The 288,358-nt window shown below is 40.7% G+C and overlaps 1 protein-coding gene across 1 annotated transcript; it reads left to right on the forward strand.

The window, feature by feature from the left end:
- The first annotated feature begins 3,161 nt into the window (after positions 1-3,161).
- LOC136887076 (beta-1,3-galactosyltransferase 5) lies at positions 3,162-154,782 on the forward strand. Its single transcript, XM_067159757.2, has 3 exons — positions 3,162-3,410; positions 82,013-82,093; positions 151,883-154,782. Exon 3 carries the CDS (start codon positions 151,915-151,917, stop codon positions 152,986-152,988), a length of 1,074 nt encoding a protein of 357 aa, XP_067015858.1. The 5' UTR covers positions 3,162-3,410; positions 82,013-82,093; positions 151,883-151,914; the 3' UTR covers positions 152,989-154,782.
- The last annotated feature ends 133,576 nt before the right edge of the window (positions 154,783-288,358 follow it).

A 288,358-nucleotide genomic window follows, 5' to 3' on the forward strand; every position in this document is an offset into this window, starting at 1 on the left:
TACCTTTAAGTATCTATACATGACCCTCCATTACTCCCTAAATTCACATGGCTGCTAATTATGATTGCCATTATGTTATCCTTAGCTGATTTTTTCGCTTAATTCAATTTCCTAGTGAGCTCCTTCAATCTCTCCTTACTCCCGCAACCATTCCTAACTCTATTTCTTTCTAATCTGCACTTCCTTCTTACTCTCTTTACTTCCCTGTTATGATGTAAGTCAAAGCAATGAGGAGGGAAGTATTCACTATTGCGTGTTTCTGTAGTGTTCTGTGTGTGAATGCAGATTTGTATCAAGGAGAAGACAGAAACCCACATCGCCAGCTCCAAACTCAGAGGAATTATCCAGACGCTAAAATCCCTGGCCCGGCCGGGAAATAAACCCACGGCCCTCTGAACCGAAGACCACTACGCTGACCATTCAGCCAAGGAGCAGGATCACTTCATCACCCTTCTTCTTAAGAATATTGTAACGGATTTCTTTACATTATGCCATTTACAGAAATAAGATCAGCAGTTGAATATTGAGGGTAAGGGAAGGAGAGGCAGACTTAAGAAATTATGATAAGAAAGAGCACGTAAGCTTGCAGTTTTATGTGACTGTTGATATCATGATCATCCGCTCGGGACCTCTAGCGCAGGGCCTCTCAAACGCCCAAAATCTCCGGGTGCAAATTGAGGCGCAGAGTTCCTGTGCACAGTGCATCGGTCCCATTCGGCTCCGCTCGGACCAACGCTTCGTCTCTGGGCTACTCGGCTAAGCTCGGCTCAACTCGGCTCGGATTTGGAGCGCTACGGAGCAAGTGAGGAAGAGGGAGACAGGTGGAGCGAGCGAGACAGGCGTGGGGAAAGAGAGAGCCAGCGCTAATGCTCAAAATCGAGAAGTGGGGGCCTGCACTCTGGTCAACCAAGCGTAGTCGTCTTTTGCACCGTGCACTCTGAGAGGCCCTGCTCTAGCGTTTCGTGAAATCCGGATCTCAAGAACGTTTCAAATATCAGACGTGCATTGGCTTGGGCTTTGAACCGTTGCTTTCTTGGCAGTGACTACGTCACTAGGTTATCACGACCCCGCGATTGATTAGAATCTACATTTATTATTTCTATGTATTTTTTAAAAATTTCTGCATGAAAATGTTTTTTACGTCGCACCGAAACAGATAGATGGGCAAGGTTTAGGAGTGGTAAGGATGCGACCGCCACCATAATTAAAGTACAGTATGGCCTCAGCATTTGCCTGGTGTACAAATGTGTGGGGCCGATGACCTCGATGTTATGCCTCTTTAAATAACAAGCATCATCATCATCATCATCATCATCATAAAAATGTGTAACCACAGAATCATAGGTTCGAACTCACCGTCTTCTGAATGCAAGCAAATTGACTGCTCGGTTTTTCGAGGTAACAGACAGTACTTAAGGGGCTAAGTTCTAGCTTTGAATGAAGGATTATGGATGCACATATTTCTTCCGGTGAAATTAACGGTATGTAGAATTTCTGACAATTTTCGACAACAACAAAAAGGTACATTCAGACATTTTTTCGTTAGTTAAAACTTATTAATTTTGTTACTATGCCATAGTTATGGATGTCAGGAAATACTCAGTCGTTAATGAATTATTACGGTGCGTCCACACCAAGATGATGTCGTTAACTTTCTTAATAAACACTGTTAATGCACAATGTTCATGAACATTATTGTACGTTAATAAACAAAATAGCGTGTTCATTAACATTTCGAGCATGTTGATAAACAAAATTTATTTAACTTTTGTGAATAACAACAACAACAATAATAATAATAATAATAATAATAATAATAATAATAATAATAATAATTTCGTGTGGCTATTTCTAGCCGAGTGCAGCCCTTGTAAGGCAGATCCTCCAATGAGGGTGGGCGGCATCTGCCATTTGTAGGCAACTGCGTGTCCCGCCTCAGCCATCCTCGAAGTGGTTTTCCGTGGTTTCCCACTTCTCTTCCAGGCGAATGCCGGGATGGTACCTAACTTAAGGCCACGGCCGCTTCCTTCCCTCTTCCTTGTCTATCCCTTCCAATCTTCCCATCCCTCCACAAGGCCCCTGTTCAGCATAGCAGGTGAGGCCGCCTGGGCGAGGTACTGGTCATTCTCCCCAGTTGTATCCCCCGACCAAGAGTCTGAAGCTCCAGGACACTGCCCTTGAGGCGGTAGAGGTGGGATCCCTCGCTGTGTCCGAGGGACAAGCCGACCCTGGAGGGTAAACAGATGATGATGATGATGATGATGATATTCTTTTAGCTGTGTTCTAATGTTGTTTCATTTCCAGCTTCGCTCCTCACTGAATAACCTAACCTCCCATAATCGCTTGTATATCATCAAAATAATACTATCCTAACTAGGTAGGTTAAACGATGATTTTCTTTATTTAGTACCTTTATCAATTCCTTGACATTGTTGTATAAAGCTTCAAACACCTCAGACACAATAACTGAAATTGCTTAGACAAATAAGTGAAATGTCACCAGTTGCTAGGAATCTTTTAAGTTATTGCCTATCTATAAAAAATAACCTGTCATTAGTGGAGCCGGCTTTCCAATAATCTGCATCATTACTTGCAATTTCAGACCCAATTACTGTCAACAAGAACTGAAAGATATATAGGGGCATTCTCAAGAGAATTTTGAAAGCCTGCTTCATCATGAATTGACATAAGTGTTCTTTCCAAACTTAATTCTACTCGCCTTCCCAGATTTTTTTCTTTGCCACACTTCGCGTCTGCGCTTTTCTCTAATCGTACTCACTAAAATACTGAAAGCTGCAACTGTATTTTCTTCTTCTTGCCCCTATCAACTGTAACCACACAAACAGCAATTTTGGTGTGGACACAATGTTGAAGAAGTTTGTTAACACAAGTTTATTAACATGTGAAGAAATGTTTTCATTAACATTGTTTATTAATTTTGGTGTGGACTAGCCATAACACCATTTCTGAGAAGAGATCTGATGGACCAAGTAACCTGGATCTCGTAGTCATGGCAACGCCAGTGAGAATGGGTTGGTGCGCATTGTGACAGACAAGCGCAGTTTGACCTCCCTCCACAGTGCCACCACGTGACGGCTCACCGCTGTTATAGTTGTATGGTTGGCAGTACCGTGTTTCCTCGTCAGACTGCTTCAGCCATTACTGTAGGCTGGTTGGGCATTCGGCAACCAGGTCTCTTGTCTGCTATCGTGTTTGTGACCTAGTGTTGAGTCAAGTTTGTGTTTCTTCACAATCACCAGTGAGTTTTTAGCCTAGATTATTCGCGGCGAGAGGAGCACACTTTGGATCAGTGTCTTCACATCACAATCAATAAACGTGCTCGGAGAAAGCGAAGCGGTCATACAGCCCTGCTTCCCGTCTCACGAGTGCCTGCTCAGCACGCACTGCAGGTAAGCCTGTCTCGCAAACTGCAAGGCAGCTGTCATTACTCCCAATTAACATCTTGCATGAAGGCTGTATTTATTAGGAAAAAATGCGCGCATTCAAGCTTCGCCTCGTCATAGAAACAGCTGTGGAGTCAGGGGAACTATTATTTACCCGGCGTCTTAGTTTAGTATATTGCACGTATTTTATTTAAAAGCATCATCTCTTTCAAGTGCTCATGGTGAATGTTCCGCTCATGGCAAGGTAGACTATGTTTAGCAGAGTTGAAATTCGTAACCTACAAGTTTAAGGATTTGAAAATACATTGTAATGAGATAGGCTTCTCTTGTTTAAAACTGAAAATCTCCTATACATACTTCAGGAGTCTTTAAAGATTCAGGCAAATAGGTGCATTATATGCATTATACTAAATGAGATTTCTGAGGGGGAATTAGTATAGAATGGCGAAGTGTTACTGTCAGTTTAATATGATGATACCCCCAGCAATATTTGTTTGCTATCGTTATTTCTGTGGTTTGTGTGTTAAAGTTATGTTCTTTCTTTTCTGTTGTAAGACTGTTACACATGACCATATGATGGGAGGGACGAAACCTCATAATAATAATAATAATATAATAATAATAATAATAATAATTGCTACAAAATCCTGGTTCATTTGTTGGACATATTAAACTTCCCTTGTGTAGGGAACGCTCTATGGACCACGCCCCGGTCCAGCACCCACCGCGTGGCCAGGCGGTAGGAAATTCAGTGTAGGTCAACACTGGCTTTTAGTACTCGCACGATGAGATACTAGGCCATACTTGTGCGTAAAATACACTATCAATTTTATTTATTGTTCATAGTTACAATTTGAAAAATGAGGAAGACTTATTTACATTTCATTTACGCGTACTTTCTTCGGTAAGGAAATCTCTGAAATCCAGTTAGTGATTTAACCAACCATCACCGTCTGCTTCCTTGTCTCTTGCCTTAAAATGATTAGATTTAAGGTATAGAAATCATTTTGAAGTTCTCTGTCCAAGCATGTCTAAATATCGTTTTTAACCCAACTTCCTACCCTTTTATCTCAGCATCGCCAACCTCTGCCGGTTTATACAGAGTTACTTTTTTCCTCATCTCCATCGTATTTCTTGCAATGTCTGCTCTTCGGAAACCAGAAAAGTATGGACATCATATTGGTTTAAGTGGGGAGAAACTAAATAAATTCCTTAGTGGATAAGTCAGTGGTACAATTTCAGATCGAGACCTAGAGATAAAGTATCACTCAACTTTCAAATCAATCCTTTTGATTCTGTTCGTAACAACCACACTTGTTAGCTCAGCTGGGGATGTATAGATCAAATGGGGACATATGAACATTAATTTCTTCGTACACATGAAGTATTTCATGGGATTCCATCGATAAGACTGGCTGCTTTGAACGGTGTAACATCTAAAATGCAAAAGCCCAGTGCTGAATTGCAATACTCCGGTTTACAGAATTCTAAACTGACGTCTTGGCAGATAATTGTCACTACGCCGTAGAAAGTAATACCTAGGCCCGCAGTAGTGGTGATTGGTAATTAGAAGTGGGGGAGGGGGGGAAAAAGAATTTACAGCCAACAAAATGAGTTGATAACATAACAGGGCTTGTACAAATTGCCTTTTTTTCTTCATAATTCCTAGATTCAGGCGGCTAAAATGGAATAAAAATGTAATTTTTTCACAAAGTGGGGGAGGGTTAGTCGCCGCCATTGGCCCTAGGGAACAATAATGAACCAGTACCTCACACACCGAACTCCTGGACTTCATCGTCTTAATGCTTCATGCGGTATACGTGTCGTCAGCCTCAATGGTACAGTTGGTTATTTCGTTGACTTTTTCACCAAGTAAAGAGAATATCGGCTAAGGAAAGGGAAAGGCCCGTAAGGGAACAAATGTTTGCCTTGAGAGTTTGAGTTGGACGGTTGAGGGAGAGGAGACTAGCGACAAGTAGGCGAGGGCAATATTACTCGCCGTGGGTCCCAGGGTAAACACTCACACAAGTAATGGGTCTTAGTTGCTATTTGAATTCCGGACAATGCATGTGGGATTTTTAAAATTAGGAGTCTTGCGGCTATAATTACGATATCAACTACGAACTTGCATACCTGTACTGATTTTCAAAGTTATGGGTAGTGCTGGGCAAAACAGTTGCGCTCAGACAACCGTTGTATAACACGGTTGCAAAATAACGTACTTCTACCGAACAAATGAGGGAGTGCGCGCCAACGCCTCACATCTTTCCTTGTACAGGCCAGTCAGTGATGTATATCATTCTATCCAAGATAAACACAAATGATATGAATGAATTGAATTCATTTACGAATTTCACATTCATATAGCATAACCATTGGATATATATGAAGATTACAACGCGACCAAGAATGTAGTTTTCTAACCACCCTAAGCCAAGAAAAAAGTTGTCTTACAAAATTGATAACAGCTTTTTTCCTTGGGAACATCAAATTCTCCTTATTTTTTTCTTTTGCTATTTGCTTTACGTCGCACCGACACAGGTAGGTCTTATGGCGACGATGGGATAGGAAAGGTTTAGGAGTGGGAAGGAAGCGGCCGTGGCCTTAATTAAGGCACAGCCCCAGCATTTGCCTGGTTTGAAAATGGGAAACCACGGAAAACCATCTTCAGGGCTGCCGACAGTGGGGTTCGAACCCACTATCTCCCGATTACTGAATACTGGCCACACGTAAGCGACTGCGGCTATCGAGCTCGGTAAATTCTTAAATTTATAAATAAGTTAATGTATAAAACATAACATTGTATATTGTTAAAATTTGGATTCAATCTGATGACGTATTTTGAGAAATATTTTTTAACTTGACGTATTGTTGAAACACGTTTTAAAACGAGCACTTCCTGCGTTCCAGTTGCCATAAAAATACTAAAGTACAAATTTAAAATTCCAAACGTTCGTGACTACCGTGAAATAAAACGAGGAAAATTATGGTGTAATTGGATTTTATAGGCTTACTGGTCATATCATAAACATTTGAATGAGCATAATAGTTTGGTCGACAGTAGTAATGTAACTTTCTTGTTTCTAACACTCTTCTAACCTACTACTATACAATGTTACCTATTCGGACTACTGGAAATGTGGGTTAGAAGAATTTAAAATTACCGTGTGCTTGAAAATCTACTAACGTACATTGCATAAATCACAAATAAATGTATCCGAATATTAACAAAATTTACAAATCTATAACAAAATCATCTTTAATTACTGTACTTTCTGCGACCTAGAGGTGGAATAATGCTCTTAGTTCTCTTCCTTCTTTAAACTGGGGCAGTATTATGCCTTGATTAATACCTATGTTTTTAGTTGTTCGTAAAAGGTTGATTCTCAACTCACGATCGCCTTTGTGAGTGTGCCTGTCATTACAGAGTCAGACTTGAAGTCGTGTTATGTTTTCGTATTAGTTTTAAATGTTAAATGTCACGGCATCTAAAGATCCACTAGTTCTGTATTTCATGACTGAATGGAGGCTAATTAGAATAACTAACAAAATGAACTCTAAAAATACTCAACTAATTGCACCTTACAACACTCGAACCATAGAACTGGTGTAGCACTGTCTATTATGGCTCTCGGTGACGTCAGGCGCATCATTCAATAGCAGGGCAGCTCTCCAGAACAGCCTATCTCACCTGCGAGTTAGACTGGAAAACCCCAGTGTCAAAAACGCAACGATTGGGGAAGTTTTGTATACGTATCGGTTGTGAAACTTGAAACTCCACTTGATCTGTGCTGGCGAAGAACGCAACAGCAAAGTGCAACTGCAACTGTTATTTTCTCGCAACGGTTTCATTTGACAACGGTTGTATTCCGGAAACGGTTGCGATAAAACGGTTGCGTTGTATCTGTCCCAGCCCTAGTTGTGGGTCCTGGGAGCATTCTTGTATTTTATCATTGTTCTGGATAAGAGTTAGCATGGCTCCTTCCCACTTCTAGTCAGAATGACCTGGGTTCGATGTTTTGTTTCCGTGTGGAAGCTTCCTATGGTCCGAGCGTTTTAACGAAGTGTTGTCAGCATCATGAGGAAGCTGAATGGATTATCCAGTCCTACTCTTGTCCTTTCTAAAAGTAATTATCTGTAGCTCCAGGATAATTCAGGCCATGGTCACGTAGTCTGTTTATTTCTCACATATACACTTGCTAATACGGACACTATCGTAAACTACACATTATACTTCACATGCACTACTGTAAGTTCGGAGATGTCGACCACAATATTCTGAACCCCAAAAATGAAATTACTTCATTTCTGCTTGTTTTTTAGAGTTAATTGCATGAGCATTTTATGGTATTTAAGAATTTCTGTTTTCGGCATGGAAGCCCTATTCCTGCGATATAACTTTATGCTTCTTTCATCCCCCTCCTCCTCACCTGAAATTTCTAATTTCATCTTGTTATGAGAAGAATACACAGCTGATTGTTTTGGTATTGCTGTCAATATTTTCATATGTTTACACTTCTAAAGTTACTGGACAAAACGTGAAGGTTTTTATTCACTTTACATAACTACCTGTATGAATGACAATGTGTGTGACGTAACTTATATAGGGCCTACGTACAGACTGAGAAAACATGAAAGTCAAGACTTATAAACTGAGAATTAAATCTAAATCGATAATTATTTGTGGCTAGTTGTTTAATAATAATAATAATAATAATAATAATAATAATAATAATAATAATAATAATCCGCGGTACTGGGGTTTTGTGCCATATGAGTTCTTTTACATGCCGGTAAATCTACCGACGTGAGGCTGGCCTCTCCAACACATTCGAATACCATCGGACTAATCCTAGAAGTTTAACGTCACACTAACTCAGATTGTCGACGGCAATGGGACGTGGAGGACTGGGAACGAAACGACGGTGGTCTTTCTTCAAGTACGGAAGACCATGTTGAGGGCTGCCGATGGAGGGGTAATGTAAGCTTACAGCTACGCAGCCCGAATCGCGCAGCCGACCCGCTCGATGATATAATAATAATAATAATAATAATAATAATACCCAGAATCTCGGGATTTGCTAGAGGGGTGGGGTCTTATTTATAATGTAAGACAATATAGACACGAGTCTCACGTATTTGAGCGCTCTTAACATGACGAGCAGCTGTGTTAATTTCGATCTCCGAACCGTCAGCATAGAATAAGAGTGCGTAACGAACCATGCTATATATCTGGTTGAACTGAAAATGAATTTAAATCAATACTATCAACATACTTCAAATGATGATAGCTAGGCAAAAATACTACTGTATATAATATTCTTCAGATACTATCTGTACAGCAAAGGAGGTGGTTCAGTTTTAGAGTTCTTGACCCTGGCTGCCCAGACGAGGAATACTTGCTAAAACCGGTCTGTTTCTTTTTGTCTGGCTGTGTTCCATGGCCACGTTACGTACGCTCTCTTTTACCTTGAGTCATCATCAGCACAATGCGAGTGTGCTGCCTGGCCAGCTGCTGGTACGGCGTAAACAAGAACTTCACAGCTTTTGTAAACAACTGCCAGAGTTCTCGTGATAATGAGGCTTGTGAAGACTTCTTGTTCTCAGACAAATTTAGATATTCGAAGAATAGGCTCAAAGTAATCATTCTAGGATTAGAATGCGAAAGAGTAAGGCAAATTTTGAGGGATAATACATGCGGTGGCAAGAAGCCATTATTCAGTATAGTGGTATGAGCCCTTCAGTTACAGCATTACCGTAGTCAGATAATTGCGTTTTAAGGCGTCCTTAACGTCTGACCTTTTAACTCGACTCTTGTTTCTAAACTTTGTAGTCAGGAAAGGTATCACCATAGTGTTACTTTCCTACTGCAACCAGCGCATCTGCACCACCTGAACATAATTCCTTCGTGACATACAAATATTTCTATATTGCACATCGACGGCTTATTTTATGTCAGTATAATTTTCGTGTGAATAATACTGGAAACGTACATTTGTTCTGTATGTAATGTAGCTGGATATATGGCCATTAGGACAAAGGCCAATTAATAAATTTAAAACAAGTGTATTGAGGCGAATCCAAATACCCAGTTTTAGAGTTAGGGGAATTAACCACTCAGGGAATCGAACCCGGAGCCTCTGAACCGAAGACCACTGTGTTGGTCATTCAACCAAGTAGCCAGCCAGATTTCTAAGAACGAATATGTGGCAATGTTTCACGTCGCGTTCCGCTTCTGGGCTTTACCGGTATGATGTGCGGAAGTAATTGCCCTCCCTTCAAAAATCTATTTCTTCAGTGGGGATAGGACACTACGCATTCTGCCGAATCAAGCGAGGAACTTGTTACAAAATGGGTAAAAGATTCAGAAGACATGTTACGGATCAGTTAGATCACGGAAAACAATTTAAATAAAGTAGCTCTCCACTCCCAACTGTTGACATTGATATATTTTTGAAAGATTAAAGCTTCGTTCGGAATCTGTTCAGCATTCGTCATTATGTTCATAAATAAACCACGTGTAATCAAAACTGACCGTTTTAGGACTGCTTTATGATTTTGTGCTGGTTGCTAATTTTATAATTTATTTTTATACGCTCTGTTGGTTTCACGAGGCTGAGTGAACCTCATCCAGCCCTCTTGCCAGTCCAGAATTATAATGCCTGGTCTGGCCGGGTATCGAATCTATGGTGTCAGAGTAAGAGGCAGACTTACTACCCCTACATCATGATGATGATGATGATGATGATGGCAAATCTTCTGGCTTTAGATTTAATACAAAAAAGCACTCTCTTTATCACCAATCAAATTATCGCTAAAACTGGTTTTCGGAAATTGAATTCCTTTATGTTTACACTTAACATTTCTAAAATACCGAAAGTATCCCCATAAAATGTGTCGTTGATTAAAATAACTGGTGACGTTCCTTGATACAAGTAATTCTGAATTAATATTGAAATGAAATGGCGTATGGCTTTTAGTGCCGGGAGTGTCCGAGGACAAGTTCGGCTCGCCAGATGCAGGTCTTTTGATTTGACGCCCGTACGCGACCTGCGCGTCGTGACGAGGATGAAATGATGGTCATGATGATGAAGAGACATACACCCAGCCCCCGTGCCAGCGAAATTAACCAGTTATGGTTAAAATTCCCGACCCTGCCGGCAATTGAACCTGGGACCCCTGTGACCAAAGGCCAGCACGCTAACCATTTAGCCATGGAACCGAACTGAATGAATATTATTCCTTTTCAAATTGAGGAACGACATAGCTGAGAATGATAGGACTGGTCGGACATGTCAGTGGGAGTCAGCTGTTGCTCTGGTACTAGGTGGAGCGTTCAGCGTTGGGTTTAGTGTCGCGTGTCGGTAAACGGCACGTTATTCAGACGTCATGGCAGAGATTTAAATGAAATATTTTCAGCGATAGATTCATTTCAAGTATTTTCAGGGTCCTCTTTATGGACGATAAATATCTCTATCTTCTTCTACTACAGCTTTTCCCACATCTGTGGGGTCGTGGGTGCGAACTGTGTAGCACATGTTGATTTGGCCCTGTTTTACGGCCGGATGCCCTTCCTGACGCAACCCTATATGGAGGGATGTAATGACTTGCGTGTTTCTGTAGTGGTTGGTAGTGTAGTGCGTTATCTGAATATGAAGGTGAAAGTGTTGGGTCAAACACGAACACCCAGTCCCCGAGCCAGAAGAATTAATCAGACGCGATTAAAATCTCCGACCCGGTCTGGAATCGACCCTGGAGCCCTCTGAACCGAAGGCCTCAATGCTGACCATTCAGCTAATGAGTCGGATACGATACATCTCTCCATATTACTTTTAAAAATTATTTCCATGCCTTTTTGTACTCCGTTAAAATTATGGTTACTAATAGAAATGTGTTCTGCATAAATGCAGACTATTTCTTTTATTGTATGGCTTTGAAACGTTTTAAATACCGCTGAGCTGATGTCCAGTCCTTCATATATTAATTTTATTACAATCCCTGCATGTGAGTACTCCAGAAATACAATAAATGTCCTTTTTACTGAATCGATTTTCTGCGATACTTCGTTTTTTGGTTCCAAAAGCTACTTGTACATTACATTTCTTTTAAAATATTGGAAATTTTCTCAACTTTTTCCGAGGTATGTAAAGGTCACATATTGTGTATTAATTTATAACTGTGAGGTTCTTCAGTCTTTCGAAACTAATTCAAAGTAACAGCAATTTAGAAATTACCTGAAAAAGAAAAACATTTATTAACAGATTGTACCTGAAAAGGATACCATTAATTAAAAACAGAATGTTGTGTTTCATTTTAAGGAACAATTACAATCAAATCCCACTTTAAAATATATATTACTAGCAAGATACCCGTGCTTCGCTACGGTATTATACTGAAATTTATAATTGAATGCTTATTGTTTTAGATATATAATCCGCCGAAATTCGCGATCTGACTCATTCTCTGCGAGAATCCACCAAAATTCCCGATCTATTATTTTACGGCACGTTTCCTCCCATTTTTCAATCTTCCTTTCCAGCAATCGATTTCGTACTTCCCGGGTTAGGCTCAGGTATTCCTCCAAGTCAGTTGGGTCCGTAAATCTTTGCCATCTTTTCCTATAATATTTTTAATACGGATATAATCCTTCAGGAGATCCGGCGTGCTGTCATACTGGGTGCCTTGGCGGCACTGAACCCGCGACCGGACTGCATTCTTAGTCATTACCCGTCCAGGAGCCGTTTCCATCGCGGTCCGCAATTTGACGACGGTCCGGAATATTATTATTATTATTATTATTATTATTATTATTATTATTATTATTATTACTATTATGTGTTGCTGGAATGGCTGATGACAGGGAAAACCGGAGTATCCGGAGAAAAAACTGTCCCGCCTCCGTTTTGTCCAGCACGAATGCCACATGGAGTGACCGGGATTTGAACCACGGAACCCAGCTGTGAGAGGCCGGCGCGCTGCCGCCTGAGCAACGAAGGATCCTTATAAGTACATTAATAACAGTAAAATCAATTGGTCTCACCTCCTTCTACACCCCACCGCCGTTAAGTTTATTTACAGCCACCCCCCCCCCCCCGAAAAAGAATTAAAAGGATGCTTGTTTCTTTATGTTTAAGGGAGATTCCAAACACCAATGTTCACGTCTATTACCTTCAGTTTTGAGATATAAGTATCCACATAAAAATAATTTACTTTTTTTTTACTTCATTTCACAATAATCTCTCCTCCCCCTAAATGAATTTTCCCGCAAAAAATTACTTGTTTCTTTAATAGTAAAGGATCTTCTAAATACCAATTATCACGACTCTAACTTCTTCAGTTTTTGATTTATGTGTCCTCATGAAAGGAATTCAACTCCTTTACACTCCTGCCCTCCAAGATGGTTTCCCCACCAAAACGCCTTTTTCTTTGTTTTTAAAGGAGATCCAAATACGAATTTTCACGTCTGTAACAACTTTAGTATTAGATGCATGTATTCTCATACAATTAAGTCAACTAATGTTTCAATTCTTTCACCCCCCTCCCCCTTCATTGGATTTTACGAGAATACGTGTTTCTTTACTTTTAAAGCAGATTGCAAATATCAAATTTCACGTCTGTAACATCATTTTTGAGATATCAGTAGCCTAATTAAAGTAATTCATCACCATTTTCAGTCCCTTTAACCCCCCCCCCCCCCCCGCCCTCCACCCAAGTGGTATTTCCGAAAACTAAAAATACACTTTTCTTTATGTTTAATAGAGATAAAAAATACCATTTTTCACTTCTGTAACATGTTAAGTTTTTTAGATATCCGTAAAAATTCTCATTTTAAAATTTCACCTTTTTGGGTTCCCCTTAAGTAGTTTCCAAAAACAAATAACCTATATTTCTTTACATTTACAGGAGATTTACACCCACTGTTTACGTCTGTAACATTTTACGATTCCAAGATATTCTGTAGATATAGTCTTTCAAAAAATTCACCCCAATTTGTCACTCCTGTTTAACCGCCATTAATTGGCTTTTCCAAAAACTAAAAAAATACGTGTTTCTTTATTTTTAAAGGAGATCCCATATGCGAATTATCAGTTCTGTAATATCTTTCGTTCCTGAGATATGTGTATCCTCATTAAAGGCATTCAACCCATTTTTCACCCTTTTACACCCCTCCTATTAGGACTTACTGGAAACAAAAACATACGTGTTCCTTTATTTTTAGAGGAGATTCTAACCACCAATTTTTACATCTGTAAATTTTAAAGTTTTAAGATGTAGACACACTCATTTTAAAAAATTCACCCCCGTTTTCACCCCCCAATATTTGGATTTTCCAAAAACGAAAAAATACCTGTTTCTTTACTTTTAAAGTAGATCCAAAATACCAATTTTCAGGTCTGTAATATCTTCAGGTTCTGAAATATAAGTATCCTCATGAAAGGCATTCAACCCATTATTCACCCTTTTACACCCTTCCTATTGGTATTTTCCGAAAACAAAAGAATACGTGTTTCTTTATTTTTAAAGGAGATTCTAAATACCTATTTTTACACCTATAACCTTTAAAAGTTTTGAGATATAGATACACTCATTTTAAAATATTACCCCTTTTTTACCCCCCTTAATTGGGTTTTCCAGAAACAAAAAAATACGTGTTTCTTTATTTTTAAAGGAGATCCCAAACACCAATTTTCAGGTCTATAATATCTTCAGTTTCTGAGATATAAGTAGCCTCATTAAAGGCATTCAACCCCTTTTTCACCCCTTTTCACACCTCCTATTGCGATTTTCCGAAAACAAAAAAATACGTGTTTCTTTATTTTTAATGAACATTCTAAATACCAATTTTTACATCTGCAAACTTTAAAAGTTTGGAGATATAGATTCACTAATTTTAAAAATTCACCCCCTTTTCACCCTCCCATTAATTAGATTTTCCAAAAACAAAAAAATACGTGTTTCTTTATTTTTAAAAGAGATCAAAAGTACCAATTTTCAGGTCTGTAATATCTTCAGTTTTTGAGATATAAGTACCGGTATCCTGATTAAAGGCATTCAACACATTTTCCCCCATTTTCACCCTTTTTCACCCCTCCTATTGGGATTTTCTGAAAACAAAAAAATACGTGTTTCCTTATTTTCAAAGAAGATTCTAAATACCAATTTTTACATTTGTGAACTTTTAAAGTTTTGAGATATAGGTGCACTCATTTTAAAACTTCACCCCCCTTTTCACCCCCTTAGCAACGGAATATCCAAAAATCCTCTCTTAGCGAGCACCTACATCTTAATATGAATGTATTCCCAAAATTTTATTTCATTATGTCCAGTAGTTTTGGCTCGGCAATGATGAATCAGTCAGTCAGTCAGGACAAGCTATTTTATATATATATAGATTAAGCAATGTAAAAACATTTGTGATCAAATTTTGTTTACACCCTTCTAATAGTTGAATGTTTACTGCAGCACACAGCATAAATTCTACTTCCGCTCTCTTTACTAGGCCAGCAAAGAGTGCAAAGTTTTTAAAGACGAAATACGTCATTCTGATTTTAATTTATTTTTTAAGTATCCTTTTCATATATTTGTTATACTGACTTAGTTTCGACAGGCAAGAACCTCACAGTTGCACAAATTAAGTCGAAACTGGCGTTCATTATAACCAAATATTTTTTTTAAGAATTTGTTAATTTTTTTTTGTCCGTATTTTATTTTATTGTATTGTGAACCATCACTAGGGCCCGGTTTCATATGCACTAAAAACTCAAAAAATATGCATGCACATATGCACTAAAATGTTGAAAATATGCACTAAAAATAAATAAAAATGCTTACCAAACGCATTATTTAATTTTAACTCGGTGTTAAATTGATAAACAGGTTCATTCCTTGTAAAATGATGCATGGCAGTAGGTTAAGTTTTTCAATGTTTTCAGGGGTCAATAACTTTATGTTGTCGGACAGAATTAATTTACACGCTGAAGATGATGGTCCTACGTCGACTTGCATACTGGCACTGATTGCTTGGAACATTCTTCTGGCAAAGACTGCCTGATTCTACTTATGTAGTTGCTTATGGATTGAAATGTCAGAAAGAAGGAAATAGCTGTTGTAAAAAGGGTCATTATCCATCTCCGACACTGAAAGCACTATCCTTGATCAGGAAAGGTTTCTCGTATTGCCAGGTGATGTAAAACATATATATATAGTTCATTATATTTTTCATTTCGTTGAGAAATCTTAGATAATCGACCACACATATGCGAAATATCTATATATGCACTATCCTTTAAAATATGCTCTAACGTTCAAAATGTGCGTTATATGCGCATATGCATTTTTTAAAAATCCGGGCCCTAACCATCACACTGAGTTTTAAATATGGCTATCATTTTATGATGACTATGGATCCTAGATATAGTAGATGTTGTTCAGTCTCGGTTACTTGATATGAAGTTTACGGTCTCTAGGTCCTTCCAACTTTGGCACGAAAAATTCTCGTATTCATATCTCCTAAAAGAATTGACGAGCTCGAACGGGCATATCATTCATTGAAATTACACTTAATTGATAAACCATTACTTTCAGATGAATTGAACTAGCGCCCTTTTTCTAATGCGTGAAGTGAGTAGCCTACTTCAGACACTATTTGCTCTGTTGCTTTCAAAGGACTCTAGTTTGATGCATCGAGTCTTCCCTGACAGCTGTAAAAAGTGGACTTAACTAGCTACCGTACGCTGTAATTTTTTTAAAAAATTTGACCTTTATTGGTACTTTACACCATTTGGTCATTGTCCATGTACGTACAAGGAACACTACAGCACACATACAAAAATATAAATTGTCAGTGCAAAGTGCATATAAAAATGAAAACCAAATTGCCGCAGTCTTCAGTAGAGAACACTACACTGAATCTCTCTTCAGGGAGAAGGGGGAGAACAAACAAAACACACAACACTGGCAACAATGCGAAGGGCACAAAAGTCAAATTCTTATTTACGCGGTTCTCAAAAATTCCATCACAGCATTGAGAACTGAATTCTTTTCATCGTGCAACACCAATGCAGCGTTGGTCGGGAACGGCACTTGGAGATCAGATAGTGCAGATAAAAAGCGGCTTCGAAAAGCTTCATAAAGGCCACACTTAAATTAAATGTGGTTGAGTACGCTGTAATTAATCAAGTCAATTCCCATCTTCGTATGCCGGGAGCTTCACTTGGTTTGTATGTTTCAAATGCATCTCTAATTACTACTCTGATCTCATTTTATCTCTAGAGCTGATTGCTACATTTAGCTCATGAAGCGTTAAGTTGGTAAGTTTCTTCCGTTTAATTCATGGTGTTCTGTTTGATGGATGTTTTTTAAAATAAGCATCCTCGCTTCAAGCGAAGGTTGCGCGCGCTCCGATCCAGATTGGATGTTACTCTCGTTCTGCGTCACGGATTTTCGGAGCAAATTGAGTTATAAGACTTAGCTTACATTTTGATGCTCGGCTGAAATGGAGGGCAAGCTGGGTTTGACGTAGTTTACCATTCTGGAACGAACAGCGAGAATTTGCCTTTCAGCTAATCATGGACAGAGCTCTATAGTTGGATATCTTGGAAGTCAGTCGTCACAGCGATTTTCTGGCTCTTTCTTTATATAGATTGATATCTGTATTAATAGCATGACCATTGGAATTTTTCTTGCTTTGAGCTAAAATTTAACTACTTTAGTTGATCTTCTGATACTGTTAATCTGAACATTACCTTTATATTTAGAAAGAACTAGAACGACTTTCTTTTTCAAGAAAAATTAATTAAAAATCGATGAAGAGGAAGGAAATTCTTATTTTTAGTTGAAAGCATGCGTTCAGAAGATGATTGTTTAGAGCTGCACCATCGCCAACCCTGAAGATGGTTTTCTGTGGTTTCTCCCACCAGACAAATGCCGGGGATGTATAGTTGCTAAAGAAAAAGCGCGTGGTACCGTATGGTATGCTCTTCGCATTTAATATTTTATCAGACTTAATTTTAATCATTATCAAGATAGAATTCAGCTTCTGTGTAGATGTAAACTCTGTGGATGCCCACAACAAACGTATCTAAATTGCATCTATACCTACGCGTAAAATAAGGAAATAAAATCTTACGTCTTTAAAATAGACACGTAATATGAAAAGATACCTCTGCTTACGGCAATAAGGTATTGTTATGGTATGACACCATGGTACTGGTTACATTCTAAAATTTAACTCATCTCTGGGTTATCAGTATTGGAAATGTAATTAGTGTAAAAGAAAAATAGATGTATCCTTTATAAATAGCTTTGAGTTGTCTTATACGTGTGGAGTCAGTTTAGTCCCTAACTCGTATACACATGAAACTTCACAAAAAATAAAAAAAATGATACTATAAAGATGCTTGGCGCACGCTGTAGAGAATCGTCAGATGTCCTGAAAATGTGTGTGCATTTTGACAACATGAACAATCAGCAAGTCAGCCACGCCATGAACGCAAGAAAAGTTGCGCCCCTACCCCATTTTCCATAATGTTAATGATCAGCTCAAAGTGAGAAGAATGGGCTTAGTGGTTTCCGTCTTGCTTTGTCAGCAAATTTGTGTGCAGTATAATATTTCCGTATCCGACCATTTTCAGCGGCAATCACAGCAGGATTACCGAGCAAGTTAGCTCTGAGCATTGCGGCACTGCCAGTTACGTCCGCTAGCTCTGTACTCGGAAGACAGGTGCATACCTGCCAACTTTCCCGATTTAGGCGGGAGACTCCCGATTTTCGACAGTTTTTCCCGCCTCCCGATTATTGTATTATTTCTCCCGATTTTAGCTTATATTTTGGTGAACTTCAAAGATTAGTTTTCAAATTCGGCCATTTCAACATTGTACGCCAGTGGCTGAATGTCCTTCGCTCATTGGCCGCTTTCAAATGTAATATCGACGTATGTTAATATGAGAAATGCGCGCGAATGTGCGATGTTTATTGAAACCTGTATATCGCGATGCGAAATCTCTCGTTCTCGCGTGCTATGTTCGTGTTCATCCACATCAGTCTGGTCGATTCTAGAGACTAGTCACTAGATTTGGGGTCCATTTCAGTAATGTAGTGACAGAATTTCAAAGATAGTGACTAGTGACTTTTCTAGAGATTCATTTGGAGACAATTCTAGCGAATTTTAATTTATTACTTGATAAAAATAACATTGCGCTTCGCATAATCGCGCGGGCACGTGATGCAATATATTACTCTATGCATTTGCTAAGTAGTGGCATTTAATGCATGACTAATTATTCACACCTATAGAGCATGAGTTCATACTATTTTCAGAAGGCTTATCAGAGACCGATCATCTCACTAACATACTTCCTGTGAGGTAATGGAGATGTGTAATTTTTAGCCTTGTAGCGTCTTATAGCAACAGTCGGGTTTTGAGACCATAACTGTTATTTTATATACCATAGTACTCCTGTATTGCGCAAGACATGTAGAATAAGCAGGTTTGACCATTTGTATCTCCTGATTTCTCCTGATTTTTGGTTTTGTAAAGTTGGCAGGTATGCAGGTGGGTTCGAATCCCCCGTCGGCTATCTTCGAATGATTTTTTTGTTGTTTCCCTTCTCAACTCCAGGGGGACTCCGCAATTCAAGCTACAGCCACTTCCTTCCTGTTCCTAGCCCATACAATTACACCTACACCCACAGAAAACACAGCGGGAAAAGCAGCTGCCGAACTGGCGAACTGAACCTAAATACTTTGAAACAGGAGTGCAAAAATATGTAAATGAACCGAACCATGCGTTGTTTCTGTTATAAAACCCACAAGACAAGTACCAACTAATTGGCAGTTAATACCATTTATAAACAGCATGGGAAACAAATGATGCTGAATTATCCTGATCGTTTTCTCTGAAGCTGCAATGCAATTGAACTCGATTAATTCGAACCTAAAGGGTAAAAAAAAAAAAACAAAAAAACCATGGATTCGAATGAAACAATATCACACACACCATATTCCCCGAATCTCGAATTCAAATTTAGTTGCATGACGGAATATGGCGAATAACAGACCTAAAACTACACATGTAATTTTATCGTATAAACAACTTCAACAATAAAAACAAATCAATTAATCCTTCACAACTTTTTTAAATAACTGGTAATTTTGCTTTGTTTTTGCGTGAAAAGTGTGAACTCTTAAACATTATTGATGGAAACGCATAGTCACTTCAATTTTGTAGTCCTCGGTAGCAAAGCTCAGCCGTTGTCACTGAATCCACCTGCAGTCAGTAGGCAGTAGAATGTCTAATTCAATTTAATGACAGATGTAATTAACTTAACATGGAGTTCTGGGTTTAGACCTAGTAAGTGGATTTTCCCGGTTACCGAAACTCAAAAGTTCGCTTTCGGCGACGAAGAGCTTGAACCATTTCTTAGCTTCCCAATGACCACAGTACTATTTCAAACGCCAGCATGATTGTACACGACTTTTCTCTTCTACCCAGCCAGCGTTCCAACGTCCTTTAATCTCTCACACACACCCCCCCCCCCTTCATGCCTTTCAGCGTACAGGATGATAGGAATAGGATAGCGTACAGTCTGCAAGCCTTTAAAATTTACTAAGCGGCTCCACAATCCTTTATTTGTAATCAGCCCTGTGGCCTAGTTCATTCTCTACCTGTTATCTTTAAATCATTAGAAACAAGACTTAACCACCTGCCACCTCTTGGTCACCCTCTGCTTCTCTTACCCTCCATGACATAGTCCATTATTCTTCTAGGTAACCTATCTTCCTCCGTTCGCCTCACATGATCTTAACACGGAAGTCTGTTTATGGGTACCACGTCATCAGTAGAGCTCCTTCCTAACTTAGCCTTTATCTCCTCATTCAGAATACCCTCCTGTCATTATTGCCACCTTTGTACCAGCGATCATTGTCGCTTCGTTCATGTCTGTTATTTCCAACTTACGAGTAAGATAATGCGAGTCTACCCAGCTTCCAGTCCCGTACAACAAAATTGGTCTGAAAACAGACCGGTGTAAAGATAGTTTCGTCCGGGAGCTGACTTGATTCTTACAGAATACTGTTGATCGCATCTGCGAGCTCAGTGCATTAGCATTGCTGCATCTTAATTCAATCTCAACTTACTATACTACCATCCTGGAAGAATACACAACCTAAATGCTTGAAATGATCTGCCTGTTCAAATTTCGCATTGTCTACCTGACATTCAGTTCTTAGGTTTCTTCGCTAACACCTCTTTGGTCTTGAAAAAGCTAATTTTCACATCATACTCATTGCACTTATTTTCTAGTTCCCTGATACTAGGTTGCAAGCTTTCAGCAGTCTGCTATTAAGACTAAGTCGTCGGCATAGGCTAAATTGCGTACTACATTTCCATCTAACTGAATCCCTCCCTAGCACTTGATGTATTTCAGTAGATGACCCGTATAAACTATGAACAACAAAAGGGAAAGATTACAACAGTCTCGTCTAACCCCTGTAAGTACCTTGAACAAAGAACTCATTCTACCATCAATTCTCACTGCAGCCCGATTGTTAACATAAATACCTTTTGATTGCTTTTAACAATCTATCTAGTCCCATAATCTTTCAGTACGGTTAACGTTTTATGGCCCGGTAGTCTGTCATATGCCTTTTGTAGATCTTCAAAACCTACACATCTATTCCTTTCGCAGCATTTTTCAATTATCTGGCGGATACTGATCCTGACAGCCCCTGCGTGATCTGAAACTACACAGGTTTTCACCCAACTTACTCTCAATCACTGATCGCTCCCTCCCTTCCAAAATGCCGGTGAACACCTTGCCTGGTATACTGATCAATGAAATACCCCGATATTGTTGCAATCCTTCCTATTCCTTTGCTTATAGAAAGTCGCAATTACTGCTTTTGTCCAATCAGAAGGTACCGTACTAACGTTCCATGCTAATCTTAGGCCTATTATTTTATGAATCCTTTTCATCCCTGCCCTTCTACTATATTTAACCATTTCCGGTCTAATTTCATCTATTCCTGCTGGTTTATGAATATTGAGTTTATTTACCATCATTTTCACTTCCTCAGGCGTAATTTCACTAACACTTTTACGTTAAGAAGATTTTTCAACACATTCCTTCCACCTGTCCAGCGATTCACTGGGATTTACTATGAGTTCATCTGATTTACCTCAGTCACTATTCATTTCCTTTTTCCCCTCACTTTTTCTTTCTTTCTTACTTTTCTTTCTTTATTACTGACCGGAAATGTTTCCCTGCCGCTTGACCTTGTCTTCCCAGGTTATTACTGAAATATTTTCATGACTCAACCATTGTTTCGATTTGTTTCTTTCGTATACGTACAGTTCCCTCTCTGAATCATTCTTGGTTTGGAGCCATTTCTGATACGCCAACCTTTTACATTTACAAGCTTCTCTTACTTCATAATTCCTCCAAGATGTTCGCTTTTTCCTATCTTTACACACAGCTGTTCTTAGGCATTCCCTTCCGGTTTCTTCGACAGCATCCATCCTTGTACGCCACCCATTGTGTTCCTATATCGTGAACCTGCTTATTTTATATATTATTTTTCTGAAAATCGTCCAAAAGTAGTTTGTGGGACGTAAAAGCAATAACATTATTTAAATTGTTTTGGAAATTTTCACCAATCATATCCATGTATTTCTAATTTCCTCATCCTGGAGAGTTTCTACACTTACTCGTCTGCAGACAGATTTCACTTTCTCTGTCCTATGCCTAGACATTCTTAGTTCACTGAAGATCAGATAGAGGTCTGTATCATTGAAAAATTCCCAGAATGCCGTACATTCCTAACAGAGTTCATGAATTCAAAGTCGTTTATGATAGCCATTATGGATCTGGTGCCCTTAACCTTCCTGCATAGTGGTGAATATCCCTGAATATAGGCCTATTCGTTACTGCTAATCACGTACTAGCAAGAAGTTGAATAGGTGTAGTGATACCGCTGTATTGTGCTAGTTGCTTAGAAACGTTAGCCGACAGCTTTTCGTGTTTTCTATCTCGGATATTAACGAATTGAATATGACGAAAGGGGGGTCTGTAAGTGTGTCGGAAGGCGAATTTTTAGGTTAACCTTATATTAAGGAGCCACACTACGCTCCGAATTCTGGCTTATATAATGGCTTATAATTGGTGTTTGAATGTTGAAACGGTAAAATCTCGAAATAAAAGCTCATTTGAGGAATTTCCAAATACAGTAGGTATGGATTTTGTACCCATGAAGATTAACTTCGCAAAAGCTCGCAGAATAGGTATCCGCCACTCTGTGGACTCCCTTGTATACAGGGAATTGTTGACGAGGCGCTACTGTGTTTTTCAATGGTCAACTGCAATGGTCTCGTGGATCTTTCCGCCCTACTCGAATTTCAGAGCGGTGACTGTAGAGACTGTAAAAGAGTGTACTCAGCTCCAGTAGAATGTATTTTATCATCGTGGAGCTTTGAAAATCTGCTATGTGATAATATTTCAGCTTAGAACTAGGTTTCGTTATTTAAGGTTCAGTATTACATGAACTCCTTCAACGAATTTTCGTTCTATGTGATACATGAGCTGTGGGTCAGTACTTCTCTCAGCACTGTTACATAAGAGAATTTTTAGGCGCTACGGCGATATATGAAAAGGTCTTCATGTGTATTCTCGGGACCTATTAATTATTGCGTACTGAATAGGCTTTCGTGTATAATTGTTGACTGGAATTTTCTGTATGTCTTATTAGCATATTGGTATAGCTAATTCATTAATTTATATTATTATTATTATTAATTATTATTATTGTACCGGGAGGTACAACTCAACGCCGCGCATTTAAATCTAGCGCCTAAAAGAACTCCTCTACTGGTGAAACAGTGAAATTTAAACTAGGCCAACGTATACATTTACTCAGAAGATGTCGCCACTAAAATATGATATAATTTGGTTATTGTGAAGTTTCCTGAAGTGACTGTATTTCTACTTGTTTCGTTTTGCCATTCTTCAAGAAGTTTGGACATTCTTCCATAACTGACACTACGAAAAACTATGCTCGTGCACCCTGGTGAGAAGTGATAGAACTTTTGATTTAAAGAAGTTTGGTATTCATAAGTTTTTCTAATTGATGTTCATTTATTTTTGGGTTGGCAATATTTATCTTTCCAGTCCGCCAGTTTTGAATCCAGCCAATCCCTAATTTCTGTAATTAATTTTCTACCAATCACAGTATTCTTCTTCTTCTTCTTCTATTTTGAGTAACTTTGAAAGTACCCAATAAGCATGAGAGGGTGTGGCTAGTTTAATCTTGAATGGTCTCGAACTTTCCCCGAGGGTTTATATACTGCGGATTTTCATGTCTCTTGGCCAACTGATCGTCATCTTACGGTGTGTGTGTGTGTGTGTGTGTCAAGCAGGTGGCGGGAGGCCTCTTCGTCAGCTGCTAGAGCTTCTACAAGGTAATGGCCACATAACATCTTTCTTTATTTCTTGCTAGCTCCGCAGATTAACCCGAGGGAAAGGTCCGAATCATCAACTATGTAACCTACTTTTCTGAAAATGTAACTTTCCGCCGGCTAATGCAATAACTTCATAAAATCTTCAACTGTAAATCGGGGATAGAGAGTGATGTACCCTCTCGAGCTCCCCTTCATCTGGATTTGAGGTGCAACGCTTTTGTTTCTGCCATGTGTTGAAGTTATTTCCATGCGTGCTACCTCAGTAGTTTGGGAAAAATGAAATGGCGTATGGCTTTTAGTGCCGGGAGTGTCCGAGGACAAGTTCGGCTCGCCAGATGCAGGTCTTTTGATTTGACACCCGTAGGCGACCTGCGCGTCGTGATGAGGATGAAATGATGATGAAGACGACACATACACCCAGCCAACGTGTCAGCGAAATTAACCAGTTAAAGTTAAAATTCCCGACCCTGCCGGGAATCGAACCCGGGACCCCTGTGACCAAAGGCCAGCACGCTAACCATTTAACCATGGAGCCGGACAATAGTTTGGGAATAGCCCCTGTTTCGTCGGCCAAGTGCCCTATAGGTTCTTATTTCTTTTTTTTTTTTCTTTTTCTTGGAGCTAAAAGTCTTCGACTCCATATACTCGGGCCGTTTATTTAACCTGTTCCTTTTCACTAAGGCCCTGTAGGTTGGGTACTAGATACCTCTGTGTAACTAAATTTCTATTTGTAAATAGTGCCTTGTAAGGCCGGCGACTATTAGATTTTCATGCTATGTTGCCTTGAGTAGGCTTGGAAAACTGAGAGCACGTTAGCTCTTTTTCAAATGTTGTAAAAGTGCCTGAGGGAGGCTTGATATTGTAAATTACGCAGCAAGTGCTCCATGCATTAGGGAATTTCTGCCCTTGTAAAATTGTGCTATTTTGTAAATTTGAGCTAGGAGCTCAGGAAGAGTAAAGTGAGGGCTTGAAGCCCACGATCTGGTTACACCACCAATTTTGTCATTCAGAAATTTATTTAATGTTGGCTAATTGTCCCTGTAAATTGTGAAATTTTGAATCTTGAAAATATAACTTTCAGTTTAAGTTTTAACTAATTGTGACATTGTAGTTAGACCCCGGCGCCTTCTTTCACTTCTGCGATCCACAAATACCCTGGAACAATTATTATTATTATTATTATTATTATTATTATTATTATTATTTTAAATTTGCGAATTTACCACTTAGGATCACGCTACAGTTCATTTTTTCTTGGAAGTTTCCTCTTCCTCAGTACTCCTTCATATGGGCGCTATGCTGTTTTCTTCTGTTCACCCGTCCAGGCTCTTCCCGTCTTTCCAGTTCTTTCGACTTGAAACCCTTCCAAATTTTGAATCATGGTCAGAAATATTTTCCTGTCTAACATCCTGGATGTTGGAGTTCTCGAGATCTTTACGAACTTTCCTACTCCATGCCGTCGTTGTCTTCCTGTTCCACAGGTAGTCGAATCACTTCTTGGTTAGTCTGGTTTCGTCCATTGTATATAAATGTCCGGGAAATGATAACCTCTTCTTTATGGTCTCCGAAATTTTCTCCACACTTTTGTGGACTTCATTATTTCAAAGTTTCTAGCCGGTTTCAGTCTGGATTGGCCCCAAGATATTCCGTGTATTTTTCTTTACTGTATTATTATTATTTCTTATTTTTTACGTGTCACTAACGGTTTTCGGAGACGCCGTGGTGCCGGAATTTAGTCCCGCACGAGTTTTTACGTGCCAGTAAATCTACCGACACCTTCAAATACCACCGGACTGAGCCAGGATCGAACCTGCCAAGTTGGAGTCAGAAGGCCAGCGCCTCAACCGCCTGAGCCACTCAGCCCGCCATTATTATTATTATTATTATTATTATTATTATTATTATTATTATTATTATTCTTTTATTATTATTTTATTATTATTATTATCATCATCATTATGAAGAAAGAAAACCACTTATCTTCCAGATCTTAGGATCTTAAGAAAACAAGAGTTAATTGAGAGGTTACTCAGGAAGGCCGTATCGAATACCGTAGTCAGCTCAAAGAATCCTGTCATCGCCATCCATGTTTCATCACTAGTGAACGCTCCACTAGATCGTTGAATTGATTTCCCTGTATTTGGAAAGGTATCTTGGAGAACCTTCTGGTACTGACGAATGTAATAATTGCCGTTTATCCTCTTGGCCAGAGTTCTTGTTCTCCCATGGTGCGTACCTTCGTGCAGTCCTCAATGATGGTGAAAGCTTGGGCTTTTTAAACAAGATAACTTTTCGTTCATCTGCGGACTATTATTTTAATTAAATGGGAATGTAGTAACCAATACGAGGAGTTTATTTTTTATGTTCACACCAGCGTATGTCGTTTCTTGGAACTCTATTACAACGATGTTGAAACTAAAACTCCAGCAGAGACGGCGGTGCTGTTGTGCTGTCTGCTGGACGACGCAGGAACGCTAGTAATGGACAGAGCGGCGCCTGGATGGTTGTTTGTAGTGGGTGGTAGCTATTCTTGGAAGCGGAAAGGGCGTCTCTACTACTCAGTGTGATGTTACAGCCACTGGAGTCTTTCAGTGCGTTGTAGGAAAGCTTCCCTTAGTATAGAACTGGGATATTTACTGTATTAGCCTTAAATAGACTAAAACTTAACACCTGTTGCAGTTTCCAAGTTACTGATTCATCATAAGCAGCTCTGATTTACTAGTTTGAAATTCTGAAGGCTACAGCCATGATGGTGGTCTTTTATTTGTTATAGACAATTTCTGGAGACTCGGCTGTTATAAATGTAGACAAGCACGTCTTAAATGATACCGTATTTAATTCAAGTTCATGAATGTTCGCATATTGTAGCATGTTCTTATGACTGCAGCTTTCTGTCCTGTTGCACTCCGCTTTTTGGACCTGGTATTATTGTCATTTGCCGGCTTTGCGGTCTAGACGTAGCCTGCTTGCCTCTCACGCGGAGGCCCCGGGTTCGATTCCCGGCCAGGTCATTAATTTTTACCTAGATCTGAGGACTGATTCGAGGTCCAATCAGCCTGTTTACAAGGAGGGCTGCCTGACGGCAAGCTAGTGTGGCCCCTTTCAAGAAAGCCAAGAATAATGGCCAAGAGGATTCGTCACGTTGACCACACGTCACCTCGTAATATGGGCTGAACAGCGGTCGCTTGATAGGCCAAGGCTGATCAGGGCAGTTGCGCCATGGGGTTTATTTAGTATTGTCAGTTACCGTGATATCTGGTCCGGTGTCTACAGACTTAAATTTCCGATTGGCCTGATCTCTCCTGGGTTGGATCGAGATGTGTAATTTTATGAGCACACTGAGCTTTATTTTTCTTAGTATATTGCAATTGCATCTTTAGTTGTCAGCCCGCCTTTGGGATATTAAAATGACGTCCCTTTTTGTGTGTAAGTTGGATGCATTTTGTCGTCCTTATTTCACAGTAATTGCTTGAGATTTAATGAAGTCGAACAAGGCCGAACTTCAGATTTATACAACTTATGAACATCGTAATGATGAGCGGCGAAGGGGGTCTGAAACGTATATATGTTCTTATCTCAAGGACGGGAGATGAAGCAGCCCAAACAGACAAAATTATATCAGTAAAACTACAGCATGCGAGTGAATCGTAGAACCGTTTTCTTATGTCAGTTTTTATTTTTCCTTGAAGTTTGTTCATATAATATATCATAACTGCTGCTAGCCTTGAAGTGTTACCAACCACAAAAAGAAAAGGTGATGTAGACAACCTGTCCTTTTTGGTTTCACAAATCTGTCCATCCTAATAAAATTGTGTCCGAATGTGTTATTCCCCTCTTACATGATGGAAGGTTCTTCAGCTGTTGTGATTAATTTGTGTTATATGCTGATATCATAGGAATTGTAGGTAACTTTTAATGTTTCTTCTTTATTTTATCATGTCTTTGTTAGCCATTTGGCTTCGTAGTATGGATCGTGTAACTGTAGGACCATATGCTGGATTCGAACTCTACCATCGGCAGCGTTTAAGATTGTTTTCCATGATTTCCCCATTCGCAGTACACACCGGTTTGGTCGGGGATTTTAATCGCATGTGGTTAATTCCTCTTACTCGGGGACTGGGTTTTGTGTTTGTGCTAACACGCCCGTTCTTCATACACATTTACATCACACTACCAACCACCACAAAAACACCCAATAGTAAGTACATCCCTCGACATTGGGTTGGCGTCAAGAAGAGCAACCGGTCGTAAAACGGGACAAAATTCACTCGTGCTACACAGTTCGCACCCACGACCCCACCAGGGTGTGTGAAAAGCGGTAGAAATGTATTATAAGAATTTGTTTTAGGTCGCGCCGACACTGCTAGGTCTTACGGCGACGATGGAATAGGAAAGGGCTAGGAGTGGGGAGGAAGTGACCGTGGCTTTAATTAAGGTAACCCTACAGTTCCAGCGTTTGTCTGGTGTAAAAATAGGAATCCACGGAAAACTTATCTTCAGGGCTTCCGGCAATGGGGTTCAATCTCACTATCTCCCGAATGCAAGCTGATAGTACTGACCCAAACCGCGTGGCCACTTGCTCGGTGATTATATTATTATTTTTATTATTATTATTATTATTATTATTATTACAGTAGGCATGCGAAACTTATAATGGAAATAAGTCCTTTAGCCATTTTGTGGCATCGATGTTGTATTCCAGATGGATTTGATTCCTGTGCACGAATTCCGACCATGTATGACAAAGTTAGATGCAACTAGTTTAAGTACCGGGCGAGTTGGCCGTGCGGTTAGAAGCGCGCAGCTTTGTGCTTGCATCCGGGAGATAGTGGGTTTGAACCCCACTGTCGGCAGACCTGAAGATGGTTTTTCGTAGTTTCCCATTTTCACACCAGGCAAATGCTGGGGCTGTACCTTAATTAAGGCTACGGCCGCTTCCTTCCTATTCCTAGGCCTTTCCTGTCCCATCGTCGCCATAAGATCTGTGTCGGTGGGACGTAAAACAAATTAAAAAGAATAGTTTTAGAGAGTTTGTGTAGTACTTCTCTGGGGAATAGGTGATATTAAAGCCGTGCATGATAAATGGCCCATTAAATGACGCTACCTGCTGTCACAGCCTCCGATGTGCTGTGAGGTTCGTGTCTGAGCACGTGATAATTATCGGTTACGTCGCGCATTCCTATCTACGAAATGTCACTGTAAAATTTGTCACAAATGGAACATAATAATTGCTTTTACACAGTTGAAGTCTAAAATCTGCGGTAAATTAAGAAATATTTTATTTTTGGAGAATATTATGTGCACCTAGTTTACTACTTTAAAAGTACCTTTGGTGCTACCCTCACAGTAACACACGTATGTCTTTTGTTTGTCTTACACTTTCAACAATTTCGTGTGTGATGTCTGTGTTCACTGAAGTTCTTTGCTTCAGTTGTCAATGACATCATTTCCTGAATTGTATCGAGCTATGGCCAACGTACATCACAATTCTGTGGACTAGTGATTTATTGGTCCAGGGATCATGCTATTTTCGTTCGAACAATAAAAAATATTTATTGGTCCAGGGATCATGCTACTTTTCTTTCAACAAAAAATCTTTGTGGTACCTGCGATATTTCTCTGTAATGTGTAGCACCAAGTTGTTCAATGCGTCCTTAGTTGTTTTTCCGTAGAGTTCCAGCCACATCACTATAACATGGTCATTTGCCTCATTGAAGAACGAAATAACATCGTGAATGCTGTTAACCTCTATTTTGCTGTTTGAACTGGCCATTCTAGTCATATGGACAAAGATAATGAGAATCCACAGACATAGCACTCCCATTCCTCGGTGCTAGCCCTGGATCTGAAGAAATTAACAAAAGACGGCACCAGCAGCGGGAGCGGAATACGACATAAAGAGGAGTCCTGTCAACAATCCTTACGTATTTCTCTAATAACGACGGTATTTCTTAACTTACCGAAGATTGTTCACTTCATTTAAGTAAAAGCAATTATCCCATACCTCGGTGCTAGCCCTGGACCTCAAGAAATTAATAAAAGATGGCACCAGCAGCGGAATAAGACATAAAGGAGCCCTGTCTACAGGCCTTAAGTATTTATTCATATTTCTCTAATAACAACGGTATTTCTTAATTTACCGCAGATTTTTCACTTCATTTAAGTAAAAGCAATTATTATGTTCCATTTGTGAGAAAGTTTACAGTGACATTTCGTAGATAGGAATGCGCGATGTAACCACAATTATCAGACACATCGGTTTTCAGCCGGTGCGTCATGGCTCCCTGGGGCGACTCGAACGACCTCCGGGGCCGCCCTGTAGTTTTCCATATTAGCGACGAAGAAAACGGTTGTGCCCATATACGAAGAAAAAAATGGCCTCTTAAAGCTAGATTTTTCAGCAAAATGTGCGAAGATATGGGGAAGAGCATACGGCTCTTATTTTATAGCAGCACTCGGTGGCTTTTCCAGAGGAAATTTATCATCCTGCGTTTTTGAACTAGGGCGGGAAATCTATTGTTATCTAGAAGAAGAAAACCATGTCAGTGCTAAGTGTTTTCTGGACACTGATTTTCTGTTTTGTTTGCAAAATCGATCTCGTTGAATAAGTCTGCAAGGAAGCGCAACCCATATGATTCAGCTTAGTGACAAAGTTTCGGCCTTCAAAATGAAGCTGCTTCTTTGGAAGAGGAAAATCAATGAAGGAAGACTAATAGACTACTTTCCATTTTTGCAGAATTGCATATCTGAACATGAAATAGACTTTACTGCAGGTATTGTTTTTATAATTGAAGGACACTTATCTCTGATAAGTGTTTATTTTGAAACGTTATTTCCTGAAAACTGTGACAAGTGTCAGTAGGTTCCAAATTATTTCAGTAGTGATGCTCTTTCGGACTTCAGTACTGCAGAAGAGAAAGAACTGACAGAACTTTCAGCGGATCCTTCACTACAGTGAACTTACCGTGCATGGCGTCGCGAAAATGTTGGTATTCTGTAACGAGAGTTCCCAAGGTTGAGCAAGAGAGCACTGAAGATATTCCTTCCTTTTTTCAACCTCCTCTCTCTGCGACTGGGGCTTTCAGCAGTGGCTGTCATTAAAAAAAAAGTACAGATCTAGACTGTGTGTAGAGAAGGAAATGGAGAGTAGCTTATATTTTATTTGTGCCAATATTTGACAAGCTGTGTAACAATAATCAAGCTCAAGTATTACAATAACAGTTTATGATGTCAAATGTACTTGATTCGCAATATTTTGTTTTTACAATTTTCCTGTCCTTTTTATTAATTTTTCTTTTTCACAATATTAGAAAGAGGAAGAACATTATCCTTAAGTTTTTCATAACTTAGTAAAGGATTTTCATACTGCACTTCGTATGTGCGAGTTTTTTCTTGTACTACTGTGTAGAGGTGATAAGAATGAAAGAATGAGGAATGTGGCCTGCAAGCACGAACTTCCTGTTCTTCCCAGACAGATCGGCTCTTATCTTCTCGTATCTGCTACACGAAAACATTGACTCACACTTTGCAGTTTACTGGATTACAACTAACAAGAGCGAAGAGCTGCCAGTAGAAGATAATATAAAGTTGCCTGGATAGTAGCGGAGTTGCTATGGTAACCATTGCGTCACTGGCTCTGCTGCTGAAAACCCCTTCGTCCCGTGCCTCACCGGGCATGTGCATTCTTCTGATCTCCCAACAGTACGTTCCGTAGTATATTTCACACATTCTTAGAGTAAATGACAAAATATCGATAGTTTTACTAGGTATCGAACAGGGGAGTCGCGGAAGGAATGTTGTTCGTCAGAGGAGCCATGGGATCAAAAATTTTGAAAAGCACTGGTCTGAGAGAAAGTTTTCTAACCCGGCATTAGTACACAGTGAGGAACGTTACAGTGTATCTGTTCCAAGTTATGCAACCTCACTTTGTGTTCACCAACAGTTCTCTTTCGGAAAAACAGAATTAACATTTTCCCTTTGTATGGTTTTGAACTTTTCTTAACCACAAGACTTCCCTCTATCTGTTATTTCATGCTTGAAATTTGTCACGGGAAACCGAGCGGACTGATCGTGCGTGTTAACGCGTTTTGGCTTTTCGAATCCCACCGTCGGCTGTTCTGAGAATGGTGCTCTGTGCTTTCCAATATTTTAACTTCCAGGCAAATCTCGGGACAGTTCCTATTTATAGGCCACAGAAGACTCCTTCCACCTCCTTACTCAGTTTCATTCACCCTCATTCATTGATTAACTCCTTGAGTAAAGTTGGCGACAGGAAGGTCATCCGGTCGTAAAAAAGCCATATAATTTCACATTACCTCATCTCCAAACCCGTATCACAGAACGAGACTAAGGGGCAGGTATTCGTGTGTCGTAGGGATTTGCAAAGCGAAGTGTCAAATTATGCTGCTCAGCGTCTCCTAATATTGACGCCCACGAACCCCACCACTCCCTCCATATTCTGCCGCTCTTCCCTTAAGTCCAACAATTCATTATCTGTATTTGAAACTCAATAAGAATACATAATTTCTAACTGTGGAAACCAAACTTCTCATGAGGAAATGATCAAAATTCCATACCCTTCTTTATCCTCGCATACATTGCAATAAGGCAGATTTTCTCTGCTACTTCCTGCCCTTTGCCCAATTTATTGAGGTCGCCACTACATGCAAAATAAGCCCAACTTTACGGCCAGATGCCTTTGCTGACACCAACCCTGTGTTGAGGGTAACGTTCACTATTTCGTGTTTCTCTGGTGATTGGTAGTGTAGTGTGTTCTATACATAAAGAGAAGGGTAATGCTAGGTTGCAAACACAAGCAACCAGTCCTCGAGTCAAAAGGAATTAACCAAACACGGCTGTAATCCTTAGCCGGGCAGAGAATCGAACTCGGGGCCCTTTGAACGGAATGTTAATATGCTGACCAAGTCTGAGTAATAAAACAACGCTTTTTTTTTGGCTCCTTCGCTAAGTAGTGAGCGTCAAGAACTTCGGTTCCGAGGACCCTAGGTTCGATTCTCAGTCGGGTTGGGGCTTTTAATCGCGTCTAGTTAATTTCTCTGACTCCAGCACTGGATGTTTGTACCAATGCACTCCTCTTGATACACGCACGGTACAGCACAGTTACGGCACACTACACTACCAACCGCCACACAAACACGCAATAGTGAAGAACTTATATCTTTCCACACAGGACTGGCGTCGGGTAAGGCATCCAGCCGTAAACGAGGGCCAAATCCACATGCGCCACACAGCATTCGCGATCCTCCAGAGTGTGTGAGAAGCGGAAGATGGTTATTATCATCGTAAATATATTTGCAATGCATAAAAGTTATTGCTGTTTAAGGAGCAAAACACCTGACTTCTTTTCTTTGCCTCGTATAACCCTAATTGAATGAAGAACAATGTGACCTAGTACGTTAAGAATTAGAGAATTTGAATTTGGAAGGGAAAGGCCAACTTCAGCAGAAATTTCAGACTGTCGTAATCGCCAGAAACCCTGATTTAACCAGTGTAGGTTGGACAGGAAAGCTACCTGACAAAAGTAAGAGTAAGGAATTCCAGGCTCATCTGTATCCCTGTGATCACTTCACTTAACACATCAACTGTGTTCTTGGGAGTCACGCGTGGATTACTGGTAGACATCACGTTTTCCGTGAGCAAGAGGTTATTGAACTAAGACTATTTGACTTGATCGTGTACTAGACACTACTTTAGCTGTGCTATAGGCCCTACAGTATACACAAGAGCCTCCGTGGCTCAGGCGGCAGCGCGCCGGCCTCTCACCGCTGGATACCGTGGTTCAAATCCCGGTCACTCCATGTGAGATTTGTGCTGGACAAAGCGGAGGCGGGACAGGTTTTTCTCCGGGTACTCCGGTTCATCTATCAGTCATTAATCATTGCCCCAGAGGAGTGTGACAGGCCTCGGCAGCCGGCACAATTCCTATCCTCGCCGCAAGTTGGTGACTTCATTCATCCCATCCCTGACCCGGCCATTGACTGGAAAACAGGTTGTAGGTTTTCATACAGCATACATAAATAGCAGTGCGAAATCTCGCTCACTCACTCACTCACTGTACCTCAGGAACCACTAAGCCGATGATAATGAAATTGGGTTTAGAGGTTCCTCCTAGGTTATAACTTACAGCTACGAAATCTTTTTGAAACGCAGGGTAAAAATAAGCGATTGAAACACAAAAAGTGCTATGTTTCAGAGTGATATTTTCCAGAGCTGCCATGATAGTTAATTGTTACGCTGCTTGGTAGCATTTATAGGTTGCAAGATGCTATAAAAGTTAATTCTTATACCACTTGGTAGCGTTCACTTACGGAGAATCTATGTAAGTAAAAATAATTTGTCTGCACTGTGATCAGATTTCTTTTAAACTGATATTTTTGTGTAGGTCGTGCCCAGAATAACAAGGAAATGGAATTTTTTAAAATTCCCGTTATGTAGGCCTATGCATGTATTGTACCCTTTCAGTGCCTTCCTCCTCGGCAGTCCAGCCGGTGGGCTAAATACTTATGGACTCTTGTAGATCTCGGACGTTTCCGGGTTGTATTAGTATTTTCGGATAGGGACTTTTTCTTTTTACAATTTGCTTTACTTCGCACGGACACAGACAAGTCTTACGGCGACGATAGGATAGGAAAGGCCTAGAAGTGGGAAGGAAGTAACCGTGGCCTTAATTAAGGTACAGCCCCAGGGAAAATTAAATATATTCTAAGTTAAAAGAAGTTGACGGATTTACTAACACTTGAAATTTAGTAAATGAAATGAATAGCAGTCATTTAACTGAAATCGATTAGGCATTGTACCCATACGGAGAGGTACAGTATTATGGTTTAAAAAATTTAAGATTCTTTTGTACAATGGGAAATATACACTCATGCTCATAAATTAAGGATAATTGCATATTGTGGTGCCACACAACGTGAGATCACACTTTGTGGAACTCGGAGGGCCCGTGCTACGACCTGCTGTGTTTGACCAGCCTCCAGTCGCCCTATTATTCTACCCCTCATAACGTCATCAATATGTGCTCGTTGAGCCATTTTCACCACACAGTCACCATTAGCACGTCTGAAAACATCTGCACACTTACTTGCTACACTGTACTCTGACATGCACCAACACACCTCTGCGTATTTGGACTGCAGCCAGCGCCACCGTGCGACGACCGCAGGTCAAATGCACCACATGGTCATACACCGAGGTGATATAAAACCGCAAACTGCCCACCATAGCGTTGTTTCACCATGTATCAGCATTATCCTTAATTTCTGAGCATGAGTATATATATTCAACCCTCTACCCTTCCAGCCTTTTAAATGTGGCACCGGCATGAGACAATCACAGGGTCGCTGACTGGGTACTACCCACAGAGACATCTTCAAATATTACAAACTAACCTTAAATTACTAAGCAGGAAGGATAAGAGAGAAGATAAATTTTAAATAAGAAATCTGAATGAGAACCTTTTAGTAAACACAGATTTATTGAAATCAAAAACTAAACTTTGGCAAAGTAACGCCCCTACACAAATAAACAAAAATTCGGACCGTACATGAATACATCATTCATTATCTTATTCAACTCATTTGAATTTTGTTCAATTTACGTCATCATCTGTTAGGAATTCGTCAGTCTAAGTTACGAACATTAATGTTTCTAATATGTCAACTCTGACCATGAAAAACCAATCTTATCCATGAAATCAAAATTTCCTCCAAATACATCACTTAATTTGGTTCCTATTACATCTCGTTATCATTTACCAACATTACTCCTCTAATTCCATTTATCTAATTCATCTCGGTTTCCATTATGTTTGGTTGACACCACATTTCAAAAGATGATATTAAAATTAATGTAGTTGACCATCATTACATCCATCATTTCGTCAGTGACCTTTGAAATCCAAAAGAAAAAATTCAAAATACATCCATCTATTCATGAATCAATTAATCTGTATCCACTTTCCATACTTTCAAAATTATTCAATTATTAAATCCTAAACCTTCTAATTATAATTATTAAATTTATTACAATGTTTTCCATCATGAAACCGTGAAGATGTATGAAATTATTAAACCTAACATTTGTTGTATTATTCATGAACTCCTCAGTTTATTAAATTGAAATTAAAAATCACTACCTCTCAAATCGTTAACATTTATTCAATCATTCAATTTGTAAAATCAATTAATTATAAAGTCCGCAAATTTGTTAAATCATTAATTAAGTCCTCAATAATTTGTGAAATCATTCCTAATTTTATTTAAGGCCGAAATTTATCTTAACTCATTCTTTCTTATGGCATCCTCCTCTCATCTATATACAAATAACACGGAACGTGACCGAATCGACAGTTACCCCTGACACGAATTAAATTTAATCTACTATTCTGATTCATCATTAAAAAGAAAAATATTTCGCATACACATAGTCAGCTGTTTTAATAATACGTGAAATAAACACAAGCTCTGTAGCAAAGGACCTACACTAAATTTAAAATCAACCAACTTATTCTACACTGACTCTATGACAATAGGACAGAACCATATTGTCGCAATAAATAAACCATAAGTGAAATGAATTCACACATCAACAAGAAAATTTGCAACTGCAAACCAGACTTTGCATTGCCCAATACATTGTAAAAACACATCACATATGCAACAAACAAACAAACAAACATCAGTCAAATAAATAATCAGCAGGAAATCAAGATCATTGACCTGGCCGGGCGTCAGTCTCAGACCTTAAACATCGCAACATTACAGTAACCTATCATTCCCTACATCACAATGGACTGTCACGAAGTGTATCTAGCATTTTAATTTCAATGTGCTATTCCTAAAGTTCCACAAGCAGAATTATATAATAAATGATATTAATCCTTTCCTTTTTAAGACCTTAATCAACGCAGTTTGAAACTCCTTTAATATACATGTCCAGCCGGTAAAACGAACATCTTATCTTGAGCGCAGCTCATATCTGTTTATTTCACTAGCACGGCAATCTACTCGTCAACACCAAATTAATATATCTCTCCGCTTTAAGTAACTCATATGTTTCTCTTAAATCATCTTTCGTATCACTGCGTCTCTGGGCGAACAATAACCATTATTTATAAGCATTCTACACTTTCAATGCGCATTATTTACTCCATACATCACGTATTTAATTCCACATTCCTCACAGAATTCATAACATATTAAGAAACACATATATCACTTTGCCGGTACTGTTTCACATATTGCGCTCCGCAATCTCGTCGGTTCGTCTCCTGCTACTGGCATTTGTATTTTAAAGGTTCTACTTCGAAGCTAACCTCACTAAATCTCAAGTAAATCATATGAAAGAATATCTATTCCCTCACAGCACATTTTCGTCTACTGGTTAAAAACATGTTACATACTGATGAAATAAACTCTAAAATTTCACTGTAATGTGGCTGGATGGCCAAGGGTTCGTACCTTCACGGTCAATGAAATTTCTCTCGATGATCTTAACTTAATATCATGCAGCATGCCATTACTATCTTGTCCTATCCCCATGACTATGAAACTCATACTGATTGCCATCTATATCAATTAAATTATTTACACACACGCGGATTTCGTATCAGAAGATCGCACACTATCAAAATCATATTTTCACACACGTATTTTATCACTATAGACGATCATATTTCTACACATATTATCTTATTATTCAAGAAGATCATATTCAACACACGCCTACCCTTGCTACAGTAAAAGGGAAAATAAAGTGAACTATCATGCATGAAAATTATTTACAAGTTAACAGCAAACAGTGTATAAACAAAATAATGAATCAGAGGTACTTATCGAGTTCGGTGACGTCCCATATTCAGCTACACAGCATCTCGGCCTCAGGTCGGCCCCATGATAAGGTTTATTCCATCATATTGGTGGCATTAACATGTGAACCAATGCCTTTCTCAATACCCATGTTCTTAACTCTTGCAGGCTTTAACATTTCACACGGCTTCACACGCATTATCACACTAAAAATACAAAAAACATATACATGAATGACTTATAAGTACCCATTAAACACTTATTTACACCAAAGATATATACTCCGTCTCTGCTATATTCTGCGAATCTCAACACGTGGAACTGCGAAGTGTCCGTATCTTGATATCGTTCCGGTCTTTACGGCATCATCAAAGTTGATATTGTGAGACTCTCTCTCCAAATTCTATACTATTTTCACCACCAATATCTAATTGAAGATGAGATTTATCGGATACAGTTATATCTTATTGATAGTTAAAGTTATTAGGCTGAGAAATGCTCAAGATCTTAGTCTACAGCGAACACCATGCGCTTTCCGTCCAACTCGTTCCAAACCACGCAGCAGAGTGTCTCTTCCGAGCAGCGCTTGGCTGCTTCTTGCACGCTGGCTTCCGGGTACGGAGTTCAGGGACTCCCCTCATCAGTGGTGCAATATCCTGCCGTATATGGCTGTATTTATTAGTCACGATAGCTCATTAGGCGAATGTCGTCTTAAATTCTCATCTACGGGAGAGCTTGAAATTGATTCTACATTGTCCCTCGGTAGATTGTCAATATTGGAGGGCTTTCAGACGGGCATCCATATTTCTTTTCTCCCATCACCTCAGGCTTGCTGTGCTCCGATTCGCTACTCAGAAATGCTGCCAACTTAAAATCTGAGTACCTCGATCATACACCTCTCCCACTCTAGCGTGGAATATTCCATTACTTCCATATTACGCCATCAAATGACCCTGACACGTGGACTCTAGCTCCAAGCTTAGGCAAGCGGAATTGCAACACACATCTGGCCTCTCATGTAACTGTACTCCATTCTCCCCGTAACTTTCTATAATTTACCATATTCTGAGACAATGATATGAACCGTTCGGGTTCAATATAAGAGCATGTCCTGACGGACTGACTCATTATCGCCGAGCCAAAACTACTGGACATAAAGAAATGAAATTTTGAGGATACATTTATATTACAATGCAGGTGCTAGCCAAGGGAGGATTTCTTGGATATTCCGTCGCTAACGGGGTGAAAAGGGGGGCTGAATTTTAAAAATGAGTATCTATATCTCAAAACTGTAAAAGTTAAAAAAAAGTTTATAAAGTTAAAATACACGTATTTTTTGTTTTCAGAAAATCCCCGTAGGAGGGATGAAAAAGGGGTTGAATGCCTTTAATGATGATACTTATATATCAGAAACTGAAGATATTAAAGATCTGAAAATTGGTGTTTGGAATCTCCTTTAAAGATAAAGAAACACGTATTTTTGTTTTGTTTTTGGAAATTCCAATTAATGGGGGTTAAACAGGGGTGACAAATGGGGTGAAACTTTAGAAATACTGTATCTACAGTATATCTCAGAAGCGTAAAATGTTACAGACGTAAAAATTGTTATTTGGAATCCCCTGTAAAAGTGAAGAAACATAGATTTGTTTTCGGAAACTCCACTTAAGGGGAAATAAAAAGATGGTGAAATTTTAAAATGAACATGTCTGCAGTATATCTCAAAACCTTAACATGTTACTGAAGTGAAAAATGTTATTTTTTCCCTATTAAAAATAAAGAAGCATGTATATTTTTTCGGAAAACACACTTGGATTGGGGTAAAAATGACTGAAAATGGGGTTGAATTATTTTTATTAGGATAGTGATATATCAAAAACTGAAGATGTTACAGACGTGAAATTTGGTATTTGGAATCTCCTTTAAAAAAACCCCCATGGCACTACAGCCCTTGAAGGGCCTTGACCTACGAAGCGACCGCTGCTCAGCCCGAAGGCCTGCAGATTACAGGGTGCCGTGTGGTCAGCACGACGAATCTCTCGGCCGTTATTCTTTGCTTTCGAGACCGGGGTCGCTATCTCACAGTCAGATAGCTCCTCAATTCTAATCACGTAGGCTTAGTGGACCTGGACCTCAGGTCCATGTAAAAATCCCTGATCTGGCCGGGAATCGAACCCGGGGCCTCCGGGTAAGAGGCAGGCACGCTACCCCTACACCACGGGGCCGTCCCTTTAAAATAAAGAAATGCGTATTTTTTGTTTTCGGAAATCCGCTTAAAGGAGGGATTAAAATAGTTGAATTATTTGTATGAAGATACTATTATCTCAAAACCGAAAGTTGTTTCAGACGTGAAAATTGGTATTTGGATCTTTTAAAAAGAAAGAAAAACGCATTTTGAGCGGAAAATCATGTTGGGGCGGGGGTGAAAAGGAGTTGAATTTCTTTTATGAGGACACATATCTCAAAAACTGAAGATTTTACAGTCGTGATAACTGGTATTTAGAAGATCCTTTGCAAATAAAGAAACAAGTATTTTTTCCGGAAAATTCACTTTGGGGGGGGTGAAAGGAAGTGAAAAAGTGAATTCTTTTTATGGAGATACTTATAACTGAAAACTGAAGGTAACAGACGTGAACATTGGTGATTGGAATCCCCTTTAAACATAAAGAAACACGCTTTTGGGGGGGGGGGGTGCAATCAATTTAATGGCGGTGGGATGAAAGAGGAGTTGAGACCAATTGATTTTACTGTTCACAATGTACTGGATTCTAATCATAAACCGATCATTTTTAATCTTTTCAGGGTTCGTTTTCAAGAGCCATCTTTTCCTTTGGAGAACTTAGATTACAGTAGATTCTCCTGGCATATAAATAAAAATTTAACCGCATTTGAAATAAACGATAGGAATGATATTGACCGTGCAGTTGTTCACCTCTATAATAAGGTCAATAATGCACGGAAGTATATCATTCGTATCGCCAGAAATCCCGCGCACTTGCCTACGCGCGACAGTGGTGCTGGTCACATTGACAGAAATGACAATGGAAGCAGATGTAATTTACCGCCAAGTAGTAGTCTTGCATCTTGCTGCCGGGTCCATAATAATAATAATAATAATAATAATAATAATAATAATAATAATAATAATAATAATAATAATAATAATAATAATAATAATAATAATGTTCTGGACCGTCGACAAAATGTGCGGACCGCGCTGGAAACGGATCCTGGCCAGTTATTGACTACGAATGCAGTCCGGCTGCGGGTTCTGTACAGCCAAGGCACCCAAGACGACAGCACGCCGGATCTTCTCAAGATGATCTCCATATTAATAATGGTTATAAGAAAAGATGGCAAAGATTTGGGGACCCGACTGACTGGGCGGAATATCTGGAGGTAGCCCGGGAAGTACGAAATCGATTACTGGAAAGAAAGATTGGAAAATGGGAGGAACTTTGCCGTCAGATCGCGAATTTTGGCTGATGACAGTATGTATAAAATGTTAAGCATTCAGTTATAAATTCCATTATAATACCGTAGCGAAGCACAGGTATCTTTGCTAGTAATTACATATAAGCGTTGTTTACCGATTATGTTTCATCTTCATTCTATCTACATAATACTCTATTATACACATGTGCAAGAGACAAGATTTTCACATCGTGAGGTCATTGAGTACTGACACAACCTTCCTGGTAATTTAATTAACAATCCTAGCATTATATTATTTATCTATATCTTGTGCAACATTATCGTTGAACTGAATACAACACACATTGTGTTAAATACGTACTCTTCACGATCTGCAGTACAACGCTAATAAATGATTAGTTGAGTTTACAGGTGTTTATGACCACTAAGCTGAGGCTTCAAGTCAAGTCTGCAACCGTATCTTAGCTAGTTTTGCATTGAACACGTGCACAACTTTCCATCCCTCTGGTAGAACACTGCACTGTCTAAAGTAAGATGATAAACAGTATCTACTATCAATCTATTCTACGACGTTAATATAATGGAATCTCATCTCCAAGTAATAAGTAGAAGAATTCCTAACCTACTTCACTACTGGACAACGCAACTCATCTAATGTGAAAAAAAAAAAAAAAAAACTGTTAACCAGAAATCCTATCATTAAAAATTAAAACTCTTGATTTGATAAGTCTCGCATCTGCCTCCATTAGTGTCCATTGACTTTGCGTAGTAGGATCTAAGAATTTGATCAGCAGCCTCTTTTAATGTTACTATGTCAGCATTTCCACTGCCAGTAGGCAGTAATGTTCGGTCTTTGAATGTTAAAAGCTTAGCGTGAAATTGTGAAAAATCGTGTATATACCCTGTTATGGCAATCCACATCACATACGAGTGTTAAGTTATTAGCCCCAGTTAAGAATTACTGGTAAATCGAAAACACTGAACGTAATTTGAACATTGAAGCTTGAAATTTTCTTCACAAACGAAAACGAAAAATAATCATGCAGTAAAGGGTTAATGTTACTATGTCAGCATTTCCACTCACCGGATATTAGAACACCTGTACCGTAGTGTTCTTCAAGCTTTTTAATGTACCTTCGATCATACTTTTTGCAATTTTTTTTAAAGATGCTCTTCTATTTTAGAAATAAGATCACAAATAATTGTTCCTCTACATTAGTTTCAAGGTAAGCACATGCCTCCAGGAAAGCATCTTGTTGCTCTTTATTGATTAGACGCCCTTGTTTCCGTCTCTTTGAGGACTGTTCGATACGTGCATATTCTTGAGGAATGTTTTTCTCACTACGAAAGTTTGCACCACGTGTGGTGGTACAGTACATGCAATCTGCAGCAAGCAGGTTTGAAAGGAAATATTCAATGCGTCCTTTTGCCACAAAACACCAGGTATCGCAGTGTTTCTCACAGAATTTTTGACGGTCTCAGCAAATTCGGATGTACGTACCTTAGATTGTCCTGAGTTTGGCCTGTACTTTGCAGAAAATTCCACAATAGTTCCGCAAAACAAGCAGTCGGTTCGAGTGAAAAAAAAGGTCTTTCAGCTGAACGGACACTTATTTCCAATTTTACTTGTTGATTTCATTTGTTCATTCATCTTCTTATCACTGTGCGTTCTTCTGCATAACACATGAACTCTGCAGCACTTATAACATCGCTCCCACGGAGCATCAATGGCATCAGTGCCGTTCTGCATTAAAATCACTGCCTCCTGGCCATCTTCGACATTTTTTTGCGAATACGGCAGTGTTGTCCAGTGGAAGCCATTTTAGTAAACTTTACCTGAAACAAGAAAATGTTTTTAATATTATATATATTGAAATTACACATTAGAAGACATTTCATCTTATATCAACAAATACGATAATTTAGAAAAAGAGCAACCATATTGATGTGTAGGTGCTTTCCCATGGTCGGATTTTGGATGTATTAAATGGCAACATTTGTTGTGTTGAATACCACTTCAATCGCTTCTGAAGTAATTTTACCCAGGTTTATGGGTTATTTTCTTAGTTTGACTGTACTATTACTCTCACACTCGTTCGAAAGTGAATAACGTTATCGAACTGAGACCAGACACAACGGAAGTTGGCATTCCGCGCCACGACCACATAGCTACCCCACCGAGATGGTGTAAACTCCACTACCACTTACGTGAAGTCCGGCAAGTCGATTGAGTCAGGTTCGCCTGTCTATATGTCGGCATAACCCGACCTGAAGCATTTCACTTCTCAGACGGAGGACTGTCAATGGGACTTTAAACGCGCGGTTAAAAATGTTTGATTAATTTATGGATCAAGTTAATGCCGTTTGGTCAATACCTCGTTAAAAATGGTTAGGGATGTTTGATTAATTAATAGGTTAAGTTAAAACTGCTTCTCCAACACCTCATTCCACAGAGCTCGATAGCTGCAGTCGCTTAAGTGCGGCCAATATCCAGTATTCGGGAGATAGTGGGTTCCAGCCCCACTGTCGGCAGCCCTGAAGATGGTTTTCCGTGGTTTCCCCAATTTCACACCAGGCAAATGCTGGGGCTGTACCTTAATTAAGGCCACGGACGCTTCCTTCCCATTCCTAGCCCTTTCCTGCCCATCGCCGCCATAAGACGTATCTGCGTCGGTGCGACGTAAAGCAACTTGCAAAAAAAAAATACATCATTCCCTTTTTCTTTCCTAATTTTATTTTCATAGAATGCTTTTTTAACAAAGTCAATTCGGGATATTATTTTCTATATGCACATTTCACGCCAATGTGCAATACGTTCGTACTTGGCTGTGTTCCTTCTGGTAGCAACGTCAGAAGGTCAGCGCTTTAACCGTCTGAGCCACTCAGCCCGGCCCTGGTTTTGAGATGGTGAGAATCTGTCCTCGGTAATAAAAGAAAGTAGCCGTGCTGTTACGACCATATTTGATACGCATACGGACAGACATCTATAGCTTTCTCACGCGTCTAAACTAACGTTAACGACCCCAAACAAGGAAGGCTATATTCTTGAAAATGAACCAGGTGACAGACGTTATGGGCACCATCGGGACTTGGATTTATTATTCTTAAAATGTGTCATATTTTAAGAAATTTCTTCGATCCTAAGTAAGGTATTACATCATGCAGTCTCGCAGTAGAATTCCGCGCGATCGGCTAGATCTCGGTGTTCGTTTAAGTGGCGCTATTTGCACAGCTGTTGTTCGAGTGCCCACAAGCATCAAGCCAAGTCGAGCATCTAAAGTAGTTTACAGATTAAGCCTTCATTTCGTTCCATTGTCTGCTTCTCCCTCGTCATCTTGAAGTTCAGAAATAATCCAGATAAAACATTGTCATGAATATTCAAGTTCAGGAGAGTCGTATGAGCTTCATCGTCATGGTACGACATTAAGCCGACAGAAAATAACATCGTCAGAACTTACTTCAAAGGTTAGCTTACCAAGCTCCGTAGCTGCAGTCGTTTAAGTGCGACCATTATTCAGTATTCGGGAGACAGTGGGTTCAAACCCCACTGTCGGCAGCCCTGAAGATGTTTTTCCATGGTTTCCCATTTTCACACCAGGCAAAAGCTGGGGCTGTACCTTAATTAAGGCCTCGGCTGCTACCTTCCAACTCCTATTCCGTCGACGTCCTAAGACCTATCTGTGTCGGAGCGACGTAAATAAACTTGTAAAAAAAAAGTATCCTTAAAAATCCACTGCAAGGCAATGGAACAAACACTTTTCAGCTTTCAAGCAAGGTTGAAGGCTTCAAGAAAAACAGAATCTAAGGCGGCAAAAGTGTGAAAAATGAAGATTTTACCATGTTTTTGAATCAGTTTGTACAAGATAACAAATAGTTCTGAAAGATAATCTGAAAACTGTTCTTGTGAAGTGCTTGCCAACAGTACAGTTATATATCGAAAAATAAGTTTCTGAAGATGAAATCAATTGAAATAGGATGCCGCCCAAGGAGCGAGCAGAACAGGTAACTTACGTTTCCATTGAATCAGCATTGAAAGCAAGGTTCCAGGCATAGCATGTGTTAAGGTTTGGTGTATTATTAATGGTGGGTTCGAATCCCACCATCGGCAGCTCTGAAAATGGTCTTCCGTGGTTTCCCATGCTGGCGCTGTACCTTAATCAAGATCGCGGCCGCTACCTTTGCAATCTTAGCCCTCTCATCCTTGCGCCGCCGAAATTCTTCGATGTATTTGTGCGACGATAAACCACTAGTATAAGAAAAATGATGAATATACGGTGATCAGGAAGAAAGCACTCCGTATTTGATTCCGTTCGCTACCTCTTACCTCCATATTTTTTTCGACAATATCTGTAATAAAGTTGAAGTCATAATTTAGGACAGGAATTCTAACTAAGCGTTTGTCTTTTACTATCCATGATATTATTTTTTTCCATCTTGTGTATTTTTGTGTCCTACCGTGTCCATTGACTAAAATGCGCTATGGTCTTTGTAACAATGATTTCTAAATTCCTAATTTAATTCGAAAGAAGTAAATACTCTAGCGTTTGTAATGCCACTTCCTTTCCTCTCTTCCTTTTGTCTGTAATTTAAAGCAGAATCTATTTTGGTAACTGCCCCTGTCTTCTCTTGACCTTACATCCGAACATCTAGAGGTATACCCTTCTTTAGTTAAAGCATCATCATCATCAATGATTGTTACCTTAAAGCTAAGAAAATCCAGATCTAATGAAATTAAGTCCAAAGAATTTGTTTGAGGTTAGTGTTCCATCTACCATATTTCTGGCTTGTGATGACAGTCTGGTATTATAGGAAATGAAGAGGTCGATTAGGGATTATTACTGGAATGAAAGTGACAGGTACGTAAAACTCGGACGTTCAGGACATCTTCCCCACCACCGCTTTAGCCACCATGTTAATCATGTGTACAATCTCTTGGCCTAGTTGAGATTTCGCCTCTAATAATTCGAGCCGTTGATGAGGTGAGTCCCGTGTCTGGTAAATTCAAAATCAAGCAATTGTTCTCCTTGATGAAGGGATTACGTCATAAGTTTCTGATCTTTGTGTGTTTCAAACACCGAAGGGCGGTGAAACTTACTCCATTCTGACAGGTTACTAGCCAACATGCGAGGTTCGTCCTTCAGGTATGACTTCCATGCTTTCATTTATTGTAGCTGGTCATGAAATATTCCCTTAAGGGTCAAGTTGTAGGGCTCTGTGTGTTTTTCTGCGGCATTTAAGTTAATATTTATGAAGCTGTCTTCGGAATTTTTGGTACTGTGTTCAACTTCGCAATGATACTGCTTGACCTACTGACCGAAGTGGAGATCGATTCGATGTAAGCTGGCCTCGATAATGATACTGCTACGTGCAGCTGGGTGGGACGGGGCATTTAGCACAATGTTAAATAAATGAGCTTCAGTTGTGCCTGCATTGATAGAAGAAATACAGCGTCTGCGTAGTTTACTTCACACGTCTACTTTCTCGTGTTAACCTGAAATGTGACAAGTGGTTTACGTGTATTATTAGGTTCCTCCCTATGGGATGGTGCATATGGTATCCCCTGCTTATCGTAAGAGACATCTAGAAGGAGTTATTCCCCAGGGAATATCAACTTGTGAGAACGGGTCGGTGAACATGGGACCCCTAGTTGAGTCTGGAACTGCTTCCACTTTTGCCACGTCACTCGCTTTCATCTCTCCTATCCATCCTGTTTTGTTGTTGTTTTCCGATCTCGACGGTATTGACTCTGCGAATCCAGGGGTGTATTTAATTTCCATGTGTCGCAACTTTTCGCTTTCTTTTGCCGATACCTTCATTCTTCGAAGATTCGGATCTGCTTCCCTTCCGAGTTAAGAATGGATGATTATATCTAGTTGCACTTCCACTAAAAAACCCATCATCGTCTCTGCATTATTCTTATTCTTATTATTACAACTGCAACAGTATAACATCATTATACAAACTATGTATGCTATTATTAATCCACACTGACATATCAAAAGTCATGAGGTAGCAGTATTTAAAAGTAATAGTCGGTGGCGCCACCGTACCGTGTCGTCATGGAAGTGCTCAGACCTGCATCAAGTGTGATCCGACGACTCGAGAGTGAGTGCAAACACCGTGTGTGCTGGTCGTGGCAAGGCGACATGAATTATAGTCTTTCAAATGGAGTTTGATAGCGAGAGGCAGATGCAGGAAACATTCTATTGCCGAAGTTGTGTCCTCGATCGACTTTATCACGTATGTATCGGGAATACCTCATTACCACCCACAGGGAAGAGCGCAGTGGCCTAGCACGGATGCTTTATGATCGATATGAGTCTAGTTAGAATTGTCCGTGGTAACAGACAAGTCTCACTGGCCCAAATCGCATCCACATTCAATGTAGGAGGTACACTACGCATATCCAGCGTTCTTTAACGTCAGTGGGATATCGGAGCAGAAGACAACCAGAGTAGTGTTGGCTACTGAATGCATGATTCGAAGCAGTGTATCGATTCATTCAAGTGTCCGAGTGAATCGATTCACAGGAACGGCGAGCTCACGGCACACGATTCAGCTTACTCCCAGCGGACAGTGCTGAGTGGCGCACTCACTGGACGTTGACGAGGAGCTGAGCTTCCGCTGCAGCGAGACAGTGAATCATGGCACATCGAAAGAATCGCGAACGAGCGCGGCTCAGTGAGACACATGATACTCACGGCTCCTTATCGGCTCACTGGACACGCGGAGAGCCGAGCTTCCGTTGCAGCGAGACAGTGAATCATGGCACATCGAAGGAATCGTGAACGAGCGCGGCTCAGTGAGACACATGATACACACGGCTCCTTATCGGCTCACTGGACACGCGGAGAGCCGAGCTTCCGCTGCAATGAGACATACAGTGTCATGGCACACGGAAAGAATCGTGAACGAACCGGCTCAGTGAAACACAAGATACGCACGGCTCCTTATCGGCTCTGCAGCGAAACATACAGTGAGCAATGCTACACTGAAAGAATGGTATTCTATAATGGACTCTCAAGCTCAGCTCATTTGAAACTAATACCCATTTGCATTCACTGTCCTCTTCTTACAGGGAGGTTTAAATAATAGATGGATTTATTTGCAGTGTTAAAAAGGTAGTCACAACATAATTCTGAAGTAGCTAGAAAGTAGGTAGGCCATTAGGTTATACTGTTTATTAGTTTAATGAATCTTAGTATTATAACTTAGTTGACATTTGACAATTAAACTCGACTCTAGCCTGCCCTATGACTATGAGTCATGCTCATGACCACTCAAAAGTACCCGTTTTATATTGGGAAGAACGGCTCAGTATTTTCTCAGTTCATGGCACGTCGTTGCATAGACTTCAATCATATGTGGACAAACGCAATAACAGTATGTTGAATCAGAAAACCAGTGGGCTACTGTACATCTCGAGTAGCCGATACAAAATATGACGATTTAAAAAAATCCTCAGCTGATAGAAAAATACATATTTTCAAAAATGACTGAGCGAGTTGTCGTGCGGTTAATATCGCGTGGCTATGCGCTTGCATTCGGGGGATGGTAAGTTCGAATCCCACCGTCGGCAGCCGTTAAGATGGTTTTCCGTAGTTTCCCCATTTTCACACCAGGAAATGCTGGGACTGTACCTTAATTCAGGCCATGGCTGCTGCCTTCCTATTCCTAACCTTTCCCACCCTGCGTCGCCGGAAACTTTCGATGTATTAAAGTAACTAGCATTTTTTCTAAGAAAGGAGTTCATAGTATGAAGACCAGATGGCAGCTGCGAGCACTGAATGCTGTTGCTGCTGTCTTACCAGCACATAGTACACAGATGCAGTAGGAGCAGTGACCAATGAGCCGTGAATCGGATCACTGTATCGATTCAGTAACGTGAAAGGAATCAAATGAATCGATTCAGTAAAATGAATCGAATGTCCCATCACTAAACCAGAGTGTCCTTGGTGACACCACGACATCGGCTACAGCGTCGCACCTGGGCGCGTGATAATGTTGCTGATTGGACACTGGAGGACTAGCGACTGGTTCGATGAATCACTGTTCCATTTCTTCGGATATGGCGTAGGCCCCGTTAAGCCATGGACCCCAGTTGTCAACAAGGCACCATACAGGCTGGTGTTAGCTCTATTGTATATTTGGGGGGGGGGGGTGTGTTCCTGTATCGTGGGCTGGATCCGCTGGTCTGCCTGGACAGGTCGTTGATCAGTGACTGTTACGTTGAACTGCTGGTGACAACTTGCAGACGTACGATACACAATACTAAACTCATTCCGTGACTTGTGGCACGTCAGTGTATCTGTCGAGCTGAGTGGCTCCGACAATAGAGCACTGGCGTTCTGAGCCCAAGTTACCAGGTTCGATCTCGGCTCAGGTCGGTGATATTTTGAAAGAGCTTCTTATCAGTAGATTTACTGGCGCGTAAAAGAACAAAATTCCAGCTCCTTCCGAAAACCGCAGAAAGTAAAACTGATCATGATGGTAAGAAGAAGAATTCAGCCAAGTACTGAGATACTTCAGTTTGGAACTCGTATAAATCGAAAGTGATTATGGTATATAAATATCTTGTTTAAAAGAACTGAAAATTCACTGAGCGTTCTCATGTCAGATGATTCCCCGTGAAATGCTACATTACTTCTGTACAATCTTCGGTTTATTCTACAAATTTCAATCTAATGATACCGTATTATTGACCATTGCTCTATAGGGACGAGATGGACCTCGCAATCTGGAGCGATCATGTAATTTAGCACTGGACGAGTCTTAATAACCTTGACTGAATAGACTGGGTAGATTTATTAATTGTTCATGTAACTGAAGTAGTCATAGGATTGCCGACCCGCAGAAACGATTCTGCTACTTCCTATTCCTTGATTGAAAACGTGGTAAGTAACAGTTTGTTATATAATGAATTCATTTACCTTTATGCTTATTTGTTAGTCTTTAAATGTTGTAGGAGTAGAATAATCACATGCAGTGACTGAATAGTTAAAATAGTTTAAAACCCTTTCTTCCGTTCGTGCAGTCTACTCGTAGAATAGCACAACTTTTGGAATATGAAGGGATAAAGATGAATAACATAATATAGATTATAGACTATGCAGGGATAGTTTCAACTCTAAAAATAGTTCACTACCCCTTGTGCATGGGGGACGCAGACGAACAATATACCCACGGTATCCCCTGCCTGTCGTAAGAGGCAACTAAAAGGGGCGACTAAGGGATGATTCAATTAGAACCATGAAACTACTTGTAATTAGTACCACGTGGGGAACACCTTTACTTGCGAGTAGGTTAGGCCCCTTAAAACAAGCAAGCAAGCATCAAGTTGCGAGTAGTACCACTATGTTAGGTACACAATAGGTTAGTGATTAGTAGCAGGGGAGAGCGGTTCAGTGTGGCTTTCCAGCACCTATGATTACGGTTTAGTACCATTATATGCGGTACTAATATACCGGCTTACATTGCCTGTGATTTGTACCATTATGTGAGAAACACCACGGGTCTGGGCGTTGCCTATGATTAGTACCACTATATGAGCGACGCCGTTGGTCTGAGTTGCCTGTGATTTGTACCCACTATGTGAGAAACACCACGGGATAGGACGAGTCCGTGTGATTAGTACACCTATGTGAGGTGCACCATGGGTTTGCGTTGCCTACGAATGGCGCCATTATGAGAGAAACGCCATAGGTCTGCGTTACCTGTGCGACGTACGCTGCTTTTGATTAGTACCGCAACTTGAGAAACACCATGCTTCTACTTTACTGGCGATAAGTACCATTATGAAGGACCGTTGACCTGAATTTTGAACCCCTCTACACAACAAGCATCATCGATTCAGGATTGTGCTTTGGAAGCAGTCCCTTGGTTAGTAATATAGTTTCTGGGAAGGTGAGGCATTGCGGTTCAGATCGCTAATTGTTTTAAATTCATATTCATCCATTCATTCTAAATCACGTTTTGAATTCTAGTTCGTGGATAAATTTTGGACTTTAAAAATGTCATTGAATTTCTCATTTCATACCATTAGGGGCTGATGACCTAGATGTTGGGCCCCTTTAAACAAGTATAATCAATTATTCATTGACACATTCTGGAAAACAACCCTTTCCTTTCTTTTCTTTTCAAGTTGAATGGCTAATAAAAACTTATTAAATAAAAAAAACGAGGTCGATAGTTGCAGTCGCTTAAGTGCGGCCAGTATCCATTAATCGGGAGATAGTGGGTTCGAGCCCCACTGTTGGCAGCCCTGAAAATAGTTTCCCATTTTCACACCAGGCAAATGCCGGGGCTGTACCTTAAGGGCACGGCCGCTTCTTTCCAATTCCTAGGCCTTTCCTATCCCATCGCCGTAAGACCTATGTGTGTCGGTGCGACGTAAAGGAAATAGCAAAAAAAAATAAAAAAACATAAACGTACTTAGTTGGTGGGACGTAAAGCAAACATAATAATAATAATAATAATAATAATAATAATATTATTATAATATTATTATATTATATTATTATTATTATTATTATGTTTATTATTATTATTATTATAGATTAAGAGGGACCAATCCTATTCTGTATGATAGACCACAAGTTTTCATGAGTTGTCATCTGCAGAGAGTCGAGAACGACGATTGGTGTTACGAAGGAAACAGAATGAACTCCCAATGGAGTACTAACGGTACGCTTAGTTCTGATCATTGAACTAAAGGTATACTCGTAGGCAGTACCTTACTGGAATGACGGCTCTTTGGGAGCGGAGTGTAGTTTCCGGCGCGACTAGCCATATGGCGTAGAGGCATGACTGACGTAAACGTACATGTGACGAGACACAAGTAACTTCATGAATATTAAACATTTAGGCGGAAGGTCTCTTGCAAACTTCTCGCGATTTACGGTGGAATATATCAGAAGATTAATAGCAATTTGAAAATTGGTAGGGAAAATGAAAATGAAGTGTATTCTGAGCCTGATTGTTCTCAAACATTTATTCTTTAAGAGATCAAAGAGATTAAATGCCTATACCTACACTAGACAGGTAATAACATACGCCGTACAAACAAACAAACAAACAAACAAACAAACAAACAAACAAACAAACAAACAAACAAAAGTACTAGCTTTGAGATAGTTGGTGACGGTGATTGTTTTAAGAGGAAGTACAACTAGGCAACCATCTTCTATGCAACTCTAGACAAGAGTCTGGCTCCTGAGGGAGCAATAGTTTAGAGTTTCGCCGCATAGCTCTGCAAGAATATAATCGGAGCACTTCGGTAAACTTCGGTGACTTTGCCGCCGCGTAGCTCAGTAGGAAGTTGAATCAAGACATTGTAGTTGGTAGTTGGTCTTGGTTGAATGTACAGTCATTCTTCGAGCACAAGACGACAGTGGTGGTAACCATGATAAGATTAAGGTTCAATTATGCCTGTACCCCTGAACATTTATTTAGAATAAAGGTGATCGAATCGAATCTCCGTGAATGTGGTAAATTAGTTGGTACAACAAATCATGTTTCTTTTTTTCAGTGTGAGAAATTCAATCAACGGAAAAAATTTATTCAGAAATTAATGAAGTTGGGTTTTCCACTGTCATTGAATGTATCTCGTCTGCTATATAATCCCACAGTTCAAGTGGCAGAGTGAACGCTTCATTTCCTTCAGGAAAGCAAACTAACAGTGTAACTCTACTAATGCAAGTAACAACCTCCTTTATATGTGATTCGGTCTTATATGTTTGGTAGTTAAATGTCGTGATGAATCACACTGGCGAGAAGATACAGTACCCTCTATCTCTGTGTATTTTTATCCCGCTGTTTTAATATACATCCCATCAACAAGAATTAAAATAGCACAACAAGATATTCAGAATCACCCTTAATATAAGAATTGTAAATATTAAAGAGGCTCAGTGGCTGGACGGAGGCTATATAAAACGCGGAGTCCAATAACGATCAAGAAGAAGAAAGTCTTCTAGGCAGCAATGCAATTAGGGGCGCGTAGCCGTGAGCTTGCATTTGGGAGTTCGAACTCCACTGTCGGCAGCTTTGAAGATGGATTTCCGTGGTTTGCCATTTTCACACCAGGCACATGCTGGGGCTGTACTTTAATTTTTTTGCTAGTGCCCTTACGTCGCACCGACACAGATAGGTCTTATGGCGAAGATGGGATAGGAAAGACCTAGGAGTTGGAAGGAAGTGGCCGTGGCCTCCGGGATGCAAGCTCACAGCAGCGTGCCCCTAACCGCACGGCCAACTCGCCCGGTGTGTACCTTAAGGCCACGGCCGCTTCAAACTCCTAGGCCTTTCCTATCCCATCGCCGCCATAAGGCCTATCTGTGTCTGTGCGACGTAAATATGTAGGCCTATACACACACTATCGAGTATTTTCATTTCGACCAGGACGTGAACTCTCCAGTCGCGACGATTTGACTCGTATGAAGTCTTATTAAATAAATGTATCGCACAGTAATTCACCTTTATTAAACGTCATAGAAATACCACTCTCCTACATAATACGTAATTTTTAAACTTTCTAATTTGCTTTTACGGAGAGTCCGAGACCTTGGAACGAAACGGCTAGCATTCCGAGTCGCTGAAAAAGAATTAGCTTTTGTGTGAAAGTTATTCTCGTAATACCAACTAGAATCGTGCTGAGGAACGGAGGGATAGCCTGACATCTAGCAGCACTAATTGAACTGCTGCTCCGATTATTTTCTTTCAGCGCTATGTGGCAAAACACGAAACTATTGCTCCCTTAGGAGCTAGACTCTTGTCAACTCTAGAGAAAAAAATGGAAGGGACCGGACATTTCGAAAAATGAACATATCGACCAAAGAAATACAAGGGCCACGAAGAGCGTCAAAATGGACTTTCTAGCCCTCGAATGTTCTAATAGCGTCGGTGTCGGAAAATAACGAGAGTTGACCAAGGGAGGTCGGATAGGATAGATGAAAGTGAGGAGCGTGGCACAAGTGGAAGCAATTACATGACTCAGTTAAGGGCACCGTGGTCGCCAATCCACGCTCCCAAATTGTGAGCTCCTGGGGCACCTTTTAATCGCCTATTGCGACATGGGATACAGTGGGGGTTATTCTACCGCCCCCACCCACATGGGGCCATTTCGAGAACAAAAAAAAAAAATACAGTTTGCATAAAAATTGGTGGGCTAGTGATTTTAGACGGGAAATACCTAGTGTGGGTATTTATGATAAATTATCCACAAGAAAAACAATAGGTTAGTCCCGTAACTATTTGTTTTCTTTATTCTACACATAACTTAAAAGGTAAAAAGAACAATATGAATATTAATAAAAACAAATGAAAACCATATTTCTTCGTTATTCCATGACGGAGGTTGTCATTATTCTATGCATCTTGAGGTTAGAAGATTCACTTCCACTACATCCTACACCCTCCCCCACTAAATAACCACAAGAGTGTCCACGAATCTGCGGGGGAAAATGAACTGTTTGAACAGATCTAGTTCTCGAAGGATATTCCGATGCTACGGGTACAGGAGTGGTGATGAGTGATCGGTTTGTTGTATTTCGTCTGTATTTAACTGCAAGTGCTGTGTTGAAACATGTTCCTAGAGTGTGAACGCTGGTTTCAAGCGATCGATGGTGATCTTTTTAACCTTTGCATTGAACTCAACTTCAAAATACTTGCGAGTGCGCTTCTTCACTTTGTAGGGATTTGTGTGTGGTGGTTGTAGTGGTGTTGATACGGTGTTTTGGTATATAAACACATGTGAACATGTCAGATACTTGGAGACAAACAACTTTTTTGTTCCCATGTTTGGATGTTGGAACAGTTTCCAGTAAGCAAATTGTCTCCGGAAGACATCTTGGTGGCTGATGTTATGGGCATCAGACAGAAATTCGCCTGGATGTCGGATGGTTGTGCCATAGACTAACTCTGCAGGTGAACATCCAAAGTCTTCTTTGGCTGCGGTACGGAAGAGGACAAGGGGAAGTGACTCCATCCAAGAATGTGATTTAAGCAGGTGGCATTTCAGTGTCCGGGGTTGACGTTCTATTGGAACATTAGCCTGAGGATGGTAGACAGTAGTGGTTTTGCCCTGAGAACCTAGATACTTCGCAATGGTTTTGAAGAGCTCTATCTCAAATTGCCGACCTTGGTCTGTTGTGATTCGGAGTGGTAAAAACCAACACGAAATAAAGGTTCTGGTTACAGTTTCTGCTGTTCGGTCTTCCCAAGGTGCTGCTTTCAGCCAGAGGGAAAACGTGTCTACAACAGTTAACAGATATCGGAATCCCCTGCAAGGTGGTAAGGGGCCAGCGATGTCCACGTTGATGTGTGTGAATCGTTTGTTAGGTACAATGATGGTCAATTGAAATTATATTGCAGTCAGTCTTCAAACCTTATTTACTGTATTATCAGGGCAGTGACGGCGTTCGTATGTGCATGTATATGAATACACACACAATACATCAACTTCACAGTTAATTATACGCTTAATAAACTGAATATAAACACTTACAAAACACCATACATTCGACATTCTTCTATGCAGGGTAGGGTGACCCTATGTTTTTGTAAAAATATAGGACATTCCTGAAGCAAGGAAATAAAAAGAACTGAACAAAACAGGACACCAGTTACAAAAATATGCTACATAGGTTGCACTTCTTTACTGAGATAAATAAAATATTTCATACATAAAAGTACATATATTTTAATAACCTACTTGAAAACATAGTTATCATGGGATGGCTCTGCTTCATGTTATAATTGATCAAGTTGTGCAAGAATTGAACCATAACTTATAATATCAAAAAAATGTTCGAATAATTCCTAACAAGTGAACAACAGACACCAGCAATCTGCTGAACATTAACTTGTCTTCTGAATCACGAACATCACTATTAACTTTGTACTTAACAGAAGACGTGGTATCTCGCAAGAATTTTGAATTGCTTAATAGCAGGTTGTAGAATTCGTTACAGCTAAGGTCTTCAAAATGCGTCTTTAACAATCTCAATTGCTTGAATAGTTTCGGAGTAAAACGGTTTTACTTTTTTTCTTTCTTCATCAGTCCAAAGGGAGTTCACAATTGAAAAGACTCCTTCGACACCTGCATTTGTGTCTGGTACAGCTAGAGCAAAACTCACAACCACCTCTATATATTTACATGGAATGCCTACACTTTTAAGTACAGTATGTGAAAGTCATCACACAATTTATCAATTGCCACATTGACCTTTTCCCATTCCTCAAATTATCTGCTTACAATATTGCTCACATGTCCTTCAAATAATTCGTCATCTACTTGAATTGTTGAACCTTAAGAATTTTCAGACATTTTAAAATCTCATTCCAAGATACAACATTTTTAATGCTATCCAGTGGAATGATTTCAGAGGCTGACACGGAGAAACCCACTTTTTTAAATAACTTAAAATAGTGTCATAAAATAAATTTGTAATAGTTTCGTATTTCTATTGGTTAAAAAGACCTCCATTTTCTTATTTAATTAACATTGAAGAAATAACAGAGTTTGAAACTTACTACATTTCCTGCTATTGGTTTCTTCTTAAAGCAATTCTAATTCAGCTACTTCAGTGGCTGAAATCTTAGTTTTTTCAAACTTTGGGATTGAATTTGAAAACATTTTTAGTTGGCTTTGTATGAAATAAAGCCAAAGAAGTGACGGTGAATTATCGAAAAACTGTTTCAGCAATGTAGAACACCTATGTTGACTTGAGGTCCATACGTATAGGTAACTCTTGTAACTCCTGGAAACAATGACAACCATCTAGTTTAAACACTAGCCAGTACCTACTTAATATTCAGTAGCAACAAAATCACAAAATGATTTCAGTGCCTCCACACGCACGGTATAAATGTGAAAATATTGAAATATTTTATTCATTACTGTTTCATTGTTGATAAAAATGTCTGCACTTGTTTGTACATCATCGTGAACCACATGCGATGCACAATCACTGCCTTGAATGTTCATTTTAGGCACACTGTTCAATTTAGAATAAACGCTGTTTGTTCAGACCCTCTTGTACCCACCACGGTTATCTGCGCGACGATCTTGTCAACTAAATGATTTTTTAACACGTCCAGAACATTACTCGCAAATAATTCTGTTTCTACGCCAGTGTTCCTGAAAACTATTACTTTTCACCGAACACCTTTGGTAGGGATGAAATACCTAAATACCTAACTAGAATGGGCACAAATTTTAAGCTTTTGTGATTTCATAAATCAACAATCACAGATACATAATTAACATTTTTAATTTCTGACTGCACTTCATGCATTGCATACGACGATAAAACGTTCACTAAAATAGACTCTCACTTTGTTCTGGAACACGTGAATTTCTTCTCAAATTGTTATCTGATAAGAACTTTGTAGTCCATTCAACGAAAAGAATGGTTGAGTTTTGCTCTTCATCATCGATACGTTTATCTTCCTCAGCTTGTAGTCAATTCGTACTCGCATACGAAGTTTTGTTACTGGACGTCCTCGTGGAAAGTGCCCAAACCACGGATTTGAATTAAACCATATCACACATCATATTCCCCGAATCTCGAATTCAAAACTAGTTGCTATGGCAGAATATGGCGAATAACAGACCTAAAACTACACATGACATTTTATCGTAAAAACACTTCAACAATAAAAACAAATCAATTAATCCTTCACAACTTTTTTAAAAAGCTGGTAATTTTGTTTTGTTTTTGCGTGGAAAGTGCGAACTCTTAAAGTTCAATTTATTGATGGAAACGCATAGTAATTCCAGTTTTGTAATCCTCGGTAGCAAAGCTCAGCCGTTGTCACTGAATTCACCTGCAGTCAGTAGACAGTAGAATGTCTAATTAAATGACAGATATAATTAACTTCACATGGAGTTCCGGATTAAGACCTAGTAAGTGGATTTTCCCGGTTACCGAAACTGAGTTCGCTTCCGGCGACCAAGAGCTTGAACCATTTCTTAGCTTCTCTATGTCCACAGTACCATTTTCAAACGCCACCACGATTCTACACGACTTTTCTCTTCTACCCAGCCAGCGTTTCAACGTCCTTTAATATCTCTCTCTCTCTCTCTCTCTCTCTCTCTCTCTCTCTCTCTCTCTCTCTCTCTCACTCCCCCTTCATGCTGAAGCGTACAGTCTGCAAGCCTTTAAAATGTACTAAACGCCTCCACAATCCTTTATTTGTAATTAGCCCTGTGGCCTGGTTTAATTCTCTACCTCTTATCTTTAAATCATTAGCAACAAGAGTTAGCCACCTCTTCGTCTCCCTCTACTTCTCTTACCCTCCATGACAGAGTCCATTATTCTTCTAGGTAACTATCTTCGTCAGTTCGCCTCACATGATATTTGGGGTCCAGTTAAAAATTTGGCACAGAGTGGCTGGCTTCGCGGTCTGAGTCACGTAGCTGTCAGCTTTCATTCGGAAGATGGTGGTTTCGAAACTCCACTGTCGGCAGCCCTGAATATGGTTTTCCGTGGTTTACACCAGCCAACTGCTGGGGCTGTACATTAAGTAAGGCCACGGCTGCTTCTTTCCCACTCTTAGTCCTTTCCTATCCCACCCCACGGTATCCTGACTCACTCCCATCTATTGAAAGGAGAACCAACCCCCTCCGGTGTGTACTTGCGGCGATCCTCTTACCGTGGTACACATCCTTACGGAATGTGTGGACCTGGTCGACCTGCGCCGTAGTCTTAACCTCCCGAGTACAATTTCCCTTATCTTGCGAGATGACAAGCAGTCAGCAGACCTCGTCATCCGCTTTATGAGGGATAGTGGTCTGTTTTATCGTGTGTAATGATGTCCTTTGTGCTAGTGTATTTGTGTCAATTGCGCTTTTATCCTATTGACTTCATTTCAGTGTGTGTTGCGTATTTTAATGTGTTATTTTAACGTCTAACGTAAATTATGTATATATATATTTAGTACCAGGCAATGCCTTATTCCTTTGTCTCCTGTATTTTCCCTTGTTTTATTAGAAAATAAGCCATTGCGAATTAGATCCACTGATTGTTTTAATATCATATTCATTTTTCTTCATTTTTTAAAAACTCTGGTCAGTAGATACGTTTTAAAATTTTAACTTCATATCTCATGTTGTCCATCTCGTTCCATTAGGGGCCGATGACCTTCGATGTTAGGCCCCTTAAAACAAGCATCATCACCTATCCCACCATCGCCATAATCTGTGTCGGTGCGACTTCAAGTCAACTTACGGTAAGAGTGTCATAAAAAATGAGACTTTTGGCCACCATATATTAAGGTAAAGACAGGTCCTGCTACATGCAGTAAAGAAATTATGCTACTGCATTAAATGGAGATACTGGCATTGACGTTTTAGAACCTTATGCAATATAATGCATGCTGTTGACTTAACCATTGTTGTACACATGTGAACAAAAATGTGACACCCTTCATCCCTTGTTTAGACATGGCTAAAAATGGCAAGTTTGACCAGTTTTGCTTTAGAGTTGCCATGAGCTTTACACAGGGATTGCTTTTTTGTCATGACTCACTAGCTTAATGAATAGATACATTTCTGCAATTTTCCTGACAAGGGAAGTATCTGGTAAGACAGGTCGAAACCTACCTTGACATTTTTTTTAATGACACAATCGTTGTACTGTAAGAAAATAGCGTGCGGAGAATCTGCCTCCAGATTTAACTTCAAGGCTTCGAAATTGTACCTGGAATCCTGGTACGCAAGCATGACGGGTGGCGCAGCTGGACATCCCTGAACCAGTTCGGAGTTGTGGTGTGGCGGGAAGTACAGTATATTCATGCAGTCTCGTGACCCGCTCTGAAGCTGTATTGTTTCACTCACTTATCAGTCAGTCACAAAAGTATAGCAGAAATGACTGGTATAAATTGCTGTTCTTCACAAATTTCTTCTCCGAACAATATTTAACTGCAAACGATGAATATTTTATCATATCCAGAAATCCTGCAGATGAAAACTAAAAATGTATGAAGGACTGCAGTTCAAGTATGGTGTCTCTGTGATGAACCTCAACTTTATCATTACGAGTGGTTAGAATTTCTGTTAATCGGCGGTAAAGCGCTTTCACTGCCGGAAGAAGAATTCGTCTAACGGTTGAATTATGCCCGGAATACCTGGAGGAATCTGAAGCAGTTCGATTGTTCTGCGTGGAGGGGTGTCTTCAAGTTGTATCACAGTAGGGGTGTATGTGGTCCACAAATCGAAAAGCAAGGCACAGTTGTCTTCAGAGAACGGAAGAAGGGCTTCTCTAAACCATATTTTCAGTTCTGTTTTCCCCACTCGTCCTGATTTTGTGGCAATGGCAACGGTGCTACATGTTTCAAACATATATTTTAAAACCAGAGAACCGAAGGCTCTGGTCGTCTTCTGCGGTGAAATAATTTAGGGAACAAAGAACAGTCCATACTGATTGTTGGTATTATGGTGTATGAATGTATAAGTGAACTAACCGATTGGGCTATCGTGTGCGTATGTTTCTCACCTACAAAAGGTAGTCCGTTTCGATCGCATTTCCCGCTCGAACCCGCTTTGATCAGTGTTGTAAAAAGAGGACAGGGTGTAATGGAGAATCGTTCTCGAGCCGTCTCTAGAAATTCTCCTGCAGCCTTATTATTTTGCTTTTCTTCCTGAATATGCGAAACTACATATTTCGTAGTTTTCCTTCTCCCAGATGTGTTATTTCTTGAAACGCCTGATCCAGGCATGAGAGGCGGAGAAATTACTTTTTTCGATAGATAGTTCACGTGCAATTTCCAAAGCCCACAGCCATAAATCTTAATGGTTGCCGGACATTTGCGGTCGCCGGACATTTGCGGTCACTGAGATAAACTTGTGCCCACTCACAGAAATTCCTCACTTGTCACAGGACATTTGCGGTCACTGCAGAAGGGGTTGGGCCTCATTAGCTTAATCTCGGGTATCCCCGCTAACCTGACTGAGTTTCTGCTCGCTCCTTGCAGATCAACATTTTTCTTTCGCGGGCATTATTTAGAGATTGTTGCCTTCAGCCACAAACACCATTCTATACCGAAACTTCCTGGTGTGAGTACTATATATATTGTGTGCTGTAGCTCAATCTTGCAGGTAAGAGGAGGAAGACGAAATATGTGAAGATGACAGAATTGAAAGAACCCTTAAGAAATATGAAGAAACCAATGACATCAGATCCTGTTTAAAGGCGATTTCTTGCATAGAAAAACTACCGTAATCTTCAAGTAATCCTAATGTAAACAGGTAGACTATGTACAAAGGAACATTATAACGACGCTTACTATACCATTTTCTCCGAAAAATATGTTAGCGTGACGTTCGACTACCAGAAATAAATAAATAAATTCAATTAACGATGAATTAACTTTAATTTTTCTAAAAATGAAGGACTGGTGCGGAGTAAAAGTGTCTTTTACCTTGACCTACCTTTAATTATTCCGCGATAAATAAATAGGAAACGTATTTTTTGAATTAGTCTCTGATGTTTGTATATAAAAATTCACTTTGTGGTGTATTAGAGTTTAAATATCAAATATACGAACTTGTGCATCTGCGTCACTAATCGTGGTAGCCACGGGACCTTTCCGTGATGGTGATGATTACTGTTTTGTGAGAAAGTAGAACGATGCCACCATCCTCCCCTAAAACTAACCAGAAAACAATTCGAAGGTCCGACTCTCTTTTAGGGCAAAAGAAGGGAAAGGCCACGAAGGACGTGAACATGTAAGACTGCCTGGGCTTGGTAAACATCGTACCGTGGGGGTCGGAAGAGAACAAGAGTTGGCCAAGAGAGGCCGGGTAGGAAATAGAATGGAATAAATATATGTATTTATCATCTACAGAATTGTATGTTACCAACAACATGACATGACTTGTTCTTCTCCTTCAGACACATCCAGGTGACATTTTCATGTTGATTTTCCCTATACTTTCTGTGCATATAACCATTTGCCTTATCAGTAACTGTCAAATCCATTGCAGCACACAACAGTAAATACTTACACCGGGAAGTTTCGATATAGAATTGTTTGTTTCTGAAGATATCAGTCTCTAAACAATGTCTGTGAGAGAAAAATGTTGATCTGCAAGGAGCGAGCAGGAACTCAAGCAGGTTAGCGGGGATACCCGAGATTAAGCTAATGAGTCCCACCCCCTGCTGCAGTGACCGCAAATGTCCTCTGACAACTGGGGAATTTCTGTGAGTGAGCACAAGTTTGTCTCAGTGACCGCAAATGTCCGTGATTTTGTGATGACCGCAAATGTCCGGACACCATCTTAATCACTTACGTTGGCCTTCCCCTTCTTGCCTCCTGGAAACAGGAATAGAGTTCTCATACTTCTTTTAATGATCAGTCGGACTTGCCAACTTTTCAACTGCTTCTTCCACAAATAAAGATATCGCTCCGACTTCACTAAACCAAAATATCTGCGGACGTGAGTAAGTGATGATCGCTTTTTACCACCTTCGTTAAGCCAGAATTTTACAACACTCTTGTTTTATTCCATGTGCCGGAATTCTACCGGCAGGACGACCCAAAGGGGTGCGGGCCAAGGATCTGGACTAACAAAGTAAGGACCAACACATAGGCTACAATGCTCAAAACATCTAGAATAGAAAATTTATTTTACAAATTAATAACAACGAACAGGTTTGGAAGCTTTTGAGAATGAACATGTTTAAGTAGAAGGCTTTGACCCGTTTTCATTATTCACCTGTAAGTGGGGGACCACCCCCATATAAAACAGCAAAATAATTCCTCCTACAAGAGGACTAACACCAACGTAAACTATTTGGCTTGGTACTAGATAATATTCGAACAATAGCACTGGGCCGAAATCTAGTTCACAAATTTTCTCGAATAAATTATACATCTAAAAGTCAATATGAAGTTGACAACCCATTAATTAGTTCCAAGTGAAACGCATCGCTTCTCAATCTGAACGCCCAGAACATTCTGGCACTTTACATTTCATTCCCTTGAGCCAATTCTTTTGCTCCTACCGTGACTACAAGACAAAACATCAATAATTAAGGCTCAAGTGCCCACCAACAACTAATGATAGCTTTAAAACAAGACATCGAATTAAAAAAGTTACACTTAGTTTCAGAGTACGTTTTACAATGATAGCTCAAGACCAAGGATGCTGTTATTAGCACACATACCAAAGATGCCAGGTACATGGCTTTACATGACCATTTTTTAGTCCCATCATCCTCGCAACTTTTGAAAACCAGAACATCTTACCTCCCATGCCCCCTCACGGTCTTTGGTTCGACGTAAGACAAGTGATCTGCTCAAAGTGCAGCAGGCGAGTGTCGCCAGCGCCCGGCGAGACGAGGGGAATGACCCAAGGTATACGTCAGCGCGCCTCCGCTCTCGGAGAACCGGGAGAGGGGGCGCGCAAGCGCGTGGGGCATGAAAGAAAGAACCAGAGACGGAAGAAGAGGAAAAGAGCAAAAGGACGCCCTAGGACGGAAAATTTCCTTACCCTAGAGCAGGGATGGCGAACCTTTTCCAACTAATGTGCCATTTTAAGTCTGGTTTATTATTCTCAACTGTTGACTGTGCCACTTGTTATTTTCCTTAAGGAATGGCTAAAACCCCGCGACTTCTTTTCCAAATTCCCAATTATGATTCGTAATATGTTATTTATTTAATTTATTTACTGATTCATTAATTTATTAGATATATACCCCGTAAATACATTTGATTGCGTGTTCCATGGTCGTATTTTGTAAATACTGCAAACAATACATTTTTAAATGTGTAAGTTTTAAGAATACCTATTATTATTATTATTATTATTATTATTATTATTATTATTATTATTATTATTATTTGTGAATGCATAAATAATAAGCTCCCATTGTAACACACTTCGTCATTAAATATTATTAAAGGGCGAGCTGGCTGCCCGATTAGGGGCGCTCAGCTGTAAGCTTGCATCCGGGAGGTAGTGGGTTCGAGCCCCACTGTCGGCAGCCCCGAATACGGTTTTCCGTGGTATCCCATTTTCACACCAGGCAAATGCTGGGACTTTATCTCAATTAAGTCCACAGCGCTTTCCTTCCCACTCGTAAGCCCTTCCTATCCCATCGTCGGCATAAGACCTGTCTGCGTCGGTGTGACGTAAAACAAATTGTAAGAAAGATAAATATTATTAGATATAAAAGTAAAAAATACTAATATTGCCAATGGACTTCACTTTCTCCTTTAGCTTCATTATCTTTCCATGTTGTAGTAGTTCGTATGCTCAACAGTTTAACTCATTTCTACCTCATCACATTTCCGCAAGGAAATCTGGAAAAAACAGCTATCCTTGTTTGTAAGATCACATCCATGCTTTCATCAAAACATACTGCATACATCTGGCAGTTATCCAAATTAGCTTTCAATTGCTTCGAAATGTCTTCACTCATTCTTATTATTCTATCCTTGACAGCAGTTCAGCTGGCTGGCATTCCTTTCATTCTGTTAAATATTTGTTGTTTGTTAGGGAAGTTTTCAAATAATGAGTCGGACATCAATAAGGAGGTTTATTTCGAGAATTCACCGTCAGAAAGCGGTTTCCCATGCATGCTGTACTATGAAGCGAAACAGATGGAAATAGCCGCACTGATATCATTCCTTGCTCGAAAAAATTATACAAAAGAACTAGTTAGTTTTGAGTAATGTTCGATATTTTGTGACACAAACTCTGTTGTTTCTTCATTTGGCATGGAACAAACATTTGTATGATTAGTCTCCAAATGGCACTTTACATTAAATGTGAGGGATACAATTGTTTTCGAACACAGGCAACACCTCTTTCTATCAGTCTGAATTCCCTTGCCCACTGTTCTTGAAAAATCCGGTCACAACCTTTGTTAAGTTTCTGTTCTTTTTGGCACCGAACACATGTTTGCGAGGTCCGTATACAAAACCACCAGAAAACGACACTGTTATATCGCTTGACTTTCGGACATATCAGTGTAACAGTTTTGCCATATTGCACGTCCGGATGGAACTAATATTTAGATTTTCGATATTTATTTCTTGCACGTGAAACACTATAAGACATGCATTGTTTGTAGTACGCGACGTATATAGAAACATTATGTTCATGTGGCGTGCCATCGAAATCGTGTTCGCGTATCGCCTAGTGACACGCGTGGCATAGGTTCGCCTTCCCTGCCCTAGAGCCATAAGTTAGGAACAGGGAGAGAACACCTTTATTATAACACACCGACGGGTGTGATGAAAAAGAAGCAAGCATAATTAGATACCAACGAGCTAAATAGCACACCAACATACATAAAGTTTTTTAAAGTGTGTGTGTGTGTGGGGGGGGGGGGATTAAATTCACGGCTCATTCCATACTGATGTTTTCTGACATACTTTTAATGTGACTAGGAACATAATTAGAAATGGACGATTTGCATGGCAGCAGACTCGGAGCATCACTAGATTCCGGGGAGTCATATTGTAGTTTCGAACTGGGACCCGGAACTTCGCTTGCAATCGACAGGTTTTGACAAACGGAATCACTTGAATCGCTTCCACTGTCTCCACTATGGAGAAACATCCTCAATACGTTGCACTCCTGTACGATTATTTTCCATCAAATCAATCAGATATTGTCCCATTTTCTTTTCTTTGGAGCTAATTTTTCCTGAAAACAAGAACGCCTTTTCGCGGAAATAACTCATTACAAACTCCGCTTCGTTAATAGGATTTAACATGTCATCCTCCGAGGAACTCATTTTCATTCTTTTGCTTTCTATAAAACAACCATCAAAACCCTGAAGTTATTGCTGGATACAGTGCAACACTAGTGAGTGCGGAAGAAGCCTCCGTGGCTCAGGCGGCTGCGCGTCGGCCTCTCACCGCTGGGTTCCGTGGTTCAAATCCCGGTCACTCCATGTGAGATTTGTGCTGGACAAAGCGGAGGCGGGACAGGTTTTTCTCCGGGTACTTCGGGTTTCCCTGTCATCTTTCATTCCAGCAACACTCTCCATTATCATTTCATTTCATCTGTCGGTCATTAATCATTGCTGTCAGGGATTGAGACGCCCTCTATGTCCTCTATCAGTGTAGCATTCTATGACAGAGACTACAGGGAGTTGTCTATCTGTAAAATCAGAGAGTTTGTACTTACTAACAATAATAAAGGGATTTGTTTATAACTTGTAAACGGTCGTTACTCGCGAGGAACAAAATATAATACTGGTGCCGAAACCCGGGAACGAAGAATCATCAACACCGGCATTAAAGAAGACTACAATGAACGGATATCTGTAAGAGATTTTCCTTTCCTTCACGCCGCGAGTATTATCACAAGAGAATCAACATCAAGACAGACGGCAGATGAGTAGATCGCATTCTATTTATTCTGTAATAGTTAATTAAGAAAGTTGTTGTAAAGGAAATAATGTTGAAAGAAAAGGGTTGTAGTAAAGGGAAGCATGCCTATTGAGAAATGGTCAAGCTTACATCGCAATAGAAGTTTATAAGTGCATGATATCTTAGAAGCAGAGAGCAGCCATCTTGAATATTAATACATACGTAATCTGCTGTTATACCGTTGCCTACGTTATAATACAAGGCCTGGAAATAGCCCGTAAAACGCTATGGAAGTGATTACACTGAAGTTCAATGCCGGGCCGCCAGGATCACTATCTTGCCCCCTGTCGACCAGGCTCGCGCCTTTAAACGTGTTCTGTGGTGTTCATTAACTGAGTTGGTTGTGAATGTATTATGTATTTGTCTGATGTTAAGCATTCGCAGTTCCAGTCATGGTTTATTCACGAGAAATTAAAGGTAGTGGAATTTCGTTTCACAAGTTTCCAGTGAATGTTCCTAAGTTTTAATCCGAGTTACGTCATAAGAATCGGGCGATTCCAAAATTTGTCACTGGACTTTTTTTAAACTATGCTACCGTCACCGGCAATCATTTGAGAGGCATCTTCAAACTCAGAAATCTTAAATTAGGAAACCAACGAGGAAAATAATTTGCCCAACAAATTTCACGAAAATGAATGTAGCAAGAGCTAAAAATATTGTATTTTCCCCTGAAACAATCTCTGGTTTGAAAAGTGTGGAGGTGGTTCGTCCCGAGAACATTAAATACAGTTTAAAATAAACCATTTGTTTTATGAAGAATTTTATGAAATTGTTCTATGTGCATGACGTCTGCAACACCTCACATGGGACATATTCCAGGAATGAGAACAAACGAGCATCTTTTAGTACTGAAGATGAACGCCTCAGTTTGTTAATTAATGAATTCCTGTCATATATAAAGCAAATTCAAATGCATTCAGAGAAAGTAAAAAATGATTCATGAGGGAAATGTATCAGTCATAGATCTTGACTGCCCAATCCACTGTGGCCTGCGTAAAATACCTCATAAGTATACATTTGCATTATGCATTGACGAGGAACCTGACAAGCGATGACTTAGAGCTCTTCTTCAGCTACCTAAGATGCCAAGCGGAATACAATGACATTATGGTTCGTGTGGCAAAAGAACAGACTATAAAGGCTGTTTAGAATATATCTCTTCTCCACCTACTCAAAGTCCAACGTTGTGTCTTATTCATTTTCAAGATAGAGAAGCCGTCAGATACCAAAAATCATCGTCTGTGGCACTTCTGCAGTGAACGACGGAATTTGTCACGTCCGCTACGCAGTACTTGCCCCGAAGAGAGTTACTAAAAGGTGTACGGTTTTTCTTTTCGAAAGACATGTTCATCAGTGAAATAAAGTGTAGAAAGTGTGAAGACGATAAACCATCTCTTTTTCTACTCTGAAAATTTCTGAGACCTCCATGTGACAACATTGCTTCGAGCCACTCAAGTAGAAGAGAGAAAGTTTTGAAACTTGATAAGAAGCCCCTCAAAAGGAAAGTTTAAAAAAACTTCAGTGACATATCCAAGCTAATGCAGCACCGCTCTATAAATAAAGTACTTTTAATACTTGCAAAAACATTCAGTTCTTTTTATTTAGGATATAATTTACTTATTGACATATACGAGCATGCGAATACATGGGGGCAATGACGCGATCCTAGCGGCTGAATGGTGAACTAGGATGTCACCCGTTTCCATGAGTGCATTTCAAGGCCTTGTATTATAGCGTAGGCAACGTGTTATACGAAGGTCATCCACGAATCAGTAAGGTACAGGTGCTGCCATCTGTCTCCAAGCAATACAATTACAGAAGATCCAAAAAATCTGTCAGCGCACACTCACAAACGTCTCCATCACTGCCATACTAGCCCACCTCAGGTCAACTTTCCCTTGAGTTTCACGATGACGGAAAATGAACAGCTTCTTAAAAAACTTAAAAGGACACGAAAGACCCACCGGTCGACTGTTACACGTTTCTCCACGTACCTGAATGAAGTTAACGACTCGACGGAACAGGATGAAATAGCTCACGCTCTTGACCGCTTACAAGACACTCTACAAAAACTATTAATCCTAGACGAACAAGTACACGATTTGTTGAATGATGATGAGTACGAGACGGACGCACAGGATTGCGAGCAATATATTGACCGCTCGAAGCGTGCAATACGGAAGGCCACTAATCTTATTAAAGAGAAGCGTGAGGACATCACTCAAGCCACCGCTGATTCAATTACACAACCTCCAATCATTCAAGACGTTAAACTACCTACTATCAGACTTGAAACTTTCACAGGCGATATCGAGACATGGCCCAGGTTCTGGGAACAATTCCAGTCTTCTGTGGACAACAACGCGCGTCTTTCAACCATAAATAAACACGTGTTTCTCCGAGGTTACCTAGAGGGTGAACCGAAGCTCCTGGTTGACGGAATAGCAGTCACGGCAGATAACTACGACCGAACGAAGCGGATTCTTCACTCGAGATACGGCGACACGGACCGAATCATACAAAGCCACCTAGATTTCTTGGAAAATTTAGAACCTGCCACCTCGGATAGCCCGGCGATGTTAAACACTACCTACATTGAGTGCCATCGACGATTAGAAGCACCAAGAGCACTAGGGGAAAACATAGACGCGTTCGGACGGATATTAGCACCCAAACTGTTGAGAGCATTCCCAGAAGACCTTTGCCGCCGCTGGCTAATTCATGCAAAAAGAAATGGCTTACAAGAAGGCAACCTTACACGTTTAATGGAATTTTTAAATGAAGAAATTCAAGGAGCTCTAGCCGCTCAAAAGATACGTGGTGATGCTACTCAACCACTGAACTACATGCCAACGGCAGCCGCTCTTCAAGTAAATACGAAGACCAATAAGAGTAAGAAAGGGGTCAATTCCACACTACAGCCTTTCTGCGTGTATTGTGAGAATTCCGGACATTGGGGTCAAGACTGTCATCAAATGAAAGATATCCGGTCAAGAATCGAAAAACTGAGAGCTACGAATCGTTGTTTTCTATGCTTAAGGCGAGGCCACAACAAAGGTCAGTGTTTCAAACGCGGGAAGGCATTCTGCACTAAATGTAAAGAGCAACACCATGTCTCCATCTGCAATAGAAACGACAGCTTGCAGACATCAGTTGGCAAGATTTCAGTTACGACTCCAAACTTCACGTACTTACAAACAGCCCGCATATGGATCAAAGGCCCAACAGGGAGAAATAAACTAACGCGCTGCATACTGGATTCGGGAAGCCAGTCGAGCTTCATTCATAGTTCCTTAATACATTCACTGGAACTTAATGTCATCGGTAACACGAGTCTAGAAATCACTGCTTTTGAAGCGCCCTCCAGCACTGCAGAAAAAAGAGAAGTCAGCTTTGACATCATGGGGTACTCAACAAAGGCTTTGATTATCGTTAAGGCTTTCGAAAGTAATAACACATATTCAGCGCAACCAACACCGCCGCAAGACATCGGAGTTCTGGCTGCGGTCAGGAAGGTAAAACTAGCTGATTCACGAGACGAATCTAACGAAGACCTACCTATAGAAGTTCTTATAGGTGCGGATTACTATTGGAAGATCGTGACTTCAAAACAGCCAATTAGTGTCACCTTCAGTGGTCCTGATTTCCACAATTTTCGGACACATACTTAGTGGGAACAGATCAAGTACTACAGTCAAACAAACCACAGTACATCACATTTCATTGCACGAAGACGTGATATTGGACAACGTCGTTAGACAGTTCTGGGAGCTAGAGTCTATCGGGATACAAGAGAAGGCCACCAGGACACCCCTGGCGAAAGATAAGCTTATCCTTCAAGAGTTTCATGATAGTTATTGCATTAAAGATGGAAGGAGAGTAGTGTCACTTCCTAGGAAGAAGGATGTTCAGTTTTCCAGTAATCTCCCCACAGCAAGAAAACGGTTTCAAGCCCTAGAGATGAGACTGAAGAGAGATGGAGATTTTCGCGACATGTATCACAAGCATATGCTAGACTACTTTGCTAAAGACCAGATAGAGAGCGTGCCTGCAAACGATTCATCTGAAAATGTGTTCTACTTGCCACATCATGCCGTGAAGAAGAAAACTGGTAATGTTACTAAGTTCAGGATTGTATTTGATGCGTCATCACATGAAAAGGGGTCACCGTCCTTAAATGATGCTCTAGAAACTGGACCAAACTTACTGCCCGAAATTCTTGCTACCCTATTACGTTTTCGGCAGTATCGTAATGCAATCGTTTCAGATGGAAGCCAAGCATTTCTCCAACTTTATCTAAATGAGAAAGACCGCAACTTGACTAGATTTCTGTGGTATCGCATAAATTCAGATGGCTCCGGAGACTATCAGGTGACGGAAGAGATCATTGCATATCGCTTCACACGCCTTCCCTTCGGTCTCGCAAGCAGCCCATTTCTATTATCTGCCACTTTAAGGGAATTAGCTTCACTTCATAAGGAAACGTACCCATTAGCGACAGCTCTTATTGACAAATCAACCTTCATGGATGATTTCACAATCAGCCTAGAAGATAACAACGAAGTGATCACAACCTACTACGAATTGAATAGTCTTCTGAGACTAATAAAACTCCCGCTTTCAAAATGGGCTACGAACTCAATACCACTTAAGGAGATATGGAAAGCAGAGGGCAGGGAAACAAAAAACGAAACTACTGTACTTGGAGTTAGTTGGGATACAGACAAAGATTCCCTGACATTCGATTTCAAGCACATCTTAGAATATCTGGCAGAAGAGCCTGGAACCAAAGGTAGCGTTTTAAAGAGAACAGCTAAATTCTATGATCCCTTAGGTTTACTTGCACCGATACTCATCACGGCGAAGATAATCTTCCAAGACACTTGGCGTCGAGGACTCTCATGGGAAGAAATTCTCTCACCAGATCTGGCGCAAAGATGGCAATGTTGGTTGTCAGAACTAATTCACTTATCACCAATATACGTTTCCCGATGGATTGGCATTTCAAAAGGCAAAGGGAACACTGAGATACATGTATTTTGTGACGCAAGTGAGAAGGCATATGGTGCTGCACTATATTTGAGGTCAGAGTCTGATAATGTTGTGTTCCGTATGCCTTGTTTGCAGCAAGGTACGACTAGCTCCTGTGAGGAAAGTAACGATTCCCAGATTAGAATTGCTTGCTGCTCTAACTGGTACACGCCTCCTCTACTACATCTGCACGGAGACCGATCTCAGCATAAACAAGGCCACGCTATGGAGCGACAGTAAGATAACGCTTGGTTGGATTCGCAGTGACCCAAATAGGTGGAAACCTTTCGTTGTTAACAGGGTTAATGGAATTCTAAGCTACACAGCCCCTAGTCAATGGCGACATTGCCCCGGTGACACTAATCCCGCAGACTACCTCTCGCGGGGACTCTCGACAAATGACTTACGCTCAAATGATACTTGGTATCATGGTCCTTCTTGGCTCGTTGGTGAACACACATCATGGCCATTGGAAAACCCGCCAGACATAACATCTCTACCAGATGCGAAAAAACCAACTAAGCAAATTCTACTAATCACTTCGCATGAATCACTGCTAGACACATCACAATTCAGTTCGTACTGGAAACTGATACATGTTACTTGTTGGGTTCTACGTTTTATCAGAGTGATGAAAGAAAGAGTACGATACCCCAAGTATCTCACAGAAATAGATATAAATAACGCTCGACTTTACTGGATACGTCAGACTCAAGAAGAATGTTTCGGTATGGAACTCACCGCTTTGAGGCGAAACATTCCGCTTCCAAGTAAGTCCAAGATTGCAAGATTCAATCCATACATCCAAGACATCATTCGACTTGGTGGACGACTTCAATACGCAGACCTGACGCATAGAGAAAGGCATCCAATACTTTTGGATGGATCCCACACTTTCACCAGACTTCTGATAAGGCAGACACACATCAGTCTTCATCACTTTGGTGTACGGATAGTGCTGTCAGAGCTACAATCAGAATATTGGATTCTTCGCGCCAGACAAGCCATAAAGAAAGTTCTGCACACTTGTCTACCCTGTAAAATGGCGCACAACAAATTTGGTGAAGCTATTGAAGCACCCTTGCCACCTGACCGTGTAAAGCCCTTACGACCATTCGAAGTGACTGGCATTGACTTTGCAGGCCCCTTATATATCAAGGTGGGGAATGAGTCGAAGAAATGTTATATTGCTCTCTTCACGTGTGCATCAACGAGGGCCTTACACCTAGAATTATGTTCAGACATGACCACTGAAACATTCATCCTCGCATTACAAAGATTTGCAGGAAGACGAGGGTTGCCGCATGTAATCTGCACGGACAACGCTAAGACTTTCCACGCTACAAACACAGAATTGTCTTCACTCTGGCAATACCTCACCGCATCTTCCGTCCACCAGTACCTAGCACATCATTCTATCAAATGGAGGTTCATTCCTCCACGGGCGGCTTGGTGGGGAGGAGGGTGGGAGAGGATGGTTGGCACTACAAAACGATGCCTGAGGAAGGTGTTAGGCAAGGCGTTGATAACCGAGGAAAGGCTTAACACCATTCTAGTAAATATTGAAGCCGCCATCAACTCACGACCCATCTCTCAGAATGAAGATGAAACAGAAGCTCTGACTCCCGCCCATTTCTTGACCGGACAAAGATTAACGGCCATACCAACTGGACCAGAACCAGCATTAAGGACGAACCTGACAAAGGAGTTAGCAGTACGACAAAAGATCTCAGACGACTTCTGGAAGCGCTGGACTAAGGAATACCTCATGGAGCTGAGGAGCTTTCACGAAGTTCGACGTCCTCGAGGTAACAGACCACATCTGAGAGTTGGAGACGTAGCACTCCTTCAAGAAGACAACCAACCACAACATATGTGGAAGAAGGCCCGCATAGTGGAAATCCGAGCTGGAAGAGACGGAGTGATCAGAACTGTGATCCTTAAGGATTCAAAGGGGACTGTGATAACTCGTCCAGTGCAGCTGGTCATCCCCCTGGAGATAGACCAGGGTGGGGAGGATGTCAGGGATTGAGACGCCCTCTATGTCCTCTATCAGTGTAGCATTCTATGACAGATACTACAGGGAGTTGTCTATCTGTAAAACCAGAGAGTTTGTACTTACTAACAATAATAAAGGGATTTGTTTATAACTTGTAAACGGTCGTTACTCGCGAGGAACAAAATATAATAATTGCCCCAGAGGAGTACGACAGGCTTCGGCATCCGGCACAATTCCTATTCTCGCCCCAAGATGGGGGCTTCATTCCTTCCATCCCTGACCCGGTCAATGACTGGAAAACAGATTGTAGTACTCATGTCACATCCCATTGATCTATATGAGAGATTCACCACATGATTTCGGTGACTTTCAGTTAAAACTAGAGGCTGAATTTCCGCACGTTGTTCTGTTACGAGTACAGCGATTGTGTCAAAAGTGTTTCAAGGCAGGTTCCGATCTGGTACTTGTGAGGGTTAGTAAATCTTGCAGCTCGTAAATGTATCCACTATCCATTAGGTGTGAGAAATGGAAAGGCAAGTTGCCTCCAGTACGGAACTTCATTAACACCGACTGGGCAAAACATGTAGCATGTCTCAGAAAAGTGGTCACTACAGATAAAACTATATTTTGTTGGGGTCCAGTCCTTCTTTCCTTACAGATACCTTAATATTTCTGGACGTTTGCATGGGAATCTGTAATGGAAGTTATGAATTCTGTAACTAGATCATTCTGACTATAACCTATAATACGTAATGTGCGACATTTAGTATGCAAAGATATCTCCATAAACGTAGAATATTTTATGGCAAGTCCCAACTCGAAAAAAAGCAGTATCATTGTATAATACCACATTTATAGCTTTGCAGCGAGATAGTGCTTAAACTGCTTACCTGAAGAAATGAAGCTTTTGTGAGTTCACATCTGTTTTCTTCTGATGCCTGTTAGTGCAACTGTATGCTACACAAGAAATTGGTATCTTGATTTTACCACACAATCGACGTACGGTCAGATGCTTTGAAAAAAAGAAAAACACGACACATCAGCTGACTTCCAGGCTCTGTTTTGTCACTAGCGCGTTACATTACTAGGCGCGACTAGCCGGGGACCAAGAATCAGTTTTCTGCGAGAGCCACCACGAGAAAAGTTGATCCAGTAGTATGTACAGTTCAATGGTTCTGATCTACGCCTGCAAGAGTGTGAAATATCTAGTTGGTTTGTTCAACAAGTGCTAGTCCAAGTCTTGCTTGCCATCTGTTACATTGCAGACATGCAATGCCGCTCCACAAAGTGACATTTACTAGACGTTCCGCACGCGCTCTTCGTAAACAAGGTGTCTACATGTCAAGAAAGTTTGGTATTTGAATTAAGAAAAAGGGACAAGACATTTTGTTTCAGGGAGGGCTTTCTTAATTGGAAGAGGGGATAGTAAATATAGTAAAAGCGTTACAATCTTTTCTGCAAAAACGCTTATCAGTAGTTCATTAGTTCATTGTAAACAATATTATCTGAATGTAAGCTTAAGGGTAATTTATGATCATTTAAAATTGAAATATACCTACATCTGCTAACGTTATTTGTAAACACTTTCCAATTGAGTTACAAGGTATGACAGCCCTGGTGTTAAATGTTAGAAAAAAACAGAAGGAACGTTTTAATAAATAATGGAAACATGAAAAATAAACTATTGAAACACACCTAAAACGCATTCAGCACAACGGCACTAAATTTTCACGGTAAAAGAAAAATCAGCCAGGTAAGGATTGCTGAAGATGGCTGTTGGTTGCTATGACCCGAAACCATCGATTCGCACGTCTGTGCTATGGCAATGTGCACCATCATGATTTTCAGGATGAGCTTTTTTGAGTAACGCTTTCCTTACAGGAGAATAAAGCGCGACGTTGCCCAATGTGTTGATTTTCAAATTTACTAAAATGAAAATAGGCCTAAACGTTACTTTTGTAGGGAACTCCATGAAAACTTTTACGGTTAATAGTTTATTTTATTAAATAATCAAAATATAGTTGTGATCGAATCGGAATTTTTAACATATTTTTCCTTTTGAACATGAAATTATGCCGTTAAATTGAAGCAGTAGTCATGGAAGAAAGTCATGGTAATGGTGACAGTATTTTAGGAAAAAGTATGAAGCGACCGAGCTTGATAGGTGCAGTCGCTTAAGTGCGGCCAGTATCGAGTATTCGGGAGATAAGATGATTCGAACCCCACCGTCGGCAGTCCTGAAGATGCTTTTCCGGGGTTTCCCATTTTCACACCAGGTAAATGCTGGGGCTGCACCTTAAGGCCAGGGCCGCTTTCTTCCCACGCCTAGCCATTTCCTGGCCCCTCGTCACCTATCAGTGTCGGTGCGACATAGTAAAAAACAATTATGTTGTCGTTGGTCATTTTTTGTTTTAGAAACCAAAATAACGCCTCTGACATTCATTTTTATCGTCATGAAATGAGGAGTTAAAGGCTGAGTCGGGAACTAACTTGATGGATAAACCCGTATGCTTGAACGGGCTTCGGTGGTGGAGCCATGTAAGGGGATAGGCTAGCTACGAGAATAATGGACTTCTGCCAGAAGTAGAGCGAGACCAAAGTGACGATGGTTAGTCTGTTTTTAATTATTTAATTCGGGGGAAGAGCTGAACGCGGCCACAAAACTAGTTGCATATAGAGGATTGTAGAAGCCCTTCGTTAATTCAGAGGTTTGCTGGCTGAACGCTGAAAGTTTGTAATGAAGATATCTGTATAAACAAGACTCATTTGAGAAAACTAATTTCTCATTAATTATAGGTGGAATTCGTGTTGAAGAAGGCTAAAAGTAGCCAACACTGATTGCTAAAATGGCCAGAAATGGCTAAACATATGGAATAGCTTGCAAATAGTCATTACATGCATAAGTGTAAATCATACGACAGTGAGTTCTGACAGAAATCCCATTCTTCTTTCTTTCGTATAACAGATGAGGGAGGAGAAAATATATAAACGTACAATTTGTTTTAAATCATACTGAATTCACCTACTGAATGGATATTTTGGTAGCTGTAGAATAGCCGCTGATACTGATCTGCAGGTTTCGGCGATAAGTTGTGGAAGGTGGTTGGGATTTTCTGGCTTCTGCGTGTAAACAGTTTGTTTCACATGCCTAAAGGCGTTAAATATGTTTACTTGGCGGGTCAGCCGCTGCAACATGCACTATTTGAGCCCTGACAATACAAATGGATGCGACAGGTAGCCTATGAAGTACAATGGGGAGTGAATGTATGGTGTGCAATCTTGGGTAATCACTTTATAGGACCACATATCTTTGAAGGTCATTTAATAGGCACACGCTACCTACACTTTCTACGTCATAAAATCCCACTTTTGATGGAAGATGTTCTCTTCTTACCAATTTTTCCAAATGTCTCCTATGTAGTGGACTTCCACCTGTTGAAACCACATCGTTCAACTTTTAAAGATAAAAAGTGGAAGAAACTAAGCTACAAGTCCCTTTTATGAACTAAAGGGCCGGGGGGGGGGGGGCGGATTACAGGGGCTATTTTTGGTTTGTACCGAATCAAAGGTATGCTACAGCACATACAAATCCTCAGCATTGAAGTGTAAGGCAAATGGGGGCAGAAAATAGACAAATATTTTTTATGGTTTCGAGGGGAGAGGGATGCATTTAATTGCATTTAATACTACTGTGCTGTATCGCACACAAAAACAATAGTAAAAATTAAATGCGGTCGTAAAAAGTGGCAAAATTAAAATGCACGTAAGAAAGAACATCTAATAACAAAACCAAGCACAAATAAAACGCACGGCGCATTTTTTTATCAGTAAAAGTTATGCTATGACGTATCGCTGCACACAACACCAAAATCTTCAGTAACAACTTCTGTATGAGTGCGAAACTAATAGAACACATACAAATACTACGCAGTATACAATAAACTCTCACTCAAGATAATTACGCACTGATTTAAAGCCTAAAACACACACGCGACAAATAAATACTGTATATGACTCTACAAAAGATCACAGTATTAATTGTTAAAGAAAGAAAACACACACGTAAGCTTATCCGATAACTCTCACTCAACACAAGACAATTACGCACCAATTTAAAGCATAAAAACATACACGCAACAAATAAATACTGTAGATGACTTCACTACAGAAGTGAGCTACCGGCGGTTCAGAGTGAGAGACTACACAGAAGAAGGAAAATGAAGGAAGGCAACGAAGCGATGGCTGTTCCCATTGTGAAAAAGGAAATGTTACGTAGTTATTTTAATAACTCACGGGCGTAAATGCTTTGTCCTTTTAATCTGTCTTACATAATACATTACGAAGTTCAGTATATTATTCCTTAATCGTGAGAAATTATGGGTGTCTCAGAGGGGACGTGTTCACTCCTTGTAGGTCTGTAAGAGCAATACTGTTTTCTTAACGTGGAATGAGCTATAAAATATCCGCTATATCTTGCTGGAATCGCACTAGCTGAGCCTCAACGGAATATTTCCGAAACCTGAACTACCTTCTATCAAGACAATGTTTGCCGAAAGTTTACATGCAACACATGTCAAGCTGACTGGCCTGTAAGTATCATTTTTATATTTATCACTATTATAGCAAATCTCCATTCATTTCATACCTTTCATGTAGACTGTAATTAAATGTTTCAGATATGGCACTATAATCCAAACGATCACCTGTAGTATATCCCCAGAAGTATTATCAGTCCCAACTTCTTTTGTCGCTTTCAATCCTCTCTGTCTATATATAAAATAGAATTTTGTCTGTACATTTCTCAAAATGTGAAAAGAATGGTATTTCTGTATTGGTCGTGTCTACAGTAACAAAGGAAATGCACTTTTTAATTGTCTGTCTGTCTGTTCGGACATCACGAGAAAATGGTTGAAGAGATTTTAATGAAAGTCGGTATGTACGGTCGGGGAATGATGCACTACAATCTAGGCTATAAATAATGTTACTCTGAGTACATTGATAGTTTAGGGGGAAGGCCTAAAATTTAATTCTCAAATATTCATGTTATTAATGGTCTTATCGATAAATACTACATAACTAAAGTTATATAGAATTAAACTTCCTATCATTTGTCTTGTATACATTTTAACCGCTCTGGCTATGATAAGAGAGATTCGTGAATTTCGATTTTTTTTTTTTTTTTGCCAAGTTCATATCAATGCCGAATTACGAGAAAATGAGTGTACAGAATTTAATAACAATCGGTTTGTAAATTCTGGGAATTGGGTGTTAGTCTAGGATGTGAACCATTTTTATTCACGCTGGATGAAATGGTAGTCTAGGTTAATAATCATAGGTAATTATATTGGTAGGTAGTTTAGGGGAAGTTGCGTAATAATTAAATTTTTGAAACGCCTATGTTATCGGTCCTATCAAAAAGTATTACATATCGTAACGAAAAGTTATAGAGAATAAATGTTAAAGCATCTTACCATGCCGACTATGATAATAGAATAATTAATTTAGACTTTTGCTACGTAGTCCATATCAGCATCAAGCATTGTTAACATGGAAATATTGTTTAATCGTGTTAACTGGCGATGGTTTTTGTCACGATTGCCTTAAGGAAGGAGTAAAACCGCGTGGTAATCCGTCTGTATCGACAAGAAAAAATGTGAATATGATTATAAAAAATGAGAAAAAATCGTAAATGCGAGGTAAATGTAGTCACAGTTTATTGAGATGGAAGAACGGAAGAGAAAATTAACCCCTTTGACTTGGAGTGACAAAGCGAAAATTATTCGTGAAGTGAAAGGAATTAAAAAGGAAGAAAGCTTGAAGAACAAGACAAGAGGGAGTCGTGAAAGGAGGAAGGACTGCCTTTACATTAGATGCTATAATATTACAGAGTCGGAAGAAAACTAAGTGTGAAAGTCTACAATATCGAAATATCATAAAACTGATCAACAGTAACATATTGACCATTGTTGTGATGTGATTCGTCTCTTCTGCTGCCACTCATCTCCGATAGGTGGGGTTACTGCTGCGTCGCGAGTAAAACAGCATGCCTGAATACTGGCTGAAAATAGCTGGGGAGTTAGATAACTTTGCACGTTCTATATGATTGTACGGTCAACGGCAGGTACTGCAGCTAATTTTATAGAATATTTTTGTAATCTTTATGAATGATTATGATCATCTTACTTGTACAGGATGCATACTTGTTGTGATTGTTGCGACGCTATAGGACAGCGTGGCATTTTGTGTGTCTATTTTACGTAAAACAGTACTATTAATTTTGCAGTAAGAGTAAAGTTTAGTCACATTGAAGCGATTTCATTGTTTTGACATGTACACATTTCAGCGCTCTTTGTTCAGCAGAGCGGCAATTTCCGTCAACTGCAACTGTTGTCCATCGATCAGAATTTCGAGGTAAATCTAGTCAGTTCAGTGAAATGGAGAAACGAAAGAAAAAATGAACCTCGTTGACTTAGAGTGACAAAGTGAAAATTATTCGAAGTAGAGAAAGGAATTAAAAAGGAAGACAAGGCAATCGATGTACCCAAGTTGGCCGCTGCACAGAAAATGTTCAGTCATCGTGGGATTTTTCACAGCTTGAGATACAGTGGGTGCGGAAGAGGAACGTCTGGGACAAAACCATTTCTGTGTCAGAAGATATCATCCAGGACCAAGCTGAGAAGTTAGCTTAAGACAGGCCCTAGACTTATCTCATACAGGCTCCACCTGTGAGTGGGGGCGGTAGAATAACACCCATCGGGTCCCAGGGGAGCGTTGGTTGGTGACTATGGGACCATTAGCAGAGTCCTGCCATTGCTTCCACGTACTTGGTTGAGGCTCCTCACTTTCATCTACCCTATCAGACCTCCCTTGGTCAACTCTCGTTCTTTTCCGACCCCGGCGGTATTACGTATGGAGGCCTAGGAAGTCTTTCATTTTCACACCCTTCGTGACTCTTGTCTTTCTTTCGAAGTTGGAGATGGTCGAATTTATTATGTAAATATGTAATGCATTTCTTTATAGTAATGGAGGGCTTTGAAATGATAAGTCCAGATACAGCTTTCTCAAGAATAAATCATATTAGATTTTGATTATTACCCCCATCATTAATCATATTACTTAGTAGTAGTCCGGTGGAAAATGGAGCAGGTACAGGTTGAACAGTTTACCCTATACTAATATTAACTGGTATTTCAACATTATGATTGACCCCCTGTGGGTGGGGGACGTAGACGAAGAATACACCTACGGTATCCCCTTCCTGTCGCAAAAGGCGACGAAAAGGGGCGACCAAGGGATGATTGTATTAGAACCATGAAACTACTTGTGATTAGTACCACCACGCGGGGAACACCATGGGTCGCTAGTACCACTATGTTAGGTACCAAATAGGTTTGTGATTAGTAGCACGCAGGAGCACCGTGCGGTCAGGCCCACACTTAGAGTGCACTGTCGGCTTTTACAGTACCTGTGAATAGTACCACTATATGAGCGACACCATGGGTGTGCGACACCACGGTTCTGGCTTGCCTATGATTAGTACCCATTATATGAGGAACACCACGGGATAGTACGAGTCCCTGTGGTTAATACACCTACGTGATGAACACCATAGGTTTGCGTTGCCTGTAAATGGCGCCGCAATGTGTGAAACACCATAGGTCTGTATTACGTGTGCAAATTTAATTACCTGTGAGTAGTACCATACTGCGTGGAATACCGCGAGTCTACGCTACTTTTGATTAGTACCGCACCATGACAAATACCATGGTTCTACTTTCATAGCGATAAGTACAATTATGAGGGGCCGATGACTTGGATTTTGGACCCCTTTAGACTGCAAGTATCATCGATTCAGTATTGTGCTTTAGAAGCAGTCCCTTGGTCAGTAATACTATTGGTTTACGTCAGTTTCTGTGAATGTGAGGGACTGCGAGTCGGATCCATTGATTGTTTTAAATTCATGCCCATCCCTTCATTCTTCGTCCTCACGTTTTGAATTCTGGTCAGTGGAGGATTTTGAACTATTTAATTTGTCATTACATTTCGTCTCATTTCGTGCCATTAGGGGCCGATGACTTAGATGTTAGGCCCCTTTAAACAATAATCATCATCGTCATCATCACATTACGATTGCCTTTCAGTTCAGTAGTTTATTGCAATCTTTTAGGTTTTAAGTCTATCAAATTAGTAGCCTTCTAAGCTATAGACAAAGATACTAAACTAATATTTTTGTGTGTGTGTGTGTGTGTGTGTGTGTGTGTGTGTGTGTGTGTGTGTGTGTGTGTGCACTTCCTCGCCAAACACGTTCGAGTATTGTGGCTAAGCGCTGATAATAAAGTCTACCACTTAACAGCTACATCCTGTTCGAACTTCCTCTTCCCTTCCCTTCCCTTTCCTATAAAACGGTATCCGAGGAGGAAAACTCTACTTCCAACTGCGTGCTGTACACGCCTAAGATTATGGCTTTTGTTTTCAGGGCAGCTACGACCGTGGCTTCCATATCGACTCATCTCGACCTGGTCGTTGACTGGCAATGATCACTCGGGTATCACCATAGGTCAGTACTACTTTTTTAATTTCCTTGTGATTCATATGTTCCATAAGGGATATTGTCATCTTAGTTAATAATGGCTGTCTGACTCTTGATTTTCTGTGATTTTGGGAAGGATTGAATGTTTACATCTGCACGTACTTGATGTTGTGATGTGTATAGTTGGGCCCACGAGAGTTGAAGTCGGACATTTGAGCGGCGAAAGCAGTAACTACGATGTAAGCTGCGTTGTCATAGTTTTCTCATTCTGCGACATATCAGCCTTCTGGCTGAGTATTCAATAAACTATGTTGCCCTAATGCAATTCAATAAACTTTGACCCGCTCCTAAGCTCGTGCTAATAATTCCGGCATTTAAGACAGAACACGACATTGCCGATAAATATGAGATTCCATATTCACTAAAATGACAATAACCTGAACACATACACATGTTAAATAAAGAATAGAACTGTACAACTTGCCACTGATTTACTTACAAAAATAAACTAACAACGAAAATAATATTCAGGAAACAAACACTTGAATTATTACATAATCCAGCAACAACTAACACACCTAATACAGTGCTATTCCGAATAATATCACAAAAGCGACTGAGAGCAAGCCAACCCACGTGGCGATAGCATCCTTAAATGTGGCGTCGCTGTTTTCGTTGCCATAGCAACAGACCATTTTCGAGCAGCGTTAGTCAACTTTTTCTCGCCGGTGGCGCTAAACATCAGGTTTCAACTCTCGTGGGCCCAACTGTAGATGCTATTCATATGTTCAGTACAGACCTGAAATTGCACGGGTGACTTGGTACCTCTTACTATACGGTCATTCCACGTTAAGAAAACAGTATTGCTCTTCTGACAACAGGATTGCACTATCGAACGGCTCTGCTAAACAGCAGCACGGGAAAACCGTGGCATATATATTGGTGGAATAAAAGAAGGAACGAACTAAGCTGCAATCTTTTTTTGAAATCTAAGGTACTCACACGAGTTGTAAATGGGGCAGGGGATGGGGTATTTAGGTTTTTACAGCAACAAGGGTAAACTACTGCACATACAAAAACTCAATACTGAAGTTAAAGGCAAAATTGGGAGAAAATAGACAACAGATAAATTTTGTAGGCTCGGGGTGGGGGAATGCAGTTAATTGCATTTAATAAATTTGCTCAGGCAACTCCGGGTAGTACTGTGCCGTCATATCGCCCCACGGAAAGAATGGTAACAATTGAAAGCTCTTGGAAAAAGAGGTAAAAATCTGGCAAAAATAAAATTTGCTAAGAAACAAAAGCCAAATAACAAAAACAAGCACAGATAAAAATCATAGCGAATTTCTGTATCAGTAAAAGTCATGCCGTGATGTATCTCTACTCACCACAGCATCAGAATCTTCAGTAACAACTGCTGTACAGTAAAAGAATATTAGAACACACACACACACACAAATAATTAGAGGACTTTTCTTCGACAGTGATAAGCTGCCGGCGATTCACAGCGTAACGGATTACGTGGTATACAGTGCATAAGTCTTGTTTGTACACCAATTTACTGCAACGAAATAGCGGTTAAACTTTTGTATACAATTATTGTGTTGTATTTTATTGCCCATATAGATACACGAATAAACAATGTAAATAATAAAAAAGACAGATCTGTGATCTTAAAATTTAACACAAATACAATCAATGTACCAAAACCTGGTGTTTGTACACTTGTTTCTACACTTACGGGAGAAAATTAAAAGTTCACTGAAAAAACATTTGTTACCTTGGATTTAATACCCCGATGAGTATTCTCTGGTCTTGAGAACTGCCTTGCACCTTCGCTACTTGGAATGAACCAGTTTCTCGCATATTTTTGGATCGGTGTTGCCGCATTCTTCGTTGACTATACTTCTTAACTGCTCAAGTGATTGAGGTTTCCTTGCATAAACCCTTATTTTTAGATCGACCCACAAATGTTTCATGGGACTCAAGTCAGGGTATTGGGCAGGAGTTCGCAGTTGCGTTGGTACGTTCCATATCAGCCACTGCTTGCAAATATCAGCTGTGTGCTTGGGGTCATTGTCTTGCTGAAAGATGTAGCGAGTCCCCAATCCCATTTTTACTGCACTCTGTTTGACATTGTTCTTTAAAATGTTTAAATAACCTCATCTGTCCATGATGCCATTGATTATTTCCCACTCCACAAGACGACATACACCCCAAAATCTTAATTGATCTACCTCCATATTTTATGGTGGATACGTATTTGCAGGTTTATTGGCTGTCTTTACTTTTTTCCATACATAAACTGTTTCCATCCGAACCGTGTAGTGCTATTTTGTGCTCATTGGACCAAATAACTTTGTTCCAGAACGTACAATTCTTGTTTTCATACACTCTGCAAAATTTCATTCTCCCTTGTCGATTTTTCTTAGTAACAAATGGCCTTTTCCGTGGTCATCTACCGTGATAATCATATTTCCACAATACTTTACCAATTGTCTGACTTGATATTTTCTTCTTCGGACTTCCTTCCAGCATAACGCGGATCTTAGGCGCAGTTAATTGTGGATTCTGTTTTACTTGTTTCACAGTATAACGTTCATATCTCCTACTCAGTATCTTTTCTTTTGCTTTTCTTGACAAATTCTTTGTGGTTCGTCTATATCTGAATTTGTTCAACACATAATGTATTGTGGAATGCGGTATATTTATTTTGCGTCCAATTTCACGCAATCCGAGAGATAGTGACATTTTTTTAGTTCGTCACTTAACACCGTTCTTTTACCGATTATGTAACACACGGGCTGGTGCACTAACTGCGAAACTATACACAGCAGCACAGCACAGATACACACCAGCTAAGTGTTCCCGAGCGAATACTAGGCAGTGAACGTGTACAAACAAGATTGTTACAAGCAAATAGACCATTACACAACATATTTCACTCCTGTTTTTTTTAAAATGATGTACCGAGACTTTTGATCGCTAACATCAAGTTATCAACACCTTGTGTAATAAATTATCCAAGTCTCCTGCATTGGTTATGTACTATTTAGAAATTATAAAGACATTATTCAGTATGTACCTATTCTGTTCGTACGGGCTGTGTGCTTTAGTACCTCAACGCACTGCCAGAAAATAATAAACTGAAAAGGGTTTTATTCACTGAACATGTATTCAACAAAGACTTCAGAAAACATATACCTACTATATCTGTTTACAACCATGCTAACAAAACATACAGCTTATAATAACGAAAAGCGCGCCCATAATCTTGTATCTCTCCTATTCGTACAAGCGAACTGAACACTTGAAATAAACAAAAAATAAAGGGTTCCTGGAACACGCTAGTATCTAGTGGAATGTCCCCTAGCCTTTATAACTGCCTGACATCGTCGCCCCTTAGGAATACACTAATTTCTTGCACATGTCAGAGCTCATTTTCTGCCATTGCTGAAGAATAACACTTTTAAGTTCCTGCTTCGTACGCACACGTTGCCTACGGATATTCCTCTTTAACGTAGGATTTAAATCCGGAGACTGGGGAGATGTTCTAAGCTGCGAAGGAATGTTCCAGATCAACCATGTCTTATTAATATCAGCAGTGTGTGTTAGGTCATTATCATGCTGGAACATATAAACAGATGGCATCCCCGTTTTTTCGGCGCTCTGCTTCACGTTTGCCCTCAGGATTGCATTATAGCCCTCCTTTTTCATTATTCCGTCAATGAAATATGTTACCCACACCTCTGGCTAACATACAGCCCCAAAGCATTACAGACCTACCACCGTATTTTACAGTTGGGAGTGTATTCGCTAAATCATTGTCCATACCAATTTTTCTCAATATTCTGAGGATGCTATCTGACCCGAAAAGGTTTATTTTTGTCTCATCAGACCAGATAACGCCATTCCAGAATTCGTTCTCCTTATTTATATGCTCCTTAGCGAATGTCAGTGTAAGCAGTCTGTTTTTTCTACTTACGTATGGCCTTTTCCGAGGGATTCTTCCGTAGTACCCATGCCAATACAGAATCCGACGGATGGTTGAGTTGCTGATCTTCTTTCCAGGTCGTTCCTCCATGAGTTGCATCAATACTGGTGCACGTAATTTACCATCTGACTTTAGCAGCAGAACAAAAAATATTCTTTCCTTTCAGTTAAATACTTTCTCCTGGGCTTCCTTAGAGTATTCTTAAGTGTCTTTCCATTTAAATTTATCAACCACATATTGCACCGTAGAATACGTTCTATTAACCAGCTGTCCAATTTTTCGTAATGAAAATCCTTGAAGTGGCAGGTGATGTATAGTGTTCTTAAGTTCCATACTTAACTCAGCACTCCTACCCATGTACACCACAGATACACTAGGAAGGAGACTAAAGGCGGCTACACACGTTACGGTATAACTGTGCGATTTTTAACTGCAACGATGAACTGCGCAGTAAAACTGAAAGCCCTATAGCCTCCACACGGTACAGATAACTCCGTCGATCGACAGTACTCATCACCTCATCTGACATTTATCAAAGCAACATGTCATCGACGGACGATAATGACGTACTAGCGGTGTTGGGCCTATGTGTGTGTGTGTAATGAAAAAGCAAGACACGCAGCGTGTGGTGTAAAGATTGGCTACTACAGAGAAAGCAATATTCACACGTAAATTTATTAAATGAGTTACGCTTCGTACCACAGAATAACAGCACGTTAGTCCTGTTCGGTCAGGTTCCATGGCTAAATGGTTAGCGTGCTGGCCTTTGGTCAGAGGGGTGCCGGGTTCAATTCCTGGCAGGGCGTAACATTGAATGTACAACTGTCACATGGAAATTTACAGTATATTGCAGAATTTCCTTTAAGCATCTTATATTTCGGGGAAAAGACTCCAAGACAGCTGCAGATAATATATTCCAGTTATCGGTTTCGCACAGTTATACAGTAACGTGTGTAGCCGCCTTAACGTTGATTTTACGAAAATTATTCTTAGCGTTACATGTAGTATGTGTTGTTCATATAAGAATAGATGAAAGTACCACAAACGCGGAGTGTATATCTCGTCAGTGCCTGACCCCGTTATTTTAGATTGTTTAACTTTAACTCCTTTTTGTAAGAACTCTTAAGATTATTAATCTTTTTTACAACTACTTCTCTGTTGGCTTTGCAGTCAATTAATTTATATTTTTCAATCAACTTACTGTAGGCGGAGCCTTTTCTGTTCCGATTGTGATAATCTTTAGACTTCGTCTGCCAGAGACAAGATTCATTTCTATAGCATTCAGTGAAAACTTCTAAATGCTCACGATATCCGCTTTGGTCTTTCTGAGACATGTTGTGATATCTTAACGAGTGACTCACTTGAACTGAGCAATCGGCAGCCGCCACGGTCCACACGTTGCGATAAAACTGTGCAAACGCAATCGACACAGTTTTATTGGTTAGAAAAATGAACGTGCTCTGAACTGTGCAAGCCGAAATAACTGCAACGATTTACCATCCACACGTGAGATAAATCTCCGCAGTTCGGTTGGTGCAGTTAAATCGCACAGTTATACAGTAACGTGTGTAGCCGCCTTAACACACTTGACTAGTCGTATGCCGTCACTGAGACATGGCAAATAAACGGTGCGCGTCATCCTGTCCACGTGTACGAATACAACTGGTACACCCGTTTGTCGATGCCGGCACATTCCTATAAAATCTTCCTGTCTGTATGTAGACAAGTATGGTTTTGACTAACGAATTATCATTGACAAATCATGTTTTTACCCGTAATGTACGTTTTATTTCAGTTTTTCAATCGTTAATGTGGATATACGAGACTTGATTAGATATTGAAGCCTGTACGAATAAGAGAGCCACATACTGTATCTGCTAAGTGGGGTGTACAAACAAGACTGTTATGCACTGTATGCACAAGAGCAACTCAAAAGGAAAATAAGGAAGGCAACAAAGCGACGGCCGTTCTCGCCATTGTGCTTCCTCCCTGCGAATGTATCTATTAAACAGAGACAATGAAGTAGTTTATTTAACGACTCACGGGCAGAAACATGCCTCATTCATTTTCTTTCGTTCATAAAGCAATATAAAGTACATTATAATATTCCTTAATCACAACGAATTGTATCTAAGAGGGGGCGTGTTCACTCCCTGTAGGTCTACAAGACCAATACTGTTTTCTTAAATGAAATTGCTCCGACAGCCAAGCTACTCTAGCCAGCCTGCTCTTCTTATAAATTCACGACTCTCTCAGTTCGTGCCGTTTAACGCACGCGAAGGTTGAATGGAGCCTATTTTCATACTACAGTAAACTACGATACAGCTATCACTCTTACCAATTTTATTATTATTATTATTATTATTATTATTATTATTATTATTATTATTATTATTTATTATCTGAACAGAACAGGTGAGGAGCGCAATAGAGCACCGGTACTGGTACAAACAAACACCCCCTCGGGGGTGCCCAGACAGACATTTGGCAAGTTTGTGCCGTGTCATTTTAGCTCTATAGTAAATAGATGTATTACATATACGGATTATCAATGAATTAGTCCATAGCGAAACGTCCACTGCAAAAATGTCCACTAACGCTCATGTCCAGTATCAGAAATGTTCAGTCATTAAGTTATAGTTATCAGAAATGGACAGTTATTGTCATGGTCAGAAATATCGACAGTCAAGTGGTCATTATCAGAAACGTCCAGTCATTGAATGATCATTATCAGAAATGACCACAGCTATTAAATGGCTATTATGAAAAATGATCGCAGTTTTTAAATATACAGTAAACTAAAATGTCCAGAGAAATTTCTTAAATGTAAGTTAATAATTTGACAATGAAATGTAAACTAAATTGGTGATATTGTGTAATGTAAGCTTAATTTCATTTTTCTTATTTTCTTCTGCACCGGGGTCAGTACGCATCTCCGTAGGATTTGGAATTACGTGCAGATAAAGTTTATTGTCCTTATATTCTTTGTATCGGCGCACAGTTCCTTCAATTATCTAGCCGCCTGATGACCATAATCATTAAGGTCTCAAGTCCTTATGGTCTGACACCGTGGTCAGCTGGCCAGAGTCCTGTTGATGGAAAAAAAAAATACCGCCATCAGCCGGCATGGAGGGGGGGATGGGTGGAGGTGGTGGCGGTTGTGCCAACGCTCCCGATTTAAGCGGGAGACTCCCCATAGTTCATCGTTTCTCCCGATCGCCGGGACCGATCCCCCGATTTTGAGAGCAGTTTGTCATTTTCGTATTACTTTAAACTCTCGCGTGTTTCCTCGTTCTAACGATATATGGCTGAGTATGGCTGGTCCATAGTTAGCTGTAATAACCACAACCGGAGGACAGTACGGGGCAGGGTGGCCAGCCATGTGCTCCTCTTTGGTCTATAACACAGTCAAATAGCTTAAATAACAAGACGTAAAAATCGCAAGCGAGTAACCTAACCGCAGAACTGGCACGCCATGGACGTCTACCCGGGGCAGGACCTGCGTCATTGCTCCTGTTACGTCACGTAGTAGTGCTTCTTCGTTGTATATCTTAATTACTTTTTGATCAAAATGTAAAAAAAGAAATGCAGCGTTTAAAAGAACTTATAGGGAAAAGTTTACATATTTGAGTGACCCCAGAAGGGGAACAACGTTCACATTTTCTACTATATGTAGGTGTGATTTTTTTAGTTGCGTATGGCGGAAAGTGCGATATACTCAAACATGTGCAAAAAGGTCCAGTGTGTACAAAGAAACCAGAAACAGAACTTTTCATGTAAAAACCAAGATGTAAATCCTGTGACGAATGCCGAGGCTTTATTTACGGCATTTATCGTAGAATATAATCTCTCTGTAAATCGTGCCGACCACACGGGGACTTTGTTTTGCAAAATATTTCCTGATTCGGAAATCGCTGAACGATTTGTATGTGCTAGAACGAAAGCAGCGGCTGTCATTACAGAAATGTGTATGGAAGAAAAGGAGAAAATTGTATCACATTTGCAGGCGAATGCATTTTCTGTTGCTGCTGATGGCAGCAATAAAAGCGACTTTAACATAAGTCGTATCGTATAGTTGTAACGTTTTTTTAGGCGTAAACTCAATGGAGTTCACAGTTGTCTATTCTCTGTGCCTAATTTAGAACGGGATGCTACTGGAGCTAACATTGCCAATCTTTTGCTCAACTGGATTTCCGCATTCCATTAAAAATTGCCTAGCTCTTCGTGCTGATAATTCAAAAGCAATGGTAAGATTAAATAATGGTGCGGCTGGATTTTTGAAGCCGGAAATTAGTAACATGATCATCGTAGGCTGCTGTTGTCACCTAATTAATCGTGCTGCAGGTCGCGTGTTTGCCTGTAAATATAGATGAGTGTCCGGCTCCATGGCTAAATGGTCAGCGTTCTGGCCTTTGGTCACAGGGCTCCTGGGTTCGATTCCACGCAGGGTCGGTAATTTTAACCTAATTGGTTAATTTCGCTGGCACGGAGGCTGGGTGTATGTGTCGTCTTCATCATCATTTCCTCATCACGACGCGCAGGTCGCCTACGGGTGTCAATTCAAAAGACCTGGACCTGGTGAGGCGAACATGTCCTCGGACACTCCCGGCACTAAATGCCATTCGCCATGTCAGAGATGAAAGTGTAATTGTTATATTTTATTATCAGGAAAGGAGTGAAAAGAGGGAAGAAAAGGCCAGAGAATTTCAAAGTTTACACAACACAGAAATCAGGAATATTCTGAAACATGTGCCTACTCGATAGTTATCATTAAGAATGTGTTTAGATAGGATTTTCCTGCAGTGGGGCCTTTTGGTTACTTTATTCAGGAACGAAATTGTGAGTAAGGATTCTCGGATGGGAACTTTGAACACTTACAAAATTCCTAAGCACAGTTTAAGTGCAGATGTATCTTGTTTGAAAAGGTGAAGCATTGTCATAACATTTCACCACACTCCTCAGTTGAAAACCCAGTTATCAGTTTCACCATCAGAAAGTATAAACTACTAAGACACTAAAAGCCAGGCTTTGTCACTTGAAGGACTGATCATGTTACTTTCCTCAAATTTTTGCCGTTTTACCTCAAGTTTTATGGCTGTTTTTGAAAATACAAAGTAGCTCGTCAGTCAATTATGCCACATATCCGCTTATTGAGGTCGGTGTTGGAGGGACTATTGAAAAATGTGATGGCAATGTTTGTGAAACCACACTTTGTTGAAAGCTCGTCCTCTCTCCTTGATATAGATTATCATACTCCAGCGAATCAAAAGGATGATTGTGATCTGATGATAGGGAACTCTTGCGGGTGTTTTTGTGAACACTTTGAACTCTTTAAGGAAAAGTGCGTATTCTTTAATTCTGTTAGAAAGTGTTTCTCTTCATTGTTGTAACCAAGGTTGAGATTTACAAAACACAACTTTATTATTCGTTTCAAATGCAAAATACACTATTTACACAAATAAAAATGAAATTTAACTTGAAGCAAAATGAATTAGGAATCTTGAGAAAGAGTCTATCTTCTGTACACTATATACAAGTTTACAGTATTTACATCCACTACCATCTCGAAAAGATAGTCCTTGTGATATGAAAAGTCGATAGTCGAAAACTATCCGAAGTACTGACATAAATGTTTTGGAAAGTCCTTCCTTGCTGAGTTCATAAGAGCAAGTTCAATGTTGGAAGAATTCTTACTTGGCGAAACCAAGGGAGCTTGCATTAATTAAGGAAATATAACGGTATGTAATAGTATGACTGGATATGGGCAGCGGAAGAGGAGCGGTGACCAGAGGTGAGACCTCGTACTGCCAGAAATTCAGTCCACCTGGTCGAAGCACATTTTCAAGAGGAGTAGCCTCCGTGCTCGACGTAGGGTGTATTCTGGAGCTGGACACCGGGGCAAGTGGGCATCAGGACAGGCTGGGAGTTCCTCTTTATAGTACACACACGACTGTTCAGGCACGCGCACTGAGGGCTGCGCGTCGAGGCTAGAAGAATGACACTTGGCGCGCGTGTAGCTGGCTGGCGGAGCGAGAAGGGAGCGCCGGACATACAACATTCATCATGTGATTACATGGTACACAAATTTGGAGCTTTAATGAATGCAGAAGTTGCAAAATTTCTGCTTTAAGTAAGGTATAATTTTCTAGCCTTAGATATTTCATTGACAAGTTTCCGGGCATTTTGACTAGTGAAACAGAACATTTAGATACTGTAAAGGAATAAAGAAATTCTGCACTTCCAGTTCTGTAACTTTTAGCTCGGAGAAACAGATATGGCAAAAGGGAGAGATAATAATAATAATAATAATAATAATAATAATTTCGTGTGGCTATTTCTAGCAAAGTGCAGCCCTTGTAAGGCAGACCCTCCGATGGGGGTGGGCGGCATCTGCCATGTGTAGGTAACTGCGTGTTGTTGTGGTGGAGGATAATGTTATGTGTGGTGTGTGAGTTGCAGGGATGTTGGGGACAGCACAAACACCCAGCCCCCGGGCTATTGGAATTAACCAGTGATGGTTAAAATCCCCGACCCGGCCGGGAATCGAACCCGGGACCCTCTGAACGAAGGCCAGTACGCTGACCATTCAGCCAACGAGTCGGACAAGGGAGAAATGATGTTCTGTGAGCAGTGAAGTCAGCTGATGATGTACTTGAATATGGCAGACTCTCTAAGGTGGTGCTTCAATTCCACCTAGCAATGCAGAGTGTGAAAGGATTTTAGCAGAGTCACAAAGGCAAAAACACAGTTCAGATCCTTGCTGTCTGAACAAACTTTGGAGAAACTTAACTTTAAAATCAGTTCGGCAAGGAAGTGCTTTGAGCAAAAATTTAGTTCGGAGTTTCTGAAGAGGACTAAGTCAGCTACAGGTGTGTTGAACAACATTTAGTCATATGGGGTTCAGCACGTTGAAGGATGAAAAGTCACCTGTTCCTAAAATTCAGCTATGTCCAGTATTTTGTGAAAATCAACAGCCTATTACCAGTCATTCGGCCGGGTCAGGAATGGAATGAATGAAGCCCCTATCTAGCGATGAGGATGGGAAATGTGCCGGCTGCCGAAGCCTATCTCACTCCTCTGGGGCAATGATAAATGACTGACAGATGAAATGTTATTGGAGAGTGTTGCTGGAATGAAAGATGACGGGGAAAACCGGAGTACCCGGAGAAAAACCTGCCCCGCCTCCGCTTTGTCCAGCACAAATCTCACTTGGAGTGACCAGGATTTGAACCACGGGATCCAGCGGTGAGAAGCCGGCGCGTTGCCGCCTGAGCCACGGAGACTTCTCTAGTATTTAGTATCCACACACACACACACATATATTACCAGGTAAAATTGACTTCAAAGAGCATGAGGTCGTTCTGAGGGGTGTCTAGTCCTTAGGAGAGGGTACAGAGAGGAAGGATCGCAAGGCGAAATAATTATCATAACTTTCTTCCATTTATTCAATCTATGAAACGTTACCCTATATCGATGAATTGTAGTGATCATAGATATTTATTGGAAAATATCACGATTCCAACAACAAAATATCGACAAAATAATGTTGATTGTGTAAAAATCCAACTGAATAATGTTCTTTTCAACCAGTTATGTCCATCATGACTTCCTTGATGTAAAATAATAAAGCATGTTGAAAGTAAGTTAATATTACACTTCAGCGAAATTCTAAAGTCCTTTCTATTATCACTTGAGATTTCAGAGTATGTTTTCTACGTAAATTAAACAAAGTAAATTTCGTAATTCCTTCTCGTGAACATCTCAAACTATTTATATTCAAATATAAAATACTTTAAATTAAATTCGATCTTCTTGTAGAAAGTTCTAAGCATTGTCCTATTTTGCGTAACTTATTATACACTTTATATGAATATTGCTAATTAAGAGTTTATTGTTCGCGTTCACTATAAATAAAGCACTGAATTGAAATTCTAAAGTTTCAACAAGTGAGAGCACACGATATTACGAGAGCGCACTGTCTTCCCAAAAGTCTGTATTTTTAAGTATTGTAAAACGTTAATTTTTGAAGTTTATAATCTGCTAATAATTGTTCGTCAAAATATTAGGCAAGTGAGCCTCTGAATTGAATTAAAGTTCTTTGTCAGCAATTACATTGTTTATAAGAGTTCTGTTGAAAGCAGAATTATGTTTCTGAATGAAAAGACACTTGTATCACCTGAATTATGTCTTCTTGTTAAGTTCGAACTGTTTAATGCTGCTCTGCAAGCAGCAGTCTGGAACTCAGCTGACAGCAAGTACCACGATGTTCCATAGTACCACGTCTCAGGAACCGTCCGTCGTAGTACCAAGTCCACGTTCCCCGTTGATCTGCATTAAATCTCCGACGATGTTCGTCGTTCTCCGTCGTCTTGAGTTAGGATTTCTCATGTTAATAAAAGTGGCTTTAACACGAGAAAGTCCATCTGACTAGGCCACTGATAGTGTCCTATGTTGAAACCAGCACCATTTGATTTGTGGCGTGAGAACTGATTATAACTGCTTCAGAAATAATCAGCATTCACTAGATGAGAAATGTGTCGAAGCACGGTTTCTTTTCGTAAGTTGTAATAATTGGAAAATCAAAAACACATTTCTATGCATAGTTCCTCTTTACACTTGTGACGTACCCACTTTGCCCACAGATGTATGACAAATTTATAACGTGGCGGGTCACTTTAATATTAAAATAAATAAATGATATGTCATGGTTTCTCCAGAACCAGTATCCCAAGGGCGCCAGTCTTCAAGCTTATGGCTTGAAAACAAAAGTAGATAATTAATAATAATAATAATAATAATAATAATAATAATAATAAATAAAAATACGTAATGAGACTCAAAAAACTCCCAGGGGTGGGGTGAACGGAACACAAATCATTAAGTACACTAACTTGGAATTTAAGGATCATTAATAATCATTTCATAAAATACAAATTAAAACAGCTATTTATTAAGATGAAAACGTGACGTAACGGCGTATTAACGAAATCTGAACTTACGGAAGCAAAAGAAAAATTGAATGAAATTAACTTTAAGAAAATGAACTGTTGCGCGAAGACTTGCAGTAACTTATGCCATACGCTCACCAAATGTAGACTCTGTTGTCTTGAAGCTGAAGATGGGTGGATCTCTCGTACAGGCTGCCTCATCTGTTGTTGGATTCCAGTCCTACATCCACATTTCCTGTCTTTAACACTTCCTATTGTACTCCTTACATGAAGTCGTAATGAGTCCTAATTTTAAGTGCAAAACCATCATGGGTTATGTTCATGGAGAGAATACACTTGTATTCTTCCGTATTACGGAACAGTAGCGTAGCTAAATTCATAATAAAAGCTCTCCTCCCCTATACCAGTCAGAACCGGTCTCCCGTTGACTACCTCTCGTCATTGAGATAACAAGTCCCAATGAGAGTAACTTTTGAGTAGAATATACTCAGATGCGAAGTGAACTAAGTTAAAATCTTCTCCGATGTGTAGATGTAGAATCGTAGTAAGAGTATCTTCCAAGCGTGAGAATCAGAATCAGAATGTCCGAATCTGAATGTGAGTCTGAATGAGAATGTCCTCTCCAGCCCTTGTCGGTGGTATTTATCGGTTCAAAAGTCTCCTTCCATCATCCATATCACATGGTCCAGTAAGATTAGAGGTCTCATCCCTTCTCCAATGTATTGCTGTGAATCCATCACGTTGCTTCATTACGTTCATTCACATAGGCTGAACTTTCCCGCTGAAATAAAGCGTCCCCAAGCAGTTTGAAAAGTGGGTGTTAATAATGTATCAACTGTCTCTTCATGAGGTGGAGAGGGTAAGGTCTCTCGTAATCTAGATGACGTACTTTTCCTGGAACTGGGCTGAAATTAGCCTGCTGACTCTGGTCACCTCACAACGGCTATTGGAAAGTTTACTGCAAGTTATAAATATGCGTGATGTTGAAATACTTTACCCAATAATTTGTTCGTTCAGAATACGTTATATCCGCGATACAAAGAAATGAAATGATGATTGAAATGGATGATAAAAACCCTATATATATTAATTTTAAAATGACCTATCAGTGATTAAATATATACATCTTATCAATTAAATATATAGTTCAATAATTAAAAATATACAGTGATGTCCCAAACATCACACACTTACTGCCCACCGTTCGTCTTACCAGAAATAACTCTCATTCGAAGCACAGTTTATCATGATTCACTTTCACAGCAAATAAATAAATAAATAGCTCTCTCTCGTAATATATCGTAATGTTCCTTCTCACTGTCTCAGTTCCTCAAGTATTCGTGTACGAATCCTATAATTTACAATGTCACTGAATTACGAAGTATGCGTAATGTATTACGGCGTATTTACAGTTCATTAAACAGTCTATTCACACGAATTGGTTTCAAATGGTACAGTCTATTACGAAGATTAGTGAACAGTCTTTATGCACAAGTTAAATTGGTTTTAGACTTTGATTATATTCAAAATAGTTAATGCCTACACTCACGATGTTCTAAGTTGGAACCGTTCATGATCATTAAAATTTAAAGTAGTTGTGCTAGCTTCAAGTTTGTTATTCACACGGAATCGAGATATTTTATAAGTTCCTATATTGGCGAAATATTACAAGTCTTATAACTTCGACGTTATAAACACGTTAATTTACGAAGTTCAAATGTTCCTGACAAATTGTAAGTCCAACAATTTCTCAAGAAAATCCACTGGTTACTCATTGGTGTTCACATAAACTACGTGTCAACTTGCTGTGTAAAATTATACAAGTATTACGACGTTCCCGCAGAATGAACACTGAGTTAGACTTCACTTGTCGCGAGCAGCATAACAGACGAACCAGCTGTGAGCGAAGAATTTGAACTGGTTTGCTTCGGCCCGGAAAGCGGCTTATATTCCGTAAGCCCAAGGTTACTCGCCACGTCACGAGGAGAAATGTGGTTTCTATCTCGCTTGTTATCTTTTGAACGCCTTGATGGAATTTGTTGAATTTGACATATGTTTGCCTTCAGAACACTATCTACACGACGAGGTATGTCACATTTTTGTATCTTCATCGGTTAAAAAAGTTTGTAAATTTTTATTCTAGTACATTCGAGAGAAAGGCATTCAACATGTGGCACTGACGTCACCCGCAGGTTCATCGCTCGTGACGTGTCCTGCTTGCCACGAGGGACTTCGCATCGAGCTCGCATAAGATGTCGGGCACATGAACATATATTACTGCCGTCCTTTTCCAAATATTCCGGCAACTTTAAAATAATGTACCTGGCTAAAACAGTTCCTGGTATTATATATGTGTGTGTGTGTAGGCCAGATAAAGAAAAAAATATATGTAGGACAAATACATAATTGTTAATGTATTGAATCTTAATGAACTATTACATGTTCTGCCATCAGTTATGTGTCGTAATACGTCGCGATTCGCTACCAGATTTCTCCTGATTTTTTTACTTTTCAAAGTTCACATGTCTGTGGAGGTGCTTACTGTTTCAAGAGGAAGTACAACTGGACAACCATCCTCTATTAACGTTAATCGGAGAGGGAAGAAGTCTGATCCTTTGAAAAATGGAGGTATTGCCAAAAGAAAGGGAAGGACATAAAAATGAAAGACTCAAGGCTTCGGAAAAGAGCTGGAGTTGACCAACGGAGGTCTGATAGGATAGATGAAAGTGAGGAGCCTGGCACAAATAAATGGAAGCAATGCCAGGACTCAGCTAAGGGTCCCGTGGTCGTCAACCCACGCTCCCAAGTTAAGAACCCCTGGGGCCCATTCTAGTCGCCTCTTACAAGAGGCAGCGTCTACCGTGGGTGTTATACCGCTCCCACCCACAGGGTGGGGGATGTGGTAATATGACTAATGACTACAGACTGCGTGCCGAATGGCTGGGTTCGATTCCAAACCTCTTTGCATTGTTCGTATGGAGTGAGGGCATCTGATGCTGTTGACGGTCATTCGTCTGTCGGATGGAGATGTTAAGCCTTGAGCAGTCCCCTTGGTGTTATTAGACAGAAGTAGGCTATGTTCCGACTGCGCGTTTCACACTCTGCCTATCGTCGTCATCTTACACCTAAACGCGCAGCAGTTCACCGCGCTGACTGGTTCAGGTGGTTAAGGCGCTGGTCTTCTGACCCCAACTTGGCATGTTCGATCCTGGCTCAGTCCGGTGGTATTTGAAGGCATCAAATACGTCAGCCTTGTTTCAGTAGACTACTGGCACGTGAGATCTCCTGCGAGACAAAATTAAGGCACCTCGGCTTCTCCGAAAACCGTCAAAAGTAGTTAGTGGGACGTAACAACAAGAACATTATCTGAACGCGTAGGTTGCCCATGGGAGTCAAAAGACCTGCACCATGCCTCTCCCGAGGCCGCACATCATCCTAATCATCATCATCATCATCATCTGAGTCTATTCATAAATATCGAATATGGCATGTATTTTGTAATTCTTGTATGAGGGAGTTGCAACCAGGTAATTTTGGTGTTGATTGTGTAATGCGGTCGAAATCAAGAAGTTATACTAACCTCAACATTGTTGCTTTTTGAGGATTTTCATCCAGACGAAGTGAAACGAGTTACTTACCTTTGGATAACATCACTGCAGCTATGATAAGTTGTATTAAACAGTAATATAGTAATACACCTCTGTTAGCAAAATTCTACATTTAAACTCTTATTTACACGAAGCCAACGGCCGTAGCCGTGTTGAAACACCGGATCCCATGAGATCTCCGAAGTTAAGCAACATTGGGCGTGGTCAGGAGTTGGATGGGTTGCCACGCGCTGTTGGTGGGGGGTAAGGGAATGGAGGAGCGGAAAGGAACTGGCCACCCTACCGCACGTAAACTCCGGCTCAGGAACACCTCTGCGGAGGTTCGGACCTGCCTTCGGGCAGAATAACCCTTACCTTACCTATTTACACGAAACAAACATGAAAACTGATTGTTTGGAAGTGTTTATAAATTGCAAATCACTGCAGCATGGATTCTGTTGTTGGTTGGTTCATATCTCTCTAGAGGGCAGTATATTACAGATTGGTGTTAGTTCTATTCTGCGTAATAAACTACATAGCCTCTATTCAAAAACATTGTGCAACAGAAATCCAGAAATGCCTATAATGGTGGTTGGATCCATGTCGTATAAATGCATCCAATTAATGTATGGAACAAAATGAAGGACTTTCAGCTAATTATTGCATTTACAAAACAGGTGTTCAAATCTCTTAAATATATAAAATTATGCTGACTCGAGACACTGCAGGTTCTGAGTAATCTATTTATTATCGCCCTTCTGAACGCACGGGAACTAAGACATGATGTTCATTCCCCTGCAATTGTCGTTTTGTCTCAAAGACGAAGAGATATTAGGCTGAATATGAGTACTTGAGACATGTTCAAATCAGCTTAACAGATTAGAGGTACGGAGTTGACAGTGTCCATTCAGTGCTTTTATGTACAGGTGGGGAAAATAAAACGGGCCCGGAAAACGGAAAATATTTACAGTAGGGCTGATGCGGGATTGACCTTTGTGCCCTTTCCCATTCTTGCGTCATAAAAAAAACCTTCGATATGTTAGTGCGACTTTAAACCACTAGCAAAAAAAAAGTCTAATCGAGACAGACATGTTACTGTTTCTTTTAAAATAAAATGTCGATACACAAACCATTCCATACCAAAATATTAACGCCTATGCTCCTTGTGTAAGAAGCAGCGTGTAAGGTTCATTGTAGAGTGCTATGTCATTAAATGTGCAGTGAGTGATGTTATTTTATTTGAGAAGTATTTGATTTTGATATTAATGTTGGCTTATATTTTAATTGAGCAGTGTGTATGGACAGTGGTTATTTATCCCAAGCTTTCTGTAATTTGGTAGTAAATGAAAGTGATTATTGTTGCTTCAAGAATTAGGTAATTTTTAACAGCAAAAATCTGTTTAATTAACGAAAGTAGTGCAATATTATGCCAATAGGTTTTTTTTTTTTAATCAGCTACATAGTATGAATAAGCTCTATCATACTTTTGCCTTGGTATCTGTCAAACAAGCTTTCTCATTGAGGTAACACTGTGTCCCTCTTTTTCCCCATGCTTGTCCTAACATTGCCCCAAACCAAGGAGTAATTGTGGGACACAGTTTTTATGAATTTCTAAACAGTTGTAAGATTTTTAATACAGTCTCTTTCTGGAAATGAACTGTGGGCACCACATTACAATAATTTAACATCGTGCCAAATTTCCACTTTGAGGTTTAGTGCCCTAGAATGTGAAAGTTTTAATTTCCGTTAATTACCCCACCTGACCATACAGCTAAACTCTTGAGTAGTATCGTTTGATGTACCGCTTCAGAACCGGACACTGGTAGAAGCTATCGATTTACAATCGTGATACAAATTTACCCATTTAAGAATTTCACTAATGTAGTGTAGCATTTATATTCAGCCCTTTGCCAACTTCTTATTGCATGTTTTTAGAGATTTCATGCAACATAATAGTACTGAAGGTAATTGCAGACACGGGTGGTTAGCTAGTTTGATAGGCCCTATCATATTTTTAGATATTTCAACGTAGTCGAGAGTTTTCTGTAAGTGGTCAGTACTCGGGAAAGAGGTCCGTGAGAATAAACTGTTTTCCCTTCTACTAGAACATGAATGCTCTGATATTTTGCGTTATAGAACCTCTTGCTTGCTTTCACTGACAGTTTAACAGCTGCATGGCTGGCGGTTGTTAACATACGGAAACAAAGTTAATATACGTACAGTATTTCGAGAAAACTTTGAGAGTTCTGCAGGAAATTACTCCTAATTGACCTCAGATTAAAATTTGGTCATGCCCATGTGAGCTTGCCACTAAGAATTCTTCCTTCTTTGATGGAACATTCTTCCCGCTATTAGGAACTGTAGTCAGATATTCGTAACAAAGAACTTGACAGATATGGCGAGTGTGAATAAAATGGCTGCTCGCTTGGTTCCTTTTGGCTGCTAGATGAGAGTTGCGTGTTCACTTCTTAGTTACAATATTTGTTGAAATAAGTGCGGTAAACATGAAATGTATGGCTTTTAGTGCCGGGATATCCCAGGACGGGTTCGGCTCGCCAGGAACAGGTCTTTCTATTTGACTCCCGTAGGCGACCTGCGCGTCGTGATGAAGATGAAATGATGAAGACAACACATACACTCAGCCCCCGTGCCATTGGAATTAACCAATTAAAGTTAAAACCCCGACCTGGCCGGGAATCGAACCCGGGACCCTGAACCGAAGGCCAGTACGCTGACCGTTCAGCCAACGAGTCGGACAATAAGTGCGGTAGGAAATATGTAACACCTGTCTGTGCGCACAGAAGTTGTGTCGGGAGAAAGTGGGTTCGAACCCCACTGTCGGCAGCCCTGAAGATGTTTTTCATGGTTCCTCATTTTCACACCTGGTAAATGCTGGGGTTGTACCTTAAGCCACAATGGAAAATACGCACGTAAAAAAGAAACCAACTGTTATATTTAACTGTGTTGATCTGGAGGCATTATTGGACACGTAGCTTGCCTACCGTATTTATTGAATACACGGGAGAGAATCAACTTTAGTTATATTTATTGAGTTTTTCAATATATGCAAAGCTTTTTTTTTTTTTTTCATGTGTTGGAGTTGTTGGGTACAGTGTAGTAGTGTGTAAGTTCTTTGATAATCTCTCGACGCGCATAGTTTAAACAGTGAGTGATCGTTTGTTAATAATAATAATAATAATAATAATAATAATAATAATAATAATAATAATAATAATAATAACACGGACACTGTTTTCTCAGGACTTTCACTTTCCCGCACCTTAAAATACAGTCTTCACTGGGACTCGTTCACTTGGAAGGTGGGGAGGTTGCTACACATGGCTTAATAATGCTGCGAAAACACTTGGGGGAGATTGAAGATTAATACTGCTTTTAATTTAAATTTGGTTTCATTTTTTTTTTTTTTTTCAATTCCTTCCAGACAAGTTATTGCCTTGTGAAAGTCTATGACCGAAATGTGAATTTACTGTTATCTAAGTTGGTGGTTCTTCTTTGATAATGCGGACGTGTGTATGTAATAATTTGGAACGAGGAGTAAATGGGGGGAACATTTGGTGATGGCAGTCAGCGAGGCTGTTATCTCGTCTGGTTGAGATCATAGAATTAGTCCAGTGATGTGCATAGTCCAGCACAGTCGACGGAACGTGATAATCGCAAGTCCTGCCATTGTTCTACCGCCCGGATATTGTGTGTATAATTACTGCTGCAGACTTTCAAGGAGACCCGCTAATGACTTCTTCACTCATGGTCGTACTTTGACACGGCTCCCACTGGACGGATATACCTTCTGTCTCATGTTTTGCTTATCCTTATTTAGATTGCGTACCACGTAAAGAACTCGCGTAAGCACCTGCTCGCTTACGCGCTACTACTGTGTAACATGGAACTTTGCGGTTGTGACAAGTTTCTGTTATCGTGGTTAGTAGTGGATCAAATTCCTCTGATAACCTGATCTATACCAATATCTAGTGATGTGCTCGAGACCGGCTCGAGCTGCTCGAACTGATGACGTGAAAGTTCGAGCAAGTTCGAGCTTTGCTAGTGCTTTTGTGCGCGCCACATCCTAGCGGTTTGCTCTTACTAGTACCCAGAAAACTTGAAGACGCTGGACAGTACCTATTCGTCCTCTGTTTACTGTCACTTCCGTGTCTTTTGTTCATAACATCACTTCGACCCGTAGGCCTATCTGTATTTTGGAGACTGTCGAGTTTGTGTTTGTACGGGATACGTTACAAATGCCTCCTCAGAATAAACGAATTGTCTACTAAAATGTGTTGCTGGGGCCATATAAATACAGAAAAAAGGAAAATGGAGTAATTTGTCTTAACATTACAAGTGCCGAAATAGTGACATTTGAATGGTTGTCTGTCTGTTAGGTCATCAGCCCAGAGGCTGGTTGGATCCTCAAATAGCACCACCAAAGGTTATGCGGTTATAAGGAAACCGCAAAAACCAATGGCAGCATCATAATGAGGCGTACTAGGCAAGACAAGGAGTGAAGTAGTTTGCCAATTTGAATGGTTATAAGACTATAAATTTATATTTTGTCTTCGGTTGTTGATACATTTGTCATCAGTTCAAGCGGGGTACCTGGTACTAAAAATGAAATGGTGTCTGTTTTGTTTCCGATAGGCTTGAAAACTACGGGACCGATTGACCTGAAATTTGGTAAGGATTATAGCTTAAAATCCCGAGTACCGTGCGAGTTGGCCGTAGTGCTATGAGGCGCGCAGCTACAGTATGAGTGTGCATTCGGGGGATAGTAGATTCGAACCCCACTGTCGGCAGCCCTGAAGATGGTTTTCGGCGGTTTCCCATTTTCACTCCAGAAAAATACTGTGCCAGCTTCTGTCTCACTCTTAGCCCGTTCCAGTCCCATATAAGATTGTATGCACACTTAAAAGCAGGGTGGCCGCGCGTGACATAAATTCGGCTGGGGGAGCTGCCGTAGCGCAGAGTACGAACACCGCGAGTTCGGTCTTAGTTTATAAGAGAGACCCTGTATATGACAGCACGTACCTTCGTTATCAGTATTATACACACTCCTGTGTCAGCGATGCTTCACTTCATATGCTGTTTGCTTACCTGCACGTTCGCGCTGTAACTCGTCTTCAGTCACGTGACTGCTCGAGCTGCTTCGAACAGGCTCAAACATCGGCGCGTATCGTTCGGCTCGATCCCGCTCAAATACGGGTATAGTTTGCCCATCACTACCAATACCAATAGCATAGCGCGTAGAAGGGAAAGTGTGATCACTTCACCTGTTTCACTGGTTCTGCCGCAGAGCGGCGCTAGCTACGCCACACTGTATCAGAGTATTGTGTTCTGCAATGTAAGATGCTACGAAAAAAAGAAGTCAGGCTTATGTTTGTAAGCAATTTTTGTAAAAACACGTGACCTTTCTTATGTAGCACCCTAGATAATTTCCTTATTGTAATATAGACATATACACATTTCAAGATGTTAAATTCAACTCTAATACAGATAAAAATACACCGTGCATATTATTTCAGCACGATCAGGGACGGGCTGACAAGCTCAAGCAGTTATTGCACAATGGGAAACTAGTTTTCCGAAACGATAACCTATACTTCTAATGGGCTTAAAAGATTCCTTTAAGTTTAAATTATTTTTTAAGACCAAACCCAGCGAAAGTGTTCACTGCACGAACTTCTGCACCATTTCCACTTCTACTCCCACTGCGTAGATACAATTATTGTATATGCACTTTATTACTTTGGATTCATTCTTAGTACTCACCCTCACCAGAAGCTAGTCGTTGAATTTTATCCTGTTCCTCATCCTTATGGTCCGTGACAGCCATTTCATCAGCGTAAGTTTCTTCTCTTTGCCGCTAATCACAAATTTATCGTCCTTGATAATGTGCTTGTCATGAAAATTAATATCTCAGAATTTCGCAGTGAGATGTTTGTCCTTCCCTAGGAACATTTGTCCGCTTCAAAAACATTTCTTTCATTTTGGATGGTAAAAAGGAAATGTCTTACCTTATTATCAGAGATGGGCGAGTTGGCCGTGCGGTTAGGGGCGCGCAGCTGTGAACTTGCATCCGGGAGATAGTGGGCTCAAGCCCCATTGTCGGCAGCCCTTAAGATGGTTTTCCGTGGCTTCCCATTTTCTCACCTGGCAAATGCTGCAGATGCACCTTAAGGCCACGGCCGCTTCCTTCCCCTCCTCCTAAGCCTTTTCCTATCCCATCGTCGCCATAATCCGTGCGACGTAAAACAAACTGTAAAAAAAGTAACTTTTATTTGTCACTGTTTGCAGAATGTATTTTTGTGTAATTTATTTCTTGAAATAAAATTTTAATCGTTACATATTAGTGATCGTTACTTTCTAGTAGCTGATACATGTCAAAAACGGGGGGAGGGGGGCGGCAATAATAAAAATAACTTTTCAGCTCTACTACAGCAGAAGAATTAGCAACTTATCTTTCCAGTACCTCCAAATAAGTTATACTTATCCCAGGGATGTTCTTAAAATCAAACACAGGTATTCCTTCAAATACTCCTGTTGGGCGTCTTTTCAGTAAGTTGAAAGGTGTATTTCCCCAAACAGGTCGAAGCTTAGCGATGAGAATTTTAAGAACTTTTTTTTTATTTGGTAAGTAAATGGCACATTATTTAAAACGCCACTATTCATTATCATTATATAAAATAAATATGAAGGGAAAAGATGATTTCCAAAGTTCCAAGCTATCGCGTTTATTCTCGCCTAGAGCTGATAACAGTACACTTAATGTCTATATGCTAAATTGAAATAAAATCCTCCTCTTGAACACTGATTGCCATTTTCTGGAAATAAAAATGAATGTTACATGGTTTATAGTGTATCAAACTTGAATTTTACAACTTGAGATGTAAACTTATAAAGCAGCAAAGGAAGAGAATTGAGTTCGCTATTGCAAGAAATAAAAACAGAAAAAGTGGTTTTGACGACATGTGACATGGTTTTCTGAACTGCAAACATGGTGTATGCAATTGAACGGTATTATTATTATTATTATTATTATTATTATTATTATTATTATTATTATTATTATTATTATTATTATTATTATTCCATCTGTACTAAATGCCGTGTGTCAAACAACGCCTATCTGCAGTTGAAGCAAACTTGTGAGCAGTCAGTAACGTGCATTTCTGCCATCTGTGGTTTAAAATAAACTAATAGCTCGTGCTCTACGTCTTGCGTTTCACACACTAACGTTTAAAATAAAAATGCATTCTCATGAAGTCGCGCAAAAGTTTTTATATTAAAATATTCCAGAATCGTTGTGCTGTAGTTATACATTCTTCCCGTTTGAGGCTAACACCAGTAATTATTTTCTCTCACGCAGTAAGTAAAGCACAAGCGCTCACGAAAGGTCAGTCTTTTGTGCAAGAAACTCGTTAGGGAGGGCCGACTGAGTTCACTGCCTCTTCGTCTATGTACGGCGTGATTAAAAACCACTTGTTCGCTCTGTCTTCCAGTAGTTACTTTCCTCTCAGGGTACGATATAAAAGATGTCATTTGGAACTTCTAATAGTGCAGTCGACTTTTGACCTTATTACCTCTCTGATATGATCTTGCTTTCCCCTACCTCCTATTCAGTGAACAATTATACAATTATATCCATCCTCCACTGTATCTCAGGTGTCACCAAACCAATGTGATTGAAATTTTGCACAGAGATTCCTCTTAGCTCATAAGGAACAGCGAAGAAACCTTTTCAAGAAGAAGAATAATAATAAAAAGAAGAAGAAAGGGGGAAACAAACGTGAAAAATGAGCAACGTTTGGACCGATAAGACGCGGGCAGTTATGATAATACAGTTTGGTAGCGTGCATATGTCTCGCTGTGGCTTTCTCTATGTTTTGGCAGGTAGACTATAGTGTACGTCCGGAAGTCTTGACTCGCAGCCCGTACTCATCCTTCGTATGCGAGAGGTCCGTTCTTTACTGTGGAAAACGCTGGAATAATAATAATAATAATAATAATAATAATAATAATCGTATGGCCTCAGCTACCGTGTCCAGACATTTCGATTTGACGCCATCTGGCTGTCTGCTCGTCACTTTCGACGTTCCGTTTTACTCTAGGTCCGCTAGATGGCAGACAGAGTAAACCGGATCTCTCTTGGGCGTCTATGGCTGAGATTTAATGAATTTTGTCGGGTAAATACCAAATGTATCACCAGAGATCTTTTACATGCCGACATCGTACGACATGGAGTGTCGAATGGACTTTTTATTTCCGCCCTTCAAAAATACGACTACCTCTGCCGGGTTTGAACCCGCTATCTTGGGATTCGGAGGCCGACACACTACCACGGATCCTCAGAGGCTGGAATGGTTATGCAGTACGCCGGTGCTGAAACTGGAGGTCGGACGCGAGCCGCTCTCCCGATAGCCCAGTGGTCTGTTGTCAGTGGACACCGAATATGAAGAATCCAAATCCCTAAGTGAGCTGTGTGAAAAGAATTCTTAAAGATCACCAAAATGGCACTGGAAAACAAGGGACAGGTGAAAGTAAAACTAAATGGAAATCAGAGTATATATATATTACGAAACGTTTAAAGAATTGAAGTTCAGTTAGGATAGAGTTTTGGTAAGTTGTGGATTGTAATGTTCAAGGTTTGCATTGTTTTCCCACATTTACATACAAAAGTAGTTCCATCTCGTCTCTCGGAATACAAACTTGTTCCAAATCCAGATAAAGAATTTTAGCTGTTAAATACACATTATATTGAACGTAATGTATATTTTTCAGAATGCATATATTTTAGGTCTCCTCTATTTAGCAATGATTTACAGTGCTAAAATATTTTATTTATTATTTGTACGGTTTATAATGTACATTCGCATGTTTAAGATGTTTGTATTCACAGTCGCGAAGATTAATACGCAAGTTATCGTTTATGATCTTATGTCATTTATTTGAAGAAGAGAGAATAGTGTTCTGCTTTTCGAAATTACGAAAATGTCCCCCATCCAATCAGATTGTACATGTTGTGTTCCAATTCTTGCTGCTTGACATCTGTAGCCCCTTGCGTTGACTTTCAGGTGGGTGGTTCACTCACGACCAACATTTGGTAGTGCGACACTTCCGCAATGGTGGGCCTCCTAGATTGTAACGCCGTCTCTCCGGCTTGGAATGTTTGCGATTTGCGAACAAGGTATGGAGGGTGCGGACATGGCATTCGCCTTGGTGCATGAGAATGGAAAACCACGGAAAACTGTTCATAGGACAGCCGATGGTGGGGACCTACCCCTCCGCCTCCCGAATGCAGAGCTGCAAGGTTATAGTAGTCGCTGTTCAGCAAAAGTCTTCTGAGTGTGAATGTCACCATTTTTTACGTTCTCTGATTGGCAGCTCTTCTCGCATTGATCTCGTGTTTATAGTGGAGGGTTCTACGTGTTGTATGACGCAGAAATATGTTAATCCATTCCGGTATTTAAAATGTGTCTGTAGAATGCTCCTTTTTGGATCGGGAAGTGGTTCCTCGTTATGTGGCGGCTAACAGGGGAGACGGTGGTTGTCTTTCCTTTCCGCTTTCTTATTTAACATACGTCATAGACAAGGTTACAGTTCGTGTAGTAAAACACTAGTATTGCCATTCCTTATGCAGCCAGCCTCTGCTACGATCCACTATAACATGTTAGCATTAGAATGCTACGTCTGTATATCCATCCATGGTATTGTTTTTTACGTCTTCAATTTTTATGTCCTTCAGAAACTTCCCATCACAACTGAGATTGATGGGAGTTGCAGCTATTTAAGGGGACCAAGCCTTCCTATGTCTCCCGTGTTCAACTGCTCAGTTTTTGCTTAGATTCTGAACCACTGAAGCCAGATGAATGATTTCTTTGTGTGTGTATGGCGTACGGTGAACATATTTAACGTAAACAATAGTGAAAGTACAACTTTGGGGAACGTTTCTTGCAAATTATTTATTGTGTAAATTTTCAGAACATTTTTCTTATTCACAACCAAAATATGAAGCAGCAGTTAATAAATTTATACTTACCCTGAAGAACAGAGGCTCTTAGTATATGTGTGCAGAAAATTTGAAAGCGATGTCTCCTGTACTTTCTGGCTTGAGCGTGTCAAATTTCTGAAAATCACAGGTTGAGAAATGTGAACTGTAAGTTAAGAGACGCAAAAGCGCACACCATTTATGATTGAAATCTTTGTCCAGATTAGGCACTTTGATCTTTCGTTTGGGTCCTGAGAAAATTTGACAGCGCAGCGGACAGGAAGAATGAAACTTTCTCTTTCATGTATGGTATGTTCAGGAACTCGGAAATGAATTTCAAGAGTTACAACCTACAAAGCTAACACACTACAAGAAATTAAGGGAGCGTAATATTGTTCACACTAACAAACACATTTTGATGCAATTGTAATGCGTTCCGTGGAATAAAACTTCGGAGTATGATTTATACAGTAAGGCATCGAAAACAACAAAAATTACGAAAATTTTGTCCCTGACTTCCGGCTTGGTCTTCTTATATAAAACTGTGTTACTGGCTTCTGGCTCGTTTAAGAAATCCTGGGGAACAAACCTGCGGCAATCTGGTGTCTGTCTACACCAGAGGTGCTCAACTGGGCGCCCGTTGAGGCTAGCCCAGTGCGGCCGGGCTGGCGTGACGTAAATGCGGGCAGCTTACGTAACAAGCATACGTCAGAGCGAAGCGAGAGAGCGAACACCCTTTGCAGGGAAGGGAGGGAGCATTGACGCTCACTTGTGATTAAGAAACTCTCCTCCACTACTCAGCGAAATACTGATTGGGATGCAGTGTTTAAAACAAAGCGCTATCATCGCAAAAAGAAACCTGATCTTTTCAGGATATTCCGAATTTATGTATACTGCGCTCGATGTGAACAGTGTTTTATTTTCTTATGTTTATTCATTCAAAGAAAAGTGACACGTTATAATCTACAAGGGTACAGAATTTAAGCGTACAAGCTACGATTTACGATTCCTTGGATGGACGTGACGGTATTTCCACTTTTTAAATGCAAAATTCTTGTTATTTATTAAGCAAAAAGTAATATACGAGTAATTACATAATTCAACAAGTTTACTGGTTGATTTTGCACAGTGTTGTGTGACTTTCTCTGTTCACTGAATTTCTGAAAATAATATTTAAAATTTAACAGGTGTCCGATGATAATAGCTAGCCTGTAAATGGCGAGAGGGAGTTTCATCATGAGTGAGGACGTAGATATTTACTACCCAAGATTCCAGTACAACAACAATGTAAATATGTCTACCAGATAGATGCACAGTATGCCTTCAAATAAGTAACCCAACTGATGTTATTCCCGGTAAGCATGATTGGATTGTTGGCGAGTTTATCAGATAACTTAAACCCAAACAACCACAAGCCACAGCTTATCCACCCTAACTCTGTGTTATGTTAGAAATGTTTCAAAAGCACCTAATAAAACATAATGGTAAACATTGTAATTTATTACGTACATTATAAAAATATTTGAGGTTGAAGGATCCGGTCAAAATACATAAACTGCAATGAACATAACTTATTTCTTACAATGTAAATTCAAAATGACGTGGATTTCTTCCCTCTTTCCTTCATTCTCTTCTGCTTCCATTTCAAACTCGGGTATCTCCGCAGTGATAGCGACTGGGAGAACCTCGCCTAACCTTCGCGGCCCGTGACGGAGTCACGTCACCGTGGCTGAATAGCATACGCTGCGCTCATCGCCTGCCAGTCCGCCCACTTACAGTGCGGGCGCCCGCGGGACGGAATGCCCAGCGTGAGCACCTCTGGTGTACACTGTTGATAGTTACAACGGACATTAAAACATACCCTTACCGGTACATTAATCCCTTGCGCTCGTATACTAGATGTGTTCCGACATCACGCTCTCCGGTTATGTTCGTTTGCTGAAACTTTTCCGACATATGTTTATTCTAATTACCATACGTAAGTGGTAGCATTTAGAAAATTCTATTGTATATCTACCCCTTAGTCCCGTTTCCTTAATACGGGGCCAGGGGCAAGGTGAGATGAATTTATATGGCATGTTTTTACGGCCCGATGCTCTTCCTGGCGACAATCTCAGGTGAGGACCTAATGAAGATGAAATGAATGAAATAGGTAAGGAGGTGGAAGGAATCGACTGTGGCTTAGGAATAGGGATTTTCCCGGCATTTGTCTGCAAGTGAAAATGGGAACTACAGAAAACCGTTCTCAGGACAGCCAGCGGTGGGGTTCGAGTCCACTTGGCAACTCTTGCTCAATATCACATAAGTAACAGATCCTGGTGTTGGATATATTTTTTCCTGTCAAGAAAATGAACCGCTGAAAGGAAAGGCATACTTCATCTAGCGAGACCCAGAAAATTAAAAGGGACTGGGCTGAGTAGTACGACAAAACAAACGAAGGCTTAGGTTTGAGATGTACTGTCGAGTGAACGGAATACTGTTGATATAGAAACAGTGATACCCAGTTACTTGCTAGGAAATGAGTTGAAAGGGAATGTTTCAATCCCTTGTAGGCCGTGCAAATTACTGTCTGCTTTTCATTGGGATGAAATCTCTTAAATATTAGGCTATAAAATTAAACGTGTCATTTGTAAATATAAGCAAATGCTGTAAATATTCATTAAATGTAACTCTATTGCAATTAAAATTGTTTTTATAAATTATTTGTTGTCGAAGAAATAATTGAACTAATATTATAAATCATAATTATTTAAGTTACATAAGTACTGTAATAGACTAGAAACCGTCTCTGGTACGGTCAGTCTCTCTCCGCCTTGTGCCCGGTGATAGCGAGCTACTATAGGGGATATATCTTTTCATGCTTTGCGAGCGAGTCCTATTCCACAGATCTAGTCTAGACACAATTTACAAGGCAGTGCTTTTCAACCACCCGCGTTCACCTTTTCTTTACTCATCCCCTTCCACTTCACACATAGATAATAGATGAAGAATTTACTTTAGACAATAACAGGATTTCTGATAAGGGACTGGTGTGGCCAACAGTGTTAAGGAGGTTCTGCCAACATTAGGTAAGAGAAAACACTATCGTAAACGAGATGGCCCGTGCTCTTGACTGTGTACTGTACAATGAGCAGACTTGAGTAAGAGAAGCACAACTACAAATTCTGCATTTTCAGAACTTGTATAATTACGTAAAGTATTTTACTATAATTCGAAATTAGTGTAAACATATTTTAGCCTTGAAAGTAATTAGCAGTACTGGAACTCATTTCCAGAAAAATATATGAAGTAATTTATTCAACCAGAATTTTTTCGACTGCTAAGGCTATTGGATATCCTTTGTAGGGCAGAATTCTGTTATTTTGCTTGGTCTTAAAATCATTAACAGCTGAAGGGACTTAAAGCCCATGGCTTCAAATAATTGTTCGATGGCTCTACTAATTTCAGCCACTTATAAACGTCGAACACATTGGTCTTCTCAGAATATCAGACTGCTTTCGGCTAATCGATTCTCAGCTCTGCCTGAGAATAACCCCTTGACTTAGGAATCTAGAACGTGGGTGAACTCAGCGACTTGAGGACGATCGAGGGATTCGCCACACCCAGTACTGAAGGTGAATGTGCCGCTTGTTTAGTCTAGCTTCCAGTTCGATCGTCTACAACGGGTGTGCAGCGGGTGTCGGGTGAAGTCCCTGAACGACCTCGGCCTGAATTAGAGCGAGACGCCATGTTCTCACTCCTGTCAAACTCTTGTAAATATGTACACTCGCACCAAAAAGATGCTAACGGTTTTGCTTTCAGACCACGCTCAGTAGCATACGCTGCTTGATGCAGTCATGCTCAGGGAAGGTGTTAACTTCTCTAATGTTGTGCTAGAGATCCTGGCGTGTTGCGCTCTGCAGTTTCATGGAGGCATTCCCACAGAAAATGACGAGAGAGGTAACAGTGTCCTAATTCACGAAATTCGACCCAGAAGTGCACACAATCATCCTCTTACCTTGCATCAACTAATTCTCTCCATAATAATGAAAAACAGTACAAAAATCAAACTTGCACCTGTAATTCACTGAGTTGGCCACGCGGTATGAGTGTGTTCGTGTTGGCTTGTAATAGGGAGATGACGGGTGTAAACATGACCATCGGCAGCCCTGAAGATGGTTTTCATTGTCTGGACGGAGCATGATAGTTGCAGTCAATTAAATGCGGCCAGTATCCGGTATTTGTGAGGTAGTGGGTTCGAACCCCACTCTCGTCAACCCTGAAGATGTTTTGCGTGGTTTCCCATGTTCAAGTCAGGCAAATGCTGGGACTGTACCTTAATTCATGCCACGGCCGATTCCTTCCCACACCTAGCCCTTTTCTATCCTATGGTCACCATAAGACCTATCTGTAAACTTGTAAAAAAAAAATCACTGCCTGGACAGTTTTGAAGCTGTACCTGGTTAAAGGCCAGGGCCACTACTTTTCCATTCTTAGACCTCTCCCACCCCAGCGTCCAAGACAACCGATTAATAGCAGTGCGGCGATAAACTACTAGAACTTTTTTTTTTCGCGAGTAATGATACAGGAATTTTACATGTAAACGGACGTGAATTTCCATTCCAAAATCCTACTTACCCTCAATAGGATTCTAATCGCAACAACTTTGGTGAGAAGTTGACTATGTCGTTCGTCTATCTGAAAATTCATCGTATCCACATCTTGTAATGTATGAAGAGTTCATGAGTATTCCTTCCAAGTAGTACAGACTGTACCCTGCATCCAGACAGATCCAGTAGTCGGGAGATAGTGGGCTCGAACCCCACTGTCGGCAACCCTGAAGATGGTTTTCCTTGGTTTCCCATTTTCATACCAGGCAAATGCTGGGGCTGTATCTTAATTAAGGCCACGGCCGCTTCCTTCCCATTCTTAGGCCTTTCCTATCCCTTCGTCGCCATATCTGTCGGTGCGACGTAAAGCAAATAGAAAAAAAAACTATATTATTCATCGCATACGAAACTACAAGGTCATTAATATTTTAATATAACTCGGGCTCTCCCTGTGGATCAGTGGTAACTTTTCGCCCTCTGGGTTCCAAGGTTGCGGGTTTAAACCCGCCAGAGATTGTAGAATTTTTGAAGGGTGAAATACAGTCCTTTCGGCACCCGATGTTGTACGATGTCGTCATGTAAAATATCGCCGGTGGTACATTCGGTGCTTAGCCGACAAAATTAATTAAAACTGAGCCCCCTGAAGAAATCACTTGCACTGTCGTCTGGTAAATTAAAACAGAAGTCAAAACTGACACCCAGGTTTCCTGAATAGCGTTAAATCAAAATACCTGCACACGGTAGCTGAGGCCTGATGGTGGTGGTGGTGGTGGTGGTGGTGGTGGTGGTGGTGGTGGTGATTATTATTATTTCGGCTCAGTGGTTAACTGGATACCATGCTGGTCTTTAGTCCAAATGGCGCCGGGTTCGATTCCCGGCCAGCGTTCATTGGTTAATTCCTCTGGCTTGGGGACTGGGCATTTGTGCAGTCTTTAACACTGGATTTCGTCCTAGATAGGGCCTCATTCTCACTGACGCTCAGGTTACCCATAGGCACCAATTCAAAAGACCTGCACCTGACCTCTTCGGAGGGCATACGTTATTATTATGATTTTATTATATGGCTCGTTTTAAGAATTCCCCCTACATCTGATATTACACTCCAAACCCTTCCTAATAACCAGGATGCACAGTCAAAAACCATACTAACACCACCACCACTACCTCCTGTACCACATATCCATAAATCTGTCCAAGCAACAAAGCAAACAATGTCCATTTTCACCCAAACTGCATTATTATCACAAGAAGAAACTCTGCCTAAAAACCAAGAACCCACGCCCCCAACCCACAGAAGCCCCCAACCCTCCACTTCAAGAAGAACTCAACCTCCCCCTCACCCTTCCCTTACAATAATCTGCTTTAACTACCTTAAATTAAACCATCACGCCGCTAGTTGCCAGAATTCTACCCGTTGTAATAGGTGCGGCGGCCCCCACCGCCACACCGAATGCAAGGTGCCACGGGACCGGGCGAGGTGAGCCAACTGTCACGGCAGTCACGCGGCCTCGTTTCCTGGATTCCCTTATTTCAAAAAGACAGTCATCGCAAAAACCAAGGCGCAACAAAACATCCTGCACAGGACCCTCAAAACCCCCTCCATTACTTCCTACACCCACACCACCCTCAAACAGTCAAGTTCAAAACCCCCTGCTCCACTTACTCCTTACCCTCCTAAACAACCAAGTAACCCCACTTCAGGGCTCCCTCGGTGGATTGAGTAGCTGAGGCCCCTGACCCCCCCCCCAATCAAGCACCAACCCCTCACACCACCAAGCTACATACCCCCCCCCCCCCTACCCAGCAAGAGACAGAAATTTCTCACTTCCTTTAACACCAATACTGGCATTAACATCTCACGGCCTTCTTAGCACAAAGATGAAGCACTGGTTCCGGAGACGAGGCGGTGCACACATACATGCTGCATAATAATGCTGTTTTTCAAAATTACATCTGCACATTCACATTAAATGCAATCGCAACAGTTTGCAAAATGTGTAGTCCCCGCGTAATTACCAGATAAATGCCCGTTACCACATAAAGGTAAATTCCGGGCGTGGTTAGTGTCTGGATGGGTGACCATCGAACACGACCGCGTATCTGAAACATTAATTACTGCGTCAGCCATACATTAAAGGAATAATCATACTTGTCCTCTTCAACTGCCATTAAAAACCTTCAATATAAAAATTCACTAAGCCACAGTTAAGCAACATTGGGCGTGGTCACCCATTGGATGGATGACCAATGACTCTTAATTCATTCACTAAATTACTCTTCTCTAATAACTACTCTTCTCTAATAACCAAATACTCATGAAGACAATCACTCAATTATATATTTCTCTAATACTACATTTCACTAAATAGCTGGGTGTGGAGCGTTTTAACGCACCGGTACCAGTAAAAAAATTAACCAAACTCCTTCTCCCGGTGAGAGGAGGGGGCTTAAATTCAGATGATGGCTCAATGAGAAGATGATCCAGGATATACACTGAATGGTCCTTCATACCAGTAAGCGCGCCGTAAGTTTAATTCCATGAATGCACCTGCCAAGGCACTAGATTACAGTATGCTAGTCCAGAGCTTACCAGTTTTGTCATTCCTTCTAAGAACACCTGAGAAGATCGCTGCGCCCAAGGTGGCAGTTGCTCCTGTAAGCAACGCCGTAAAGAGTAAAAGCACGAATGCGGGGTCATCCCAGCCGGTGTCGTGCCAGATGTGACCCGTGCCACTACCGACCGCATAATCTGTAATCGTGCCGGATGCAACCGGTGTTGACAACCCAGTTTAAATTTAATACGCTATGTCATCATCCAAGATAAGGTAAGCTAAATCAGAACAAGAAAAGGTTAGAAAATAGGCCAAACCGGGTTGGGAATGAAATTCTTCTTTCTGTTCAAATATCGAACTACTGTGCTATAACCACGAACCGTGCAAAACATTTAATTATGTACAGTGAATTAGTCGTCGGTAAAAATAAGTGTACGGCTTTTAGTGCCGGGTGTGTCCGAGAACATGTTCGGCTCGCCAGATACAAGTCTTTTGATTTGACGACTGTAGGCGACCTGCGCGTCTTGATGAGGATAAAATGATGACAGCACATACACTCAGCCCCCGTGTCAACGGAATTAACCAAGGATGGTTAAAATTCCCGAAGCTGCCGGGAATCGAACCCGGGACTCCTGTAACTAAAGGCCAGCACGCTAACCATTTGGCCATTGAGCCCGAGTCGTCAGTAAACACAGCCGATATAAATCTTCACGGAGAACAATACCAACGACTGCGTGAATAGTTTATAAATAATATATTAATTTTTTTGTTAGGGGCTTTACGTCGCACCGACACAGATAGGTCTTATGGCGACGATGGGATAGGAAAGACCTAGGAGTTGGTAGGAAGCGGCCGTGGCCTGAATTAAGATACAGCCCCAGTATTTGCCTGGTGTGAAAATGGTAAACCACGGAAAACCATCTTCAGGGCTGCCGACAGAGGGGTTCGAACCCACTATCTCCCGGATGCAAGCTCACAGCCGCGCGCCTCTACGCGCACGGCCAACTCGCCCGGTTATAAATAATAATTGAGTTCATTTTTATGACGAAAGTTCAAATAAAACATGCTAAAGTAATATGTAAAGCCAACACAAGAACTCGTTGTTGAAAAGTAAATCATTGTAATGTATAGTTTGGAATGCCATATTAGAGAAATTCTTCCCCATGAGAAAACATAGATAGGTCATTAATAATGCAAGAACCGGGCGAGTTGGCCGTGCGGTTAGGTTCGCGCAGCTGTGAGCTTGCATCCGAGAGATAGTGGGTTCGAACCCCTCTGTCGGCAGCCCTGAAGATGGTTTTCCGTGGTTTACCATTTTCACACCAGGCAAATACTGGGGCTGTATCTTAAGGCCACGGCCGCTTCCTTCCCACTACTAGGCCTTTCCTGCCCATCGTCGCCATAAGACCTATCTATGTCGGTGCGACGTAAAGCAAGTGGCAAAAAAACAAAAAAACAAAAAAACATGAGAGATTTTAAGGTCAAAACCCTAAATGCGGGGGCTATGTATACTCGGGTAATTCTATACTAAATACTACAATAACGCAAGTTGTTATATGTTAACGATGATGGTGTTTGTAAATAATAATACGTAGGTCGAGTCATAAGTCATGCAACTATTTTTTTCTTGCGAAAAGGAGACAACACGGAAAATCTAAGATATGCATTTGGAAACATACGATATGTACTTGCGTATGATGCCACTAGATGATGTATGTAAACAACAATGTGGGTCTAAGCATGCCCCCCAAGTTCAGTGTGTGAGTGAGAGCGCCACAAAATGGAAGTCAACAAGCAGGAGCAACGATCGTATATTAAAATAGCAGTTCTCCGCCGCAGAAATGCACGCCAATGCCATGCAGAGCTGCGGGAAGCATTAGGTGTGCATGCCATGCTCTATAGAACAGTGGTGAGGTGGCTGGAGACGTTCAAACGGGGTAGAGTATAAACTGCCGATTTGCCTCGCCCAGACCGTCCAGCGTCCATGGACAAAGATTACCGCTGACAACGAAGAGTGGAAACCTTGGGTGGTTATTTCGAAGGTCTGTCCTTTGTACGTAGTCTTGTGTATTTGCTGTCTGTACCATAATAAAACAATGTCTACCAATGGCCTGTGTTCTGTCACTTTCCTACGAGAATCTCCTGAAGTCAGAATTCGTCTTCAGGCAGTTTGTGTAAGTAGATGCCCGGATATCGTGCGACCGAGTGGATTAAGCATCGTGTCGCATGCGACCAATCAGTCAGTCACTCACCGCTGATCTGTATTTAGGGAATCGCCGAAGTGACAGATTGCCTATAGCTTGTTTACCTAGTCTTTCCTTAAATTATTTCAGAGAATTTGGAAATTAATCGAACATTTCCCTTCGTAAATTGTTCCAATCCTTAACTCAATTTCTTATAAAATAATATTTTCCTGAATTCCAACTTCGTCTTCATATTGTGATCTTTGCTACTTTTAAAAGCACCACTCAAACTGATGCGTCTACCTGTGTCATTCGACGCCATGTCTCCACTGACAGCTCGGGACATACCGTTTATTAAAGTACCTCGTCTACTTTCTCCGAAGTCTCACCGTAACGGTGCAAGCAAGAGACCTGAAAATTACGACATTATGATCCTCCTCAAAGATCTGTGTTAATTTGGTCCATCGGTTACCTCCCATGCTGTATACACTGGAATGTGGATTGATTTTGTTACATGATCTCACGAAACTTCAAAGTATCGAAATAAATGCTGCCACTTCTTATGATTACCTTGAACGTTTTCAAATTTTATTTTTCAAAGCATGACTCGTAGTGCTGGGAGATCCGCGAGGACATCTTTGGCTCGCCAGATCTATAGCTCATGTTCCCGGTACATCCCGTTGGAGTGAGCTACATGTACTACCGTATGAGGGTGGTATTTGTGGGTGTAATTATAATTGTACGGGGTAGGAATGGGAAGGAAATGGTCGTGGCCATCAGAAAGGTACCATCCCGGCGTTTGGATGGAAATAAAAATGGGAAACCACGAAAAACCATGGCCGACGGGGCATTCGAACCCAGCCGTCTCCCGAATAGACGTAACAGGCAATGTCGTAACGTACTGAGATAACTTGTTTGTTATCTTCTCCCAGACATGAAAACGAAGCTCCATATATGGGCATGCTGTAGGAAAAATCTTAAACGCATCACCATTATTTCATATTGTAAAAACTACCATTTTCCCGCAGTAAATTCTTCAAAAGCAACTTAGGAAGATGCTGCTCTGTCATTTCTGTTTCCCGAAAATCCAGGGACTGAGCTTCATGATCCCCAGTAACTGTGTTTATAGACAAACAAACCAAACAAACCCCATGGCATTACAGCCCTTGAAGCGCCTTGGCCTACCAAGCGACCGCTGCTCATCCCGAAAGCCTGGAGATTACGAGGTGTCGTGCGATCAGCACGACGAATCCTCACAGCCGTTATTCTTGGCTTTCTAGACCTATCTCACCGTCAGATAGCTCCTCAATTCTAATTACGTAGGCTGAGTAGACCTCAAACCAGCCCTCAGGTTCAGGTAAAAATCCCTGACCTGACCGGAAATCGAACCCGGGGCCTCCGGGTAGGAGGCAGGCACGCTACCCCTGCACCACGGGGCTGGCGTGTTTATAGATAAGATAACTGTAAAACAAATACAATCACCGGGCTGAGTGGCTCGTGTTGGTAGATTTGCTGGCACGTAAAAGAACTCACGCGGGCCTGAATTTCTCCCTCTCGGCGTCTCCAAAAACCGTAACATTAGTTAGTGGGACGTAAAGCCACTAACATTCTTCTTGTATCGTTATGCCCTTTCATAGAGCGCGTTGGAATTTGTTCATTGGCTTGATGACTTTGCCTTCCTATTTTTCCAAAATCTCTTCATGAGCTCACTGTGTTGCCTCTTCCGTTATTCTGGCCACTTTGTACCAGTCCTGCTGCTAGTTTTGACCACAAAAGTGTGTTTATTTACTGAGGTCCTGAAGACTTGGCGGCGATTTTTCATGTCGTCTTCCCTGATGTACAATTAATTCAAGTCCCCTCTTGTTTCCTCCAGTCAATTAGTTCTCCTCTTTTGAGAATATATTACATTGAATAACCTTTTTGTGAGTCTATTATTCTCCATCCTAAAAATATGTCCGAACTTTTCAAACGTCTCCTCCGTACAGTATTGATGAAACTACGACGCCCCGAACAAATAGCATTTAAAAAATTGATGAAACTATCTGTGTAACTATAGAGGTCTGCAGTTCGCCTCTTTATTCAAATTCCATTTTCTTTTATGGGACCGAAAATTCCTAAGAATTTTACGTTCATTGTTTTTCAATGTCTGCAATTTTAGAATGGCCTCGTCATGTTAAGGTTTCTGATGCATATAGAGCTTCCGGTAGAATAACTGTGTTGTAATGTTTCATGGCATTACTCGTTTATTGTAGTGATCCGATATCAGTCTAAGTGCCCTCAGAAATTTGAGGCCCTTTCTGTATTGGCCAAACTGTCTAATCCCGAAGGAAGAATTATTTCTCCAAGGTATTTAAAATAAGATACCTTTGAAATTGTCCCATATGCCGTTTCAATTTGATCTTTCTTGCACTTTTGCTGAAAATTCTGCATATACTTGGTTTTCTTGAATGATATCTGATGGCTTGTCTGTGATGCTATTCTGCGTAATGTCTCGATAGCATACCTAGTTTCCTCTTCGTTGTTAGTGATGATAGCTAGGTATTCTGCGAAAGCCAAGCATTTCACTTTTTGTTCCCACCAGTCCCGATGGTTATGCCTGTGATATCGTGATGACTTTCTCTAAAACGAAGTTAAACAAAAGGGGAGAGAGTCCATCTCCCTGACGAGCACGTGTGTGTACTTCAAAAGGGCCAGAAACTTCCCCCACAAAATCACCTTAGATGTTGTGTTTGTGAGGGTCTGATGTGTCAGTTCTCTGGTCTTCTTATCTACTCGGAAGTTCTTCTAGCGTGTCGAATAAGGTCTGTCTGTCCAGTCATACGCCTTCTTCAGGTCCACGAAGGTGACTATCGTGTTGTTGCTTCTGCGGATCTTCAGAATCGTTTTCAGATTCCATATCTGTTCAGCACACGAACGTCCTTACCTAAAACCCGCTTGATATTCCCCAATGAAATGACCTGTTTGTTTCTCTAGTCGGTTTAGGAGGGCTTTAGATAGAACATAAACAACGGTTAGTAGGGACAGACCTCTGTAATTATTCGGATCTGTTTTGTCACCTTTTTTAATGCAAAAGATGAACCAGCGCGCACTTCCAGTCCTGCGGGATCGCTTCTGTTTTCCGGATTTCTGTTAGGATTGCGTGAATTCTTCTAGTAAGCTCTTCTCCAAGTTTCAGCATCTCTGAGGCAATGCTATCTTCTCCCGGTGCTTTGTTATTTTTAAGATATCGAATGATCGCCTTAGGGCGTCATATCGAAAGACCTACACTCCCGGCACTAAAAACCATACGCCATTTCATTTCATCTGTGCTGTTTCTTCTAGTGTCGGTGGATGTGAATCTGGCTTTGGCGTGAGCTTTTCAAAATGCAATTTCTCCTTTGGTGGGTCACAATTGAGTAAGTCTTGCAAGTAATTTGCTAGGATGTTGCAGTTTTCTTTGGTGTTTGTCTCTAGTGTGCGATCTGATAAAGGGTACATATGCTTCGAGGCTGATAACTGGATAGACTCTCACAGAATGTCTTGTAGAAATTCCTACAGTTGTTTTTGACGAAATCCTCTTCAATGTCTATGAGTTTGTTCCTGTCGTATGCGCGCTTCTCCCTGGGAATTATTTTAGCTGTCAATTTCTGAGTTTTAATGAATGCCTCCCATCGTTCAGTCGTCTGGTGTCCGTTCCATTTTTTCCAGACTTTGATTCTGTCTTCTATTGCTTTATCATAGGCTGTATTCCACCATCTGTGTTTTCGTTTCCTCGGGGGGCCGACCTAACTTCTGTACTGATGTTAGAATTCTATATCGCATTATTATTATTATTATTATTATTATTATTATTATTATTATTATTATTATTATTATTATTATTATTATCTACAAATATAATCTTCGTTAAAATATAACTGAACTTGTCATTGTAGAATTCAGTATAGAATTACCCGATAGTACATTTCCACCCGTATTTTTAGGGTTTTGAACATAAAATATATCTTGCATTATTTATGACCCATGTATATTTTCTCTTGAAGGAATATCTGTATTTATGGCGTTCCAAACTATACATTACACCGATGCAGTTTTCAACGAAGAGTTCTTGAGTTGGTTTTGCATATTACCTTTGTGTGTGATATAGGCCTAATGTATGGATGTTTTATTTGAACTTTCGTCATAGAAATCTACTCATTAATTATTAAGTTTGAACCTTTCACGCAGTCATTGGGATTGTTCTCCGTAAATATTTATATCGGCTGTATTTACCGACGACTCTGACTCCATGGCTAAATGGTTAGCGTGCTGGCCTATAGTCACAGGGTTCCCGGGTTCCATTCCCGGCAGGTTCGGGAATTTTAATCATCATTGGTTAATTCCGTTGATATGGGGACTGGGTGTATGTGTCGTCTTCATCATTTCATCCTTATCAAGACGCGCAGGTCGCCTACGGGAGTAAATCAAGACCTGCACCTGGCGAGCCAAATATGTACTCGGACACTCCCGGCGCTGAAAGCCATACGCAATTTCTTTTTTTTTTTTCTTTTTTTTTTTTTATACCGATGACCAATTCAGTGTACATAATTAAATGTTGTACACAGTTTGTGGTTATAGTAGTTTGCTGTTTGAACAGAACAAAACAATTTCATTCCCAACCCGGTAAGGAGTGCTATAAATGTTTGGCCTGTTTCCTAACCTTTTCTTGGTCTGATTTAGCTTACCTTATCTTGGATGATGACATAGCTTATTGAATTATAACTGGATTGTAACACCTGTCGCATCCGTTACGATTACAGATTATGCGGTCGCTAGTGGCACGGGTCGCATGCGGCACGGTTGCTTCTCGCACGTAACCTCCCAGCCTCCGACCACAAACATGTGTATGCCGGCTAAGAAAAACCTGCGCGCTCTCCTGGTATGAGAAAATTCCACCCCCGAATACAGTCGAAGCAGCTCAAGGCGTACAGACGAGGTGATGCACGTCGAACATTTCTCCATCTTCGCACGGGGATGAGAGTGTAGGTTACGTAACATGTCGCCGCTCAAAACCTAAGACTCATCTAAAAAGTCCACGCTATAGTACTTTTGCAGTGGAATTGTAACGGTTATGACAGGCATCTTACTCTGCTGCGCCAGTTAGAGTATAGTCTGTATTCAAGAATCCAATCACAGACAAGGTCATCATACGGTCTTGAGAAATTCTAGACTATACTCGACAGAACGGGATTATGCTAAGCGGACGTCCGGTGGCGTTGGTATTTTTACTCGTTGTGACACCTGCGGTGAGGAGGTTCCGCTAAGAACTCTACTTGGAGGGAGAAGCGGTACGTGTTTCCTTGCCCCTCATGATTACGGTTTGTAATGTTTATTTCCCACCAGGCCAGCCTCTTGATACCAATAATGTAACTGATCTTATGGAGCAGCTCCAACCTCCTTTCCTATTGTTGGGTAATTTTAACGCCCATTACCCATTATCGGGCTCTGAAATGCTTTGCTCCACGGGAAGAGAGTTGGAACAGTTAATAAGAGAGCTGGATTTATGCAGCTTGAATGCAGGGGAACCAGCACATTACAGCGTTGCGCACAGTGACTTCTCCCTCATTGACGTTAGTCTGTGCAGAAGAGTGCCCATTCCCCTCCGCCGGGCTGAGTGGCTCAGACGGTTAAGGCGCTGGCCTTCTACCCCAACTTGGCAGGTTCGATCCTGGCTCAGTCGGGTGGTATTTGAAGGTGCTCAAATACGACAGCCCCGTGTCAGTAGATTTACTGGCACGTAAAAGAACTCACGCGGGACTAAATTCCGGCACCTCGGCGTCTCCGAAGACCTTAAAAAGTAGTTAATGGGACGTAAAGCAAATAACATAATTCCCCTGCTTCGGTTGGATGCACACGATGACCACTGTAACAGTGACCACTTACCTATTATTACTTTGTTAAAACAGAAATCCAAATCCGATCGATTCTTAAACGTGCTCATTGGCCGAAGTTCACATCACTAGCTGTCTTTAACGAAGCAAATAGCTGGATATAATTTATTTCATACAAGTGATTCTTGCTGCTGCTGAGGAGTCCATTCCATCCTTTCCTCGGACTCCTCGACGAAAATTCGTTCCTTGCTTGAACGAAGAAATTGCAGCAGTTGTAAAAGAAAGACGGCGCTCTCACTGATGCGATCGTAGGCTGCCTACTGTGGCCAACAGGATAACATTTAAAAAACTTCGCGCTCAGGCGCGAGTTCTTATTTGACAGTGTAAGAAAGCTTCATGGGAAAGATGTCATCTATGACGTCGCATACACATTTCTCATTTAACTTCGACGTACACTGACTGACAGAGCAAATGCAACACCAAGAAGGAGTGGTTCGAAAGGGATGAAAGTTGGGGAAAAAACAGAGACGGCACGGACGAATAATTGATGTTTATTTCAAACCGATATGCAGGTTACACAATGCGCACGGCATCGACTCAGTAGGATGTAGGACCACCGCGAGCGGCGATGCACGCAGAAACACGTCGAGGTACAGAGTCAATAAGAGTGCGGATGGTGTCCTGAGGGATGGTTCTCCATTCTCTGTCAACTATTTGCCACAGTTGGTCGTCCGTACGAGGCTGGGGCAGAGTTTGCAAACGGCGTCCAATGAGATCCCACACGTGTTCGATTGGTGAGAGATCCGGAGAGTACGCTGGCCACGGAAACATCTGTACACCTCGTAGAGCCTGTTGGGAGATGCGAGCAGTGTGTGGGCGGGCATTATCCTGCTAACAGAGCATTGGGCAGCCCCTGAAGGTACGGGTACGGGAGTGCCACCGGCCGCAGCACATGCTGCACGTAGCGGTGGGCATTTAACGTGCCTTGAATACGCACTAGAGGTGACGTGGAATCATACGCAAAAGCGCCCCAAACCATGATGCCGCGTTGTCTAGCGGTAGGGCGCTCCACAGTTACTGCCGGATTTGACCTTTCTCCACGCCGACGCCACACTCGTCTGCTCGTCTGCGGTGACTATCACTGACAGAACAGAAGCGTGACTCATCGGAGAACACGACGTTCCGCCATTCCCTCATCCAAGTCGCTCTAGCCCGGCACCATGCCAGGCGTGCACGTCTATGCTGTAGAGTCAATGGTAGTCTTCTGAGCGGACGCCGGGAGTGCAGGCCTCCTTCAACCAATCGACGGGAAATTGTTCTGGTCGATATTGGAACAGCCAGGGTGTCTTGCACATGCTGAAGAATGGCGGTTGACGTGGCGTGCGGGGCTGCCACCGCTTGGCGGCGGATGCGCCGATCCTCGCGTGCTGACGTCACTCGGGCTGCGCCTGGACCCCTCGCACGTGCCACATGTCCCTGCGCCAACCATCTTCGCCACAGGCGCTGCACCGTGGACACATCCCTATGGGTATCGGCTGCGATTTGACGAAGCGACCAACCTGCCCTTCTCGGCCCGATCACCATACCCCTCGTAAAGTCGTCTGTCTGCTGGAAATGCCTCCGTTGACGGCGGCCTGGCATTCTTAGCTATACACGTGTCCTGTGGCACACGACAACACGTTCTACAATGACTGTCGGCTGAGAAATCACGGTACGAAGTGGGCCATTCGCCAACGCCGTGTCCCATTTATCGTTCGCTAGGTGCGCAGCACAGCGGCGCATTTCACATCATGAGCATACCTCAGTGACGTCAGTCTACCCTGCAATTGGCATAAAGTTCTGACCACTCCTTCTTGGTGTTGCATTTGCTCTGTCAGTCAGTGTATTTCCGGAGTACAAGGACTGTCCTCAGTACCGGGAATTTCCATTGCAGGCAATACTGTCACTGATCTTCCAGCGGTTGCAAACCATCTTGCAAGTCATTTCGCAGATGTCTGGTTCCGGGAATTACCATGCTGATTTCCTGGCTATGAAGCGGGAGGCAGAACGTTATCATCTTAGTTTTGCCACTCAAGTTTGAGGACTATGACGTGGTTTTTGCGGCGCGGGAATTTCACAGGGCCTTGGTACTTTACCTGGTACGGGAGTCGTCTTCTTGCAATGTCCATAACCGGATATTAGAACATCTCAGTGACGACAGACTCTTATATCTCCTTGGGGTGTTCAACGGAATCTCGATGGAGCGTGAGTTTCCGTCGAATTGGCGATAGGGAATAGTAATTAATAGCTTCAAGCCTGACAAAGATCCTAAGTATGCATGAAGTTTAAGACCTATTTGTCTCGCTAACTGTCTGTGTAAACTATTTGAGAGGATGGTGAATCGCCGACTTTTGTGGTATTTGGAGAAATGAGACTTTGTCAGAGTACCAACGTGGTTTTCGTGCCGCCCTCTCCACCAATGATTATTTGGTACGCTGGAGAGTTCTATGCTGGACGCATTTTTTTCGAAAACAGCATTTAGTGGTTGTTTTCTTTGACTTAGGAAAGGCGTTTGACACCACATGGCGATATGGCATTCTTTTAGTCCTGCATCGATTGAAATTCCGAGGTAATTTGTCGGTTTTTATTGCGAAATGTTTATCTCACTGTCCATTTCATGTCCAAGTAGGGAAGGCGTATTCGCAGTATGTTCAGGAGAATGGAGTCCCACAGTGATCGCTTCCCAGCGCCACTCCGTTTGCGATGGTCATAAACGGATTGTCGCTGCTCCTGGTTCAGCAGTAATACTGTCGCTATACGTATGTAGACGATGCATTATAGCTCGCAAAGTGGGGCAGTCGCAGAGCGACTTACAGCAAGCTTTCAGGAGAATGAACCAGTCGATCTTAGACCGTGGCTTTCGGTTTTCAAGTGCAGATACCTCTGTTCGTCTGCCGGAAGCGCTCTCTTCACCCCCAACCCGAGCTATATTTAGTGGGTGTTGCTCTTCCTTGCTTTCCGACTTTGTGGGCTCTTTTTCGATAGTAAATTATCGTGGGAGCTAAACTTGTGTCAGTTAAAAGTCAAATGCGCTAAGTAGCTGAATATTTTGAAGTTTCTTAGCGGTACTACTTGGGGGGCAGACCGCATGGTGCTTCTACTATTTTTTGGGGTACAAATTTTATAATACCATCCACCACATCAGAGTTAAGTTGGCAGTGGGAGCAATCCGTACAAGCCTCACTGCTAGCCTGCTCGCTGAATCCTGTGTGCCGCCTTTACGCCTGAGGCACCAACAAATACTCTTACCCTATGCTGCAAATTTACGACAAATGTCACTTCACCCAAGCTATCCGTGCGTATTCCACGATGGAAACCGACGGCTGTACGTTGTTTATCGACGAGCAATGCAGCCGGATGGTATACCCTTAGATAGCAAGCACAGAATTTTAGTGTATATTCAGTTCCTTGTCTTGTCAGACGACTAAGTAACGTTCCTCCGTGATTTGTACGACCTGAAATAATCCTGGATCTTTACACCGGCCCAAAAGAGAACACCGGCTCCTCCATTTATCGGAGACTCTTCCTGTCTGTTGTTGGCCGGTATCCAAATTCAGTAGTTGTTTACATGGATGGTTTGAGGGCAGAAGCGAAAGTAGGCTGTGCGTTCGGTGTCGATAATAACAGGTTTCTTTTTCCTCTACCGGAAACTTGCAGTGACTACACAGCAGAGCTCTATGCTATCCTTGAATCTCTGCTGTACGCACTGTTCGATGAATGCCGACACCTTTCTGCCGTGTACAGACTCCTTGAGCGCATTACAATCTGTTTCTTTTGGCATCCTCTGGTGCAGCGGATCCAGGACCTGCTGGCTAGGTGTTAGGAGTGCTAGCACCAGAATCACGTTCTTGTGGCTCCAAAGCCACATGGTTCAGCGGTAAACGAGTTAGCTGATAGGGCTGCCAAGGAAACGGTCACATTTCTCCCGTTGCCTTACAAGGTTCCAGCCAGTTACATTCTTTTTCAGCTTAGACATTTTATGACGTAGGCCACTCCTCTTCCAAATAAGCTGAGAACGAGAAATGAAACTGCGAAGATATGGAAGACTTCCCTTCGGGTTTCTTGGAGAGAAGCAGTGGTATTATGTTGTCTTTGGATTAGCCACGGTATAGCAATTCACTCTACTTACTGAAGGGAGAAGACCCTCGGTGTGCACTTGCGGCGGTCATCTGACTGTAGTGCGTGGACCTGGCCGATCTGCGCCGTAGTCTAAAACTTCAGAGTACCATCTCACTCATTCTAAGAGATGACGAGCAATCAGCAGACCTCGTCATCCATTTTATGAGGGACAGTGGCCTCTTTTATCGTGTATAAAAGTAGGTTTCTTGTCAGTTTTTTTATTTTATTGTTAACTACGTTTACTCTATTTTTTGTGTATTTTAATTTTTAACTTATAATTTGAATGATAGGCACGATTTCCACATCAATGCAATGTCTTATTCTATTTCAATCTATGTTTTATTAGATTAGGAAATGAAGTCTTAAAGGAAGTAGGTAAATATTGTTACTTGGGTAGTAAAATAACGAAGGCAGAAGTAAGGAGGGCATAAAATGCAGACTAGCACAAGCAAGGGAGAGCTTTCTTAAGAAAAGAAATTTGCTCACTTCAGACTTTCATATAGGAATTTGAAAAATGTTTCTGAAGGCTTTCATCTGGGGCGTGGCATTGTATGGAAGTGAAACATGGACGATAACTAGGTCAGAAAGAGAATAGAAGCTTTTGAAATGTGGTGTTACAGAAGAATGCTGAAGATGGATAGATCGAATAACGAATGAAGAGATACTGAATCGAATTGGTGAGAGGAGATCGATTTGGCTAAATTTGACGAGAAGAGATAGAATTATAGGACACATCGTAAGACACCCAGGGCTTGTTTAGTTGGTTTTTGAAGGAAGTGTAGGCGGTAAGAACGGTAAGGGTAGACCTAGTTATGAGTATGACAAGCAGATTATAGCAGATTTAGGATGCAATAGGTACGTAGAAATGAAAATGTTAGCACACGATAGGGTGGCATGGAGACTGCATCAAACCAGTCTATGGACTGATGACTCATACAACACAATCTATTTTTCTGTCATTTTATATGAAAATAACTCATTGCGAATTAGATCCACTGAATATTTTAAATTCATACTTTTTTCATCGTTATTTGTTTTAAATTTTAGTCAAGGGATCATTTTAAATTTTTAAATTTATTATTACGTTTCGTCTCGCCTCGTACCATCAGGGGCCGATGGCATAGATGTTATAACCCTTTAAATAACAAGCATAATTATCATCATCAGCTGTAATTACTACTTTTATCCATTCGTGAGGTACCTTGTTCAAATTCTGTGCTAATTATACTGCTCTTTTCATCCCTATTTTCTCACTGTGTTTCACCATTTTATCTATTACTTCTGGACCAGAAATCTAAAAATGAAACGTCTACAGCCCACTTCGGAGATTTCGATTTGAAGTTTTACATTTGTATATCGGAGGGAAATATAAACTCGGAGATCAGAGGAATTAACTAGAGACCGTATCACATAAACATACTGCTACGTTTTGCTTTGTTTTTCAAAGGCTAGTTCTGCTCTCATAATTGAATTTTCAGCGTACACTTGTCACGAAGCAGAGCCGGCTGTCAGTTGCAGATAATGTAGTAACGGCCATACGTTACAGTTGATATATTGTGTGTAATGTCCCCACAGCTGCTATCGTTTTTTAAAATAAGGCTTAAGGCCGACATTTTAAAACTTGCCAGTGGATTTGTAACAGATCTTGCGTATTTCAGCTCTCTTAAATACGGATAGACTGCTCTGGGATTCGATCTCGCAACCTTGAACATTGGAGGGGAGTGCTAACCAATACCGTTGGTCAACATTTAGTTGCTCTGATATATTTGACGTTTCTCTTCCTTTAATAGTCACTCTTTAAGTTGTTGTTCTGCACCTTTTCTCCAGATCCTAATGGGATTGTTGATGGGAGTTATATTACACATGTTCATAAGAACCAGTTTTACAGTCGGATGCCCTTCCGAACACAATTATATCTAGTGGAATGTATTTAATGTTTGTTGGTTGGTGGTGTAGTGTATTGTCTGTAAATGAAGAGATGTTTGTGTGTTCTAATGTCAGCAGCATTCCCAAATAGTTCAGTCGTATTGATCTTTTTAACGTCTTGTAACGAAACGACAGTGCTAGATCTTGACTATACCATGATTAGAGGCATGATATTTTCGCTTTAACGATAAACACGACAAGAAATATTTTGAAGCGATTTTGAGATATCTTAAAGTATCATATGATTCAGGTACGAAATCAATGATTTTGTTTTCGCGAATTACAGCGAATTAAAGCGACAAGGCCAGCTTAAAGCGAAATGCACTTATTTTGCGATAAGTGCGAAAATGCAGCGAAATTCATTGAAAATAACGATCTTGAAACTGTATTCCAGTATCACGTGTGTGAAGAGAAACAGATGACAGAATAACGATTTCTCAATTCGACAGAAGTATATCTTCGTATTAATTAAAATTGTAAAATCCCTTAATGGTATGGCCATACAGAGTGACAGCTGTAGCCATATATAGTGAAAGGGCAATTTGTTATTAATCTTGATTAGACCTACAGTATAGTCTAGTTGTAACCGTCCAGGCTTCTCCAGCCCTACTAATTTAATATATCATTTTACGCGATATCATTTGATATAAAGTTTATCCGCCATCGGCAATTATTCCTAATAACATATTTATTCAACGTCAATCATTTGTAATCAAGGCCTTTTGGAATCATATTGTATATATAACATCATTTTATTTAAATTATTATATTATGTACGATAGGAATTCATTATGTTGTAGGGCCTAAATACGGAATATGTTGAGACATAGTTGTTTTCATTTCATCTCATGTTTGTGTATACGGAAAGTTATTCTTAAAGTTGGGATTTTGCGTGACTCATGGGTTTGGCGAAGGCAGCAAACAGCGACCCGCGCGCGAGGCTTGCATACCAGCAGAGTACATAATCACCACGCCTACTGGACTCGACAAGGAAGAAGAGAAGGGGAGTTGATAATGCGATCTACGAATCAGATGTTTCGTTATATAGAGATCTGTGATTGAACTGTTACCAAGAGTGGGGGAGCCCGGTGATATTAAGTGCGGAGCGAGATACTTACGGATACTCCATCACTACTACTTCTACTGTGAACATCTACTTTGAAAGACGTGATTTGATTTTTGAAACAGTGTGTGGTCGCTCCGCGACATAGTTATTTTTGTACAATCTGTTGTCGCTTCGATACAGTACTTAGCTGCGGTAATGTTATCGGATCTGCGTGAAACGAAACAAGCTTACGGCTTGTGTTATATTCAGTAAATCTTCTGGACGAAGAACTATGTTTAGTTCAAGTCTATGGAATTTGGTACAAGTCTGTACCGTATAAACAGTATAGCTCAGTTGGATTGATATTTCTACTAATATGGAAAAATTCATATCTCTGAATTTTCTCCTCATACGATCAACGCTGATCAGTTTTTACAAGTATAGGGCCAATGTCTAATATAAAGACTAGGCAATTAGGGAGTGTTAGTCCAGATAGCCCGTACCATATCAGAGAAGGAAGGAAGGATGTCCATGGAGCAAATTCTACATCGAGAAGAAGAGAACGAGTAACCACGGAAACCAGATGACTTCAACGGAAACTGCAATTGGTGAGCTTCAATTAGATAAAGCAAGCAATATTAAATTCAGTAAAGTAAATTATAAATTCCTCCACGCTTTAAGGAACTTTTCCGATTCATCTCATTTTTTGTATAATAAATTCATTTGTATTTTATATTGCGTTAATTTTCTTTCCTAAGCGATACTTAATGGTTAATTATTTAAAATCCTACCCCTGTGATTTAAGTATAAGTCTCTATGCTAGTAAATATAAATTTTGGTTTACAGTTTTGTTGAAAACTGTAACCCTGGCGCCCAAACATCACATAGAGAAATGGGAAACCATGGAATGTTAATTGTTTCTATTTGCGTGGCAATTTGCGGGCAAGCCACAAATAGTGTATTTGATATTCATGTGTCCCAAGATAATAACTTTCATCTCCCCAAGTGTTTTGATGAGGGGTTGAACAGTTACATAGTTCTAATCAAGATTACATAAGGCATAATGAATGATAATCAATTTTGTTTCTCTTTATTTATCTATCTTTCACATAAATAATTCACAAATCTCACGAATTTGTGAATAATTTTACGAAATGATTAAAGCGAAATTAAAGCGATGTGGTCAGCCCTATTTCGCGAAATAACGCGAAAAAATGTTTCCATTTAGCGAAGCCAAACATAAATTAATGCGAAAAAATCATGCCTCTAACCATGATGCAGGTTGACTAGTATGTCCGACGCGGAGGAAGAGTATGTTGTTGACGTTAGAACACCGAAGGAAATATAGACGGGTACTCTGCACTTTACGTGGCGGTCTCTTCGGCCATAGTTTCAGGGTGGTGAATGCAACATGGCCATCTCTATGTTAAGGATATTGACATTCATTTTTCGTATTCTTTAATGATAAATAGGGGCTCATGAAACTATTTGGCCCCATTTTCCGTGTGTTTATTAATAACGGAGATATCTATACAGACTTGGCCTTATTTTAAATTGAACTGTACAAGTTTCATCCGCCAGTATCCAATCTGGTAAATTGAGTTGTGTAGGTACTTGTTATTAATGGCAAATCATGCTTTTGAGTGCAAATAAGTATTTCAAACTAGTAGTACATATAATCTCAGAAACTTGACGTGTATGTTGCTTACAAGGGAAATATTACCTCCTTCATGTCGAAGCATACGTTGAAACAAGTCTCTTTACGAGAAAACCACAGCCAAAAGATTACCTGCATGTTTCCATTGCGATCAGAAACATGCACTGCACTTTTGCTGCGTGTATCAGCTCGTATAAGCATCAACGTTTACTTCCGTTTAAATATATTTGCGTACCGAGCTCGATAGCTGCAGTCGCGTAAGTGCGGCCAGTATCCAGTATTGGGAGATAGTAGTTTCGAACCCCACTGTCGGCAGCCCTGAAGATGGTTTTCCGTGGTTTCCCATTTTCACACCAGGCAAATGCTGGGGCTGTACCTTAAGGCCACGGCCGCTTCCTTCCCACTCCCAGCCCTTCCCTGTCCCATCGTCGCCATAAGACCTATCTGTGTCGGTGCGACGTAAAGCAAGTAGCAAAAAAAAAAAATATATATATATATATATATATATATATATATATATATATATATATATAGATTTGCGTGTGATTTGTTAGAATCAGATGTTCTTTCAACAACGAATCATGTTATTTTATTTGAATTAAGCTGTTTCTTTTTCAGGTATAATTCTGTTACCATATGTTTTCTTCAAAATTCAAAATTAGTCTCGGCAGACTGAAGAAAATATGGTCACATTATAAGAGGAGATGATTATCCCTTTAAAACGACTACTGTCTAATTTTCTCTTTTGGATCTATCTCCACTATGTGCATAAAACTCGTTTATCTGCCTAGCTTTAAATGTAGGTCGTAACTCAAACGACTGATTTTCAGGTGGACTGACCTCACCCTCGTGAATCTTCATAATGTTTTTGTTTTTATGTTCCAGTGAAAAATTTTATGGTTTCGGAGACACCGAGATAGCAGAATAAATTACTTTCAGGACATTCATTGTTCGCACCATGATTGTCATTTCGGGACGACTCATTCTTTCAATCCTATCTTCGTGTACACCTCCGAAGATGGTTTTCAATGTCTTTCTGCTGGAAAGAAAACCCATTTTACTACGTTCCTCATCGAACATTATTTATTTTGTTAAGACTCCTTTATATCTAAAATTTTTGCTCTTTCTTCTCGATCATGCAACCAGCCTCAATTTTTAGTTTTGGTGTATGTTAATGAAACTTGCTTTTAACTGGTGCATTCTACTACTTCACTACAGGACGTTATGAACATACATGAAGGCGAACACATACATCCAGTTCCTAGGTGAATCAAGGAAACTTCTAAAACACCTCGACCGATCGGGAATGTAACCCGGGGCCGTATGGACCTAAGGCCGTAATGCTGACCATTGAGCCAAGGAGCCGGGCTAGTTTAAGGATATCTGGTCAATACGAGTAATTTTAGAAATGATGAGTCATGTATGTGACTCCCCACTGTCCATCCCAGAGTAGTCCTCCCACTCACCACTGGAGTCGTTACATTCAGCTTCTGCGAGTCTCTCCCACTCTTGGGGTACATTATTATTATTATTATTATTATTATTATTATTATTATTATTATTATTATTATTATTATTATTATTATTATTATTATTATTTTACAATTTTGCTGTACGTCGTACCGACACAGATAGGTCTTATAGCGACGATGGTATAAGAAATGGCTAGGAGTGAGGCGACTGTAGCCTCAATCAAGGCCTGGTGTGAAAATGGAAAACCACAGAAAAATCATCTTCCGGGCTGCGGACAGTGGAGTTCGAACCCACTATCTCCAGAATGCAAGCTCACAGCTGCTCGCCCCTAACCCACGGCCAACTCGCTCGGTAAAATGATCGTAATTGCAATACCACTATTGATCTTAGAACAGTACAAGTTACCTAACAGCTTCTAATAATAATAATAATAATAATAATAATAATAATAATAATAATAATAATAATGTTATTTGCTTTACGTCCCACTAACTACTCTTTTACGGTTTACGGAGACGCCGAGGTGCCGGAATTTAGTCCCGCAGGAGTTCTTTTACGTGCCAGTAAAGCTACCGACACGAGGCTGACGTATTTGAGCACTTTCAAATACCACCTGACTGAGCCAGGATCGAACCTGCCATGTTGGGGTCAGAAGGCCAGCGCCTCAACCGTCTGAGCCACTCAGCCCGGCTAACAGCTTCTAGATGATGAATGTGATGATGATGGTGTTTAAAGGGGACTAACAGCTAGGTCATCGGCCCCTTGTGGTACGAGGTGTAACGAAATGAAACTATAAATAAAACTGACTAGAATCTAAAACGAATGATGATGAAAAATGACCATGAATCCAAAACAATCAGCTGATCCAATTCACAATCCCTTATTTTCTGACATGATTCTTAATGTCCAAAGGGGTCCGAAAGCCAGGTCACCGGCCCCCTCATAATGGTACTAATCACTGGTCAGGTAGACACCTGGTGTTCCTCACATAGTTCTACTAATCACGGCAACGCCCAAACCCGTGGGTTTCTCACATTGTGGTACTAATCACAGATTACTTAGACCCAGGGTGTTCCTTATATGGTGGTAGTAAATGCAGGTAACGTCGACCCATGGCGTTCCTCACGTATTGGTATTAATCACTGGTAATATCATGGTTCCACATCCGTCGCCCCTTTCGGTCGCCTCTTACGGCAGGTAGGGGACACTTTGGATGTATTCTTCGTCTGCGACCCCCAGCCACAGGAGTTAACAGCTTCTACATTTTCTACAGCTTCGACTTTCAACACGGTGTGCGAATTTTCTTTGTGAATGACGCGCGTCTCTAGATATCTTACTGATAATATTGATGTCGATCTAAGACACTTCCTTTCTGCAGTTCGGATAAACAGCATAAATGCAATCTGGTAATTCTTCGTCCCATCCACATTTTTCTTTCCAGGCTTCTTGCCTCAGATATTTAGGAATTAATCATACTGGACATAGACATCCAGTCGGATCAAAAATACTATGTACATTTGATAATACCCTTCTCTTAGTTCAAAGTACGATTAGTTTCACAGTATTAATATTATAAAACATCTCCTCTGCCTCAACATCCCACATAAGACCAAGTATTGGAATAATGTTCTCTGGCTCTGATTTTTCTGGTGTGGAAACCTTTTAATTCAAATGTGCTGAACTCATCATTTCAGTAGATTACATGTTTCAATGAACTCGTTCAGCTGTTCTTTGGTTTCACAGCTAGTGACACAATAGTTTACACAAAGAAAGAATTCTGCAACGTCTCAGCTGTTCCCATATCTTCAGCCGGAACTTTACTCCGGTGATACAGTATTGTCGCTCCTAATAGCAATGGGCTATACGTAACACCAAACACTACTCTGCAATGTCGCAACGTGATGATCTCGCCTTTCATATAATCCTTCCATCAAAGAAATCTTAGAAAATCCCTGTCATTCTCATAGAGCGCTTTCTTGATATGAACTGTGACCCCTATAGCATGCCTTCGAAACTGTAACAAAAGTTTAGAAATAATTTCGATTAAATTTGGTCCCTTCTCTAAGCATTTATTCGGTGCATTGCCATGTCTGTCTTTTGCTGAGGCATCATGCACAGGCCTAATTTTAGTAGCCCAATTTGATTCCTTAATTACTGCACTGTGTGGTAAATAGTGGCCTGACGTTCCGTGATTCTCCTTTAGTCTCCACGATTCCATATTCTATCCACTGCTGAAGTAAATCATCGTAATCCTTACGCTTGCCGAAGTTTATCAATGACTGCTTCCAACTTCCTGTTATCCAATACTTCTGAATGACCATCCTTCAGGGGAAACTAACTTCATATCACCCTTCTTCGTTCACTCTTAACAGTTTCATTGAAGTGCTTTACGACATCCTCTTCCATCTCTTTCTTTGAGTGAGACTCTGCAGGGTTCTTCATGCCAGTGGCTTCCAACTTCCACAAGTCTGAACTATCCAGTGCCGTAACTACATGTGAGACTGGCTAGTGATTGATTGCCCTTAGACAACTCTCGTTGACCCAGCACTGTCCAACCTAATCTGGTTCACAATGCTTAGGCCTAGCCTATATATCTTCATGCAGCTTAACCAGAACTTCTGTAAACAGCTTCCCCAAAACATCTGCTCCAAGCAAGAAATGTACCTCTGGAAAATGTTGACTGAATGTTTCTATTTGCAAGAGCAGTTTCTAACCTTGGTATTTTATTATTATCAAGTACCAGGACTGTAAATTTGAAATTCCCATTTAGCTCTTGAAGTGTTACATCATAAACTTTATGGGTCTCTTTGCTAGTCCCTACATCCCAAAACAGACAATGAGGCGTCATTTTATCTCCCAGTTTTGGAGTCATAGCTTACTGGCCCCTTCTTTGGTTATGTAAGACATTTGTGACTCAGAATATAATAACATTCGTGCAAGCTTGGCTGGTCCTTCACCACCGGAAATATTCACTACAGGAGATTTTAAAGTCTCTGTGTTTTGATTATCCTTTTCCTATGAATTTTCTCTCTCCTCGTTCTTAGTTACTAAATCAGGACGTAAAATAGCAAAATGACCCATTTTAAAGGAAATCATACACTTCACAAATGCTTTACATTTACTTGTGTTATGCCCCTTCCTTGAACGTCCTTCGCTCTCTACTTCTTGTTTTAAACACAGTAAGAACTTGCTTAGGTGATGGTCGTGATCTTTGTTTGATGTATGAGATGATCTCCCTCCCAAGCCTTCATAACATCTTGTGGCTATGCAGACTCAACTAGAGGATGCAGCATTGCTGCATACTTATCATTTAGTAACCCCTAAAGATTCCAGAACTCTGAATTGGGTTTCTAATTTATCATAGAGGCTCCCAATAGCCTATTACCCTCAGTAGCTTGAAGTAGAACCAGATTTAGAAGTTCTCGGACATGTATTTCTATGAGTGATTCTTCCGTAGCATACGTGAATTTTAGGTGATCTATTGCCTTTTGATAGTTAGCTCTGGATGGAGAGAACTCTCATCCAGCCCCCAGACTACGCAACCTGGAACTGTAGCCTGTAAAAAGTAGTGAAATCACTATCGTCGTTCATTTTTTTACACTGTCACCAGGACACAGTCCAGTTCTACATATCCCCATCGAACTGTTCGAATTGCAGCTTGGGTAAACTGAAGTTCCTTTTCTTGGTCGTCTCGACCTCACTTGCAACGGTACCATTACCAACAGATAAATCAACTTGAAAATTATTTTCGAATTCAACCTTGGCTTGTAGCTACGTTTTCCGGGACGATTCCGCCTTGTCGAGTTCCTTAGCACTTTCTTCTGTTGTTCTTTCGACACCTCGGAGTGCTTGAACTTTTTCATCTTAAGATAACATTCGCATTGCCGTATATTCTAAAATACGAAAGGATGTGAACATTTCTTCAGCATCTACGACTGCTTTACATACTTTTGTTTGAAACTCGTCCTGTGCTCGCGTAAATAATCTGCGTGTTATACTTCTGAAGCTCATCCATGGTAAAGTATGTCCTGTCATGGTCGCCAGAAATGTTTCGTACTTGATATTAATATTACGGAGAGCTTAATCTGTAAGGAAAGACTTTATTACATAGGAATACTTCCTAACGTATTTTAATAAAATAATTTCTATTACAGAAAATTGACACTACAATTCGACTTTTTAAAAACAAAACCTGCGGAAGGGCCTTGATGATACCAATAATAATAATAATAATAATAATAATAATAATAATAATAATAATAATAATGAAAAGTCGTAGATGGTTACATTCTGGTAATACAGAGAGAGATCATTTGGTATTACCCATGCTTTTAATATTTCTTACTTCCCTGAAAAGTACATCATTTAGTTGCAATGTTTAATTAGTGAGATACATAGGTCTAAATCTTAATTCGAACAGTGCTGATGTTTCATTAACAATTACATTCCTCTTTTTCGTCAGTAGAATACTTCATTTGAAAAGCTCGCTTCTACTTAATGCCAGTGATGTTCTAAGTGTGACAGTCCCGAGTCTATGGGTTTAAAGATAAATACTTACTCAGGAAAATACCCACACGTCTCAAAAGGAACGGTTGCTACTTGCTTTACGTCGCTCCGACACAGATAGGTCTTATGGCGACGATGGGATAGGAAAAGCCTAGGAATGGGAAGGAAGCGGCCGAGGCTTTGATTAAGGTACAGCCCCAGCATTTGCCTGGTGTGAAAATGGTAAACCACGGAAAACCATCTTCAGAGCTGCCGACAGTGGGTTTCGAACCCACTGTCTGCCGATTACTGGATACTGGCCGTACTTAAGCGACTGCAGCTATCGAGCTCGGTAAAGGAACGGTTGACAGATAATGTATTACAATTATTATTATTAGTATTATTGTAATGCTCATTTCTTTACTGGTCACATTCTCATTGCTGCAAGTATATTCCTTTTACAATTCAAGGGATCACGTCATCCTATGCTGGTTTTACAGGATGACGGTGTGCACTTCTGCACACACAATTTGTAGCGAATGTTATCTGGAGAAATATAAACCAGCCTTCCCTTCAGTCGGGCTTGTACTCGGGAACTTCACCCGATCACTTTCTATGCCGGGAAGTGTACGGGTGTATTGTAGTTTAGCAGTAGAAATAGCTCGGAAATCCTTGTGGCTGGTGCCATGACCCTTGGACGAATCCTTGCTAGAGACCATGCCTATTGGTCACCAGCCAAAACCTGATCACCTCACCACGAGTGATTCACAACACTGTCAGTTTACTGGGCCTGCTGGCACCATGCTCCGTATTCGTATTAACACTCACGATCAGTTCATTAAGAGTTCTGTAATCTACACTTCGCAATTAGACTATCTATTAGCGGTTTAAACCTGTTAAATCTCCTTGATAAAATGATACGCAAGAGTCATTACCAAGACCCGGATCTTTGTGATATGTCATCTTTTAACTGGTGCATCATACACATCACTAACTTATATCTAAATCCTCATACAGAAATGCGCGTTTACGAAATCATTTTATCGTCACTTTTTGCTAATTTTTCTTTTAGTTCGTTTTATGCCATTTTATAGGTTTTTTTTTTTGCATTTTCAGCAGTTTGTTACATTAAATTTTGATGTTTTTTAAACATTTTTTCTTTTTTCTGCGTTATTATTTATGCACTGACGTAGGATAATCATCGTATCAATGGCATATGTTATGTTCTGTTATTTTGCTTGTAAGAACTGGATTTTAGAGGACTGATATATTATTCTCTCAGATGTTTCTCTATTCTTCTTCTTCTTCTTTCGAATGGTCCACCAGAGGACCACGTGCTAATTTCAATTCCTTCTTCTTTGTTCTTTCCTTTTCTTCCAGTACGCTTTCATCTGTTCACTATGTTTCTTCTTTCTGTCTTCAGACCACTTTGAACCAGTTGTAACCGTACAACAGGGTTACAGACTCCATTCTGTATTTATTACTATTATTATTATTATTATTATTATTATTATTATTATTATTATTATTATTAACCCGATTCATTAGATTTTATATATTCTGTTTCTCATCATTTAGACTGTAATAATTAGGTATCACGTATATTATTGTATTTCATCATAGGTTAAGTGAATATGTTTGTAATTATTCTGTATTGTAGTAAGTGAGATTTGTTGGTTTCATATTGTCATGCTGTGGCTTGTAACTTTGGCTAGATGAGCTGGCATAGTATTTTGCAATCGAGGCTATGTTTAACTGGGAATGTTGTGTACAAGGAGATTTCCCGGTGACGCATTCAGTACAGTCATTCTCGGACCGCTTGGGTACGCTTAGACAACGCTTGACTGATGACATCAGTGCGTGGATACGTGATTGCGACCAAGTGTCAGTATTCGCCAGCTACTGTATGTGGAAGTGGAAGGGATGAACAGTGAGTGGGGAGATGAGTCGTCATCGAGAGGTTATATAAAGTCAAGGCGACGGTGGGGAGAGGTATTCTGTTCTTACTCAGTTCATAAGCAGTTCATATCGTGCAGATCATATGTAACAGTCAGATGTATCAAATGGAAGAAGTGGTCTTAGTGTGATGGTCAGAGCTAAGAGTTGTGTTTGAAGAGGTAATCATCGAGGAAGTCTACAAGTGGTGGTTGTATCCGAGCAGAGACGGGTACTATGCTGTTAAAGAGACATTATCTTCTTGTGAGGATGGACTTCACAAGATGTTTCTATAATATTTTCCAATTATTTAAAATATATTGAGTGGACGTAATTACATTGGAGCCCTACACGCGTACATGGTATGTAGGCCAACTCCTTGTTATATAAGAAGATTACAACAGACGGCTCCCGACTTCAGCTCACGGGTTTTCCCAAGAATTTCAAGTTCAACAGCGGTGTATGCAGACAACAGGTAATTAAAGCATCAGACATGTTATGCATTCATAACATGAAGAAGAGTGTAATCAGCGGCGATATCACATCTCACTTCAAGTTCATGCCAATAGCTTTTTTTGTTTAGATTAAATTTTCCTTTTTTTTCGTACCGCAAATCTCACAATATATTTCTTTAGTTAAATTAAAAGACGTCAATGATTGTTCATTGTGACGTAAATTATAGTCATAAACTCAGTTTTATTTTAATTATAATAAGTGATTCCAGTTCCATGTACAATCCTCAATTGTGGAAATGCAACCGTAATTTAATATTGTCCTGATCCATATCCCTGTATATTGCCAGATATGTGAGTTTATCACCTCACGCCTTGAGATAATTGATATAAGAGGTATGCTCTACCGAATTTTGTTGTTTTTCTTAAAAAAGCAACTGGCGCTCAAACAAATGTTAGGTATATTGTGTGAAGGTAGATATGTAAGTATAAGAGTAGTGGTGAGAGTAGCCACAACGTGTCGCCAGCAACGTGGGACTAGAAAGGTTCAGAAAAAGTGTTTCTGAATGGCAATATACATGGATCAGTTCTTTTAATGAGTACGCACATGTTAAATTCACCGAGTAATGTTAGGAAGGTCATTTTGTTGAAGTTTGTATTTAAGGGGTAATGTCAGAGGAAGTGCAAGGGGAAATAGCTTTGAGATCGCGAAAAATTAGTAGGAAACCGAAGATGGACAAGGATAGCAATATGCAGTCAGGTGATGAGGCTGAGGTTATTGTGTCCAAGGAAATCCAAGGTGGTAACATAAATAGGAAGTTGGTGACTAAGTTGGGACCTGCTGAAAGTCAGAAAATAGTAGAAAGTGAGGAAAACGCTGTCACGCAAGATCAAAGTAAAGGGGTGATTGACCTGGGTTTATTTAATTTGCTGATGTCCAAAATGACTGAGCAGAATAATGCCATGAGTGAGAAAATTGAAACGGTTATTAGTGAGAAAATTGAATCTCAGAATAATATTATGAGTGAGAAAATTGAAGCGGTCATTAGTGAGAAAATTGAATCTCAGAATAATATTATGAGTGGGAAAATTGAAGCTCAGAGTAATGTCATAAATAGTATTAATAAGAAGATTGATGATGTTAGTAATAAGATAGATCATAAGGTGTTAGAAATAAGTAAGCAAATTAATAATTTAGAAAGTAAGGTAAGTAGGGAGTGTAGTGACATCAGAGCTGAGATGGAATTGGGTCGGAGCAATCTCCATACGGAAATAGAGCAAATTAGTGAGACATGCATCAAACAGATTGATGAATTAGGCGCCAAGATCCAGTCTAATAAAGGAGAAATCAATGAGTTAGTAGAAGAAAGGTTTGAAAAGATAACCAATACAGTGGGGCAAGAAACTAGGAAATGTATTAGTAGGGTAGAACAGGTGGAAAGAAAACTTGGAGAAGTAGGTGATCTAGGGAGTGAGCAGAAATCATTATCACAGAAGGTGAGAGAATCGGAAGAAAAATTACAGGAGAAGTTAAGAAAAATTGAAGAAAAGGCTGAGGAAACATTGGAAGAAAAATTTCTGAGTTGCCAGAGAGTACTCCAGCAAGAAGTGCGTAATAGTAAGAATGTACGTGAGATAATTGTAAATAATGGTTTAATCACTAGAGATCATGATTTACCTAAGTTTTCTGGGAAAGAATTTAACCCGATGGAATTTATGAGAGTAGTAGAGAAGAAATTTGCTGTTCAATTAAGAGACAATATTATTAGCTGGGAAACTGTATTGGAGATCTTATCTAATGCTTTCGTAGGAGAGACTAAGTCTTGGTTTCAAGTATATAAAAGCTCGATGTCTAGTCTAACTGAATTTAAGGAGAAATTCATGGCTAAATTTTGGAGTGAAGGTGTTCAGAGTAGAGAGAGAGAGAGAGTAATGTTTGGCAGGTATAATTCTAACGAGGGTGTTAGAATGACTGAATACTTTTTGGCTCATGTTTTGGTGTGGAGAAATTTAGAATGTATTGGACCTGAGGCTGATATAGTTAGACTTATGGCTAAGCACTATCCCGACAGAATAAGAGAAGCTGTTTGTATGCAAAGAGTGGAGACTATTAAGGAAATGGAGATTTTGTTGGAAAGTTTTGATGCTTTAGGTAGTAGCTTGAATAATAGGACACTAAATAGGAATGTAGAAGGAAGGGGTAACCAATCTAATAATCAGGACAGGACTATGAATAATCGTAACTACAGAAGAGAATATCAGGAGAGACCTAATAATAATTTCCACAGGGAGAGAAATTATCAGAATAGTTCGGAAAATTTCAGGACTGGGAGGCGTGATTATGGTAATCAACCAGAAGCTGGGAGGCGAGAGAATACAGGCCATAATAATAATAATAATAATAATAATAATGACGCTAGAGGAAATAGGCAACAGGGGAGGCCGACTGAGGTGTGTAACCAACAAGTCGTAACCGAACCAAGTACTTTAAACGAGCAACGGACTGTATAAACAGGTCACTGAGACAGTCCGTAAATGGTGAGTTCACGTATAAGGTAGATAAGTATGACAATGTCGACCAGCCTATAGTTGTAAGTGAACATGATTGTGACCTAAGTAGCAATAATTCAAATATTTTAAGTGACGACTTAATCGTAAACAATAAATTTTATAAGTGTAATTTAAATTTAGATATAAGGCAAGATTTGTTAAGTGATCTTATATTATGTAATGAGGATAATTTAAGTAGTGTTACTGTTACACCGACGATTGAACTGCTGATATGGGGCAGAAAAGTTAAGATTTTGTTGGACTCTGGTAGTGAGAAGTCATGTGTAAATTCCAAGCTGTATGAGGAAGTTTTGAGAGAGAAGTATGAGGTAGCGGAAATTCCAGTGAGGAATACGTTCATCGTAACAGCTGTTGGAAACAAGTCTCAAAGAGTGAATAAACAAATAGCTGTCCCCATTAGCATAAGTGGAGAATGTATTTTCCAACCATGCTTAGTTGTGCCTAATTTAGTTTATGCCGTTATTTTAGGTACCGACTGGTTAACGTGTCACAAGGCTAAATTAAATTTTGATCTGTGTAATGTCAATCTTATTTGGGGAAAGAGTAGCAGGGAAGTCAGTTTACCATATGATGTTTTGTCAGAAATTAGTGCGAATAAAGTGTGTTCTAGTACGGAAGGATCTTGTGAAATTCCTAATATGAGGAAAAATATTGATGTCTGCCATGTGTCTATACAGAGAGATTCTAGAGATGAATTGTATGAGACAGTGGAGAAATGTAATTTAGCGGAAAGTCAGAAGGACGAATTGTGTGAATTATTGATATCACATAGTGATGTTTTTAGCGATCGGCCTGGTAGAACACATCTTTACGAACACAAATTTAATGTTCTTGATAACTCAACTTTTGTAGGACCGAAATATCCCATTCCGTTAAAATACGCTAGCGCTGTTGAAGAGCAGATTGACATTATGCTAGATTATAATATAATTGAACCATCATGTAGTCCTAATTTGAATCCACTTGTTATTATACCTAAGAAGGATAACACGGTAAGATTGTGCATGATAATTTTTGTAAGACTAAATTGGATGAATTTGAGCTTGGTGACAAGGTTTTACTCAGAGTGCCACTCCCGTCATCAGCAGAAGCTGGTCAATTTTCTAAGTTTTTCTTGTTATATCAGGGATACTTCACCGTAGTGAAACGGATTGGGAAATGTGCTTATTCATTAGAAGACAAGGAAGGAAATATCGTAGGAACATACAATATAAGAAATCTTAAGAAATATATCATGTGAGTTTGTTGATTAATTTTCATTATTATGTTAATTCACCATGTTTTATGAAGCTGGCATTGCGAACAGGACTTCAGTGAAATTAGCGTGTGTTGTGATATTAAGTGAAGCATGGCAGTGCAATAAACTCCAGTGCTTGGAGACAGAGTATATAATGAAATGTCTTCGAGAATTACTTTTGAACACTCAATGAACGTTTGAAACGACAGAAGTGAGAAGAAATGTAATCTGTATGTAAATAATACTGTATAATCAAAGTGAAAATGATAATTGATAAATGTTTTATATGTGTAACAACGAACATCCAGATGGATGACACTATGTACCAAATTTGTAAAGGGCATTTTTATACATGTATCTATGGTGTACTTGATTTCAGGTGATTATGTATAGATTTCATGAATCAATCGATTCATTTAATCGATTATTTCATGAGGGAGGCGTTCTGTAACCGTACAACAGGGTTACAGACTCCATTCTGTATTTATTACTATTATTATTATTATTATTATTATTATTATTATTATTAACCCGATTCATTAGATTTTATATATTCTGTTTCTCATCATTTAGACTGTAATAATTAGGTATCACGTATATTATTGTATTTCATCATAGGTTAAGTGAATATGTTTGTAATTATTCTGTATTGTAGTAAGTGAGATTTGTTGGTTTCATATTGTCATGCTGTGGCTTGTAACTTTGGCTAGATGAGCTGGCATAGTATTTTGCAATCGAGGCTATGTTTAACTGGGAATGTTGTGTACAAGGAGATTTCCCGGTGACGCATTCAGTACAGTCATTCTCGGACCGCTTGGGTACGCTTAGACAACGCTTGACTGATGACATCAGTGCGTGGATACGTGATTGCGACCAAGTGTCAGTATTCGCCAGCTACTGTATGTGGAAGTGGAAGGGATGAACAGTGAGTGGGGAGATGAGTCGTCATCGAGAGGTTATATAAAGTCAAGGCGACGGTGGGGAGAGGTATTCTGTTCTTACTCAGTTCATAAGCAGTTCATATCGTGCAGATCATATGTAACAGTCAGATGTATCAAATGGAAGAAGTGGTCTTAGTGTGATGGTCAGAGCTAAGAGTTGTGTTTGAAGAGGTAATCATCGAGGAAGTCTACAAGTGGTGGTTGTATCCGAGCAGAGACGGGTACTATGCTGTTAAAGAGACATTATCTTCTTGTGAGGATGGACTTCACAAGATGTTTCTATAATATTTTCCAATTATTTAAAATATATTGAGTGGACGTAATTACATTGGAGCCCTACACGCGTACATGGTATGTAGGCCAACTCCTTGTTATATAAGAAGATTACAACAGACGGCTCCCGACTTCAGCTCACGGGTTTTCCCAAGAATTTCAAGTTCAACAGCGGTGTATGCAGACAACAGGTAATTAAAGCATCAGACATGTTATGCATTCATAACATGAAGAAGAGTGTAATCAGCGGCGATATCACATCTCACTTCAAGTTCATGCCAATAGCTTTTTTTGTTTAGATTAAATTTTCCTTTTTTTTCGTACCGCAAATCTCACAATATATTTCTTTAGTTAAATTAAAAGACGTCAATGATTGTTCATTGTGACGTAAATTATAGTCATAAACTCAGTTTTATTTTAATTATAATAAGTGATTCCAGTTCCATGTACAATCCTCAATTGTGGAAATGCAACCGTAATTTAATATTGTCCTGATCCATATCCCTGTATATTGCCAGATATGTGAGTTTATCACCTCACGCCTTGAGATAATTGATATAAGAGGTATGCTCTACCGAATTTTGTTGTTTTTCTTAAAAAAGCAACTGGCGCTCAAACAAATGTTAGGTATATTGTGTGAAGGTAGATATGAAGGTATAAGAGTAGTGGTCGGAGTAGCCACACAGTCTTTTTTACTTTCCTACCTTGGAATCCTATTTTCAATACTTTTTCCCGAAAGCCTTCTCTATTATTTATTTCTTCTGTTATATTGTTTTTTTCTAAATCCTTTCTTACTTCATTGACCCAGCTTGTCGTTGATTATTATTATTATTATTATTATTATTATTATTATTATTATTATTATTATTATTATTATTATTATTATTATTTGACACTTACTATATTCAAGAGCCTCCGTGGCTTAGGCGGCAGCGCGGCGGCCTCTCACCGGTGGGTTCCGTGGTTCAAATCCCGGTCACTGCATGTGAAATTTGTACTGGACGAAACGGAGGCGGGGCAGATTTATCTCCGGGTACTGCGGTTTTCCCTGTCATCCTTCATTCCAGAAACACTCCAATATCATTTCATTTCATCTGTCGGTTATTAATCATTGTCGCAGAGGAGTGTGAAAAGCTTCGGCTGCTGGCACAATTTCTGTCCTCGCCTCTGGATGGGGGCTTCATTCATCCCATTCCTGACCCCATTTTCGAGTTGATGGTAATGTAGACAATGCACATATTTACTATTGTGGGTTAATATATTTTTCCTTCAAATTCATTTTAATTTTCTCGCCCATTTTAAGTCATGTTATACACAATTTTCCGGTATTTATTTGGTCATCAAAATCCTGGCTCTGGTCATTTCTGGTCACAGCGGGTACGTTTCTATTCAATTTGTAATTATCATCATCGACGGAGGTAGCCCTAATGACTAAGAGTATTCTCCTATAATATTGTTACAATAAGCTCCCTTTGTGTATCAGTGGTCGTGTCGGTTCTGGATTCCAATATCGCCAAGGACTGAGTGAAGTCTATTCTACTCTTCATTTCGTATAATGTCGGAATGTTAAAGATCTGGGGTGATATATTTTTTAAAAATTATTACTAACGATTGGCTTTACGTCGCACCGACACAGAGGTCTTATGGCGACGATGGGAAAGGAAAGGGCTAGGAGTTGGAAGCGGCCGTTGGCATAATTAAGGTACAGCCCTAGCATTTACCTGCAGTAAAAATCGGAAACCACGGGAAACCATCTTCAGGTCTGCCGACGGTGTGGTTTGAACCCACCATCTTCCAAATGCAAGCTCTTAGCTGCGCGCCCCTGACCGCACGGCCAACTCGCTTGGTATGTTTGGTTTTTACTCTGCCATAGATCGCTCAGCAGAGATGCTTGTCTCTATCACCCGGTAGAGTTTTAAACGGACCCTCGAAATTGACACACAGGTAACTTAAATGGCGTTAAATAAAAAATACGTGCACACGGTAGTGACATTATTATTATTATTATTATTATTATTATTATTATTATTATTATTATTATTATTATTATTATTATTATTATTATTATTATTATTATTATTATTGCAGCAGTAAGTGTAGTATATATGTGGGTCAGTGACATGTTGTTTGTGCGTGGACACTCAGATGGTGAAATAAAATCTTGACATGATCTCATGAGGAAAATAGCGACTGTCATATCTGAGGCTCGTAGGTAGTCCGTAGTCGTGGCGGAACTTCACGAATAACTTCGGAATAACACCACGTATGCCGTGGAGTACGACGATTATACGTTTATTTCCCAGGCTGTTATTCTCCTTCACGTGCGACTGTTCTTTTGTGGTATTTATGTGTAGTATTTATTTATTTATTTATTTATTTATTTATTTATTTATTTATTTATTTATTTATTTATTTATTAAAAGAGCAATAGACCGAATTTCCTCAATCCACTTCACAATAGAACGATAAAATTACGCATGCAATTAAGATGCATTTTAAAATAAGACAGGAACACCAATGCACTGTATGCGGGAAATATTAATAGGGTCAGTTGTAGTAATTTAGACCGTGAACTTTTCCCGTCCATTTACTTTTTTACCCTTTACAATGTGTACGAAAAATAATTAGGCTTTTTATGGGCCATTATGAACATTTTACGTTGCAGGAATACACAGGAATATAGGCCTACAGCAATTGATACACATTGCAAGAATGAAAGGGAGGTGAATGGAGATATCTCTGGTCAGATTTACCTCACCTACAGAATGAGGAATGAGAGGAGGAATTGTGAAAATTTACGTTGCGAGAAACTGTGTTAAAAATCCGAATATGAATGAAGATCGAAAAACTGAGGGGCTGGAACACGAGATATAAGTTACGTATGTTGGTCTAAAGACACAGTTTGCAGCCTTGAATATTAGCTTCAAATCACTTCTTTTTTGAACGGAGGAGATTCAGGGGATGACTTCTGAAGTTAAGTTTAGTTACTAAATGTTGACTTAGAGCAGGTTAGCATATCTTTATTGACTAGTTCATTGGAAGGATTCTGCATCGAGTTTTATATTGTTGAAAATAGGAGTCTTGTATAAACTGCATCAGTGCTCTGTAGATTTTGCTATCGTAGTCTTGAAGAAGAATGTTGACAATTATGGGGAATGGGACATGTAGTGACCGGAGATGTGTGAACAACTGTGTTCTTTGTTGTTCATACCTGGAACAAAGAAATACAATATGGTTCAGATCAGCATCATCGTAGTAGTCATGATGGCAAACTTTTGAGTTAGTCACTCCGATTCGTTTAGGTGGTGAAGGTAGCATACAGTACATGACTAAGCCTCATCCTGATGGTGGTTCTTAGATATCTCCTTGTCATGTTGTACTTCCAAAACGAGTTTTTTTCGGTATTGTTGTTTGTAGTGTTGCGTAATGTTTGCCTCTTCGATGGCTACCTAATTCATAGCCATTCATCTTTCCATTGAGAATAGGATCTTCTTTTAACTGGCGGAATGATACGGAAGTTGTATCCCTTGAAACACGCCACTGATGGTATACAACTTCAGGGTGCCTAATACCGATGTGCCCGTTTATCCACAGGGGTGTATTTGAGTGCGTGATATTTTGGATTAATGAATGTGTGGAAGTAGATCATAAATGTATGGATACAAGGTACTGTTGCGAGTGGGATGTTGCAGTTTTTCCAAGACACTCGCGTCGGTGAGTGTGAGATGTTCTGAAAGTTACGAAGGCCATAGTTTACGTCTGCTCTCTTGTTCATCCACCATCACAAGTTTGTGAATACAAGCCTTAATAATTTCTATCGATTTATTGACTGACAAGAATGTATATAAAAGTACGTAAAGTTATTTTCTGTGCATACCTTGCTTGCGTACTGGTTTGGGATACGTTCCTGGATTATCAAAGACACTTCTGTCGAAACATTTATACTCGGTACTCAAAGTTCTCTCATTTTAAGAGCATGTAATTTCGTCATGTGAAAAAACTCATCATTTTCCTTTCAGACTACTGTCAGACCCAGTCAGGCTATTTTTATTTCCTTTGACAACTACTGGCTGCAAATTCTGGATTACCCAACTGGTGTACATCAGTTATACAAAGGGCACTAGGAAGGTTTTGCAGTGTGAGTGAATGCTTTAGACGTTTTCAAAATAATTTCCACCACACTCAATACACTTCTCCATACGTCGAAACCAGTCACTGAACTAACTCTGCCACTTTCCTTCCATTACATTTTCACACTCTTGATCCCATGCTGCCAGAAGCTTCTAGTCGGATACAAAACGCCGCACTCTCAGCTTCATCTTCACTTCTGGGAAGAGTGCGAAGTCACATGGGGCAAGATCAGGACTGTATGGAGGGTGATCAAGCACAGTCAACCCTGATCTGGCAAGAAAATCCATTGTTACATTGGCACGATGAGCTGGAACATTTTCGTGATGCAAGAGCCAAATGTTGAGCCGTGACCTTGGACGGAACTGCTTGAGAGCCTGGATGACCTAAGGCAGACAAGTCTCACTGTACCACTTCGCAGTAACTGTCCTTTGTGTTTCTAGCACAACCCGAGTCAGGACGCCCCGTTTATTGAAGAATACTGCAATCGTCCTTATCTTCACTGACCTTGACTTTCGCACAGTCACAGGAGTACCCTCATCTTGAAACAGCCACAGCTTGTTTGGGATTTTGTTGGGATATCATAATAATAAAGCCAAGTTTCGTCACCTGTAACGATGCTATTAACGTTACGCGAAGTCCCATTTTGGAACTGTTTTAGCATTTTTCGGCACCATTTCTCTCGATGTGCCCTTTGTTCCACTGAAAGTGAATGAGGCACCCAATGGAAACAAACCTTTCTAACATGGAGATGGTCGTGTAGAAATGAATGAATAGCTGGTGCACGGATGTGGAGGGTCTCTTCCACCTGCCGATATGTCAACCGCCTCTCTTGCAACATTTTCCTCACAGCTTCAATGTTTTCCTCAGTCACTGATTCAGACGGTCACCCAGAACGAGGATCGTCTTCAACCCCCAAATTTTCCCTATGGAACTCTTTGTACCAGCGGAAAATTGTTGTCCGATGTCGACAGTCTTTCCCCAGCACATGAGTCATATCCTCCAGGCACTGGTCAACAGTTAATTCACAAGCAAAATCGTAGCGGATAATGGCGCGATATTCACCTTTAGACCACACTGACATCTTAATTTGCTTTCAGTTCCACTGCTTGGTAACAACTGGTGTGAAGGTCGCGCCTTGCTGTCTTCTAGACCGGTTTTCACCCGTCTTTTCGTCCCTCACCAATATAGGGGTGTCCAGCCAACCGTTTTTGCATATTGCGAAACTTTCCTAGTGTCAATCATCGTATTTAGTCACTAATGTTCATTTTATTGAACTTTCCCACTGTGAATCCGTGATAGTGTTGGTCTCCGGATCTCAGGATCACTGATTTAAACGCGGCAGAGTTAGTCACATATTTTTTGGAAGTCCATTCGATACTCGATGTTAAAGATCTCTAGTGACTTTTAGTGTGTATCAGACATAATTAATTAATACTCTCATAGATTGGGTTTCTCTACCATCTTTTAGAATAAAACGAATCATCAGACTTCACACAAGCAGCCTAAATGCCTGCACATAGTAGCTGAGGCCATATAATAGTAAATAATCATAATACATTTCACATTTTTATCTATCATTAATTTGTTATGAGTTAAGGGCAGCAAACACACCTGCGGTTGCCTTGACTGAATAAACCGATTTCTTGGCACGTTATGTTGTGACAGAAAAAGTAAACTAAGAACAAACAGAAATAATACCTTTTATTTTACGAGGCCTTCCGCCTTGAATACATTATTTTTGTCCTAGGAGGTCCAGTCACAAATTTTGTTACAGTGTGTGTGAAGTCGCCTTACTTTCTCTTATTAATGCTCTTTGTATTTTTGTTGTTTCAGGTGGGCATGTTCTGCGGAGGCGGTTGGTAGCGATGCTGGAGAAACGTCGGCACGTGTCCGCCGTGTACTCCACATCTTCGTTGGTGGTGCTGCTATGCGCGTGTTTGCTCTTCCTGTCCGTGTACCAGCTAACCAGCTGCCCCAGCCCAGATGTTCGCTTACTGCCTCCAAGTTACTTACTCATACTGCCTGGCAACGCATCATTGCTGCCTCCGCCATACCCGTTGAACACGCTGCCTCCTGATGACCGCACCAGGCTAATCAATTTACAAAATTTCGACTTCCTCATCAACAATTTCCCTTGCAATGACTCAAACTCATCGTCACTTCTTCTCCTAGTGTTAGTGCACTCGGCTCCGGGTAATGTGGATAAACGTCGCACCATTAGAGAGACTTGGGGGCAAAACACGGGGGATATGTATCGCATCTTATTCTTGCTGGGCGACGTTCAGTCCCAGGAGAGTCGAATGCGGCTGGAGGAAGAGAACAGGGTACATCGTGATTTGGTGCAAGGTAACTTCATCGACTCGTATCGAAACATGACGTACAAGCACGTGATGGCTCTCAAATGGACGGCGTACTTTTGTCCTGGTGCACGTTATCTGCTCAAGACGGATGATGATGTATTCGTCAACTCACCGGCGCTGCTGGAATTCTTAGCCCAAGATCTGTCCCAGTGGGGTGCACGGCGTCTCATTCTGTGCCATTATTTTCTTTTCGCAGATGTAAGACGCTCGTGGCGTTCCAAGTGGCGAGTATCCCCCCGAGAATACCCTGGTCGTTTATACCCGCCGTATTGTGCCGGCTGGGCGGTTCTGTACTCCCCAGATGTTGTGTTCCTGCTATATCGTGAAGCGCAGCGTGTAGATTATTTTTGGATTGACGATGTGCATGTGACTGGCACACTAGTCGCCAGAGCTAATCTCTCGCATACTCCACTTGGTTCGCTAGCACTCGAACGATGGCAAGTGAATGCTCTTATCGACTCGGATGATCCGGCTGTAGTTTCTTCTATTGGAGTCTTCCTCTTTGGGGCACCCGATTTACCACAGGAGAGTATCTACCGCTTGTGGGAAGTTGTCCAAAGACGTAGGCGCTCATCGTGACACCCTTAAGATGGTACTGTGATATATTATGCGGTGAGCAGTAGAAGCGCAGTCGGATCCAAATAAAAGTGCCTTCTGTAGTGGTTGACATGTGTGCGGACACCAGAACAAAGAAATGTCGATATTTTTCTCGTCTATATTGAAACTCGTGTGCAGTATTGGTGGGTGCAGGAAGGCTAGTGAATTTTTGAAGTTGAAATCACTCTCTACTTTACGCTTAAACTAGATTGTACTTAAGATAGTGATAACCGAAGTGAAGCTCTTTCGGAAGGTTTGGGAACTTCAACTTGGTTTTATCTCTTCATGTAATCTTACAGCATTGTTATTTACTATTTTCTGAGCGTGCTTTGCTCGGGAATGCACAAGTACTTAGTTCATATTTAACTCCAGAGCCCTAACGGGTCTCCATTGGTTATAACTTTATTATGAAGAGTTTTTATTTTCTGCAGTGAATCTGTCTTCATCAATGGGCATTCGTACTTAACCAGCTGTGTTTTGAATGGATGCTTGTTTCTGCACAATATTGTACAGTTTCAGTTTCCTCTTTCCCCAGCTTTCTTAATGGATTCTTCTTTCTGCACAGTATTGTACAGCTTAAGTTTTCTCTTTACCTACCTCTTCTTTCATTGCTGCGTATCTCTTCCACTGCGACGTCATGTTATATTCGAATATACCCTGACGTTTCATTTTCATAGTATAAAATAACTGGAGAATTGTTACCCTAGAAATCTACCTGGATTCAAGAGCAAGGAATAAGACGATGGAAAGTAGCAACAGTTAATGGAGAACTGGTTACGTAATACGTAATACATATGATCTAGCTGTCAGTAATGTGTTTATACTTTGGAAACATAAACTAGTTCGTTCATTGCTCAATTTGAGGTTAAAACAAAAAACATGCAGTATATTTGTAATGTTGATCAGATTTCGCGTTGTCATTATGGGAGTTTTTGAGGTTGTGGGTAGAGGTAGTGTTGGCGAAACGTATGTTACCTTGTAGGTATTCTGCCTACGTCGAGTTCTAGAAGCGTAACATTCTGAAATTGGAACCTCCTGTCATCTGAATACTTGTTCTAAATGGTTCTAAAGACTTTTGTGCTTGGTTTTCCAAACAAACTAATCTACATCACATTTCCTCATGATTCTTGTGCAGTTCGGAGCAACTCTGAAGACTAGGATAGATTTGTGCAGTAAAGAAATTGATGCTAGATTTGTCAAATTATCTTCTGGTTTGTCCGAACATAAGATGTTGGTGTTACACTCGTAACACTCACGGGAATATTGAGTAGATATGCAAACGATACTAAGTACATCTCGACTGGAAATTTCACTTCGTAAGGGATAAAGATTCCGTTACAAATGGCAATCACATTTATTAATAGAAATATGTAGCTGTATGCGTTTTATAATATGTTCGTAAATCAGACACCTTCATTGTTAGAAGCATTGATACTCATTATGGAGCCGTGATACGAAATAAAATAACCTTGCGGCAAGCATAGAGTATTGGAAGGAAGTGTGAGCAAACGGCTGTAGTTGCTGTTCCGGGGTATCTGTGGAACAGCAGAGGTGAAAGAAGGTGCTGGGGTGAATGGGTCTAACTACCAAATCAATGTTAATATAAAACTTTAACTAGGTTATAATTTGTAAGTTTTAACAAACAAGAAAAACAAATATTGAATTTTCACGACCACATTGTAATCGAAAGCGACTTTCAACCTATTAGGTCGTGTTACGTACATTTAGTACGTGATGAAGAGATGTTAAGTACAGAACAAAAATGGCCAACCAGACACCAGTGGGATCCGAACCCACAACCTGGTGTCTGGTTGGCCATTTTTGTTCTGTACTTAACATCTCTTCATCACGTACTAAATGTACGTAACACGACCTAATAGGTTGAAAGTCGCTTTCGATTAAGAAAAACAAACTTTAACAACAGTAACAACGGTGTGGCAATTTAGAACCAAGACTTATAAGGATCCAAGATTTCAACCTTTAAACATTCTTGGGGTAGCAAGCCCTAATTTTACAATTCTGAGCTCCTAGTTCAACTTTAACCCAGCAACAATTTGTTCAAAAGGGCAGAAAACCCCGAATACATGGAGTGTTTGCTCACAATCGGAATATCAAGCCTCCCTGAGGCACTTTTACAACACAGGAAAAGAGCTGACACGCTCTCAGTCTTCCACACCTACTCAAGGCAATAACCGACTATCCAATTACTTACCATCAAGGCACACTTACAAAAATGAAATGGGGGTATCTTGTACCCAACCTACTGGGCCTAAGCAGAGAAAGAACAGGTTAAGTAAATGGCCCGAAATACAACAGGAATGGAGGCGTGTGCTTACCCTGCTAAATACTCATTCTAAAACCTAAAAGGCACTAGGCCGAAGACACAGGGGCTATTCCCAAACTATGGAGGTGACCCGTATAAGAAATAAATTTAAACATTAAGGAAGAAAACAAAAATCAGTTACCAAAACGTTGTCACCACAAACCAAAATGAAGGGGAGCTCGAGAGGGTAAAGCACTCTATATCCCCGATTTACAATTAAAGATATTTACATAAGCCGGCAGAAATTTACAGAAAGGTAGGTTACATGGCAAAAGTTTCTGACCTTTCCCGCGGGCTAAACTGTTGAGCTAGCAAGAAATAAGGATGTTAAATGGCCATTACCGTACTGAAGACCTGCTGTCTGATGAAAGAGGCGCCTCCCGCCCCCTGTGTTACAACCACACACTTAGTTATACGTAGATTAAGTGGCCCAGAGATGTGAAAATCAGCAGTTTATAAACCCTCGGGGAAGGTTCGAGACTTTTCAAGAATAATTAAGTCACACCCTCTCAATTTTATTGGATACCTTACAGATACACACCAAATCGAAGAAGAGCCGGTGATTGGCTGAAAATTAATTACAGAAATTCTGGATTGGCTAAATTCGAAACTGGCGGAAAGAAAGATAAATATTGCCAACCCACAAATGAATGAACGAAATTTAGTAAAGAACAAACTTATGAATACAAAATTTCTTCAAATAAAGTTCCTTCACTTCGCACCAGGGTGCATGATCATAGTTTTTCGGCGGTGACATCTGTGAGAGAATGTGCAAACTTCTAGGTAAATAGTAAACAAAAACAAGTCGGAATTCACACAGAGACATCTTCAGAGGAAGGGTTTAAGTAGATCCCGTTTAAGTTCAGTGTTTATCCAGTAGAGGAGTTCCAATTGGCGCAAGATTTAAACGTGCGGCGTAGAGGTGTACCTCCTGGTACAGTTGCTATGCAACATTTATGTCGAATAGGAAAGAAAGGAAATTCATTTTCATTCCTGCTCTGGGAACTGTATTTTTGGTGTAACAATGAAGTGCAGCCAAACTATCAGGAAGCCCTCCCCTCCCCCCCCCCCTCAGACTTAGAAGAAAATATGTAAACGCTTTATTTGCTGTTAGAACTAATTTCCTACAATTCTACGTACCCCATTAATCATGGGGAACACACGGGAACAAAACGTACCAGCATGCCACACGAAACTCTTTCTTACATGTCATGTTCGAAATGCCCTCAGTTAGCATTGATAAAGGTACCAACCCATCGTCGCATTGAATCCCGGATGCGCTGATGAATTTCGATTTATCCAAAAATTACCCATTCGCGTACACGAAATACAAAGCAGCAAATGGAACAGAATGTACTATTATAGTTCCCATGTCATAGCATCCAATTTCCGTTCATTACAAGTACACCTTCAGTACATTTTATTCCTCCATATAGGCCTATAAACTGTGTTTATATCAAATTTGAATTTTCCTTCCATGTATTGTAAGTATACCATTTTGAACAGCCTCTGTTCCTTCTTAGTAATAGTTCGGTTGCAGAAATTTGTATTACAAAATTAATTTAATGTGTAATTTAGGTAGAAGTGGAACATTTCGGTTTGCGTATTCTCGGATAAGGCGAAACACTGTCACATACACGAACGGATTCATGTTGAACCCCCGGTGTGATTGTTATGTTTTGCACTTGTATGGCTGGAGGTTCATGTTGGTGACCGTGCTATATTTTTCCAATTCGATGCGAGTTCCTGACCTGAAAAAATTTACAGTTGACGCCCTCTTAACCGGCCTATCCGGTTTCCCATGATCGCGAGCACCCATTTTCCGTACTGCTTACAATATCGGATGCCGTTTATAATCTGTTATAAGTCTGATTATTAAGTGCAATACCGTAAATTGCTGAATAGGCCCTTTATGTTAATGTTCTTGGTATGACCGGCCATTTCGTTATCCGATCTTGGGTCCGGTTCCGGACAGGCTGCTTGAAAGGTCGACCATTGTATTTGCGTTCAAAATACTGTACAGCCTTCGAGATCTGTCCAATTCCATGGCTTAATTATCGTAGTTATAGTCGAATGATTGAGATAAAATGCGAAGGTTACTTTGGTCAAGGTTAGTAATTATCAGAGCTGTAACCTCCAACAGTGTATTCACTACTCTAGAGGTTCTTACTGTAAGTCCATTACAATATCCACTTACAGTTGCTACTTTCCATTTGTTAACTCAATAGAAATTAGGTTAAGAGATTTTATGCTAATCCTGTCTTTAAAACACTTAGAAGGAACCATTTAAATGTATCTGTAATCAAAAGGGTCCAATAATTATTCCTAACCTTATGCGTTCAGACAAGAGTCAGAGGAGCATATTTGAGGTACTAAGTGCTCCATAGTAAGTTACAAAACTCCACGAAAATATTGTTGCTAGTTGTATATGTCTTATAGAAACTTTCTAAACCTAACAAGACTGTTGTTCTTCTGTTGTGTTTTTCGTAACATAACATGCCTCTGGGGGATCGGTGGGTGACATGAAGAAGGGTACTATCTCGATGTAGTTGTAACTTTTGAATAAATAAAACAATCTTATATGTCAGTCTTGGTTTTAATATTTATTTCTTTTTTTTCCCCCTCATCCTTTTATGTGCATGTGACCCGTTGCGCGGGAAGAGAGCTGAACAAAAGTGTCTGCGGTGTTAATTTTGCATTCAAATGTTTTGACTTCTTAACAAACTAAGCTACGTAGCAGTTGGAGTCTTAGCTAGTCGATGTCATGAACACTTCGTATAATTGGTACGAAAATTAGTGAATGCTGTAATTGGGCTTTTCTCAAAATGCAGTTTTCTCAATATCTTACGAAGTTTTGCACCTAGAAGCATGAACTCTTATATTTTTAAGTGCTCAGTATCTTATATCAATTTTAAAACCACAAAGATATTAAAGAAAAACACAGTGGTGACATGCGTGCTGTGTGTGATATTGTTATTTCTTCAAGGAAGCATGCAAACAGTGCATATATCTTAATTGTAGACTGTTACAGTCCGACACCTCATATAATTAAATTACTAAAAACTGAGTCTTACTACCTTCGTCTTGGGCTCCGTCTAGTTCTCTTACCCTCCATGGCCGTGTCCATAATTCTCATTGGTAACCTATCCTCCACTCAGCTCATACGACTACAAAACCGAAATCGGTTTATAGCCTACTTACAGCTTCATCATTGGAAGGGGAAGGGCCACGAAAGACATGAACATGAAAGACTGCCTAGGATTTGCAAACCTGATACCGTCGGGGTCGGAAAAGAACAACGAAGGGAGGTCGGATAGGAGAGATGAAATTGAGGAGTCCGGCACAAGTGGAAGAAATGCCAGGACTCGGATGAGGGGTCCCCTGGTTAAAAGTCCCTGGTCACGTGTCCCGCAAATGGCTACACATTGGCTACATGGATACGTAATTTTTTGGCCAGTTCACCCCGTGGGATTTGGTACTTATTGGCATGGATATGTCTGGTTTGACTATTTTTCTTTCATTTTATGGAGCTTCCTATAAACGTTTTTTCATCAATCTCAATTTCGAATCTTTTGGAGATAAGCTTCTCAAATGGGAATTGTACGTTGTATAGTAATTAAGTTCGTGGAGTGGCTGCGTAGTGTCAAGAAAGTACACTGCAGGTGATAGGTTGTACCAATGGATGCCGTAACAGTCCACCGCTCGTTGTAGCATGTGCCAGTTGTCTACATGCACTGTAACCAAAACTACCGTCCTTTTGTGAAGGATTGTTGAATGCTAGCAGCGGAACTTCATAGTGCCAGTCTGAACAAAAGGTAAATGTCAAATTCTGCTGAAAATTAGGCCAATCCTCCAGCGAAAATTCTCAGATGTTGAAATAAGCGAGCGGCAACTGCGCCTTGGGCCACAGTGCTGTGTTTGTGACACCGACGCTTTGTGCTAAGCAGACAGTTTGGAGAATGATGAGCATACTGAACGTCCATGAACAGAAGGCGCAACTTAAATAAGAACAGTTAAAAGGAGATGTTTCGCAGTCGACGTAATTCAATTCGTTGTAAGCGTCCTCAGCTACGGCGTAGAAATAATTGACTGTTGCTACAGGCAGTGGCGGTGCGTGCTATATGTTCAGTGGTTCAGTGAACCCCCTAGAAATTAATAAGTCTATGTAAAATGGTATATTACAGCCTGTTCCTTTAATAAGCTCTGTATATCCACGCGCGTAGCGGTATTTTTGACATCAACACTCTGTTGCTCTTCGGAACCAGCGGAGAGGTTCAATTTCAGGACTGTGGTAGCGGGGCAGTGAGACGTAAGGAGGTGTTCAAGGCGAGGGGCTGTGAGGAGCAGGGAAAACATAGCCCAGGAATCGCTGGCGACTGGACCAGCGATAGACACGAGTTACATCGAGCAGTTCCGAAATTAGCCGAAGCACTGTTAGAGCGCGCGGTTAAAGTTTGCCGTATGCAGTAGACAGACCTTGCCGTATGTGGTAGGTTTTTGAGGGGTTTTAATTTGACTGTTTTGCAGTTCTGATGTAATTAACCACAATGAGCCAGAATATTTAGTAACTACGTTTTGTATAGAATCAACAGGCGTTCGTAGCCTGTCTTTTTGTAATTAATGAGTCGTTTCATTTGTAAGTGGTGATGGCCATCATTGTTTTAAGAGGAAATACAACTAGGCAACCATCTATATATAAAATAAGAGTTTTGTCTGTACATAGCTGAGAATTTAAAAAGAATTGTATGTCTGTAACGGTCGTGTCCACAGTAACGAGGAAATGCACTTTTTCGTTTTCCGTAATTTCTGTCTGTCTGTATGTATGTACACGCATCATGAGAAAACGGCTCAAGAAAATTTAATAAAAATCGGTATGTAAAGGCTGAGAATAAGTCACTACAATCTAGGCCGTAAATAATTTTATTAACGCTGAGTGATATGGCAGTTTAGGGGAAGGCCTAAAATTTAATTCTCAAATATGTATGCTATTAGCGGTCCTATCGATAATTACTACATACCTAAAGTTATATAGAATTAAATTTCCGATCATTTGTCTTATACATTCTTGCCGTATCGAATATGATGACAGAGGTATTCGTTAATTTATAATTTTGTTGCTAAGTCCATATCATCACCGAGCCACAAGATAATGGATAAACAGAATTTAATGAAAATCGGTCTGTAGAGTCGGGGAATAAGAAACTACAGTTTAGGCTCTAAATAATTTTATTCACCCTGGACGAAATGGTAGTTCAGGCGAAGGCGCCTAAAATATAATTTTTTGTATGTTCTTGGTCGTATCGAAAAGTACTAACTTATATAAAAAAAGTTATAGAGAATACCATTTCCGATCATTTATGTTTTATTCAGTTTTACCGTACCGACGACGGTAATAGTAGTATTTCAGACTGGAAGGAAACTAAATCTGGGGGCCTACAATATCGAAAGCTCATGAAATCGATCAACAATAACATTACATGGACCATTGCTTGTTGTGATGTTCTTTGTCGTTTATGCTGCCACTCATCTTCGATAGATGAGGCTACTGCTGCGTACCTAGTATGACAGCCTGTCTGAGTATTGGCGGGAAGTAGCTAGGGAGTTGGATAACTTTCTTCTTTAGCATGCCATTCCTCTGGTTCATACATTTTCTGATACTGCTGGTACGTAACACACTGGTTCATCATAGTATTCCAGCTATTCGACCCCTATTCTGAGGCGCTGATTGGAATGTTCAGTGTGCAAACTTAACAGAATAACAGAGTGGAAGCGTAGTACAGTTCGTTAAAAGTGAGAAAATGTGTGGTTTTTCATTTAATCGCAACATTCCTACTGACGCCATTATAATGATATGTGTTGATTTCAGTCGGGAAAACCACTCTTTCTGATGTTGTAAAAAGGCTTATGGAGAGTGAGTGTCTGCCATTATAATGAAAATTCTACAACTTGATTGTAACTGATGGTAGGCAACAGGGCCTACCATTAACATGAAAATTCCCTAAACCAGTCTTCCATGAGAAAAGACGTATGGTGAATTCCCCGTCGCGTTTCTAGAGTAATGTTAAGAACTATGCAATTTAATACAATCTTACTCACAACGTGTACACTACCTAATCAAGAATTCCGCAGTGAAACACAGGTTAATCAGTTAGTCCTCTATATAACACTAATCATAAAAAAAATGGAAGGGATCCTGCGCTTCGAAAATGAAGGTGTCGGCCAAAGAAAGCCAAAGGCCGCGAAGGGCGTGAAAATGAAAGACTCCCTAGGCCTCGAGTGCTTTAATACTGTCGGGATCGGAAAAGAACAAGACTTGATCAAGAGAGGTCGGACAGGGTATATGAAAGTAAGGATCCTGGTGCAAGTAAGTGGAAGCAATGCCAGGACCTTGCTAAGGGCCCCGTGGTCGCCAACCCACGCTCCCAAGTTGAGAGCCCCTGGAGCCTTTCGTCAGCAATACGTGTTTTTATAAAAGTAAGCAGCAAAATACGTCAATACATAAACAACAGTAGTCTGCCTAAGACGTTCTTGAAGAAGTTATTTGTACACAAGCAACGTCTCCAAAATCAGAGGAAATTGGATCAGCTTTAAGTAATTGCACATCATATTCTCTGTCCTTCATCTTCATTATTTTGGTAACTTCTTCTAGTTGTAGCCATATCCCTTCAAAGAAAAGTCGCGTTTCTAATCAAGCAATGTCACTACTTTACATCTATGTAAACATCAAGTAACAATAAATCTCAACAAGTTATTTCCGACAGCAGTGAACCCCCAGACGCTTTATCCACGCGCCGCCACTGGCTACAGGACAACGCACATCCCTCTGTTTTTTTCCGAGAGGAACTGGCAGCAGTGATGTGCGCGAATGACGTGTGGAATCGCGAGAATCTGTTCCTACGACTCAGAGGTCGCACTCAATGTCGCATGCGAGGAATCTGTTCTTCGATGACGTCACCAGTGTGTGCTGGGCGCACTCACTAGAGTGACTCGTCCTTATATCAGTGGGGCAAAATCGAACGTGCAGTATTTACTATTTCTCTTGTGTACAGCAAGAATGATTTAACACATATTTAAATTACATGTCTTATTGGTTGTCATGATGAATTATGCCACAAAATAGTGAAATAAAAGTTTAACCCGGTCCTCTGGAAATCACATTACACATTTCGACACTGGGTGTAGCAATCGACATTGTTAATTGTGCTTATACTGTATTTTTCTAATGTGGTTTTTGAATATCGCTAGTATAAACGTATAAAGTCTGTCGAATTAAGTCAGATTTTTAATAAGTACAGAACTTGTATCGTAGCATACGTGAATTCCGTTACATTTAATTCGCAATAAACATTTAGTACTACTATCCGACTCATTAGTCAGCATTGAGGCATTGAGGCCTTTGGTTCAGGGGTCCCGGGTTCGATTCCCGGCCAGGTTGGGATTTTAATTGTCTCTGGTTCTTTTGGCCCGAGGACTGGGTGTTTGTGTTTGTGTTTGTCCTAACACTTTCCTCTTCATGTTCAGGCTACACACTACACTACCAACCACCACAGGAACACGCAATGTTGATTACATCCCTCCATGTAGGGTTGGCGTCAGGAAGGGTACCCGGGCCAAGTCCACATGTGCGATACACTTTGCACCTGCGACCGCAAAGGTGTGGGAAATGTGGTAGTAAAAGAATAATAACATGTCATACTACTGCTAAATATTATTATGAGAACTTTCTTTCATCATCTCAATATCGAATCTTTCGTAATCTTTTGGAGATAAGCTTCTCAAATGGGTATTACACGACGTAGACAGTGGACGATTTAGTAGGTGGTCTGCAGGACTTCGTCGTCGCCCCCCCCCCCCCCGCGGTTCTTCAACACAGGCAATTTACACGAAGCAACATTACATATTCAATAGGGAATTATTGCCAATCCGTTCTGCGAGTTCCTGTAACACTTGATTTTAATCTCCGGAATAGTGCAATAATTGAATGCTTCTCTTCACATGATAATGTATGATTCCACTTCCCTCTCTTGGGACTGCCAGGACATGGCTCTGTTACCTGGCCGTAAGGCTTTGCATCCGCCTCTCCCTCCGTGTTTGCTATAAGGCGCCCACCAACCCCACTCTAGCGGTCTGCATGCGTTGCAGACCACTGTATCTTATTATTTGTTGTCCACTGATCGCGATAGTAGAGCTCTAACAACATGAGTATTGTTAGTGCAGTTTTTAGAAACTATCAAACTTAACAGTTCAACCCTAAATGAAAAGTGTAATATTAGAGCTCGAGGAAGATCTAACCCAGAAATGAAAATCTCCCAGACTGGTAAAAGCCGTGACAAAGAGTACACGAGAATTTTCAGTCCAGATATGTAAACATGAATGGTTGTGTGGGTGCGAAGTTCAAAATGAACTCTTTTGTTTCCCGTGCCTTATTTTTGCAAGTGCCAGTGAAGGAGTAAACAGTGCGTGAGTTCATGCAGGAGTTCGTGATCTGAAGTGATAAAATAAAGATACGTGAAAAATCAGAAAAAAACATGTGAACAGTGTGCTAGACTTAGCTCTTCTAGGTCCCGTAGATGTGCACCAGGGTTTAAATAAGGCCTATGAGGAATCTCTACAGCGTCATAACAATGAAGAAAGCAAAAATCGGCAAGTACTATCCAGAATAATAAACTTTAGTAAGTTTTGTGGGTCAAACGATCTGGCGTTGAGAGGACATGACGAGAGGCCAGACTCCGAGAATCCTGGTATATTTCTAAATTTAATTAAATACACGAGTGAACTAGACTGTTTTAAGTCACATCTAGAGAGTGCTTCTTGTTTCAAAGGAACATCGAAAATGATCCAGGAAGAATTGGTGCGGTGTATGCTGGAGGTATGCAGAGAGGCTATTTTGGAAGAGGTATCAGAGACTGAATTTTTAGCAATCATGGTTGACAAGACGATGGATGTGTCGAATGGATTTCAGCTTGTTCTTGTGCTAAGGTACTGTGATTCGCAAGGTAATGCTGCAGAACGGTTTGGGGGATTTTTTAATTCTTCTGGTCAAAATGCAGAAGCTATTTCCGAATGTATTCTTTCCCAGCATGGCGTTATTCTGAAAGATAAAAATGAACTCATTGCCCAGACGTACGGTGGCGCGTCTGTTTTGAGTGGTGACGTCAGTGGCGTGCAGACGAGAGTTAAGGAAGTGTAACCGAACACCCATTTTATCCATTGCTTCGCACACCAACTTAATTTGATAATGGAGAGAGCTGCTAAGCAAAACACGAAAGCAAGGATATTTTTTGCAAAATTGTCTTCCATACCGGCATTATATTCCCGATCACCCCAAAGAGCGTCTTGTTTTAGATTCTTGTGTGGCTAAACGGATACCTGCTGCTGGAGCCACAAAATGTAATTTTAAATCTAGAACTGTCAATACTGTATTCGAGGACTTTAATAGATTACTTTGTACTGCTGATGGAATCTGAGTTTTCAAGTGACATCACAATCGGAGAAGCATCGGCTTTGTACAAGTACCTTCATGATGAAGAGTTCAACTTCTGGATGAAATTCTTTCATCATATCATGCCTCATGTTGATATTTTATACAATCAACTTCAAAATCGGCAGGCAGATGTAGCAAAAATTCGTTGCTATGTTTCAAACTTCGTTAAAACTCTTAATGATGTGAGAAATACAACACTGGACTCCAACGAAAATTCTGAAATCGGAAATTTAAACAAACGACGCCATGTTCACGAAACTGCGACAAGAGTGTCCGCGGCCAAGGAAGTATGTGATGTTATCATAACCCAGGCAAATAGCCGGTTTCAATTTACAAATCATCTCAAAGTGTCAACTCTGGTGATGCCATCAAATCTTTCTTCCTTCAAATCAGATTTTCCTGAGAAAGACGTAAATGACTGTCATTTCCTACTTTTGACAAAGAAAAACTAAAAACTGAACAATCTGTTTCATACTCCAGAGAAGAATTCAGATCACTGTCTGGTGCTATCCAGCTGTTTCAGTTCATCATCTCGAACAATCGTCAGTTATCACTTTCAGAAGTAGTGAAACTTCTTCGCATTGAAGCAACTCTGCCAACCACCACGAGTGAACCAGAAAGGTGTTTCTCAGCCATGAAGAGGATAAAAACGTACCTCCGCAGCACTATGAGTGCAGAAGGACTGACAGCTCTAGCAATGCTGTCAATGGAAACTACTTTGATGAGAAATATACCAAATTTCAATGAGAAGGTTATCAACATATTTTCAACCTACAAGTCTCGCCGAATGCAGCTTATCTATAAATACGGTAAAATTCAGTAATTATACATGCAGCCCCCCCCCCTCCTACTGTTAAATTCACGAGCTGCCACTGCACGTAGTAAAGTCATTAAGTTCGTGGAGTGGCTACGTAGTGTCAATACGGTACACTGCAGTAGATAGGTTGTACCAACGGATGCCATATGGTTACTCCTTTCATTTCTTGCGTAATAACTCTTTATCTGTGGTGCAGTCTAATTTACGCTGCTAAAAATTAGTTAAGGTGGTCTCTTTAGAGCAATTGTATTTTGTTGAAATAATAGTATTATGCCTCCGTGGCTAAGACGGCAGCGCGTCGGCCTCTCACGGCTGGATGCCGCGGTTCAAATCCCGACCCCACCATGTGAGATTTGTGCTGGACAAAGCGGAGGCGGGACAGGTTTTTCTCCAGGTACTCCGGTTTTCCCTGTCATCTTTCATTCCAGCAACACTCTCCATTCTCATTTCATAGCATCTATCAGTCATTAATAAATCACTTTGGGAGTGGCGACCCCATCTTAGTAACAGCCTATATCTGATTCATTCATTACATCCCTGTCCCGGTCAAAGACTGGAAAACAGGTTGTAGGTTTTCATTTTCAGTAGTATAATGTTATGTTATAATCCCTGTTCAAGTTTTGATTTGTTGACAATTCATACAATTTGATTCGTTTCAAACGGAGAATAATATATCCTGGTCAAATTACAGGAGTATATAAATCCAGGATACTACAATGAGAGCAGGCATGGCTTGTAGAGTAACTTGGTTATAAACCAAAACTAACTCACATTACAGTACACATTCGTGCTGCACGTGTTTACGTGTCTACATCATAGATGGTGCTACTAGTTCCTTGGAATCGATTCCGGAATCGGGTACCCGCAACTCATCACTAACTGGCAAACAAACAGGTCATAGTTTTACCGGTTTTACCCAATGAGCTAGAATATAATACATAGATTGACTATCACGCTGCCATCTTTGAAGAAAGTTGAACTGGTGACCACCATGTCTTAAATGTACCTCAATAGGCGGAGCGCTGTGGGAGCGAGTGCGGAACAATACGGGAAATAAGACATTTTCACACATATCTTATTCATTAGGTATAACAGTTAAGAGATTGAGTTGATGAAAATATCGCATGGAAAGCGTAACTATTTGATGCGTGTAAATTTTCCTTAAGCAGAGGCTCCCTACAGAATCGTAATGTACTGTAACTAGAAACAAAAGAAACAAAATGCGTAAGAGTTTGTTTTTTCTTGAAGAGATATATATATTAATAAAAATTATTAAATCAATGATTATTTTGTCGCAAAGATGTGGAGATATCTGCACATCTCCAATTCATCAACATGCAGAAGAGTGTAGGCCTACGGTACAATATTTCAGAAAATTACACACTTGAATGAATTATCATACATTTCAAAAGGCAACCTTTCTAGGTTACTTTTTCATAACATCGGCTGGAAATAAGATTTACAGTGAACAACTTGAATCTTGTATTGATCTATTAAGTCACATTTCTCGATTCGAAACAGGTCTCTCGTTCAAAAGAACCATACGTATTTTCTATCTCTGATTCATTGCCCCAAAAGTATTAATTTCATGCACGAGTACATCTGCCATATGGTTACTCCTTTCAGTTCTTTCGTAATAACTCTATATCTGTGGTGCAGTCTAATTTACGGTAAAATACTGCTTTAAGAGAAATTGTCATGCTGGCATAATGGGGTTTTCTCACTGAACTCGGTAGCAGTAAATAGATTATCGTTATTATAAAACAACTGCCAAGTAACTGACGAGGGAATTTCAGTCTGTAACTTGAACATACGACAGTGACTTTTTGTCTGAACACGTTTTCAGCCAAAGACAATTTCACATCGTGAGCCGGATAAAGAGACTGTATTTCTACGCAAGAAGTACGTTCTTTTCTGCGGAATACTGAGCAAACATGACTGTCGTGGCTACTTGCTATGTACTCAACAATAATTTCAGAGTACTTAGTGAATGACTCGTAATGTGTAGCGCAGCAATCAAGATCAGTAGAGTTGATGTCACCAGAAGGAACTGTAGTACAAAGATAAGAGAAGCATCGCTTCCTGTCGATGGGCCAATCTGTCCCTGTAACCACTTGATGTATGCTAACTGAATTACTGAATTGCTCCGCATTGGTATTGTTTCTGTTTCCTCCCATATTACGTACGGATGAGAAGAGCTATTCCAAATGGTCGGTTATGTCTTGGGCAACATTAGCTAAACACCCGACCCCGTAGAGAAACGGGACATAGGCTGGGCGCACAAATACAATGATCTTCAAATGTTCTGAACAGAGAGTATTTAGCAGCTTCGGATACCACTTGTCTCTCTTCGTGTTATTCACCCACTGCCTTGACATATATGCGAGATTACTCAGACAGCTGTTGTCGTTAGGTGGTACATTTACATAACGGCGGCTGTAGTATTGCTTGACTCCGACCGGAGCGCTAATCGAGCTGCTATATTCACTCTTATGTATATATATTCTAGCTCGTTGGTTTTACCAATCCCACACGATACGATTTTTTCTCTTTGCCCACTGCGTGGCGAAGACTGGGTATCGATTGGGTATCGGGTCGTTTGAGGGCATTCATTCCAAGGCTCTTCTTGCAACCTGATCGAGAAGTATCAAGACGCGTTGGCATCGGTGAGACAATTTGGAAAGCCTGATTTCTTCATTACCTTCACCTGCACTCCCAAGAGGCCAGACATTCGTAAGTAGCTTGATTACACAGGTGAGACATGCTACCGTCCGGATTTTGTGACGCGCGTGTTCAGTGAGAAGGGTCGCAATCTGAAGGTAAGTCGTTGAGACAGTGTATGTCAAAGTAAAAAACGTTATCTACACTATTGAATTTCAGAGGTGATGACTTCCTCACTCTCATGTCATGCTAACACTATATAATGAATATAGTTTATTATATATTTATCCCTATGTCTTAGTATATATTATATAAATCTATATTTAATATATAATATGTAGATATATATATATACCCCCTACAATGCTAGAAATATCTATAATAACTATAAGAGCTGCACGGACTAAACCTCTTCGTCACAGGTTGGCTACTAACATGATGCACACACATCCCACTGTGGGGTGGGGGATACAGGTGAAGAATACACCCACGGTATCTACTGCCTGTCGTAAGAGGCGACTGAAAGGGGCGCCCAAGGGATGATCGAATTAGAACCATGAGATTACTTATAATTAGTACCATCACGCGGGGAACACCATGGGTCACATTTACTTGCGCGTAATACCGCTATGTTAGCTACACAATAGGTTTCTGATTATTAGCGACAGTGTGTGACACCATGGGTCTGCCTTGCCTATGATTAGTACCCACTATGTGAGGAACACCACGGGATGGTAAGAGTCCCTTGATTAGAACACCTATGTGAGGAACACCATAGGTCTGGGTTACATGTGCGCATTACATTACCTGTGAGAAGTACCATAATGTGTGGAATACCGCGAATCTACGCTACTTCTGATTAGTACCGCAACATGATACGTACCATGGTTCTACTTTCCTAGCGATAAGTACCATTATGAGGGGCCGATGACCTACATTTGGACCAGGGGCATTGCGGGTCGGATCCACCGATTGTTTTAAATTCATATCCACCCATTCATTCTTCGTCATCACGTTTTGAATTCTGGTCAGAGGATGATTTTGGACTTTTAAATTGTCATTACATTTTGTCTCATTTCGTACCATTAGGGGCTGATGATCTAGATATTAGGCTCCTTTAAGCAACAAGCATCATCATCAGCCTTACTATCCCTAACTGCTCTATCACTCTCAAGTTCACATGGTTGCCGAAGTGAGCACATCTGTTAAGTCTGACAGGTACAACTACCCGACTCGTGAGCAATTCGACTCACCACGGAAGAGGCTGGAGAATTTCAACAGAATAGAGGTTTAGCATCACCAAAACACCCATACCTCGGTTCAGTCGAAGCTGCATGGCGGTCCTTCAGCTACTACATGAGTCACCATATGAATTATGTCACGCGTGTTGTCCTTCACCTCTCAGATTAGAAGTCAGTCCATTTTCAGCCAGGGCAGCTGATATCGAATGGGCGTAGCGTGGTACGAAACTGTCTCAGTATTTTGAACTGTACAAGAGGGGTGAATTTGCTCTGTCTCTTCTCTACATTGAAATTCCACAACACTATATGGGCACTCAAAGAAAGATTTGGAATGCGAGGTGAGACCGTGACCCGAATCCACACCAGATAGCCAAAGAATGTCGAGCTCCTTCACGTATGACTTATTCTCGCATAGGTTCGCGGAACCACAGGATGAGGAAACATGCGAACCTCGGAGGGAGTCATTTACCCTACACTTCGAGAATCGGTCGTCGCTTAGGCGTAAAAGAAAACCGTGAACAATGGCATCAGATCATCGAAGAACCAGCCTCCCATGCGAGCACACATTCCTGCCGGGAATTCTATGCGGTAATCCTTCCAACCAATAACTCTTCTTATTCCCTCGAGATGTGGAATCTACTTCAGGAGTCTCTATGTGAGGATTTCATTCGACGGCACGGAGGATAAATTGGAATCAATCAGACTGTAATTGAGATTGATGATGTACTCCACAGCCATCAAACTTACTGTCAGACTCTACGAATTTCTGAACCAAACTGCGTAATCGACATTGAACTTGAAATCAATCGCCATAAGGAGAAAAATAAATATGATGATTTCTGTCGAGATGCCAAACAGGAGCAGAAATTGATAATTGATCTGGTGGTTGCTGCCGTGGACTCACCAAAAGGCCTCAAGGTCTTCTAACTTGATGCTCCAGCCTGCTATGGAAAGATTCGGAAGCTGACTTTGATCGCTTTCCTCCGGTCAGAATGTCTGATGATTCTCTCTGCTGCATACACGGGAATCGTATCTAATCTTATACCCGGTGGATGGACCATTCACAGTCTCTCTGATCTACGTGTCCAAACGACTTCAGTTTCAAGCCACGAACCACACAAGAAATATATCTCAACAAGTTAAACTCATAAAAATAGGCGAATGTTCGACAACTCCAGATGCCGTTCTCTCAGTAATTGATCAACTCTCAGAGATTTGGCTGCTGAGTCTGGCATACTCTTCGGTGTTTAAGTTGTTATGATGAACGGAGACTTTTACCAGACCCCCCTGGTTGTGTGCTACATGCTAGAAGAGCGTGAATTGACGTGTCGTCGCTCAAGGGCAGAGATTATTTTTTTTCTAGGGGCTTTACGTCGCACCGACACAGATAGGTCTTATGGCGACGATGGGATAGGAAAGGCTTAGGAGTTGGGAGGAAGCGGCCGTGGCCTTAAATAAGGTACAGCCCCAGCATTTGCCTGGTGTGAAAATGGGAAACCAAGGAAAGCCATCTTCAGGGCTGCCGACAGTGGGATTCGAACCCCTATCTCCCGGATGCAAGCTCACAGCCGCGCGCCTCTACGCGAATGGCCAACTCGCCCGGTCAGAGATTAGGTAAAAACATGCGAGTAAATACTGGAGAGGATGATTTTGCTTTCTTTATTCTGAAGATTGGACGCGGTATTCTTTGCCACACAGGACACTAATTTCATATTCTTCCTCAGTTCGTTGGCCAGGGCGATATTGTGTAATTTGTGTCCTTTAACGACAGCGTGATCATTGACAGAGTGATCGCATCGAAGAATAAAGACCGTGCTGAAATCAACCAGCAAGTCCTTGTACTCTTGCCCGGCGAGTCTTGCAAGAATCTTTCATTTGACAAGATCATCAGTGATGAGTGTGGCGTCGAGCTTCAGTATCCGACGAAGTACCTCAACTGTATCGAGGCATCGGGTCTACCACTCCATCGTCCCCATCCAAAGTTCAATGATATCGGCATTCTGAGGTGGTATTTGAACACTGCCAAGGGACTCATTAACGGGAACCGCTTGACAGTAACCGCCCCTTTCGAAAACTGTCAAGCATGTGATATTGGCTGGCCACTCTAAAGACAAGAAGGTTCTAAACCCACGAGTCAAATTTTCACCAATAAAAGGACTATTTCCATACCAACTTGCGCATTGTAGTTCCTCCTTCTGTTGGCCTTCACGATGACCTCATTCGCTCACAGGGCCAGTCAGTCTCTCTCTGTCTGTCTGTCTGTCTGTCTGTCTGTCTGTCTCTTGGCGACCAAGGGGGCCTTAGCTGAGTCCTAGTATTGCTTCTGCTTACTTTTGCCAGGCTCCTCAGTTTCATCTATCCTCTCCGACCTCCCTTGGTCAAATTTTGTTCCCTTCCGACTCCGACGCTATTAGAGCATTTGATGGCTACTGAATTTTCCATTTTCACGCCTTTCGTGGCCCTTGTCTTACTTTAACCGATATCTTCATTTTTAAAAGTGTCGGATCCCTTCCATTTTCTCTCTGATTAGTGTTAAGGATGGTAGCCTATTTGTACTTCCTCTTAAAACAATAATCACCACCACCACCGTTCTCGGGCTGGTATTTATCTCCCAAAGCCGGTATTCACGCACGGCCAACTCTATGTTGCCTCAAATAGTTTTTAGGATGGTGTACGACTTTTCGTCGCTCAAGGAAAAGATCAAGGAGTTGCCGCAGACGGTTCCATTCGACCCGAGAATGTGATCTACTACGAAAACTTTCAACGATTTTTTCTATACTAAATACAAATAAGGGTTACATAATCTTTTTGCCATTTCATGCAACTTTAATTCAATTTCAGTGTTTATAACATTGATGCTATATGACTTTAATTTAAAGCCTTTTAACATATTTCTTGTTGAATTCGGCAACTGGTTTAATAATAATAATAATAATAATAATAATAATAATAATAATAATAATCCTTCCTTCAGCAGGAATGCTGTTCCTCATGGTGGTGGTTTCCTTCGTTATCTTCATATACGAGGGTCGAGTAGGTCATGGCAACTATTTTTTTCTCCCGAACAGGAGAGAAAACGGAAAATCTAAAATATCCATTTGGAAATATAGGGCATGTACTTACGCACATTGCCTGAAGACTTCAGGAGATTCTCGTAGGAAAGTGACGGAACACAGGCATTGGTATAGACAGCAAATACACAAGACTACGTACAAAGGACAGGTCTCCACTGGTTACAGACCTTCGAAATAATCAGCCAAGGTTTCCACTGTGCGTTGCCAGCGGTAGGGCAGGCGCTGAATACCATTCACTGCATGTGTGGGCGAGGCAAATCGGCAGTTAACACTCTACCCCGTTTGAACGTCTCCACCCACCTTGCCACTGTTCTATAAGGCATGGCATGCACACTTAATGCTTCCCGCAGCTCTGCATGGTATTAGCGTGCATTTCTGAGGCGGAGAACTGCTATTTTAATATATGATCGTTGCTCCTACTTGTTGACTTCCATTTTGTGACGCTCTCACTCACACCCTGAATTTGGGGGGCATGCTTAGACCCACATTGTTGTTTACGTACACCATCTAGTGGGATCATACGCAAGTACATACCGTACGTTTCCAAATGCACATCTTAGATTTTCCGTGTTGTCTCCTGTTCGCGAGAAAAAAAATATAGTTGGGCCCACGAGAGTTGAAGTCTGACGTTTAGCGCCACCGGCGAGAAACAGTTGACTAACTCTGCTCGAAAATGGTCCGTTGCTATGGCAACGATAAGAGATGCCACATTGAATGAAGCTATCGCCACGTGGGTTGGCATGCTCTCAGCCGCTTTTGTGATATTATTCGGAGTAATACTGTGTTAACTGTGTTAATTGTTGCTGTTTTTTAAAAAATAATTTAAGTGCTGGTTTCCTGAATATTATTTTCGTTAGTTAATTTTTTTGTAAGTAAATTAGTGGCCAGTTGTATAGTTCTATCGTCTATTTAACATGTGCATTTGTTGAGGTTATTGTCAGTTTAGTGAATGAAATCTCATACTTATCGGCAATGACGTGTTCTATCTTAAATGCCAAAATTATTAGCACGAGCTTAGGAATGGATCAAAGGTTATTGCATTGCATTAGGCCACATAGTTGATACAATATTCAGCTTGTATGAAGGTGTGATATGCTGCAGATGGAAGTAACTATGACAACACAGCGTACTTCGTAGTTACTGCTTGCGCCGCTCAAATGTCACACTTCAACTCTCGTGGGCCCAACTATAGTTGCCATGACGTATGACTCGACCTACGTACCATACAAAGAAGTACGTAAAATTGATGCTCGGGACATCCTGTTAAATTAAAAACTATTTCGTCGTCCATAGAATAACGAAACGTTCTTTCTCTTCACGTTCAGATGTATGATTGCATGGATTTACAAACGTCTGCTTGTCCTTCATGTGTTCCGTTTCTGATATAATAACCACACCAACATCACATACTCGAAATCAAAATCCATTGAAAAATGCGTGTACTAGGGCCTCGTCAATATCCCGCCACGTGCGTTGTCAAGTTCACCTCTTAGCTTCAACTCAGATCGCTCCGTGAGAACATTTCGCATCGTTTGCTTTCAGTCTTCCCATTAGGATCAGGCGCGCTACTACGGACGTACTCACGTGACCTCGCAGTCGCGTGTTGTCTCTTCCGGTTAGCGAACAGCCGTGCACTGTTAACATCTGGAGAGCACGTGTTGTGATTTGGACTTGTCCACATACGTGTTCTGTCGTAAGTGAATGCCCTGTAGATATTATAAATACTGGCAATACGTTAGCGCATGTGTAAAAGGAAAGAAAAAAAGGTAACGGGCACCTTCCGTCCGGCTCTTGGCTAAACGGCCAGCTGGGTGGCCTTCGGTTCAGACAACCCCGGGTTCGATTCCCGACTTGGCCTGGGATTTTAACTGTGTGTGGTTCATTCCCTTGACCGGGCTAGTGAATGTTTGTGTCCGTCTCAATACAAGTCACCTCATCTATATGCAACACATCACACTACCAACCACCACCACACAAACCCACAACAGTGATTACATCTCTTCACATAGAGCTGGCGTCAGGAAGAGTATACGGTCGTAAATCTGGACAAAACCCTATTCGAAGTGCTGACCCCCAAGAAATTTGGAAGAAGCTTCTCTAGACAGGAGTACGTGAGCTATCCATACAAGTAAAGTTGCTTAACGTAGGAAATCTTACGAGGGCCAATGTTTCAATATGGATAACGACGTAAACACAATCACAAGAAATAAACATAATCTGCAATAATGGAAGCAATAACACTCGTTGTTAAAGCCATTCTATTAAGAAATGTCGGTGAGCATACGGAATACGAGTCGTTCAATTTAAACATTTCGAAAATTAGTCTCAAAACGGGATTTACAGTGGAGAAAACAATCATTGTTATTGTGGTATTTAATAGTGACATAAAGGCCGAAATTAAAGATTTACATACCCCAGAACTTAAAACTGGAAAGTTTTTTCCATATTCTGCATCAGAATTGGATAACAAGAAGATTGTTCCACTGGAAAAGAGAGCTCTAGAGTAAACATAGGAGTCAGAATGAGCAAAGTAGGAAGAGGGTACAAAATAGGAAAGTGCAGAAGCCCACAGTATGCACGACGGAAGTTTTAAAAGTTTACCAGCAATTTCCTCCAGCTTTTTTTCTCAATTTTTAAAATACTGAAATGAAATTTTTATATGCATGTGCATTTTATGGACAAGAATAGTGAGGAAGTATCGATGTCTTTATATACCATATTTAATTTCAGTGTTGCAGTCTATTGCTGATGAAAAAGAAAAGGAAATGCACCCTATTTTTCAGCTGTAGAAATATCTGGTCTCCCCTCCCCTTAATTTAATTTCGAATATGCTTTACTGCAACATAGGCCTATTTTTGAACCATTTTACACTTCACGTCTTTAAAAAACTACAACTAATGAAACTGGTGGGCATTTCTCGATGCCATAGTACAACTTCAACTGTGAGGTTGACAGGTGTTGTGAACATCTGTCAGGTAATGTGCTCCTTGGAGGAAGATTAATTGTAGCAAGGAAACTGTCCTGTAAAAGATTGGATTCCCCCTGCCGAGAAGCAATCCTCTCTTTGGCAGTTCATGTCATTTATCTTGGATGTCCGAAGTTCTGTATTTATCTTTATAGTCGTTGTAATGTTTTCCAAAGAAAGGGTTTTTTCTTTGGCTCTTATTATGAAGCTGATGTATCATCACCGTGCAGTATTCTTCATTATAAAATTACATCTCTATTGTAGAAAAATCTAAAAACGAAACAGATTTATAACATAGATCAAGAACAAATGGCTTATTTAAAGCTTATGAAGTGATTCATTTTAAATCCTGAATTTTATCCAGAGAGTCATAATAGGCAAGGTTTGTGTGTGAAATTTGTGCAATGAATATTTGAAAAAAAGGAAATTCTTCCAAATGCTGCACAACGAAAAACATACTTTTCAGCTGGATGTTGGTGATTATTGTGTTAAGAGGACGTACAATCGACAAAGAAAAGAATGAGCGCTCGGTAATGGATAAGTTCCTCGCAGGTACACTTTCCTCAGAAACAATTGACTCTGTAGATACGTCTGTCATGGATATCCGCAGGGTCTCTGTATCTACATGGGAGGTAAATGATATAATTATAAAACAGCCTGATAAAATATTAAATGCGAGGAACATTCGATGCCGTGCGCTCATCCTTTTTCTGAGCTACTATGTAACTGGAAAACCATTGTCATATGCATTTCAGTGTGTGAGCCATTAGGGAAAGCAGTCTCTGTGTGGAGTTGTTCCTGCACTGTGTCCTATCCCCGCTACCATGTGAAGCGCCGATCGGTAATTGCACTCACTTGATGGCTAACAGTACTAAAAACGGAAGGGGTTGAGGATGATAATTTATAGGCGTTAGGTAAGTTGCTTGTTAAGAGTTGAAACTCATATAATTTCCTATGTATTATACCAGGAATGCCCGTACTTAGCTATCTTGGAGAGCATGGATTTACGCAAGAGGTGTACGGTCCATGCTTGGAATGCCCACAGAGAGAGAGGTTTTGAAAATAAACTTATTAAACAGAACTTTTTGTTTATTTATAAAAGAAGATAAGTTGTATATCATATTTAATGCAATTGGAGTTGGAAAAGAAGCGTGAATGTCCTTTGTGTTGTGCTGGTACTCCTTCCCCACACCATAGCCCCGCTCTCTGTGCGATGGAAGCACGCGAATTCCCACAACGACTAGAAGTTCTGGAAGTTCTAGAAGGTCGCAGACGGTCTAGGAGTCTAAGTTCCAGTGTTCAATTATTCGGTACGATTTTGTACACTCGACTGATTATTGCTGCAGTTTGAAATTAAATTTAATGGTTTGAATGTTTCCCAAGAAGGGAGTAAAGAAACGTGGGTGTGCCGTGTAGAATGCCAATAGAATCTATAACGAACATTTCTTTACTATAACTGCACAATAAAAATAAAGGCCAAAATTCATCTGGAAACGTTTTGAGAAGAAGTTTACTTGGCAGAGTTTTTAATGAAAATTTCACTGGGCACTAGTGATGGGACATTCGATTCATTTTACTGAATCGATTCTTTTGATTCCGTTCACGTTACTGAATCGATACAGTGATCCGATTCACTCCACATTAGAGTCACCACTCCTACTGCATCTGTGTACTATGTACTGGGTAAGACAGCAGCAACAGCATTCAGTGCTCGCTGCTGCCATCTGGTCTTCATACTATAAACTCCTTTCTTAGAAAAAAAAATGCTAGTCACTCTAATACATCGAAGGTTTCCGGACACAGAGAGGATGTCAGGATCAGATTTTCAGTATGCGCCAGGTAATTGAAAAATGCTACGAGAGGAATACGCAGTTGTGTTTATGTGTCGTACATCTAGAGAAAGCATATGACAGGGTACCGAGGGAAAAGATGTTCACTATACTGGGGGCTATGGAATTAAATATAGATTATTAAAATCAATCAAAGGCCTTTATGTTGACAATTGGGCTTCAGTGAGAATTAATGGTAGAATGAGTTCTTGGTTCAGGGTACTTACAGGGGTTAGACAAGGCTGTAATCTTTCACCTTTGCTGTCATAGTTTACATGGATCATCTGCTGAAAGGTATAAAATGACAGGGAGGGATTCAGTTAGGTGGAAATGTAGTAAGCAGTTTTGCCTATGCTGACGACTTGGTCTTAATGGCAGACTGTGCCGCAAGCCTGCAGTCTAATATCATGGAACTTGAAAATAGGTGCAATGAGTATGGTATGAAAATTAGACTCTCGAAGACTAAATTGATGTCAGTAGGTAAGATATTCAACAGAATGGAATGTCAGATTGGTGATGCAAAGCTAGAACAGGTCGATAATTTCAAGTATTTAGGTTCTGTGTTCTCCCAGGATGGTAATATGAGTGAGATTGAATCAAGGTGTAGTAAAGCTAATGCAGTGAGCTCGCAGTTGCGATCAGCAGTATTCTGTAAGAAGGAAGTCAGCTCCCAGACGGAACTATCTTTACATCGGTCTGTTTTCAGACCAACTTTGCTTTACGGGAGCGAAAGCTGGGTGGGCTCAGGAGATATTATTCATAAGTTAGAAGTAACAGACATGAAAGTAGCAAGAATGATTGCTGGTACAAACAGGTGGGAACAATGGCAGGAGGGTACTCGGAATGAGGAGATAAAGGCTAATTTAGGAATGAACTCGATGGATGAAGCTGTACGCATAAACCGGCTTCGGCGGTAGGATCATGTGAAGCGAATTGAGGAGAATAGGTTACCTAGGAAAATAATGGACTCTGCTATGGAGGGTAAGAGAGGTGGAGGTAGACCAAGACGACGATGGTTAGACTCGGTTTCTAATGATTTAAAGATAAGTGGTATAGAACTAAATGGGGCCACAACACTAGTTGCAAATCGAGGATTGTGGCGACGTTTAGTAAATTCAGAGGCTTGCAGACTGAATGCTGAAAGGCATTACAGTCTATAATGATAATATATGTATGTATAAATACCGTAAACCGTGTAATCATAAAAAACACAGAATGCGTTTACAGCACACTGATGAAAGTCACTAAAATCCTAAAACCCCTGTGCGACTGCAGTAGGAAGACTCAGTCCCGCACAGAAACCAGGGAAGAACTGAAATATTTAATGTGCTCACTCACAAAGGAAAACGGATCACGTCCAGTAAAAAAAAAAAAAAAAATCCCAATTACACAAAGGGTATTTACAGGCTCAGCCTAACGCAGTTGAGAAATAACAGTAGTGGTGCTTCCACCGGGAACCAGATACATTCTGTTTTCCCCACTAATTTGATTCAGTGATATTTGTCATAAATGTGTGACATTACATTTACATATAACAAAGCCACTAGAAAATCCTCTGACACATTAAAATTCCGCCAAAAATACTGCTACCCACTAAATGTATTTTTTATCGCTAGAAAGATGTAGAATCCGTCAGATTTAGCGGGAAATCCGCTAAGTTGGCAACACTGCTGCAGACTTGCCTGGAGAGTGAAAGGCCTCCTGCATTCCACGGGGGATTAAATAGATACAGTTATCTCGGGACATCCACAGGAAATGGCCAGTTTTTACCCGGAAAGTACTTGAGAGGTTCATTATGGTTTACTACTTTACTGTGAACTAGCGTTCTTACGAACTGCTGTTATTCAAATTAGTTTTAATAATTTATTTGTGAACAAAAGTGTCCCTTTCCAAACGTAGAAAAGTGGATAGTGAGTGCCGTGTTTTTAAAGAAAAAATGGACTGACGACTATTTTTGTATTGAGAATAGTGAGAAAGTAAAATGTCTGATATGCAAGGAAAATATCTCAGTTTTTACAACATCGAACGGCATTATGATTCCAAGCACAAATTTGTATATAATAAATACGATGGGGTATTACGGAAGGAAAATATTTCAAATTTAATGAAAGGCCTCACCGCTCAAAAACAGATGTTCACGACACAGATCGAGGAAAATATAGCTGCAGACCGCGCTAGTTATAAAAGTTGCACATCTATTAGCCGCGAAAGGGAAACTATTTTCTGATGGGAGTTTGTGAAGAACTGTATACTTCTCTGTAATAGAAGGAATGTGTTCTGAAAAGAAACAACTGATAAATTCGGTCAGCTTTTCGCGGAGCACAATGATCAGAACAGAAGATCTCGGGGCCAGTTTGCGCTCACAACTACGCGCAAAATCTAAATAATTCGAGAGCTTTTCGTTGCCTTTGGATATGAGTGATACAAAAATTGGGATGACTGGAAGAATAAGAAGCGAATTTACTAACAGAAATATTGATATGCCTCTTGAATTACACTGCATTATTCATCAAGTGCTATGTGGAAAAGTATTTAATTTGCAACATGTGTTGAACACAGTGACATCTACAATTAATTATATTCGATTGCATGGACTCAATTATCTGCAGTTCCAGTCATTTCTGGCTGAAATTGATTGTGATTACGGTGATGGCTTAGTCGTGGTAATACAGTATATTGAAACGCTTCTTTCATCTTCGTGAAGAAGTAAGCACATTTATGAACTTGAAACAGAAAGAAGTGACAGACTTTGGGTACGAAAACTGGTTGCGGGATTTACCAATATTCACAGGTTTAACGCAACATTTAAATATTTTGAATAAGGGATTATAAGGGAAAGGCGTGCTTTGAAATGAAGTGTATAGTTACGTGTTAGCGTTCCAAAATACATCGAAATTATTTCGACAGCAATTAGAGAAGGGCACGTTCCTACACTTGTACTGAGCTTCCAGAAGCGAACTCAAACAGTTCAGTGCCATATGATCGGTTTATTAAGTTGATCGATCTACTGAAGAATGAGTTTGAAATCAGATTTAAAGACTTTTCTATGAATGCGGAGAAAATCCATTTGCAGTTGATGTCGGTGATGCACCTATGCAACTACAGATCGAATTAATTGAACTTCAGTGTTGTTCCCAATTAAGGGACAAGTTCGCGGAAGGAAATCTTATTAATTTTACAGGGCGCTTAGTAATAAAAAAATTCTGACTTTCTTAAAGTTTGCGAGACAATTCTTGTGCGCGTTTGCGTGTATTTATATTTGTGAACAAACATTTTCAAAACTGAAGTTTATAAAGTCAAAATTACGTTCCTGGATCAGTGATGAACATTCCATTGTGAGGGTGGCTCTGTCAAATCTATCTCCAGACATTTCAACACTGTCACCGCAGGCGAAGGCCCGGACCTCTCATTAACTTGTAAGTTTATCCCAAGTTACAGGGTATTGTTTACTTACCTCAGTTTGTTTTGTTGTTCAGGTTATTGTTTATGTTGCCGAATAGCCGTGTGGGAGCTTGGTTGGTTAATTGGTTGGTGACTGAAGAAGGGGGCACCTGGATGTGTGGTTATATTTGTGTTAGGGAAGGTCTAGGGGCTGGGGGGCGGGGGGTTGGGGGAACAATGTGGCCCCCGATACATTTAAGCTAGCCATACACGTACAGGAAATCCTCAAGGAAAAAGCTTCCGGGATTTCCTTGGGGATTTCCTCAACCGAACCCTCGCCCACACACGGAGAGGAATTCCTTGAGGAAATCCTCAAGGAAAAGGCCTTGGGGATTTTCTTAAGGTTCAACTCCAGGTCAACACAACAGTTCTGTTGACTGATGGTGGTTGGTTGTTCACGTGGTGTTGGAAATAGTTTTCATCATGGTAATTTTTTGAACTCTCTTACCACAAGGAAGGTTCATTCTGGTATATTTGTATAAATTCCGTTGAAAGTTCTCTAGACATGACGATATAGGACACTCCCGACATTACTTCACTTCACAAATCCTCAAGGCCTACTACCGTCAACACATACACGCAGCAAGAGACTGGGAAAATCCGGCCTGCTTGGCCTCAAGGCGGAAAAGAATTTAATTTTGTTCGGTATTTTTGGATCTCTCGCACCCAGCGCGGCCTCTGTCAGTAGTTTTTGGATATTAACCCGATCATGGCTTTCTTTTATACGGGAAGGAAGAGGTCAAATCAAGATCAGCAATAATGCGAAATAATATGAAAATGCAAAGGGTCACAGAGAGCAAGGATGGAAGTACGTCACAACAAGCCGCTGACAGGTAGAGGTATACCCGCTAATGTGTCTCAAAGTCTGAGGAATAATATGAGAGAAGAATAAGAGATCGTCCCGTCCACGGCGGGTACTACAGCTAGTTTATTGTAAAGCTGAGATCTTAGGTTAGCCATACGTGCTGGTGCTCGTTGCAGGGTCTGCTCTATATGTTCTCTCCAGATGGGACATCCGGCCAAGGTTAGGCCGAGATATTTTACTTTGTCATTATTAATAGTAGGCCTAAGACGACGAAGTCCTTGCCTTCTTTTCGTGAAAACAATTGCCTGCGTTTTTTTGTGGCATTGATTTTACTTTTGTTCTGATTGCAATACCCCCTAGAGGTAAAACGATCTCGTATCCTCATCCCGGGGTAGCGCAGCTCTTTTCAGGCACACCCCCAACGGAGGTGACCTGTATGTACCATTCTTAACTTTTTGGCAGTACCGGGAATCGAACCCGTGCCCCCGAGGATGGCAGCTAATGACACTAACCGTTACGCTACGGAGGCGGACAACTCACAGAGGTATAAACAGCTGTGTCGTCAGTGTACTGCTGTAGTTCCACTTCCTGGCGAATTGAAAGTTCATTTTGCATATAGGGCGTACAGTGTTGTTGGGATAGCTCCACCCTGTGGGACACCGGCTTGGATTGACAAAGGGGTGGATTTTTCTTCTTCCATAGACACAAACAATTTCCTATTGGATAAATAGGAAGATATACTTTTGACTACGTAATTTGGAAATTTATACAGGTCCAAAAGTTTTGTTATTAGATTTTCGTGCAAGACGATGTCAAAAGCTTTCTCGGCGTCGAAAAATATCATTGGCTAGCTACGCCTTAGATTAAATAACCGTGTGGCATATTGAACAAGACGCAGCGTTGCAAGAGGGTCACTGCGTTTTGATCGGAACCAAACTTTTCCGGTCTCAGTATTATACCCTTCTGGACACCCCCTATATGCCCCTCTGACCAGAGCATGGGTGATGATGAGCTCCTTCCAACATCTGCCACGGCTATCTGAAAAGAAACATAATATTCACCAAGAACTTACCATCACGTTGACTCTCTTCTCAGGCGCGGCCATTCGTCGATTCCTCGGGCAGGGCTGATGAATAGGGGTGTCCCAAACTAAACTACGGGTCAAGCTAACTATTAAATAATTGTAAATCCCCAGACTGATTCAAATTGAAAGAAACAAGTTTTATTGTTCAAACAAGCAAATTAAAATAAAGCTACATTAAACAAAGATAGTGTAAAGATGGCGTTAATTAAGAATTAAATTAATTGATTAATAAAATTCCAGTAACATAAAGTGTCATAATAATTATCTGTAGTTATCAAATAATTGAGTTACATCATATATAAAAAATTAAAATAAACGACCAAATGTCTTCGCTGCATTTCAAACAGGACGTAGGTTTAGATTAACACTGTCACATATTATACCATAATGTGCTAGATGGAGTAGGAATTGGCAATAATTGAATTGTTGCTGAAATAATGTATTAATTAACACACTGTCATAACACAGTCTAACCTATGATTTACATAGATGTGTAATCTAAGTCTCGTTTAAGACCATGAACACCCACACACATCATCAATTTGACTATGTTACATTATCACGTAGACTTACACTGTTGAATATAATTATTCAATAAATGGAAATCATCAGTTAATGGCTGCTTTAAAATTTTATATAAAAATAAGTTATTGAAGGTAATTTATCAGCCATGATTACATCACATATTTTTGCACTGTGAAGTTATCGGACCAGTCTTAAATTAAATACAAAGGAGTGTACTCATAATAAGTCAGTAGTCAACTCAGCCTCCATTCTAAATGAGACTCACAAGCACCTGCTGCTGATTATGTAAACACACAGACCTGTTTACTTTTCTTTACATCACATACACATACCCATCTAATTCTTACATTGTGAAATGAATTTGCGGCGTTTACCAATTTTAACACTAGAATACATTATATGTTGACCTGACCTTGATGCGCTAAAATTAATGTGACATGTAATACTCGGGATTCTTGCGTTGTCGAGCAAAGGTATTAAGATACTGCAGTCATCTAGTCGACCAAGACCAACGTGTTGTCCATTGAACCTAATCCTACCGCTTAATAACTAGAACTATAAACAAATGAATATTTACAGAAGTTAAGATTCTACAAGCAATGTAGAAATCCACAAATTGGGGTAAGTGAGAGAAAATAAAACTAATCAGCTACACTCTACTATTTACAGAACATGAAGTTCACGACCTTCCAAATTAATTTAAAGTAGCATGAAATTTAAGATTTAAATATTAAGTTTCTACCCAAATATTCGACATTTAGCATCCTTAGGATTGTCTCTGATTATTACACGTAAGCGAGTCTGTCCAACGAAAATGCATGTTTATCGAAATTAATTAATTAAATAATTCTTCTAATTAGAGTTCCCCTGATCAATCACACGTAAGTATAAATTTTAATAGACACAACAATTATAATATTTAATATTGAAATTATTCATCACGTTTACATGTCATTATTGGCAATCACCTTGAGATTTGTGAAGCATTAACTATTTCACCATGAGTCCTCAGATATCGCAACGTCTCTTAAAATAACGTTATGTTAATCTGCATTGTCCTCTTGATAAATGAATAATTCTTACATGGGTTCTTTATATTCACTTGATCCCTCTACACCCCTGTACGTCGATTGCGCATTCAATATTTATTATTACACTCATATATCATCGTAGGATCACTCTTATCATTAGAGTCATCAATATTATTCACTCAATTCACAAATATCTGTCCTTCACTTCCATGACAGGGTTCATTTCACACATTTCGTGGATAATAATGCTCATAATATTCATATGACCGAGCTCGATAGCTGCAGTCGCTTAAGTGCGGCCAGTATCCAGTATTCGGGAGATAGTAGGTTCGAACCCCACTGTCGGCAGCCCTGAAAATGGTTTTCGGTGGCTTCCCATTTTCACACCAGGCAAATGCTGGGGCTGTACCTTAATTAAGGCCACGGCCACTTCCTTCCCACTCCTAGTCCTTTCCTGTCCCATCGTCGCCGTAAGACCTATCTGTGTCGGTGCGACGCAAAACAACTAGCAAAAAAAAAGATAAAGTGAATAATATTTTTTATATATTAATTTCACAATCTCAGTACTACTGACAGGGTCAGGAATAGAATGAATGAAGAATGAAATACCGTTAAAGGAAGAAAATACTACCGAAGGCGAGATCTGTCGTGCTTTTGCGGACAAAGATTAATGGATGGCAAATGAAATGTAGCGAATTTGTTGAATAATGAATGACCAGTGAAAAAAAAAACAAAAAAAAAACTGTCTCACCCTACGTTTCCCCGACATGCACCCCTTATGAAGCGATAGGGCTCAAGAATGAACCATAGCTACTGCCAAAGAAAGGAAATCGTGTGCCCTGGCGAGGCCTGTCGCGTCCCCCTGGGTATAAAAGATTAATAAATGACAAATTAAACGTTTTAAACGGTGATGCTGATATAAATATGAAGAAATAAACTGTCACATTCTGAAACACGAAACTTCCCTGTGGAATTCCCAAACAAGACCTCTAGTTTCTAGAATGATTAATGACCACGGTGCAAGTTTTACTGATTTTAACACGGCGCAACTTTTACTCGGCGCAACTCATACGACACCGTCCACTGACTTTGGTCAGGCGAGCTGAAATGTTTGTCTAAGTTACCTGGTTTCCGCGAATATTTCTACCTGCTACTGGATTGTAAATTCCATCCTGGCAAGTTCTGCCGTTGCATTGTCTTTACTGCAGATGACACTGAACTGCGGTCGAAAATATTATTATTATTATTCCTCTCACTTGGTAAATGGTAAGAAATCGAACTAGATATGCGTAACTACACACAGTCCATGATTGTGAAAGACGCCACAGTTCATAGGATAAGATAATTGTCTCTGGAGAAATATATTTACATCTCGCGGTCAAGTGACAGTTTCTCATGCTATTAATAAAATGTTCAATTCATAAACCGATCCAGACAACATTTCAAACAGCTGAATAGAAGGCCGAATAATGTATCTCGCCTACGGATGTGCAGGAAAGTTTATGCTGTTCATGGCAAAGTTTATACTAGTCTGTGTTACGATTGACACTCACCTCTCCTTTCAGTAAATTGCTCTTACCGAGCTCGATAGCTGTAGTCGCTTAAGTGCGGCCAGTATTCAGTATTCGGGAGATAGTAGGTTCGAACCCCATTGTCGGCAGCCCTCAAGATGGTTTTCCGTGGTTTCCCATGTTCACACAACGCAAGTGCTGGGGTGTACCTTAATTAAGGCCACGGCCGCTTCCTTCCCACTCCTAGCCCTTCCCTGTCCCATCGTCGCCGTAAGACCTATCTGTGTCGGTGCGATGTAAAGCAAGTATCAAAATATATATATATATATATATATATAATTGAATGCTTATTGTTTTACATATATAATACGCCGAAATTCGCGATCTGACTCGTTTTCTGCGATAATCAAGATGGCGGCACAACCTAGCACACGAAGTATGAAATTTGGCGAACTTATAGCTTTTCGCCTCTAACCGACGGAAAAATTCCAAGATGATTAATTTTTTCACTTTTTACCCCCAAAGATATCGGAATATGGAGGCAATTTTAATGACTGTGCAGACATTCCTTTTGAAGTATTTGTTGGCTAAACGGTAAGTCGTATCACAAAACGGATGGCACAGTCTCCGTTCAATTTGGAGTGATCTACAACTTTGAGCTTATGACTGTTTGTCGTATCTCTCTCCCTTATACGTTAGATTTGGCCGTTTTTTCTGGATTGTTCGTAAATTTGGTGATTTTTACGAGTATATTTAATCTTTTGACACACTTATAGGAAAGGCAGGATCATCAAGTTTGGTGCGCACATTGGCACGGTTAAGGGCCATATGTGGACCAAATTTCATGATTCTAGCTTATACAAAATTATGCAAAAATAATGTAAAGCCTTAAAAAGTACCCAAATATCACCCTATTCAAATTTGCGAACTAACTTTACCCTCCGTATATGGAAGATACGAGGAAATGGTTTAGGAACAAACATGTAGAGCGATAAAAGAGGCGTCTGATGGCGTAAACCGTTTGTCAATATCATGTTTAGTTTACGAGTAGTGAATCTCGAAGTGGAGGTCTGCACTTTTAAACGTGCTCATGCTTATCCGTCATATATATATATATATATATATATATAAAAGCAAGTCGGTCTGGAGCGATGTATATATAAATATTTTAAAATGAAAATAGACGTGAATTAATGAGGCACTTCCAGAAATCTCAGAAATTTGAAACTTGGTACGGGAGAAGTTGATGACCGCAGGATCCCTAGAAAAATCTAAAATTCTCAAAATTTCCTGAAAGGGGCATCCTGGGGGCCTCAAATTGTGTGCTCAGCAGAAAAACGCAGTCGTATAATATATCCAAAGCGACAACCTATAGGTTTGGTGGGCTTAGAAAATTTTCAGGAATTTCCGAATTTTTATCCCCCGTCCCCCCAAATCAAGATGGCGGCATAGCCTGCCACACGAGGTAGAAAATTGAAATTTGGCGAAATTATAGCTTTTAGCCTCTAACCGACGGAAGAATTACAATATGTTCTAATTTTTCACCTTTTACCCCCGAAAAATTTCGAAATACAGGCGCAATTTTAATGACTGTGGAGACATTCTTCTTGAGGTATTTGTTGACTAAACGGTAAGTCGTATCACAAAACGGATGGCACAACCTCCGTTCAATTAAGAGTGATCTACCACTTTGGTCCTATGACGTTTCGTTGTATCACTATTTCTTATATGTTAGATTTGTCTCATTTTCTCAATTATACCTACATTTTGCTCGTTGTATACGTATAATTCGTAGTTCGAATATCTTATAAGAAATATAGAAACATCTAATTCAGCACGAACATCGGCCCACCCAGTATCCATACGTGAGCCAAATTCTATGTTTGTAGCTGTCATATTAGTACCCGAGAGTAATCCAGTGTGAGAAAACCTTACCCAAATTTCACCCTATTCAACGTGTGTAACTCATTTTCACCCATAAATAGATGAGACAGGAGAAAATATATCAAGACCAGCCATTTAGACCGCTAAATTAGGTGTCTTACGGCGCAATCCTTTTGTCGCACCAGTGAATCTCTAAATGAAGGTTTGCAATATTGTAAACATGCATATACTTCGTATGTCGATCTATATACTGTATATTCATTGAGGTCGATTTGTAGCAATGTGGAAATGGTGTGCTTGTCATTAATATTAATATTTAAATTGATAGTGATTCTCAGCAGGAGGGCGTCTGCTATTGTAATCATTACTGTCCACATCGACTTTGACTGGCAGTAGGAATGTGATCCTTCTCCAACTCCTTTGTTACTAGCATTAGGAAGGAGGGACTAGCATTGTAATTAATAATTCCCTTCTCGATTTGACTGGCAGAAGTTAAGAGAGCATGCAATTTTGTTAAGAACTCCCCTAACCGATTGTGTTTGGGAGTAGGCATATGTGCTCGCCATTATGAACAAATTTACCCATCTAAAATGTGACTGGCATTAGGCATAGCGGCTATTGTAATGCAAACTCACCAACTCGGTGTGACTGTCATTAAGAAAAGGGGCCTGTCATTATAATGATAACAGCACAATTCATTTTTGACTGGCAGTAGGGAAGGTGCCTGCTATTATAATAAAATCTACTCAACTGTAATCTGGAAGTAGGAAAGGGCGCCTGCCATTTAATGAAAACTCCCCAAAATCGACTATGGCCTCCCATTGTAATGAAAATTTACCTACTCGATTGTGAATGGTAGTAGGCCAGTGAGCCTGCCGTTATCATCACAACTCCGCAACTCGCACTTTACATTGGAAACAACCTATGGGATCGCTAAATGACATGCAATTTAAAAGTATCTTATTCACTGCATGTAGGCCTACAGTAAATTAATTGATATCCGTATACAATGTAAAATACCGTAGCAAAGCACGGGTACTTTCGCTAGTTTTTTAGGAATAAATAAAGAATATATTCTCATGCTTTATTATATTTTATTTACCTAAAATTCTTAGCCCATATCCCTAGGATGTTTTCAACATTGAGTTGCTTTCCTGAAGGGCTAGAACTGTGATTTTTGTCAGTTGTTCATAAACAATTAATAGCACTATGTGTAAAATAATGACATTTTAGAGACAACAGTTCGCCTAATGACTATCATACTATTTTTCAAGTTGTTGTGGAGAGCTACACGTTAACTCAGACCTTGATATCTGATTCAAAGAGGTATTTTTAAACAGTGGAAATCATGGGGATGTTTATTTTAATGTTTTGAAAATAAAATTTGAAGAACCTGGCAATTTCTGTGACAAGTGCGTATGTGTGGTGTAGACTTAGTGAGTGTTGTGTCCAAGATCTTTCATATTTTGTAAAATCCTTTTTTATCCTCAAATCATTGAAAATATAATGTGCACAAACAAGCACAAACCAATGGCATTATTCTGAGGGAGACAATAATTCCCCTAGTGGTCGAGCAGTTTACAATGTGTAATATTCCTTTAGAGCGTTTATTTGTGCATTTGTATGTAATTTATATAATATAGTTTCCTCGATACGTTTTTAAAGACTTATTATTGAATTTATTTTGTCATATTATGATAAACAATATCGTATCGGTAGTATAGGTATACACGCGACGACGAAGACTTAGCACTAAGCGTGTGACATCACAACTATTGGTAGCAGGCTTCTATGTGAAGATGGCTGTGATTAGTTCCATAGTGCTATACGTTTGCGAGACCTGATGTTATATTCCCAAAACTCCACTTTCCAGGTTTAATGTATTCCAAAACAAAACATTACGGAGAATGTCCAGAGCCCCATTGTTGAAATCTAATAGAAAGATACCATCCAACGTTCGTGTTCCGACCATTAGATCAAGACCGACTCCAATCCTCAGACCTTGATGCTACTCTCGATCGTTCAAAAATGGCGAATCGAGTAGCCGAAAATGTTGGAAATATGGGTTTGTTTTGGTTTGTTGTTATCGTACGTAGTCGGTGTAATTTCATGAAAGTTGGCGGTATATATTAGTTTCTGTGTAGAATATAAAATGTTGGAAATATGGGTTTGTTTTGGTTTGTTGTTATCGTACGTAGTCGGTGTAATTTCACGAAAGTTGGCGGTATATATTAGTTTCTGTGTAGAATATAAATGTGCGAGTGTATATATTTGAATCAGTGGACACTTAATAAGTAATTATACGCAGTAATATGAGAATGTGCTTGTTTTGCTCGTGTTGTGGATCAGGTTTTAGTCTAACAATGGCAATGCCTCTCATACAACTAATCTTAAGTTTCCTACGGAATAAAACATTAAGAGAGAAATGGATTAGGAATATATATCGTGATTATTTTGAAGTCGATGACAGAACTGTACTGTGCATACATCATTTTGAGAATAAGTCTGAGGTTAGGGAAGACTTTTCTCTAATTCCAAACTATTCGTGTTCCTCGAAATATATTAATTTAGATAGAATATAATCGATATTGTGATATTCCGTCAGTGTCTATGTGCTTCATTTAGATGCAATTGATTTAGATGCAAGTGCATTTTACAATAATCTGTGCTTTGCCTGCGGAAATGTTTGGCTGGATCTTGGAGTATAACAAAACTCGTAAGTGTGACAGATGGAACAATCTGTATACTGTTACACAGAAGAAATAGTGACTTGGAGGGATTAGATGGGTTTGTAACGCAGGGTTTAAACTACCAACACCGGGCGAGTTGGCCGTGCGTGTAGAGGCGCGCGGATGTGAGCTTGCATCCGGGAGATAGTAGGTTCGAATCCCACTATCGGCAGCCCTGAAGATGGTTTTCCGTGGTTTCCCATTTTCACACCAGGCAAATGCTGGGGCTGTACCTTAATTAAGGCCACGGCCGCTTCCTTCCAACTCCTAGGCCTTTCCTATCCCATCGTCGCCATAAGACCTATCTGTGTCGGTGCGACGTAAAGCCCCTAGCAAAAAAAGAAAAAAAAACACTACCAACACCTTTTGATTCGTGCTGTAGTTATCTGTTATCAAGCAGACTACACCGAACTACTGAAGCTCGTCCATGTGGTTAAATATCAATGTTTAGAGTCAATAGAGATTTTGCACTCATGTTTTTAATGGGTATAAACCTACAATATCTTTAGTGTCTGAACTTTTCATTACTAAGGTTACCTTCATTGTGTGAAGTGCTGCTATGCCATATGTCATTATGTTAGCATTACCAGGGCTGTTCATTGGGTTAACATAATCATTTCGGGTGTACTTGGGCTGATTAGCTCAGACGGTTAAGGCGCTGGCCCTCTGACACCAAGTTGACAGGTTCGATCCTGGCTTAGTCCGGTGGTATTTGAAGGTGCTCATATACATCAGCCTCGTGTCGGTGGATTTACTGGCACGTAAAAGAACTACTGCAGGACTAAATCCCGGCACGTCGACGTCTCCGAAAACCGTAAAAACTGTAGTTAGTGGGACGTAAATCCAATAATGTTATTATTTCGGGTGTACTTCCCTTTCATTAGGTGCTGAATTTAAGAAATTGTCCATCACTCAAAACTAAGGCAACAAAATATGTTTCATAGTTCTCGTGAGAGGGAATAAATTGAGGAATTTTGCACGTTAACTTATTTTGAAATGTTGAGAATTATGTTATAAAGATCATTTTAACAGTTTTATCGTGATTTTCATCTATCTAGCGAAGTGAAATTTAAGAGAAAACGTTATTTGATTAACTGAAATGTCTAAATAATCAGCTTGTTGTTCTCTGTTCTAGTAGAATACATGTGATTCTGGTTGCTTATATGTGGTACGTACTTGTTGGCGAAGCGTTTTCATAGATGAAAAAGTGATTTTCCCTATGATGTTACATTTATCATGTTAAATTACCACCGTTTATATAATATGTACGTGATATTTCCGTGTTAACCAATACCAGCAATCCGGCTACTTCGGCCGCCATGCTTTTTTAGACTACGTTCTGAGGATTGGAGTTGGTATTTATTAGTTAAACAAAATAGCTTAGATGACTGAAACTACAATATGAAGGACGCGACGCGAGGGCGCATAAACTATGACATCGCTATTTCAACTTGGCACCACCCAGAGCGCTGTAGCAGACATGCTAGCCACTCTATAGTCTTATTTTTATCTCACTGGTTTATACAATATTTACTCTGTGACTGTAACAGATATTGTGCTTTATGTTGTGTAGTTATGGATTAATATGTTATGACTGCCATGCACTTATTAATTGGGTATTATTCGAGGACTCTGCTTAATTAATACTACACGTTAGAACTATAAGTTATAATATATTCGTGATCGCTGACCGAGAACATCATTCTAATACAGTCCACTACACAGCCATCGTACGATAAACATCACTCACATTCGACGATCTGCTAAAAATCTGATTTTCAGCCCTTGATATATGTGTGTCATCGCGTAGAGAAACTGATCGTACCACACCTTCTGTGAGTGGGGGCGGTAGAATAACAAAAAGAGTATCCCCTGCCTTTCGTAAGTGGTCCCCTGTGGGTGGGGGCAGTAGAATAACACCCACGGTATCCCCTGCCTGTTGTAAGAGGCGACTAAAAGGGGCCTCAGGGGCTCTGAACTTTGGAGCGTGGGTTGGCGACCATGGGGCCCTCAGCGGAGTCCTGGCATTGCTTCCACTTACTTGTGTCAGGCTCTTCACTTTCATCTATCCTATCCGACCTCTCTGGGTCAACTCTTGTTCTTTTCCGACCCCGACGCTATTAGGTTTGCGAGGGCTAGGGAGCCTTTCATTTTCACGCCCTTCGTGGCCCTTGTCTTCCTTTGGCCGATATCTTCATTTTTCGAAGTGTCGGACCCCTTCCATTTTTCCCTCTGATTAGTGTTAGGCCTATATAGAGGATGATTGCCTAGTTACACTTCCTCTTAAAACAATAATCACCACCACCACCTTTCGTAAGTGGTGACTAATAGGGGCCCAGGAGGTTTTGACGTGGAATCATGGGTTTGGTGACCACAGGTCACTTGGCTGAGTCCTGTCATTGCTTCCACTTACTTGTGCCAGACTCCTCACTTTCATCTATCTATCTGACCTCCCTTGGACAATTCATATTTTTTCCGACCCCGACTGTATTAGGTTTGTGAGTCCTGGGGAGTTTTTAATTTCCACGCCCTTCGTGACCCTTGTCTTTTGTTCCTTCATTTTTGAAGTATCTGGCCCCTTCCATTTCTTCCCTCTGATTAGTGTTGATAGTGGATGGTTGTCCAGTTGCACTTCATCTTAAAACGGTAATCACCACCACACGATTATTAATCATTAATCACTCCACTTCACCGAAAATGTTACAATCAATCAATCAATCAATCAATGATCCTATTTAGGGCTGTCGCCCAAGTGGCAGATTCCGTATTGTTTGCTTCCATGGTCTTGATGTGTTCTGCCCACGTTACATATTCTACAAAGGTAACCAACTTGTAACTAGAACACAAATCGTGACTTTAAATAGGCCTACATGAAAAAACCTACAACCTGTTTTCCAATCATTGACCGGGTCAGGGATGTAATGAATGAATCGTATATAGGCTATTAGTACGATGGGGTCGCCACTCCCAGAGTGATTTACTAATGACTGTCAGATGCTATGAAATGATGCTGGAATGATAGATGACAGGGAAAACCGGAGTACCCGGAGAAAAACCGCTTTGTCCAGCACAAATCTCACATGGAGTGACCGGGATTTGAACCACGGTATCCAGCGGTGAGAGGCCGACGCGCTGCCGTCTGAGCCACGGAGGCTCCCAAATAGGCCTACATAACCTACCATAAATAGGTGCTTCGCCACAGACCTATGTCATCATGTTTTGACAGGAATATGTCTTATGGCTGGGACTCATCCGAAAATTTGTGTAACACGACAAAATGTGTGACGGCTGTGACGTCACATTAGTCTTGTAGCCGCCCTTGACGTCCCCATCCGACAGACAAATCACCCACCATCAACAGCACCATATGCGCTCACTCCATATGAACACTCCGGAGAGGTGTGAAATTAAATCCCCCCTGTGGGTGGGGGCGGTAGAATAACACCCACGGTATCCCCTGCCTGTCGTAAGAGGCGACTGAAAGGGGCCTCAGGGGCTCTGACCTTTGGAGCGTGGGTTGGCGACCACGGGGCCCTCAGCTGAGTCCTGGCATTGCTTCCACTTACTTGTGCCAGGCTCCTCACTTTCATCTCTCCTATCCGACCTTTCTTGGTCAACTCTTGTTCTTTTCCGACCCCGACGCTATTAGGTTTGCGAGGGCTAGGGAGCCTTTCATTTTCACGCCCTTCGTGGCCCTTCTCTTCCTTTGGCCGATATCTTCATTTTTCGAAGTGTCGTATCCCTTCAATTTTTTCCTTTGATTAGTGTTATATAGAGGATGGTTGCCTAGTTGTACTTCCTCTTAAAACAATAATCACCACCATCACCACCACTGAAATTAAATCCAGGCTTTTGGCATGTAAACCCCGTGTGGGTGGGGGCGGTAGAATAACACACACGGTATTCCCTATCTGTCGTAAGAAGCGACTAAAAGGTGCCCCAGGGTCTCTTATCATGGGAATGTGGGTTGGCGACCACGGGGCTCTTATCTGAGTCCTGGCATTGGTTAAACCTTTTGTGCCAGGCTCCTCACTTTCATCTCTCCTATCTGACCTCCCTTGGTCAACACTTGTTCTTTTCCGACCCCGACGGTATTACGTTGTGAGGCCTGTCATATTCACGCCCTCCGTGGCCCTTGTCTTCATTTGGCCGATACCTTCATTTTTCGAAGTGCCCGAGTCTTTCAATTTTTTCCTCTCTGATTAGTGTTAATAGAGGATGTGCTTCCTCTTAAAACAATAATCACCACCACCACCACCACCACCACCACCACCACCACCACCACCACCACCACCACCACCACTTTGGCATGCAATCAAGTGATTAGAAATTATATACCACCACCCCTTCTACCCTGCCAGCCAACATTCTGATGGTGAATTTTTTCCCCCCCAACGCGACTCGAACCGGCTAACCACGGTGTCAGAGTTTACAGATCGTATAGACTCCACGGCGTTGATAGGATGTAATGCAGTTCAGGTCGTTGAAAATGAGAGAAAACTGTATGCATCCATGTCTTGGTTTAGTCACGGTGGAATTCCTCTTACTCGGTGGTCGTAGTTTTCATCACTATAGACGTTACAGAACCTTTCATTGTTCTGTATTGCAAACTGTCATGATGTCCGAGAGGACTCAGCGAAGACTGGACAAATTACTTAGGAGACCTCTGGGAATCCAGTGTCATAGTAACTGTGCACAACAGCTAGATAGAACGACGCATAGAGTCGGCCGTGGCTACAACCAACAGCACAACCGATAAACACGTCACTTAAAGAACAATATACAAAGGGCACTAGGAAAGTTTTGCAATATGCAATAAACGGTTGACTGGACACCTCTGTTATGGTGAGGGATGAAAAGAGGGGTGAAAACCGGTCTAGAAGATAGCAAGGCGCGACCTTCACACCAGTTGTTACCAAACAGTGGGATTGAAAGCAAGTTAAAATGTCAGTGTGGTCTAAAGGTGAATATCGCGCGATTATCTGCTACAATTTTGCTCGTAGATTAACTGTCAACCAGTGCCTGAAGGAAATGACTCCTGTGCTGGGGAAAGACTGTCCACATCGGACAACAATATTTTCCGCTGGTACAAAGAGTTCCAAAGAGTTCCAGAGGGGAAATTTTGGGCTTGAAGATGATCCTCGTTTTAGCGACCGTCTGAATCAGTGACTGAGGAAAACATTGAAGCTGTGAGGAAAATGTTGCAGCAAGAGAGGCGGTTGACATATCGGCAGGTAGAAGAGACCCTCCACATCCCTGGACCAGCTATTCATTCAGTTCTACACAACCATCTCCATGTTAGAAAGGGTTGTTTCCTTTGGGTGCCCCATTCATTTTCAGAGGAACAAAGGGCACATCAAGTGAAATTATGCCGAGAAATGCTAAAACAGTTTGAAAATGGGACTTCGCATAACGTCAATAGTATCGTTACAGGTGACGGAACTTGGCTTTATTATTACGATGTCCCAATAAAGTCCCAGAACAAGGTGTGGCTGTTTGAAGGTGAGGGTACTCCTGTGACTGTGTGAAAGTCAAGGTCAGTGAAGAAAAGGATGATTGCAGTAATCTTCACTAAACGGGGCATCCTGACTCGGGTTGTGCTAGAAACACAAAGGACAGTTACTGCGAAGTGGTACAGAGATACTTGTCTGCCTCAGGCCATCCAGGCTCTCAAGCAGCTTCTCCGTCCAAGGTCACGGCTCAACACTTGGCTCTTGCATCACGACAATGCTCCAGCACATCGTGCTAATGTAACAATGGATTTTCTTGCCAGATCAGGGTTGGCTGTGCTTGATCACCCTTCTGTCCTGATCTTGCTCCATGTGACTTCGCACTCTTCCCAGAAGTGAAGATGAAGCTGAAAGGGTGGCATTTTGCATCCGACGAGGAGCTTCTGGCAGCATGGGATCAAGAGTGTGAAAATGTTACCGAAGTAAAGTGGCAGTATTGGTTCAGTGACTGGTTTCGACGTATGGAGAAGTGTATTGAGTGTGGTGGAAAATATTTTGAAAATGTCTAAAGCGTTTACTCACATTGCAACACTTTCCTAGTGCCCGTTGTAATTCCAGTATGTCGACTGACTGTGTATGTAGTGTGCTAATGCACGCGTTTCACTGTAATTTAAGAATATAGTATATAATGTGATGCAGTACTAGTAAGTGTACTTATGAAATAATAATAACTATTACCAGTCACAAGTTTTAATTATTTACGGTACTTCACTACGCGTTTCAAAGTCTTTGTTCCATCGGCAGGTGGTAAAATGGCGACATATAATTGTGGCTCTACTTGACACACAATCGTTTTCAAAGAATATTATATGGGCATTGAAGAGTAGGAGCTATGTTCATTAGGAATTTATTATGTCTATGTTGGGTCAACTAAAGGTGTGTGCGATTTAATTTAAGTCTATTAAGTGCGGATTTACAATGTCAGTATTTTATCATTTCATGGTATAAGAGCTTAGTTTATTTCAAGAGGACGGAGAGAATTTAGGTTAACTGACAGTGACTGTCAATAATTTCAAGAAAATAATTCGAGGATAGTGACTTGAAACGAGGTTATATTCCTCAATGGAGAAGTTGCATACAAGAAGGTAAGTAGCCTATAAGTTAATGGCTTTAACATCAATAGTTTGCATAGATTACCTATTTTCATTCAACAGTGAAGTCCATGTCGAACCTCCGGGTGAATGCAGAATATTTACGTCTGATTGTGAATCCCAGCACAGACTAAAGCAAAATGTAACTTCCTCTTCGTTTCGTTTATGGGGTTGATAGTATAGAAACTTCTGGTGTATGGATAGTGCTTAGTAATGGCATTCAGAGCACAGCCAGAAGCAATGGATGTTGTCAAAGATTCTTCTCGTATAGGAAATTGAATCTAGCAAAGAAGTTACCTAAGGATAACACGATTATGTGCGTAATTGGCAGTCACACAAATTTTAGTAAAAAATGGAAGGGTATGTATACGTACCTACTTTCAGGCAGAAACAGATCCAAGAAATACATTCCAGGAAGCATTAATGAATAAGGGGAGTGTGTATGTGAGGATCTTCAAAGGCAGAAATATTCAGTCAGCAGTATGTAAAGATTGTTGGTTACAAGGATAGTGTCCAGATAGAAGAGTTGACTAATGCTAAAGAAGTATTAAAATTTACCTTCATATTTACAATAAGATACAAAAGTTAAAAACTAGAAAAGCGGCTGGAATTGATAAGATTTCTCTGCATATACTAAAGATAATGAGTTGGGATATAGTACCATATCTGAAGTACTTATTTCATTATTGTTTGCAGAAGGAACTATTCCAAATGACCCGCCTGTGGGTGGGGGCGGTAGAATAACACCCACGGTATCCCTTGCCTGTCATAAGAGGCTACTAAAAGGGGCCCTAGGGGCTCTGAACTTTGGAGCGTGGGTTGGCGACAACGGGGCCCTTAGATGAGTCTTGGCATTGCTTCCACTTACTTGTGCCAGGCTCCTCACTTTCATCTATCCTATCCGACCTCTTTTGGTCAACTCTTGTTCTTTTCCGACCCCGACGCTATTAGGTTTGCGAGGGCTAGGGAGTCTTTCATTTTCACGCCCTTCGTGGCCCTTGTCTTCCTTTGGCCGTTATATTCATTTTTCGAAGTGTCGGACCCCTTCCACTTTTTCTCTCTGATTAGTGTTATATAGAGGATGGGTGCCTAGTTTTACTTCCTCTTAAAACAATAATCACCACCACGACCTATAGTTGCTATAGTAGCCCCTGTGTATAAAGGAAAGGGTGACAGACATAAAGCTGGACATCACAGTACAGGCCAGTCAGTTTGAGATGCATTGCATGTAAGCTTTGTGAAAGCATTCTTTCTGATTTTATTAGACATGTTTGCGAAATTAATAACTGGCTCGATAGAAAGCCGTTCGGGTTTAGGAAGGGTTATTCCACTGAAGCTCAACTTGTAGGTTTCCAGCAAGGTATAGCAGATATCTTGGATTCAGGAGGTCAAATGGATTGTATCGCGATTGACCTGTGTAAGGCATTTGATGGGGTGGATCGTGGGAAACTACTGGCAAAAATTAGTGCAATTCGACTAGACAAAAGAGTGACCGAATGGGTTGATATAGGCTATTTCTAGGAAATAGATCTCAGAGAATTAGAGTAGGCGAAGCTTTATCTGATCCTGTAATAATTAAGAGGGGAATTCCTCAAGGCAATATTATTGGACCTATATGTTTACTTCCTCCTCTGCGAACCATGTGACCTTGCCGCGGAGGGGAGGCTTGCGTGTCCCAATGATGCAGATAGCCGAGCCGCAGGTGCAACCATATCGGATGGGTATCTGTTGAGAGACCAGACTAACGAATGGTTCATCGAAAGGGGGGTAGCAGCCTTTCGGTAGTTGCAAGGGCGGCAGTCTAGATGATTGACTGATACGGCCTTTGAAATAATACTCAACATGGCTTAGCTGTGTTGATACTGCTACACGGCTGAAAGCAACGGGAAAGTACAGCCGTAACTACCTCCTGAGGACATGCAGCTCTCTCTGTATGAATGATGTATTGATGATGGCTTCCTCCCGGGTAAAATATTCCGGAGGTAAATTAGCCCCCATTCGGATCTCCGGGTGGGGACTACACGAGATGGGGCGATCATCAGGAAGATGGATACTGACATTCTGCGAGTCGGAGTGTGGAATGTTAGAAGCTTGAATCGTTGTGGTAGGTTAGAGAATCTGAAAAGGGAGATGGATAGGCTAAAGTCAGATGTAGTTGGTATAAGTGAAGTACGTTGGCAGGAAGAACAAGATTTTTGGTCAGGCGACTATCGAATTATCAACACAAAATCAAACAGGGGAAATGCAGGAGTTGGTTTAATAATAAGAAAATAGGGCAGCGAGTAAGCTACTACGACCAGCATAGTGAAAGAATTATTGTCGTCAAGATAGACACCAAACCAATGCCCACCACAATAGTGCAGGTCTATATGCCTACTAGTTCAGCGGATGATGAAGAAATCGAAAGAATATATGAGGACATAGAAGATCTAATACAATATGTAAAAGGTGACGAGAATCTAATTGTGATGGGAGACTGGAATGCAGTGGTAGGCCAAGGAAGAGAAGGTAGAACAGTAGGAGAATTTGGATTGGGACAAAGGAACGAAAGAGGAAGTCGGCTGGTTGAATTCTGCACTGGTCATAATTTAGTCCTTGCCGATACTTGGTTCAAACACCACAAACGACGGCTGTATACGTAGACGAGACCTGGAGACACTGGAAGGTATCAAATAGACTTCGTTATGATTAGGCAGAGATTCAGAAACCAGGTGTTGGATTGCAAAACTTTCCCAGGAGCAGACGTGGACTCTGACCACAACTTGCTGGTCATGAAATGCCATCTGAAGCTGAAGAAATTGAAGAAAGGAAAGAATGCAAAAAGATGGGATCTAGACAAGTTGAAAGAAAAGAGTGTGAGGGATTGTTTCAAGGAACATGTTGCACAAGGACTAAATGAAAAGGCTGAAGGAAACACAATAGAGGAAGAGTAGAGAGTCATGAAAAATGAAGTCAGTAGGGCTGCAGAAGAAATGTCAGGAAGGAAGAACAGATCAACTAAGATTCAGTGGATAACTCAGGAGATACTAGACCTGATTGATGAACGACGAAAATACGAGAATGCTAGAAATCAAGAGGGCAGAAAGGAATACAGGCGATTAAAGAATCAAGTGGATAGAAAGTGCAAGGTAGCTAAGGAAGAATGGCTGAAGGAGAAGTGCAAGGATGTCGAAAGCTGTATGGTCCTGGGAAAGGTAGATGCTGCATACAGGAAAATCAAGGAAACCTTTGGAGAAAGGAAATCTAGGTGTATGAATATTAAGAGCTCAGATGGAAAGCCACTTCTAGGGAAAGAAGACAAAGCAGAAAGATGGCAAGAGCATATCCAACAGTTGTATCAAGGTAAAGATGTAGATAATTTGTTTCTGGAACATGAAGAGGCTGTTGATGCTGATGAAATGGGAGACCCAATTTTGAGGTCAGAGTTTGACAGAGCTGTGAGTGACCTCAATAGGAACAAGGCACCTGGAATTGATGACATTCCCTCTGAATTACTGACTGTCTTAGGAGAAACCAGCATGGCAAGGTTATTTCATTTAGTGTGCAAGATGTACGAGACAGGAGAAGTCCCATCCGATTTTCGGCAGACTGTTGTTATACCTATTCCCAAGAAAGCCGGTGCTGACAGTTGTGAAAACTACCGCACCATTAGTTTAGTATCTCATGCCTGCAAAATTTTGACACGTATTATTTACAGAAGAATGGAAATACGAGTTGAAGCTAAGTTGGGAGAAGAACAATTTGGCTTCAGAAGAAATGTAGGAACACGTGAAGCAATCCTGACTTTATGTCTGATCTTAGAGGATCGAATCAAGAAAGACAAGCCCACGTAGATGGCATTCGTAGATCTAGAAAAGGCATCCGATAATGTTGATTGGACCAAGCTATTTATGATTCTGAAGATGATAGGGATTAGATGCCGAGAACTAAGAATTATCTACAATCTGCATAAAAATCAGTCTGCTGTGATAAGATTCGAGGGCTTTGAAAAAGAAGCAGCAATCCAGAAAGGAGTGAGGCAAGGCTGCAGTTTGTCCCCTCTCCTTTTCAATGTTTACCCTAGAACAGGCAGTAAAGGAAATCAAAGAGAAATTTGAAAAGGGAATCACAGTCCAAGGAGAGGAAATCGAAACCTTGAGATTTGCCGATGATATTGTTATTTTATCTGAGACTGCAGAAGATCTCGAGAAGTTGCTGAAGGGTATGGATGAAGTCTTGGGTAAGGAGTGTAAGATGAAAATAAATAGGCCCAAAACAAAAGTAATGGAATACAGTCGAATGAAGGCAGGTGATGTAGGAAGCATTAGACTAGGAAATGAAGTCTTAAAGGAAGTAGATGAATATTGTTACTTGGGTAGTAAAATAACTAACGATGGCAGAAGTAAGCAGGACATAAAATGCAGACCAGCACAAGCACGGAAGAGCTTTCTTAAGAAAAGAAATTTGCTCACTTCAAACATTGATATCGGAATCAGAAAGTTGTTTTTGAAGACCTTTGGGTGGAGCGTAGCATTGTATGGAAGTGAAACATGGACGATAACTAGCTCAGAAAGAAAGAGAATAAAAGCTTTTGAAATGTGGTGTTACAGGAGAATGCTGAAGGTGAGATGGATAGATCGAATCACGAATGAAGAGATACTGAATCGAATTGGTGTGAGGAGATCGATTTGGCTAAATTTGACGAGAAGAAGGGATAGAATGATAGGACACATCTTAAGACACCCAGGACTTGTTCAGTTGGTTTTTGAAGGAAGTGTAGGTGGTAAGAACGGTCGGGGTAGACCAAGGTATGAATATGACAAGCAGATTAGAGCAGATGTAGGATGCAGTAGTTACGTAGAAATTAAAAGGTTAGCACAGGATAGTGTGGCATGGAGAGCTGCATCAAACCAGTCTATGGACTGATGACTCAAACACACATGCTTACTTATATATATATATATATACATGACATGTATAAAGAAGTGGAATCGGAGATAAGGCTTTTTCCGAGTGATGTTGTTCTGTAAATTACAAGATTGTGAACAACTGCAAAATGACCTCAATAATGTTGTGAGATGGACAGCAGGCAATGATATGATGATGAACGGGGTTAAACGTAAGGTTGTGAGCTGAAATATGAAAAAGTCCTCTGAGCTTTAATTACTGCGTTGATGGGGTGTAAGTTCCTTATGGGGATCACTGTAAGTACCTAGGTGTTGATATATGAAAAGATATTCATTGGGGTAACCACATAAATGGGATTGTGTTACACATGGTTATGAGGGTGTTTAGGGGTTGTAGTAAGTATGTAATGGAGAGGTCATACAATCTCTGGTAGGACCCCAAATGGCGTATGATTCCAGTGTATGGGACCCTCACCAGGATTACCTGATTCAAGGATGGAAAAAAATCCAAGAAAAGATTTTTCCTGAGTGATTTCCGACAAAAGAGTAGCGTTGCAAAAATGTTGCAAAGTTTGGGTGGGAAGATTTGGGAGAAAGTAGATGCACTGCTCGATTAAGTGCTATGTTCCGAGCTGTCAGTGGAGTGATGGCGTGGAATGGCATAAGTAGACGAATAAGCTTGAGGAGTAGTGTCTTTAAAAGTAGGAAAGATCATACTATGAAGAGAAAGTTGGAACTCAAGAAGATAAAATGGGGCAAATATTCGTTTATGGGAAGTGGAGTTTGGGTTTGGAAAACTTACCAAGAGAGACGTTCAATAAATGTCCAATTTCTTTTAAATCATTTAAGAAAAAGCTAGGAAAACAACAGATAGGGTATCTGTCACCTGGGCGACTGCCCTAAATGCAGATCAGTAGTGATTCATTGATTGAATGGATGTTGTTAAAGATTCTTCTCGTACAGCTCCTCAGTGATATCTCTTGGCATCCCCCTGGAGTTTAGCGGTGATTCACTTAAAACCACTTTACGTATGGAATGGAATTTGAACCCCAAATACCTTGTTCAGCTTTTGGTTGCTTACTCGTAACTACTGTATAACAGTCTACAGTATTACAGCAACCTGAACGTTTTCTCCTGGTATAATCATCAATACTGTTAGGCTATTAGGAAATCTCTGATCCTTTTTAGCGTTTCGTATCCAGTCGTAATCTTGGAAGATACATGATGATTTTCAAAACCAAATCGTCTATTCACCAACTGCGCAAATAGCCTACACGTCTTTGGAGCGTTTTACTCTCTATAAATAAGAGAATAACACCACATGCCGAAAATGTGATCTTTGCTTCCCTATATTCGAAATTATAAATCACCACACATCGCGACCAATTATTTTTCAGAGGTGGCAATTTTACTTCTCAAGAGATGTGGATCGCTCTGAATGACACTCGCCAGTGAACAAGGGAGGTAACATAAAATTAACGAATCGGGAGATAGCACAGATGGTGAAAAACTGTGTCATATACTGTTCATGGTCATTTAGTAAAGCTAGGTTATAAACGACTCACTGTGATTTTCGTCCTCAGCATAACCCGACAAAGAAACCTACATGGATTGCTGTTCCCTCTGGGATAAGCTACTCTATTGCAAAAAATAGAACCATCTATGAAACGAATAGTGACTTCAAATGAACATTGATTACTCACGACAATGTTGTTCTGAAACGATCCGTAGTCTTTGGCTGCCGAACCACGGAAACAAACATCGAAGCAGAATATTCGTGCAAAGAAATTTATACACTTTGTGTAATTTCACGGGAACAACCAGACAATCAATTCGAAAGTGTACTTCTGCTGGGCGGTCTTGTGTTGAGCAATTTTTTTAACTTGAAGACGATATTGAAATATAGAGCAACCCGAAGCTCTCCGATTATTTGTACTTTGTCGACTTCAAGAAAGCGTACGATTCGGTCGGTCGACAGTCTCTTTTTAACATCTTAGAAGAACAAGGGCTTGACCCAAAGACATTAAGACTCATCAAGGAAACACTCGCGGACACGAAGTCAAAAGTGAAATTCATGGGTGAAGTATCGGAGCCCTTTGCCATTAAGGCCGGCGTGCGACAGGGTGACGGATTGTCACCACTGCTTTCCAACCTTGTTCTAGACAAAGTCATTCGAGAATTGGAGAAGGAATTGAAAGTTCAGAAGCACTGGAAATCCGTTCAACTTGGCCGAAATAACGATGACATAAAGGTCAGTTGTTTAGCTTTCGCAGACGACCTAGCGATACTAACAGCGATTTCAGCGATCAAACAGATTGAAGTCCTCAAGGAATGCGCTGAGAAAACTGGACTACAAATCTCATTCGAGAAGACCAAGTTTATTTGTACTAAATTCGACATTCAGGAATTACAAACAAAATATGGGCAGATCAAACGAGTTCCATACTTTAAATATCTCGGTGACATCCTAGAACCAACAGGGTTGGAAAAGGAAGCACAGAAAGTTCGATTACAAAAACTCAAAAGAGCATATTTGAGAACCCGTGACATCTACAACAAGAAATGCATGTTCATAGTACAAAAATCAAACGTTATAATACGGTGATTAAACCTGAAGTGCTGTATGCAAGTGAAATCTTGGTACTTAATAATAAAAGTGATCTGGAAAAAGTCTTGAAGGAGGAAAGGAAGATACTGAGGAACATTCTGGGCCCAGAGAAAAAAAAAAGTGTATAGACTTAAGTCTCGCAAAGCTACGGAAAGACTAACGGAAAGGCTAATCCACAAGATTTTGACATATACTGAAAAACTGAAGAACGTACCATGGATACAAGATGTTAAAAATGATCTGGAAAAGGCCCAGATAGAACCATCAGTAATACTGGACAGAAACATTTACCGTCACAAGCTAAATAGTTGAGTAGTAAAGCCAGAGAATGAAGTCCCTAAAAGATCGGGGACTAAGTGGTCAGAAGAAAGGGAACAGGCACACAGTGAGAGAATGAAAGCAATGTGGTCTGTTAGAAAGGCGAATCATAAATGTAATGCGTGATCCAACAGGGTCCATATGCAAATAATAATAATAATAATAATAATAATAATAATAATAATAATAATAAATATTTCTCGCTTCTAAATACAGTGCGAGGGTGTGATGTATGTACTATCACACGTTCCGCGGGCGACGCCGCTGAACTAGCCAGGTCAAAAGAGGAGAAGAAATATGGTAAAATATGGCTTATTACGTCATGTCCCACTATGTTTTTAGTGATTTGTTTGCCGACCCAGAAAGGTACAGTATGCTTATTGTAGCGGTTGAACATTAGGCGTTGTAATATGGACATGTTACAAGCTAAGATGGCCAGAATTTTATGACTGGCAATAGGAACAACCAAACACGAAGATTCAAGCTGAGTTACACAATGTACAGTACATTACACGTGATCTTCCCGTTTTGATTCTCGAGTGAACAGAAACTCTATCTTAAGTTTGGAATTGAACGAGCACTTTTTGGTGTTATTAAAGAATAAACTTTCATAGATTATTAAAGGCTACTCAGTATAAACACCGAGAACGTGCGTATGCTATCAATGTCATATTCGCGCCAAATGACCCAATTGGAGATGTCTTCATGGCGTGCTTGCATTTGTTCATTTCTGATCATTCTAGTAAAAAGAACTCCAAATGAGAAGTATGAGCTGTTCAGAGAATTGTGTAGCGTTATCTGTACAGGAATAGATATTCTCTTCTTATTCTTATTCTCTTTTATTTGTTTAGCCTTCAGGGTCGGTTTTTCTCTCGGACTCAGCGAGAGATCCCACCTCTACCGCCTCAAGGGCAGTGTCCTGGAGCTTCAGAATCTGAGTCGGGATAAAACTGGGGAGGATGACCAGTACCTCTCACCTCTACCGCCTCAAGGACAGTGTCCTGGAGCTTCAGAATCTGAGTTGGGATACAACTGGGGAGGATGACCAGTACCTCGCTCAGGCGGCCTCACCTGCTATGCTGAACAGGGACCTTGGGGGGGGGGGAGATTGGAAGGGATAGACAAGGAGGAGGGAAGGAAGCTGCCGTGGCCTGAAGTTAGGTACCATTCCGGCATTTGCCTGGAGGAGAAGTGGGAAACCACGGAAAACCACTTCCAGGATGGCAGAGGTGGGAATCGAACACACCTCTACTCAGTTGACATCCCGAGGCTGAGTGGACCCCGTTCCAGCCCTCGAACCACTTTTCAAATTTCGGGTTATGTGAACGAATCCGATCTACGAAATGTCACTGTAATATTTGCCCCAAATGGAAGATAATAGTTACTACTTTTACTCAAGTAAAGTGTAAAATCTGCGGTAAATTAAGAAATACCGTCGTTACTAGGAAAATATGTAGAGAAATATGTATACGTACTTAACGGACTGTAGACAGTACTCACCATTCCGCTGCTCGTGCTGTCTTTTGTTTCTTTCTTGAGGTCCAGGGCTAGCACCGACGAATGGGAGTGCTATGTCTGTGTATCGTCAGTATCTTTGTCCATATAACTAGCGCGGGCAGTTCAAACAGCAAGATACATGATCCCTGGACCAATAAATATATTACATTTTTTGCTGAAAGGAAATTAGCATGATCTCTGGACCAATAAATATATCACTTAATGAATGAGTTAGGGCACAAAACGAATGAGCAACATGAAAACGACATCTAATTAATTCAAACATCTTCAGTGAGCATAGACATCACACATGAAAGTGTTAGACAAACAAAACACATACGGAAGCGCTCCGACGTAGCAGCAAAAATGGTTGTAAGGTAGTAAATCTCTACACGTAAAATATTACGTACTATTTCTTAATTTACCGCAGATTTTACACTTTATTTGAGTAAAAGCAATTATTATCTTCCATTTGGGGTAAATATTACAGTGACATTTTGTGGATCGCATTCGTTCACGTTACCCAGATTTCGTGGCAGAGCCGGGAATCGAACTCGGTCCTCTGGGGTCGGCAGTTAATTTAACTAACCACTACACCACATAGGTGGGCATAGATATTCTCAATAGTTCAAATATTACTTTTTATAACAAGGACATTTCTGCGTCCCAAGAAAGTTTTAAGGAACACAGGTACAAACCAGACTAGAAATGGGACTGTCTCGATAAAATAGGAGAGTCTGGTTACTCTGTGTTTAGCTAGCCTAACATAATAGCTAGTAATAGCCTTGAAGATATAAGGGAGAATTTCCCTAACCCCACGTAATTTCAAGTGAAACTCTACCACTGCACTCGAACAAGTTGTCCCGCAAGGCTTCAACCTGAGGTGATCCCGATATAATAGAAGACTTGTAAGTGAGGCTTCAGGTTGTCACCACTTGTCGGATCACCGTGAAATTGGTTGTGTTAGACTGAGGCTTAGACTGACGTTACCGGGCGAGTATGACACTTAAGAAACAACAATACCGCATATTTTAACAGAATAAAATCAATAGTAAGGGCGCAGAAATGATTTTTCCTCTTACGAATTAGTTGAATTGTTTCATCATAAGAGATCAGTTTCTAAGACTCTCTGGATAATTTTTGCAGGTTGTATATGTTCCCTTGTGTAAACTTTGTAATAGAACGTTAGAGACTATGTCTGTAGGATTTTTCCATTCTTAACTCGTTACTTCAAGATTGCCAACGGCCGTAGCGTGTTGAAACACCGGATCCCGTGAGATCTCCAAAGTTACGCAACATTGGGCGTGGTCAAGGTTTGGATGGGTTGCCACGTACTGTTGGTGGTGGGTAAGAGATTGGAGGAGCGGAAAAGAAGTGGGCACCCTACCGTACGTAAACTCCGGCTCATGCATACCTCTGCGGAGGTTCGGACCTGCCTTCGGGCAGAATACACCCTTACCTTACCTTACCTTACCTTACTTTAAGATTAATGTTACCCGGAGAGAGCTATTATTTTTCTAAATGGTGCAAATAATGCACCATGTATTCTCACTATAGAGTTAGTAAATAATACACTGGAGGCAGCACTGGCACTGCACTCGCGTGCGAAGTTGAATGAGTGCGCTGTTTGGCAAATACAGGATTGTTTGGCACTGTCACTATTGGGGTCTAAACCGGCGGTGATAATATTTTGTATACTTTACCCCAAAATTACGCCAACGTTTTTAGGCCTAAAAAATCGCTCATCCGCTTCGTACGAGAGAGGACATCTTCGGTCGTTGGGCAGAATTAAACCAAAGTCCTGGTCATTGCGAAATATGCGTGCCGTCCTTCTAAACGTATGTTGTTAGAAGACAATATGAACAGTAAATTGATTTCGTGCACGGCCGACTTGATGCGTCGCTCTAGCTAGCTCCTTACCGGCCTTGACAATCGGGTCCACGCACTGTAATCGGAGTAGTTACACAGCTCGACACGTGGCGCTGGCGGCCGACCTAATTGCGGTAGAAATGCATACTTCTTTATGGAAAATATATTGACTTGTCAGTGGGTAGTAGGCCAGCGCTGCAGCGGCATTACGGTGAAACTTTCCAATTACAGCTTTATGCTGGGCTTCACAAGCGATTGTCAAGGCCGGTATAAGGAGCGCAGCGAGGGATCCAGTCGGCCGTGTTTTGTGTTACTTAACTGCACCTGAACACCGTCCTCTTTTATTACGCATTTAGTCCTGTATTTATGCTTTTTGAGCTTTCTTTTTTACTGGATACAAGCATCGCAAGTATACTGTAGGATCTGATAATGTTTACATGTAAGAATTTTGAAACTTATCAATATCCACAGAGTTTTAAAAGCCCCCTATTTTGATGAGTACAGCGGAGTGAGTTTTTTGCCGAACAGTTGCTGTTTCAACATGCTCCGCTCGCTACAGTGATTCTCTCGAAGACGATGGCGCCAATGCTAACTCTAGTGTATCATTTACTATGTAATTCTCACCGTGTTAACAAAAACACTTTAATTAATTAATGACTATGTACAATAACAGCAACAACATTATTTTCTCACTCATAACAGGGATTTAAACAGAAAAACACCTTATCACTATCTTGTTGTTGTTGTTAGTGGTGGTGGTGGTGGTACGATTCTACTGCAAACAAAGGCGTTACCTGAAGGGACAAAGTTGATGCAAACAAACAGGACCGTACGTAAGGAGACTCAGTATTGTATACAATACTGCTTCACAGCAACTTTTGGTGGTTTGCCGATATAACCGGGCAACTTTAATTTAACATTTGGTCTTCATCCGATCTCGAAAGCCAAGAATAACGGCCGAGATGACTCGTTGTGCTGACCACACGACACCTCGTAACCTATAGGCCTTTGGGCTGAGCAGCGGTTGCTTGGTAGGCCAAGGTTTTCAAGGGCTGTAGTGCCATGGGGTTTGGTTTTTTTTTTTTTTGGTCTTCATACTTCATCGCTGGGCTCTAACGGCACCCTCTAGAAGTTGTAGTGTTATGAAAAACTATTTTAGAATTCTGACTGAAGTACGCAAGCAAACGTACGTGACTGTTGATATCGTGACCATAGCCATGGAATCTGAAGTTTTACCTCGAATCTGAACCAAAGGGGCATAGCTTCCAGGTTCAGAAATCTCATATACATTTGGATTCGAGCTACGGTGAGAAAGCAGTGCCTAAGCAACTCGGCTCTATAACTGTCTCTTTTCTATTCAATATCTCGAACGCTTGCGAGATAACTGCGGCTAAGGAGACAAGTAAGTTTGAATAAATGCATGTGATTTTGCAATCGCGGGCACTTAGATACGAGTTCATTGGCCGTGGAGATGGGTGGTTTGCGATCTACATTTGTTTGTGTGCACTAGCTGAATATAGATGCGAAGATCATTATGCCAGAACACGGTTTATGTTTCTATATCCAGTGTACGTTATGTGCTGTACAGTGTGTGATGATAATGATGACGACGGTAATGATAATAAGGAATGGAAAGAGTGAAACCCAGTTTCGGCGCATAGCCTACTCTTGTCGAATAACACTAAGGAGTCTTCTCAAGGCTTAACGTCCCCATCCAAAGGACGAATCACCTTCAACAACGTCATTAGCTCATTGCATACCAATCTCTCCTATCCTGCCAGCCAACAAAAGGAATGTGAAAACAGGTATGTACCTTTAAAGATGGTAAGGAATGATAAAGACCCGATATAATATAACAGAGAAGTAAAGAGACCAAGAAGGAGGTGCAGGTTGGAAAGAAATGGGGTTAGAAATGGTTGTAAAAGTAAGGAGAAATTAAAGGAACTTACTAGGAAATTGAATCTAGGTAAGAAGTCAGCTAAGGATAACATGATGACAAGCATAGCTGGCAGTCATACAAAATTTAGTGGGAAATGGAAGGGTAAGTATAGGTATCTTAAGGCAGAAACAGGTTCAAAGCAGGAAATTCCAGGAATTATGTATGCGAGGACCTACAGAAGGCAGAAGTTAGCAGTATGTAAAAATTGTTGGTTACAAGGATATTGTCCAGATAGAGGAGGTAACTAATACTAATGAAGTACTGAAATGTACCTACTATAACAAAGGCATTTACAATAAGATGCAAAATTTGAAAACTAGAAGAGCAGCTGGAATTGATATGATGGCTTGGGATGTGCGGAGCTGCTTCAAACGAAAATCTTCCCGTGAATGACACCGAGGAACATAAACGCGCCAAGTATATTGACGACTGCTTCCCGCCGAAAATCTGTGGTGAACTTATTCCAAAATAATGTAGTTCCTTTATCAGCAAATCTCGTTATCGTGATGGTTTTCAACGAAGTACGCGTAAAAAACTGGCCATCACAAATTCAGGCTTCAAATCTCAAAAATGATGCGTTTTAGACTTGTAAAGTCTTGAGAATTCTAAATATATGTTTTTACCTCTAACGATATCAATCCGTTTAGCTTGCCACGTTTATCGAAAAATATCCAACAGTGAGAATAGGTTGAAAAAGACCTTATGTGTCGAGATCATCTCCAACCTGAAGAAGACGACTGAATATAGAAGTTTCCAGAGTCCAACATGGCGTTCTTTCATGACTATTACATAAATATGGTAAAATAATACGTTTCTCGTCACTGGGACCTCTAAATGATGGGTTCAGTATATAAATGATATGAGTAAAGAATTGGAAGCAGGGATAAGTAATAAATAAGTTACAAGATTGTGAGCAACTGCAAAAAGACCGCGAAAATGTTGTGAGATGGATAGCAGGCAATGGTATGATGATAAAAGTGGTTAAAAGTCAGGTTGTGTGTTTCACTAATAGGAGAAGTCCTCTCAGTTTAAATTACTGCGTTGATGGGGTGAAAGTTCCTTTTGGGGATCACTGTAAGTACCTATGTTGGAAAGATCTTCATTGTGGTAATCACTTAAATATAATTATAAATAAGGGGTACAGATCTATGCACATAGTTATGAGCGTATTTAGGTGTCGTAGTAAGGATGTAAAGGAGAAGGCATATAAATCTCTGGTAAGACCCCAACTAGAGTATGGTTCCGGTGTATGGGACCCTCACCAGGATTACTTGATTCAAAAACTCTAAAAAATCCAGAAAAAAACAGCTCGATCTGTTCTCGGTGATTTTCGACAAAAGAGTAGCGTTACAAAATTGTTGCAAAGTTTGGGCTGGGAAAACTCTGGAGAAAGGAGACGTGCTGCTCGACGAAGTGGTATGTTCCGAGCTGTTAGTGGAGAGATGGCGTGGAATGAGATTAGTAGACGAACAAGTTTGAGTGGTGTATTTAAAGTAGGAAGGATCACAGTATAAAGATAAAACTGGAATTCAAGAGGACAAAATGGGACAAATATTCGTTATAGCTAGGGGAGTTAGGAGTTGGAATAATTTGCCAAGGAAGAATTTCAATTTCAATTTCGCGTTGTAATCTTTATATATCCAATGGTTATGTTATATGACTGTGAAATTCGTAAATGAATTCAATTCATTCATATCATTTGTGTTTATATTGGGTAGAAAGATATATCACTGACTGGCCGGTACAAGGAAGATGAGAGGTCTTGCCGCGCACTCCCTCATTTTTTTGGTAGAAGTACGTTATTTTGCAACCGTTGTATACAACGGTTGTCTGCGCGCAACAGTTTCGGCGACAACCGTTGTCTGAGCGCAACTGTTTTGCCCAGCACTACCAAGAATGTAGTTTTCCAACCACCCTAAGCAAAGAAAAAAGTTGTCTTACAAAATTGATAACAGCCTTTTTCCTTGGGAACATCATATTCTTAATTTTCTTTTAATGCTATTTGCTTTACGTTGCACCGACACAGGTAGGTTTTATGGCGACGATGGGATAGGAAAGGCTTAGGAATGGAAAGGAAGAGGCCGTGGTCTTAATTAAGGTTCAGCCCCAGCATTTGCCTGGTGTGAAAATGGGAAACCACGGAAAACCATCTTCAGGGCTGCCGACAGTGGGGTTCGAACCCACTATCTCCCGATTACTGATACTGGCCGCACTTAAGCGACTGCAGCTATCGAGCTCGGTAAATTCTTAAATTTATAAATAAGTTAATGTATAAAAAACATTACGTTGTATATTGTGTTAAAATTTGGATTCGATCTGATGACGTGTTTTGAGAAATATTTTTTTAACTTGACGTATTGTTGAAACACGCTTAAAACGGGCACTTCCTGCGTTCAATTTGCCATAAAAATGATAAAGTACAAATTTAAAATTCCAAATGTTCGTGACTACCGTGAAATAAAACGAGGATTTTTATAGGCTTACTGGTTATATCATAAACAACATTTGAATGAACATAATAGTTTGGCCGACAGTAGTAATATAACTTTCTTATTTCTAACACTCTTCTAACCTACTACTATACATTGTTACCTATTGAGACTACTGGAAATGTGGGTTAGAAAAATTTAAAATTACCGTGTGCTTGAAAATATACTACCGTACATTACAGAAATTACAAATAAATGTATCCGAATATCAACAAAATTTACAAATCCATAACAAAATAATCTTAAATGATTGTACTTTCTGCGACCTAGAGGTGGAATAATGCTCGTAGTTCTCTTCCTTCTTTAAACTGGGGCAGTATTATGCCTTGATTAATACCTATGTTTTTAGTTGTTCGTAAAATGTTGATTCTCAATTCACGATCGCCTTTGTGAGTGTGCCTGTCGTTAGAGTCGGATTTGAAGTCATGTTATATTTTCGTATTAGTTTTAAATGTTAAATGTCACGCCATCTAAAGATCCACTAGTTCTGTATTTCATGACTGAATGGAGGCTAATTAGAATAACTAACAAAATGAACTCTAAAAATACTCAACTAACTGCACCTTACAGCACTCGAGCTATAGAACTGGTGTAGCACTGTCATTATGGCTCTCGGTGACGTCAGGCGCATCATTCAATAGCAGGGCAGCTCTCCAGAACAGCCTATCTCACCTGTGAGCTACACTGGAAAACCTCAGTGTCAAGAAACGCGACGATTGCGGAAGGCAGTTTTGTATACGTATCGGTTGTGAAACTTGCAACTCCACTTGATCTGTGCTGGCGAAGAACGCAACAGCAAAGCGCAACTGCAACTGTTATTTTCTCGCAACGGTTTCATTCGACAACGGTTGTGTTCCGGAAACGGTTGTGATAAAACGGTTGCGTTGTATCTGTCCCAGCCCTAGCCCGGCCCATTGAGAGCAGTTGGCCGCCGAGCAGGGGAGAGCGCGGGGCTTACGAAACTGCGAAGCTCACAGTTGCGGCGAACTCTCTTGGTTATTTCCAATTCGTCGTGCGGGCTAAGTTGTTGACAAGAAGTGGGTAGAGGATACGTGAGGGTGGGACTTACGTTGTGTACATGGTTGGAGCGAGTGCCCCTACGAGTGGAACTGACTGTGGGAGCAGGGTTCTTTCCCGAAAGAAAGAAAGAAAAAAGAAGGAACATTTTTTCTTCATACTCTGTGATAAAATACTGAGGCATCCTGTGTAAAGGGGCTCCTTTTATTATTTAAGCATTCGTAATTTTTTCTTACTTTGATAATCATTACAATTATTTTCCTTGTGCTGATGACCACGCGGTTGTTCACCTTAAGACCAGTTGCGGCAATTGGGAATTAAAAGTTCGCGGGCAAAAAAACAAAAAAAATGTAGCTGAAAGTTTAGGTTTGTTTTTGAACACACAGTTAATGTTTCTTTTTCTTTCGGACTTTTCCGCAAGACAGTAGTAGTTTACTCATTACACAGACCATACCCTCTGATATTTCAGAATATTCTCTCAGGCGCTGTGTTCTTTTGAAGTACATCGTGTATCATGACAGCTCTGTACTTTTCATTACCGAGCTAGATGGCTGCAGTCACTTAAGTGCGGCCATTATGCAGTATTCTGTCGGTGCGACGCAAAGCCAATTGTAAATTAAACAATAAAAAAAAAATGCATTTCATTCAGTGCCAGACGTTAGGGTGAGGCTGGAGGATGAGATTAGAACACCTTCCAGGGAACTATCAATTTTGTTGTGAATGTTTCATACACCCTTCTCATTCTTATGTTCTTACAATGCATCTGCTGTTAACGGCCGTAGAACAGGTAGTTTCACGGAGTCCTGTGTTAAATTCGAATTGTATCGTGACAAGGGGCAGTGTGCTAGTTATTTATAAAGTCATTTTATTTACTTTTCTGTTTAACTTACAGATTTAAACTTTGTTTGTATTCAATGAAGAATTTAATTTTCACCATCTGTTTTTATGTATATTAACTGCGAAAAGTATACTCGGTTATTAGTTCGCAGTATTATTTTATGCCGTGTTTCTAATAATGATTCAACCTTTATGACTCTGCAATTTAAATAGGGAATGGGATGAGCAATACTATTCCTCAACAACTTGCTGTGCCAAGTACGATACGTGTAAAAATATTCAGTCAGTACAGCCTACATTTTCTTTATTGTTGTTGTTTTTGTTGTGAATATCAAATAACACCCGTGCTTTCATAGCCAAGAGTCAGGTGCCCCCCCAGTACATGAAAAGGTTGGACAGCCTTGCTCTAAGGTATTAGGGTGCAGTGGCCAGCCAGTTGAAATTACCACTTCTACTCAAATGAGTCATGTTATATCTTAAACCGAGACGGTCAAATTCCTGTTGTCAAGATACTTCAACTCGTTCCAGTTTCGTAGTAGTTTCAAAAGTAGCATCGGAAAAGATCGCGACTGTTAGGTGGCTTCAAAAGATCCCTTCACCCTAAACTCCAGTTTGCTTTGCTTCATGTTCATTAGGGCAGGAGGAATGGAAAATGTGCATATACCGCAATGTTGACACTCCATTAACTCTTCTCGGTAGCGCTGCCACGACTGGATGCTTCAATAACTACATCATGTTGCTTATCGCTTGGAACAGCGTACCGATCCCATTACTGCCTTAAAGACATCCACATTGATCAGTACACCTGGTTGCTTTCACGCTTCATTAACATTTTCATGGAGAAGGGCCAAGTCTGTTTCAGAATGCTGTAATGCCTACCCGTTGTATTGTTCAGTGATTTTAGGGTGAGGTCTCTCTATTTCAGTAGTCACTTTAATGGTTCTTCTGTTTCATGTACAGGGTGGTCAGAAACAACGTGAACCGAGTATACGAGCGTTGGAGCTTTGGTCATACTGATCAGCAATTTGAAAAATAAAATAAAAAAATACGTCGATATCTCGCGCCGTTTAGCCAATCTCCACGTACCTTGGTCGGGCTTGCGAGGCATGCCGAGAAATGAGCATCAAATACTAACACACCGTGGGTTTCAGCCAGTGTTACCGTAGCGTGCTTGCTATGGGCGGAGTCTATCAGCATGGAGGTCCTTGTTCGAGTCCATCCCCTGGTCATAAGCTACGTGCAGATTTAGCAACACCGCCTCGCAAAGCCCATCTGAGGCCGCGAAGCGATCTGATTGGCTAACTTCAGCAGCTGATAAAATGACACCGGCGCCAGATCTCTAATTATTTATCAGTATGACCAACCCTCTAACGCTAATATACCCGCTTCACGTTGTTTCTGACCATTCTGTATAAACATTTTGTTTTCTCTGTCTGTCTGAGAGTGTGTTAGTAGAGTGGCAATGTCACTGGCTTCTCACCATGGCGGCCGCTGTTCGAATCCTGGCCAATGCATGTGGGATATTCGAAACGAAATGACACGCACCTGTGGTTCAAATTTCACGCAAAACTGGATGTTTTGTGGACATGTTCACGATATCATCAGTCACGTAAACTTTCTTTCTTCATCTGTGGAATTTTTATTTCAAAATCTTCATTTTACTGCGGAGTGTTTAATGGTCTATGTTCTTTCCTAAAAATCGCTTTCCTGTACGATAGAGGAATCCATAGCTTGCCATTTTGCTCACGTGGACAAGTTAAAGTACCCTAATTTAAGCACTAAGTATCTACATGGAAAAATCTATATCTGGGCGTCGTAATCCGTCCACATAATTCTCGTTTTCGCTACTTAAGACATAACTATGATAGAACATAATACAGAGATAGGAATGTTTAGTGTTATATAATAGGGAGTCTAATTTCGTTCCTTGACTGAATGGTCTGTTCAGAGGGCCACTAAATCGATTGCCGGCCGCGCCGGGATGCTAACTGTGCTAGCTCATGGGCTGGTTGTTCGTGTTCGTCTTAATACACATTTCAAAATAAAATAGGGGAACATGTACTGTAACGTCTGGTATGTGAACGTTAATTTAGTAGATGGGGTTCCAATGGTCGTACTGCATGCCTTGAGATCTTAGCTACTCGGTACTCAGGAGTACAAAATAAGTTCAAAATAAAAGTAATGGAGTGCAGTCGAATGGAGTCAAGTGCTGCAGAAAATATTAGATTATGAAAGGAAGTAGCCAATTTGATCTACGATAAACTCAAAAGGAAGTTTGGAATAAATAGGACGGAGTAGGAAGGTAACCCTGTGACCTCTGAGCTTACCGTAGTTACCTTTCCTCACTAAGAATTAATGGTGCTATCATAAGTTGCCCCAGGGATGAAAGGATTTTGCTCTATGCAAATCACGTGAATATACTGCTGTGCATTTACATAATACAGCACGCTCTTTATCTGGCGTGCCGCACTAGAAACAGGTGTTGGTTTACATGTAATTCTGACTTCTCTGTCATAACTCATTATATACATGAGCATGTCACCTTAAACTGTTAAACTCTGCTTGTTAGTGATGTGATCAGAATTGTCTTATAGATCATGATTCATCTCTGTATTCTCTGAGAAAGCGCTCTTCATCTTGAAAGAGGAGGAGGGTAAGATAAACTTGTAACAAGCCAGCTTCTGAGCTGCGATGGGTCTTTGGAAACTGCACTCCGTGAAGATCCAAGATTCAAATCCCGATGCTGATGACTTTTCTGATTTGGTTTTTCACCGAATTTTTCTCATGTTTTCCGTGGGATGGTATCTTATTTAAATTTCGAATGTATTTATACTAGGTCTCAGACTTTGGATACTACTGAAGACCGTGCAAAGAGTGGATAATGTATTATGTCCGTCTTTAATAATTAATTTCAATTATTTCAATTATTGAAAGTGTGTTAAGCATATTATTTATTTATCTGACAAACATTTAACCTAATGATCGTTGCAGTTGTTATTCTTATATATGAATAATACACCTTAATTTCATTGTCGTTAAGTTTAATACTGGAACCATACCACCGCGCCGACAAATGACCCGGTATGGGACCATACGCCAAGTTGCTTGATGGTATGGGACCTTTTTGGTTAAGGGTCAAATGCCGCCTCATCTGGAAAAACCGAAAAAAAATCCAAATCGATGGGTGAACAAATGCTCTTCCGACCGCACATCCCTCCGTTCCTATAACACAGTATCCGGTCTCCTAGGGCTATGGTGCGTTCGCGACATATCAAAATAAAATTAAATTCTAAGACTAACTTATAGGCATAATAGAACGGAGTAAAACTAGGATGCATTTAACTACGTCAAACGATAACGGCTGAAAATATTTAACATTTAATTCCTCTTGTTAAAACACACTTTATCAAACAGAACCCTGAATAACCATACAAAGAAAACTATACATGTCGGATGAACTGAACAATATAATATAGGAGATATTACTCCATTCCATTTAAAAAATTTAATTCGTGAGTTGATCGTTCCTTTAATATTTCTGGGCCCTATGATAAGCACACCGATTCTTTGAACACTAATTTGAAATATACGGTACTCTAATACATGTATTTGCAAATGCGACGGTTTTTCTTTTTCTTTCTTTCTTTCTTTCTTTCTTTCTTTCTTTCTTTCTTTCTTTCTTTCTTTTTTCTTTTTCTTTTTGCTATTTGCTTTACGTCGCACCGACACAGACCGGTCTTATAGCGACAATGGGATAGGAAAGGCCTAGGAAGTGGAAGGAAGCGGCCGTGGCGTTAAGGTACAGCCCTGGCATTTGCCTGGTGTGAACATCGGAAACCACGGAAAACCATCTTCAGGGCTGCCGACAGTGGGGCTCGAATTCACTATCTCCCGATTACTGGATACTGGCCGCACTTAAGCGATTGCAGCTATCGGGCTCGGTCGACGGTTTTTCAATAATCTATTTCTTTTCTATCGGAAGAAAATACAACACTCCCGAATTTCGGAAACAGCTTTGAGTGGTCGCCTAATTAACTAAATAAAATCCTAATTGAAACCAAATTAAATTAATACTTGTAGACACGATACAACAAACACAAAAATAAACCGATGTCGGATCCGGCATCGAACCCACATCGCATTAAACAGAGAGACCAAACCACGGGACAGAACCCGCTCACGAAGTACGCAACATAAAATAACCATAAAAAAACAACGTTAAATAATATATATACACATTACAAAAACTCCACCGGAACAATATAAAATATTGTGAATGGCTGTCTTTCATGGAAAGAAATTCTTTGTGACGAAAAACCCTGGGTTTGCCTTGGGACTCGAACCGGAGGTCTGCAGCACGCCACTGAGGTTTGGGTCACTGAAAATCCCTATCTGTGATAATAAAAAAAAAAAAAATAATAAAAAAACCATTCTAAACTGGCGTTCCAGTAACTCATATACTTTACAGAAATGAACATAAAGCAATTAGGAAAATTTACTAATGCGAACTTATTGTTGTGAGCCCCGGCATTTCTCCGTTCTGTGTGTAGACTTGACACATTACTTTGCAGACCTCTCCCTAAACAACATGGCCAGGGTGCTCCCTTCGACGACCATAAATCTCTCACCGAGCTCGATAGCTGCAGTCGCTTAAGTGCGGCCAGTATCCAGTATTCGGGAGATAGTAGGTTCGAACCCCACTGTCGGCAGTCCTGAAAATGGTTTTCCGTGGTTTCCTATTTTCACACCAGGCAAATGCTGGGGCTGTACCTTAAGGCCACGGCCGCTTCCTTCCCACTCCTAGCCCTTCCCTGTTCCATCGTCACCATAAGACCTATCTGTGTCGGTGCGACGTAAAGCAACTAGCAAACCAAAAAAAAAATCTCTCACCACATGGTCCTGCCTCTCTTGTCAGGCCAGTAACCCTACTCTTTTAAATCCTCTTAACAGCGAAGCATATTCTCAGGAAAATCGTGGTAAATCTCATTTCAACCACAATTAAATACTTCATATTCCAAAGTTTTATTCATCTATGCGTACTCTGCACATTTACCTCTCTTATGTCACGTCAAACCATTCTATCACTTCTATCCTATCACTTCCACAGAATTTACTCACAAATGACCCGGGTTCACGACTCAGCGATGGGACAGAAAATAACCTACGGTTTTCTTCTACCTTAGACATTCAAAATGGATATAAACTTGGCCATTATTTGCAGTCTATAGAAAATATTGCCTTCTTAACAGAAAAGAAAAACCCTTTGTAAATTGGGAGGACAAGTAGTCGAGCCCCTGGCATGTCACACGTCACACACATTTATACAGTCGTTTATCTGTAATACGAGTGTGCAAAATTACATTAAAATCAGACCGCATTGCTATTCCAACGATCTACACGTCAGCAACGGCATGTAGATGATCCTGCCGTCATGCACTATGGATATAAAATGAATATCTCAATATAAAGAAAGAAAAATATACCGTTTGAAATCATAAAACAAAATTACACTTTATGCTTCTTATCTAAAGCACTCTAAATCTTTTGGATATCTAATCTTCAATTCATGCCCATGCGTTACTCTCAAACTCAAATTATATATTCTCGAAATTTATATCACATTCCCAAGTTCTTCCCCATCTAATTTATCTTAAATAAATACAAAGACCGACTCAAAACTGTCCCAAGTTTCTAAACAAATCCATATTTACTTTTACAACTTTATTCTATGTAATTTACATATTTACAAGAAATTAAACTCCGCATTTACAAACTACATAATATTTCAGATCAGTGTGCTTATCGTCATGTCGGGATGTCCATGGCTCGAGCCTCGAAGACGCCCCTGGTGAATATTTACGCCTGCATGACGCTGGCATGGATCATTGGTTCGAAGTCTCCTCTTGCAATCACCATCGGCACCTTCATAGTCCTGCGATCGGATCCACTGGAACTGGCCAATACAAAAGGACGTTCAGTTAACCACGTCTTCGTTCGACACCGTTTTTTAAATCAAATTATGGTGGAATCTCCTTAAATTTTTTTTACCGGTACTGTTTATCAAAGCGAGTTACGGTGGAATCTATTTAAAATGTTCACCAACACTGTTTATCAAGAAACCTTATACAGTCTCCGCGGTCCTACGGTGATACAATCTTTAGCTCGCTCGAATTTTCGCGTTATTTGCACCTCACCGGGATTTTCACATCCGTGTTCGTAATCAGCGTGCGGATTACTTATATACACTGACTGAGCAATGTCATGGGATAGCGGAGCACTGATGCGCAAGTGTGTTGTCTGTGCACCACACGCCCCCTGTGCCAGAGGCAGTTGTATAGGAGACCTTGTGAGCAATGGCTGTGCATGTGACAGGTGTAACGTGGAAGGTCGTCGTGAGCTGACACCGTTCGAACGGGGTATGGTGGTCGGTGCCCGACGGATGCGAAGTGCGATTTCGGACGTGGTGCGGGAATTCGGCTTCACACGATCAACCGTGTCCAGTGTGTATCGTGAATGGTTGAATGCGGGTGTCACCGTCCACAACAGACGAACGACCGGCCGTCCAGCCACCCTCGATGACCGTGACCGGTGACATCTGAGACGGATTGTCAGTAGTGACAGACGTGCAACCGTGCACCAAATCACGGCTCAATTCAACACAGGCCGTGCTAGACACGTCTCCCAGTGAACAGTGGACAATCCGTAGGAACATGGGTTGTATGGGGTATGGGAGGCGGCGCCGCACACGGTGCCACTGTTGACCCAACATCATCGGACACAACGACGCGCATTTGTCGCCTGTCACCAGGGATGGACACTGGAACAATGCCGTAACGTGATATGGTCGGACGAATCACGATTTCAACTGCACCATGCCGATGGGAGGCACCGTGTATGGCGCAGACCACATGAAGCGATGGGTCCCGCCTGCCTCGAAGGTGTGGTCCAGGGCGCTGGTGTCTCTGTTATGGTCTGGGGTGCATTTTCCTGGTATGGAATGGGCCCCCTACTTGTTCTGGAAGAGACTTTGAATGGGACGCGGTATGTTGAGCTGCTCGGAGGCCATCTCCACCCATTTTTGGCCCTCCAGCGCTCATACGGTTCTGCAGTGTTCCAAGATGAAAACGCGCCGCCACATCGCTCCCACGTCGCCCGGGAATGGTTCCAGGAACATGCAGCGGAGGTCCAACGACTGCCATGGCCACCCAGCAGCCCCGATATGAACCCTATCGAGCATATCTGGGATGTCCTGAAACGCAGGCTCCGTGCCATGGATCCTGCACCAACGAACAGACCAGCATTGGCGGCCGCTCTGCAAACGATTTGGTGTCAGCTGCGTCCAGAGGACTACCAGGGACTTGTCGACTCATTTTCACGGCGTCTCACTGCAGTTCGCAGGGCCAGAGGAGGCCCCACACGCTATTAGGTGACTATCCCATGGCATTTGCTAAGTCAGTGTATTTAGGTTGAAAGTGTCTCGAAGACAAACTTTTACTCCCGCACAAAGAAAATATTTTTGCTGAGCCGCGATACGACCGGACCATCTGTCTGCTCCCAACACTTCACGGCAAGCCCTCTCGTCCTCCAAAGGGTGGTCTCTTAAATAATCTCACCCCAAATCGTAGAATGGGTAGCAAACTGTCCCCACCACAATTTCCATCTCTCCTGTTCTACGGGTCCTCCGACGTCGGTGATGCGGTCAAAATGTGTAGCTCAGAATTTTATGACGTCTGATTATATGCGGAAAGCAATTCGCTCGGTAATTTATCAAATATCTTCAATCAAATGAGAAGCTCAACATACCGCGTCCCATTCAAATCTCATTTTTCTCCGATTTCCCGTCCGGAGTCTGGGTTCACAGCTGGCGTGGGTATGCTTCTAACGCTTACATCATCTTCATGCGACGCAACGCTGAAATTTTATAACCCATTATGATTTTGACAGAGGTCTAATATGCTCACATGTGACATGCCGATGTTTCCCTTAATAAGTAATGCAGTTATCTCGAAATACTCAGTCTAAAACCAAGTTAGCAAGTTAGGATTATCGTGTTTCGACCATTTTCAGTGGGCGGGGTTATTAGAATGTGTTTTGCCTCTTTGTTCTTTTCTTAGCTAGCGTTCTCTCTCCTTGGATATTTCAAGCTATGAAATACTTGTGTCGACGCCACCAAGTCGGAGCTGTTGCGCAAACCAACTCAACCTAACTTTCATACGGACAAAGACAGCCAGAAAAATGCCTCAGTCCCTCAATCAGTTGCCGATTAATTATATTTAGGGTGAAGCGAAATTCGCGCACTCGGGCGTTGTAGCGCGACTCCTCACATGCCAGTAATAAAAAAAAAATGTCTCTTACAAAAGTTCGTCCTGCGAATATATCCGGCAGAAAAAGAATGTTAGAGTGGCAATCTGACAACACTGTAATCACATGTAGGGTAACTATCTGTGTCAGCACATACTAGTCGTGCTGTACAGTTGGTGCAGTGGATAGAGTTTTCGGTTGGCATGCAGGAGTTCGAGGGTTCGATCCTGGGTTGAGGCGCACTTTTTTATTTGCTAATTTCCATCGGACATTGCATACTGTAATACAGTAAGCCACTGTTTCTTAGGTCACATGTATCCTACATTTACAAAATTTAGCAACCCTCCAGGGTTGGCTTTTCCCTCGGACTCAGCGAGGGATCCCACCTCTACCGCCTCAAGGGCAGTGTCCTGGAGCTTCAGACTTTTGGGTCGGGGGATACAACGGGGGATAATGACCAGTACCTCGCCCAGGCGGCCTCACCTGCTATGCTGAACAGGGGCCTTGTAGAGGAATGGGGAGATTGGATGGGACAGGCAAGGAAGAGGGAAGGAAGCGGCCGTGGCCTTAAGTGAGGTACCATCCCGGCATTTGCCTGGAGGAGAAGTGGGAAACGACGGAAAACTACTTCCAGGATGGCTGAGGTGGGAATCGAACCCGTCTCTACTCAGTTGACCTCCCGAGGCTGAGTGGACCCCGTTCCAGCCCTCGTACCACTTTTCAAATTTCGTGGCAGAGCCGGGAATCGAACCCGGACCTCCGGGGGTGGCAGCTAATCACGCTAACCACTACACCACAGAGGCGACACGAACCTAGTAGATGAAATAAATTCACTCCTACGACGTGGAAAGGGCGTCTTTCAAAGCTGACCAATGAAAACGAATGTTTGTGCCTTTCTAGGATCGTAGTATGTAAGTGTAAATGGTTTCTAGAGGACTCGCTGCAATCGCTGTTGACGATTAAGATACCAGATACCATACCACCTGGATTACATTTACGAAATAAAAAAACATACGCCTCAAACCAGGATCGACCCTTCGACCTCCTGGATGCTAACCCAAAACTTTATCCACTGCACCAACTGTACAGCACGACTAATATGTGCTGACAGAGGTAGTTACCCTACATGTGGCTAGTGTTGCCAGATTGCCACTTTTCAAAGTCCTTTTTCTCCCGGATATACTCGCAGGACGAACTTTTGTGAGACAATTTTTTATTGCTGGCATGTGAGGAGTCGCACTGCGACGCCCGAGTGCGCGAGTTTCGCTTCACCCTGTATATTACCGATGCGGTTACAATACGAAGTTCCTAAATTCAACTCATGCATTTCATCATCCCCGTGAATACATTTCTGATGATGATGATGATGATGATGATGATGATGATGCTTGTTTAAAGGGGCTTGACATCTAGGTCCATCGGCTTTTGTCATTATTTGTGAAGATATGAATATTAAGAAACTATTCTTCGGTCATTGCCCAGCTCTCCTTTCTCTTTCTCCTTCCTTAATAGACGTGGTTGTTCGTCAGACGTAGAAAGACCGTACAAAGTACCTAGCAAGATTTTATTCTTGATTGCTCCTCTGATCAGTACGCATTTTGTCGAGGGATTGTTAGCTTTTTAAACAATAAAGAAAAAATATTAGGACTGCATCAAAGATGTCATCAGAATTTGGGTTTATATTCTTGTGTAATTTATTGGGCAGTTTTCGCAGAGAAGCCTTAGAACTCCTGAATTTCTTCTAGCGCTTGTGGGGAGATTGTCCTTAGAGTGCTCCGATAATGAGACCATTTCTTAGGAAAATGCAGTAGAAATAAAACCGCTTGGCAGTGCTACAGGAAAGTGCATGCGATGGTCAGGAGCGAAATTCTGCAGTATTCAGAGATGTAATGTTATGCTTCGAATATCTGAGACTTGTCGCCAGTTGTGCATTCGCAGCAGCAGTAGTGATTTAATCCCTGTCACTCACTGATTGAGCATAGGGCAAGAGGTCTACTTCTGTTTGTGTTTCTGTAAAGTTTCATTCTCGATTCTACAAGTTATTAGGCCACATCACCCGAACCCCAGTGGAAGGGCTTCATCCTTTAGCTTCTAGGCATGCTGATTTTCTGTCAGGGTTTCTTCCCTTAGCCTTTAGAGAACCATCTCCATATACCACAAGGCAGCAGCTATGCCAGAGCCCCGTTAGCTGCTATTTACAGGGCTCCTGTAAGGCCGTCACAGCTATCGTAGCGATCTTGTGGCACACAAGGCCCCTCTGTACTTAATCGTTAAAGGCACCTCCTTACTTCTAAACGTTGCCCGCCCTCCGCGACGTGCACGAGGGGTTGGACCACAGCCATATAGATTTATACTGGCAATGAGCAGTAGGATTCTGAAGCCGGAAGCGTGCGGCCGCCGCCATCTTACGTCACTATACTACCCCGATGTATTAATGTAAAATAGTAGCCGAAACGGGAATATTGGACAGGAGATAATTAAAATAATTAAAAGCACATAGAAATAATAAAAATAACATTAATTAGACCTATTAAGTCCTTTATTTTACTGTTAAAAAAAGGAAGACTGGTATATCAATTTATCAATGCTTAGAAATAACCAACCTGTTGTAGACCGATGTTTGGTCAAATCTGTATCCATTCAAGTCTCTTACAGCATGGTTCACACGTATTTTCAGGTTTGTTTGTTTGTTTGTTTGTTTGTTTGTTTGTTTGTCCAATTCTTGCCCCGTTTCTCTACGGGGTCGGGTATGAGGTGAGATGAATCTGTCGTGGCGAGTTTTTATGACCGGATGTCCTTCCTGACATTAACCTCATCAGAGATGTTAATGAGATGAAATGAATCACGTGATATACTAGGAAGGGAGATAGTGAAACTCGGTGCCGACACATAGTCTACTCCTGTCGAATAGCACAAATGGGTCTGCTCAAGGGTTAACGTCCCCATGCGACGGACGAATCACCATCAACAGCGTCATATGCCCTCACTCCATATGAGTATTGTGGAGAGGTTTGGAATTTAATCCAGGCTTTTGTCACGCAATTTAGTTATTAGAAATTGTATACCACACCACCTCTCATACCCTGCCGGCCAACATTCTGATGGTGAAATACAGTCGCTCGCATAAGTATTCGTCCATGTGTCCTTTTCATATACTGAACACCAAAACTGCATTACAAGGCTTCGGATACGTTCAGAAACAAACACGCAGTGAATATGCAATATATATGCACTATAATACCGGCAGAATACACCTCTTGCACGTCAGTGCTCTTTAATAATGAAGAATGAGTGTTGTTGGGCTAGGAAATGGCAACGCAAAAGTATTCGTCCGCCTTGTGCATTATCTTGTGTAACGAACACAGCATTGAGGAAAGGGGACGCATCACCAAGCTTAGTCCATCAGTGATACGGGCAGTGTCGGTGAGACAACATCTAGTGCATGCCCCGAGTACGATGGGAAAGATAAGGAAACGAACTGTTCTTGAACGCCAACGAATTATCCAACTCCACATACTTGTTAATTCGTGAAGAGTAATTACTGAAAAACAGGAATACCGCGAACTACAGTCGCAAGTATCATTCAACGATACAAGACCAGTGAAACTTAATCAACTGGGCGGTCGAGGAAGCTGACAACACGCGAAGAGCGAAGCATAATACACACCGTCCAGAAAAATCCCCATGTGTCTGGACCTGTGCTTCGAACAGAAGTACAAACCTCCACTGGGAAGAACATCAGCACCGACACCGTACGATGTGTGTTACACAGAGCTGGTTTGCAGGGGCGTACAGGCCGGAAGAAGCCCTGGATAAGAGAGGTGAACCATAAGAAGAGGCTGGCGTTCGCCAAACAGTACGTTATGAAGCCACCAGCATTATGGAAACGCTGGTTGTTTACGGACGAGAGCAAATTCTGTTTATTCAATTGCTCTGGAAAGCGACGTGTATGGAGAAACAAGAACGCCGAGCTCCAAAGTCAAAATCTGCAACCAACCGCAAAATATAGAGGAGGTTCCATAATGGTATGCGGGTGTATGTCGGCGGCTGGGGTAGGCAACTGCCATATAATACCTGAACGGATAGATAAGATTTTATATTTGAGTATATTAAAGCAACACTTAACACCCAGCGTGGCAAAATAAGGTCTTAGTGGTGAGTACTTCTTCCAGCAAGATAATGACCCTAAACACACTGCTCGTGTTGTTAGGGAATGGCCACTCTACAATACACCTCATGTGCTGCAGACACCACCCCACTCCCCAGACTTAAACCCCATACATCATTTAGGGGCGGAATTAAAATGTACACTGTGCAAGCAGCGTATTCCAAAAAAAAAAAATCTCTGAAACAATACTTCATGGAAGAATGGCACGAAATAGGCCCGGAAGTGACAGAAAAACTGGTGACATCCATGCCGGAACGCCTTCAAGCCGTGATTGGTTCCATAGGACTACTGATATTTAGAAAACGACTGAACATTCCTTGACTTCTTATTGTGGACGAATACTTTTGCAACGTAACTATTCTGTAAGCAGTGTGATTGTTTTTATTTGTTCCAAATGCCAGTGCTTATGGTGCTATACATTATGTCCTCAGATGTTCAGATGGCAAATAAAACATACGATTACTTGTTTGCAATTAACTTCTTTATTGTATTTGTGCTACTGGCTATTGTCCTCACATGAAAAGCGAATAATTTTGCGGCTGTATTTTTTTCGACCACGGTATCAGACCGTTTATACCAGGCGGCTCTTCCGTGTATTTCTTCAAGTATAGTTTCATCCCCCGGCCAAGAGTCTGAAGCTACAGGACACTGCCCTTGAGGCGGTAGAGGTGGGATCTTTCGCTAAGTCCGAGGGAAAAACCGAACCTGGAGGGTAAACAGATGATGATGTTGTTGATGATGATGATGATGATGATAATAATAATAATAATAATAATAATAATAATAATAATAATAATAATAATACTGTATAATGTTATTTTACGTCCCACGAACTACTTTTACGGTTTTCGGAGACGCCGAGGTGCCGGCTAAGGATTTTCTCTCTGTACAACAGCTTCCTGTCCGCCTCTGTGGTGTAGTGGTTAGCGTGTTAGCTGCCACCCCCGGAGGCCCGGGTTCGATTCCCGGCTCTGCCACGAAATTTGAAAAGTGGTACGAGGGCTGGAACGGGGTCCACTCAGCCTCGGGAGGTCAACTGAATAGAGGTGGGTTCGATTCCCACCTCAGCCATCCTGGAGGTGGTTTTCCGTGGTTTCCCACTTCTCCTCCAGGCGAGTGCCGGGATGGTACCTAACTTAAGGCCACGGCCGCTTCCTTCCCTCTTCCTTGCTTATCCCTTCCAATCTTCCCATCCCTCCACAAGGCCCCTGTTCAGCATAGCAGGTGAGGCCGCCTGGGCGAGATACTGGTCATACTCCCCAGTTGTATCCGCCGACCAAGAGTCTGAAGCTCCAGGACACTGCCCTTGAGGCGGGATCCCTCGCTAAGTCCGAGGGAAAAACCGAACCTGGAGGGTAAACAGATGATGATGATGATGACAACAGCTTCCTTACAAGTATTACATTGTAGAGAACTGACTAACGTCTACAAATCCTGATATATTCAATAATATTCTGTGATAATAAACCTAACACCCTATTTCGATTGATGCAAGCTTACCAAACCTTCCACTAATTTTAAAAGTAATTTTGACATCCTTATAATATATCTGTTAAGATCAGAAGAGGCCGAGACCGATGTTATAACATTGCTTTTCGCCGGGCTGAGTGGCTCAGACGGTTGAGGCGCTGGCCTTCTGACCCCATCTTGGCAGGTTCGATCCTGGCTCAGTCCGGTAGTATTTAAAGGTACTCAAATACGTCGGCTTCGTGTCGGTAGATTTACTGGCCCGTAAATGAACTCCCGCGGGACTAAATTCCGCCACATCGGCGTCTCCGAAAACCGTAAAAACTGTATTTAGTGGGACGTAAAGCCAATAACATTATTATTATTATTATTATTATTATTATTATTATTATTATTATTATTATTATAAAATTACTAACACCAGCAAAACAAAAACTTAACATATAACCAAATGTTGTAGTAACATCATTATTATAATTACTATTATTATTGAGCCCTTTGCCGCAGCCTATCACAAGGGGGCTAATGCCAACAAATATACACTGGTATTCATCATTCTGCCACACAGTAGTTTTCCGAAAAATTAATGTGAAATGCACATAAAGGCATCATAAAACAAAACTGCACGTGACATAGCAACGTGCATGTTTAAGTAAATCGATAGTAGTAGTAGTAGTAGTAGTAGTAGTACATAGTTTTCAGTGCCTTCTGTTAATTTGTGTTGAACGTTAGACATGCCAGGACGGCGCAGGGATGTCTCCAGTGGGCTTGTGTAACGCCAGATGGTCATACCGGAGAATTGCGTAAGACTTTTCACGGGGAATTAGAATGTGAGTGTCTTTGACTAGGAGTAGGTATACACATGTCCATACACCTAGGTCCGGAGAGCGTATTCCGTTGTAATTCAGCAGGGTTCGTCAAGTGATTACACATCAGAATGGTTTACCCCAACCAAGGAGCTCCATTTTAGTTTAGGTTGAGTGAACATTTGTGAACAGCGGAGAGACTTGCTGTTCATTTGCTGAGGTTGATGCAGCAATTACACACCACTGAAAGGTGATCTTTCCATCGTTCTCCTATTAACAAAGTTTTCTCCTATTAGTGAATAAGTGCATAATATTGCACATGCAAACTAGACGTCGTGGGGACGCTCTCACCGACATCAACAACATGATGCTTTCCTGACCACACATTCACGCGGCTATTTAGCATTTTTTTTTTCAAAACCGAAGTTGCCAATATTGGTTGAGCAGTTTAAGTTTGGACTTTCTCTAATTAACTAGTGGTGTTCTGTAAGTATGTCAGGTAATAATTAAATAGGCTTCGTAAATCCTTGTTCCATGTGCTTCAGTGTAGTATTGTCTTTTCCCGAGGTTAAATGATGTTCTCGAATATTGCCACATCCTTTGGACAATAACAACGTGTGTTTATGTAATATTCTCGGTTTTCAATGCTTAAAGATATTTTGGCGAATTATATTGGTAGACATTTCGTGTTTATTTTTTATTTTTAACCATGGCCAGTAGTGCGTAACTAATGCTATGAATATAGAATGGAAAAAAATCTTTCTATTTTTGAAATTTGACAAACCTAGAGATAACTGGCCTGGGTATATTAACTTTTGATAAGAGCAGGTGGAAACAGTGGCAGGAAGGTATTCATAATCAAGAAATAAAAGCTGTTACGGCTGAAGATATTGCAAAAAGCTGTGCCATTTAATGTGAATGGATAGGAATAGCTTACATAAGAGACAAATGGAATCCTCAACGAGGGTAATAGAAATTAAGGAGCCGGGCTGAGTGGCTCAGACGGTTAAGGCGCTGGCCTTCTAACCCCAACTTGGCAGGTTCGATCCTGGCTCAGTCCGGTGGTATTTGAAGGTGCTCAAATACGACAGCCCCGTGTCGGTAGATTTACTGGCACGTAAAAGAACTCCTGCGGGACTAAATTCCGGCACCTCGGCGTCTCCGAAGACCGTAAAAGTAGTTAATGGGACGTAAAGCAAATAGCATTATTATTATTTAGAAATTAAGGAATACACAGTAGTCAGTGGTTATAATTTAATGAAACTATCGCGAGGGTGCTTAGATTTTAAGTTTCTTTTTTAAACTGGTGCTCGCTGACGGAAGCTGGAGAGTATATGTTTGAAAGAATATGTGCAGTACAATACTGCAAACATTTTAGATTGGTTCTCGACTCGTTGTGAAATCAGTAGAAGCGTTTTTCATTTTCGTTTCATAGAGTTAAACTACAGTTGTTAGCACAGGTGGCCGCCTCTGTGGTGTAGTGGTTAGCGCGATTAGCTGCCACCCCCGGAGGCCCGGGTTCGATTCCCGGCTCTGCCACGAAATTTGAAAAGTGGTACGAGGGCTGGAACGGGGTCCACTCAGCCTCGGGAGGTCAACTGAGTAGAGGTGGGTTCGATGCCCACCTCAGCCATCCTGGAAGTGGTTTTCCGTGGTTTCCCACTTCTCCTCCAGGTGAATGCCGGGATGGTACCTACCTTAAGGCCACAGCCGCTTCCTTCCCTCTTCCTTGCCTATCCCTTCCAATCTTCCCATCCCTCCACAAGGCCCCTGTTCAGCATAGCAGGTGAGGCCGCCTGGGCGAGGTACTGGTCATACTCCCCAGTTGTATCCCCGGCCAAGAGTCTGAAGCTCCAGGACACTGCCCTTGATGCGGTAGAGGTGGGATCCCTCGCTAAGTCCGAGGGAAAAACCGAACCTGGAGGGTAAACAGATGATGATGATGATGTTAGCACAGGTACAGGGACTTGAAACACTCATCATTAAACTTTAAAATTTCTCAGAACTAAGTGTTCTGTGCGTAGCTGTGAGCTTGCATTCGGGAGATAGTGGGTTGGAATCCCACCATTGGGAGACCTGAAGATGGTTTTTCATGGTATTCCATTTTCACACAGGGCAAATACTGGGGCTGTACTTTAATTAAGGCCACGGCCAACTACCTTCCCAAACCTAGCCCTTTCCTATCCTTGCGTCGCCGAAAACCTTCGATGTTAGTGCGAGGTTAAACCGCTAGCAAACAATATAAATAAATAAAATATAAATAAATATCAGAGTAAGTTCTTGAATTGAAATTTAGTGTCATGTGACGACGAAAGAAAGAAAACAAAACTATATTGCAAAAACTTAAGGTATATGGAGGTTATGTCGATATTGGAGACTAATAAGATATGCTGGAAAACTTGGTAAATTTAGTAACTGGGAAAATACAGTAAATCTGGAAAACATCTAGCCCCTGAACAATCTGAGGTCTTTGAAAACTACGGCCTTTATATTTTTTAAATAAGTCAATTAACTAGAACATAGATTACTTTTTAATGCCCTGTCCTTTTGTTAACTGAGGACTTTTTGTGCTGATGATTGCAGATCTATTTGTCTAGAAGTGGAGATATGCAAATAGCTGATATTCCAGGGACCGCCCTATGGCGGAACAGTCCATCAATCAAGTGTGCACATTTTGGCCAGCTTGGCCTCACGGATAATTACTTTCTGATGATGAATGGCGTTCTAGTCGGAACAGTAAGAACTAGCAACCTTCACATAACGTTTACTGCGGAATACTTTCAACGAGAACTATCATATGGTTTTGGATGAATATGCTAATTATGTAGGTGTTTTAAGATTAAACGGATTTTAAAGGAAGTAAACTACCGAAATATTAAGATTTAATTTTCGCATGAGTGATTTGTTTATTTGTTTGTTTAAAGGCTCACAGATTGAGCACCTAAAATATATTTCACGTTAAGTGTACGATAATGACGTATGTCATCGCGAGAATTGAGCTCGCATTCAGATTAGCAATATATTTTTCTTTTTAACTTAGAATATATGTTTATCTAAGTTGTCTTATTTGGATCAAACATTAACATTTCGGGCACTTTTTTTTTTTTTTTTTTTTTTTTTGCTATTTGCTTTACGTCGCACCGGCACAGATAGGTCTTATGGCGACGATGGAATAGGAGAGGCCTAGGAAGTGGAAGGAAGCGGCCGTGGCCTTAATTAATGTACAGCCCCGGCATTTGCCTGGTGTGAAAATGGGAAACCACGGAAAACCATCTTCAGGGCTGCCGACAGTGGATCTCGAACCCACTATCTCCCGATTACTGGATACTGGCCGCACTTAAGCGACTGCAGCTATCGAGCTCGGTAAAGGGCACATTTTAATCACCTTGCAATGAAAGCTGCCAGTCTCCTTTAAAGCATACCTCGCGCCGCCAAACCTACGTAGGGCCTAAACTCGTCCATATTGAAAACAATATAAAGTATTGGGGTGCTGTTGAACCCGTTATCACATACTATGCTACGGCTTTTCAAGATATCCTTCATAAACGGTGGGCACAAATGAAACTATGCCAGATTCAAAGAGGCTATCGTGGCTATCTGTTTCACAGCGACATAGCTCTGATAATAGCTGGAATTGAGCCTCTGTATCTGACAACTATGTTTAACGCAAAACTTACTAATTCGAAGAGCGGTTCTCTTCAAACGCCTCACTATGATGTTAAAAAAAGTCTCACTTTTGGCCTCACTTTTTGTTGTCAGGCCATCCTGGCTTGTACGATGAACGCTTGCTAGTAACCCTCCACAACAATATACATCACTGCTTCATATACACTGACGGGTCTCGGATGACAATGTTTTTAACTGTTCGTAATATTTTTGTGCGGTATTTTGTTCAACTAACCTACTTTTAGGTAAAATAGGTTTACCTTCCTGGGTTTAATAATAATAATAATAATAATAATGATAATAATAATAATAATAAAGTTGTTGACATAAATCTGTTTTATTTCCAAATAAATAGACTCACTTTTTAAGACTCAATATCCTCTATAGCACAACGCAGTATCTGATGGCTCAACTTTTGATCTCGCTTAGATGACGATCACATGAAAACTCATGGAATGACGCAACAGTAAACCATGGCAATCGGCATTGTGTCACTAAATAATGATACTAAGCGCAGCACGTTGCGACAGCCAGCTGCAGCCTAGGGATGGAAATGATATAAAAGTTTGAGAAATAACGATAATTTCGTTTCGATTTATTGATATATCGATACCGAAATTTTGATTCAATTTTTCGCACAGTATCTGTTTTTTCATACATGTATAATTTTTTCTTTAAATAATAATTGTAACAATAGGAAAACAGCTACCGGGGTTTGAATTCCCGCAGCATAAGTGAAAACATTGCAACCTATCTGTGACTGCCTTAACTAATTGTCTATACTGGTGATTCCTAGTGCCACGTAGTATACCGAAGTGTAGTGAACTTGATAGAGAATATTCATAAATTGTGCTTTGATAACCTGATAGCATTCAGTTGATTTTCTGTCATTTTGAAGTTGTCATCACTGTCTGTAACTTTGATTGACCAATCAGATTTCTGTCTATGTAATGATCCACAGACAAGTTGATTGCGTCATTGTTGTAGAACTGTCAGCCAACCTTCGCATAAATACTGTGAGTTTTGGACCTAATGCGTCAATCTACATCGGGACTCTAAAGAGTGCTACATTAAAGGAGGTCTCCTTCGGGAGTCGTTGCAGAGGCTGGGAGCTGGCATAAGGTAAAGCAGGACTATAACTTGACCATGTAATCTGTATCTGCGTGTGTTAAAGGGAAGATTCCAGCGTTCTCCTTTAATATGTAACTGTTAGGTCGATCTGCGTTTCCTAAATTTAATGTAGGGTTTTCTTTCTTTCTTTTTGTTGGGACTTTAAATGTAGGTTTTCTTGGTAGTCTTCGCACATAATGTAATCATCCTTCATTGGGACTTTGTAAGGACGCACGAGTGTGTATCCTCGTTTCCATTATTCACTTTGTTTTCTGGTGACTAAGTTTCTACCTTCTAAAATTCTCTATCCTGTTTCGAACTTAATATTTTCTTCCTGGTCACCATGTAGCATGGCTTAGCCTCTGTGTCACCGGGCCTTAAGTCCTGTCAGGTTTTTTCTTCTGTCTTTAGCTGGGATTGATGGAAGTAGATTCAGCGTCCATTTTCATATTTTGTTCTCGGCCTTTTGCTTTTCTATTTAAACTTGTTTCTCTAACCTTGGGCCGGGTAGTATGGGCTTCGGTCCCTGTTTCCTTTCTGGATCTTTCGAGACACTTTCGGATCTGGCTTCCCTACGGAATAAGGGTAGCGAGTGTGAAAGCCGTTCGAGCTTTCTAGATCAGATAGTGTATTCTGCTGAAGGTAACTAAAGGGTGACGTAATTTTGTGAATTCATTAATCTAGGTAAAATTTAGGCCTATTAGGCCATGCCAACTGTAATTTAAGTGTGACTTAGGGTTCGAGACCATTCTTAAAGATAATGCTTGGGTTGAGGGTTGCGTTCCCCTTGTGGTAACCTAGTTTTGGAAACTTCGATTTCTTCTTTCGGTTGTCAACTTATACCATTATGTATTCCCTATTCTGCTTGTGTGTAAAAGCTTGTGCCCGACTACTCCATACCAAAGATTTACACATTTTATAAGGCCTATTGGTCGCAAGAACGTAAAGAAGCCCATTCTGAAAGGATGAAGAAATACTGGGTTGATGGAAAGAAGAACCAGAAATGAATGATGCTAAAAAACAAAACAAGAAAAGTGTGCATTTATCAAATGGTGGTTCCAGGACTGTTACGGTGGACGGATTATACCATAAATATTAATGATTGCAATTATGTTCATATCTATGAAATTGAGGTTTTTACAAACAATATTAGTAATATTATTTCTAAAAATAGTTCATATACAGGTGATATTGCTTTAAGTAAAGTGTTTTAAAATAGATATTTAGGCAAGGTGTTTAGATTTATTACTTATTTATAAAATCATTTATTTAGTATTTTCATTGAGAATATTAATGTTGTATTTAGTAATTATATAATAAATATGAATTCCAGTTACTGGAAGCAAGAATGTAAAAATGTAAAAGCCGTCATGAAAATTATAGTAGATGACCTGTCTTTCAGCACTGTAGAGGAGAGGGAGTTAACGACAGCTATTGCCACTCATTATATAGTTCCTTCAAGCTATACAACTAAAAAACTAATAGGTAAAAAGTATGAAGCTTATGTATCCATTATGAAGTAACATTTTTAGATATCTTGCATTAATAACAGAAATGTGGACAAACATTCAGATGAAAAGATTTTAGGGGCGATTCTGCACTTAGCAAAGGAGGAGGAGTTAAATTCAGTAAATATCGGGGTACATGAGCTGAGTGAGTCACACAAAGCAGAATATATAGGCTCTGAATTGTTTGATGCTCTGAGTGAATTTTGAGTTCCGAAAGAAAAGTAGCTGCTGTCGTTACAGATGGTGGTGGAAATACGGCTACATTTGTAGTTAACATATTTGGAAAAATCGCCAAATAGGCCTACCATGTTTTCACGTGCCTTGAATTTGGTGTGCGAAAACTACATGCAAAATGCAGAAGGCGTTAGAGGTAATTTAAAATGTAGGAATTTAGTGTCGTGGTTTAAACATCATGTAAGTGCAAGTGATAATCTCAGGAAATTGCAACGAAATTCTGGAATCTCTGAAGGCACGTTGTTGAAACTCACTGTAAATGTAAAAAACTAGATGGGACTCTATATTCCATATGCTGGAGAGATTTTTGGAAGTGGTAGGCTTTGTAGGACAAGTTGTTTTTAAATACGTACATGTATCAAATAAAGTGTGAAGTTTTTGTTAAAACTTGCAACATTCTAAATTATGTTTCCTTACGTTTAAACTTTACGTTGTTAGTTAGAAGAGAACATAATTGTGTCCTAGATTGAATCCTATTCATCATTCAAATTTCTCCCGTCCTTGCATCAATAACCTAATACAGATGCACGCAGAGTTAAATTAACTATTTTCTATTGTGTATATTTTTAAGCTCTCCTTACGTACACCGTAATTTTTTAAAGTAGGGTTTTCCTTCTAAATATATCGGTGACTTAAAAATGTATTGCTTGTCGTTAGAGATATATCGATATGTTTTCAGTATATTGCAATATCAATATATCGGTATTTAAATTATTTCCCCCATCACTACTGCAGCCTAGGTGCTTCAAGCAGGCCGAATGCTAGTGCTTGGTGGCTGGGAGAGGATTATTAGCGTGGACAGTTTCTGACGGAATGGCTACGTCTTCTATAATAAATATTTGTAGCAGCAAACTATACCAAACTAAAATAGTTGTTAACATGTTTCTTCATGGTTGATGACGCAACAGGTCAGACCACGTAAACTTGTTTCTCAATAAGAAAGCCGGGTACTTCAAAAATTTTAATTAATAAGTTACTATTTGTCAATTCTTGTGGCTCAGAAATGATTTAATATTATATTTTCGAACTTGATTAATTATGTAAATGTTTTAATCTTACTCGATTTCGTATCTGTACAAGAATGTTTGAAATGTAAACTACCAGTAAACTGAATTGTTTCCTTCTCTCTCTCTCTCTCTCTCTCTCTCTCCCTCTCTCCACACGCACGCACACACCACACACGGCGTCCTGACACTTACTGTACTGCTATCGAGATTTCTTACCCTGCGCCCTCTAGACCATAGATTAATCGGAAGATGCAGTGAAGCGTTGTCACTCGATCTTGAGCTATAGATTTTGTAATCTGTTTAACGTCATTATAAATTCATGAGCCACTTGAAGTCCTGTTCCAAGTCACAACGCCAGGAAATGATCTGGCGCTTGCGTACTTGCGACGCGTTGTGATCAGCTTTCATCCAGCTCTAGATCTCTGAAGTTCACGATAGCGTGATACAGTATTAGCCGCGTGTTGACCGCTTGACATAAACAACTGTTGCATGCTGTCGCGGTCTCGGATACCCTGCCGCCAAATACCTTTCTTACAGCTGAGCATGAAATTGAAACGCTGTTAATAGCCTGCATTTTATTTGATTTCACTCCTACTTCCAAATCTGATCTATTCGTCAGAAGGACGGTTCTTCATTGTTGTTTCATGTCAGCACTCCGAGAAGTTCGACGGCGGTAATTGTTGACCATGTAACTGGTGACCCAACTGACAGAAGTGCACAGAGAGGACGGAACTACGCGGCGGATGTTAGGTGTTCACTACACAGGGGCGTAACCTTAGGGCTTGCAATGCAGGCGGGCCCGGGTCTATAAGGGGCCCCGCAGACTTCTCGCAAAAAAAAATATGCCCTAGTGAAATGTCACTCTGCACGGAAAGGGTCTAGGCGGTTTTGTAGAATCAGTCAAATAGTGGTTTTTTTTTTCTGTACAATTTGTATGTAGAAGAATTGCCACTTGATTGCATCTAGCAGCAGTTAACCAAACGAAAGGTTTCATTTCTATTAGAGCATAGTAGGATAAAGTTATACCCTAAAGAAATAATCTTCTGTCTACGCGTTTAACTTTGTTGATAATCCTTGAATACGGTAGTTCTTGCGAATTTCAAACTTTAGGTCTAATTGTAATTTTCATTTCCATTTGTGCTTATTAATAACCTATTGTAATTAGGATACGTCTGAACGTAGTTTAAAAACTGTTGTAGTGTATTGTAGTGACTTATTAGGATTTAGAGTGCTTATTCTATTATTTTGAGTAGTCTTGCGAATTTCAAACTTTAATTGTAATTTCCATTTCAGATTGTGATTAGTAATAACCTGTTGTATTATAATTAGGTTACGTCTGAACGTAGTTTACAATCATTGTAGTGTATTATAGTAGGTATTTTATTATAAATTAGTGCGTTTATTCTATTAATGTGAAATATTTGTGTAGTGTAGTACAGTATCTATAATATCTGTGGCATCTGTATTAACTCTCTTACTAGAATTCTGTTGCAGTAATAAATGCAGACTTAACTGCAGTTTAGAATTGTATAGACCTAATTCTTGTGTATTACTTTCGGTTTTCAGTAATTAACAGCAATTTTCATTCTGTTAGGGTGTTGTAGAAAAAGAATTCGTATAACTAAGTACCGGTAGTATTGTAGTGTAGTAGTAGCTTATATTAATTACCTTGTTGTTGTGTGATTTTTGTGAACTATCCTAGACAATATTTCTTTCCTTTCATTTTTATAGGCAATATTTCTTTCCTTTCATTTTTATAAGCAATATTTCTTTCCTTTCATTTTTATTTGCACAGGATAAGTTATTTTTCCTTTTCTTCCAATTATTCCGTAAATAATGGCTAAGCAGTGCAACTGTAGGACCTGTGGGTGTGGCCAGGCAATTAAGGAGTATGAGGGAGGAGTTGGAGAGTTTGAGGGAGATAATTAGGATTCTTTCAGAGGACAGGAAGGAAAGTAAGCCTCCCTTAAATAATGTACAGGATACAATAGGTGTAAAGGAGGGATGGGAAGGAAATGGGGGAATGAGGAGATTGCAGGCTAGGGATCCTGTTCAGGGTCAGAATTCAGGACAGGTGTCTGTTAGAAATCGGTACGAGTCACTGCAGGCAGAACAACAGAGGGAAGATGAGGAACAGGGAACTGTTGCTGAGATGTGTGGAAGTAGGAGGAAGGGAAAACGTAGGAAAGGGAAATATAGTGTAGTGGAAAGGAAAAGACAGGTGGAACAGGGTCATGGGAGGGAGAAAAGGGAGGAGAAAGTAGCTTCTGCAGCAGTGAGAGAAGTTAGGGCTGACCAGGAGGGGAGGGGATCAAATGAACTGGGTAGGGTTGAGGCTCTGGTCATGGGGGATTCCATCGTTAGACACGTGGGGAAAGTGTGTGGAGGAAAGGGAACCAGGGTAGAGTGTTATCCAGGAATTAGGTTGAGGCAGATGTTGAGGAAAGTAGAAGAGAAGGAAGAGGGAAAGGAGAAGGTGGTAGTGTTTCACGTTGGTACTAACACCGTAAGGCAAGCAGGTATAAGTACCAACATAGTTGGGGATGTGTGGGATCTGGTAAATGCAGCACGGATGAAGTTTAAGAAAGCGGAGATTGTTATCAGTGGAATACTGTGTAGGAGGGATACTGATTGGAAGGTGATTGGGGATTTAAATGCGACTATGGAGTGGGTATGTGGGAAACTGGGAGTGAGATTTCTAGATCCTAATGGGTGGGTAGGAGACAGGGATCTGCGCCCAGATGGCCTTCACTTAAACCGCAGTGGTACATATAAGTTCGGAAACTTGTTTAGAAGGGTTATAGGCAGGTACATTCAGGGAAACGGGGTGGGCTAGGGAGCGGTGTTAAGCGAACAGGGAACTGGAAATCAAGTAGGGATGACATAAAAATGTTAGTGCTCAATTGTAGAAGCATTGTAAACAAAGGAATCGAATTAAGTAATTTAATAGAAATATACTTACCAGATATTGTAATAGGAGTTGAATCATCGCTGAGAAATGATATAATTGATGCAGAGAAATTCTTACGGAACTGGAGTGTGTATCGTAGAGATAGGCTAGGAATGGCAGGAGGGGGAGTATTCATTCTGGTGAAAGAAGAATTTGTAAGCTACTAAAAAGTTAAGGATGAAAAACATGAAATTCTGGGTGTAAGACTCTTCTCTAAAGATAATAGGAAACTTGATATCTTTGGACTGTACAGACTGGGAAATGGTAGCGCTGACGCTGATTCAGAATTATTTGATAAGATAATCCGCTATGTTGGAAATGATATGGAAAGGAATGTGATAGTAGCAGGTGATCTCAATTTAACAAATGTCAATTGGGAAGGTAATGCGAACGACAGGAAGCATGAGCAACAAATGGCAAATAAGTTAATATGGGAAAGGCACCTGATTAAGAAAGTGATGGAACCAACTAGAGGGAAGAATATTTTGGATGTGGTACTGATAAAACCAGATGAGCTCTATAGAGAGACAAAGGTCATAAATGGTATTAGTGATCACGAAGCTGTTTTTGTCGTAGTTAAAAAATGTGAAAGAAAGGTATTAAAATTAGGACTATTAGGCAGTACCATATGGCTGATAAAACAGGCATGAGGGAGTTTTTAAAAAGTAACTATGATCGCTGGAAAATGGTAAATAAAAATGTAAACAGACTCTTGGATGGGTTTAAAGAAATTGATGAGGAATGTGAAAATAAGTTTGTTCCTTTAAAGGTGGTAAGGAATGGTAAGGATCCACTATATTATAACAGAGAAGTAAAGAGACTAAGAAGGAGGTCCCGGTTGGAAAGAAATAGAAATGGCTGTGGAAGTAAGGAGAAATTGAAGGAACTTACTAGGAAATTGAATCTAGCAAAGAAGTCAGCTAAGGATAACATGATGGCAAGCATAATTGGTGGCCACACTAATTTTAGTGAAAAATGGAAGAGTATGTATAGGTACTTTAAGGCAGAAACAGGTTCCAAGAAGAACATTCCAGGAATAATTAATGAACAAGGGGAGTGTGTATGCGAGGATCTTCAAAAGGCAGAAGTATTCAGTCAGCAGTATATAAAGATTGTTGGTTACAAGGATAATGTCCAGATAGGGGATGTGAGTAACACTAAAGAAGTATTAAAATTTACCTATGATAACAATGGCATTTACAGTAAGATACAAAAGTTGAAAACTAGAAAAGCAGCTGGAATTCTTAAGATTTCTGGGGATATACTAAAGGCAATGGGTTGGAATATAGTACCATATCTGAAATACTTATTTGATTATTGTTTGGTTGAAGGAGCTATACCAAATGAATGGAGAGTTGCTATAGTAGCCCCTGTATATAAAGGAAAGGGTGGTAGACATAAAGCTGAAAATTACAGGTCAGTCAGTTTGACATGCATTGTATGTAAGCTTTGGGAAAGCATTCTTTCTGATTATATTAGACATGATTGCGAAATTAATAACTGGTTTGACAGAAGGCAGTTTGGTTTTAGGAAAGGTTATTCGACTGAAGATCAGCTTGTAGGATTTCAGCAAGATATAGCAGATATTCTGGATTCAGGAGGCCAAATGGACTGTATTGCGATTGACCTATCTAAGGCATTTGATAGGGTAGATCATGGAAGACTATTGGCAAAAATGAGTGCAATTGGACTATACAAAAGAGTGACTGAATGGGTGGCTATATTTCTAGAAAATAGAACTCAGAGATTTAGAGTAGACAAAGCTTTATCTGACCCTATAATAATTAAGAGGGGAATTTCTCAAGGCAGTATTATTGGATCTTTATATTTTCTTATATATATCAATGATATGTGTAAAGAAGTGGAATCAGAGATAAGGCTGTTTGCAGATATTATTCTGTACAGAGTAATAAATGTTGCAAGATTGTGAGCGGCTGCAGGGTGACCTCGATAGTGTTGAGATGGACGGTGGACAAGGGTATGATGATAATCGGGGTTAAAAGTCAGGTTGTGAGTTTCTCAAATAGGATAAGTCCTCTCAGTTTTAATTACTGCGTTGATGGGGTGAAAGTTCCTTTTGGGGGTCATTGTAAATAGCTAGGTTTTAATATAAGAAAAGACCTTCATTAGGGTAATCACATAAATATGATTGTTAATAAAGGGTACAGATCTCTCTGCACATGGTTATGAGGGTATTTAGGGGTTGTAGTAAGGATGTGAAGGAGAGGGCATATAAGTCTCTGGTAAGACCCCAACTAGAGTATGGTTCCAGTGTATCGGACCCTCACCAGGATTAATTGATTCAAGAACTGGAAAAAATCTAAAGAAAAGCAGCTCGATTTGCTCTGGGTGATTTCCGACTAAAGAGTAGCGTTACAAAACTGTTGCAAAGTTTGGGCTGGGAAAATTTGTTAGAAAGGAGACGAGCTGCTCGATTAAATGGTATGTTCCGAGCTGTCAGAGGAGAGATGGTGTGGGAGGACATCAGTAGACGAATAAGTTTGTGTGGTGTCTTTAAAAGGATGAAAGATCACAATATGAAGATAAAGTTGGAATTCAAGTGGACAAATTCGGGCAAATATTCTTTTATAGGAAGGGGAGTATGGGCTTGGAATAACTTACCAAGGGAGATGTTCAATAATTTTCCAATTTCTTTGCGATCTTTTAAGAAAAGGCTAGGAAAACAACAGATAGGGAATCTGCCACCTGTGCGACTGCCCTAAATGCAGATCAGTAGTGATTGATTGATTGATTGATTGATTGATTGATTGATTGATTGATTGATTGATTGATTGATTGATTGATTGATTGATTGATTGATTGATTGACTGTGTTGACTGTAACAGCACTGCTGTAAACAAAGCTTATCCTTGCCGTCTCGCGCAACACCGCAACACGCTCTTTATAAAAGACCTGCACCAAATTAGATAAACATAATTACAACAATGAAAGTTGATACCATAATATCCCACTTTAGTTAGGAAATGATACTTTCTTGATATAGTATTATGCACCTGAGATAGTACTACGCACAAATTTTGCAGACCATTTAACTTTTTCGCACATTATTCGACAACAGTGTATAATAATTTCAATAAGAAGTTGAAGTAATAATCGGTCAACTCTCTTTCGAACGAGCTTTCTTTGCGCCAAGTTAATAAGTTTGTCAGTTGTCCGGTTTGATATTTTTCAAATTTTATTTGAACAGAGCTTTATTCAAGTTCGTTCGTATACTTTTTGTGCTGTGATCGAGTAAATAATTGTAACGGAGACTTCGGTATTGGTTACAAAGTATAGTTCTGTAGTTACTGAAAAATAATACATTCGTGTGGCTATTTCTAGCCGAGTGCATTCCTTGTAAGGCAGACCCTCCGATGAGGGTGGGCGGCATCAGCCATGTGTAGGTAATTGCGTGTTATTGTGGTGGAGAATAATGTTGTGTGGTGTGTGCAGGGATGTTGAGGACAGCCCAAACACCCGGCCCCCGACCCATTGGAATTAACCAATGAAGGTTAAAATATCTGACCCGGTCGAGATTTGAACCCAGGAGCCTCTGGACCGAAGGCCAGAACGCTGACCATTCAGCCAACGGGTCGGACTACTGAAAAAATGAAGCCAATGAAAGTTATTTACGAACTTCTATGTGCTTCATGGTTGACAGCTCAGCAGCTTAGCCGTTAAACCACGGAGTCAGTCAAATGAAACATGTTAAGCAGTAGTTTTAATAATCTTGCAATAAGAAATAATCCCTTTGTTCATATAACTTGACAGTACATTGCATTACTTATGTTACCTGTTACCTATGGCGCGACGGCCCGTTTTCGGGTCATGGCCTCCCCAGTTGCTCGCGCAGCAACTCTCCAATCCCGGATGTTGAGGATGTGTGCTGCGTCCTGATATACACCATCTTCTCATGTGTTACGTGGCCTTCCCACAGGCCTTCCTCTTCTAAAGATTCCTAAGAATATCTTCTTTGGGATTCGGTGTTCTTCCATCCTAATTAGATGACCTTCCCATTTAAGTCTCTTAATTCGAATGGCATGCGACAGGGGTGCCTCCCCATACAGGGAATATAGTTCATTGTTATATCTAATTCTCCATTCCCCTTGTACGCATATGGATCCATAAATTTTCCTCAGGATTTTCCTTTCGAAGGAATCTATCTTCTCCACGGCTTTCTTTGGGAGGGTCCACGTATCGCTTCCATACATCACTATACTGCGAAAGAGGTTTTTGTATAGCATAACTTTTAGGTTCTGGTTTATATCTCTACTTATGAAAAGAGGTAGTACTGCGAAGAATGCTCTATTGGCAGCTTGAATTCTTGCCTGTATTTCTACCATTTCCTCATTCTTGTTGATTAGATGTACACCAAGATATTTAAACTCATCCACCACCTCCACTTTGGACCCTTCAGGGACAAGTTAATCATCTGTTTACTTCCTTCTCCGAGCCTGCACCATTACCTTCGTCTTTTGTTCATTGATCCTAAGTCCAATCTCTTTGCCTTCTCTACTTAAGTCTTCAAATGCTTCTTTAACTGTCCTTGTTGTTCTTCCCATCAAATTGTCATCAGCATATTATTCAACTAGTTGAGCTGTTTTGTATAGAAGTGTTCCACTGGTGTCCACCCTTAACTTTCTAATCACTGATTCTAGTGCCAGGTTAAATAGAATTGGTGCTAAGCCATCTCCTTGCTTCAATCCCTGATTCGCTTCGAAGAAGCTGCCTGCTTCAGTCTGAATTTTCACTCCCACCATCATATTTCTCATAGTTAATTCCACCAGTCGCACCAGCTTTTCTGGTATCTTGAACTCTCTTAATATCTCCATTATCCCAGTAAGTAGAGTCGTATGCTTGTTAAAAGTCGATAAACATCTGTACCACATCTATGCCCGTTCCCAACACTTCTCCAACACTTGTTTCACAGTAAATATCTGATCAATAGTGGATCTTCCCTTCCGGAACCCTGCCTGGTATTCTCCTAGAATTTCTTCCGCCAGGGGTTCTAGTCTCTTCTTCAGGATGGAGGTGAACAGCTTATGCACTGTACACGGCAGTGTAATCCCTCTATAATTGCTACATACCAACTATACTTCTTGTATATTGGGCATATGATGTCTTTGCGCCAGTCTTCAGGCATTTCTTCTGTATTCCACACAATCACAATTAGATCATATATTGCTTCTTGTAGTGTGGTTCCTCCGTATTTCCACAACTCTGCAGGGATTCCATACCTGGTGCTTCATTGTTTTTCAGTTGCTGTATGGTTTCCCTCACTTCTTGCATAGATGGTGCTGTGACTTCTGATTCATTTGTCTCATTGTTACTCCTTGAGGTAGTTGGTGTTTTCCTTTCCATTTCTACTGGGTTCAGGAGGTGTTGGAAATATTCCTTCCATCTATCTTAGATCCCTTCTTTATCTCCCAAAATCTGTCCATCTCTGTCCTTACACATGTTTGTTCTTGCCTTGAATCCTTCTTTCACTTCCTTAACTTCTCTGTAAGCCATGTAGCTATTATCTTCTTTAAATTCCTCCACTATTCTAGCCATTTTGTCGTTTTATTTTCTTCTCTTCTCTTCTTTCTTCGACATACATTCCTTACTTCTTTATTCTGATTTTCAACCTCTTGTTTCTTCACCCTTGTTGGTCTCTCTAAACATGCTTTGTATGCCTTCTCTTTCTTCTATGGGTTTTTGACATTCCTCATCAAACCATTCCTTTGTGTTCCTTTTGGGTGCAATGTCTAGTGTGTCCTTTGCCACGGCCTTAACGCTTTCCTTCAGAGCAACCCATTTGGTTTCGACCGTTGCTGTTTGCTCCTTATTAAATTTCTCTACGAGAACTTCTGCCATTCTTTCCCCGTATCTTTCTGATACTTCCTTATTCTTCAGTTCACTAGTATTTTACTTTTCTATCCTACTCACTCCTTCCTTTCTTGTTTTTATAATGCGACACCTTAAGATTGCCTTAAATAGGAAGTGGTCGGAGCGACAACTTGTTTCTCTGTATGATCTGACATCCATGATATTGGTTGCCCATCTTTTCTCCATCACTACATGGTCTATTTGATTACAGGTCTTTCCACCCGGCGATATTCATGTTTTCTTGTGTACCTCTTTATGAGGGAAACAAGTTGACATCACCTTCATATTTTTGCTGGTAGCAAGGTCAAGCAATCTCTGTCCATTATCATTAGTATTGTTGTGTAAACTTTGGATCCCTGTTATTCCTTGATATATCTCCTCCTTCCCAATTTGTGCATTTAGGTCTCCTATTATCATCTTAGCATAATTTTCAGCATAGAAATGATCCTTGACTATCTGTTCCTTGTCTTCCGTTGGTGCATATACATTTACGATTGTTAGATTATACAATCGCATTTTTAACTGGCAGTGTTACCAATCTTTCATTTACTGCCATCACCTTTGGCTTGTGTTCGTACTATAAATGCTACTCCTCATTTTGCATTCCTTGGCTTCCCACTACTAAATATTGTGTAGGTTTTGGTGTCCCAGATCTCATCTCTTCCTGACCATCTTGTTTCTTGAATGGCTGCTATGTCCACTTTGACTTCTAGTTTCTGCGTCAATACTTTCAATACTCCGGCTCGTAGAAGGGTGCGTACATTCCATGTACTAATTGTGTAGTCCATTTCCTTTAGCTTAGCTCGCCATCTATTAAATCCACCATTCCGAGGCATATTATGGGGCTTCGTAACAGTTTGTTTTCCGGAGCGAGGTTGTTAGCCTTGCTCCAACCCCCAGCAATCCTGGAGGACCGATGTTTTCTGTTAGGGTTGTCTCCCTTAGCTGATTGGTCCCCATTTAAGCGTCGGGAACTCGCTTTCCGCCCTTACAAGACTTAGCCGTGTACCTTAAACAATGTACCCGTTGCCCAGAGGCCACGGCGTGGACGTGCATGTATCGGACTTGGTAGGAATAAATGGCATTTCCTGTGTTTTGCTAGTGCACTTCCACCAGCAAGAAGTACACCCACAGGAAAACACACTACCCCTTCAACCGCCATTGAATTGCTTCTGCCTGCTGTAATTAAATTTATATTAAGTTATTCATAGGTTTTACATTGTATTTGAGGGGACCCGAATTTTTATTTTGGCAGACGGGCCTGTATCACATGTGTTACGCCCTTGTCACTGTATTAGTAACTAGCTGTAGTACCCATCATTGACAGGACAATTACTTAGCGTATGCATGATTATATTTTTTCCACCCCTCGTATTCTTCCCCCAGATTCTGAGGCGCATGATTGGGCATGCCTCTCCCTGCTAGCGGCTTATCGTGACATACTCGCATTATAGTTCTCTTTGGTCCTTCTCAGTTTCATTTTGTTTTGTATTATTGCTGATCTTGATTTTGATCTCTTCCTTCCGGTACAAAAGAAACCTAAGTATCAGGTTAATTTCCAAGCAATACTGACACATGTACAAAGCCTTTAAAATCTGGAGGAACGATTTTCATAGCAACTTCCTTTATAGTCTATAGAGTTAGTTACCGGATCCTGGTCTTGACTGTTCACACGACTGCTACTGATATTTCTCTCCTTTTGTTTTGGCTTTGTCGGAAAAAAAAGGTATAGAACAAAAAATGTCGTGAGCTATTTATCTTGTAAAACAGTTAATTAATTATTTTAACGTATGGCTACATCACTAAAAATATTTACAATAATTATAATAAAATAACAAACTAATGTCCCGGCCACGAATGTAGTCTATTCATACCTCCATCTAAACTAGGAACTCTGCTGGATCGCTGGAGAAAGCTCTCAAAGAACATTCTTTGACAATATGAGCAGTCTGCTTTTCAGCGCCATAATCAAAACTTGGAGAAGTTATTTTCTTCCATTTGTGCAGGAAATCGGCACACCTACCAGTGTCGGTTCTGATTCGGTTAAGAACCAACCAGATCTTGCGTGGCAATTCAAAGGTACCCTCTCCTGAAATATTTTCAGCAACTTATAGCTAAGATCATGCTCGACCTTATTCTAAAATGAAATACCAAGTTTCATTAAAATCCACCCATCCATTTTTCCATGATATTGTGACTGACAGACAGACACATGTTAAACTAAACTCGATATAGGTCATTACAATCTTGTCAGAATACAATATTAACAGACTGGAATGTCGCGTATAAAAAATGCTGGCCTTTGGTCACAGGGGTCCCGGGTTCGATTCCCAGCAGGGTCGGGAATTTTAACCATTATTGGTCAATTCCCCTGACGCGGGGACTGGGTGTATGTGTCGTTTTCATCATTTCATCCTCATCACGACGCACAGGTCGCCTACAGGCGTCAGATCAAAAGACCTGCGCCAGGCCTCTCCGGAAGCCACATGCCATTATTATATGGAATGGTCGATCAAATGAAAAACAGAACAATTTCTCGCTTTTCACGAAAGTTGGCGTTCTAACAGTGTCAAGTTCCAGAGCTGGAAAGACCCGGCCATAGACACCGGTAAGGCCTCTGGTGGCCACGATCGTTACGGCGTTGAAGTCTAAATGGTCTGACACCGTGGTTAGCCGGTTCGAGACCCGTTGGTCGAAAAACATTTCACCGTGAGAATGTTGGCCGGCAGGGTAGGGGAGGTGGTGACATGAATCACTAGATTGCGTGCCAAAATGCTGGATTGAATTCCAAACTTCTCAGCAGTGCTCATGTAGAGTGAGGGCATATGACTCTGTTGATGGTGATTCATCCATCACATAGGGACGTAAAGCTTTGGGCACACCTCTTAGTGTTATTCGACAGGAATAGGCTACGTGCCGACACTGGGTTTCGCCCTCTCCCTACCTCATTAACTTCATCCCACGCCAAGACGCGCAGGTCGCCCGAGTACGCCGAACATGTCCTCGTACACTCCCGGCACTAAAAGCCATACGATAAATAAATAACTCTGGTGAGCATTGCTGTGTCATTTTCCGTTACGTGTACACACTACCAGTTCCTATCAGTCTCCTAGCATGGATCGAATAGCTGGAATACTATGATTAACCACTGTGTCACGTACCAGCAATCAGAACACGTATGAACCTGAGGAATGGCATGCTAAAAAGAAAGTTATCTAACTCCCCAGCTACTTCTGTTCTACTTGGCACGCAACAGTAATACCATCTGTTGGAGATCAGTGGCAACAGAGGAGATAAAGCATATTACAACAAACAATAGTCAATGTGATGTTGTTGTTGATCAATATTATAGGCCTTCGCATCTAGCTTTCTTCTGACTGTGATATTAGGGCATCCAATGTAAAGGGAGTCCTTCTTCCTCCTTTCTCGACATTCATTCACAACTTTTTCTCATTTCGATAGTCATCTTTACCATTTTCCTTACCGATACGGGTTGATGAGCACGCGGTTTTTCACCTTAAGGCAATTATGAGAAAACCACAGTCATCGCCATTTAACTCAACAATATTTTCCATGTTAGCGATGCACGGCGTTGACGTGGACTAAGCAACAAAAGTCTAAATTATGAGCAAGTGGCCGCGCGGTTTGAGTCATATAGCTATCAGCTTGCATTTGGAAGATAGTGGGTTCGAGCCCCACTGTAGACAGCCCTGAAGATGGTTTTCTGTGGTTTCCCATTTTCACACCCGGTAAATGCTTGGGATTGTACCTTAATTAAGGCCCACGGCCGCTTACCTCCTATTCCTAGCACTTTCCTATGCCATCATCGGCATAAGACCTATCTGTGTCGGTGCGACGTGAAGCAAATTGTGAAAACAAAACAAAAAACGAAATTATGAATGTCTGTTATCATAGCTGGTTCTGTAACTAAGACATAAATTATCGAAAATTGTGTTTTTGCAACGTTTGTTACCTATGTATTTATCGATAGGACTACTAATAACATCGCTATTTGAGAATGACATTTTCGTCCTTCCCCTAAACAACCATTTCAACCGGAGTGAATAAAATTATTTAAAGCCTAGATTGTAGTGCCTTATTCTCCGACTTTGCATATCGTTTTTCATTCCGTTTTGTTCATTCATTCTCTTGTGATGCGCGTGCGTACATACATACTGTTACGTGCTCAAGCGACAGTCAGCCTTGTCGCAGCCCATTCGGTATTACCTGAAAGTGGATGACTAAGTCAGCTCGGGCAACTCCTCAGTTCGCCCGAGGACATGCCTCGGCCCTTTCTCGATTGTTCCCTTCATATAGTGTCTCCATGCGATTTCTGGAAGATATGACGGGAAAGTTCGATCTCCAGCCGAACCCGGAATTTTCTAGTGGACCAACATCGAGGTATAAATACAAGGCCCGTGCGAGCGAGTTGTTGTGATGTCGGAGAGACTAGTGAGTGCGTGGACTGCATCGACGGAACGAAAGACTATAGTGTGTGTGTTCGTGTATTTCTGCGTGAGTCAGGGAGGGAAGCCGCTGTCGCGAGTGTGAAAGTAAATGGACCTGTCTTAATGTTCACTGTTGGGAGTATTGTCCTGCTTGTTCCGTAATAATAAATTTGGAGCTTAATCTATAAGAAAATGATTTATTGTACAGGAATATTTCCTAACACCATTACTGAGAAAAAAGAACTTCCAATAGAACAAAAAACACACGCCTTGCGCACTTCACTTCCTTTTTTTAAACAAAACTTAAGGGAGGGCTGTCACGATACCAACCACTACAAACACATAACCGGATAGAAATCAAAATTCTCTTAACATCCTTCCCACCTTGCAATTTTCGTTTACACTAATCTACAGGTAAAATTTTAACACAATGAAAATAGACAGCAGCATTCTACAATAAAACATTACAATCTTTCATTTGACACTGATTTTCATACAATACCTGTCTCTTCTGGAATATTTATAAGTCCAAACGTATTGGTGTTTTCACTATTCTATTCTATTCTATTCTATTCTATTCTATTCTATTCTATTCTATTCTATTCTACCACTTCTTGTAAACTTCACTTGTGGATTTGCCACTGCATCAGATGATCCATGCGAAGCCTTCTCTGGCTGTATCTCCAGGTTAGAATCTGGCCAATTGCTCTGTACTACTGCAGATTCATCTGATGAGGCGACTTCTAAGGGATAAAGCCTTTGAATCGTCCGCACCCTCTCGTCTGCAGCCGTTCTCAGTTTGACAACCCTGACGACGCCATCTTTACCAGGGCACACCTCCTGGACGACACCTAGTGGCCAATCGACTCGTTTGATGTCATCAGCTCCGATCAGCACGTCTCCAACATTCACTTTGTTGGATGTCCTACCTCCCTGTTGAATAAGAAGAGCCACGAATTCTTTGCGGAACCTCTGCCGAAGATCGTACCGTAGTTTCTGTAGATAACGCCATCTTAATTCTATTCCTTTTCTGTCGATGGCATCCAAATCTGGCACATCAGTACTAAGTATCTCATGAAGAAAATCAGCTGGTTTCAGTGGTTTCAGATCGTGTAACTCATCGGATACATATGTCAATGGCCGTGAATTTATAATAGCTTCACAGTCACACAATATCGTGCTTAACTCTTCGCAAGTAATCGAAGCCTTGCCTAAATTACGACGAAGCAGCTCTTTCACCAGCTCAATATGAACTGCTCGAAAGACGGCGCAGGTGAATAACACGAGCCACACCTTCTCTCCAGTCTTCAGATACAATGGTCCAGCAAGATCTACCCCGGTGACTTGAAATACTGCGGTGCAGTTAACTCGCTCCTTGGAAAGTGGGGCAGATTGTGTCTCCATTGACCTGGACCGATACCTCTTACATCTGACACAGCTCATTATGATTTGCCTAACCAACTTTCTTCCTCCTATGATCCAGAAATCTTCTCTAAGGATTGTTAATAAAGTTTGAAGTCCAGCGTGCTTAGACAGGCAATGTTTTTCCATCACCATTCTCTCAGCGACGATGCTATCTGAAGGCAGCACAATGGGGTACTTGAAGTTTTCTTTATAATCACCGTAGGCTAACTTTGTTCGCAGCCTTAGAATTCCCTGACTATCTTCAAAAAACTGAGTTTTCCATTTCATCTTTTGCTCTATGATCTCTCTGTTCTCTGTTTGAACACATCTTATCAGACACTTTTCTGCCCCGACTACTTCTTCTACAGATAGTTCTCCCTTCTTTTTGGCATCTCTGTGTCGTAGGTTGTAGACAAATCTCAGTGCCCAGCCAATCATGCGTAACGTTCTATGGTAACTAGAAAAATAGCAGTCTCGATGTAAACTCTTCCTTATCAAATACTGCATTCGTTACGATAATCTTTTTCTCCTTGTTGACTTCATCCTCAGGAGCCACAATGTCCAATTTAGGCCATCGTTCAGTGTCAGCCTTGAGCCATGTGGGACCTTCCCAGCACTTACTTTCTACCAAAAACTTTGCGCTCTTGCCTCTGGATAGTAGGTCAGCAGGGTTTAAAAACCCTGGAGCATGATGCCAATCCTTCGGGTTACTGAACTTGTGTATTTCCTCACAACGATTTCCTACGAATACACTCCAGTTTTCTTTCGTCTTGATCCAGGTGAGCACCACTGTAGAGTCACTCCAAAAGTATGTTTTACAGTCTTGGAGGTGTAATGCCCTTTTCACTTGTGTGCATAACCGAGTGGCTATGACCGCAGCTAACAATTCTAGGCGGGGTGTAGTTATCGGTCCTAAAGGTGCAACCCTAGCTTTAGCTTGGACCAACTGTAATGACACAATAGAGTCCTTTTCTGCCCTTAGGAATATACACGTAGCATTTGACAATTTGCTGGCATCAGCAAGCACATGAATAGTTAATCCCCTGCTATCAAATTCTCATGGTACAAGTCTTCTTGGAATCCTACATTGTTTCAACAAAGGTAAGTGTTTTACCAAAGAATGGAATTTTTTTGTTATTTGTTGTGGTAATTCCTCGTCCCATCCACATTTTGCTCTCCAGGCTTCCTGCATCAATACTTTAGGGATTAATGTTACTGGACACAGAAAACCAAGTGGATGAAAAATACGTTGTACAATTTACAGTAAGCTTCTCTTAGAAGTTGAAAGTGTAGTTAGCTCAACTGTATTAATGATACAGAACATCTCATCTGACCGAGCATCCCACATAAGACCAAGTATTGAAACAATGTTCTCTGACTCTGATTTTTCTGGTGAACTGCTTATCCACCCTCTTAATTCAAAATGTGCTGAACTCATCATTTTAGTAGATTTTTCAATGAACACGCTCAACTCTTCTTTGGTTTCACAGCTAGTGACACAATTGTCCACATAGAAAGAATTCTGCAGCTTCTTGGCCATTTTCAGATCTTCAGCTGAAACTTTACTCAGGTGATGCGCTATCGTTGCTCCTAATAGTAATGGGCTGCACGTAACCCCAAACACTACTCTGCAATGCCGCAATGTGATGACCTCGCCTTTGGAACAATCTTTCCACAAGAGAAATCTTAGAAAATCCCTGTCATCCTCATAGAGGCTTATCTGCAGGAACGCCTTTTTAATATCAGCCGTGACCCCTATGGCATGCTTTCGAAACTGCAACAAAAGTTTGGGAATAATCTCGATGAAATTTGGTCCCTTCTCCAAGCATTTATTCAGCGAATTGCCATGTCTGTCCTTTGCCGAGGCATCAAACACAGGCCTAATTTTAGCAGTTAAACTTGATTCCTTAATTACTGCTCTGTGTGGTAAATAGTGGCCTGACGTCTCGTCATTCTCATTTACAGTCTCCACGATTCCACATTCTATCCACTCCTGAATCACATCATCATAATCTATAAGCTTGTCCAAGTTTATCAATCTTCTAGTGACTGCTTCCAACCTCTTCTCAGCTAACTTCCTGTTATCTAACAATTCTGAATGGCCATCCTTCCAGGGGAGACGAACCTCGTATCTCCCTTCTTCATTCACCCTTACAGTTTCATTGAAGTGTTTCACGACTTCCTCTTCCATCTCTTTCTTTGACTGAGACTCTGCAGGGTCCTTTATGCCAATGGTTTCTAACTTCCACAAGTCTGATATATCCATTGCTTTACCAAAAGTGAGACTGACTAGTGACTGATTGCCCTTAGCCAGATCTCGCTGACCCATCACTGTCAAACCTAATCTGGTTTCCAGTGCATACATATTTTCATCCATCTTGATCAGAACTCCTATAAGCAGCTCCCCCAAAACATCTCAAGCAACAAATACACCTCTGGAACATTGACCCCAACATCTGTTAACTGAATGTTTGTAGTTGCAAGAACAGCGTAAACATGTTGAGTTTCTAACCTTGGAACATAACCACGTATTTTTTCTTCTTATCAAGCACCGAGACTGTGCATTTAGTGCTTGCAGTGTTACGTCATAAACATTATGGGTCTCTTTGCTAGTTTCTACACCACCAAACAAACAATGAGACATCACTTCCTTTCCCAGTTTTTGTAGTCCTAACTTCCTAGCGCTTTCTTGGGTTATGTAAGACATTTGTGACCCAGAATCTGATAAAATTCGTGCAAGCTTGACAGGTCCTTCACTACCAGAAACCTCCACAACAAGAGTTTGTAAAAGCGTCTCTGCATTTTGATGGGCAGTTAAAGTCTCAGTGTTTTGATTATCCTTTCCCTTTGAATTTTCCCTCTCCTCTTTCTTAGTAATTATATCAGGACATAAGATAGCACAACGATCCATTTTTAAGCAAATCATACAGTTCACAAGTGCTTTACATTTCCTCGAGTTATGCCCCTTCCTTAAACAACGAAAGCAAGCACCCCTTTTCAAAATATCCTTCTCTCCATTCTGGAGATTTCTCGCTTTAAAATAATCAGCAGATCTATAGGAACTCTTGTCACACCAGATACAACCTGTTTCAGTTTTCTGACTCTCACCTGAGTACAAAGCAGCAGCAGTGGGAAGTCTCTCTTGTTTACCTGGCTTGCATAACATGTCCTCCCTTTTTACAATAAAACTAGAGCGAGCAAGTGACAAACGTTCTTCACTCTCCACTTCTTGTTTTATAAACAGTAACAACTTGCTTAGGCGATGATCGTGATCATTTTCTGATATGAGATACACGAACTCTCTCTCATGCCTTCATAAACTCTTCTGGTAATGCAGACTCCACCAGAGGATACATCATTGCTGCATACTTATCACTAGTGACTCCTAAAGATTCCAAAGCTCTCAGTTGTGTTTCTAATTTATCATAGAGGCTTCCAATACTAAGGCTACTACCTTCGGTAGCTTGAAGCAGAACAAGATTTAGAAGTTCTCGGACATATATTTCTATAAGTAATTCTTCCCTAGCATACCTGGATTTCAGGTGATCTATTGCCTTTTGATAGTTCGCTCCGGACGGAGGGAAACTCTCAACTAGCTCCCTGGCCACGGAACCTGGAACAGTAACCTGTATAAGATACTGAAATTTGTCTTCCGGATAGATATCACTGTCGTCGTTTGTTTTCTTAAACTGTCCCCCAAAACCAATCCATTTTTTTATATCTCCATGGAACTTTTTAAGCTGTAGGTTGGGTAAACTGAAATTCCTTTTCTTCGTCGTCTCGATCTCACTCGCTAAGGCCTCACCTCCACCAACAGATAAATTCACTTGAAAATTATTTTCGAACCTAACCTTAACTTATAGCCACTTCTCCCGGTACGTTTCTGCCGTGTCGAATTCCTTGGCGTCGTCTTCTTCTGTCGTTTCTTCGACACCCCTAAGTGCTTGAACCTTTTAATCCAAAGATAACATCCGCATTGCCTTATCTTCTAAAATACGGAAGTATGTCAACATTTCTTCCGCATCTACGACTGCTTCAGATATTTTTATTTGAAACTCGCCATGTGCTCTCGTAAATAGTCTATATTTGTGATCTTTCCTTATTATACTGTTTAAGCTCCTTCATCAACTACGTCCTGTCGCGGTCGCCAGAAAATGTTCCGTAATAATAAATTTGGAGCTTAATCTATAAGGAAAATGATTTATTGTACAGGAATATTTCCTAACACCATTACTGAGAAAAAAGAACTTCCAATAGAACAAAAAAACACACGCCGTGCGCACTTCACGACTGTCATCCTTTTTTAAACAAAACTTAAGGGAGGGCTGTCATGATACCAACCACTACAAATACATAACAGGATAGAAATCAAAATTTTCTTAACACTGCTGTTGAGTCCTGTTGAGCTGTCTGGTTGCTCACTGCGAGTGACTCTGTGAAGTATAAGTGGAGCCGAACCAACGAACAGTCGTCGTGTGTTGTATAGCCAGCTGTCTACGCACAGTGGCTGTAGGAGGTGGCTGGACATTGGGAAAGTGAAAGTAAGGATTAGTATCGCAGGTAAAGGAACGGGCTGGACACTAGCTGCGCCATAAGGTAGAGAGATTTGTAAATAGGCTGGTAATTAGTGTGGCCATACATAACTGGTTAGAATTGTTTATGATTAAATATGTGTGTGTTTATTTATCAGGCCATCCTGAAATAAATTAGAGTAATGAAACAGATGAGTTTTATTTGTAACAATGCATGCATACAGACTGTGATGACGGAAAATTAAAATTTTATTTCCTTCTTACTGTGGAAACGACTGATATAGAAGTACCATTCTTTAATTCTGTGTAATGTACAGACAACACTTTTATTTTTATATAGATTTGATGTACATTTAATGTAGGCCTAATATACGCATCCTGAATATTTTATAATAGACTAATATAATAATAATAATAATCCGTCATTTTGATTTGATGCCATTTAGGTTTTCTACGTGTCAGTTTTGGAGTTGTGTTTTACTGTACCACAATGCAGAGAATCGGATTTCTGTTGGGTTATATATGGTCGAGTTTTTAAGTGAAAACGTGTTAGGTAATCACTAAATTTGTCGCCTGAGAACTTATCATCAGATATCGTACGGCATGAACTTTTTTCGTCCTTTAAAAAAATCAGACGCAGGGCTGAGGTTCTCAGATATTAGAGCACTGACCTGGTGAGTTTAAGTTGTCTAGTATGACGCGACTCAGTCCGGCAGTATTTGAAGGTGTTCAGCCTCCTGTCGGTATATTCCATCGGCTTTCAACTGGACAGCGTGGGTTGACGTTAGCCGGGTCTGATATTGCGTCCACTTATGTTTTTTCCTATCCGACCTTCCTTGGTCAATTCTTGTTCTCTTCCGATCCTGAAGGCATTAGGTTTGTGAGGCTAGGGTGTCTTTCAATGCCCTTCGCGGCATTTCCCTTTCTTTTGCCGATAACCCTCATTTCTCGAAGGATTGAGCCTCTTTCATGTTTCCCCGTGATTAGTATTAATAGAAGATGGTTGCCAACTTCTGCTCCCTCTTAAAAATACAATTACCACCACCTCTGCCTCGCGTCGGTATATTTACTGGTAAGTGAATGAATTCCTGCAGGACAACATTCCGGCACCTCGGTATTTCCGAAAACAGTAACAGTAGTGAGTCGTAATTATTATTATTATTATTATTATTATTATTATTATTATTATTATTATTATTATTATTATTATTATTATTATTATTATTATTATTATTATGCCGTTTCACTCTCTTTGGGGTACTTTGAATCAATCACTTCTTTGTGTTTTCTTTTCTTAGTGCCGAGTATTTCTTCATTCTTTCTGATCTTCAATTCCTCTCGTCTTGGCTTTTAATGTAGATTTGTCTTGGAACCTTATATTTTCGTCTTCAGTTATTACTTTATCTGCTCGATCGAATACGGAATAAGCCATAAGCTCATGCAGGACTTTAAGTCTATTCCAGAGGAGTGTAAGTGTTTCGCCTCCTAGCATTTTGTTTATGGCCGATCTCTTAACCCTTTTCTTTTGTACACTAAGACCATTTAGAATGGGCACTTATTGCCCCTATTTAAAGTGTCATTGGTAATTGACGAGTAACTGTCGAGCTGAAATGACAGTAAACACTGTTTTGAAGTTTATCTAGTGTAAAATTTGACAGAAAACTTCAGCCTCTGAGAGGCTGGACTCCAGTAAAATTTCGGAATGTAAGTGAGTGGAGCCAAGGTGCTCTTTGAAGTAGTGTAACTTTAGAGCTACAGAGCTCATTTCTTGTAACTTACTGTGTCAACAATTTTCTCTATTGTACCTGATTTTTGGACTTATAGTCGACTCTTGTTATCCGAGTTGACGAGCTCTTTAACTGTTATTTGTTGTTCTTGATTCAGATCGTCTATCAAAGTTTGAAGTCAGAAAAAACAAGGTACAAATTCAGAATTTAGTGTTTTAAATTATGCTTTCATCTTTTCTCTGTCTACCCACTCAACCTGGCACCTGCTTACAACTCTGTAAACCACGTGGTTTCCTTTATAAATTGGTATTATTATAGATTCCTTCCATTCCTTTGGTATTACACTATTATTTATGACATAGTGGTTTCTCATTTTGACACCAGCCAAATGCTGAGGATGTACCTCTACTACAATCCCGGTCGCCTCCTATCTTATCGTCGCCACAAGAAGCATTTTGATATGACGCTATTTGAGCTACCTGGATGTAAATTTCGACGGCCTGGTAGACGAGATGGCAGAGAAGAGGATCTCTGTCGGGCGATCTATGGCTGAGGCTTTGATTAATTTTTTCGAATAACACCGAATGTGTTACCGTAGATCTTCTACGTGCAGACATCATACGATATGGAATGCCGAATGAACTATTTTTTGCCCTTTCAGTGCCCGACCCTCTTTGCCGAGTTTAAACCCACTCTACCGGTGATCCTCAGAGGGAGCTTTTCAACACGTAAACCTGTGCCATATGTTGAAGAAATACTAACTTGTGAAGAGATCGTTGAGCAAGCAGACTTGAGGAATTCATTTATACGTTTTCGAACGAATACTGTAGAACATCCGAGGTACCGTACCGTTTGTTGAGTTTTACCTTTTAAAAATGTATAATTATTTGTCATTGTTTTAAATCTTTTCATTATAAGCTACGGTACTCATATTTTTTCTGACATTGAATCCGATCCACAGGAAAGCAATATCCTATTTTGAAATTATTGCATACTTTCCATCAGGAACCGCGTCCACCTTGGCAAAGAACTGTGGCTGAGTTTTTGATTGCCGAATAACACCAAATGTGTCACCGGAGATCTTTGACGTGCAGACATCATACGACATGGAATGCCGAATGAACTATATTTCTTGCCCTTTTAATGCCCGACCCTCTCTGCCGAGTTTAAACACACTCTACCAGTGATCAATCAATCAATCAATCAATCAATCAATCAATCAATCAATCAATCAATCAATCAATCAATCAATCAATCAATCAATCAATCAATCAATCAATCAATCAATCAATCAATCTTGTTTTGCTATTGATGACATTGTTGACATCAGTGTCTCAGAATCAGAGGTGGAATCGGTGAATAACCAGTATTACAGTAGATTCGTCTTGGAATGTGAAACATTTTTCTGCAAGTGCACGATGTCTTGTCAATCGTGCAGGAACAGCCTGCTCAAGCAGAGTTATACTGCCTGTGGTTCTCTGCGCTGTCATGGGCCATTGCTCCGCAGAGAGTCCGGGTCAGTCCGCTCGTGGATTGACAGTGTCCTTGACTCGTGTATGCTTACCACGTGCTTGTGTTAGTCGCGCTTTATTTTTATCTAACGATGTTGATTACGGTACGTCAAATTGTTTGAAAGAGTTACAAAACTAACTTTTACACAACCTATTATTGCTCCCTTCACACGATGAAACTATCCTGCGGGTGAGGGCAGTAGAATCAATTCACGGTATCATCTGCTTGTCGTACAAGGAGACTAAAAGTTGAAAATCCTCAGGAGACTCTCAGCTTAGGAGCGTAGGTTGGCAATCACAGTGTCCGGACATTTCGTACCACGGACATTCCGTACCACATGATTTTTGAAGACATTTCGTACCACCTAGGTCATTATCTACGTGCGAACGGTTTTCCGGTAATACCCAGATATTTACGCCAGGACAATCCGTACCACTTGATGTCAAATTGGAATTCCGTGTCCACGCCAGCGGGCGTAATGAGCCTGACAGGCGCACTTTAGAAATCAGAAACAAAAAATAATTTACAAAATTTGCTGAAGAAAACTTTTATATTATTTTAATAATTGCCCTTTAAACTATACTTATCACTTATGTTTACGTAGATATCATAAGAAAGTCGATATTTTTGAAGTATAAAGCCTGAAACAAAACAATACAATACAATAGAATATACATCGTGTTCGGGCGCAACGTGCCTGACGGGCACTACTATTGTGCATATTCATAAACTCCTGTATTATTTCATTATCAAGTAAGTAAAATAAAAGAATCTGATGAACTGGCCGATATGGGCTTGAACGTCACGCGGAAACACGAAACTACTGAAAGGTGGAAGTAGCTAGATCCCCGCGAATGGCGAATACGAGATAAAAATTAACACGTGCACCAATCAAATCAGTTGCGTCCGTCGGAAGGTTAACATCAGCAGTGGTCACACCGTGCGGATGCTTCTGCGCCACTAGTGGACAGTGGATATACACATGAATACATTCATTAGGAAATCGTTTTTACTTCGCCATACTTCCATTCTCTTTCAAGTGGTACGGAATGTCCTCTCCTGAATATTTAACTGACACTTCGCAGGTAATTATCCGGTCAAGTGATACGAAATGTCCGGTGGTACGAAATGTCCGTGGTACGAAATGTCCTAGAACCGGCAATCACGAGCTCTACTTACTTTTGTCAGTCTCCTCTCTTTCATATTTCCGATGTGACTTGCCTTGGTCAGTTCTTGTTCTCTCCCGACGCTAGTGGTATCAGGTTTGCGAGGTCTACGGAGTCGTTCATTTTCATGCTTTTCGTGGCCCCACCTATTTTGTAGCACTTTCATTCTTCGAAGAATTGGACCACTTCCTTTTTCTCCTCTGTTAAGAAGAGATGCTTGCCCAGTTGTACTTACTGAACACCAACATAACCATCAGGCTATTATTTTTCTTTAACATTTCATATTTGTTTGTTTTCTTAATGGAGTGAACAATCTGTACCTTAATTGTAACTGAAAACCAGAAGTTATTGCATGTATTAATTATCACATAACAGTTTTATTTGTGCCTGATACGACAAGGGCTGATTTATATTATACTTAGCCTAATAGAACCCAAGGAGAAACTCTTCAGGCCTGATGACATGTCACTTGCAAAGCTCTAATTCTCTATTTCCCTCCAGCTATTGTCTAATATAAACTCATTGTATATTTCTAAAACTAAACTCTGAAAATATGTAATTCTGATAGAATGTAGAAACGCTACTACTTGTTAACCAATTAAATAAGAATGAAGTAAGATTTTCACAACTCATAATCACACTAGGGTCATCAACACGTTATACCATTTATGTAGTTATATTTTTTATGCACCACAAGTATTCCTGCCACTAACATTATTTTATGTGATGTTAAGGAGACTTTATATAGAGAGACATTATTTTATCTGTTCGGGGGATTCTCACTCGCCCGATCGCCTGCGCTGCGAGCCTGTCTCCAGCCGAGCAATTTGCCGTTATGCGCTTCTCAGCGCCACAAGTTCTCCTCCCATGCAGTCTGCTGATAGCTTTAATAAACTGAACCTTACGCTGATAGTTTTCACGTGTTTAGTACTCAGTGTGTTTTTCCAATGCCATTTTCATTCGTGAGCGTGTGTAGGCTATATACATAATACCTTCATAAGGTACCGTACTGGAAATCTTGTGCGAAAACACGCGCTGGCTTCATTACGGCAAAGTGCTTGGCGGGAGACAGGCTCGCAGCGCAGTCGACCGGGAGAGTGGGAATCACCCGAATAGGCTAGATATAAAAATGTCCCTGTATATCTGGAATCACATAGGGTTAGTTTGGTTCGAGAAAGCAATTTCAGACCTAAAATTATGCAATCTTCTTGGTGTCATGCTTTGATTAAATACTGGTAATTCCAGTACATTTAGGGATAGCCTATTTCAAATCATTCTTTGTAGGATCTGCCTTTCAGGAAACGGGTTTATTTTATTTTATTACGCTTTGATATCAGGTAATCTTGTTTATGTTTATTTATTTAATTATTATTTATTAGGTACAGCCAATGGAGGGCTATTTTACACTAATAATATAACGAATTTAAATAAATACTAGCTGATGTACCCATGCTTCGCTACGGAATTCTACATTGTATACAGAATTCTAGGTTAGGTAGTATAAACGTTGTGAGCAAGATTATATTAAGTTGCATAGCTCTTAACGTTGCCCTAGAAGCACGACGGGCAAGTCACCAACGTCTTTTCTCATATGAAGACTGGGTTAGGGAATTTTCATTGTTATGGTAGGCCAGCTTGCCTACCGTCAGTCACAATCAGGTTGGGGAGTTTTCATTATAATGGCAGACACTCACTCTCTGCCTGCGTTTATAGATTCTCAGAAAGACTCTCTTAGTGGTGTTACCAACTGCAATGAACATGGGTCATTACAATGACGTCAGTAGGAATGGCGTGATTCAAAGCAATGCTTTCATATGAAATACTCGATCTAATGAAAAACCACACATTTTCTCACTTTTAACGAACAGTACTATGCTGCCGAACTAACAGTCCAAAGCTACGGAGGAGAATGACCAAATCGCAGACATCCGTGATCAATCTTCGTCCTTTTACCGGCGGGGGGATTCGAATAGTGGATAGTCCCGGGGCAAAAACTATGCCCGTTTACTTATCTGTTTCCTGGGAGTACCCGATGAGTCGGAAAATCTCAATTCACTACACTGGCGGGGGAAAGAACTATCTGACGTGGAGGCAATTTTTCCTCCAAGCCAGAGAAGAAACCACATCTTCGCTGCTAAATTGGAATAAAATTAATGTAGATTTAATAAAAGTGAAGAGGAAGAAGCTTGTCTTAAGAAACGGCTCATTTCAGGGTTAAATTTTGAGTTATTTAGTGAATTGTGGTACTTCAATTTGGAATAGGCCTACATTGTAATTCTGGATCAGTTCATACTACTACTACTACTACTACTAACTGATCCTCTGAGTTAAGTGCGCACACTGCTCATTCAAAACAGCGCGTCAGAGTAGGTATCGAATAGCTGGCATACTATGATGAACCAGTGTGTTACGTACCAGCAGTATCAGAAAATGTATGAACCAGAGGAATAGCATGCTAAAGAAGAAAGTTATCTAACACATCAGCTATTTCCCGCCAATATTCAGTTAGGCTGTTATACTCGGTACGCAGCAGTAATCCCATCTATCGGAGTTGAATGTCAGCATAAGAGACAAAGAACATTACAACAAACAACGGCCAGTGTAATGTTATTGTTGATCAAAGTTACGCGATTTCGATATTGTAGGCCTTCACATTATTAATTGTCTTCCTGTTCTGAAATACCACTCTTATCATAATCGGTACGGTAAAACTGAATAAAACATACATGATCGGAAATTGTATTCTCTATAACTTTTGTTATGTAGTACTTTTACATAGGACAAATAACATAGGTAATTAAAAATTAAATTTTAGGTGCCTTCCCCTAAACTACCATTTCACCCAGGGTGAATAACATTGCTTATAGCTTAAGCTGTAGATTCTTATTCCCCGACTCTATATACCTATTTTCAATAAATTCTGCTTACCCATGTTGTCGGGGCTCGGCGTTGATATGGACTTAGCAACAAAAATCCAAATTCATGAATATCTGTGTTATCATAGCTGGTACGGTAAAAATGCTTAAGACGTAAATGATCAGAAATTTAATTCTATATAACTTTAGTTATGTAGTGTTTATCGATATGACCACTAATATTATAAATATTTGAGAATTGAATTTTAGGCCTTCCCCAAACTACCATTCAGCGTGAATAAAATGATTTATAGCCTAGATTGTAGCGGCTCGCCCCCCGACTTTACATACCGATTTTTATTAAATTATCTTCAGCCATTTCCTAGTGATGTGTGTACAGACAGACAGACAGACAGACAGACAGACAGACAGACAGACAGACAGACAGACAGACAGACAGACAGACAGACAGACAGACAGACAGACAGACAGACAGACAGACAGACAGACAGACAGACAGACAGACAGACAGACAGACAGACATTACGGAAAAGTAAAAACTGCATTTTCTTGTTACTGTGGACATGACCGATACAGAAATACCATTCTTTTCAAATTCTGAGCAATGTATCAATGTATCAATGTATATTAAGTATCAATAGTAAGTTAACAATAATGTAACAAGAATGGCAACGATAGCTGGCAAGGGTCGGTTACATAGTTAACAAAAAGAAAGGTCTTGAGTTGGAAGGACGGAAGAGAATGGAAACCTGGAGAGGATTTCAAAGGAATATTTTAATTTAACCTTTGAATGCTGCAGCGGGTGTGAATATGTCAATATCGGATAGTGAGTTACCAAGAGTTGGGAGACTGTGGAAGATAGAGCGTTGTTGTAAGGTTAGGCGCGGATGGGACATAAGTATGCCGGTTGCGTGTTGGGCGGTGGGGAACGTGTATAGGGAAGGTGTTGTTCTTCATTGGTTGAGTTCTTAAAAGGTTGACGTTGTATATAATGCCGGGTACTGTTTCCATCTCGTTGGCACTATTGTTAGTGAGTTCTACAATTTAATATCGACGGTGCGCGAGCAATACCTCGTATCCCACAGTGATCTTCCTGTTCATTATTTTCCTTAAGATTAGTCACGCCTCTCAGCCCATCAGAACAATGCTCGTTGCGTTCATTTTCCTATGCCGATATGTAAAGGAAAATTAATCTTATTGCACCATACTGTAGGAATTCGTATGCTCATGAAGTATTTACGCACTCCTGCAGTATAATGAATTTAAGGACCGAGCTCGATAGCTGCAGTCGCTTAAGTGCGGCCAGTATCCAGTATTCGGGAGATAGTGGGTTCGAACCCCACTGTCGGCAGCCCTGAAGATGGTTTTCCGTGGTTTCCCGTTTTCGCACCAGGCAAATGCTGGGGCTGTACCTTACTTAAGGCCACGGCCGCTTCCTTCCCATTCCTAGCCCTTTCCTGTCCCATCGTCGCAATAAGACCTATCTCTGTCGGTGCGACGTAAAGTCAATAGCAAAAAAAAAAAATGAATTTAAGGTTAATTTTTCTTTACACACTAGTACAGAAAATTAACGCAACCAACGTTGTTCTGATAGACTGCACATCCATGTATTGCTCGGAGATGTGATCATTTCTTAAGGGGGATAATAGATCGAAAGAGCATTGTGGGATACGAGGTATTTTCCGCGTACCGTCGATATGCTACCTGATTTCATGAAATAGCCTACAATTTTAAGATATGAATTTAAACGATCCCAATTAATCGGAAAATATTAGGTTAATACTAGTGCAATTCATTTCAGCGGCTTAAGTTAGTACGCACAGTCAGCATGAACACGCGCCAAACATTTACTATGCAATAGCAAGCAGTACCGTTTGTTTAGTATTGGAGTTAGCATGTGCCAGCCTGTGTTCGTGATTTGGAAGTTATGCTGTAAACTTATAAATCGGATTATTATATTCTTATTCTAATTTCGTTGTCAGATTGTTGTAACTTAGTAAATGACTACAATCATTTAGTGATTTGATGGGATATTGTTTTGGTGAGCATTTTTAATAAACAAGAGCTCCGGTACCAGTTAAACCCCACCAACCTACTACGCTGGGGGAGCGGGGGGAGAGGTGATAATCCCACGTGGTGCGTCCCAGGTGGCGGATACCCTAACCGGCTTGTCGGCGGACTTGAGCGAAATAAAATAGCTCTCGCGGACCAAACACACATCCCCCTGTGGGTGGGGGACGCAAGCGAAGAATACACCCACGGTATCCCCTGCCTGGCGTAAGAGGCGACTAAAAGGGGCGACCAAGGTATTATTGAATTAAAACCATGAGACTACTTGTAATTAGTACCACCACGCGGAAAACACTATGGGTTGGTTTTTTCTTGCGCGTAGTGCCACAATGTTAGGTACACAATAGGTTAGTGATTAGTAGCGACAGTTTGTGAATCAGGGTGAGTTTTACAGTACCTGTGATTAGTACCATTTGTAACATATTGATGATAATAATAAAGAAAATCATGAATAAAAATATATAAATAAAATTACTCAAAAACTTAATAAAATGAATAAGCATAATTAACCGAAATGTCCGTAGTATGGGCGCCAGAGTTCACCAGAATGGATCCCTCGAATTTAGATAAGAGCATGATAAACTTTATATCCCAGGGCGTGTACATAACGCTGCGTACTGGTACATCTGCTGCAGGCCTTACCTAACCTCCTGAAAACGACTAATTAGGTAGGAACTGCACCTAGGTTCATCAATAACACTGATTCTAAAATAGCTAACTATATTCTGAACAAATTCCGTGCATGAGCACCTCATCAACATACAACATTATACATATAATACACACATAAAATATTGCTGGAAGATTCCATATTTACAACAACAATAATGAAAATCGTGGGAAAACGAAAGCGAGAACTAAGCTACCATTTGTGGATGGTCCGATGAACAATGTACATGTATGAAGATAAATACCCTTCACTGTCTCTATATCAATTCGACTCACCGATTCTCATAATCGGCAGTTATCACATCACACAGATACTGTACCTTGTACTACTGTGTTCACATATTTTAACACTTGTTGTAAAGATATATACACACGTCTGTCGATCCTCAACATAAATTATGGAAAGTCTGAGATAGCTTTCACCAACATATAATGGTAGGCCGCCACAAGTGCTACAATACTTAATGCGCAAGCACTCTCCACAATCAGCCACTTTCCACGAACATAACAAGACTACGCTTCAGGAACGTTTGAAGTCCAGTCCATTGCAGCCGTGTCACTCCAGTACCGTGTATCAGCACCACTTTCTTCCCGTACAGTGCGTCAGTTGTAGTTCTCTTACACAGTGTCACTGGTTGTAGTTATCTTCCTTCTCGTTCCTTTACAATCACCCCGGTTGCCGCCGTATGATCAACCTTTATAGACATCAACATCCCCCTCCTCTAAGATGATACGTCTGGATTGGTGCTTGCCAGCCAATCATGAGTGAACCTCTTGCCAAGACCTTGCTCCCAAGAGATAAACAAACTCTGGGGTTTGCCTCGGATGAGTCAACGAACTTCCCTAATACAACAACAAGCTCATCTCATCAGGCTGGGATATATACATGACTCATTGAATATCCCGACACAAGTACATCACAACAAACACTGGTGTATCCACATGACTCAACCAAATTACCAGAGTTATTAAAGCAATGTTTTCCCACTCGTGCAAAACAAATTACTCTTACCTACATATGTGGATATCTTCCAGCTTACCAATATAAATGGTAAAATATACAAATGAAATACTGATAATAATAATAATGATAATAATAATAATAATAAATCGAATACTGACAATAATATCTCTAACTTCTACATATAATTCGGGGGTGTGATATATGTACTATCACACATTCTATGAGCGACACCATGGGTCTGCCTTGCCTACGTGAGGAAAACCGCGGGATAGTGCGAGTCCCTGTGATTAGTCCAGCTATGTAAGGAACACCATAGGTTTGCGTTGCTTGTAAATGGCGCTGCAATGTGAGAAACACCATAGGTCTGGGTTACATGTGCGCATTACATTACCTGTGAGTAGTACCATAATGTGTGGAATACCGCGAGTCTACGCTACTTTTGATTAGTACCGCAACATGACAAATACCATGGTTCTACTTTCCTAGCGATAAGTACCGTGGTAGTGCTTTAGAAATAGTCCTTTGATCCGTAATACCATTAACGCTAGTTTCTGGGTATGTGGGGCATTACGGGTCCGATCTACTGATTGTTTTAAATGTATATCCATCCATTCATTCATCATGTTTTGAATTCTGGTCAGTGGATGCTTTTGGACTTTTAAATTGTCATTATATTTTGTCTTATTTCGTACCAGTAGGGGCCGATGACCTAGATGTTAGACCCCTTTAAACAAGCAACATCATCATCATCATCACCAGTTAAAGCATCTCGGAGTAATTTCGGGTGTGTGAGAGTCACACCCACTCTACGGATATCAACCTGCTGAAAGGTGATTAAAATCGAGAAAGAGCTTCCTAACAACTACTCAACCGTTACAAGGAAGAGGTGCAAAAGTACGAGTTGCCATGTGGAAGGAGAACTAGTAATGTCTGAATGGATGGAACCGAAGGAATCTCTACTTCCCTGGCCACACGAAGAACTGGCAAATCTGGAAGTCCCTGAACAGACTGCGAGCTGAAGTTAAGAACAAGGGGTAAGTTATATAACTGGCATTTTCCGACCGATATAGTTCTGTGAGATTGTGGCGAATTTCAAACCACACATCTCTTATGCTATCGTTGTGCCCATCCAGATTACAATGAGTGATCTGACTGAAGTTAATTCAAGTGCTCTCGTAGTGGCTAAGTTTTGGGCGGGAACTGTTTGAAGTCACTTGAACACGTATTTGTGTACTTGTGTCCATTTCATGCTTCTTTTTATGTTTTCATGTTTCATATTTTGTGCTTCTGACACAAATAAATAAAATAAATATTATTGAAGCATAGTTTATTTCTTTATATAGGCCTACATCTTAAACTTCCTATGTATTTGTGAGTGCAGCCTATAGTTACCGCGAATATAAATTAGTACCTTCATTCATACTCGTGACATACTGGGTGAAAAACTGTTAGCTTTCATAATCGCTTATTATATATTATTATTACCAAGCTCGATAGCTGCAGTCGGTTAAGTGCGGCCAGTATCCAGTAATCGGGAGATGGTGGGTTCGAACCCCACTGTCGGCAGCCCTGAAGGTGGTTTTCCGTGGTTTCCCATTTTCACACCGGGCAAATGCTGGGGCTGTACCTTAATTAAGGCCACGGCCGCTTCCTTCCCATTCCTAGGCCTTTCCTGTCCCATTGTCGCCATAAGACCTATCTGTGTCGGTGCGACGTATAGCAAATACCATCATCGCTTATTAATTCTTGTTTGCACATATTCAGAGGAGCATTAGTTTGAGAATGGAGGTAATTTCGTCTGTTTACTGGACTGTCTGTTTTCAGCTAGTTGAACACCCAACTACTTCGTCCACAAGACGCCACTGGAGTACGACTACCGCTTTAATGGTGTCTTAAGGTAATCGCCCACTACACCGCGCCGCGCCGCGCAGCGCAGCCGAGAAGAAATTTCCGTGGTCTGCTTCTTGTGAAATGAAATGGCTTAACGCCCACTGCAGGGAGCCGCGCCGCGCCGCGCGGAACAAGCTTGTGGAATTTCCGCACCAGAAGCCCCCAGGTTTCTGGAACGGAACTTTTTCCTTTCGGCGCGCTTGTATGGGCGAGGGTAGAAGGAAGGAATAACGGAAATAATGTGGTTTCGTGGCGTTTCGGCAGTCTTCGTGAGTCCTCGACTAGTGCCAGCACGCTCGTACCTTCACGCGGTTAGTGGTATTGTGCACTGTACGCCTTTCTCGGCGAAAGGTGATATTATTTTCTTGCTCTACACACGGCTTTTTTTATTTGCTAGTTGCTTCACGTCGCACCGACACAGATAGGTCTTATGGCGACGATGGGACAGGAAAGGGCTAGGAGTGGGAAGGAAGGTGGCCTTAATTAAGGTACAGGTGTGAAAGGTGTGAAAATGGGAAACCACGGAAAACCATTTTTAGGGCTGCTGACAGTGGGGTTCGAACCTACTATCTCCCGAACACTAGATACTGGCCGCACTTAAGCGACTGCAGCTATCGAACTCGGTACACACGGCTTAACTAGGTTCAATAGTTCATAGAATTTTTCTTGGGACATACGAAAGCAGTGGGAAAATTTACTTCGGTCCTTTAGTAGATCAGGAAATAAATGGTGAAACTCTCCGTACGTTTCCCTTTTCTCATAAATGTTGTGGACCCAAACTTTTCTTTCGCGTTTTTCTTCTTCCTCATTTGCAAATATCGCAACCGCAAATAATAAGTCCTCCTCGGAACTGGAACTCATATTTCTGTGTGAGCTGCACTTCCCCGGCTGGAGAGAGGCGGCGCGTTGAGGTGTGCTGTATGGGCGAAGTCTCGGAAAATGGCCCGTGGAATGTTCCACAAGCTTGTTCCGCGCGGCGCGGCGCGGTTCCCTGCAGTGGGCGATTACCTTTAGTCGGAATAATTGTAAGGGGGAGCTAGGGGCAACATATGGTGAAGTGGGCAGTACACGATCGCATTCCACAATACAATAGCTGTTTCCAGATGACATCTTCTGGTTGTGATTAGATTGTAGACGATGGTTTTATGTGAACTTTCAAAGTGTAAGGTCAACACGGTAGCTTGCTAGATTCAGAGGAGAAAGTTCAGATGAAAAAGAAGCGCATCTTAGCTGTTTTAAGTATCCCGGCGTTAAATAGAAGTCGGTCAAGCAACTACAGTACAACGAAAGCTTCAATTAAAACAATCGCGGGCGAAGGCGCGATGGGTAGTGCTAGTAGGCTATAGTAAGGAACATACTTAGAAATTGAATGAATATTCAATTTTCACGACCACATTTTACTAGCAATAAACTCTCAACCTTCCGCTGTTGTCCGGTTGACCATTTTTGTTCTGTACTTAAAATCTGTTTGATATGTGCTTAATGTACTGAACACGACCTAATAAGTAGGAAGTTTTTCAATTATTTGTAAATTCGTTTCGGCGGGGGAAGGGAGTGGTTTCGGGATCATTTGTCGGTGAGTTAAAACTTGGTCTAAAATAATTATCAGTTGCTAGAAATCCAAATTTTCCAAGTTAGGCAGCAAACTGGTGTATTCCCGTCTTAACTAGTTCTCCCTGAACACGTTGTGATTATCTCTGAAATTAGAGTTTGATGATTTCTAGACACAGGTTTAGAAGGGTGATAGTGAAAGCCCAAGCTGCTATGGTTGGGCGTATTTCAGACAGCGATACATTGACTACATACTTGTGGTTTATCGTGTCCGCGCCTTCGATCTTACTTCCCACGAGGGTCGTTTCGTAAGGCATGGCACCTGTGTTGTATCTTTGAATAAAACAGCATCAATGTAAATCCACTTGATGCGTTCGAAGGCCTCTGAAAGTGCTTTTCAATGCACCAAAGTTGGTCCGGGTACGCGTGTGTGTGTCTGTCGAGCCAAATATACGGCACGCAGAGATCGGAAATCTTAATTATAGGTGGATGGAAGGAGGTCCAAATGCACCTTTAAGCCGAATTTTTCATATTTGTGTTATGAACAAAAAACGATGGAAAACTGGTGTTGGGATATGACAGTCCAGCGCGCTGTCTCAGGGATTTAATATATAGATTCACTGTCGTTAGGCGACGTACATAAGGTACGTAATATAAGTCAAGGATCCATTTTAAGTCCATGGTCCCAGACACAAGGAGCCACATTCAGGCCGTGATATCCGGAAGTGTTTGTGTGTGCGATGCCTAGCCAAATCTACGGCACGCGAGATCTGAAATGTTTAACATACGTGGGCACGCATGGCTGTGCCAAAGAAAAATTCTTGCTCCAAGAAATGAAGCTGTCAACGTCATCAGCAAGGAATTTTAAAATAATTACCCAGTGTTCTACAAATTGACAATGTCTATTGGCACGACATGTAGAGCCTAATACAGATGAGGCTGTCAACTACACGAGCTTTTGTACAATTTGGAATCACCTGGAGTACCCTCGAACGTCTTAGCGGATGATTGTGGCACCGATTATCATTCCCAGCAATATGAATTCTCCTTCCCTCAGCAATAGAACACGACTCTGTCAAGAAACTGATGCCGAATATGACTGAAGCCACCATCTTGACTGGACATGCCGCGTGCGAAGTAGTATTCATTCCTCGGATTCACATCATCCCTTCGGATATTTCCGTTGTAATTTAGACGCCTGTAATTCCCCGTTCGTTTCAGTTCTGCTGTGTGCATCAACAAAGCACAAGGACAATCGCTTTAAAATTGTAAGACTCGATCTCCGGAAACAGTACTTCCCCCATGGTCAACTGTACGTGGTTGTTCAAGAGTCGAAAAGGCAAATACACAATGCATTTACCTCCAAATGGAAGGACACTGAATATAGTTCGTCCGGAAGTACTATAAGACAAAATTAGTTTTTAAAATATTTTTAATACCAACCCGATATTTTAATATAATATTTAGAAATATAATTACATTTTAATATCCAACTTAACACCCTTGAAGGGGCCTTCGCCTGCCCAGCGACCGCTGCTCAGCCCGAAGGCCTACAGATTACGAGGGCCGTGTGGTCAGCACGACGCATCCTCTCGGCCGTTATTCTGGGCTTTCGAGACCGGGGCCGCCATCTCACCGTCAGATAGCTCCTCAATTCTAATCACGTAGGCTGAGCGGACCTCGAACCAGCCTTCAGGTCGAGAGAAAAATCCCTGACCTGGCCGGGAATCGAACCCGGGGCCTCCGGGCGAGAGTCAGGCACGCTGCCCCTACACCACGGGGCGGGAAAATTTTAATATAATTAAAATAAAATAATGTATTTCGTGCAATTTATGTAAAACCTATGTTAAAGCAAAAGTAAAAACATCTATTAATAAATGGTTTAAAAACATCTAACGGTTGAATTAATAAACGCGGGTGAATCCGCGGTACATGCTAGTATGTATAGGATGAAGCGAAATTCGCGCACTCATGTGAAGACGGTTGTCCGGAGCAGTACGTGAAAGGCTATGGTCTCTGCCTTCCCAGTATTCCCTCTCGTATTCCACAGTCACAACAACGTCACGTGATGTTAAGAAGGAAAAATAAATAAAAATTGAAAAATCAAACGGGCTGTATCGGGATCACGGCCGCAAGATATGCGTACCACATGATAAGGACTGTCTTAGTATAGTACTGTACCGAGTGTGCGAATTTCGCTTCACCCTGTATAGAGCCGGTGACCTAGATGTTAGGCCGCTTTAAACAACGAGCACCATATACATTATATATATTAACTGCGGTTTTTAGTGGAGATATTACATTTATCTCCCTTACTACATTTTTTTTACAACAGTTTGTCTGGAGAAATTTTCTGTTAAATACCGTTGTTAGTTTCGTAGTTACCAGAACAATAAACCCTGCTCTGCACTAATCCTTTGTCTAAGGCGCCTCTCTGCAATGATGGCGACTTACGTACTTGTACGATCCACATAGGGACACGGATCCTTTCAATTGAAGTGCATTTTTGCAATTTACACAACAATATTGTTGCTGTAACTGCTTTGAGGTCCACGCGCCATCTTTCTCTGTTCGAATCACCATTCGAAAAAGTTGGGGCGTTCCTGAAAAGTTGTTTATGTACTTACTGTAAGGGGACATTTGTTACGCACGGCAACAGAAACTAATAAATTGCCCCTCACAGCGCCATTTCGGGTCGCTTCTGTAGAAGGAAGATCAATTAAGAATCTGGCGCCCTCTTCCTTTGGCAACCAACCAGTCTCGTTGCATAATCACATTTTGTGCCCGCAATGGTCAGAGCTTATCATAATATGAAAATGTGCATATGCATTGCAGATCTCTTCCCATTCTCCATGGACACGTTTCATGAGATACAGTGTAAGAAAAAGTTTTCAACCATGGTTACGTGCAAATTAAAATCTTCCTTACCCACACGACCCCTGACACAAAGAGGTGTAGATCTCCAGCCTCCTCCTTTGTCGTGGATACCGGAGAGAAGCACTTCCCTTTAGTACTGAGAATCAGTTTCCTTGCAACCATGCCAAGCTGTACGTCAGATGTATGTTGTGTGAGGGTTGTGAATTCTAAAGGAATCTACTTGCAGTAGGTAGCCTCATAAAGGGTGCTTTCCAGATAGAAAAGATTGTTTGCTGATGACCTCAAAATATACAAGATGGTCGGAAACAACGTGAACCTGATATACACTGACTGACAGAGCAAATGCAACACCAAGAAGGAGTGGTTCGAAAGGGATGAAAGTTGGGGAAAAAACAGAGACGGCACAGACGAATAATTGATGTTTATTTCAAACCGATATGCAGGTTACACAATGCGCACGGCATCGACTCAGTAGGATGTAGGACCACCGCGAGCGGCGATGCACGTAGAAACACGTCGAGGTACAGAGTCAATAAGAGTGCGGATGGTGTCCTGAGGGATGGTTCTCCATTCTCTGTCAACCATTTGCCACAGCTGGTCGTCCGTACGACGCTGGGGCAGAGTTTGCAAACGGCGTCCAATGAGATCCCACACGTGTTCGATTGGTGAGAGATCCGGAGAGTACGCTGGCCACGGAAGCATCTGTGCACCTCGTAGAGCCTGTTGGGAGATGCGAGCAGTGTGTGGGTGGGCATTATCCTGCTGAAACAGAGCATTGGGCAGCCCCTGAAGGTACGGGAGTGCCACCGGCCGCAGCACATGCTGCACGTAGCGGTGGGCATTTAACGTGCCTTGAATATGCACTAGAGGTGACGTGGAATCATACGCAATAGCGCCCCAAACCATGATGTCGCGTTGTCTAGCGGTAGGGCGCTCCACAGTTACTGCCGGATTTGACCTTTCTCCACGCCGACGCCACACTCGTCTGCTCGTCTGCGGTGACTATCACTGACAGAACAGAAGCGTGACTCATCGGAGAACACGACGTTCCGCCATTCCCTCATCCAAGTCGCTCTAGCCCGGCACCATGCCAGGCGTGCACGTCTATGCTGTGGAGTCAATGGTAGTCTTCTGAGCGGACGCCGGGAGTGCAGGCCTCCTTCAACCAATCGACGGGAAATTGTTCTGGTCGATATTGGAACAGCCAGGGTGTCTTGCACATGCTGAAAAATGGCGGTTGACGTGGCGTGCGGGGCTGCCACCGCTTGGCGGCGGATGCGCTGATCCTCGCGTGCTGACGTCACTCGGGCTGCGCCTGGACCACTCGCACGTGCCACATGTCCCTGCGCCAACCATCTTCGCCACAGGCGCTGCACCGTGGACACATCCCTATGGGTATCGGCTGCGATTTGACGAAGCGACCAACCTGCCCTTCTCAGCCCGATCACCATACCCCTCGTAAAGTCGTCTGTCTGCTGGAAATGCCTCCGTTGACGGCGGCCTGGCATTCTTAGCTATACACGTGTCCTGTGGCACACGACAACACGTTCTACAATGACTGTCGGCTGAGAAATCACGGTACGAAGTAAGCCATTCGCCAACGCCGTGTCCCATTTATCGTTCGCTACGTGCGCAGCACAGCGGCGCATTTCACATCATGAGCATACCTCAATGTCGTCAGTCTACCCTGCAATTGGCATAAAGTTTTGACCACTCCTTCTTGGTGTTGCATTTGCTCTGTCAGTCAGTGTATTAGCGTTCGAGGGTTGGTTATACTGATAAATAATTTTTTTTTAAAAGATGCATCGAGCCGTTGTCATTTTATCAGCTGCTGAACTTAGCCAATCAGATCGCTTTGCGGGCAAGTTCAAATGGGCTTTGTGAGGCGGTGTTGCTAAATCTGTACGTGGCTTGAAACTGGCTAGCGGGCATGAATCGAAAGAAAGAAAAAACTTCCTCCGAGAAGGGATTTAGATACGGACGTCCGAGATGACACCGTCGCGCCATAGCAAATGCGCCACGGTGACACCATCTGAAACCGACGATGCGTTTGTGTTTCATGCCGATTTCTTAGCATGGCTCTCCACTATTTGCTTTACGTCGCACCGACACAGATAGGTCTTATGGCGACGATGGGATAGGAAAGGCTTAGGAATGGAAAGGGAGCGGCCGTGGCCTTAATTAAGGTACAGCCCCAGCAGTGTATGGGACCCTCACCAGGATTACCTGATTCAAGAACTGGAAAAAATCCAAAGAAAAGCAGCTCGATTTGTTCTGGGTGATTTCCGACAAAAGAGTAGCGTTACAAAAATGTTGCAAAGTTTGGGCTGGGAAGAATTGGGAGAAAGAAGACGAGCTGCTCGACTAACTGGTATGTTCCGAGCTGTCAGCGGAGAGATGGCGTGGTATGACATTAGTAGACGAATAAGTTTGAGTGGTCTTTAAAAGTAGGTAAGATCACAATATGAAGATAAAGTTGGAATTAAAGAGGACAAATTGGGGCAAATATTCATTTATAGGAAGGGGAGTTAGGGATTGGAATAAATTACCAAGGGAGATGTTCAATAAATTTTCAATTTCTTTGAAAACATTTAAGAAAAGGCTAGGAAAACAGATAGGGAATCTGCCACTTGGGCGACTGCCCTAAATGCAGATCAGTGTTGATTGATTGATTTGCCTGGTGTGATAATGGGAAACCACGGAAAACCATCTTCAGGTCTACCTAAAGTGGGGTTCGAACCCACTGTCTCTCGGATGCAAGCTTACAGCTGCGCGCTCCTAACCGCACGGCCAACTCGCCCGGTAGCATGGCTCTCAAGTAGGTTTTAAGCCACATTGCAACATTGCCTTATAAAGCTGATTTGAATTCTCCCGCGAAACGACCTGATTGGCTATGTTCAGCAGCTGATAAAATTACGATCGCGCGAGATATCTATTTCAAATTATTTATCCACTAGCTGATGTACCCGTGCTTCGCTACGGAATTCTACAATGTATACAGAATTCTAGCTTAGGTAGTGTACACGTTGTGAGCAAGATTGAATGAAATAGCGTAGCTCTTAACGTTACCCTAGAAACGCGACGGGGAAGTCACCAAACGTCTTTTCTCATATGAAGATTGAGTTAGGAAATTTTCACTGTAATGGTAGACCCGCTTGTATACCATCAGTCACAATCAGGTTGGGGAGCTTTCATTGTAATGGTAGACTAGGGCCCCTCAAACGCCCAAAATCTCACGCGTGCAGATCGAAGTGCAAGAGCTCCGTGCACTGTGCATCGATGCCGCTCGGCATGGCTCGGATCAACGCTTCGTCTCTGGGCTACTCGGCTAAGCTCGGCTCTACTCGTCTATACTCGGCTCAACTCAGCCCGGATTTGTAGCGCTACGGCGCAAGTGGGGCAGAAGGAGACAGGCGGAGCGAGCGAGACAGGCGAGAGGAAAGAGAAAGTAAGCGCTATTGCTCCAAATCGAGGAGTGGGGGGGTCTGCACTCTGGTCAACCAAGCAAGCCAAGTCGTCTTTTGCACCGTGCACAGTGCATGCACCCTGAGAGGCCCTGTGGTAGACAGTCATTCTCCACCTGCCCTTTTACATCCTCAGAAAGACTGTCGTAGTGGTTTTCCCAACTGAAATAAACATAACAATGACGTCAGTAGGAATGGCGCGATTAAAAGGAATGCTTTCATATGAAATATTCGATCAAATAAAAAACCACACGTTTTCTCACTTTTAACGAACAGGACTAAGCTGCCGATCTAACAGTTCACAGTTCCAGAGCTGGTATGACCAAGCCGCAGACTTCCGTGAGCCGTGAACACTCTTCGTCCCTTTTCGGCGGGGAGGGGTTCGAATAGTCTCGACTCCCCGGGCAAAAACTATGCCCTCTTACTGATCTGTTTCCTAGGAGTAAGCGATGAGTCGGAAAGTATCAATTCACTACACCGGCGGCGGAAAAATCTATCTGACTTTGAGACAAATTTTACCTCCAAGCCAGAGGAGAAACCTCTTCACTGCTAATTTGGAATAAAATGAATGTAGAACTCAATAACAGCGAAGAGGAAGAAGCTTTTCTTAAGAAACGGCTCTTTTCAGGGTTGAAATTTTAGTTACTTAGTGAATTGTATTGCTATAATTTTGAATAGCCCTAATTGTTATTCTAGACCAGGCCATACTACTACTACTACTACTACTACTACTACTACTTCTACACTACTAAGTGAGCCTCTGCCTTAAGTAAGCCGACTGCTCATTCAAAACAGTGCGTCAGAGTAGGGATCGAATATCTGGAATACTATGATGAACCAGTGTGTTACGTACCAGCTGTATCAGAAAATGTATGAACCAGAGGATTGGTATGCTAAAGAAGAATATTTTCTAACTCCCCGTTTATTTCCCGCCAATATTCTGTCAGGCTATTATACTCGGTACGCAGCAGTAATCCCATCTATCGGAGTTGAGAGGCTGCATAAGAGACAAAGCACATCACAACAAACAATGGTCAATGTAATGTTATTGTTGATCAATATTATACGCTTTCAATATTGTAGGCCTTCACATTTAGTTTTCTTCCGACTCTGAAATACCACTCTTATCATAATCGGTATGTTGAAACTGATTAAAACATAAATGACCGGAAATTCTACTCTCTATAACTTTTGTTATGTAGTACTTTTCGATAGGACCAATAACATAGGTGTTTAAAAATTACATTTTAGGCGCCTTCCCCTAAACTACAATTTCATCCAGGGCGAATAAAATTGTTTATAGCTTAGACTGTAGTTTCTTATTCCCCAACTCTATATATCGATTTTCATTAAATTCTGTTTACCCATTTTCTTGTGGCTCGGCGTTGATATGGACTTAGCAACAAAAATACAACTCCATGACTATCTGTGTTATCATAGCCGGTACGGTAAAAATGTTTAACACATAAATGGTCGGAAATTTAATTCTATATATCTCTGGTGATGTAGTATTTATCGATACGACCACTGAAAATATAAATATTTGAGAATTACATTTTAGGCCTTCCACTGAACTACCATTTCACTCAGCGTAAATTAAATGATTGATGGCATTGATTGTAATGGGTCGTTTTACGACTTTGCATACCAATTTTCAATGAGATAGGACCACTAATAATGCAAATATTTAAGAATTACGTTTTAGGCCTTCCCCTAAACTACCATTTCACTCAGCGTGAATAAAATTATTTATAGCCTAGATTGTAGCGACATATTCTCCTACTTTGCATACCATTTTTTTCTTAGGCTAGGACCACTAATAACATACATATTTGAAAATTAAATTTTAGGCCTTCCCCTAAACTACCATTTCAATCAGCGTGAATAAAATTATTTATAGCCTAGATTGTAGCGACTTATTCCTCGACTTTGCATACCGATTTTTATTAAATTCTCTTTAGCCGTTTTCTAGTGATGCGTGTACATACATACAGACAGACAGATAGACAGACAGACAGAAATTACGGAAAAGTGAAAATTGCATTTCCTTGTTACTGTGAACATGACCGATACAAAAGTACTATTCTTTTCAAATTCTGAACAATGTACTGACAAAACTCTTATATATATATATAGATATGACTAACCTTCTAATGCTCAAAGAGGGTGTATCCAAGATGATGTTACAAAGTTTCAGGGATGATGGCAAGGTAGTTAGAGTACCTCTGTGTACCTTGCAGTGGCGAATTACCCATACCTGCGATTGATGTTACATCCCTTGTATTTTCAACGAAAAATAAATATTCATTGTTCATATTTTAATGGAAGTTACTTATATAAAATTCAAACACACAGTTATCGATACTCAGAGATGAATGAAACAAGCGTGGCTGGTTAGTGCCTGCTGCTAATTGCCAAACTATTCCAGAGATGGCAGCACGACCATTGAACCCTTGTTGGATGTTGATCTCTTTCGTGGGTTTGGAATGCGGAACGAAAAGCCACATCCGTCAAGAGGGCGGTGCAAGGGGAATCCTGCATGTGATCGCGTGTGGCCGGGATTTATTTACTACTAGCTGATGTACCCGTGCTTCGCTACGGGATTCTCAGGAAGACTGATGATGCTGCTTGTTGTTTTAAGTGGCCTAACATCGAAGGTCATCGGCCCAAACTCAGAAAGACTGTCTTCGTGGTTTTCCTAACTGAAGTCAACTTAGGCCATTACAAAAACTTCAGTAGGAATGTAATAATTAAAAGTAATGTTATCATACAAAATAGTCGATCAAATAAAAAACCGCACATTTTCTCACTTTAACGAACAGTACTACGGTAACGATCTAACAGTCCAAAGTTTCAGTGCTGGAATGACCAGGCGCAGACAGCCGTGAACACTTCTGTCATTATTCCGTTAAATGTGCACACTGCTCATTCCAGTCAGTGTCTTGGTGTAAGGATTGAATAGCTCGAATGCTACGATGAACCAGAAAATTTATGAACCAGGGGAATGGCATGCTAAAGAAGAAAGTTGTCCAACTCCTCATTTACTTCCCGCCAATATTCAGGCAGGCTGTTATACTCGGCACAACCAGACGAGTTGGCCGTGCGGTTAGGGGCGCGCAGCTGTGACCTTGCATCCGGGAGGTAGTGGGTTCGAACCCCCTCCGTCGACAGCTCTGAAGATGGTTTTCCGTGGTCTCCCATTTTCATACCAGGCAAAGGCTGGGGCTTTACCCTAATTAAGGCCAGGGCCGCTTCCTTTCCACTCCTAGCGCTTTTCCCATCCCATCGTCGCCATAAGATCTATCTGTGTCGGTGCGACGTAAAACAAATAAAAGAAAACTTGGTAAACAGCAGTAATACCATCTATCGGAGATGAGTTGCAACAGGGACACAAAGCATATCCCAACAAACAGTGGTCAGTGTAATGTTATTGTTGATCAATGTTATGAGCTTTCTGTATTGTAGGCCTTCACATTTAGTTTTCTTTCGACTCTGCGATATTAAGACGTCTTACAAAATTATTTATAACGTAGACTGTGGTTCTTTATTCCCCGACTTAGCATACCGATTTTAATTAAATTCTGTTTACCCATTTTTTCGTGACTCGGTGCTGATAAGGACTTAACAACAAAAATTAAAATTCATGAATATCTCTATCATAGCCGGTACGTAAAAATGTATAAGACATAAATGATCGGAAATGTAATACTATATAACCTTAGTTATGTAGTATTTGTCGATAGGATTACTAATAACACAAATATTTGAGAATTACGTTTTAGGTTTTCCCCTAAACTACCATTTCACTCAGCGTGAATAAAATTATTTATGGCCTAGATTATAGCAACTTATTCCCCGACTTTGCATGCCTATTTTCATTAAGATAGGACCACTGATAACATAAATATTTGAGAATTAAGTTTTAGGTCTTCACCTAAACTACCATTTCTCTCGGCGTGAATAAGATTATTTATGGCCTATATTGTAGCGACTTACTACCGCACTTTACATACCGATTTTCGTTAAATTCTCTTCAGCCGTTTTTTCGTGATGCGCGTACATACATACAGACAGGTAGACAGACAGAAATTACGGAAAATTAAAAAGTGCATTTCCTTGTTACTATGGACACGACCGATACATAAATGCAATCCTTTTTAAATTCTGAGCAATGTACAGACAAAACTCTTGTTTTATATATATATAGATTTCGTGAAATACTGGAGTTCTTGCTTGGGATGGTTCTTTTCTTGTGCTGTAAACGATGAGATATGACAAATGTGTGTTGTAGTAATATAAATGATTCGGTTTCCTGTGCTTGTAGTGTATATATCAAACAAAGAAAATGCAGGAATGATGCGATTTTGAAATGACATCACACCGATCAGAGAGTAGTTCAGCAGACATGGATGTAGGAGCGCCATGGTCACATATTTCTACCGCGCAATCCGAATTGAATTCTAACCATTGTGTAATGGAACGATTATTAAGAGAACCATTTAGTGTACTTTCTTTTACCTAGAAAAGGTGAATTATAGATGACGGACAACGGCGTTCAACTCTGAATATAACTACACAACTTAAGTCGTGTTTTCGTCATTTCTACAGAAATATTTATGAAACAGACCATTGGATTAGCGGGTGTGAGATCTTAAATACACTTTTCTGTTGGCCTTGTTTGTTGTTTTCTCTTGAAAAATGTTTGGAATGACGGTCTGTTCGCGTTGATGTTTGCAATTTTTTTCGGTTACATCCCCTAAACCAGAAGTCAGGAGTCGCCATTGGTACCTTGGGATGATGGAGGACGGCAAATGGATCAATTCAAGATCACGCATAGTGTGTTGCTAGTTAGTATTCCATATCACTATGGTATGTAAGCTTGTTTCTCATTGATGCAGTGGCTATTCACGAAATCATTCCATTCAGTCTATACATCAATTATTGATGGTCTTTTCTCCGAGAGCTGTCTGTTATATTTATTACAGTGGAGCATCTCGTAGGGAACTGCACATACAGTAGCTATCGATCACAGCTTCTTGCTATTGATTGAGTCTGTGGCCCTCGAGGCGCCAAGAGCTATCCTTGCGTCACAGCATTCTTCCAAACTTCTGGTCCTAAACGATGGTTTGACATGGTTCCGTTCTCTCGACTGATTGGCATCCTCTCATAAGAGTACCTATGCCCTGAGAAGGAAATGCGTGGTTTCACTGTTTACAGACCGTAATCGTGCTGATCATTATACACGTAGTTCAAAACAAACTGTAACCTGTAAGATACAGCCTACAAATCCTACACTTAGGTTTCTATTTGGCGCTGTAACAGATCGCTGACTTTCGGATTAACTAAGTCCTATTCATTAAGAAGGGGATTTTTCGCCTCCGTAACGGTTTGCACTATTCGCTTGCGTCCTCGGAGGATCGGGTTTGATTCTCGGTACAGCAAGAAATTTAAGAATTGCAGGAGGGCTGGTATATGGTTAAATGGTACATGCAGTTCACCTCCATTGGGGATGTGCCTGAAATCAGCTGCACCACCTCGGGATGAGGACACGAGTTAATTTTTTAGTAGAAATTTAATTATATTTAATAAGTACAGTTATTGACTACCGGCTCGACCAAAATGTGAAGTTACTCATATGCATAACAGCATACGTCCAATATGTTTTCTTTGGTGTATTGAAGGTAATGAGATAGAGTAGTACTGCATAATCTACCAGTGGATATACAACTCAAGATTGTACATGAGTGTGAAGCTGCCACCCTCAAAATATTTTCAAATTTATCATCATCATCATCATCTGTTTACCCTCCAGGGTCGGCTTTTCCCTCGGACACAGAAAGGGATCCCACCTCTACCGCCTCAAGGGCAGTATCTTGGAGCTTCAGACTCTTGATCGGGATACAACTGGGGAGAATGACCAGTACCTCGCCCAGGCGGCCTCACCTGCTATACTGAACAGGGGCCTTGGTGGGGGATGGGAAGATTGGAAGGGATAGACAGGGAAGAGGGAAGGAAGCGGCCGTGGCCTTAAGTTAGGTACCATCCCGGCATGTGCCTGGAGGAGAAGTGGGAAACCACAGAAAACCACTTCCAGGATGGCTGAGGTGGGAATCGAACCCACCTCTACTCAGTTGACCTCCAGAGGCTGAGTGGACCTCGTTCCAGCCCTCGTACCACTTTTCAAATTTCGTGGCAGAGCCGGGAATCGAACCCGGGCCTCCGGGGGTGGCAGCTAATCACACTAACCACTACACCACAGAGGCGGACTTCAAATTTATAATATTGTAATACTGTTAACATATGAATTACAAAGAAAGGCGACACTACGAAATTCTGGAGAATTTAAGATTAAAAGTTCATATGATATTAGGCTGCTTTTTGGATTTCTTGAAATAAAAAATGGGATTAGTAGATTTGAACGTCAGATCTTTATTTCTTTATAGCGGTCGTTATATGTTACACGTTATTTAAACTCTTCATGAGCAGTGTCTCATGTTCACACATAGTGGCCATGATCGTTCAGGCGTCGTGTCTATATGGTTTGACACGGAGGTTAGCCGGTTCGAGTCCCTTTGGTCGAAAACATTGTCACCATCAGAACGTTGGCGGTCGAGATAGGAGAGATGGTGGTATACAATGGCTGATCAATAGATTGCGTGCTAAAAGCCTGGGTTAAATTCCAAACCTCTCCGCAGTGCTCATATGGAGTGAGGGCGTATGACGTTGATACTGAATAGACTGTCGGATGGAGACGTTAAACCTGGAGCAGACTATTATATACGAGTATGCTATTGCCGTCAGGAAGGGCATCTGGTTGTAAAACCTCGCTACGAAATGTCGTCTCACTTCTTACCCGACCAAGTAGAGAAACAACACAAGGTTTGGACGAGCGCGCGTGCACGAATGAGCAGCTCCTCTGTTGCTTACAAGAACTCTGCTTGATTGCCAGGAAAGAGGACAGTACTGAATTATGTGCCCTGTCTGCATCACAATCGCAGCTTGATGATATGATGATGATTATCATCGTTATTATTATTATTATCCCCATTTTTTTGTAGAGTGTCTGCACATCAGCGAGTTTCCTCCTAATTCTACTTAGAACAAACCAGAATTTGCAAGTTTCCTTTTTGGCCGTGCGGTTAGAGGCGCGCGGCTGTGAGCTTGCATCCGGGAGATAGTGGGTTCGAATTCTACAATTGGCAGTCCTGAAGATGGTTTTCCGTGGTTTGCCATTTTCACATCAGGCAAATGCTGGGGCTGTGCTTTAAGGCCACGGCCTCTTCCTTCCAACTCCTAGGCCTTTCCTATCCCATCGTCGCCATAAGACCTATCTGTGTCGGTGCGATGTAAGACAAATAGCAAAGACAGCAAGTTTCCTTCAAGGCCCTGTGGGTTAATTGAAATGCTTGGCATTTTCAGCTGATCAGATGTAGCACTGGTTTGCCATATTTCTCTCCAGCGGTCTGCTACGTTTAACCCTAACAGTTCCACACATTTACGATCATTATCAGCACATAACGCCAGGCTTTTTAATTACCGAGTTGTGTGACGTATTAGAATGATACATAAAACATTAAACAAACGAGAATTAAGTGGTAGTGGGATTACACCTCTTGTATTAAAAGCAACCTTATCCCCAATAATACTTCCTATTGCGAAGTAACAGCAGTTATTTGGGAATCCTGTGAGTGGTGTTATCCGATATCTAATTAGTCTGTCTTAGAAAGAGCTGTGTTTACTTCCAACATAATTTTAGAAACTACATTCGCTCATTCGTCAAATTAAAGAAAAAGTAATAGGAATAATAAGAACCGTATATCATTTTTGACGCAACCTAGACTGCCTACGTGTCAGTTTCGACGTTCCGCTTTATTATACCAGTGAAATGGATCGCTGTTGGGTGATTCATAGCTGAACTTTAACACGACATGACTGCCCAATGGACTTTTCTCCGTCGTACAAAAATCCGACTACATCTACCGGGTACGAACCCTCAATCTTAGAAATACTAGATTCCCGATCCGCCGAAGGAGCTGTCAGATCTACCAATCCACTGCTACCGGTATGGTAGCCAAGTAAGAAATCAGCAGTGTTGTTTTGTGCGACTTCAATCATGGGATCGTAAGTCTTGAAATCGATGCGTCGATTATGATGGGACTCTCGAACTATAAGGACGTGAATATATATTTCGAACATTCCATCTGCACGGTATTCGAACTGCAGCCATCTTACTGGGAAGCTAACAAAGATGTCGTTGAGTTTCAGAACTTCGAGAGGAGAAGTCGTTAAGAATGATGTTTTTTTAATTGACCTCCTGTTATATATAGGTTACGGTGAGAAAATGGCCAAGGTATTACAGTATCTTAAGTCAGTTAATCGTAAACGTATGTCAAGTGATATCTCCAGTGAAGGGTTCAAGTTAGTCCAGAGGTGCTCAGCTGGGCGCCCGTTGAGGCTTGCCCAGTGCGGCCGGGCTGGCGTGACGTAAATGCACCGGTAAGCATACGTTACGGTGAAGCGAGAGAGCGAGCACACTTAGCAGGAAGGGAACGGTAACGTTCGAATGTCATTACTAGAGCCCGGATTATATATAGAATAGAAATAAGAAATATGTACATAAATATGTAGCTAAAATTGATAAAATGTGTAGTTAAATATGTAATTATAAAAAAATATGTAACTTAATACCTAAGCTTTATTTGATGTATTCTTGTACACAGAAAAGGAAACAAACCCAAAAAATGTTAGAAGTGCAGACGTTATTCAAACTCTAATTTTCATATGGGGGCGCAATTAATAACTATTTTCTAAATTTTCTGCGGTCATCGAATGCCTTCTGTCTGTTAGCATGTTCTTATATATATAGAAAAAGACCCTTCACTTCACATGAAGTCACTGGCGCTTATTTCAAATAAGGAATAATACTGGAAGATACTTTCTCATTTTCAGGGAGTTGCACCCAATACGTTCGTCATACTTTTACTTTGTGTCTTTCTCCGTAGTAGCACCGACATGTCATTGACCCACCCTTTACACTGTATACTGGTACTTCTTAAGGGATGTACAAGCCATCAACATAGCTAAAGGATGCGTTCTTTGACAGATTACTTCACATTATTATTATTTTCAGTTGTTAGAGATGTACAAACGTTTTAAACTATTTTCAAGTGTTTAATTAAAAAACTTAAATCGATGTAAAATCAGTGAAAAAAATGCGCTTTCTTTCAGATGCGCAATATCCTTCAAAATATTTATTATGCATCGAAATATGTAAAAATATATAAGTTTAAACTCCTAGAATAATGGTCCTTTTTAGTGTGATTCGCCGACATTTTAGCTTTTCTTGTAGCTATGTACATGGGAACAGAATATGTAATTACATATACAGTAATCCGGGCTCTAGTCATTACGAAGCTTTCCTCCACTACTCAGGGAAATGCTGAATGGGGTACATTATCTCAGGAAAAAAAAAAAACCCGCTATAATCGCAAGAAACCCGACCTTTTCAAGATATATCAGTTTGATTTATACTGCGCGTGATATAAACAGTAAGTTTTATTCTTATATTTATACATTCAAATTGCACGTTATAAATTTCATATTAGAGCCCGTATTGTCAAAGTATCAACTTGTGAAAATTTAGATTTTATAATTCCACCTTTACAATACTGTAATTGTCTTTATTACAAAGACTACATTAAATTACACTCGTGAAACATGTTTCGTCCTCTTATAGGACATCTTCAGTCACAAATACATAACATTAAAATAAGGCGAGGACATATTAAAATACGTAATGCAAAGTCTTTGTATACTGTGACGCGGCGTGATAGCGTCTTGTCAATCTTCAATGTTAAAATGGTGCGGTGTGAACATGATATGAAGCATGAAGTCCAATTAAAATCATATGTTAAAACTACTGTTCAAAACAACGAATTGTCAATTATAAAACTCCGTAAGTGGCTATGCAAATAAAATTATGTGCATATTGTACATAAAACAGTGTTCTGGTGATGCCACATTGTAATAGATTTCTTGATTAGTGCCAGCAGTGTCCCGCCAGTTATATTGGACAGACAGGCCGCAATTTTAACATACGGTATAATGAACATGTTAATGCGTCAAAGTACGGCAAATTCTCAGCATTCGGTTCTCATATGGACGATACCAATCATACATTCACGGGCATACAACAAGACCTTCAAATTCTCCATTTATGTAAGAAAGGAAATCTATTGAATATTTTGGAAAGCATATTGATCAGAAATGCAACCCGATTTATAATCTTAATGAGATATCGAAGGATATCAATATACTTTTCGAGGAGTTAATCAATAAATTCTTTTCACGAAGGCGCGTGAGTAATACGTCACCACACGCCTCTCTCCTTACGTCAAACTCCTCTCAACCTCCCCTCACAGTCAGTCATCAACGACCTTCGAGGACGTCACTCAGTTAGCCTTAGTACTTGAGGTGGAGTGGTCGATGTAGGACGGGCAAGGAGGTGAGTGACGGGATGGGCACTTAGATCACATTTTAACGGCATTTTATTCTTCAGTTCATTCATATTTTCTTTTTCTTTTTTCTTTTTAGGCCCCTATTGTCAATACACAATCAGGTTCAACTTGCATCAGTATAACTCCACCTCCTAATCAAGAAATTTATTACAATGTGGCATCACCAGAACACTGTTTTATGTACAATATGCACATAATTTTATTTGCATAGCCACTTACGGAGTTTTATAATTGACAATTCGTTGTTTTGAACAGTAGTTTTAACATATGATTTTAATTGGACTTCATGCTTCATATCATGTTCACACCGCACCATTTTAACATTGAAGATTGACAAGACGCTATCACGCCGCGTCACAGTATACAAAGACTTTGCATTACGTATTTTAATGTGTCCTCGCCTTATTTTAATGTTATGTATTTGTGACTGAAGATGTCCTATAAGAGGACGAAACATGTTTCACGAGTGTAATTTAATGTAGTCTTTGTAATAAAGACAATTACAGTATTGTAAAGGTGGAATTATAAAATCTAAATTTTCACAAGTTTATACATTTAAAGAAAACTAACACGTTATAATTTTTGTTACAATTTACAACTCCTTGGATAGAAATGACAGTATTTTCATGTCTTAAAACGTAAAATTCTTGTTATTCATTCATCGAAAAGTAATATATGTACATAATTCAACAAGTTTACTGCTTGATTTTGCACAGTGTTGTTTGAACTTCCCTGTTCACCGAATTTGAAAATAGAATTTAAAACTTATCAGACGTCCGATGATAGTAGCTGGCTTCTTAATGGCAAGGAAATTGATAAGATTTCGGGAGATATACTAAAGACAATGGGTTGGAATATAGTGCCATATCTGAAGTACTTGTTTGATTAGTGTTTGCATGAAGGAGCTATACCAAATGAATGGAAAAAGAAATGAGTGGAGTTTCATCATGAGTGGGGGACATAGATATTTACTATCCAAGATTAAAGTACAAGGACAATGTAGGCCTGTATGTCTTCAAATAAAGAACATAACTGATGTTAGCGTGTTAAGCATGGTTGGATTGTTGGTGAGTTTATCAGAGAATTTAAACCCAAGCAACCACAAGCCACGGCTTATCCACCTTAACACTGTCTT

Source organism: Anabrus simplex, chromosome 1 (assembly GCF_040414725.1).
Source record: "Anabrus simplex isolate iqAnaSimp1 chromosome 1, ASM4041472v1, whole genome shotgun sequence".
In the NCBI taxonomy this organism is placed as follows: Eukaryota; Metazoa; Arthropoda; class Insecta; order Orthoptera; family Tettigoniidae; genus Anabrus; species Anabrus simplex.

Bases quoted from the DNA above. Each gene is read 5' to 3' on its own strand.
- LOC136887076 (XM_067159757.2), top strand. From the start codon at position 151,915: ATGCTGGAGAAACGTCGGCACGTGTCCGCCGTGTACTCCACATCTTCG.